Consider the following 207495-nt stretch of genomic DNA (forward strand, 5'->3'; position numbering starts at 1 on the left):
GGGTACTAGACTTTCATCATGATTGTTTAGGATGAGATACAGGTGGAAGGGACTGGGCTGGGAAATAGTTATAGCTCTTGAAGGCATAGGGCAACGCTAATTATAAGCATTGTAGAGGTGGCTGACTTTTACTAACTTTCCTGGAAGCCTGGAAGAGATAGAATGGCACACCAGGTCAGCCAACTATCAACCCAGGGCATTATAAAAGCCAGAAGGCTTGCACGATGACTTCAGACTTTCACCTTCTGCAGCAGGAGGGCAGACCATGCTGACTGTTAGCCTCAGAATACAAGGATAAAAATGTCAGAGCTACAACGGATGCCGAATGCAGAGCCAGGCAGGTGTTCCGTTAATGTTGGAGCCCTGAAAGGGAAGAAATAGCATCGTGAAACCTGGGATGGTTGTATTTGGGTGGATGCACTACCCAATCTTGACTCCATAGTTCTTTGAATCTTCCAGGCAGGCAGGCTTATTTGTAAAATGACCATCCCTTTTCTCCTGCATTTTCTAATAGTTTCTTCTTTTCTTTTCATTCACATTTGATTCAATTTTAATTCATTTCATTTTAGGGAGTGAACTGGGAATCCAACTTGATTTTTTTGAGACAGCTATCCAGTACTTCAGCATCATTTATTAAATAATTCACCTTTCCTTATTGATAAAAAATGCCACCCTGATTATATATTAAATCCCAGTATGTATTTGGGTCTTGTGGGAATGACAGGTCTTCACCAAAGCTGTTCCTTCCTCTTTCTGGGCACATGACACAGTAATTTCCCAGCTTCTGTTGCAGTCAGGAAGTGATGGACCCGGCACAGAAAAGCCTCCTGCACATCATCCTCCATCCTCTGTTTTGTTAGGCAGAATGGAGATGTCCTCCAGAAAAAGTTGGGAAGCCTTGTATTGAAGATGGCAGAACTAAAGATGCAAGGAGTGTAAGTCCCAGAATCCTGGCTTGAATGGGAGCCTACTAAGCAGAAACACATTTTGGACTTTATGAAAATGAGATTAACGTTTTATTTTATATAAACCATTAGTTTTTTTTCTCCTTAAACCAGATATCCTTACTTTAAGCATCGTGGAACATGGTTCTTATCAGGTCATGTCTGTAAGAGAACAGATCATAGATATCTGGAAAAGTGACACGATTGCTTTTCTTTTGTTGATAACAGTTATTCTATGGACATGATCGTTAGGTATTATCTCTCAGCTCTTTGGGACTCACCTGTTCAACACGAATCTAAACCTCAGTAAATGTGTTTTCTTGTAATAATACCCTTATTTGTTCAAGTTGCTTTCAAAGGCAGCATGCTCACAAGAGGATGTATAATATATGGTACATAATAAGGTTATTACCACCAAGCTTCCAGTGACCACTAATATCTTCTGTACTCATTAATTCATTAAACATTTTTTGAAGTCTTATGACAGGGGCTGTGCCAGAGACTGGGCTACAAAGATGTGTGATGATGCCCTCAAGGAGCTCATGGTCTACTGGGGAGGGCAGATGTAACTGCTAACTAACGTGCAAGACTGGAGCACTGAGTCCTTCTTAGGAACAGAGGGTGGCCTTGAACCACGCCTAAAACAAGGGACTCTGACAGGTTAAGTTGCCAAGTTCACATAACTTGTAACTGCCAGAGGAGTATTTGAACTTGCACTGATTTCAAAGCCACCGATATTTCAGGCACCCCTTTGTGGGGATGGTGCCATTCATTCCCTGCTCCGGATGAGGCAACGCTGCCGAGGGTGGATGGTGCCACTGAGCAGATCTCAGGGTAGTTTCTGTCCAAAAGGCTGGCTTTCAAGCCTAGCTCCAACTCTGCTTTCGTCCTTCTCTCTCCATCCTTGAGCCATGAGGGTCATGTCTGATGGGCTGCCATATTACCTTATTGGCCAAGCTGACAGGTGCTCCCCCTTTTTCTAAGGACTCCACTTTCCTTAACCCCCAAAAGGCGGCTGCTCTGTGGTAAGGCTGAGGCTCCGGTGAAGGAAATGCGTGTGAAGGGTTGGAAATAATAGTGAACTGGAGATACTCACTCTGCCCTGACTTCCCTGTCATGCTGATTCATGAGGGACTTTTTTGCTTGTGGTCACCTATAAATAAGCAATGTCAAAAATGGTAAGGATAACTCTAGGTTCTATGAAGGTAATTTCTAAGTCCAGGGAGTAGCAACTTCCCAACACTGTCTACATCAGGGGTTTAGCATCACAAATTCTAGTTTCATTTACAAGCAGGCAGGAAAGCGCAAGGAGGAAAAAAACTTTGGGCAGGCTTTGACTTCCCTGCCCCTCAAGATTGCACATGAGCACAGGTCTTAAAACGGTGAGTAAATGCTCACACCCATTGTAAGACAAAAGCTTTAAATTATGAGTAACTCTGCTTTAACACCCTGTTACTTCTTTCCTTATGGGCAAGGACCTGCCTTGAATAAAGAAACAAATTTCTCTATTCACAGAAATAGAGTGGAAGCTAATGTCCGGTTTAAAAAATGAGTATTTAGGAGAGGCATGAGAAGAGCAGTTGAGACCTTGAGTAGCCATCGCAGGCGAGTCTGAGTAGGGCTGACGTGGAAATAACAGCCAGTGTTCCCTGGATGGTTCTTGTGCTAAGGGCTTTATATGTGTTATTCCTCACAATAGCCTGATGAGTTCTTCTCTTACTGTAAAAGGGGAAGCTGAGGCTTAGAGAGGTCACGCAGCTGGAACATGGAGAAGGGGACACTGGAGCCAGGCAGCAGCCCTTGAAGCTCCCACTTCTATCACTGTGCTCTCCTACAGTTCAGTGACGGCACCTCTCGTCTCAGTCTTGGCATGTGCATCAACTGGGGCACTGAGGCTTCTCAGCAGTGCTGATGGCTGGTTGACGGCCTTCCGAGATCTGCATGCTGTTGAAGAGTGATCTGAAGTTAGACATGGTGGGAATGCTGTAGCTGAAGGCTGGCTGACTACTCAACATGGAAGGTCTTCAAAGGAAGTGAGATCGTGCAAGCCCAGCCTTGCCTCAGCCTCCGTAATGGACTCCTGCTTCTGAATCCCAGGAACGAAACTCACAAGATGCTAACGTAGAGAACTCAAACTTACTAATTTGCAAGGGTAAGCTATACCCTTCCAGTTAGCGACCAGAATATTCACTGTTCAGAGAAGTCTCTCCTAAGAATCAAGGTTCACAGAAACCTCCTTAGTCACCATAACTGCATTTGAGGAATTTAAATGAGAATAAAGAGGAAGGATGGCACTGATGTTTGGAACCACAGGAGTGCAGCCAGAACTATAAAACCACAGAGGCATCCACAACCAGCTAGTTCAGAAACCAACACAAAGGAGTGCTGCAGCTAAGGACGACCAGGGGTACACGCAGGCCAGTCAAGGAGATGTATATAGCTGATCCTCGCGCATCTCGAGCATTCTGAAAGATCTCCAACAGAAACTCCTTCAGTCTCACCACAGTGCTTTCTCTTGAGATGTATGGTGAATGAGATAATCCTGTACTAAGAAACAGACCATTGACTGTAAACTATTGGCAGTCAGATGGATATACCGCTAGCAATCCAGGGCCACTACTGCTAAAACAAAAGGAACATTTGGAGAGAAGATCCTGTGAAGAGTGAAGGCCTTTGACTAAGAATTCTTTGGGGACCTAGAAAACTCAATGATAGATGGCTACAGAAACTATTTCAGAAGAGATAAAAAAAAAAAAAACCCCTGCCCCGCGGACACTGCGAAATATCTACTTGTTAAGTATCAAATCTAGGCCTAGCCTATATTTAAGTCACATTTTCAAAAAGCTGCTCAAAACCCCATGCTTCGGTGATATTTGCACATAATCCAAGACACTGTACTGTGGCATTCCTCACTGGTACTTAGAACACAAGTGAAGGATTCCTGATAAACTAAGCATCTTCCTACTTGAAATCCACAGAGACAATTTACTAAGTTGGTTCTAGTCAACAAGTAGGGACTCAATTTTATTCTTCAAAGAGAATTAGCACAAGAACTAAACAATCTGAGTGTTCCTGCAAAGGAAGCTGCTGCTCTTTTATTCTACCTGAATTAAAGCAACGAGGAATCACAGCAGAGTTCACGGGAGTCGCAGAAACCATGACGAACCACACCCATGAGATCAATGCTGTGAACACACGGAGATCACAGACAATCAATCAGTGCTATAGTTTGGTTTTACATCTTTAAAACATACCTTTTTATTTCTTTCAGCACAGAAAATAATTTACTCAGAAAAGTAACATCCAATTACAGAACTCTAATAAAAAAATTTAAAAATAAACAATAGCGCTATTTTATAATCCTGATTTTACAGAGAAATAAAGCTTTCTGGCATATAATATTCTATCAAAATGGAAAGCTTAATCAGTTTGCTTTGCTTTTCACAAAAGAAATAAGCATTCACACTATCAGCCTTGCGAAATCAATTTGGTGACAAGAAAAATTCGATGGAAAACACAATCAGTGGAAAAATGGGATCTGGTGCCATCTACTGAGTGGCAATGGTAATGTGACCTTGTGTATTAGGCATCAGATAGTTAGGTAACACTATAATTTTAGCTACATGCAACTCAACAGGTACACATGTGGTCAAGGTCTGAAAGCATTACATGCAAAAATGAAAACAAAAGCTGTTATGATTGAGGAATGATGGATCTCTTTTCTCTTTACATGCCATCCTCCCTTTTAAAGGAAAAGAAATCAAGAAGATAGTTAAAAATGAATACTGAACACGAGGGATACTGACGAGAGGAAGACTTGGCAAACTAAGGAAAGGAAAAGTTCCATGACTAAGAGTTCCATGAGTAAGGGTGTCTTACTCATGGGGAGGCTGGTGGAAGGCAGTTAGGTCTGTGGGTATTTATGGTAGATCAGAACTAAGGATTTAACTTTTTGTCCTACTATTTACATAAAAAGCTAGTTTATTTGAAAAAATTATTAACCCAGACTGCCAATAAAGTGGCACTTAGGAAACATAAGGATAACTGATGCCCACACTGACCAACTGGAGGCACAAGAAACCCTGAAGGGCTCTTCTGTTAGCAAAGAAAAGTTGGTTTTTGTTTGGTTGAGTTTGCTCAGATAGACCTCCTCAATCCCAGCCATGCTGAGAGCATTCGGTAAGAGCGGGGCCACAATCCCAACAGTCTTGGAAAGGCAGACTTCCTGCAACATTTTCATGGACTGGCAACTGGTTCACTTTTTTTGGTAGTAGCTTTTGAGAATGTCACTTTCCTGTAAGGCCAAGGTGCCCTGAGTACTAAGAGCATGCCAAACACATGTTTGTGGTTTTCCTTTGCTTACAACACTTCTCACAAACTGTAATTTGTTTCTCAGCTGTCCCCCAAGAGGGCAGGGGCCTTGTCTATTCTGTTCATTACCACATACCCAGCATGTAATTAAATCTGGCACGTGTAAGTGCTCAATAAATGTCAGTCAGTTGAGTGAATAAATGAATGACTGAATGACTGAATGAATCCCATACAGTCCAACTGACCTGGGGGGAAAAGAGGGAAAAAAAAAAACCCCTCATGAAAGTGAAGAAAACGATGGAAAGGTAGATAAGTAACAGTTTCATCAATTGGGGGCAGACTTGATGCCAAAAAAACTGCCATCATTCAACAACTGGCGATATCTGTTTAGAGATTCAAAATACCTGAAAGATTTTAACTGAAAATTAATATATAAACGAAGTATTCTCTGGAAGACTCATTTACAAATAAATTAATGAAAACTCTGTTACTACATCAAGATGCAGCAGGAGCCTAGTGTTCTGTTGTTTTAAGACGGAGAGGGCTCTGTGGAATACACCAGGTGAATGTCTAGAGCCCCATAGAGGGAGCGTAGCGCGTCGAAGACTTTTTCTTGAATGGTGTCAACTTGCTCAGAAGGACAGTAATCATCCAGACTTGACCTGGAACCAAGAAGAAAAAGAAAAATACACATAAAATAGGATGACATCATACTGAGCAGTGAGGAAAAGCCTGTAAGTCTTGATTTCAATATAACATAAAAATGAAGGTGTGTTGAATTTTGGAATTCAACTGTTACTACAGTTGAAGGCTACGACTAAATGTTTACTCTATGTCAGGCACATGACATGAATTAGGTTCCTATGAAATAGGTACATTTACCGTCCCTTTAGATGAATCTGAAACAGAGAAAGATTCATCTGCATAGGTCACAGAGTTAGTAAGAAGTGCTGGTGACAGGATTTGAGACCACAGGATGTCTTCAAAGCTCTAGTGCTTAATCAGCAGATGGCTGAATCCCTGGAAGGGAGATGTTGCTTGGGAACACTGAGGCTTATTATCTTAGTGACTAGGCATCTTTCTTCTATTTTTCATACGTGTACAGTAGGGCTAGACATTACGAGGACAGAGGCTTTCCAACTGATAAAAGGGTTCTGCTGCTAAAAACAATTTGTTAACTACACAAGTGTACAGGATCATCCAAAACGAAACGTGGAAATGTGCTGGTATTGGGATTAGTTTCCTACGTAGTGTTAAGGAAAAAAGAGTAAAGCAGGATGGAGCAGGAATCTGTATTTTGAGAGTCTTTCTAGAATCCCCAAATACAACTTGAGTGGCACCAGGCAGTTACAATGTCACTGGCAATTAACAGGTGGATTAAGATCTGAAATGATTTGATCAGTATCTCCTGGTTCTGGACTCGGGGGAGGAAAGCCATTTGGAAGATGGGTTGGAAAGAGGGGCGTAGAAACCTTTATAGAAGGGAAGGGAATTAGTTATCTAGCTCACTCCTTATCACAAGTATTTTAGACAAAGAAATAATCTGTAAAACTTCTGATAAACTCATTCCATTCCCTGGTGATCAGGTTATTTTTGAGCCTTGATGTAAACATTCAACACACAATAAATGGTATAGAGCAATGTTAAATTATTAAATACGGTCTAACATAGACACACAGATAAAGATCTACTTTAAAGAATCGGAAGAAAAAGCTTAATTTATAAGCCTTAACAAATAAAGGGTACTTCAATGCTTTCAAAAAGATTTCTGGCTTAATACACCATTAGAGTGGTTCTTGATGGGAACTACTCCCAAAAATGAGTTTTGGAAATCTGTAGATACATTTTTGATTGTCATAAAGACAACTAGGAGGCCAGGGCAAGAGGGCAGGGCTGCTATAATGCTTGCAATATGCAGGATAGTCCTGAAATATGAATAATTGTCCTGTGTCCTGCATACTTTCCAAAGCCCATGGGGCACTCACATCAGTAAAAAACCTGTTTTTCATCTTTTGAGTCTAGAATTTAATACTCTTCTACATATGAACAAAGTATTTTTAAAAATGGATTAAAGAATTAAAAATAGGTTAAATATTCTAGGAATGCAATTACTCTGTGAATTGAGCAAGGATGGACTTTAAGTTCAGAATCTTACCATGAGGTTGTTATGACCAGAAAAACCATGTTACTATGGCAGGGCTGCTCATGGTATTTGGTCAATATGACACATGAGTATCTGTCTGCATTTGTAACTGTTACATTCAGTGACTTTCTGTAAAGATGCAAGTCTACTGTGGCATTTTAATACATCATTTCCATCATGCATCACTTAATGATGAGAATATTCTGATAAATGTGTTGGTAGGCAACTTCGTTGTGGTGCAAACATCAAAGAGTATACTTACACAAACCTAGATGGCACAGGCTACTACACACCCAGGCTTCGTGGTACTAAATCTTATAATACTAAAGATTACTATGACTGTATGATATAGTACAAAGATTACCATATACTACACACTACTAAATCTTGTGGGACCACTGTCATATATGGGGTCCATCGTGGACTGAAATGCCATTATGTGGCATATGACTGTACTTTATTGTCAATTACATTCATTTCTCCTTTATGTTACAATTTCTTTTGTGTGTACGCATATATAAATGCATATTTAAATTATGTGTATATGGGTGCCGTCCGGGTGGCGCAGCGGTTAAGTTTGCATGTTCCGCTTCGGCAGCCTAGTTCAGATCCTGGGTGCGGACATGGCACCACTTGGCAAGCCATGCTGTGGGAGGCATCCCATACATAGAGGAAGATGGGCATGGATGTTAGCTTAGGGCCAGTCTTCCTCTGCAAAAAGAGGAGGATTGGCAGCAGATGTTAGCTCAGGGCTAATCTTCCTCAAAAAAAAAAAAAAAATTATGTGTATAGGAGGGTTATTGCTGTAGACTAAATGTCTGTGTCCCTCAAAATTCATATACTGAAACCCAATCCCCAATGTGATCATATTTGAAGGTGAGGCCTTTGGGAGGTGACTAGGTCACCAGGGTGGACTCCTCAGGAATGAGACTAGTGCCTCTATAAAAGAGGCCCCAGAGAGCTCCTTCATCCCTTCGTCCATGTGAGGTTACAGGGAGAAGACAGCTGTCTATGAGCCAGGAAGCAGGTCCTCACCAGACACTGAATCTGCTGGTGCCTTCATCTTGGACTTCCCAGCCTCCAGGACTGTGAGAAATCAATTTTCGTTGTTTATAAGCCACCTGGTTTGGTATTTTTTGTTATTGCAGCCCAAATGGACTAAGACAATTATATTATCTATATGTTATGTGTAATATCTATATGTATTTAAATTATGTGTGTATTTAGGTCAGATTGTCTATGAATTTCATTTCAGGATGGTAAAGGGATGTGACAAAATATTTGTCATAAAATATATAAATCTTATTTGCCTGAGTATTTAAAGTAATTATTTTAGGACCTCACAGTTCTATACAAAACAAGCCCAAAGACTGAAAAGAAAGTTTTCTTAAATTGTTGTAACATTTCAAGCACATTAGTATGTTCAAATTTAAAACATGGCAGCAGTTCACCATTTATTTGTAGGACACAGAAATGGAATTCTTCTATCGACAAATTCGAAGACAAGATAATAAGCACTCTATGTTGTTTGCTGATCATCACAAACAGAGAAGAGAAAATACACCATCTGAATTTTGAGCCGAGTAGGTAAAAAATGTTAAGAATTACTGTATTAGTAATCATTAGACTCATCTATGGAGATTGTATTAATTTCCTACTGCTGCCGTAACAAATTACACAAATTTAGTGGCTTAAAGCAACACATATTTATTATCTTACAGTCCTGTGGGAGGTCAGAAGTCCTCAAATAAAGGTGCTGGCAGGGCTGCATTTCTTCTCTAGGCTCTAGGGGAGAATCTGTTCTTTGCTTTCCCAGCTTCTAGAGGCTGCTTGCATTCCTTAAGTTGTGGCCCCCTCCTCCATCTTTAAAGCTAGCAGCCCAGTATCTCCCAATCTCTCTGATTCCGACCCTCCGGCCTTCCTTGTATAAGGACCCTTGTGATTACACGGGGTCCACCCAGATAATCCAGGATAATTTCCTCATTTCAAGATCCTTGAGTCAATTACATCTGCAGTCCCCTTGGCCATATAAGGCAACCTAGTCACAGGTTCTGGAGATGAGGACAGGGACGTCCTTGGTGGGCCATTATACAGGCTACCACACTTACCTTGCAATTGTCACAAGAGTAGGTTTTGGTAAATTTTTCAGTAAATAATATACAGACTGAATAAGATACTCAATTTCTTGTTCTGTGCTGATATGGTGAGGAAGTTCTGAATAATCACAGGTTAGACCAGCCTGGTGAACCTGAAAGCAAGATAATTACAAATTACACCGTAAGGCTTTGCTGTTTTTAGAAGACTCTTTAACCATTAATTCCTTGCTGACAAATCTTTTAATATTTTGTGGACCGGGATTGTTTTTTCCTCAACAGTTTCCACTCAAGAGAAGTTATCTATTCTCTGAAGTTTTAGAAGAACTGGCCTGTACACCTGTTTGGGCCTAATGCTTTTTCTAGGAATAATTCTTAAACTATTTCTTTATTTTGTGATTTTGGATTCATTCAGTTTCTGTCTTTGAGTGTAATTTGTTAACTCACATTTTCTAGCAAATTATCTATGTCACTTAGATTCTAAAAGCTGATATAAAACTGTACATAATAGTCTCACCTTTTCTTTCAACACATTATTTTGCTTACTTTTTAAATCCATGCACCTAGCACTCCATTCAAAGCTTCAAGAGGATACAAGACAGTCTTCCTCCCACCCTATTTTACCTACTGTTACCAGGGTGTCTTGTGTATCCCCTGTGTAACCACACACTACTGATATCTACATAAGTAGTTTAAATGTAAATGGCCGGTGTTCCAGTCTTAGCACTAAACGAAATATGCCTGAAAGGTAGATGTGGCGCGCAGGCTGACATTTTACAGCCTCTGCTTTAAAGTTTTGAAAACTGGAACTCAAGTATGTCATAGTTTGCCTAGTGTACATAAGAGCAAAACATGGAAAAAACCACTAATCTGCTATTTTATTGGAGGTTCTGGGTATACATCAAAGATTTAACTGGGACCAATCAATCAAGGCAGTAAAATGACAGATTCTGCATGTTCTTTTCTACTAAAATGATCAAAACACTTGGTGTTCTAACACTGTAGCTATAGGCACATCATATTTGATTACAGAACCTGTGACTGAGCCCACACCATCCCTTCTCTCAACAATGTACAACCCCCTCCCAATCACCAGAAAATCCAGATGCAACGTAATGATTAAAGTAGACCTGCATGAAGACACATTCGATACTGTCACGTGAGCTCTAAGCATTTTAAAATCCTAAGTGTCTTCTATCATTCTTAATAATTGCCATTAAAAAAATGAGTGGGTCTTGGATTAGCTCTGGTTTAACCAAAATATTCTTTTGCTGGTATTTTTTATTCTTAGAACGTTAGCATTAAATCAGTATGTAAACTTCAGTTCAGGTAAGCTGGTTTGATTGCATACCACGACTAAATAAAACATTAAAGCAAAAACACAATTTATTGAAGTAAAAGGAGCATCAGAAGTAGAAGGAGCAGACGACTTGGAGGTCTCAGCTCTGGCACAAAATCTGGGAAAAGGCACTTGCACTTCAAATGGGAAAATCTGTGCTTCAAAGACTGCAAAATGATATAAAAATAAAAGAAACGATCACTAAAGGCATCCTCTTTTGCCACAGCTTTCCGATCACTGTTTGCAAACACAGCAGGTACACGGCTAATACACTTAAGATACTTGCCACAGCGCCTGCTTTTGTCTTTCTGTCTGGTTTTTCAGAAAAATTCTCAGAAAGAGAGGAAAGAAAGGAGAAAGGAGTAGAAAATAGAATCAATACAGAAGGGACAACTTCAGAAACTGTACACTTTCTTTTCTCTGGCAAGGAGAGATCTGACCATAGGAAAAAAAACACACGGCACTTCCCCTTCATACATAAAATTGGGAAAAGCATGTTTTTCCTGGAAAACTTTTCCAGTGCTCTGGCTTCTAAAAAGTATGTATTTTTTCAATCTTCTTCTCCTTCTCATTTAAAAAATAATTCATTTGCACTTCTCAGGAATACAAATAAAAGTGAGTCACTTTAACAGAAAGCACATTTTTCTACCCAGAAAAATGCCTTTCTAAAGGGTCAATTTTATATTTCAATATAAATTATTTACCATTTCATAGTCTGGTACTTCTGTCCGTTTTTTCAAACTCTGTACAAGTGGAACTAGTGATTCCATTCTGGAAAAGAGCCACCCCTCAATTAAACATCACACCACCTCAACTAAAATTACAGTAGCAAATGATACATTACAGTTAAAATTTACCCGTAACAGTATGTTTCATATGATGCCTGGGAAATGAAAGATAAAGCTATTCAAATATCATCTTAAAATACCACACCAAGAAATGAATGTTCCCTGCTGTTTTCCTACCTAAAAGATTACAGATTGTGTTAAAGATTGAAAATTAGCACTCAAGAAACAGATTTTCCTCTTCTTTAAAAATCATTTTGATTGGCAAGAAAACTGAGTGCCTTTAGCACACTGTGATGAAAAAGATAGTTTCCTGAAACTTTACGAAAAAATTAAGCACATATATTTATTGATATGTATAAATATAAGCGGAAAAGTTCTACGCCGTCTGATATAGGAACAGTGGTGCTTTGAAGTTATCTAATTTAGGTGGAACTCTTTGGAAGTCCTGACTAATTAATGTTTCTAGTATTTTAATGCCTCCTCCCCCAGTATCTACTCATCTTCTGGGAGGGAAAAAAGAAAGGAAAAGGGAGGCCTGGAGGCCCATCTCTCTACTCATCCTGTTACTTCTACGTTTTCACTGATGATCCTTTCTGGGCTTCTGGGCCCTCATCACCCACTTCCTCTACTTGCAGGAGTAGTGAAGACTCTTTTAGGCTGAGAGTCTGGCCCTTTAGGGGCACGGGAAGTTTGGGGAGACTTTTCTTGCTCCTACTTGTCCTTCATTTTATTTTTTCTCCCAACTCCAACCACACTCTAAACTCATCACTGTTGTAGTCTCCTTGTTTCTTCAAGTCTGTGACAGAACTCCCTGCAGGTGATGAAGAGCTAACTGGGCATGCTCGGCAGGCACGGTGGGTTTCAGCGGAAGGTAGCCCCCATTTATGGGCTAGATTGAGGATTCTAAGATTTTCTGGCTATTATTTTGGTTTTAAGTTTTAAACTTTGCTCAAGACATCACAAAATCACAAAATAGTAGATACTCTTCAGTATTTCTAGGAAGAATCATATTCCGTGACTTATTTCTACATCTCCCTCTCCCATCATGATTTCAAAAGAAGGGAATCATTTTTAGAACTAGCTCCCTATACTCAAGAGAAAAAGCATTAACTGATGTTAAAATGCCTGGTCAATATTTACTGATGTGATTAGAACCATTATGGTTTATTCTTCCACACCACTGCTTTCCTTAGTGATAAAGTTTTATGGTATTTATATTTCAGGGACATTTTTGAATATTTTATTTTTAAGTGAAAATTACACCGAATATTTTGAGTAGGTAATACATACACATAGCGAAAGATGATGTTTCTCCCTCATATACTTCATCTTTTAGCTATACAATTTCTCTCCTTTGAGGCAAATCTCTGGTCCAGTTTCTTCTGTATTCTAGAGATCTGATGAATTATTTTCAATAACAACTGTGACATAGCAAATCTTAGTGGCTCAAAGTACTATGATTCTAACTCTCTGTTTTATGTTGCTATCTTTGACTGATTTTTAATATTTACACTGTGGAGAATAATCTCAGTTAGTTTGTGGGAGATCAATTTGAAAATAAGCTAGTTCTGGTCTTCCTATTCTCACGGGCACAAAAAGTTTGTATCTGGTAGTTTTATTTTCGTGTTCTTGCTTTTTGAGTTTACACCATTTAAAGAATTTATTTCAGAGAAGAGAAAAGTAACTATATTATTTATGTCAATATTCTTTCAAACTAGGGTTAATACTAAAGGCATTCTTTACCCCACCCCCCAAATCAACAGATGATCACTTCAAAAGAACTTTTCTCTCCATACTTTCAAGGTAATGTTAACACAGAGAGAATCGGCCAAATAAATGACCTAATGAAGAAAGAATTCAGTTTTCAAATCTTGCTCCCTTATGCCACAGGCAGCTTGAAAATAAACTCTTCTACTTGTACTTGGGCTATCCTTAAAAGGAGGCAGGTTTTCACACTATAATTTCCCTGTCTAGTAAATTTACTTTTCTATTGATAGTAGTTCTAAGGAATAAGTGAGAAAATGCAAGGAAAAATCTTAGAATTATACTGGGCACAAAGAAAACACTCAATAAATGCTAACTGTTGTTACTAAATTTGTCTTGAAATTTAATAATTTTTAAAAAGTAATTTATCTAGAAAATTTAGCAGTATAACTAGAACTGAAATGTAGTAAAGTTGGGGGAAAAAAATGTTTGAGGGTCTTACCCAGGGTTGGAAGCCCATTTCTGTACAGTTTCTTCATCGTCACCATCACACAAATCAGCAAAAGCAGCTTCTAAATCTTCTAACTGATGAATTCGAGTATCAACACAATCTACCAAATCTTCCTTTAAACACATCAAAAAGCCGAGAATACACAGTTACTCTTTAAAAGAACAAGTAAAATCCCATTACAATAAAAATCTCAGTTCAATTAGTTAAAACATGATTTTCAAGTACTAACCATGGGCTTCCCCAATAAACACACTCAAACAAAGATTTTCGACAGTTGTTTGAGAGCATTCTAATAAGCTGTAAGAGATTATTAGATATGTGATAAATAGACAAAACACACAAAAAAAATAGAGAATACCTCTGTCAGGTTGGTACCGGGCTTTTTAAATTGGTACAGCTCTTGTAAGATTTTGTACTCCTCCTGGAAAACAAAACAAAAATCCATCTACTGGAAAAAAAAATTAATTTTTGCAATAATATAGTTTAAGTGGAAAATGGCTGTGATACAAGGAGAATTTCTTAGATAATCATTTAAAGGTTAGACTAGGAAAATCTGGTAAAATGTATAATCCAGATTTCATTGTAAACATTATATTTCACCATGATAACTCTATCCATCTGGACAAGACAGGAATGTACAACAACTGCTTTGGAAGAAGACTTGATGGCTAATTTGTAATGAGATGAAAATACTTCTAATAATATTCCACTCCACAAATGAATACATCCTAGGATCTAAACAGACTTTAGTATTAATAGGAAATACACACATATCTTTAATAACAACAACAACAAAACTCTCCGTGTTCCCTCTGCAGCCCTTTCTCTGCCCCAGAAGAGAACTCTGGAGTTCAAAGGCAACAGTGGAGGAGGATGCAACAGAAGAAGGATGCTGCTACGCTCAGACTGTGCAGGATTGAGCACAGCCAGATTGCCCCATTATAGGCGGGTATATCCGGCCCCAATAATCCTATTTAGGAGATTGTCAGGAAGAGGTTATATGTAAAAGCTAAAGTTCATTAAGAACAATGTTGTGGCACTATCTTCATCTTAAAAGTCCTGTGAGGTGGGTATGATTATTATTTCAATTTTATACATGAAGAAACTATGGATCAGAAAGGTTAAGTAACTTGCCCAGATCATATGGCTAATAGGCAGAAGTAACAGAACTTAACTCTCTCTGACGTCTGAACCTGCTCTTAAAAGGTAAACAACTGACTTTATTAAAAAAAAAGGCTATTAAATTACACGCTCTTTTCAAAAAGTTCCATAGTACCAAAGAGTATAAAGGATACAGAAATCTCCATTTCCCCAGTTTCCTGATAGCACTGGAAAAGGAGTAACTGCCTTTAAGTTTCTATGTAAACTTATATAAATTTTTCATTACAAATATTTGGTATGTCTGTAGGATAAATTTTCCTAAAGTGAGGTCCTTCGGCTTCCAGGTATACCCATACTTCAAGTTGTCTAAAAATGTCTAAGGTCATTTCATAATTCTGAGAGATGGTGGTTAGTCACAGGCTTTACATGCAACAGCAGAAAAGAAACAGAGCAATTCTTCCCACTTCTTTGCAAGTTGGGAGAGCACTATAGGTCCCCCATTCTTGTTGCAGATTACACTAAATCCTCAAATCTCACTATTTTTAATCAGTACCTTCTAGAGCTCTTTGATAATTTAGATAAATCATGATGGCTTCTGACACATATACAGAATAAGGATCGTAAAGTGCAACATCATCATTACAAATCAAATACTGAACTCATGTCGAAAAAAGACAGTTAATTTGAATTCCAGAAAGAACAGACCAGGAATAATCTCCCAAATGTTCAAGTTAAGCAGTTACATGTGCCCATAAAATGCACCTACGAATGCTCACTTGGATTGTAAGTTTATCAGTTTCTTAAATGCATAGTTCTGTCTCAGATCTGTGCATACTAATAGTGTCTTGCGATCTGCATTTAAGATCTGATGAGTTACCATAATGATCACAGGCCGGAATCATTAGCTACAAGTAGTCCATGTGTAATCAGGCCCCTCACTGTTCAGTGCAAAATTTGTCACACAGGGTTTTACATACACAGACTATCTCTGGAAAGATGCACTAAAAAACTGGACCTGATATTTGTATCTGAGGTAAGAAACTAGGGAATAGGGGTGTGGGAAGAGAGGCACATTGTTTAGTGTATACACTTTCTTGTTCTATATGATTTTACCTTTTGCAATAACCCATGTACACATTACTCCAATTAAGAAATGCAAAATAACGAATATTATCTAGAGCAGGGATCAGAAACCCATGGCCTACAACCTGTTTTTGTATGGCCCTCAAGTTAAGAATGGTGTCACAGTTTTAAAGGGTTTAAAACAACAACAACAACAATGAAGAATATGTGACAGACACCATATGGGGTCCCCCAAAAGTAATTACTATCTGGCTGTTGGCAGGAAGTTTGCTTATCTCTGATCTAGAGGAGTGTCACAGAACTCTCAAGATCTACATTTAAAAAATACCACATTTACCTGAGTGAACATTTCTTTGAAGGGATTCTTGACTGAAAAAAAATCTAAGTCAATATCTAAAACAAATGCATCCCCTTTCTTCAAAATTTCCAGAATTTCCCCAGTGCTGACTGTAGTCTGGCATTCCTGGCTTTCAGAAGAACACGATGGTTCTAGGCAAGTTTGGCTCCTTCTCTGTGTCTCTGTGTCCTTTTCCCGTCCTTCTGAATAAGAGTCACAGTTAGTAGAGGCAGTGCTTTCTGTGTCTTCCATTGCTAACTTTGGCTTCTTAGCAGAAGACACTGCATTATTTTCTTCTTGATTGTTACAGAGTTTATAAGGTTCTACCATAATTACATCCAATTGTAAAGGTTTTTGGTTCTCTAGCTGGTCTTCAGTTACATAAAGACCATCACTTAGGAAGTAATGATCTGTACTTGTAACCCTGGATCAGAGGAAAAAACTATTTTAAAGACGAAAACACAAATTAACTGACATTTCACATAGCATTTCCATAGCATTGCAGAAATTTAAGAAAGGACATATTTGATAAAAACTGAGAGCTAGCTCTAATATTTGTATTTTTTGTTCTTCTGTAGAAATAGTGTTCCCCCAATTTTTAGCTGGGGACACAACTGCCCAAAGTAAAGACTGTATTTCATAGTCTATCCTGCAGCTAGGTGTGGCCACGTGACTAAGCTCTGGCCAAAGGCCGGGAATGGAAGAGAAGTGTACACACTCTTGCTCTCCCCTACCACTGACTGGCATATGAACATGGAAGTGGCAAGCCCACCCTGGACCATGAGGACAAAGGCAATACTCTTTGGAGACAGTGAAGCAAAAAGATAGACGGAACTGGGGTTCCCCCAACTGCAGAGCTGCCACACGGGCCCTGCACGGTGTGTGGTGAAATACACTTAAATATGAGAAAGTAACAAGCAATCCTGTTTACGCCAGTGCTTTGGATCTCTCTCATACCAGCGGAAACTTTATCAAAAAAATCACCTGAGAAAAATTATATCTGGAAATAATTTATCTTAATAGAAGCTCCCTCTGACATATTTCAAACTTGATTAAAATTTATAGAAACATAATATTTTAATGTGAAAAGCAACTTAAAAAAATCTCGTACATGTGCAGAATGCATTTCACAGTCGCAGACTTCTGAGTTTATGTATCAGTACGTTCTTAGCTTTTCAACTATATTATGCCTTGGTAAGTACTTTGAATAGCAAAACCAAATGCTGCTTCCAGAGGCAGGCTCTATCCAACTAAAATAATGGTTAATATTTATTTCCAGTCCACCCTCCTCCAGCATATACAGCCTTAAAGTTAAAATTTTCCAAAAAAGATTAATGACACAATAAAACTAACGTCCAGGTTTATTAAAAACCATACCATCCTAAGAAAGACAAAGGCTGCATCCCCAACCTAAATCTGTATTCTTTAATAATGGATGTTTTACTTTGTTCATATCCATACAAAGACACATATACATATCAGACCGCATACCTGTGTGTATGTCTGTCTCTTGCAAAGTTTTACTTCCAAGACTAAAATCATGAGATAATCAAAATCTTAATATTGTTATTACACATTGAGTTTCAATGTCTGTTTCAGATTGCCCAATATTATTTGATTTTGCAGAAACCTACTACAGGTTACATTAGGCCTATTCACTGAAGTACTCAATAAAAACTCTGACACTCTTTCACATATACCAGTATTATGAATAACATCTATTAACATTTATTAGAGCCCTATTATTTATTCCACACTATATCCTCAATAAATACAATCATCAGGTATACAAAACAAAGTTATTTGTGCAATTGATAAGAACATACAGCGAAAGTTAATTGAATCATTAAGGATAAATCAGAAATAAAAAGTATCATTTTCATGAGAAAGACTGTATTTCATTTTCCCTGTATTACCATTTCATCCCACTATCCTTCACGTTCTAGAAAGTTTTGGTTTGACTGCTTAAAACATTCATCTCATCACAAGAGAATTTAGAAAGACAAAAACATTCTGATATTTCTAAAGATATTGTAGAATCACCAGTTACACAAAACATTGGTTAATTAACTTATCCAACAAAAATAGTTTCACATGTAACTCAAGTCAGAGGATGCTGTAATTTAATTTAAATTAAGTAATTATCTAAAGCTAATCATACTAATAAAATTAAAACCCCAAATCTATTTTTCAGCCATTGGATTTATTAAAAAATCAAAGTGAGATAAATTTGCTTTTTCTCAGCTAATTATTAAATTCAGCAGACAATAGTTACGTTGAAAGAAAATAAGAAAATATATCATTAAATCTATAATCTATAAGGTACTTAAATGAATTAATGGAATTAGTCATCAGTGGAGCCAGAATACCAAAGAGTGAAGATCATGTTTTTCAAAAACCAATTTGACTAGCAACAAACACAAATGGTTTGTGAAGGTCAAGAGATGTGAGAACTTGTTCTTGGTGTTTTGAGAACTCTTTTTGGAAGAGCTGAGGCTTTATGTGACACCATTTGTGTGTAGAGATACCTATGTTATTACAGGGATCCAAAATAAGATAGAAGCAGCATTCAACTCTTGTCGTAGTCATAAATGTGAGGAAATTACCTAATGGTTGTGGTAGAAGTGTCTTTGCCCACTAAAAAGTGATGTCTGCCCTCTCTGATTTGCTGAGCCCATGTGGGATGAAGCCATATTACATGAGAAAAATGGCCAGCATAAACTGCAGGTATAATCCAATTCTCAATACTTAATTCTCTGGAAAAGAAAGAGCGAGAAAGCATAGAAACTGTTAGTGAGTGTTTTTCTCCAAATGTAATTTCAACCACAACAATATTTTAAGTGTGGTCTGAGGACACCTGGGGGGGTTCCTGAGACCTCTTCAGGGTGATCGCTAGTTCAAAACAATTTTCCTAATAACACTAAGGCATTAGTTCCCTTTTTTATTGTATTCACATTTGCACTGATGGTGCAAAGCAATGGCGGGTTGACGTCCTAACATTAGTCAAGGCAATGGCACCAAACTCTATTAGTAGTCACTGTATTCTTCACTACCAAGCACTAGCGCCCCCTGCCAAACCAGTTTCATATAACAATGTCCTTTATGATTTTATTAAACCTTGATCCTGAGCATACATTTTCAAATATTTGGTGTGGCAAAATGAGAAGTTCACAGAAAGCACTTCTGCTACATACTTTGAAGTACAATGGTCGTCTCAAGGAAAAGCACTTGCGACTAAACTGCAAGCTGAACACTGTTTTCCTTGAAAGAAAAACTGATAAACCATGGTTATTCTGACTTGAGTCTGAATCATTTGATCCTACATTCCAATTAAGCTTTAAGAAACTACCACTTATTAAGCTTTGGTATAGTACTCAAGAATAATCATAATTATCTGAAAAGGCTATGAAAACACTCTTCCTGAATTTTCTTCATATACTTCCACCAAAACAATATATGGCAAGAGTGAATGCAGAAGTTGATATGAGAATCCAGCAGTCTTCTATAAAGGCAAATATTAAAGAGATCTGCAAAAATTTAAACCCTGTTACTCTTCTCACTAAATTTTTCTTGCTTTAGAAAATATATTTTTCATAAAAATATCTTTTTTATGCTAACAAATATAAAGGCCTATTATTATTTTGAAGTGAATTAGTATTTTAAACATTTCTCAGTTTTAATTTCAAATACGCTAACTATCAATAGATATAACCCACATTTAAAAAAAAGTTTAGAGGCCAGCCCCATGGTGTAGTGGTTAAGTCTGCATGCTCCGCTTTGGCGGCCCGGGGTTCGCAGGTTTGGATCCCAGGCGTAGACTGAGCACTACTCCTCAAGCCATGCTGTTGAGGCATCCCACATAAAGCAGAGGAAGACTGGCACAGATGTTAGCTCAGGGCCAATCTTCCTCACCGAAAAAAAAAGTTCAATAATTTTTAAGGGAATACAGGAATCTTGAGACTAACTGTATAGTCTGCATACCTGCTTCATAATTCTTTCTTTTCAATTTCTAAAATATAAAACCTCTAAATATAAAAGAGAGTAAGGACAATGGTAGAGGTACTACATTTCTTTAGAAATTAGTGCTCTGAATTGCAGTTTTGGAAAAAGTTAACTGAAAGAAGTGTTGTAGGCTAAAACTAATTCACATCAGCACCTATCTTTTAATTTTCTATTATAACAGGAAAATTACTGCCATGTAACTTTTTATATTGTACAAGGAAGCTACATTCTAACAATTATGTACATAAAGAGACAGTGACAGAACTTCAGGGAACTTTACTACAGAAGAGAAGCTGGTAAGTCATTATTTAGAGATACATTAGGTATGATCCTCCCTGAAGAATGGACCACAAATTCCCAATTTCACTTCCATCTCTGAAGATTCTATATAACTGAAAGTCAGTAGGATTTGTGACCTGAAAACAAAACAAATTGGGAGGTTGGAAGCACTCAATACTGGAAGGAAGGATATACAAATTAAAGATGTGCTGCCTATACAATTATTCAACTATGTGTTTCACACATATTTTCTTGCGCCTCGGTATCCAGACTTTTAAAGGGGAAAGGAAGGGAGAACTAGCTCAGATAACTCTTATAGCCTCTTTTACTTCTAAAATTCTATATTCTAAAGCAGAGGTTGGCAAACATTGGCTGGGCCCCTGTTTCTGTAAATAAAGTTTTATTGGAACACAGCCACAGTCACTTGTTTACATAGTGTCTATGGCTGCCTTCACACTACAAGAGCAGGGATAAGCAGCTGCAACAGAGACCATATGGCCAGTAAGCCTAAAATACTACCTGGCTTTTAAGAAAAAGTTTGTCCACACTTGCTCTAAATAAAATAAAAAAGGCAAAAAAACAAAAACAAAACACATGAGCTCAGCAAAGTCTATTTCCATTACTTATCATCTACTGCAAATTGTATTTCAAGCACATGAAAGAATAGGAAAACCACATATTACCCGAAAAGTGTTTCCTTATCAAACACGGTGTCCGCTGGCATATTCACAGGAATAAGGAGGTCTGGATGTGAATCAAAATGCACAAACCTTATATTACTGGCAGGAAGATGCTTTGAGCCAATGGCCCGGTAAATAAAAGGCAGGACCTGTAAAACACACATGCACACATTCCGAATTGGCACTGAAATCACGAGTGTACACTCAACTGCAGACTGAAAAACAATGCTAAACATAACCGCCCGCAATTGGAAGCACACTAAGTTGGTATAAAATCTGTTCTTTGTAGATGGCTTAGATAATGATCTCAAGCTTCCTCAGAACTGCCAGCTGGCACCTCCCAAGGTGGGCACCTCTTGCTGCCATCTTGCCCCGATCACAAACTCAACAAAAAATGTGGGGAAACGGACAAGGACTGGCGATCCGGAAAAAACTGCCAGTTAATATACATTCTGGCATCAACGATGTTTTCAAGCCACCCTGGGTCTCCGGGCATTTTCCCTACCTTTAGGATGGTGGGGGCGGGGGTGGGGTGGGGTGAGGCTAGGTGGCCTGTAAGGCACTTTGTCCTGTACAGTCTCTATAGTTCTGGGTTTAAAACCGAATTTGAAAGCACCGCCTAACCCATGCTTGCTCTCTCTCTCTCAGGTCCATACACCCTACCTTTAGATCCTGAGAAAGCCAAGCTTCCTCTCCTCTTAACTTTCTCCATCCACAAATCCGAAATCACTCTTCCTCTTTCATGTCAAGAGAACTCCCAAGGCCTATTAACGCTACTTAAAAAAAAAAAAAAAGTCTTCGATTCCTGGGACCCCCTTGTAGGCTTCCAGAAGTCTAGATTAAGGCATCATTTTAGTGCCTTATAAATGTGGGGCACCGTGTTAAAAAGATCGATGTACACACCATGCACACAATAATACTCCTAACGGCCCTAAGAGTGCTACCATGATTGTTCCATCTCAGACGACAGCCCACATTCGGAACCAAAGCCTCCCACCTCCGCGGCAGGGCTGTGATGGAGACGCTGGGGAGACAGCTCTGCAATCAGGCTGCTCGTGTTCGAGTCCCGACGCCACCCGTTGTTGGTCGCGGGATTTTGGCCAAACCATGTGGGTTAAATGAGTTGCTCCACACGTAGTAAGCGCCCCATAAACGTCAGCGCCTATTCTTCCAAGTTAGCCGTTGGGGTGTTTTTCCCCACAGCAATGGAACCGCGCGGACAACAAATGCTGCTTCTCTCTCTGGCCTCGGGAGCCGAGGCTCCGCCGCCTCCTTGGCTCTGGCGCGGTTCTGCCCCCACGCCCGGCAGCCGCCCGCTCACCTCCTGATGGTCCTCCACCACCCACACCGGGAGCTCGGGGTAGCGCCGGAGGCGAGCGCGCTCCCCCGCCGAGTCGCTCATGTTCTAGAACCCGGCAGCGTCCAGCCAGCGGCAGCCCCACTGTCCTTCCCGGGTGGAAACGCGCGCTCACCCGGTTGCGGTTCTGGATTGGAGAATGCGGAGGGCAGGGGGCGGGCGCCCGAGGGCCCGACGAGGGCGATTGGCTTAGGTGTCCATCGCTCTTGTTGACTCACCAATCATCGCGCACAGGGCGCTGCGGCGAGCCCCCGAGCTTTCTCCCCCTTGGTTCGCTTTCTCAGGTTTGCTTTTTAATTCCCTCCGTTTCCTGTTCCGGAGGCGCGGGCGGCGCTACGATCTTGGCGGCTGCAGTTATAAGCCTGGCTTTGCTCTGACGGCGACCTCGCGGCCGGAGAGCCTTTTGTAGGTAAAAAGGGCACCTTGCGGGTGTTGGAAGAGGGAGTGCTTCCAAGTGTCCGGATTTAAACAGGGCTGGAGTGCATCCTGGGGCTGAGGCGAGAGGCGCCTGGGAGTTAGGATCGGGGATCCCCTCTTCAAATCTGCAGCTAAGGGCATAAAAGCGACCCTAGGGCCGGATCCCACAAAGAAATAGAAGTGAAAAATGAGACCTTTCATTCATTTGTGGGGCGCGTGCGATGGTCCAGGCCGGAGGCCGCGCGGGTCTCCGAGGGGAGCTTGCTTCGTGGGCTCCCAGTCTGGCGGGAGATGCAAACGGGGAAACACGCAATTATGCATCAGCGGGACCAAGGTGACCCGCCTGTAGATTCAACTGGGGGAAAGAGAGTGTCCTTAATAAACATGTTGCCACACTTTGCAACTCTTTCAACATAGACTGATGTTCCTGGACGTGTAAACATTCCAAACAGCTCCCTCAGTTTCCCTTCTTCCAAACAGCAACCTAGGAGTAGGCAGATGCAGAACATAATTACTGTTCCAGTTGCAGTGACTTCCTTGACTTTTGAATTAAAGTTTGCATCCACAACACAGCCTGACTAGGCCTTTAATAGGTCAGTTTCGTGATCAGTGTTTTCAGATATTCTATCTATAGAAATATTCGTGAGGATCTAATAGTGAATTTTCAGCTGTTACATACGGTACAAGTGTTAGTGATCCTGACTGTTGCCCACTTCTAGGTTCAACACACTCCTTTGTGTTCCTCTGGAACTCTGTCATACCTCTTTTCTTGTGTTTATTGCATTATATTATTTTTTAAAAAATGTATTTATGGATTCTGAGTCCTTGAGTCCTACAGGCTGTGTGTCTGTCTTACTCGTCTTTGAATCCCCAGGGCCTGCAACAGTGCCCCACATGTGTAAGTTCATTAAATGTTGCATGAATGAGTGAAAAGGCCTGTTTTTGGTCTGGTTTTGATAGTGCAAATCCGTTGTGGATATATGTGGAAGGGAAATGTACAGTAGCAGCATAGAAACATATACCATTGGTGAGACAGTAAACATTTATTGACCACCTACTGTGTGCAGGATGCTCTGCCAGGGGCTGTGAAGGATACAGAAATGACTATGAATCAACCCATGTCGTCAAGGAGCTAATATTCTAGTGGAGGAGTTAGACATGTGCACACTTGACTATAATATGAGGCAGTCTCTGGTAAGTGCTGTAAAAGAAGTAAGTACAGCCTAAGAGCAAATGGAAGTAGAGGGGATGGGATTACTTCCTAAAGGGAACCAGGAAAGGCTTCACAAGAGATGGCATTTGACATAGGTAGATGGGTAGAAGTTCAGTGGGCAGATTCATAGGGGATTTTAAGAAAGTGGGTGCAAATAACAAGCTGGGTGATAGTACTTGGTATGTTAGGCAACTGGGAAAATCTGGGGTCATAGCTACTTCATGGGGAAGGTAATGGAGCATAAGCCTGGAAGAAGTTGGGTCCAGATTGTAGATGGCCTTAAATGCCAAGCATGGAATTTGAATTTGATTCTGTTGGCAGTGAGTGGCCTGTGGTGGCAAGATCAGCTGTCTAGGCCCTAGGTTTATCATGAGGGCCTTGGACTGAATAATAATCATTAATCAGTAATTATTTGCTGCCTACTATTTATTATACACAGTGATTGATACAGTTAAATAATCTGAAATTATTTTCATGAGCCATTTGAAAATCTACCTTAAGTCTGTTGGTAAAACTTTTAGTTAGAAAGACTTTAGGGAGACGCTTTACATTAAAGCTTTTTGCATTTAATATTTATTTGAGTTTTTAAAACATTTCGCTGAAGTTTAAGTATTTGGAATGTCATTTATGTTTACAACATTCTTCTATGGGAAGAGCTGAGAATGAAAATTAAGGACAACTCTTGTGTTTATAAGATTAATGTTTGAATCTGAATGCTGGTCCCACTGTGAAGGAAACTAGAGTATGGAGAGGAAGAGGAGAAATGATTTGTTCCCCCTATGTTTTTTAGCAAATTAGAGATGGAATATGCCAAAGTCTTTTTAGCTACCGCTTGTTTTGAGTCAGCAAGACAAGTGTTAAAGGCATGTTAGAAGTTAGTTGTAAACTTTAATTCAGTTCACCATGGTCTTAATTTTGTTAGAATGCAAAATCAGTCTTGAGATAATTGCAGAAATGTTCTCTAGCGTTAGCAGCTTGAGAAACATTTTTATGTCTATTTTATTCTTTCTCTCCTCTAGAGCTTGTATTCTCTGTGGAAGATGTGACATATCCAGACAGTACGTCATGATGCAAGGCAGCACATGGTGAGTGGTGTGATGGTAACGGCAGTTGTTTTGGGAGAACAGAGAGAGGAGCAACACTGGCGCTGGGCCATAAAGGGTGGGAAGGATTTAGCTGCGTGAGGGGAGCAGGGAATGTGTTCGTGGGGACCATGTACATGGCTAGGAACCTGGGCCAGAGTAGTTAATGAGACATCCCGGAGTCCTGCCCTGATGGAGCTTGCACTTCTGAGGTGCAGGCTGATGTTAAAGATGGAAGTAGGTAATTAGTTGGTGAATTATAATTACAGGAATACATCACTTTATTGCACTTCACTTTATGGCACTTCACAGATACTGTGTTTTTGACAAATTAAAGGTTTGTGGCAACCCTGCATCGAGCAAGTCCATCGGCGCCATTTTTCCAACAAGATCACTTTTTTTCTCTGTGTCACATTTTGGTAATTCTTGTGACATTTCAAACTTCTTCATTATTGTTATATTGGTTGTGGTGATCTGTGATCAGTGGTCTTCAATGTTACTATTGTAATTGTTTTGGGGTGCTGTGAGCTGCACCCAATAAGGTGGCAAACTTAATTGATAATGTGTGTGTTCTGACTGCCTTTCCCCATCTCTGTCCCTCTCCTTGGGCCTCCCTATTCCCTGAGTCACAACAATATTGAAATTGGGTCAATTAATAACCCTACAGTGGCCTCTAAGTGTTCAAGTGAAAGGAAGAGAGCACGTCTCTCAGTTTAAGTCAAAAGCTAGAAGTGATGAAGCTTAGTGAGGATGGCATGTCAGAGCTGAGATAGGTCTCTGGCACCAAACCGCTTAGCCAAGTTGTGAATGCAAAGGAAAAGTTCTTGAAAGACATGGAAAGTGTTACTTCAGTGAACACACGAATGATAAGAAGGCAAAGCAGTCTTATTGCTGATATGGAGAAAGTTTTAGTGGTCTGCATAGAAGATCAAACCACCAGTCACAACATTCCCTTAAACCAAAAATGTTCATAAAATGCATTCTGTCACCTACATTTCTCTCAAAGTCCCAGAAAAGTGCAACATACCTTTTTTTATAAAAATTTTATTGAGGTCATAATAGTTTATAACATTGTGGGATTTCATTTGTATGTTATTATTTGTCAGTCACCACATAAATGCACCCTTTTACCCCTTATGCCCACCCCCAACCCCCTTCCCCTCTGGTAACCACTAATCTGTTCTCTTTGTCCATGTGTTAGTTTATCTTCCACATATGAGTGAAATCATACGGTGTTTGTCTTTGTCTGGCTTATTTCCCTTAACATAATACCTTCAAGGTCCATCCATGTTGTTGCTAATGGGATGATTTTGTCTTTTTTTTTTAATGGCTGAGTAGTATTGCATTGTATATATATCACATCATTATCTAGTCATCAGTCGATGGGCACTTAGGATGCTTCCATATCTTGGCTATTGTGAATAATGCCACAGTGAACATAGGAGTGCAAAAGTCTCTTCGAATTGTGGATTTCAAGTTCTTTGGATAAATACTCAGTAGTGGAATAGCTGGGTTGTATGGTATTTCTATTTTAATCTTTTGGGAAATCTCCATACTGTTTTTCCATAGTGGCTGCATAAGTTTGCATCCCCACCTGCAGTGTTTGAGGGTTCCCTGTTCTCCATGTCCTCTCCAACATTTGCAACATAACTTTTAGATGCACTAGGAAACCAAAAATTGGTGTGATTCGGTATTTGCTTTATTGTGGTGGTCTGGAACAGAGGCTACGGTATCTCTGAGGCATGCCAAGAGGATGCACAGAGTGTATGAGAGCAGAGAACCTAACAAAGGCCTGGAGGGCAGTGATAATGGTTGTAGAAAGGCCAGCAAGGGTGTTGTTATAGGAGCCAGGCAAGAGATGATGGTGTGAAGTGCATGAACTCAAGTATTTATAAAGATGGAATGATAGGAGTTTTAAAATAAGTTTTTAGCTAAAGAGGATAAGGGAGTGTGTTGAGAAGCCAGAGCTGGTGTATAGAATTATGAATGTGCAGATTATGACCTGCCGGATGAGTAGGGGAAAGCTTCCCACAGGGGGTCGGCAGGTAGCTCCTCAGCGGTTCTAGGTAGTTTTGTGGTAAGTGTCTTTGCCATAGACATCTTTGCCCCAGCATTTTCGCTGCAAACACCTTCACCAGTTAGTTATGCAGTGAAAATGTTTGTGACAAAGATGTTTATTGTGAAGATGTTTACAGAAAAACCACTGGACACACCCTCAGCATCCGAGCTCTGACTTTGCGGAGGTGAAACCTACGGGTAGTTTTGATTGAAGGCGCAGTTTCAGTACACCCACCCAAAGGAAGCAGTCACAAAATTTGTTACAGATCCAGAAGCGAGGGGGCGCGATGAGCCCGGGGAATGGCAGTCCTCCGTCCCAGGTCATGAGCAAACAGGAGATAGAGAGCTGGGTAGCAAGCACCTATTACAGTCACGCGCCACATAATGACTTTCAATGACAGAGGTCCCATAAGATGAGTACCATATAGCCTAGGTGTGTAGTAGACTATACCATCTAGGTGTGTATAAATACACTCTACAGTGTTCACACAACAATGAACTCACCTAACCACACATTTTTCAGAACTACCCCATTGTTAAGTGACTCATGACTGTACTTATAAGGTGGTTGTGGCGGAGGTCACTAACTTTTTGCAGGCTTAACTCTAAGTGGTTATTTTAAAAGGAGCACTGGGAAAAGCAACGCAGAAACTTAATGGCGGGAATCCTAAACTCAGATTCTTATCTACGCGTCCAGACTCTGGGTGTGAGCATGGTTGTCATGTAAGATGCCTAGGCAGTAACTCAGAAAAGCAAAAGTTGTTTTTCAAAAAGTTGTTTTTCTCATCACAGGGAGGAAAAGTTCTTAGATGATTCCCTGGTGTGTAACTTGAGGACCAATAAATGGTATCATCTATTGAGATAGGAAACACTAAAAAAGGAGCAAGTCGTGTCTTGTAGGGGAAGATCATTAATTCCTTTTAGGACATGTTACGTTGATTTTCTGGAGTCTGCTGAGTGGGGAGGAAGGTGAAAACAGGAAGATGCTGGTGCACCTGCACAAAACGGGATGACATGGTGAGGTCAAGATTTTTGGGGAACTTGAACGAGGACATGATAGCAAATGGTTGAACAATGGCTCGTTGAATTGGTCATTCTGGAGGTGGAGCTGCTGTAGGGATTGATAAGGTCCAGGGACTGACCGAGGCAGTGGATTGTGTGGCTGAGACAGGGGAAGAGGAGTTTATTGGCCCAGAAGAGTTTCAGATAATACAGAGAACTCAGTATTAGATGAGTGGAATATTCCAGCGGCCTAAGGGGTCTGTTAATTGCTCTTGAAGATGGTCAGGCATTTGTGAAACCCTGTTTACATAGTGAGGTTCTTTTTTTCTTTTTCTTTCCTCCAACGAAGTCATAGAATGTCGTTCTACCCAGGACGAGGGTGTCCCCGAGGGCGAGGAGGACATGGAGCCAGACCCTCAGCACCAGCCTTCAGGCCCCAAAATCTGAGACTGCTTCACCCTCAGCAGCCTCCTGTGCAATATCAATATGAACCTCCAAGTGCCCCTTCCACCACATTCTCAAACTCTCCAGCCCCCAATTTTCTGCCTCCACGACCAGACTTTGTACCCTTCCCTCCACCTATGCCTCCATCAGCACAAGGCCCTCTTCCCCCCTGCCCAATCCGGCCCCCCTTTCCCAACCACCAGATGCGGCCCCCCTTCCCGGTGCCTCCTTGTTTTCCTCCCATGCCGCCTCCGATGCCCTGTCCTAATAACCCTCCGGTCCCTGGAGCACCTCCTGGACAGGGCACTTTCCCTTTCATGATGCCCCCTCCTTCCATGCCCCACCCTCCACCCCCTCCAGTCATGCCACAGCAGGTCAATTATCAGTACCCTCCGGGGTACTCACACCACAATTTCCCGCCTCCCAATTTTAATAGCTTCCAGAACAACCCCAGTTCTTTCCCACCCAGTGCTAATAACAGCAGCAGTCCTCACTTTAGGCATCTCCCTCCATACCCACTCCCAAAGGCTCCCAGTGAGAGAAGGTCCCCGGAAAGGCTCAAGCATTACGATGATCACAGGCACCGGGATCACAGTCATGGGCGAGGAGAGAGGCATCGGTCCTTGGATCGGCGGGAGCGAGGCCGAAGTCCTGACCGGAGAAGGCAAGAGAGCCGCTACAGGTCGGATTATGACCGAGGGAGAACGCCGTCCCGTCACCGGAGCTACGAGCGGAGCAGGTACAGCACATGTGTGTTTCTTATGAACTGCAGAGGCCCAGACACCTCTGCCATTTTTGTGTATCAGCAAACCAAAACAAAGAGGTCTAGCAGTGCATTTCAATTTATAAAAGGAAAGAAATCTTGTCTGGGGCTGTTTTAAAGAGGAAGAGACAACTGACAAGTAAAGAAGTTGATGTCAGAAAAAGCCACTTTTGAGAAGCATTCCAAAATTATCAATGTAGATTCATTTCGGTGAATGTAAGCTGATTACTCTCCATAATACAGTTGACATTTGGTGATGATCCAATGAAAGATCTTGTATTTTTGTGTGTGTCATACTTAATTATGTTCAGTGTGATCATTGTATCAGGCTATAGCACTTGTCTTCCTTTGGAATTGATGACCTGCATATGTTATCAATTAGGAATCAACCTAGTTAACAAGCAGAGTCTGCTTTCTGATTTTTAGGATAAGTGGAAGTTTATTGTACATTGGTGCCTTCTTGCTCTGTTTCCGTGTAAAATGAAATAATGTTAGTTACACATTATCAAATTACAGTTTTCAAAAATAGCTTTTAACCTGTTTTGTTGTATTGAAACATATTTATACGGAAGAAAGTTGTATTTAAAAAATATTATTCCATTCCAGATTTCATTTCTGTTTTTCAGAATACCAAATATCTGTATATACAAGAGAATAAGGTGTTGAGCAGATGTTCTTAAACTTGGGTTCATTGATGGCCTTCTAGAAATGCTCTGAAGTTATATGAAAAATGTTATGTGTGTGTATGTTTTTCTACAAGTAAGTTGGTAGCTCACAGCAGATTCTCAAGAGGTGGTGTCTCTTATCCCAAAAGCCTAAGAATGTTGGGTTAGATGGAAAAATACAAATACACAGATAATGATTGTACTAATATTTATTTATCCCTTCAGTGAACTCTTTATATTGATGAAGATTTGAGGTTTTCCAGTTGTCAAGCTAGTAACAGTGCTTCTCATTCTATCCCCTGTGGTTGTTTACCTTCATTGTCTTGTGGAACTTCTGTGCTAAAAATATTTGAGCTCCCCAATCCAGACCACTTGGTTGTTTGGGTTTTAGAGAGCTGGTCTTGGCTCCTGTGCAATCGGTTCACTTCTTGGTTTCCATGTTTTTCTCATGACTGTTGGTGTGATTCTGAACATTTTGCCAGTAAATGGTAATGGTTATTCTCACCTGAAGAATGCTCTGAAGGTTTGGAAGGAAATGCGTTGTTGCCTTTCCCCAACGCCCAGTGGAAGGTAGAAGGGAGCGTGTTTCCTGCAGAGATGAGTGGTTTCTGGTGGGCCAAAGCTGACCGAGCGTCAGTAAACTTTTAAAAAATCTTATCAGCATGAATTACTGTTTCTGGTCAATTTTGTTCTTAATTATTCCATGATGGACTAGTTGGCAGAGGCCTGTGATTGTTTATTTTACAATTTTATGGTGAAAATCCAAACTGGAAAGAGTTTAAACGTTTTCTTCAGTCTTTAAAGTGATTGTTAATAATCCTACCTCTGGGGAAACATTTTGCTGCAAACTTTAACATTCTAGATAGCATTTTTAAAAATCTGTTTTGGGGTGCGTTAGTTAGAGGAGTTTTTAGGGCTGTGCTGTAAAATCCTAAATTTTTCCATCTAGGCGTAAACTTGGAGTTATATGTTTGAAGAAACTCAGATGTCCTGTAAACTGAGGATCTCTATCAGTAAGTGAAATCCAGTGCCAAAAGAATTACATTAATCTCTATTATCCTAAACCACAACTTCTTATGAAGGACCTACTTAGGCTGTTGGCTCTTCTTTCTAAATGGCCTTTATTTACATTGGAATGGTTTTATAATGCTGTACCTGGGGCTTTTGTCCTGGAGCTGCCTTAGTGGCACAGCCACATTATAATTGGCTCCCTTAGAGGTCTTAGGTGGAGTGTCAGTTATCTATCTTATGTGGAATGCTTCTGTGAAATAAACATAGGGCACATGACGTCCTAATATAACTTCTAGAAGTATATTGCAAAAAACCAAAACTTCACAGATTGGTGCCTTAGATTGTGTTAAGTTTCTGTAAATTCTATAGTCTGTCCTCTGACTACTTCTCCCCTTGCTTCTTGGGGTAGGTGAATCGAACCTTTTACAAATTCCGTCTTCCTTCTTTTTCTCCTCCTCTGAAATGTGCTTGAATAATAATAATTACAGGGCTGTTTTAGGGCAACCTATTTCTAGAAAAGGTTTATGAAGAAGTGGATAAATGTGTTTGTTATGAAAGAGCAAGGTTGCTGTGGGGGATGGGAAATAAACAGCCGCAGATGCAGTGCACCGAACACTCTGCTGTGCAATGGGGAACAGTGCAGTGGCTTCCAGTGAGTAGTGCTACAGCACAGTTGTCCACAAAGCTGTCCTGTTGCCAGGACCGTGTGTAGCCATTGGAGAGCCAGTATTATGTACCTACGGAATATCCTAATGCTTGCAAACAAGGAAGAGCTTTTGGAAAAGTAACCCAAACATCGTTTTTCTTGCTTTACATGGGTTCCTGATAGAGCGTTATTAATGTGATTTATCCCCAAATTAGTCTTTTCAGTTTAGACCCGCTCAGAGGTAGTGATCATCATCAGAAGTGCTGTTCTTGAATGCAAAATTCTATTGCCTAGATGTTAAAAACAAAAATGAGAAATTTTCTCTAAATAGAGTTTTTCTTTGGAACTTTGGGCTATTATTCTTTTCAGCAGCCATGCCATTATGAATTACACTGTATCTTGGACATGTGGTACTGCTCACTAGTTTCTATAATTGGGATTTACTTCCTAAAAGTAAAGTGGAATTTTAGAAGTGTATCAGATGAAGGGTGTGGAATCACAAGCTCTAGCTACTCTGTTTTGGACACCTGGTGTGTGCCTGAAGATTGTGTCTGTCCCAAAGAAGATTATTCAGAGGAGTCTTTTCTGAGGTTGGGGTGAGCTTTAAGTGAAAAAACAGTTTTTGTTTTAATATCTAAGCAGTCACTGCTCTCAGTTTCGTAAGTTTTGATTTTGATACATTGACATTTCTTCTGTTTGGCTATAGGTTGGGAAACATTTTGGAATTGAGAAATTTTTATAGTCTTGCTGGACTCAGGCTAACTATAGCTTTTTTTTTTTTTTTTTCTGTTCTAAGATTGGGTGGTTATTTGCCTTGGATATAGTTCTGATTCAAACACACTAAAGTTCTGATTTTTGTTCCATATCTTCACTATACTTATTAAATAGACTCAGAAGTTTTTATTGTTATTAAATGCTAGTTTTACATTGGAAAGTTTTAAACTCCCTCATTCTTCTTTTACATTGGGTAAACTGAGCATCCCCGTTTAGAGTTTTTTCTAGATGAAAATAGCATTTAAAGGTAAAGTGGCTTAGAGTCTCATGGCAGCTAGTGATAGCTAGAACTACAACCCAGGCCTGTCACCTATAAGAGTTTAGAGGTCTTTCATTATAGAACCTTGTCCTAATTTTTACTATAAAAGCTTTAATTTGCATTTATTTTATGAATGAATTTGAGAGTTTTCTAGAAATCAATAGGCAGTAGAATCCTTTAAAGTTTTCCCTGTAAGTTAAATAACCAAGGATTGGCTGGTTGGAAGGTCTTGAGAGAAGATTTTGATAAAATTCCCTTTCTTGCTCAGCATCAAGTTATGACTTCTTTCTTTAAAGAAAACAGCAAAAAATGTCCAAGTTAGTTAACTTCTGTAAAGTGAAAAGCTCCTTTATCCCCTACTAAATGAAGGATGAATAAAAAAGTCCCATAGAGAATAGTGCCTGAAAAATTCTTAGGTGAAGTCCATTTATTTAGAGGATGCATTCAGTGAAAAGAGATGGTGTTTTTGAGTCTTTCTGTTGAAAACAGCTCTGTGTATTAATTCCTTTAAGAGAGCGGGAACGGGAGAGACACAGGCACCGGGACAGCCGAAGATCACCATCTCTGGAAAGGTCCTACAAAAAAGAGTATAAGAGATCTGGAAGGTAAGCAAGGAGTTGACACTGAAAGAAGTCATAGGATTATCTCCTTGAATTCAGATTTTGTGCTTGTGCAGAGTATCAGCCAAGTCTTCAGAATAGCCTAAGAGTCTGTCCAAAATGCCCTGCGAAAAGCTGATGCAGCCAGGAACTGAAAAATCTTTACTTTCAAGATGTACTGATTATGCACAAAGAAAATCTTGATAAATTTCCAAAAATTATGAGTTATATGGGCCACTTTTTCTGACCTTAATTGATATAAAACTTTGTTAATAATTCAAGATTTTTTGAAGAAAACCTTGGAAATTCATAATTATGCTCTTAAATTTACTTGTTTCAGGAAAAAAGAGCAAAACTACAGTCACACTTTATTTAGAAAAATGACATTGAGATTGCTATGAACCCACACTTAGAGGATGTAAGAAGTTGTATATCAAGAAGTAAAATTCATAATCTCATATAATAGTAATTACAAACAGCACTCAGGAATCTGACAGATCTGGAATAATTTATTAGTTTTCCCAACTTTGTTCTTGGGCAAAGATGTCTAACCTTTTTAAGCCTCAATGTCTTTGTCTGAAATAAGGACAGTTATACTTGCCTTATTGAGTGGTGAGGGGTCATTGAGATAAAACATGTAAAACACTTAGAACTGGCCCAAAGTTAGTGCCAAATAAATGGTAACTATGTGTAATTATCTGATCACTTGCCTCGAGAAATTGTTAGAGTATAAGAAAAGCAGAAAAAGAGATTTAAAGATAAAATAAATTGATGAACTCGAAAACAGAACTATAGCGATATAACAATATTGTAAATAAATGCAAGGCCTTTCTTTGCAAGGTCATACAAGTTAAAAAGTGGCAAGTCAAGAAAAGAGAAACATATTTCCTTAGGTATAAGAAAGAATTATTATATTTATATTATATATTATTATATTATATAAGTATTATTATAGGAATGAATGAGATTTAAAAATTACACTATGTTGGTCTAAGTACAGATATTTAAAAAATTAACAAACTTGGATGTGGTGGGTTGATTTCTAGGAAAACAAAAATTACAAACTTTACACAAGAAGCAGGAAATTTTAATAGGCCAATAACCATGGGAAAAAATGAAACAGTTGAATTTGTACCATCTTCCAAAATTTTTAAACTGTTCTAGAACACTGAAGAAGATGGAAGGAAAGCTCAGCTCATGCTCTGATACCAGGAAAACCCAGATGGCAAAGCCTAATCAATGAAAAGAAAACTACAAGACAATCTCTCTTACAAATATGGATATAAAAATAGTTTAGTATATTAGCAAGTTGTTTTCAGTAGTGTGTTAAAACAACTGAGTTTGTTCCAAGATTGCATGGATAGATAGATTGGTAATAGGAAATGTCTAATTCTTTGTGTCAGAATCTGTAGGGTTATCTACCTGCCTATTCAGTATTTAAAATAAAAGCAGCATCCATTTATGAGTAAAAACGTGAGTGAACAAAGAATATAAGCAGACTTTTTAAATAAGATGCAGAACATTATCTCATGATGAGCATGATGACACTATCTCAGAAGAACCAAATTTAATGTGGAAACCTTACAGGCCTTCCCATACAAGTTAGAAAAAAGACAAGGAGGCCCCTTTGCCTGTCATTGTTACCTAACATTGTGCAACTTAATCAGTAAACAAGTGAAAAACATTGTCTTCTTGTGTGTCCTAGGTGTTATACTGGTGCAAGTGATATAGTCGTTAACGGGAGTCCCCATTTTACGAGAATAAGGAAGTTAAGTGCTGTAAGAAGTGCTTTTGATGGAGTAGTTACATCTTGTTCTGGGAACACAGCAATGAAAAACTCAGTCTAGGGTAGTCCTAGAGAGATGGACATTTTCCTGATAGCTGAAGTATGTGTGGGAATGCAGTAGGGAAGGGAGTGGCAGAGGAAGAGAGAAGAGCACGTGTGAAGGTTGCAGGGTGGAGAAATGCTCTGAGAAGGTCAAGCCTGGAGGTTGGGAAGTGAGTTTAGAAGACTTGTAGTAATTCACGAAAGAAATGATTGTATCTAGATCAGGGCAATGAGAGTGGTAATGGGGAAAGGTAGAGGTAATTGACAGATATTTATGAGATTGAGTCTGCAGGACCTGATAACTGATCATGAGGGAAGAAAAGCAACAGCTGAGATCTTGGTGTTCCTCGTTGAGGGTGAGTGAGGGATACTAAGAGGCAAGAGGAGTTCAATTTTGGGCATGTGGAGTTCAGAATCTATGAGACAACCAAATGGAATTATGTGGTAGTTAATTGGACGTACAGGTGTCAAGTTCAGAAAAGAGATCCCAGCTGAAATAGTAAATGCCATGGAGTAGATGAGGTAACTAGGAAGAGTTTGTTCAGTGAGAAAGGGCCTGAGGAGGAGGAGAAAAAGGAGACAAGGATAGGAAAAAAGCCAAGATATTGTGTTGGTGGACATCACTGAAGACCCATTTGAGGTTGATGATTTTTAATGTAGAGTGCTGGAAATCTCTTTGGTCTAGTGGTTTCTTTTCCAGTGCCAAGTCGCTTGTGGAGAAGGCAGACTTGGATTCTGCGAGTTCTAGCTAATGCAGTAGATGAGAAAATAAAAATTAGAGTTATAAATACTGTAAAGGAGGAAACTTATCATAGTGTAATATAGCATATTGTTAAACAATTTTGAGTTTGGATTTTGAAGTTTGGAATGCCTGAGACACCTAAAAAAGATGTTTTGCTCCTGTTTTGAAATGCCCCCCTCAAAGTGTTAAAAAAAAGAAAAAAAAGTACTAATTGGTATTCACAACAGACACCCCTGACCATCCAACATTCAAGACACCTGCCTAAAGGGGAGGGGATGAGGATGTCTTTTGCCCGTGTTTCTTGATGATAATAATAAGCATTTGGTGGGATTTTTAGTACATGTCAAAATGTCTGTGTCAAACAACCGTATTAGCATCTGAATACCACTTACTAGCATTGTGATATTGGGCAAGTGATGTAGTTTCTAATTCTGTTTCCTCTGTAGGAGATGTTCATATCTGCCTCATAGGATTCTTGTAAGGATTAAATGTGAGTGTCAGTAAAATGCCTAGCAGAGTGTCAGGTTCTCAGTAAACACCAAAAACAAACAAAACCACACCATTGGGAGCTAAGAGTTGCCATTATTAGCTAATGGTATTATCAGGAAAATTCAAGAGGATCAGCTAACAAAGAAAGAGAATTAACTCACTGAAGTTGACAGTTATAAAATAAACATACCCAAATTAATAGACTCCTTAAATACAAGGAATACCTACTTAGAAAATGTAACAGGAAAGCAAAATGTAGATTCACTATAGAAAAGTTAAATTAATTAAAATTAAATATCTTAGTAAACTTAAAAAAATATGTAGATTAATGGGAAGAAACTATAAATGTAGCTGATGACAAAGAAGGTGATGTCAATGAATGGAGGGCATGCCATGTTCCTGTAGTGGAAGTGGAAGATAGTATAAAAATACCAGTTGTCTTCAAAATAATCTACAATTTTGATGTAACTTAAGTCAAAGTACTGGTTTTAGAACTTCATAATGACTCGGATTCTTCTTTGGAACAGAAGTGAGAATGATGAAGAAAAATAATGCGGAAACACTTTGTCTAGTAGTATTAAAATATTCTATAAACATGTAGTTACAGCAATTTGATATGGGTATAAATAGATCAATGAAACAAATATTGAGCAATATTCAAGAATATATAAAAATTTACACCTATCATAAAGTTGTTTCACATCAGAGGAGAAACTGACATGGGGACCATTGGTGAGCCGTATGGAGGAGAAAACTGAAATTAGATTTCTGCTTTATATCTTGAAGAGAGAGTAAAAAAATTAATATTAAAAGTAACTGAAGAAAACATAAAATATTTAACCTTGGAATGGAATTCCAAGCATAACACTAAGGCAGGAAATATAAAAAAATTCTCTAGATTTGGCCATATAAAAGTTGTTTGTAGGAATAAAAGGAAAACGAAAAACTGAAAAAGATTCCATTACGTTTGTCAGAAGGGTGATTATCTTAATAAAAACTCTTTCAGTAAGACTATAATCCTAGTTTAAATAACATTGGCATAGCATATGACTGGATATTCATAAAAGAAGTGAACACGAAATGTGTCATTTCGGTAGTGATAAAAAATTGCAAGATAAATTAAATGAGATACTTTTCCCATCAGAAAGGCAAAGATTAAAAACGATCATGTTGACAGGATATGTGGAAACGGGAACTTGTGGATGGTTTTGATTGGTCTAAACTGGTACTGCTTATCTGGAGAGAAAGCTTAAAAAAAAAGTGCACACTTTTTTGTGTGAAATAAAATGGGCAAAGAACACGTGTGTTTATGGTAGCATTGTTTGTGATGGCAAAAACACGGTAACAACCTAAGTGACTGTGGACACATTTGTTAAATTATGGTGTATACATGTGAAAGAATAATGTTCAGTTATTAAAAATGGTTCAGATATAGAGGTACTGGAATAAAAAGGTGTCCCTGACTTACTATTGAGTGAGAAGGGCAGGCTATGGAGTTCCTTGTTTGTTAAAATGTGTATATTTCTATACTTTCATATATTTATATGTTTTAACATATTTGTAAATTTAGTGGTCATTTCTGGTGTTACAGGTGATTTTTGTTTTATTTCTGTTAATGCTTTGATTTTTTTTTTTTACAGTGAATGTATATACATTTTGCTTTATAGTAACTTTTTTTTTCTGGTAACAAAACTAATGATGTACATTAGAATATTTAGAAATTAATAAGTAATCAATATGTATAATCTTTCTAATCACTCACCCCTTACCTCCAATGTATACAATGTAGACACTCCCACTTTCCCTGTCGTAAAATTAGAAGTTAGTGGTAGAGTTGATGGAAAGAGCTAATTTGTGACTTTGCTCTGGATACATACTTTCTTGGATAATAGTAACTTTGTTAGTGGAGCTGCAGAGGCTGCCAGCGTAACACTGATAAAGCAGTTACCTCCTTGTCTGGATTCTCGAGGTCTATATGTTTCCACCTAAATTTCTTGGGCTTAAATTAAAATCTATTCTATAGATTTTTCCCTCCAAGCACATCCATAAGATGGGCCTTTGCAAATTTCAAGCCCCAGAAGTTCGAGGAGATAGAGTTGGTTTTATCCTTTTTAATTGAGTTAATATTAGTATTTGTGGGAATCATAACTAGGCAAAGTGGTGGTTCTCTAAGCAGTAATGCCCAAGTGTGGGCTTCCAGAGAGATGGTTAGGGAAGATGTAACTGGTTCACTCTTACATTATGGTCCTAAGGCTAAATTTATGGCCAAGTTGAGACCATGTTTTGTGAAGCCTTCTTTTTCTTGGCAAAGCAAGATGTGGAGGCTTCAAAACTAGCATTCTCATTGCCGAAATTGTCTACACGTGGAGATTTCCAAATATTCCCCAAATATCTTTCTCTTCTAGGAGTTATGGTTTGCCAGTTGTTCCTGAACCTGCTGGATGCACACCAGAATCACCTGGGGAGATTATTAAAAATACAGATTCTTGGGCCCCACCCCTGGAGACTGTGAATCAGTAAGTAGATCTGGGGTAGGGCCTGGGAATTTGTATTTTTAAACAAGGAACTTCAGGTGATTCTGATGCCACCAGACTGATGATTGGGAATCACTGGTTTAACAAAAGTAAATATGGTGGTTTGGCATGGCATTTTCATTTCAGGTGAAAAATGAATTGAACAGGTGAGATAGAATAGTTTTACAATGGAAGAACATTTTAATAATTAGCCTCCTCCGTCCCCTTTTGAAGTCGCTCCCCAAGTAGGGAGAAGAAGAGAGCTCGTTGGGAAGAAGAAAAAGACAGATGGAGTGACACCCAGAGCTCTGGCAAGGAGAAGAACTATACCTCAATCAAGGAAAAAGAGGCGGAGGAGACACCGCCTGACAAAAATGAGGAGGAGGAGGAAGAACTTCTCAAGCCCGTGTGGATTCGATGCACCCACTCAGAAAACTACTACTCCAGTGACCCCATGGATCAGGTGGTAGGTCTGAAGTAGGAGGGGAGCTAGAAACCAGGGTTTCTCAACCTCGGCGCTATTGGCATTTTGGGCCAGATAGTTCTTTGTGGTGGGGCCTGCGCTGTGCGCTGCAGAATGTTGAGCAGCATCTCTGGGCTCTATGCACTGGATGCCAGTAGAACCCTTCCCCAGTCGTGATAACCAAAGCTGTCTTCAGACATTGCCAAATGTCCCCAGGGGGAAAAAAGCCACTGCAGGTTGAGAACCACTGCTATAGACAAAAGCTGTTTTACAAAGCCAGAGGCAAGAGGGCAGTAGATTAACTAAAGTATCTCTTCATTCTGCATTTTTTATGACACTGCCAGTCTTGACACTGGTAGTGGTATAAGCTCTCACTCATAACTACTTTATGCAGTTTGTGCTATGTATGTGTGTGTGTGTTTTTCCCTTAAAATGGGAAATAAGGAAGAATTTGAGTTTGTTTCTTATGAGTCTGACCTTGACCAAAGATAACCATGGGAAGTTTCCCATCATGTTGGCTGGTTCTGTGGAATGGCAGGAATCGTCACCCTTAGTGGGCTCTTAGAGACTCAGTGCATGTGCTGCTCCCAATGGGGCTCCTGGGACACAGCAGCCGACACTCTCATTGCGTGGTGGACTCCACGACCTCCTCTGTGCACTTGCTTCTCTTTTCCTTTCCTTTCTTCCGTCTCCATTTTTTTTTTTTTTGGTCACTCTCTTTTCTCTCTTTCTCCTGATAGGCATTATGCCTCCATCCTATTAATTGAGGCATATTTGCCACAGGGTGGACACACAGTAATGTTCACTGATTAAATGGCTGAGTGAAGGAATGAATGTGTACAGGTTGAGGACATAAGAGGTTGGAGGTGTTAGAATTAGTGCATGGGGTTAGATAAGAGAATGTTCTGTTGTTTGGAATTTTGTGGAAATAGCTTCTACTTGGACTGGACCCTTATCTATAGGGAACTTGAAAGCAGACTTGTCTTTGGAAAGAAGGGTTTGAGAAATCACTCATAGTGGTGTGATATTCTACTTGATAATTAGAGCAGGGTTTTAAGTCATAGTTCATGGGATACAGGGAAGGGAAAGCTCATATACAAAGCATTTTTATGGTGCCAGAACTTTACTCCATGCTTCTCATGTTCCCTTATTTACTTCCCCAAACATCCCTGGAGAGAAGGTATCTGTCAGTTAGGAATGCTGCTGTAAGGAATGGTACCTGATTAATCGTGACTTAGATGAGCCGCGCTTATTTTTCTCAACCAAGCGTGTGGGGAGAGGTGGTGGCTGGTCTTCATTTAGAGGCTCAGGGATGGCAGGGCTCTAGGTTCGTGTTTGCTGTCTTCTGGCGCCTCCACAACGGTTGCGGGATGAGCGCAGCAGCTCCAGACAGCACATCATTACACACCTCTGTCCAGACACAGGACACAGAGGGCAGTGTCGGGTGGAGCCTTCCTCTAGCAACTTCCCCAGAGCTCCCACAGATCTTTTCTTCCATCTCTTTGCCAGAACTGCATTGTATGTCTTCCCCAGGGATTTGTTTTCCATCACTGCTGTAACAAACTTCCAGAAACTTCATGGCTTAAAAACAACACACATTTATTTCTCATAGTTCTGTCGGCCAGAAGTCAAACTTGGGTCTCACTGGCCAAATCAGAATGTCAGCAGGGCTGCCTTTCTTTTTGGAGAGAATCTGTTTTCTTGCTCATTCAGGTTGCTGGCAGAGTTCAGTTCCTTGTGGCTATAGGATGGAGGTCCTTGTTGGCTGGCAGGTAAGGGCAGTTTCCAGCTTCTAGAGGCCATGTGCATTCCTTGGCTCGTGGACCCCTTCATTTGTCTTCAAAGCCAGCAGCACAGGTCGAGTCCCTCTTGTGCTTTGAATATCTTCTGCTTCTGTTACGCCTCTGACTACTGTTGAGAAAGGTTCTTCGATTTTAAGGGCTCGTATTAGATTGGGCCCACCCAGATAATCCGGGATAATCCCCTCATCTCAAATTATGTAACCTTAATCCCATCTGTAAAGTCCTTTCTGCCATGTAAGGTAACATATCAGTTTCTGGGGATTAGGACAGGGACATCTTTCAGGGTGAAAGCCCACATTTGCTGAGGTCAGGAGTTCTCTGCTCCAAATCTGAAGGCATCATGGTTCTATTAGCAAGGAAGAAGGAGAGAATGGCTGCCATAGGTGCTATTATTCTTAAAACAAAACAACATAGTTGAAGACATTGAGGTACAGAGAGTTTAAACAGCACAGTTTTGTTTTTTTTCCCCCTTACATTTTTATGGATGTATTAAAACTCCAGTGTAGAAGGAAGGCTGGTAAACCAGAAGCCCACCATTTGCCTATGCGTTTTGTCGTCTGATGTGGTAAGAATGTGAGAGCCATACCAGCCTTGCTGTGTCAGTAACAAGTTGAGGCTGAGGAGAAGCAATTACCCTCTTTTGGGATAACTGCAGATTTTATGATTTGTTTTAATTTTCTTTTTATGTCTGAAAGGTCTAGTCATTACATTTTGAAAATTACTAAGTCAAAGAGTATGGACATTAAAAACAATTTCCAACCTGGGAAGAGAGTAGGGAAAAGTGGAGAACTAGGAATACCTTGCTGAACTCTGTGTGTGTGTGTGTGTGTGTGTGTGTGTGTGTGTGTGTGTGTATCCCTCTGTTTATGGGGTGTATGTGTGTGGGGAAATATATAGGATATTTCTTTTTGATTATTGGGTTATTGTAGAAGACAGTCTATCAGTGATTTTTAGTAGGGGAGTGTATGCTCCCTATGGGGGTGTCAGGTATCATGACTTCTCAGGGGGGTCATAATTTTTTTGTCATATCAAAAGGGCATAGATGAACAGTGCTGATATTCCTGAATGTTGGCAAAGTGCATTTTCCTGAGGACTGTGTCAGGCATAAATGTGTGTGTGATTCAGAGCATCATTGCCAGTGTTGGTTATCTTGTTTTTAAATGTTTTTTAAATTGAGGGTTGAAAAATGGCATCTTGCTGTTATAAATCTTTGATTACTTAGAGGTCTTAGGTCTGTTTGGTATGACTATTATTAATATAGTTCCTAATATTGATCCTTTATTTTTCAAAGGGAGATTCTACTGTAGTTGGAACAAGTCGACTCCGTGACTTATATGACAAATTTGAGGAAGAGTTGGGGAGCAGGCAAGAAAAAGCCAAAGCTGCTAGACCTCCGTGGGAACCTCCCAAGACAAAGCTAGATGAAGATTTAGGTGAGTCAGAAGTTGCTAGACCAAGACCCTGTGCTCTTTTATTATTGCTTAATCCTGGACTTTTGGGGATGTGCCCTTGAGAGTCCCAAATCGAAATTTCCTCTTTTTCATTTTGTTTTCCTTAATTCCAGTCAGCAAAATACATAGCAATAGAACATTCCTCTTTTTGATCTCATTTTTCCTTAGTTACGTTCAGCAGAATACGTAAGAGATCTCATTTGCATGGCATGCTAACAATTGTGTCCCTTGTAGAATTGTCTAGTCTTAGAATCAGAAGGGACCATAGTCCAGCCTCCTGCCAGTAGCGGGAGCCCGTTCCCCATGCCTCATGCTTCTGACAGGCAGGCATCCCCTTGCGGCCCTTGCTGCTGCCAGGTGCTCCTGGTTTGATGAGGAGAAGCCAGCTACAGCCCTGCTCTGTTTGAAGATTGCTCTCTGCTCATGTAGACAGTTTCCATGACTTTCTCCTATGGTGGTCTATTTTTTCATGTGTGTAGTCTGAGGTTCCAAGTTGATGCTGAGATCTTTGAGGATAAAAACTGCTTTTACCACTTTGTGTCCTTAGCCCCTAGCAGACTGCCAAGTACAGATGAGGCATTCAATATGCCTTTTCCTGCATGTTGTCTGGCTCTTGGCGGCCCACCTTTGTTATGTCTCCCATGCTGAAAGGCAGTGTCCATGGTGGGTAAAAGCACTGAGTGAACCGGCCGGCCTGGGTTCGAATCCCTGCTCCACCACTTGAGATGTGACCTTGGACAAGTGATTTAGTCTCTCTGTCCCTCACTTGTCTCATCTGTAAAAGACAGGGATGACAGGAGCATCTGTCTCATGCAGTACCTGGAAAATACAACCGTGTGAGGGTTGGGTTTTATTACTGTGCGGTACTACATTAATCTCTTGTAGGTTAATCTAAGTTCTAGGTCTGTTTTTTAAATTGGGGTAAAATACATGTAACATAAAATCTACCATTTAGCCTTTTTTAAGAGTACAGTTCAGTAGTATTAAGGACATTCACATTGTTGTGCAAACAGTCTCCAGAACTCTTTTGATCTTGCTAACTGAAACTCTGTCCCCATTAAACAACTCCGCAGTCCCCCTCCCCTGGCCCCTGGCAACCACCATTCTACTTTCTGCCTCTCGGAATTTGACTACTCTAGGTACCTCCTATAAATAGAATCACAATCACACAGTATTTGCCTTTTTGTGACTGGCTTATTTCACTTAGTGTAATTCTTGGTCTGTTTTTATCCAGTCACTTCCAGGGACCAAAATCTTCTATTGCTACTATTGAGAGAAAAAAAATCTAAAATCTTCAGTCTGGCATTCAAAGCCTTCAGTCTGGCATTTACAGCACTTTGAGCCCTTGCCTCCTGCGGTTTTTCTGTGGGGACTTTACTCTAACCAGAGTCCATCCACGCTCTTGCCTCCATGCTGTCGCCTGCAGTGCTCCGTCTGCGGCCCTTTCTTCTTACCACCTCCTCATGAGCCTAACCCCAGCCCACCTCTGCGCTGGGTCACGTGTAACCCTTCCAGGAAATTGGCAGTGACCTTTCCAGATCAAGGGTGGACTCTCCCTTTTCTGAGTTGCTGCCTTTTATATATTTTTTTTATTTATTCATTTGTTTGTTTATTTGTTTATTTGCTGAGGAAGATTGCCCTGAACTACCATTTGTTGCCAATCGTCCTCTTTTTGCTGGAGGAAGATTCACCCTGAGCTAATGCCTGTGCCGATCTTCCTCTGTTTTGTATGTGGGTCGCTGCCACAGCGTGGCTGCTGACGAGTGGTGTAGGTCCATGCCTGGGAACTGAACCTGGGCCACTGAAGTGGAGCACGCTGAACTTAACCATTAGGCCTCGGGGCCAGCCCCTTGCTGCCCCTTTAAGTGTGAAACCCCATGCTACTACTATGGTTTGCGTTCTCTGGTATTGTTCATTAAGCCTTTCTTTGTAAAAATCTTTGTTTTTCTTGCTTCCCCAGCTGGACTGTGGCTTAGCATTATGGGCTGTATTATTTTTTGTGATACTGCTTATTAGCAGTGTGCTTCGTGGGGAGTAGGCGCTTAAATATTTGCTGAAAGAATAAACAACTGTCCTTGCATTTAGAGGTTCGGGTCATTTGTGGTCTCCACCTGTAACCATCTTGTGAATTACTTCACTTCTCTCCGTGTTTTTCTCCTGTTCTCTATTAGAGAGTTCCAGTGAGTCCGAATGTGAGTCCGATGAGGACAGCACCTGTTCTAGCAGCTCAGACTCTGAAGTTTTCGACGTCATTGCAGAAATCAAACGCAAAAAGGCCCATCCTGACCGACTTCACGATGAACTGTGGTACAATGACCCAGGCCAGGTGCGCATATTTTTATGCTCTTGCTATGAAGCTTGCAGACCCACACATCACATTTATGACTGCAGGCTCGGAAGGTGCACTGTGGCTGGTATCGGAACTGAATTTTACTCTCAGGGTTTTGTGTCATTCTTCAGAGCTTATTTCTTTTCAGCTTCACAGTTCAGCTCCAAAGCATAAGCACCAGAACAACTGCTCCTTGAATCATATTTGAGGATGTTTGTAAATTCTGTGTTAGGGAGCAGGATAACGGCATTGCCTCATTGAACTTGAAGTAGATGGAAGGAGACAAATGGTAGAGTCAGAGAGAGAGCACTTGGAGGTCCTTTTAAAAGCAGTTCATCCAGAAGGTATCTTGCAGCCATATAGTAAACAATGTCTGAAGTCCTCTAAGACTACATGTTTCTTCGTTGGTAATAGTCACAATTCCTTTTGAGTTCTCTTTCTTGTTAAGCATGTTTGAGCTAATGACGTCTTATTTTTACTGTTTTATTATGAAGTAATACATAATAAAGTATCTTTACAAAAGATTTGTGTTTTCCAAATATGCAGTACATGCAAAAATAGTATCTTTAACGCATATGAAGTTATTAAGCATAATAAAGTATATACCTATGAAAAAGGTAATTTAAAATTTATATTTTGTAAATGAATTCATCCATTCTATATTAATTTGAATTGTCTTCTCCTGCTTCTTGTTAGATGACAGCTATCTAAATTTCTTTTCTTGATAGAATTGATACAGGTAGAATGCCTGGCAGAAATGTACCTGGTGGTCCCTTTGCCTTCTTGGAATTGAGCAGAAATATTTGCAAATTGTCAATGCATTTTGAAGCTTGCTTTAATAATTATGTGGATGATTTCTTTAAACAGCTTTAGTGAGTTATAATTCACGTACCATACAATTTACACACTTAAAATGTATAATTCAGTGTTTTTCAGTATATTCTCAAGATGGTACAACCATCATCACAACATAATTTTAGAGGATTTTTGTTTTCCCTAAAAGAAATCCTGTATCCGTCAGTAGCCACTCCCTTTCCCCGTATGTGGTCTTTTTACAGGACTGTTGTTCCCCTAGCAAGGTGCCTATCCCTTAGTTTCTGTGGGTTCTTCTTCCTTTCAGAGCTTTACCAGGGCGTTCTATCTAGTCTCACTAATCGCTTCGTTATTTTGGTTTTGTGTCCTCTGTACCACTGAGCCTTACTTATAAAGGGTTGATCTAGCTTGGGGCCCAGACCCTGGTAAAAGGAAGGAATGTAGGATATCTGTCTGCTTCCCTGGAAATCAGTGAGGACTGAGTGATTTTTTTCCCCTTTTTTCTGTCACAATAAGCTGTGACCAACATTAGGAGAGTGCTGTGACTTTTTTTTTTTTGAGGATTAGCCCTGAGCTAACATCTGCCACCAATCCTCCTCTTTTTGCTGAGGAAAATTGGCCCTGAGCTAACATCTGTGCCCATCTTCCTCTACTTTATATGTGGGACGCCTGCCACAGCATGGCTTGATAAGCAGTGTGTAGGTCCACACCTGGGATCTGAACTGGCGAACCCCAGGCCGCCAAAGTGGAACGTGCGCACTTAACCGCTGCGCCACCAGGCTGGCTCCTACTATGATTTTTGAGGCAATCCCATCACATCTCTGTTTGCCGGCTGTTCCTTTGGATAATATCTTATCAAGATAGTTTTTTAGGCAGCAGTGGTTTTCCTCTGCTGCGTCACCTGGAGCTTTAGATTTCCCAAAAGGATAAAGTTACAGTTTTTCACTTTAATATTTATTTTCAAAGTTTTATTGAGATATTTTCATTGGACACAATGAGTTACAAAGTCCTAGAACTTTAAAGAAATATGTGTGTGTGTGTGGTGTATATATATATATATATAAATTATATATGTGTTATATATATAAATATATGTCTTTTAATTAATACAAAGAAAGTGAGCCATGGAACTCCACTTGCCCGTTCTCCATGCTGTGGTCTCCTTTTTGATTGTCTTCCCATTTATATTGAATAAACTCATGAACCTGGCTTTTAAGGCCCTTTAAGATTTTGTCCTCAGTTCTGCTGCTTTGGTCTTCTTGCTCACATATGATCCCTTCCATTTAGATGGGTCTCATGTCCCTGGAGCACAGAAGGCTTTCTTCCTTCTGTTTTTTTCCTCATGCTGGTGTCTCGTGAAGAATAGCCACCTTGTTTTTCTGTCCTGTTCAGCCCTTCACATTTCATCTCTTTAAAACCAGTGGTATCTCCATCTGGACTGACATTTTTTTCCTTTTTCTGTAAAATTATTAATCATATCGCATGTATATTATTTCTCGTATTCCTTGACGACATGGACCCTAAGCTGTTTATCACCCTCCCTCCCCTCATAATGCTTAGCAGTCATTTTTCTATCCAAGAGGCATGCAGGAATTATTCACTTATTGAATCATGTGGGTGGAGTTCATGGCAATAAAACGAATTCAGGTGAAAAAACAGACATAGGCTCACCTGATGAGTGTTGAAAATTTTTCTGGTCCTAGTAGCATTTTCTTCTCTGCTTCAGATACCTTTACGTTTCTCTTTTGAAAACATTTAATCTGCAGGTCACCTTCAAAGCATGCAGTGTGTTCCTCCAGGATATAAAATATGCTTTTCTTTTGTGAGTCATTTTTCCTGAAATAAGAAATAGGAGACACATACTGAAAAGTGGTAGGAGAAGACGGGGGCGCACAGTGCACTGACATTGATATTTTCTGCTTGGCTGCACAAATAACTTGGGAATCCAGTGTTGTCGTACAGTTTCCCTGTATCAGACAATATAGAAGTTTGCAGCTTTATTGGTTTGGGAACATCCGTTTAATCTTCTAACTGTGACAGCCTCTTCAGAGCTTCAGTACTTATGACATTAAAACCCACACAGTTTCCGAGGCATCATCGTGCATGGTGTGGATTTTCCCCCCAATAAAAACGAATTACGTTCTGTTTCTGACAGATGAATGACGGACCACTCTGCAAATGCAGCGCAAAAGCGAGACGCACAGGAATTAGGCACAGCATTTATCCCGGAGAAGAGGTAACTGGTTTGGGTTATTATATTTGTAAGTGCTGAGAAGCCAGAAGTAGACAGATGCTGTTGCTGTTCTTTTCCCCATAAATGAAATAATACCATCGAAATAGTCTTTTCATACTCCCTCATAGTCTCTATTACTGATAATTGGACAAGAAAAGTACTTGGGTTTTGGGGGTGGAGTGAGGAATATTATCAAGGAAATTTTAAAAAGTTTGGGAAGGTTCATTATTTAAAATAGACAAAGTGTATTTGAGTTTTTAAAATTATTTTAATTATCCTAAAACTGTACATGTTGTAATTTTGTTCATGATTTTATTACAAATGGTTGTGAATTACCCTGGAGAAATGATCTTCCTAAGGTGCTGTGAGGCCCATGTCCTCTTTCCTTTGGGGTGTATAGGGGTATGCTGTTGTCTTTGTTAGTCTGTTGTCCGCACTAAACTGTGAGTAGCACATGGACTGTTTGACCTGTGTACCCAGCCCTGGATTGCCAGGGACACTCCAAATATGTTCGACTGAATGAGCTGAATACTTGATCACAGAGTTATATGTAACTACTCCCTTTCAATTATTTTCCTTCATTTTCCCCCCGTTATCTTTTATTTTTATTAATCCCAGGATTGTCACTTTATGATTCAACACATTATGTTCAAACATAGCATGAGTAAATCCTTAATTTCTATTTAAACCTTGTTTCAGGCCATAACAGTAATCAGAATAAAGACTATGAGATAGTGACGGATATTTTGAACTATTTGCCTCGCTTTTACCTCATTTGTCTTTGAAAGTCGGCAAGTGTGGCAAGGAACTGTGGGACCAGATCTGCACCTTGTGAGCATCCACTCATGTGCCTCATGTTGGGATCTCTGAAAGCAGGTGCTGCAGTGGAGTTTGGGGTGCAAGATGTTTATCAGGGATTAGATGAGAAGAGAGTGAGGCAGGAGTGAGCAGAGGGAGAAGTCCACCTGTGATGGGCCTGATAAAGCCTGGCTTGTTGCAATTGTCTTGAATCGGGGTGGAATGGCCTTCCTACCCCTGTCTCCTTCTGTCCCCAGAGCAGGCTGCCCCAGGAAGGTCATGGCCTTGGGGGAGGTGTTCTGTAGCAGAGGCTGGAGGAGCCAATGGCTGCAGGCTGCCTGCTGACTGCTCTCCCCACATGTAGGCAGCAGGCCCTTCCTTAAAGGGAGACCTGGGTGAATGGTGATGCTGGCTGAGGACGTGCAGGCAGAAAAACTTAGGGTACGTATTTATTCCTGTGAAAGCAAACTTCTGGCCCTTTTAAGATGGATGGGGTCTATGTAGTCAACTTCCTACCAAGTGGCAAGTTGGTCTCCTCAAGGAATGGCCATTTGGGGGGCCCAGCGTTGATCATTGTATGTGGCTGGTTGGACATTTGGCAGTAGCAGTTGGCCCAGCTAGCTTAGCCTTGGTAAGTGAGGTCCATGCTGTTGGGCTCATGTGAAGTCTCCATCTTTGCCACTGTGGCCACTTCATTCGTTTGCCCATCCTGTCAACTCTGGGTGGCTGATGGCCGAGGCTGGCTGAGTCATTTTGTCAACTAAGTGGTTTAGTGCCTCTTGCTTGGTGGGTGTTCTCTGATGGACATCTACATGTGGTGTAGAGATCGCTGTGCTCACTCTCATTTGTCCACCTGCAAGTCTCTACTCCAACGCCTTCTTATCCCTGATCTTCCAATCTTTTTCCTTCTAGGCCCCTGACCAGCTGGCATGGCCACTTGCTTCTGCCATGAGTCCATCTATATTCTAACCTCAGGCTACTTCTCTTTCCACACAAAGTGGATGACCAGGTACACTGCCTGAAACTGCCCAATGGGAAGATTTTCCCTCATTGCTATCTTTCCAAGCCATCCCTGAATGCGGCTGCAGCACAGTCTGTTTTCAGCTTGCACCCCCTTACTACTTGACCCATTTGCAAACCAAGCTTGGGCTTTTCCCTCTGCTTTCATCCTTCCATCCTTAGTCATCAGCTGGGGGAGGGGTGCTGGTGCAACAGTGATGGGCCACCTGCTCCTGCAGCTTGTTTGTGCCCCTTGCTCTTGGTGTGCTTGATTCTGGATGTACCACCTCCATCTTATGGGTTGTTGCTGGTCCTGCCCAAACTTATGCCTCTGTGGGACTGATAGAACCCAGTTTGCGATGGGCAGTTCCAGCCACATGTCTATTTGCTGTCCCTTGGTCATGCCTTCCATATCTCCCAGGGCTAATAGCACACCAGGAGTTGTTTTTCAAGGGCGTATAATTCTTCACTAAAAATGGCATGGCTTTGCTCCAGAATCTCAGAGACCAGCATTGTGATTCTCCCAGTGTAGCCACAAACTCCTCTCAGCATCTTTTCCCACCAGCAATGTAGCATTTGCCGAATTCCATGGCCCCTGCCACAGGGCTGCTTGCACTGCAGCTTGGAATTGCCTGAGGCCTTTCTCACTGGAGTGACACTCACAGCTGCCATGCTTTTGCATCACTCTATAAATGGGCTGGAGCAATATTCCTGGGTGGGGATTATGCTGCCTCCTGACCCTGAAGAGGCCCACCTTGTGTTTTGTTTCCTTCTTTGTTGTAGAAGGTGGAAGATGCAATAATTTGTCTTTTACTTTGGATGGGTGTCTTGGCACTCCCCAGACCACTGACTCCTAAAAATGGTGTGGCTGTGGTAGGCCCCTGAATCTTTGTAGGGTTTCTCTCTCACCCTCTGGAGTGTGTGCGTTTTACCAAGGCTCTTACTTGATCAACATAATAGTGTCAGACATGCAATGGAGGAATATAATGTTCTGCAGTATGTCTAGAAGGACTATATTATGACAGTGAGTGGGAGAGTTAACACAGCCTGGCGGCAAAACCGTAAATGTTGTCTGTTCCATGTGAATGTGAACTATTTCTGATTCTCATTCTGATTGGGATGGAAAAGAATACGTTCAGCAAATTGGTGGCTGCATACCTTGCATCTGAGGTCATATTAATTTGCTCCAGCTAAGCTACAACACCTGGCACAGCAGGTACAATCAGGATTACTTACTTGGTTGAGCTTGTGGTAGTCTATAGTTATCCCTCAGGAACTGTTTGGTTTCTTCTGGGGCCAGATTGGTGAATTAAACAGAGATGTGATAGGGATTGTCACCCCTGTGTCATTTGGTTCCTTGAGGGGGGTGCTAATTTCCACCGTTCCCCTAGAGTTATACTGTTTTTGATGCCCAGGTTGGGGATGGTGGTAATTTCAGTGGCTTCTGCTTGACCTTTCTTATTATGATGGCTCTACACACATCAAAGACCCAGTGTGGGGTAGCACCATCTGCCAATTTTGTCAATTCCAATGATATATTCAGAGACCAGGGAAATGACCACTGGGTGGATATTTGGGCTAAGCGGACCTACTGTAAGCTAGACCTTGGCCAAGATTCTGTTTAATACCTTGGCCTCATATCTCCAACTCTAACAGGCTTAGAGTTAGATTCATCCAATCTCGCAGTATCACTGGTGATTCAGATGCTGTGTCCAGCACTCCTTGAACTTTCTGGCTTCTCTTTTCCCCGGTGTATGGTTACCTGGGCATGTGGCCTAAGGCTAAGGTTGTCATGACCGTTTTTGTTTGTAATGGTGTTGCAGGGCCCTTCCTCCTGGGATCAGGCCACCTCTTCAGTCAGTGGATTTCAGTTCAAAAACTTGGTCAGGTCTGGAAGTGGGCAAGGGATCATGACTCATTATTGGAGCAGCCTACCTGCAGCCTCTTGGTTATCCATTCTTGATTTCTTCTGTTGGTACAAACTAAGTAGTACTCTTGTCAGCTACCCATTTATTTTGTACCTAAGGACACCATGTTCTGTTAACTGCTTTCATGACTCTTTGTGGGTCAGACTCCCTTTGGCTGCCACTTTGTTCTTGCTGGTCATAGTGATAATTGTGCAACCTGGCTTTTAACAATTAGCCCCACCATCTGGCTTCTCTTGTTTCAGAGTCCTGTCATCCCTGTTGCTGTCAGCAAGTTCTGCTCTGTGACCACCTCTTTTACAGTTAGCCCTGGCCTGCAGAGGAGGCCACCTCTGATCTTCCTAGCGATGCTGGTAACCCTTCACCAGCATGTTCCTTTTGGCCTGGGTAAATGGCCTGTCCTCTGGGCCTTCCTATGGAGTATGATTAGCTGGTATATTTTTCAGTCATAGATAGCATGTCCTTTCAAATATGGCCACCTTCTTGTCTTTGAATTTTTTCCTTCTCTGTCTGTCCTGGCAATTTTGGTATTTTAACTTCAGTAGGTGGGGCCATCACTTTTTCATGCTTTTAGGAGACATTCTAGTAGAGAGTTCTCAGTATCTCCTGGTGTTCTTTAATTCTGAATACTCCCAAGTCAATAAACTCCTCCCTAACCAGTTTTACATTCTGGCCCTTTTGATTAAAGACTCTCAGCATCTGGTCCTGTGCAGATTCCTGCTTCTGGTACATATGGCTAGTTCTTTTTTGGGATGTAATCTCTTCTCCCAGAACTTCCCCACCTGGATTATGCTGTGAAATGGCCCTGATTTTAAGTCTGTTGGCCAGAGGGAGAGACTGATTGGGCACTGGGTGGGTAGGTGGGTGGGCAGCAATGTTGCCTTGCAGGGTCTTCCATTGTCTTCAGACAGAGGTAAGTACTTGCTCTTAATAGACACGGATGGGCCATCTCTGAAGAGGCAGAAGGTTGAGGGGAGTCTGGGGAGTCAAAACCTATGTGTCTTCATACCGGGTTTCCAGGTCCCTGACCTTGGCATAATAGACTTACCTTGGTTGGCTGTTAATTGGTCTTTAAGGTCCTTCCACTCTGACTGGTAAACCCTGGGCTTGGTCCTGGCTCTCTCTGACCTCTAACTGCAGATGAGAGCTTATTTGTGCCCCTCCCACAGGCCCTCTGGCTTTCGCATCTGGCTTACAGTTGCCTTTCTTCCTCCTCTGCTGCTACATTTCTGGAGAGCGGTGGTTCTCCAAGTGAGATCTTCCGACTAGTATCAGCATCACCTGGGAACTTGTTAGAAAAGCAGCCTGCCTGAGCCGCTGAATCAGCAGCTCTGGGGTCAGGAGAAAACAGTCTGAAATTTAGCAAGCCCTCCAGGTGACTTCAAGGCACACTGAGGAACAGGGTAGAGCATCAGTGGGGCTTAGCAGTAGCCATTCATCCTATTATCCTTTTAGCTACCATTCTGTCATAGTCTTAAACACCTGGTACACTACACCTGCTTCCACTGGTACAGCCTTCCAATTCACCATTTTGAAAGTTTCAGTTGGTGTACCATCTGGTGCCAGGGTCTCTGTGTTCCACCTGCCATCATGATGGTGTCCTCATTGCCAGTTAGGCGGTAAGTTATTCAGCTCCAAACCCCATCTTATCTTCTGCTTTCTTGGATCACTCCTGGTACCAGTTGTCACACATTGGATTCTCCAGAAGCAGGTGCTAAGATGGAGTTTGGGGTGCGTGATATTTCTTAGGGATCTTTGCTTGTGTAAGCAGGATTGGACAGCTGAACTATGAGCCAGCCCTGTCAAAGCGCTATCAACCTGGTGGTGACCTGTAGAATGAGTATTGCCCATTCGAGTTGGGCTGCAGTGGCTGGGCCTTTCTACCACCGCCTTGTTCAGTACTCGATATGGGCCATGGCTGAAGTCGGGTGAGTGGGCTCTGCAGCTGCCACAGATCCTGAAGGAGCTGACAGCTGGAGACTCTCTGCTGTCCACGCTCTGCACAATGGGCGGCAAGTCCTTCCTTGAAAGGTGGTCTGGGTCGCACATCTGTGTCTATCACAAGGTACCCAATGATTCCATTCATGCTTATTTTGCTCGTTTTCTGTTCTCCATTTCCCGTCTTAAGCTCCATGCATATTCTGTTCTGCCACCTCTGTGCTTCCATTATTTCTGGTCCCTTCTATTTTTATTTAGCATATTTAATCCTTTTTCTTTTTTTTTCTTCCTATTGAAACCTACTGCCCTTACTTCTGAGATTATTTTTCTTGTTTATTTTTTGGAGTTTTTTATTGGAAGTTTAGCCAAAGGTCTGTTATTATGTTGTTTTAGAGATAAAAGGAAGATAGTCATAGAAATTTAGATCTAGAAAGATCTTTATGTTGTCTGAACCCCTTGTATTGCACATGAGAAAATGGGTTGAATACCAATGACTGGCCAGCCTATTTTTGTTCATCCAGTTATAATGGTAAAGTGAATACTGTGCTTTCCCAGCAGTCTGTGAAGGAACACATAGAAAACCTCTTTTGTCAGATGTGAATCTACAAAATACAGTCTATTTTTAAATAAAAATATTTCGCTACTTTACTTTTAAGCTCTCTTTTGTTTTTCCCCCTCAGGCCATCAAGCCCTGTCGTCCGATGACCAACAATGCTGGCAGACTTTTCCACTATCGGATCACAGTCTCCCCTCCTACAAACTTTTTAGTAAGTTCCCAGTAACATCATATTTTGTTTACTTGAAAATGTAAATAAGTTGAATATGTGGAAATAGGTTAAAATATGATGAATAGGCTAAATACCAATTCAGTTCTTAAATGTTCTTTCTTTTAAAAAATATTTTTTCTGTTGATAAAATTGGCCTTTATCATAATGACTTTTACTTTGTCCTCCTGTCACTGTACTCCCTTCTGTGGCTTTTTTTCCTTTTACATTTCTGTTACCACGTAATAGCCTAATTCATATAGCCAATGAATTCTGGAGCTATTCTTTGGAGTTATGGAGCTGGAAGACTGTGTAGAATACTTTTGCATCTCTTAAAAATCAGCTAATAGCTTATATATTTTCTATATATAAGACCCAACAAGACCCAAACAAGAAAATCTGTTGCATTTATGACAGCAATAATAATACCTAATATTTGTTGACTATGGTATGAGTCACCATTCTAAGCGTTTGACACATATTAACTTGTTTCTCACAACAAACCGATTAAGTCGATATTTGTATCCCCATTATATCCCCACATCCTCGTTATATATGAGGCAGTAATCCATGTTTTACAGATGAGGTTAAGCAACTTGCTCAAGATTATTCAGGTTGTCAGCTGCAGAGTGGAGATTTGAACCTGGGTAGTCTGACTCCGGTGGGCATGGCTGTGTTCTTGTCTACTATGCTGTATTGCCTTTGACATTGACAGTACAAAATTTATTAATTCTTGTTACTTGTATCATCAAGAGATTTTGAGTTCAAAATTAAATTGTTATTATATATTTTAACAACTTTTTTGAGATATAATTCATGTACCATAAAACTCACCCATTTGGAGTGTACTTTTCATGATATTTAGTCTTTTCACAGAATTGTGAAACCATCACCACAATCTAATTTTAGAATTATTTCATCATCCCCAAAAGAAACCCTGTACTCACCAGCAGTCAATTCTTTCCCACCTCCTAGCCTTCAGCAACTACTAAGATACCTTCTGTCTCTATCATTTGCCTATTATAGATATTTCATTTGAATGGGATCATAGAATATTTGATCTTTTTGGCTTCCTTAACTTAGCATAATGTTTTCAAGATTCATGCATGTTGTAGGATGTAGCTTCATTTGTTTTGTGGCCAAATAATATTTCATTATAAGGATGTACTGTATTTTATTTATTCCTTCATCCGTTGATGAACATTTAGGTGGTCTCCACTTTTGGCTTTTTATGAATAATGCTGCTGTGAACGTTGTGTATAAGTTTTTGTGTGGATGTATGCTTCCGTTTCTCCTGGGTATAGACCTAGGACTGGAGTTGCTGGATCATATGGTAACTCTACGTTTAATATTTTGAGGAACTGCCAAACTTTTTTGTAAAGTGGCTGTACCATTATTATTTTGTCAGAAGTTCTTTTCGTTATATTTAATTTAAACCAGCTTTGTTGAGTTATTCAAATAGAAAGTAACAGTAATATTGGCAAAACAAATAATGTACATTTGGATATTCTTTAGTCCTCCCCAAGTTCTTCACATATATATAATGTTTAAAAGAGTAATGTTCAATACCTATGTAAAATGTATGTCTTTTAGGTTCCCAGTCTTGATAGTTAGCTCCATGTTTAGCATTTAGGATTAAAAATGCTCAGCTATAAAAATGGCATAAGGAAGAGAGTCTGTTATGCTTAGATCAACATTTATATGTTTTCCTTACAGATTCAGTTTTTAGGTAATTAAAATCTTTGACATTACGCGGGAATTGGTTTGTCACAGTGTTGATGGGTTGGCTTCTCCTCGGAGGGCCTGGGAATGGGACTGTGGGGGCTTGAGCTTCTGCCCCGAGGCCCCTCCGAGCGTTCCAGGCTATTGCTACCTTGACCATCTCAACCCTGAGTTTTTTTTCCACTTTGAGCTTTGAGTTGACTATGGTATTATCTTGTTCTTATTAGGACTTCCATTAGTTCAGAAATATAGTTTGATAAGAATAGGACTGATAGTATTGAGAGATTAAATAAAACAAATTCCTAGAAAATGAAGCCATATGTGCCTTTTTTTCTTTATGGCACCCATAAGAAGCATTCTTAGTTGTCTCAGACAACTAAGTAACTAAACATTACTGAAGCCTGAGAATTCCACCAAGCAAGAGAATTCTACCTATAATGAAGCTTTTGTGTGAAGTTCTCCCCGGTGTTTGGGAAAATGTTAATAGTGTCCATGGAGTGTGCACATTTCTCCTCTTGGTTTCTTTGTCTCCTGATGGATTTCTGCACGTGCAAATCATGTCATTTATTTAATTCATGCTTTGCGTTTCTGTTTGCCTTTAGACTGACAGGCCAACCGTTATAGAATATGATGATCATGAGTATATCTTTGAAGGTTTTTCTATGTTTGCACACGCCCCCCTGACCAATGTAAGTATGTGCTAATTGGCTGGCTTTCTCTTTCTGTGTACCCCTTTCCCCCGCTTCATTATTTCTTTCTAAAAACCAAAACAAATTTCTTTTGATCTGACTTCTAAGTAACATTTACTTTGAGTCCCTTTGCATGAGCTCCAGGAAGTCTGAGGCAGTGTTTGTCAGGTGGGAGTGTGACATCTATGCTAATGAGTCACAGGTTTGGTCCACATTAAATGGTGTAAGTAAACATGTGTCAGAATAACATTTGAGAGTGTGAAAGGTTGAAAAAAGAAGGATAAACTGTGGAGTAATGTGTCAAAGCTATTTTGGGTTGGGTGTCCTTCAAAAGAAAGTTGGACAGTTTTAACGAGAAGCTATTATTTAGTCTCTGAGCAATAGAAAAAGAAATAGAGCTTGTTCAAGACATCTGGAGCCTGAATTAATTTCATAGAGTTTTCTGCTTTTGAAGTGCAGGAATATGTCTTCTTTAAGAATCTTCATCTGACATACAGATCTATGATATTTTTATACAGGTATTAAGGCTGCTTTGTTGATAATTGGTTCAAATGGAAGTTCTGTGTCTGTGAGTCAGAATCTTTCTGTCTCCAAGCTGGCAGTCTTGGGAATTGTCTTACTTATTCGATATTTCAGTTGGACATAGAGTAGAATTCACTGGCGGCTCAGGGAGGGAGGGTATCAGTACTCTTCACCCAGTCTAGACGCTGTTGTAGAACTTACTGAATTATAGCTGTGGTGTATCTACATCAAAACAGAATGTTCTTTCATCCTTTCTGGTTTGGTTACAAGAAATTACATCTGCAGTTTAAAAAGTTATTTTAGTACTGTTTACCTAAAATGTGAAATTCTGTTCCTTTGGAGAGTAGAGAGTAAAATCTTTACCCATCTTTGTTCCTTTCTATCATCCTTTTTTCTTTATAAGTAGACATGATTCTATGGTAGTGATACTAATTTAAAACAAATTGTTTTCTTAATGAGATTTTCTTTATCCTACAGTATATTTTATCCTAGGGAATTTCTTGGTGAAGGTGATTACATTGTAAATGTAAAAATAAAATCTTTTGATAATACGTATTACATCTATCTTCAGCTTGTACCATAATATAGAAAAGGGTGTAATATTGAACTTTTTTTTAAATTGAGGTGTTATTGACATATAACATTATATTAGTTTCAGATGTACAACGTAATGATTTGATATCTATATATATTGTGAAATGATCACCACATTAAGTCTAGTTAGCATCCATACATAGGTACGGAATTTTATATTGGACCATTCTTAAACAATCTTTGTGAAAAGGCACTAGGAGGTTTTGGAATTTTGAAAGTTTGTTTTCTTTTTTTTTCAATGTCTCAATTAGGCATTCAAACCCCTTGTTATACCAAATCTCATAGTCTTTGAATTGGAAAGCCCTTTAGAAGTGATCTAGTCCAATTCTCCCCTACATAGTGCATTTCTCTCTTCTTTTTCTCAGAGGGCTTGCAAATACAAATAGTTTAGTTACCATGAAAGTATTCAAAATTATCTATTTTATCTCTTAATTCCCTAGAGGTCATATAGATCTCATTTTAACTTTTAGGATCACCTTAATCAAGAAGGAAAGCAGTGAGGTTTCAAGAGGCCAGGGTTTAAACATGACTGAATTCTACTTACTAGCTGTATCATTTGACGTTTCAATCTTTATAAGCCTTGATTTTTCTCATCTGTAAGATACATTAGTTGTAGCAATCTTACCGTAGGCTTTTGTAAAAAATAAATCTGATGGCACATGAAAAGTATTTATCATGATATTTTGCATATAATACATATTAGCACTTCTTATTTTGGATAAGATATTAAACAGACCTGGATTTGAGTCTTCCTTCTAATTCTTTTTTTTTTTTTAACTAATTCTTAATATTTATGTGACCTTGGATGGGTGATTCTTTGAGCTTTATCAAAGCCCCTCAGCACAAGGTTTGGCACTGAGAGGCTGCTAATGCTAAATTAATTGTCATTGTTACTGTTGTTATAAAATAAAGGACAGGACTGAAAAATTCTTGGCTTCAGCATATATTTCATATAAATATTCAAGTTCTCAAAATTTGAGCACATAACTCTGTAATGAGAAGATAAGCTCCATCATTTATGTTCGAGATGTTGATAAAATAAATCGAATTTTAAGCTGTGTTGTACAGTTCATAGGAATTAGATCTGTCAAAGGCCTCATGCGTTTGAAATAGCCTCCCAAGAAAAAGAATTTTTAAATTGCTTTACTGATCTGATTCATTTTCTCGCTAGAGAGAGCACATCAGCAAGAAGGCCATGCAAATGATGGTAGCGTTAGAATCTCAACCAAATCTCGTTCCGACAAGTTCTCTAAAGGTCTTCTTGAATTGAAGTGAATTGAAAGCCTGGTTGGCTAAGTATAGAGTGTTCCGGGAGAATTTTATCCTTTTATGTGGTACATTTGCTATTACTCACAATACATGATGTTTTTAAGGACTTTGACAACATAACTAAAGTTACAAAGATATATGTATTAGATGCGTGATATTGTGTCCTCAGAAGTGCAAGAAAGCCCATGATCGTTTTCCTTTTCATTTCCAGTGGCCTCACCACCCTTGATTTAGTTATTCAGTGTCTGCAAGAGGTAGAGTCAGAATGTAGAAGTTCAGGGAGGGCTTTTTTTGTTTGTTTTTGGTAGGATGAGTTAGGAGTTAATGTCAGTCAGTATTCAAACATGTTTTAAGAAATGATAGTGGGCATTTATGTTATTTGATTGGCCAGTTGAGCTCCCAGTCACTTGGGCTTTCACTATGTAGGAAAATGACAAGTTCTCTTTGAGTCTTAGAGAGAGAGGAAAGTTTGAATATAAAAGGAGATCCTGCCTTCCCAAATCTGTGTCTGAGAAGGATTCTAGTGGCATGGATAAGAGGCCAAAAGAAAATAAAGTATGTATAAGAGAAGAGGTCAAAAAAGGAATTCCAAAAAGTGATTTTAGTTGAAATGATATGGGGAAAGGACTGTACTTGCATAAATCATCCAACAGAGTTGCTTTTGCACATGGTAGAAGGAGTCAAGTTGACACTTTTGCTCTTTCTCTGCCCACCTCTTGACTGTTCCCAAGGTCTCAGTTGTTTTCTCTCCTGGATACTCTCTCCCTGAGTAAAACAATTTCACTGATGATTTTTCCTTCCTTATATACTCTGATCCTCACTAAATTGATGTTTATAGCTGTGACATATGGCTCTGTGCTCCACACTCGTATTTCTGATTGCCTATTGGATATACCCACCCTGATGTCCCCTCAGATGCGTCACCCTCAACCTGTGTGAAACTGAACTTGTCATCTTCGCCGAGTACTGAGTTTGAGGTACTCAGGGGACACCCTATAAATTTCTTTGTATTAATGCCATTGTGATCTGTCTGGTCACTTAGTCCGGAAACCTAGAAATTGTCCTCTATTCTATCTTCTCTCTTATTTCCACATGAGAACAGTCACTGTATATTGAAGTAACATCTCCTATGTTTAAAGTTTTTCCCCTCTTTTCCAATCTTCTATTCATTTGGCTCCTGGACTATTTCATTAGACTCCACTCTGGTCTTCTGGTCTCCTACCTTGCTCCCCTATAAACCATTCCCACACTGTTTCCATAGCAACCCATCCAAAACATAGACCATGATAGTCTCTCACTTAAAGTAGTTGAATGACTTCTTGTTGCCATAAGGATAAGCCCTGAATCCTTCACATGGTTTATGAGATCTGCATAATATATAGTGCATACTTGCCTGTCTAGAATCACCTTGCTTCTCTTGCCATGCACTTCACTACTGAGCAGCTGAATAACTTGTTCTTCCCCCAGCTCCCTTTTCTCTGTCTTGCTGGAAACTGAACACCTGCTCTTCCCCAGCTTAGTTTTTCTGGATGACCTGGAAAATCCCTCCCCATCTTTGAAGACTCAACTCAGATGTTAACCTACTCTCTTTGGTTCTTTTGCACTTGATACTTTTTTGTTTGCCTATTTGTTTTTTACTTTCACATGTAGGTTACATTGTATCATATTCTATTTATGCTTGTTTACATGCTTTTCTTCCTCTTTTAGATTCTTACCTTTTAGAAAAGGTAGGGGCTGTGGCTTAGTTTAGACTAACTATGGAGTCAACATAGTTGTTAGCAAAGAATAAGTATTTAAAAAACCTATTTGTGAATAATGCACAAATTTGTAACTCTCAATTATTTTTAATTGATTGTAGGAATAAAGAAGAACTTCAAAATGATAGTGGCCTTGTCATGTTGCTTCGGTTGGTTTAGAACTCATTACCATGAACAGGTTGAAAATGGATCTCTTGTTAAAGTTAGTTATGAATTTCACTCAAATTAGCCACTATCCTTTTAAAAAAAGAAATAAAAGCTCTGAAGAACTAAATTTCATTTCTGAGAAAATTTCCAGTAGATGGCATTATAAGACTATTTTTTTTTTGTTACCATTCCTTTTGCTGGTAGAATTAAAATTTGTTTCTTTCTGATTGCTATGGTTTGTAAAAATGATTTCATCTATATAAAATCATCTTATGGACAGATCTAGTGGCCAGAAGAGCCTACTTAACACATCTGTAAGGCTTTCGAGTCTATTATTTTCCCCATCTAGTCAGCCAAGCCACTGCAGTAACCTCACACCCTCCCTTTCTCATTCCTTTCTTCATTCAAAAATATTCTTAGGGAAAACCTATTATGTATAGGCACTAGGCTAGTGTCTGATGATCCATTGGTAGAACAAGACAGATGTGGATTTATTTCATCTGAGCCTTCCTGCATTTTCACGCATACCTTGAGTATTAGTACAGATAATGAGACGTGTATACTTTAGTGGCTTAGAGCTGGGGTCTAGAGCAAGATTTTCTAATTCACCAACCAGCTGTTACCTTAGGCAAGGTATCTGATGACTCTCTCGTAGCTTCCTTCACTGTACCATGGGGATGGTAGCTGTAACTGTCTCACACGGATGGTTACATGGGTGACAATATGCGAAGCAGTGGAACAGTGCCTGGATCAGTAAGTGTTAGCTATTGTTTTTATTACCAAGTTTGCTTTTGCTCCAGAGCCAGGTAGGCAGCATGAGTTGTGTGCTCCTCAATGACTTGTGAATCTGTAACCCACGAGGTGTCAGCCTGCTATCCCTGATCTGTGTGAAGAGCCGAAGATTCTGAAAGATTTTAAAAACCTGAGAAAAAGAAGTATTTAATTGTGGTTGTATGAATTCTTTAGAGGTGATATGTTTGGCTTTAATGGGTTCTTGTCATGTTTATGTTGCTGCTGCTAGTACAGCTAATTAAGCACCAATGCTCTGCAGTCTCCTGTAGAGGCCAGGCCAGCTGGGTTTCTGCTATTAAAGGCCAGCAGTGGTGGCCCAGCTTCGTGTGCAGTACTGTTAGCAGCTGAGATTAAAGTGAAACGTTCTCACTTGGTTCATGGCCTTCTGGGTCAGGTAGCAAACATATGTGCAATATGAGCCTGCAGGAAGGTATTGCAGCACTGAACCTCTCATTCTTATTATTGCAGATTCCACTGTGTAAAGTGATTAGATTCAACATAGACTACACGATTCATTTCATTGAAGAGATGATGCCTGAGGTAAGGGAAAAGATTATTTAACAGTTTGATGTAGTTTGCTCTTTTGTTTATTCCTCACTTACATCTTTAAACCATTGAACTTGGTCACTTCCGGCTCTTTGCCTTGGGAATACTACTAAAATATTGTGTTCACTGTTGAAAGGGTCGGTGAGATATAGCTCCAGGAACAAGGTTAAAATGTGGGCCATTTTTTAACTTGTTGACCTGTTTTTGAACCCATTTCTCCTCATGTTGTATCTACTGATAGTAACTTACACCTGTTTCTAGTCTGTTTTGGATAGGGGACAGAGTTTGGTTACTGGTCGTTATCAGAGAGGAAATTAGAATAGCGAAACTGAATCTGATAGCTGTTGGAATAATCTTATTCATTATCTCCAATGACAAGATCAATGCTCGGTTCATTTTTCTTCCCATATATTTACATATTTTTCCTAATTGTTTTTCATTGCGGATGCTCAGCAGCAGATTTATCTAAATATATGCAAGAGGTTTAAAATTCCAAAGCAAGATTAATGTGAATCTCAGAATGATTCATTGCCTGATCTTGAATTTAGTGGTGTCAACAAATCACACTAAGAAATAACAACTAGACAGCAAAGAAGCTTGAGCACTGAACATTGTGTTGGAGTCGGGGTCAATTTCCTGAGCCCCTGGCTCTTCTTGCAAACCTTGTTTAACGGTGCAGCTCCGTCACGGGCAGTGGAGCACCGAGGGGGAATTGATGAGCATGACACACATGCTTAGTTTGCACCTATTTCATTGTGAGCAAGACCTGTTAATTCTACCTGTCTTTCAAGAAGAGTTAAAGAGAAAGGGCCGCCCCTTCATTCTCCAGCTTAGCAGGGCTTTTTTGCTTCCTTTTGATTTTTAAGGTCATAAGCCTTCATTTGCTATTGTAAAAGTGTGTGACTTCTGGCGGGATCTCACGCAGGGTGATTTATGAAGCCCAAGCAAAACAAGTAGGAGGAAGAATTATGAGACAAGTCTCACTTGCAAATATATCATCTGTTAAGCTTGTTTACCAGAGAAATTTTGGTTCAAAGTTTTATAGTTTTTCTTAGCTCTTTATTTGCCTTCACTAAGAATTTGTACTTTTTTGGTACAAAAAAGCCTCTTTTTATGGTAATTTGGTAATAGTGATTCTCAGTGTTTGGGGGAAGTGAGGGTCAGCAGGGGTGGAGTAAGGGGGACATACCTATCAGGGTCTGGGGCCTGTGTGTGTAATTTGAATTAACAAAAAGTCTCCAGGAGAATCTGATATGTTTTACTATTGGGCTAGAAAAATATGGCATAAAGGAGACTTTAATTTTTAAATTTCTCATGATTTTATTTGTACATTGGGAAGGGCTGAATTCACATTTTCTTAAGAATTCTAATGGCATTAGTGCCTACTTCATTTCTGTCTCAAACCAATGAGCTATTGTAGGGCGGTGGCCAAACTTTTTAGGAAATTATGTGATTTTAGTATAGTTTCAATAGACACTTTTAATTTAAGACACTTGACCAGAACAAGTTGGTCCTTCAGTTAATATATATTTGCAGTACCAGAGTAATTTGATTTTGGTTTATTTTTCAGAATTTTTGTGTGAAAGGACTTGAACTTTTTTCATTATTCCTATTCAGAGATATTTTGGAATTGTATGACTGGAATCTTAAAGGTAAATAATAGGATTTAAAGAAAAGTGAAATGCTTATAGAAGAACGTTGTGGTATAGGTGAAAAGTCTTATAAAAGTGGGGAGACATAGTTGAAATTCCTCTTATTTTTGGAATATGGAACACTCAGGGAAAAGTGTGTTATTCATAGGAACATTTGCTATCATTTGACACGACTAGGTTCTTATGGATCTTATTTTAATACAATTTGTCAGTGTCTATTACCGTAGATTACCATTATCCATTATCTAACTGATACCTAAGAAGACGATGTCAGTTATTATGAGTAACTATCTTGATTTATGTGCATTAGGGAAAATCTCCTTAATGTTTTAAATCTATTGAACTTTACTGTCATAAAGTTCTTCCAAGATGACAGTTTATTAAAACAGAACTTCAGTTAGCCTTTAAAACATACACATGTACTATGAGCCACATTGATTCAAAACTTGACACTTGGTTTTTGGATAATAGTTCACTTTATTGGAAGTGTCTATATTCCAGCAGTCATTTACTTACTTATTTTTAAAACAGTATATTGATGAGTGGCTTTTCAAACCAAGTTTTTAATAGTATTTCTCTCTCTTTTTTCCCACTTGTATTGATTAAAATGGAAAAAAATTAAAATACAAGCATATTATATCCTGCAGTCATTCAATTATAACAAAAATCTTTATATTTTTGAATTTCTCAAAACAGTTTTACTGTATGTACTGTATACCGTATATATCTTTAGGGCTTTCTCTCCCCTCTTGACTCAGGGTGGTTTCCTCGCTGTGGTCTCCATGGCGTGTTTGCCGTGGCAGTTTGTGGCGTGTTCGTGGCAGTTACCATATGATTGATTTAGCTGTTGAGGAGAAGAGGAGGGCGGTGTTTTTAGTGTCCCTACTTCTGGTGTGTTTTTTTTGTAATTAGCATAAATCTCAGGAATTAAGTTGCGGTATTTGTTTTCTAAGGCTGTTTTACTTGTTTTTTCTTTCCTTTCACTTGTTTGCTTTAGGTCCTTTGTTTGAAGACAGTCCTCCCTGCTGCCCAAGATTTCATTTCATGCCACGTTTTGTACGATTTCTTCCAGGTAAATCTTTTGGCTTGTCAGTGACCTAGTGAGATCGTGTGTCTGAGAATCTTGAGGGACAACTTCCCCACCTCAGACACTGTTAATTATCTGCTTCTCAGGTCAGGCATGCAGATGTAAAATTATACGCGCTGATTTATACTCCTGCATGATTTATGGTAGCCACAAATCAGATGAGCAATGGGAGAATTGATTTATAAATTTTGAAAATCTACTTGATAAAATATCATGCAAGAGTTAAACTTAATATGGAAAAATGCATGAGGCTTAAAAACTGCATATAGTGAATTGAAAAACAGTATAAAATTTTCTATATAGTATGATTATAACTATGCTAAAAAATTACTGCAATAATAGTTGTATTAAGGTAGTGGTATTTATAGGTAGTTTTTGTCTATTTTTTTCATATATACTTTTATTCATTTTACGGTAAAAAAATTTATTCTCACTAAATTAAAATGTATAAGTAAATATGTAACTTTTATGTTTTTTTAAGCACTATTTTAACTTTTTAAATTTTTTTCAAGAGTCTAGCCATGAGATTTGGTATTGTGTTTACTGTTTTTAAAAATGGTTGGGTTTTCAATGAAATCTTTGGATGCCTTTTTGTTTGTAAAATTTTAACCACCCTAAATGAACTCATCCCTGGAACCTCATTCCGTTATCTCACTTTCTGGTGACATCTTTCTGTACTTCCAGCCTCATGCCCTATTCCCTTTGCTTCCACTTGAATCTTCCCTCTTCTCCTTGTGAACATCTGCCTTTCTTTGCTTTCTCGCTTAAGTGCTGTGCTGTGTCTCTCAGCTCTAGTGGCCTCAGCCCCTTGTACTAACCACCACTTTCCATGGAAATATCAGTTTGACCATTTGGCTTTTCTTCTCCTGTATGTGGCCGCTCAGTGATACTGAAGGAAAGAATTTGGCTGCTATGATAAATCTGTGGTCTACAGTTTCAGCTGGGGAGTTTTTCAGCGTGTAAGCTTTCTGGCCACATCTACAGAAATTCAGCCCTATTTTCATGCTCTCCTCTTCTGCCTCTTGTCCTCCTTGCCTCTCCCATGCCTCAGAACCCTCCTTTGAGCCTCTCAGGCTCTGGTCCATTCATAGCCCTGCTTTGCTTCAGTGCCCCAACCCCTCTCTCCCTGTCCCCATCCTCTCTGCAGCTGCTGATGCCAAAGCCAGCCTCTGGAAGACCAAATCCAGTGGACACTCTTCAGTTTTGGTCTCCTCCCTAATGTGGTACCTGGCCTTGTCTGTCTGCTGAACTCTCCTTACTTTCCTCCTAGCTCTCTGATTCATACTTTGTGGCTTTTGTTTCTTGTCTACTCATTCTAGTTTAGATTTTCCTCCAGATTGTGTCCTTGATACACTTTCCTCAGTCCAGACACTCAGTCACAATGGCTTATTTTTATTTTAGGATAATGTTACTCATATTTTTAGTATTCTTGTTAATGTTTATTTTCTTTGGAAAGTGCATTCAAAAGCTTTTCTCCTTTTTGCATCTGGTTTCATTTTACTGAGAAGTCCTTTTTTCTTTTTGAGTGAATGCATCTTTGATTTTATAATGGAGCTTTAGCAGTAAACTTACTAGAAAATGGTGTTAGAGTGAGTTTGTTGGAAAGCCTTTCCTTTCTGTATCTGTCTGCCTCTAGGCATGTTATGACCAAAGAAATCTCTAAGAGAAAGTGGACAGTTTTAAAAATCACCTTAAAGAAAAATCTGATGTCAGATATTTACTTTGTGGGATTTCAACTCTCAAAAAATGTTTCTCATAACTATGTAGGGATAACGTGTAGGTTGTCATAAAGAAAAAGATCTACTGATTTATTTTTAAATGGGATTTACTTTGTCATTAGATGTCCTTTTGAAAATAATACATATTAAAAAAACTCTGAAGGATACAGAAAAATACCTAATGTTTAGAATGCATTTTGGTATTGGGTGGCAAGTTATGGTTGATTTGTTTACATAATATGACTTCATTAAAGATCTTTTCAAAAATGGTGAATTAAAAAGAAAAACACATTTTAATATATATTTTTATTTTTTGCTGTGCACAAGCTTTTTTTACTTAGTTATATCATCCTAATATATGATTTGCATCCTCATTTTTAATAATTCATTAGGCAGATGGATATTTTTAAAGATCATGATATGTAGTGCAAAATTTCATGTCAAAAAGATCACATCAGTTTATGTTATCATAAAAAATGCATTATTAGTCTTCACATTTTGGACTCTCCCTCCTTCCTTTTTTTGCCCCTTTCTTCCTCTTTAAAATTTTCAACTGTAGCTCCATGAGGCTAAGGAGTAAACAGTGTCTTGTTGTTTCAGTGCTAACATACTACTTGGCACATGGCAGGGATTCAGTAAATACTTGTTTACTGACTTTATTTAATTGGTCACAGTAATGCCTTAGTTAATACTAATGAGAATGAATGTGCTTTTCAAACATTCTTTGCTATTGGCTCTCATTTTTCAAAAGTAAACTTTTGATTGAAGTGTAACACAAATACTGAAAAGTGCATGCATCATAAAATAAGACTCAGTGTATTTTCACGAAGTGAATATGACTGTGTACTCAGCACCCAGGTCAAGAATACCAGCATCCAAAAGCCCCTTTCCAGTCACTACCTAGCCCCTCAAGGGTAGCCCCTATTCTGACTTGAAAACACCATATAGTAGTTTTACCTGTTTTTGAATTATAAAAATTAGAATTCTATGTATTTTTTGTTTCTGTCTTCTTTTGTATTGTGTAATTTTGAGACACCTGTTAGTTAACTGTAGTTGGCTCATTCTCATTTCTGTGTAGTATTATATGGCATGACTAAATTAAGATGTATCTAACCTATCTGTGATTAATGGACATTTGGGTATTTTCAGTTTGGGGCTCTTTCAGATAGCATAAATATGTTCACCAAACACTTGCACGTGCCTTTTGGTGAGCGCATATTTATTCTTTTCTATTGTGGATATATACCTAGGAGTGGAAATTCTGAATGTGTTTATATTAAGCTTTGTAGATGCCTTCCAACAATTTCCAAAGTGATTGTACCATTTTACCTTCCCACTAGCAGTTTGTACGAGAGTTCAAGTTGTTCCACATTGTCACCAACATTTGGCATTTTTCTTTCTTTTTCAAGTTAGACATTCTGATGAGTGTTCAGAGGTATCACATGATTTTAGTTTTCTCTTCCCTAGTGACTAATGAAATGGAACTCCATTTCATGTATTAATTGACTATTTGGATATTGTCTTTTGAAGTGCCTGTTAAGGTCTTTAGTCCATTTTTCTCTTGGATTATGTCTGCCTTTTTCTCATTTATTTGTAGGTTTTTTTAATATATATTTTATCAGTTTTTTGTCGGAAATGTATATTGCTAATACCTTCTCTGTGGATTGCTTTTTCACCGTCTTAATGGTGATTTTTGATGAACAGGAAGTCTTAATTTTAATCTGTTTTGAATTTGTTTTTACAATTAGTATAAGATATGTGTCAAGATTCATTATTTTCAATATGGATATCCAATTGACCCAGCACAATTTATTGAAAGACTTTTCTTTTTTCACAGAATCGAAGTGTTACCTTTCCCCTTAATTGGGTTGACTCTGTGTGTGTGTGTGTGTGTGTACACAAACAATACAAAAGCATATGAAGTAAAAAAGTGTATACCCTCTTCTAGATATGTGAAAATGAGTAGGGGCTATAAATGGTTTTATTTGTATTTGTTTTAACCTTTAAGGGAGAATTATGCTTTTTTCTTTAGGTGGGATAACACTAAATATGTTACACAATTTGCTGTTTTTACTCAACTATTTCAGACATCCTCTATGTAAATACATTGCCTCTGTCTTTAACACCTATGTAGCATTCCATAGTATGAATGGACATGAATTTTTTGGACACTTCCTCTAGGATGAATAATTTGTAAGTCTCTATTTTTTCACTCTTACATATAAATACTTCAGAAATAGTCTTGGGCATCTATCCTTTTGCATTTGTATGAGTGTTCCTGTAAGGTGGAGTTCTAGAAGTGAAATTATTTGTTAAGACGGTATGCACTTTTTAAATTTAGAAAGATATTGGCCAAGTTCTCTCTAGAAACTAGGACATAATTTATAGTTCTGACCAAGAGTTTTTGATAGTTCCCTTATTCTGTACATACCTGTCAACACCGGATGTTACTAGTCTTCTATGGTTTTGTCCATCTGATGGGTAAAAAGTCATCTCCTTGTTATTATTTGTGTCTTACTTGAACTCCCATGAGAATGAACAGCTTTCACATATTTTAGACATTTCATGGTCCTCTCATTCTCATTTGCTTTTCATTTATATCAGTTTGTTACAAGATCTAATTGAAAGTTTATCAGTCATCATAATTTTTTTCTATTGCCCCAGTTTACCTGTTTTGAATACAGCTGTCTCAGTTGCTTTATACAAATTTATCCAAAATTAAGCTTACAGTTTAAATTAAGGACTATTCACTACGTTCAATTTACCACAAGTCGAATTGCAGAACAACCAGTTTATTGAGATTTTAATAATTTTCTCACATTTTTTTATTTCCTATCCCTGCTTCTATGTTTGGTAGCCATACAGTTGATATGAACCCTCCTAGGGCCCATTTAAAGTTTTATTCTGACTGTAGCTGGGGCTAGGGCAGGGCATAATTCAAGACAAGAAGGCTGCTCTTAGGGGAAAGCCTGTTCATTGCTTATATCATTGCTGTAGTAAAGCTTTTCAAAATCTTGAATCAATTTTGCAAATTGATTATCTAGCAGATTGATTTTTGGAATTTGCTCCGTTCTGGAGAAGTAGTTCTCAGGTATGGCTGACAGAGGGCCAGAGGGTGGGAGAGTATCTCACAATTCCCAGGGAGGCAAAGGGTGGTTTGAAAAAACATCAATTGCTAAAGCAACTTAATATACCTTTATGTTTGGAAAGTTTAGAAAATCCCTGTTGTTAAACAAATTTTCAAAAATAAGATTATATAAAGGCATCTTAGTAGGAATACACAGGAGATACAGTAATGCAGTTACACAATTATTCTCAGTGTAGGGAAAGAGGAAGATATTTTTAGATGTTTTTGTTACACTATTGAGAAATAACTCATTTAACCAGCCGTATACTTAACACAAATTCCCTAACAAATTGCTCCGCCTCCCCAATAACCATATACGTAATCAAGCAATATAAACTGAGAGAATTGGGTCTCTAAGAAACAGTTTGTAAAGTCTGTCAGCTCGTTAATGACTGTCCAGATCCATTCCCTCAAACACAAACTCCGGTTCTTAGCAAATAATGAGCCGTTGTCGCGGTTCGAGTCCGAGCGCTGGCAGGATTCCTGCTAGCCTTAGCTTACCTGCTCTAACTTCTCATTTATATCATGTCCTATTTATCTCAGCCAACGAGATAAAAATTACTTCGTAGCCCTCAGTGACATAGTTCCATAAATCCCCAACATAAACATGTAGCAAAGCAGGCAAACCAAAAGAGCCAATTCATTAACATTAGTAAATTCATGGCAGTCTGGGAGCAAGTGGCCACGTTATTTATCTGCCTAAGAAAGTCGTTCCACAAATATTTATGGAGTGTCTTTTTTGCCCGGCAAGGTGTGATGGATACAGCCCTTGCCCCACGCGCTCTGGCAGGACTCTCTAGTCTTGTCTGCCTGTTCTTACATTTCCAGAAGGCTTGCACCCCAGGATTGCACCTGAGGTGTTATCTGTGCTGAGTTTCTACTTTTTCACAGTGATAAATATTTATCTTTTTAAGTTTTAGTTGCCATTTAAAATATTTAGCAGATTTCAATGTGGACTTACACTTTCTCCTTCAGCGTTATCACCTTTGCATCTGATGTGTATATGTTTATAAAAAGTTATTTCTGTTTTCCGTGCTGCTATAAAACTCACTCTTCCCTCATCAGCAGCTTTGCCCCCGAACTAGGTAGAAGCATTCTTATAAGCACTTGGTTATCTTGAGGTATTCTTCTCCTAAATTGGGCAATGCCCTTGGTTTGTAGGCTTCAGTATTCCCCTCTCCCAGTAGCTCTTTTAGTTTTTCAGTCTTTTCACTTCAAAGTCAATGCCCCTAGTCCGTTTCACTTTGATTTAAAGTGCCATGGAGTCAGCCAGCTGTAACTGCTTGTGGGAAGATTCTAGAATGTTTTGTACACCTGGAGTTGCCTATATTTGCTGCCTCCACCACGCACCAACCTCCCCCAATAAAATCTGAATCTTTTTTCTAATCTTTACAGCTGAACAACACTCTGCTCCTTACGGTATTTTCGACTCCTGATGTATCCTTATAGGCCCTCAGTACTCTTCAATAATCTTACCAAATACAGAGATTATGAGCCAAATACTATTTTTACGCCTTCCTCGGTTCCTAGTGAACCTAGTCAGGGTGGCAGCTCTTCTCAAGGCTCTCCAGGTGTCCGTCATCCCTGCTGCTCTGTGTGTGTACTCACGCAGTGTAAGGCAACGTATTCTGGCTTTAGAGTTCTCTTGTCCACCTGCTCGCTTCAGGCCCGTAGAAGCAGAGATTACCGTGGGCTCAGACTAACAGATAGGCATTATGATTTTGCTAGGCTCCTTAGCAAAGAGGGGAACATCATTGATTGAGGAGCACATGTCTTATGCAGGCAGACTGAAATGTCTTTTGAGACAGACTCTGAGAAATATACTCTTAACCATGGAAGTTTATTAGTCAAAGGTGACTCTTGGGTTTAAGGCTGATGTTTTGTAATGAGGCATAAAAAAGTTTCACTGCTGTGAGCAGTAATCAGAATTGGTAGGTAGAACATGTCCTCATGTGGGTTGGTGGCATTTTGTAGTTTAGTCACTTTGTGGACAATTACTGTTTTTAGAGGCTCAGTGTCTTTGATTAAGAGAATGCTGTTTTCAGAGTGTTATCTACAAAGATTCCTCTAGGAACTGTTGTGATTAATCATTAGTAGCCTGTGTGCTTCTTGAGAGCCTAGAGCTTCTACTTTTGTTTGTTTTGTTGTTTTCCATGATTGTGACATGGGCCCATTCATATTCTCCCATCTGAGAATAAAATCCAGAGATCTTCCTGTGCTCTGTAAAGCTTCGCACGATCTGACCTCCTGGCCGCCTGCCTCGCACTCTCTCCTCACTTCGCTCCATCCACATGGCTGCCTTGCAGTTCCTGGAACACGTCAGTCCCACTCCACCTTAGAGCTTGTGCTGTTTCTTCTACCCGAGACACCCTTCTCCCAGATAGCTACATGCTGGGCTCCTCTGCTTCTTTCAGTTCTTTGCTCAGGTGGCACCCCTTCAAAGACACCTTTCCTGTCCACCCATTTAAATACAGCTGCAGGCCCTTGCCCATTTGATTCTTCTTCATAACACTCATCTCAACGTGATCTCTTATGTCAGTGGTTTTTTTTTAACTGTCTCTTTCTCTCCACTGGAATTTACGGGACTTTGGCTGTTTAGATCACCGCTCTGTTTCCAGGTACTACAGAATAGGTTCTCAGTAAATATTTGTTGAGTGAATGAGCAAGTATTTGGATTAATGAATGAATTAATGCCTACACATACAGTGGCTCTGTAGTACCACTGCCATCTAGTTCCAGAGCAGCATCTGAGATTAAAAAAAAACAGATCCAAAAGAAATTTTGATCTTTTCTCTCTTCTCTCTCAGATATGTAGGCCTGTCCAAGTTCTTCTCCCACAGCAACTTGTATTAAAATCTTTTATCCTCTTCTGTTTTCTAGTACCCAAAATTCCTTGGGTGCTGTTAACTCCTCTAGCGCAAGGAGGACGTTATCATTTGTGCCCACCCATCCCCACCATCTTCTCTCCCCATTTCTCCATAAAGCGTTGAGCTCTGTACTACTGTTCTTAGCATATCTCCTGACCTGGGGAAGATAGTCATTGTCCCCTAAACCTTCAGGGCTCTTGTCCTTTCTTGGAGTGGGACTAGGCAAAGAAAACGGGTACAAGGTGGTTGCACATGTTGGTCAAGAAGCTAGGGCCAGAGAGAAGGCAGAAACCTGTGAGCCCCAAATTAATGCCCACATTAAATGAATGTCTTTGGTTCTTCAAGTCCCAGAGTAATTGGCTTTTTCCAAGGTACTTTAATTGTGTCTTTTTTTAATCCTCTGTACTTGGTGATATATGCTTCTGTAAGCTTCAGAATACTTGGTATTTTTTCCATGTACCAACTTCATAATGATCTTCATGATATTAGTATAGGCTCTTTAGCTCTATTCATCATGGCAGGTGCAGCACATTAGCACCAAAAAATTAGACCATAACGCAACGATAGCTTATTGAAAACAGCCATAAATATCTCATAAAGCTTAGAATTTCCTTAGGACAGTAACATCACTTCTAAAGAGCTTTCATCTGTTACCTTAGAAAGAATAAAATATTTAGGACATAACATGGTTCTGTCTATTATAAACTGTGGTTCTTTATGCTAGGTGGTTTTAAATTTATTTAGATAGGCACTTTTTTTATATTCATACCTCACAAATGGAGCCTTTTATCATTTATAATGTTGTTGTTGCCATTTTAGTAAATGAGATGGTTTATGAGCACTGCTCATCAATGAAAAGAATGGGTTTCTTATTACTTGGCACCTGGTTAAACAATGTAAATTCTAAATTACCTTTTTTTTAAATGCTTCCCCCCCCCCCATTGTCTTGTTTTTCCTTATTTGGCGGATGATCAGCTATTAATTGAGTAGCTTTATTTTTTCCCCTTTCTCTCCACTCCTACCCAAGATGGAGGGAAGGAAGTGCTTTCCATGCACCAGATTCTCCTTTATTTATTACGGTGCAGCAAAGCTCTGGTTCCCGAAGAGGAGATTGCCAATATGCTTCAGTGGGAAGAACTTGAGTGGCAGAAATACGCAGAAGAATGCAAAGGCATGATCGTCACCAACCCTGGCACGGTATGTTCTGGGGTTTACACGTTCAGGGACTGAATCGCCTTTTTGTCCAGGTTTGAATGTTTCACAGAAACAGTAACAGAACATTTTAAAAGCTTTACTCATTGCTTCTTGTCCTTCGAGTATTTTTTTCCTTTAAATATTTAGTAAGTAAGAGAAATACAATGTAGGCATATTTAATAGTAAGTTCATCTGATTGGTAAATTTATTCTGCCCATTATGGAGAGTTCTGAAGTTTTTAGGTTTGTTCAGGTCTGATCTTTTTCTGAGTATAAAAATAGTATATCTTCATATGGAAAATTAGGAAAATAGAAAAGTAGCCCAAAGAAGACAATAAAAGTTATCCATGATTCCATTCTCCAGGGATGATAGTACTCACATTTCTAGTCTCATTAGGGTAGATTTATTTCATATTGTTTTGCAACAAAATTGGCATCATACTATTAATTATTAATATTCAGACCTTTTCCTTCTCATCTTCCTCCAGAAATAACCACAAAATTAACATTTTTTTGTAGTCTTAAATTTCTTTAGAAGTGTAATAAATAAAAAGCCCCTAAGTTATTTCATTAACCCCCTGTTATTGGGCATCTGGATTGCTTCCAGATTTTTGATATAACAAATCATGCTGTATTGAATTTGTATATGTCTGTATAAACATACACACATGCATATATATGTATGTATCTTTGAATATGTGTCCATCTAATTCCTTAGGAAGAAGTCCTGTAGTGAAATTAGTAGGCTGAAGGTATGCACATTTTTAAGGCTTTTGATGTATGTTGCAAATTGCCTTCTGGAAGGGTTGTAAAATTTGCACTCTGACTAGGAGTATATGAGAGTGCCCGTTTCTTCATATTGGTTCTACTAGTTTAACAAAGTAACTTTGTCAATTTGATAGGAACAAAAAATTATTTAGTTCAGTTTTGTATTTATTTTGGTTTCTAGCAAAACTTGATATTTTAAATGTTTTTGGCCTTTCTTTTTTTTTTTATAATGTCCTGTTAATATCCTTTCTCTAATTTTCTTTTGTGGTATTTGTCCTTTTTTATCGATCCTTTGCTGTAATTGTTACAAATTAGCTTATAATGTTAACTTTTGAAGTAAAAATATACAAATTAAAGGCAGAGAGTTAAAAGATAACTAATTTACTCTTATAAAGAAAATGTTGTTTTATATATTATATTAATTAAAATTATTTTTTTGCTAAAATATTTTATTTCATAAAATAGTTATATATTGGCATCTTATCAGGATGAAATTTTCCAGAAATGAGAATTAAAATATTTCCATGTGAAAAAACAGAGTAATCTATTTAAACAAAGCTGTTGTTTTAAAAAGCCTGCCAAATTGTTTAATAGCCTTGATTCATAAAAATAAAAACTCTGGATCAACTTTCTGTAGCGTGACAGTAACATCTGCACAAACAAAATGTTGCTATTTGCAAATCAAACATTCCGGCTAATACTGACTATTTTAAACAAATCTTGAAAGTGAAAATGTTTAATAAAAATATGTTTAAACATAAAATTTGTTTAAAACTAAAAAAAATATAATTTTTACTGTCATATTGTTAGGCCACATAAATAATTGTTAAAGTAACTTTAAAAGAGATATGCAAGTTATAGCATTATGAGAGTATGACTGTGATTTTAATTTTTCTTCTTTAAACAATTGCATAAATTTACATTTTTTCTGTCAGTTTTACAGCTGGGTCAGAGGATGGCTGGGGGTGATGGTGGTGGGAGACATACCTTTTCATTTCGGTGGGTCCACTGGGAGAATCCCATGATCTACAGTGGACACTTTGGGAACACTTTCACCCTGGGGCTTCTTTCCATGACATGGTTAAAATTTCCTAAAATGCTAGAATCAGTTTGAGAACTTCTGAAAATATAAGAATGTGCTGATCAACCCCACCCCATATACTCCAGGTAATGGGGCTCAAGGATCTATAGTTAAAAAAAAAAAATCCTCAGGTGCTTCTGAGTCACCCACTGCTTGTTTTTGAGCCACTGGCATAGAGGAAGACATTTACTCCCTTACCATGATCATCATTCAACTCATTTGTTGAGGGACTACTGTGTAAGCCAGGTGGTAGTGAAATATATAGATTATCTATGATGCTTGTCCAGGTGCAAACTCACAGCGTATCCATATGAAAGGAGTCTATGATGGATTGTTGAATCAATGGACCAGTCAGTAGAAAAGCCAGTCAGGAAAGACTGTAGTTTTAAGTGGGATCACTGGGCTGGGCTGCCAAGGAAGCTTCATAAACACTACAGTGAGCCCTTTAAGAAATAGAGAAACTGTACAAATTATTGGCATGATTAAATGTACATATTTGGGATGTTATATGGCCAGTTTTGAAGATAATGAGGAAACTAGATTAGTTAGGATGAAAGGTTTATGTTGGAAAGTAATCAGAGATAAATTAAGAAAGGTAAGTTTGGATGCCAGGCTTAGGAACAAGTTGAAGTTAATTCTTTTTTAGTATTTATCTAAAAATATGTTTAAACGAGGAAAAAATACTGAAAACTCCGAGTCATAGAAACATCCTTTCATTATATCCTTTTGAGAATAGGACAGAGTAGACATGGCAGCACATTTCATCCTCTGCAGTAGTTGCCTTTTTTTTTTCTTTTTAAAGATTTTATTTTTTCCCCTTTTTCTCCCCAAAACCCCCCAGTACATAGTTGTATATTCTTCGTTGTGGGTCCTTCTAGTTGTGGCATGTGGGATGCTGCCTCAGCGTGGTTTGATGAGCAGTGCCATGTCCGCGCCCAGGATTCGAACCAACGAAACACTGGGCCGCCTGCAGCGGAGCGCGCAAACTTAACCACTCAGCCACGGGGCCAGCCCCTGCAGTACTTGCTTTTAAAGCTTGCCTAGTGGTGAGGATATTGGGGAATTTATTAAATTTCTCAAGCCATTATGGTCACATTAAGTACTTTATTCCTGTAGAACTTAAAAACAATCAATCTCCCTCCCTAGGCACTTTGCCTCTGCCGGGGAATACTCTGGTCATTAGTGAGAATGTTTTTTCTTCTTCCACAAAGATGGTACCATAGATGTTGTCGGAAATGGCCAAAGTCTAGAACTTATTTCATTCCCCACTCCCACGCCATGAATTTAGAGATACTATAGATATTTTAAATCACTGTTTCCTCTGTTGATACTATAGCATGGTGTTTAAAATCGTGGAGACATGAATAAATTGCTCACATTCTTCAATTATGCAATTCCTCTTTTTATTTTTTTAGGGGAAGATTAGCCCTGAGCTAACATCCACTGCCACTCCTCCTCTTTTTGCTGAGGAAGACTGGCCCTGAGCTAACATCCATGCCCATCTTCCTCTACTTTATACGTGGGACGCCTACCACAGCATGGCTTGCCAAGTGGTGCCATGTCAGCACCCAGTGCAAACCGGGGAACCTGGGCCGCCAAAGCAGAACATGCGCACTTATCCGCTGCACCACCGGGCCGGCCCCACACACTTACTCTTTTAAAAATGTGTTCTGCTGCTTAGATGCAGCAAATATTGGAAATAATTCTTAGACCTAAATAGCATGTCGCTACCATTGATGGACATTTAAATAATATTAGGTTACTTGTGACCAAAATCTTGTCCAGTTATTAATTTTGAGAGCAGAGGTCAACTTTTCAAGATACTAGTGAAATTTTGATTGTTAAATGACATTTAAACATTCTGTAAAAACTTAAGTGTAAATTGTTTTTAATGTGGATGAATTTACACAAATCTATTCACTTTGTCATCGTCTTGGATTTGTCAGACACCTGACTGGAGCGACAGTTGTGTGTGAGGTAACCAGCTTGTTCCAGTTGCTGCTACTTTTCCCCGGTTTTAGCATTGAAACCCCTCTGTCCTGGACAAACCAGACTCTAGTTCTTGGGCATTGCTGTGGGACAGATGAAACTTTACTGGCCTCTGTGTGGATCAGTTCTGTAGCTTTTGGCTCTAAAGCAGTTAAGCCAAAGACCCCACAATAGCCTAGTAAGAATTTAGTTTCTAATTAGGGACTGCCATAAGAGTTTAGTATAAGCAAGGAGGTTGCAAAAACATACTTTCCATCATTTTACCATCTTATCATGAACTTAAGCTTTGAGGATGAACGATAGTTTACAAACGGTTCCTCATATTTTTATAACTTAAAAAGAAACCAGCTGTTCATTTCTTCCTTTATTAGACTTGAAGAAAAAATATATGAGGCTCTCTCTTAAAATTAAAAAATGGCCTGCATAGACATAATAAGAGAAACTTAACCATTTGGCATTTGTACCACCATACATTCTAATTTAAAGGTGTAGAATTGAAGGAAAACACAAGGTACACTGAGAATTAATGGAAAAAAAGATTATATAGAGGCATCTGTCTATGCATCCTGAGTAGAAGTAAGCTACTCATTTGAAATGTGGAATTAAGCAGAATAAGCCAGCACATCTCTTCCTCGTGATGTGGAATACTTCCTCTGTGCCTTTGGAGAGGTTAAGGAAAAGTTATATCTGACTAGGTGTCCTTTTAAAAGTTTAATTTTTAAAGGTTTCTATGTGGACTGCAAAAAAGGACAAAATCATTGTTCATTATGCCAAATGGCACACACTCATTTATAGGGATGACATTATAGTTTTTATGTAGTATAGCTGCTGTGATTAAAGGGTTTTAAATGACATTTTCCCTTTGGGGATGAGGCTTTCCTAGAAAAAAATCCGATTAATTTCTTCCCTACTTACGTTAAAGTCAATACTTAAAGACTTCTTATGGGAATAAACTGCTTTGATTTTCCTCTCTAGAAACCAAGCTCTGTCCGCATCGATCAACTGGATCGTGAACAGTTCAACCCCGATGTGATTACTTTTCCGATTATCGTCCACTTTGGGATACGACCTGCACAGTTGAGTTATGCAGGAGACCCACAGTAAGATATTTCTCGGTGTTTGTCTTAGCCAATTTCACCTTCTACTAACAGCTGAATTAGCAGAGGAATACCTTTTAGTGGATCTTTTCCTTTTTAAAAATTAAGCCCTGAAATGAGCCATGTTTCCAAATTTAGGTTACCAAATGAAACAAGTTTTAGTAGCTCCAGAAGAATTATTTTCTCTATGTATTTGACTGTAGGGAATTATTATTCAATTGATTATCCTTGGCCATCTTGGTCATCATGGGTCCTGTATATTTTTCACCTTTAAGGAACTTTTCATTTATTCATCATTATAATACTTACCGTTATTATTATTTTTATTTATTTCAGTGCTCTGTAGAGGGAAGTAGCACTATGTTGGTTCCTAGCACTGCTGAATTTGTGTGGAGTTCTATTTTTGGGGCATCTTAATAAGAGCTCAAGATCCCATGCAAAATGAAGGGTCGTGTTGGTAGGAGAAGGCATGACTTCTGACTCTTAGAATTAATGTTACTTTCCACATTTGAGCTTTTCCAACTGGCATGTTAGTGTTTGTCTGGGAGGAGATGAGGATGTGTGGGAATGGAAGTAGTACCATTATATTCTTCAGGAGCGTTTGGATTTCCTACCTCATTAAACAAACAAACAAACCAGTTTCCTGACTTAATTTTTTCTTTTAAGGATTCATAATGGGAGAAAAGGGCATGAGAGATTTTCAATTCATAAATACAATTCTGGCTGATATATTAGAAGAGGCTAAAGGGTTTTGTTCTTTTTTTCCCCCCTTTGGATAAAAGTATGAAGCAGTGAACCAGGCACTGTGTAAGTACTTTTTTCTTTCCTCCATTCTCTAAACCATTGTTATCAAAAAGGACAGACCCAACTAAGGCCAAGAAAGGAGCAATTTCAATATGACAGAAAATCCCTTGAAAGTCCCTTCTTGTCAGAAAAATGTTAGTAGAATGTGATAGGCTTCCATGGGTTCTCAGATGACAGGTCTGTGAATTGCTAAAGGACTGCATATTCTCTTCATTCCCAGGACGCTTTAACAGTCTCCTTTAGACTGATCCAGGTTATCACATATTTGGCTACAAATGTGCTTATTTTTGTCATGGTATATATAAATTGGTGTATACCATTTGTCTTTTTTCCTCCCCGGTGGAAAAATGGGTACAGCTGTGCTGCTTGGGTATTGGCACAAATGAGTTCTCTTTTCTAATACTGTCCAACTCTACTTTCAACCTAGGCAGTTCAGAGACTGACAGTATGCTCATTAAGTAAGGGTGTCTTTCTTTCAACAAGCATCAGAAAGTACATATTTAAATAAAATGTGTTACTTTCAAAGAGGTAACAATGAGAAACTACGTGTTTCTATTGGTTTTTGTGCATCTCTTTTGGAATTCTTTCCAGAGAGATTCATCTGTACAGTGACACCTCATTTTCAACCCAAATAAGCAATGATCAACTTAATAACTAGGTTCCAGATGACTCTTCGTCATCATGCCCTTCAACTCCAAAAATCGTATCCTTCTTTAGAATGAAGGTTCGCTGCCATTAAGGATATTCAAAAGGGTGCAGATTATGATTGAGCAGGCCTATTAGAACAACTGGCATTGTTGCACTTTAGATCTGCCTTCTCTTTGTCTAAGATGTATGTCTTTCCTTTTTTTAGGTACCAGAAACTGTGGAAAAGTTATGTGAAGCTTCGCCACCTCCTAGCAAATAGTCCCAAAGTCAAGCAAACTGACAAACAGAAGCTGGCGCAGAGGGAGGTTGGTATAGAACCCTGCTCTTATGTGATCAGTGACAATGCACTTCAGGTTTATTTTGAGATTGTTGCATTACACTACACTTCTAGAATAAGATAGAGAAAGTAAAGTATGATTTTTTAAAAAATTAGGATGGAAAAATAGTTTCTAAAAAATCATTCTTTACTCCCTTCCTCACACTTGTATGCTAATTGATTGGTTTTTTTCATCTTTTAGTATTGAAGGGACCATTTTTTCCCCCTAAAAAGGCCAGTTTCTTAATGGATTGCTGCCTTTGGGAATAAATAAATCTTTTATGGAATTAAAGAAAGTTTAAAACTTGCTGGATTAGCCTTTTATTATTAATTAGACTGCATATAATACAGCTTTGGGTCTTACTCAGATTTCTTGGTCTTAAAATTATAAAAGATTGTCTTCTATATGTCAGTTTAGTAGGATGAACTTATTTTGTAGGGTTTTATATCTCAAATTCCATATTTCTTTACTAATGGGTCGTAGTATGCCTGTATTCCAGGATCATTTATGTTTTAGTTTTAATTTTGAGAATAAGTAGATTCGGTATCACCATAGATTTTGTCTCAATGAGGTTTTATTCTGTTGCAGTAATAAGAGCAATGCTTTGAAGTTGGGCAAAGTGTTTGAGTTCTGGCTTTGTCACTTACCACGAGCTGAGCCAGTCAGCCTCATTATAAAGGAGGGAACCTAGGCTGAGAGAGCCCGACTGAAATGTCCCTCTGTTGGTACACCCAGGGAAAAAGGTGGTTGTGTGGACTTCTGAAATACTCTATTTAACTTTCCTCCAATGGTATTCGGCCTCTAGTAAGAACTTAGTCAGTGATGGAGGTGGTGGTAGCGGCTGTTACTATGAATTCCTGTGAGATTTTTATTGAATAAGCATACAAATATAAAATTACTTTTTATAATTAATTATTTGAAGGGCAGTAAAAGGGAAGAGTCAGTTCCTGATTATGTCTTGTAAAAGTTTTGGATCATTATCTCTTTTTAAATAAAATGTACCCTTGCTGCAAGTGTTTTTGTAAGAAGTTTGCAAATTAGAAGGCAACTTCTAGAATTAGTTGGGTTGCAGGTTAATTTACTGATTGTCTTTCTTAGATGTAAATGCTTAACATAAGGCTTGATATAAGTTTTACATACTGAGTTCAAATCCCAAACACCACATTTTGTTTCTTTTATGAGTGACAGAGCATTTTTTTTCGTTTGAACTTGCTGGAATGGTAGATTTGGTCCAGATTTTTTTGTTATCTAGTTGTCAGGAAAGGCTGGCTTATACCCAAGGCTTTGAGCATCCTGGCCTTCATTTCAAATGAAATATTGTAATTTGGCATGAAGAGGTTTGAATACCTAACGTAAGGGTGATATTCAGTGAATCCAGGTTATTTTCTCTCGCTTGATATTTGACTTAATATTCCTTTACAATTGTCAGTTACTTATCATAATGACTTCTTTTCCAGGAAGCACTCCAAAAAATACGACAGAAGAATACAATGAGGCGAGAAGTAACAGTGGAGCTAAGTAGCCAAGGATTCTGGAAAACTGGCATCCGTTCTGATGTCTGTCAGGTGATGATGCTTCTGAGAACACAATTCTTCCCGTATATCTCTTCCTTTAGAAGGCATCTGGCACTGAAGTTTTTCTAATGCTGAGAAGTTTCTACAGAATATATTACCTTGTAGCTAAATGGAACACCTACCATAAGTTGTTTTCTATCATTTGGGTTTTTGTGTGTGTGTGTCAGTTTCTGTGTTGTCTTGTTTAGTTTTGTATGTGTGTGTGCGCTCGTGTGCACGCTCACCTGCCCACTGCTGGGGTAAGGGTGCACTTAATTAGTAATGCTAGATTCTGTTTCTGCACATTGAGTGAAGACAAGTCTGTTCTTCAGATGTGCCTGCTTATTCACGGCACATGTGTGGGTGCCTGTTAAGAGCTGCTCCAGCAGCTCTATAGGCGGACTCCTTGAAGGAGGTGTGTACCAACTTTCTGGACGGGTGACTCAAACTTATATGGCAGAGAACTGAAGGCAAATTAAAGGACAGAATCAGTATAAATTTTATGTTTGATCCAAATGATAATACTTTTTCCTTGGGTGAACTTAATAGAGGAACGTTTCAGCTGTGTATAACTGGGTCACCAATAAGTATGTTTGTTTTCTGTATGGATGGAATTTGTACTAGATTAGAGATCCCCCAAACCCAGCATATTCTTTGACTCTTTGCTTGATTCTTTTGTTATGATTGATATTGGTTGTACTCCATGGGAATTACAGTAAAGGGAATGAGTATGCAGGCCTGGAGCAGGTGATGCAATTTGTTGTCTTCAGCCTTTTGGAAGAATACTTACAGGCTTCTGTTGATCTGTTTTGACGGTAGCTGTATTGTCATAAGTTCAGGCACTCTCAGGTATTCATTTCATCATTATGAATTTTTTCTTTAAATCAATGTTGGCATTTAATTATTATATTGAACAGTGGGATTTAATCCTATCATTAAAGGTATTGCTGTGTAATTCACTTACCTTGTGATGGTCAATGCTAAATATTTTTGTGTTCAGATGAACTGCTATTGGTGCAGTATTGCTAAATAGTACAGTGGTAGCCAGCTACATCCACCACATCCTTAGTTGTTTTGCCAATTGGCCAGTTTTTTGTACTGTAAGTACTTTCAGAAGTGAATGTCTTACTCCCATTGATTCTTTCTTAGGGCCACTTGAAGCTGTGTCACCCAGTTTTTCTGTTTGCTAGTGTTTCTCTAAAACCAGCATAACATCATCCTAAGGCAGACATCGTAAGAACAATAGCAGAATGTTCAACAATCTGCTCAAAATCTGGTGATTTCAGGGATAAGTCAGAGTTGATTGTTTAAGAGATCATAAAATTGTTGAGCATTAGAGCTGAAAGGGATTTTAGAGATCTTCTAGTTCAGTGGTTTTTAAGTTTGTGTTTTTGGTTAACTTTGAAGTATTTTTTTAAACCAAAACCCTGTGGAGCCCTAATTTGTAAAACGATAAAAAGTAACTGATGATGGGTAGGTGGTGGGTTTGGAGGGAGTATCCCATTGTACTTGATTTCTCTCCCACCCCTTCTAGCAGTCTCTAAGGCAGTTTTATTCCACTACACACATTTTTTCTTAAAACGTTGAGCCTTTATTCCTCTTTCTTTTGGTAAAACAAATAGTGGTGCAGGATGATCTATTCCACTGCACTTTTGCGTTCTTCATCTGTGTCACACATGTCTTCGACTGGCTCCTCAGCTAGATTAGAAGCAGCTTGAGGACTAGGTTATCTTCTCTCTTTATGTATTATATTTTATAATCTGTTTTGAGGTTGGTAGACAGGAGCACTCAATCAGTTCCTTTGATTAACTGGTCGGAGAAAGTGGATCCTGACTGACACTCCTGCGAAAGAGAATATCCAATAATAGTTCCTCCCTCTGTCGGACTCCCACTCTTCTAAAGACAACTGCCATCTGTCTAGATGCCATGCTTCCATTCTCCAGTCCTCCCAATGGAAGTCTCTCTAAGATTTCAGTAAAATTAGCCTCACGTGTACATGACTTGATAAAGAATGTAAATTGCTGCCTATGAGTTCATATACTTAATACAGGGATTGCTTTATGGTTTATGAAAAAAATGTCAACATATAAAAGAATGAAGTTTTGAGCCAGCCACCTACCTGAGAAGTTGATAGAAGCTGAAGGATAAAGAAATGAGGACAACAGCAATGGCAGGGCCAGGGGGTGGACTATCAAAAACAGAACCAACCATAAAGCCCGTTTGCTTTGGTGAAATAATATTTCCGTACATGCCAAAATCAAATCATCCTGGAGACATTCTGTAGCTTTCAGCCTTAGGTGAACAGATGAAGTATCTGTTTATGTATCTTGACATATTAAATATTACTTCACTATCAATGAATATTCTTGGGGTTGTGAAAGTAAATTATTACCTGCATCGAGCTTAAAACATTGACATACAGAAATGCCACCTGGAGAGAATTTGGAGCTGTTACTGATCAACTCATTTGTTTCACAGGAGCGACCTAGTTCAAATTTTAACTGCAAAAAGCTAACAATGACTTAAGGGAGAGTGACAAGGGTAAATTAACTTAATTGGCTTTTGGCTCAAAATGAGTATTTTTGAATGAATATTATTAGATTTATTTATGCTCTTTGTTCCAGAATGGTTTTAAGATGGTAATTCTTTTTATAAATATAGGAGTAATTAAACAGCGTGACTATGCAAGCCATAGACTCCACGGTGAAAATTTTTAAATCCGTTACTCCTGTCAGTGCCAGTCACTTACCTGCAATGCTGCTTCTCTCTTAGCTTTCTCTTGGGCTGCCTTATTGCATATCCAAGGTCAGAAAGTCTTCCTTTCTACTGCTACGTCTTAACAGAAAACCTTTGATAGATATGTAACTTCTAGGTACGTTTTAGCTAAGAGTTATGCACAGGTGATATTTTATCCCTTCTTAGAACTTTTTTTTCACATTCTGTGTAATTTATATATAATATATATTATATATAGTCTATATATAATGACGTTATAGCTAATTATATATAATGTAATGTATATGTCTAATTAGATATAATAATAGACGTCTCCTTTTATTATTTACTTATTCTTTTTTTTGAATTAAAGTTATTAATCAACTTACCTTTATTTTTTAACATTATGTAAGTTTAAGGTGTACATCTTCTTGGAATTTTGATGTTTTAAAATTCTCAGACATTTTACATGCGTCCAACAAAGGTCCTGAGCAGCTCTTGCCCTTAAATAACTGAAGGTAGCCATACATTTTGATTGAATTTTTTTACCTTGAAATTCCTTAGGTAAACAGTAGGAAGCAATAACACTGTTCTCTCTAGTTTTTTTTACAAAGAAATCAGATAAAATTTCCTACCATGTGGTGTTAGGGGCTGTACTTCTGTGAATAAATTTTGGAGGCTGTTTTTCATCTTATCTCTAGGATAGGGTAGTCTTTTTGTAAAGACTTAGAAAACATATAATCTAGTGCATAGTTGACTACCCACAGGTCATGCATGTTAAATTTTTCTGTTGTTTGCTTTGCCTTTACTTTGTCCTTGATGATTTTGGTTGCAAAGATTTTAATGGTGTTTAATAAAATGTGTAGCTTTTTCAGAGAGGTACGGTGGTTTTTTCGTTCATTTTTTACAAGTAATGTTGACTTGCAACTAAATTTAATTTCTTATCCTAGAATAAATGTTTTCTTTTTGTGTGTGTTCCTCAAATAAGGTGGCAGGTGGCATGTAATAACGCAGTTTAAAACATTCAAAATAAATGCATTTAGTATTTTTGGTAGAATGTGATTGAGAAATAGCAGTTAAAGGAATTATACGCTGAATACTTTGAATAACCCGGAAGCCTATAACAGATAGGCTCATACTTAATTTTAAGGGAGAAAAAAGGATGAACACTTTTCTAAAATCCTTCGAGTTTTTTCTATTTAATAGTTCACTTATATAGAACCTACTGTTTATTAGTACTAATTGCTAGTAGGTTGCTGGCAGAAGCCTTGTGATGCTATCTAGCTGCTGCCAGAGACAAAACTGTTGTGATGAATCTAAGGTGGAGTAACCAAAGTACCGGCCTCTCACTCTAGAAGTATAACTTCCCAACCAGAGAAGTTACCAAGGGTAGTTAGGAGGTTAGAAAATTCTACCTGATGCCCCAGCCGATATTAGGAGGAATAAAAACCTAGGGGTGGTCCTGTGACTTATAATTACATGTGAACTGAATGCAAACTTGGAACCATGTTTAGAGAGAAACTGTTGAAAGAGTTTCTGTGTTGCTGTTCATTAGAGTGACTTCTGGGTAATCTGGAAAGAAAAGTGGGAATCAAAACCTGAAACTGAGGCTAGAAAATTCAGTATTAGGACTCAGAAGTGGAAGAAAGGCATCATGTTGCTACAGGATCTGTACTTTAAGAGTGGGCTTCGCACACTGAAGTTGAATTGTTATCTCATAAAAGTCGGTACCTGTACCTTGTGCTATACTAAAGAGGTGGCCCATGGAAATCAATAAACTGAATCATGAAATTGGAGAGTGGATAAATATGACACATAGAGACGTCAAAAAAGGGGCAATGAATCGGCACCGTTACAGTTATATAACCAGTATGAGGCTCATGCCAAACTGGGGACACTAGGACTCCTTGAGAAAAATAAGGAGGCCTGGGTACCTGAAGAACTACTGTTGACATTGAGAAGAAAAGCTGAGTTGTGGTGGTTAGTATTTATATTGAGTAGACAGAGAGCTGTATTTGGACTAGTTGGTAGCTGTGCTGGTCTTCCTACAGTGACTATCTGGAATGGGATGGAAGGCTCCCATGCATTGTCAAACTAACTGATATTCTTACTCAATGCTTTATCAAGAGATGACCGAACAGTGGAAAGAAACATCTCTGGGGATTAAGGGGTTTTGGACGATGCAGTGAAGGAAATACTTTATAAGTTATAATTTGGGGAAAAAAGGAGAAACCTCTGAGGTGCTTATGGCTTTACAGTTATTGTTAACAAATTTTAGGACCATGTGAGATACTTCATTAAAATTTTTTTTTTTGCTCGTGATGTAGTTAGTATTGTCTGTAAAGGAAGGAAAGAAGATTTTGCTTAAAGGCTAACTGGCCTGTAAGAGAACTATTAGTATTATATTTTTATTATGAAAAATTTCAAACATATACGATATTAGAGTGCAAAATGTGATGAACTCTTTGTGTCCATCACGCAGCTTTAACAGTTACCAATAGCATTTCTGTAATATCAACTACGAGTTAATGTTCACATTTTCTCGATTGCCTATTAAATTTATTTCAGTCTGTTTGAATTGGGGTCCAAACAAGATCCACAGTTTGTGAGTAGTTAATGTTTTTTAAGTCTCTTTAATCTATAGGTTCACATTCCATGTTTTCCTTGCAAATTTTTGTTGTTGAAGAAATTGGATCATGTGTTCTGTAGAGTTTCTAAGGTTTAGTCTAGGTTTTGCTGATTGCAACTTTATGGTGTCATTTAATATGTGCTTCTGTCTCTTGTATTTCCTGTAAGTTGGTAGTTAGATCTAAAACTGCTGTCCAGTACAGTACCATTGGCCACATATGGCTATTTAAATTTAAATTAATTAAAATTAAATGAAATTAAAAATTCAGTTCTTGGTTATCCTAGGCCTCTTTCAAACACTAATAGACACATCTGGCTAGTGCTTATTGTAACAGCACAGATGTAGAATATTTCCATCATCATAGAAAGTTATGTTGGACAGCAGTGATCAGATTTAAGTTAATTTTTTTTTGCACAACTTTTCATAGGTGGTAGTGTGGTCTCTCTTTTTTGTGTTGGTTTGTTAGTCATTGATGGATCATGACCTACACCCAGTAATTCATTAGGAGCCAACAAAGTGATATGCTGATTCTGTCTTTCCTTCTGCATTTATTATTAGAATACTTCCAAAAAGAATCTTCCCCTCATTGACTATTTGATTACTCTGAAGTATGGACCCCACAGAGGACAAAACCAAAAAAATTGCTCATTTGATTTATTCCATAATATACAAATGGTAGTCCCAGAAAAACAATATTAATGGCACCACCAACAATGTGATTATGGAAAGTAGTTGTATATCTGGGGATATTCTCTTTTGTCTGTGATTATCTACAGGATTATTCCATCAGGCGTGCATGCTCAGATTACTGTGTTTCAAGGTCACTTGTGCTTTTACCATAAATTGGATACACAAATTCATTTATTTCATTTGAATTTTGATTTTAAGTGTTCCTTTTCAAAATTAAATATTATTTTATAATTATGTAAAATATTTACCATGATTCCAAACTCGGGTTTATAAAAGCAAGTATATTTTAAAAAATCTAACTTCTGTCTGTTCCTTCTACCCTCTTCTTGCCATCCTGCCCTGCTCAAAGGCAACTGTCTTTTAGAAACGATTTAATTTTTTTCCATTTTAATATAAGCAAATATACACACACACTGGTATGTCTGGTCCCCCCTCTGTCAAACTGTTTTATGTTATTTGGTCACTATGAGGTCCATTTTATTGCCTTTTTTCCCCCTACATTTCTTTTTGTATTGAGGAAGGTTTATATTTTTATTCTAATGGTTACCGTTATACTAACACCTTTATAGTGTAGTTAAGCTTTCCCTCCCTTCCTCATTCTGTGTGTGTATCCCCTTTTTTTTTATTGAAAATAATTACTGTCTGCTTCTCATGCTCCTTTCTGCCACCCAGCATCTAATTTGAACTGATCCTTTTACTGCACGGTCATACCTCTGAGGCACAAGGCAGCCTCGTCTACTCTGTGTCCTCCTCATTCTCTTCTCAGTTCCTCACGACTGTACTACCTGTTGGAGTATCTAACTGTTCCCTATAGTATTGAGTCACTGAGAATTATCTACAGGTAAAAATATATTTAAAGGTAATCACTACTCCATCTGTCCATGTCTGCCCCTTTTTTTTTGGTTGTCTGAAGCTCATTTTCTAGCAGATTCCTCAAGAATGGGTCACTGAAACAATGGTCCTTGAGTTTCAGCATGTTCCTAACAGTTTGTCTTTAAATATAAAGTCTGCTTAAGCTGGATATGAAATCTGTGGGTCACATATTCTTCTTTCTTTAGTGTCTTAAATATGTTCACATTGTTTTCTGGTATAAAGCATTGCTGTCAAAAGTGTGATAATATGAGTTTTATAAATGACTTGATCCTTTTGTTTCTGTGCCTAAAGGATTGTTTTTTCTTTAAAAACTAACATGGTTTTACTAGAACATGTCTCAGCTCTTTTTTTGTTAATTTTTTCAGATATACTCTGTACTCTTTCAGTATGCTGTCAAGTTGTCTTTTGTCTCAGGTTTTCTTGAATTACGTGATTCATTATTCTGTTCTACTGTTTTGATCTTTTTCTTTAAGGACTCCTATTATATGCATCTTGTATCTTTGCTTATCTTCTGTATCTATCTCTCGAATCCTTCATTTCTTTTTGATTTTTAATTTTTCTAAAGGATTTTCTCTTTCCCATCTTTTATACCTCAAAGGCATTATTCATTGATTAATTTGCTGTTGCATTCCTTCTGTTTAGTCTATTTTCTTTTCTTTTCTTTCTTTCTTTGTTTTGCTGAGGAAGATTCACCCTGAGCTAATGTCTGTTGCCAGTGTTCCTCTTTTTTTCTTTTTTTGCTTGAAGAAGATTAGCCCTGAGGTAACATCTGTGGCTGTCATCTTCTATTTTGTATGTGGGTTGCTGCCACAGCATGGCTGACAAGTGGTGTAGGTCTATGCCCGGGATCTGAACCTGCAAACCAGGGCTGCTGAAGTGGAGCATACTGAACTTAACCACTACACCATGGTCCTGACCCTTAGTCTATATTCTTGAAGTATTTCCTTTAATGTCTTTTTCCTGAATCTTGTCACTTCTTTCCAAACCTTCCTTTCCTCCAGTTATCTCATTTCTGAATAAATGCAGTATTTGTTTATAGTTTTCTTTTTGTAGCTCCTGTTGTTTTCTTCATTTTGTTTAGCTTATTTTGAAGTATTAGGTTACAGCTTTTCTTCTGTTTTGTTGGCATGTTTTTCTGGCATTTTTTTTTTTTAATTTTCAGAAGGATCTTATTCTATTCCTTTTCTGTATTTTCTTATAAAATTTTTGGGTGGGACTTGATCATGATTCTTTTCTGTTGCTCTTTAAATTAAATACTGTTAAGTAAATTCAGTTGAATAAGTGAAATATTTTCCTGTACTTTTCAGAAGGCGGTATAAGCCAGAATAGCTTTTCACAGGTCTAGAGCCCCCCGTCTGTTGTTTTTGCAAAGTGATTAAAAAAAAATGGCTTCATAATACCTGAGACCTGTCCCCTCTGCTTCCCTCCTCTATTTTTATCTGGGCTTTCTCTTTCTTTTGTGCTTTATCTTCCTTTTCTGCTAAACGTGGCTTTTACTCCCAGTGCTTTCTTCACATTATGGAGCTTTACTCTGGAAGGGAGCTTCAGCTTTTAATTTTGAGCCTTTATTGAGCCCTGGCTTCTCTAGCACTGTTAGACTGTCCTCTTGTACTCAGCCAACGGACTGGATTCTGCAGAGCCCTCTCCAGTTTTGGTCACATTTCCAGTGAATGCATGTTAATTTGGGGGTTCTTTGTTCTCAGGGCCATGAGAAGCCCTGCTGCTCCGCCTGTCTTTTCTCTCTTACAGATGTTGAGACCACATGGGTCTTTGTCCTCTTATTTAGACGTTTATGGGGATACCGTGTCATCTAGTTTTTGTGTATATACTGTTCATAGGTCTATTTTGCTGTTCTAATTGCTCTATATTTATGGGAGAATTTGAATAGACTTAAAAACTACGTACTTCTCTTTCCTCACAATCTTCCAGAGGAGCTTTTTTTCTAATGAAAGCAGTTGCCAGGCATGAATTAGGGGGGAAAAAGATGCTCGGTGATTGTGTGTATTTCAACATTGCAATGACTGATAATTTTAAAGACTGAGCTAGAGATTCTAGCAGTCTCGTAGATAACATTGAGACTTGGTTGTCTGGGATACAAAATGTGGATGTGGGTCATATATGCCTTTCCATGGTATTGATAAGAATCAAACTTATTTGGAAAGAGAAACTGGCTCTATTTGGAGCAAGTTAGAGGAAGTGGTGAAGGGACTCAGAGCTGTTTCACGTGAGTCAAGGTGAAAGGAAGTATGACTGAGTTAGCCAACAGGAGATGCGGGGACTTGGCCATTCAATGTGTTTTGTCTCCAGGGATAGAACTAGGTTCAAGGGGTAAACCTCCAATGCGACAGATTTGGGCTTAATGTTAATAATAATTTTCTAATAATCAGAGTACTCTAAAGAGAATGTTATTTTCTTGACAGGTAATGAATGATTCATCTCTCATTGGAGATATTAAAAAATCAACAATTCACCAGTCTGAGTTCATACTTATGAAATATAGTTGCACTATATAGTCTTCATAACACATCCATAGTGAGCTTTATCATCAATTTCTTTGAGCTCCCTGTTACCTGCAATTTAAATGTCTGGAAAACTGTTATACTTCGGCCGCACACTCTGTTTTCATATTATTGTGTGTTTTAATACAGTACTTATAAAAACAAAGTGGAAAAAATGCCAGTAATTCAAATCATAATGGCATATCTCTCAGAAGCCCTTGAAAACAAAAAGAACGTCTTCGTCTTTTTTCTCTTCCACAACTATTGTAAGCCTTGCCCATGGAGGTGCTCAATATGTATTTATTGAATTGAACTGGAAAGAAAGACTTTCTGTTGATTAGAGAGCCTATTTGGGAGAACTAATCTTTCTTTATAAGTTAATACAGGAAACTGATTTCTGTAGTTTCAAGCAAATCCATTTTCCCATATTAAACAATGCTAGCTTAAAATACTTCAAAGACTAAAATGATGTAAAGCATACGTCAGTCATTCTATGGGCTGTGCCCATCCTCCGTGTTCTGATGAATAAGAGTGACTCCTTCATTCTCTTGAGTTATTGAAAAAAGAAAGTTATTGAAAAAAGAAAAAGATATGCCTTTCATGAAATCATCTCCCAATAAGGAATCTATAGCCAAATGGAAAGTGATTGAAACAAAAATAAAAGTTCCATGTCCTCAGGTGACTTAACTGTATGGGTGGTTTTATCAAAGTTGTCCTCAGAGTGTTAGATCATTAAGTGTTAAACTTGGAATGGCCTTTTGAGGTCATCTGGCTGAGGAGTTCTTACCCAGGGGATAGTGATGGGCTTTAGGGGTTGGTGAACCTACCTATTAAAGTTGCATACAATTTTTGCATGTTTGTCCACATAGGCATTTTTCTGAGGAAAGAGTCATTTTCCTTAGATTCTCAGAAGTGTCTTGACCCTGACAAAATTTCAGAATTTATGAGTCGTAGTCCATTCTGGTAGAATTAAAGATAGACAAGGGGGCACAGAAATTCTTATGACTTCCTTGAGGATACCCTGCTGAATACTGATAAACCAGGGCTGTTCCTACTTGAATGAAGGCTACTAGGCCTTGTTATTTGCTCATGTAATCCTTTTAATTGTCCTTGAAAGTAACTACACTGATTATCCCCATTTTTACAGGTGAGGAAACTGAGACAGAGAGGTTAAATAACTCACCCAAAGTGCCACAATGGATGAGTGGCAGAGCAGGATTTGGGCCCAGGCATTCTGGTTCCAGAAACTATACGCTTAACAACTATAGTCCACTAGCTCTTGTAGAAGATTTGCCAGGATGCCATGCAGCCAGTTAACTATTTCAAGAGTTTGCGAGATGGAATTTGGGATGTGAAAATGGTTTTTGTTTGTTGTAGAATAAATTTAGTGTTTTTATAAGTTTTTATAAAGTTAAATATATTGAAATGTTTTTTTCCCCCAGCATGCAATGATGCTGCCTGTTTTGACCCATCATATCCGCTACCACCAATGCCTAATGCATCTGGACAAGTTGATAGGATACACTTTCCAAGATCGTTGTCTGTTACAGGTAAGAATTACTCTCCTGTACACTCACGTAATAACAAGATAGGAGTATTTCATCTTGCAGGTTACAAATGGAGCACTGAGCTCTTAGTTCTGGGAGATGATGAGGACAGTTAGAAATACAGCTCTCTCCAGTACTCTACTCTGATTGCCACTTTCAAACCCTTTTTCTCACCTTTTTTTTTTTTTTGAGGCTTTCCCTAAAGAAATAGACTAAAGCTAAAATTTGCCTGTCAAACCAGAGCCCCTTCTTTCAGCTTTTCCTTCTTTATGGGTCTTCTTTCCAGGTGCTGAGTGTTCTAATTCTCCTCTGAAAGACGTGGCCTTTTAGGTTTGTTTTCAGAAGGGGGCTTGCACCAGAGCTCTGGAAATTTCACGCTGGAGGAGATAAGATGGAAAGATCAGGGCTTAAAATTCAACTGGATAGACAGATCTCTTTCCTGTTTCATTTGGGATGATATAAAGATGGAACATTTTTTGCTGTTTTAAGACAGAACTTATTTCATTGAAATTTTAGCTGGCCATGACTCACCCGAGTCATCACTTAAATTTTGGAATGAATCCTGATCATGCCAGGAATTCTTTGTCTAACTGTGGAATTCGGCAGCCCAAATACGGAGATAGAAAAGTTCATCACATGCACATGCGGAAAAAAGGTATGTTTGGGTTCTTCTTTCATGATTTGGTCTGTGTACCCCGTTGTACATTAAATCCCCACCAGGATTGGTTCTCTGGTGACTGTTTCATCCTCTCATTCTTTAGTGCTTCCTGACCCATATGCAGTAACATTCACTTTGAGCAAAGCATTATAATAAGGATGGATGAAATTTTTAGAAAAATTTCTTTCTCCTGTGAAGTGTTTTAAGTGACTAATTGATCAAACTTGTAGATATGCAGATGTTAAACCTTTTAAAGTCAAATTGGGATGAGATAGATAATTTTCTTTCTATATGTCATATCGTGGTCCTGGAATGCTTCTAACAGTATTTACTTGTGTATTTTTTTAAATAGGAATTAACACCTTAATAAATATTATGTCACGTCTTGGCCAAGATGACCCAACTCCCTCAAGGTAAAGTAGATTTTTTAAATAATAGCTTTATTAAGATATAATTCACATACCTTACAAGTCTCCTATTTAAAGTATACAATTCAGTGATTTTTAGTATGTTCACAGTACTGTGCAACCATGATCACTATCTAATTCTATGATTTTTTCATCACCCCTAAAAGAAACTCTGTACCTATTAATAGTTACTTCCTGTTTCCCTTAACCTTCTCAGCCCTAGGTAACTACCAATCTACTTTCAGTCTTTATGGATTTACCTATTCTGAACATTTTGTATAAATAGTATCATACGATAATTGATCCTTTGTGACTGGCTTCTTTTACTTAGCATAATGTTTTCCAGATTTATCTCATGTTAAAGTATGTATCAGTACTTCCTTTCTTTTTATTGCCAAATGATATTCCATGGTATGAGTATACCACATTTTATTTATCCTTTCATCAGTTGATGGGCATTTGGGTTGTTTCCACTTTTCAGCTATTATGAATGATGTTGCTATGAATATTTGTGTACAGGGTTTTGGACATGTGTTTTGATTTTTCTTGGTTATATAACCAGAGGTGCATTCGTTGGGTCATATGGTAACTCTGTTTAACCTTTTAAGAAACTGTCAGACCGTTTTCCAAAATGGCTGCACCATTTTATATTTCCAGCAACAATATATCAGGGTTCTGATTTCTTCTTATCTTTCCCAACACTGGTTACTACCTATCTTTTGAGTCTAGCCATCCTAGTGTGTATGAATTGTTATCTCATTGTGGTTTTGTTTGAATTTCCCTGATGGCTAGTAATGTTGAGCATCTTTTCATGTGCTTATTGGCCATTTCTGTGTCTTCTCTGGAGAAATATCTGTTCAGATCCTTTTCCCATCTTCAATTGGGTTATTTTTTATTATTGAGTTATAATAATTTTTTATGTATTCCAGATGCAAGTCCATTGTCATATGTATGATTGGCAAAAAATTTTTTCTCATTCTGTGGATCAATTTTTCACTCTCTTGATGATGTCCTTTAAAGCACAAAAGTTTTGATGAAGTCCAGTTTACCTATTATTTGTTTTGTTGCTTGTGTTTTTGGTGTCATGTCTGAGAAACCATTGCCTAAAGTCACAAATATTAACATCTATGTTTCTTCTAAGAGCTTTATAGTTTTTCCTTTTGTGTTTTGACCTTTGGTCTATTTTGAGTTAATTATTGTATATGATGTGACGTAGGGTCCAACTGTTGCTTGTGGATATCCATTTATCCCAGCACCATTTGTTGAAAAGGCTAATCTTTCTGCACTAAATCGTCTTGGTACGTTTGTTGAAATTCATTTGACAGTATATCTGAAGCTTTATTTTTGGACTCTCAGTTGTGTTGCATTGATCTCTATGTCTGTCTATAGGCTGGTACCACACTGTCTTGATTACTGTTGCTTTGTAGTAAGCTTTGAAATCGAGAAATGTAAGATCTCCTTTCTTCTTTTTCAAGATTGTTTTGGTTATTCTGGATCCATTGTATTTCCACATGAATTTTTGGATTAGCTTATCATTTTTTGCAAGCTGAGATTTTGATAGGGATTGTGTTGAATCTGTAGATCCATTTTGAACAAGTCTTCTGATCCTTGAAAATTGGGTATCTTTACATTTATTTGTCATCCTTAATTTCTTTCAAAATGTTTTACAGTTTTTGGAGTATACATTTTGTATGTCTTTTGCTAAATTTATTCCTAAATATTTTATTCTGTTTGATGCTATTATAAATGGAATTGTTTTCTTAAGTTCATTTTCAGATTGTTCGTTGCAAGTGAATAGAAAAACAATTGAGTTTTGTATACTGATCTTGTATCCTGCAACCTTGATGGTTAGCTCTAATAGTTTTTTAGTGAATTCCTTGGGATTTTTTGTACATATGATCATATCGTCTTCAAATAAAGGTGGTTTTACGTTTCCCTTTCCAGTCTGGATGCCTTTTGTTTCATTTCCTTAACCTACTTGCCCTGACTAGAGCCTCTAGTACAATACTGAATAGAAATGGTGAGAGTGGATTCTTGCCTTTTTCCCTAATTTTAAGGGGAAAGCATTCAGTCTTTTACTATTGAATGTGGTGTTAGCTGTGGGTTTTTCTTAGGTATCTTTTTTCAAGTTGAGGAAGTTCCTTTCTATTCCTAGTTTACTGAATGTTTTTATCCTGAAAGTGTGTTGAATTTTGTCAAATGCTTTTTCTGCATCTGTTGAGATGATCATCTGTTTTTTTCCTTTTCTTTTTTTTTTTTGAGGAAGATTAGCCCTGAGCTAACTACTGCCAATCCTCCTCTTTTTGCTGAGGAAGACTGGCCCTGAGCTAACATCCATGCCCATCTTCCTCTGCTTTATACATGGGACGCCTACCACAGCATGGCTTGCCGAGTGGTGCCATGTCTGCACCCGAGATCCGAACCGGCAAACCCCAGGCTGTGAAGAAGTGGAACGTGTGCACTTAACTGCTGCACCACTGGGCCAGCCCATGTTTTTTTCATTTATTCTGTTCACATCACATGGTATATTACATTAATTGATTTTTGGGTATTAAACTAACCTTGCTTTCCTGGGATACATCCAACTTGATCATGGTATATAGTCCTGTTTATATGCTGTGATTTCAGTTTGCCAGTGTTGAAGATTTTTGTGTCCACATTCATAAGAGATATTGTTCTGTAGTTTTCCTTTTCTGTGATGCTTTTGTCTGGTTTTATTATTAGAATAGTACTGGCCTTATGAATGGGTTAGAAAGTCTTATATGTTAGCTTTCCTTATTTTATTTCTTTATTTTAAAAGATTCCTTCATATATTAATATTCTCACTTTTGTGTGGCCTTGAGCCCCTAAAGATTCTCGGAAGGAAGTGGGCTGGGTCTCTGTAAACTGATTAATACCCTGGAAAATTGAATGGAAGCAAATGCCTAAATGGCTAAGGAGGCTCTGCTGTTGCTCTCAGGAGGATTATCTTTGGGTATGAAGTACAGTGGGTTGTATTTGGAAAGTCAGTAGAGGAGATTGCTTGAGGGCAGCTTTCTTTTTAAAATGGGTAGTTGAAAAGTTGAATAACCAGGCTTGTCTGTCTTGGGATCTAGACATTGATGGATTCAAGGTGGGTAGAGCAGAGTTAGAAGTGAGAGAGAGTTAAGACAATTGCTGCCCCTGATAACTGGCCTCCACAATCAAGAGAGGGAGCAGCCATAGCTGGCACAGCTTCCTTTTCTACCTTTTTCTTCCTAGATCACTTTTCTTTTTAAATTGGCTTGCCTCGATTTGCTCTCTTTTGAGGTTATCATAAACTAAACTGTCTTTTCTTTTCAATCAAAAGGTAAAAAGAAAGTCAGCACTAAACTTTAAAATTCTAGTTTGAAGATGATCATACACCTCACTATGGTATTCTGCGAGAGTCTAAGATCAGAAAAGAACTGTTTAATTAAAAGAGCCCTAATCACACCCTCAGGGATAGTGTGGCCATGGTTTCATTTTACCCTGCTGTACTGTAGAATCTCCAGATGACCAGTCTGTATTTTAACAAGTGGAACCCTGAGTCTCCCGCAGCGCCTTCAGCAAGGCTGCACACACCACAAACACTTACTTCTCAATGATGAAAGCATGGGTTTAAATTATCTTTGTCTTATTTACCCTAATCACAGTTGTTGGTATGTAAATTATGTCTTTTGATAGCATTATTCAAGGCTCATGATTTATGTTTTCTTTTGCTCTGTTACAAAGAGAGGGCTTTCTTACTGTGGCAAAAGGAATGATATTTGAGAAAGTGTGTTCTTTCTGAATTTACCGTTTTGAAAATGATACCGTTAGCAGAGAATAAACAGATAATCTCTGTTGTCCTTTGACTTCTGGCCCTTGCTGCTTGTGTTGAGACCCTCTTGCTGTGGATCTGATCTTGTTGCTGGTGGACAGTTGACCCCAAGTTTCTGTTTAGGGGGAGCCTCCTAGCCTCGGCAGCTGGGGCTGCTGCTGCTTGATTGCTTGACATCTAGCAATGCCCAGCTACGCCCAGCCCCGGGAGCTGTGTTTAGGAAGCTTCATACAAATTTAATTCAACAGACATTTATCCAGTGCCTTTTGAGGTTGAGGCAGTTTGTAGGTATTTTAGAGGATCCAAGGGCAAGTAAGAGACAGAAAGTCCCCACTTAGCAGGAGGCGTAGCTACCTGGAGTGGGTAGGAGTGCCATAAACATAAATAATGTAAGGGAGACTGTGCTCTGGGCTTCATGACGGTCAAAAACAAAACGTGCACACAAGACTGCCGTGGGGCTGAGGCGAGCTCTGGTGGTTGTTTAGGGGTTATAGGTCAGTGCTCTTGCTCTTGAATAGTGGAGTTCACTTGAAACCATTTGCCCTGTTTCTTTCTTCATTTGCTACTATAAAATGGGACGCAGTAGTCCCTGCTCTTTGGAATTTTTGTATCTTTGAAGCAAACACTATCAAATTGCAGATGTCAATGGTTATCTCTCCTCCCAAGCAAGCTTGCTCAGAATTTTAGACTTGAGAAGGGAGAGAGAGAGCAAGCCAGCTAGTAGATTTTTTAGTAGGTTTCTGGCACTGATGGAAGTGGGACAGTGGAGGAGCAAGGCAAGCAGGGGAGAGGGCCGAGGGGAGGAGCTCTTGATTGAATTCTTCTCCTAGTCCCCCTGAAAACCAGTCCTCCTGCCCCGGCGCATCCTGGAGTACACTTAGGGACCACATTCTGCCAGGTCCCTTCAGACTGCCTCTACAGTCAGCCTTCTTGCTGTTTCTGGAGCCTCGATTCTAGTTCTTAGTCGTAACCTGCTGGAAAGCTTTTTGTGGCATCTTGTCACCTACTGCATAAGTCTGAACCTCCCCTCCTGGCAATCCAGCACCCCTGACTGGCCCCAGGCCACTTTTCCAGGCATGTCTTTCTTTTCCCTGTGGCTGTCCACACACCAATAAGACTGAGGTCCTTACCGTACTGTCCTGCGTGCCCTCTCCACTCCTCAGATGCCAGCAGTCATTGTACCTGTAACCCTGTGACATCCTGCTGGCATTTGTTTTATGGCGCTTATTCTAGCCCTCTCATGTATTGTAATTGTATTATGGTCTGTTTTTTTTTTTTACTGTAAGAATTTTGAATGTCTGTAGTCCTACTCTCTCTTTTTTAAAAAATTTCCTTTCCTTTTGCACCTAGTGCCTTTCGCAGAGCTGGGGCTCAGTAAATAAGTATTACAGGAAGGAATGCCATCCATGATCCTACTTTTATCCCAGGTTATTTACTTGTTGACTAAAAATTGGGAAACTGGGGCATTAAGAAGAGTCATAGTCAGAGTCATCAGCAGAGGTTTACATGGGTGGTTAATATCTTACTTACTCTGATTTGGGATCAGCTAGGATTTGCAAAAAGCCATGAAGAGAAGACTTAAAATTAATGAATAAAAACCTGTCTGCCTATCAAAAGTACAAAATAATTAACTTTTATGATGGCATCATCTCAAGCGATTATGCCACCCATAATTTTAAAAAGCGTCAGTGTTTAACCACATAAATCTCAGTTGTAGAGTTATATTTATATCATGTAAAAGTTGTATAGTTATATTTAACTCATGCAAATAGCAGCAAAATGTTATCACAGAGAGAGTCTCTGAAAGATTAGGTATTTGGTGGCATTCAAAGAATCCAGGTATTATCAGTAAGACCTTTGGGAAAGTGGGATCAGAAGACTGGCAATGGAAAAGTGAGAGAATCAAGCAACCTTGTTTTGTTTGTTTCTTGTTTTGTTTTTATAGGTTGAGTCATTGCTAGACATAATGTATAACAATGCATTGGACCAAGAGAGATACATATGGAGTATTTATTAATGTCTGTGTGTTTCAGGAAATGGTAGCTGCAAAGTATACTTTAAGTCAGTTTTACCTAAGCATTTAGCATTAAAAACACAGTCACAACATGCATTAAATGTATGTGAATTCCACTGAGTGGATTTACTGATTTAAATGCTTCAAGTTAAATCCCAGAGATGCTTAACTGGGATCCATGGGTCCAGTAGGACTCAGATCTAGTAGCTCTGTGACCCCCTCCCCCCCGCCCCGCTCCAAGTATCTAGGCAGATGTAATGAATAGACGGGATTCCTGAACTGGTTGGAAGGTGTGCCTGACCTCCCAGGCACCTTTTATCTCTACTCTGCCCTTCACTGCTTGAGGCTTGGAATGCAAAGGGAGAAAATGTCTGCACCTTCACTCTAGCAGTTACTCTTGGACTTGGCTCATTTCAAGTTGGTTTTCCGTGGAGTAAATGACACCTTGCAGTAATTACTGTTTCAGGGAGACTGTTGTGTTTTATAAAGCACTTTGAATTCCTCAGACCAAATGTGCTGTATAAATGTTACAGTTAAGCTAGATTTCATAATGCCTCTGTTGATTCAGTTCTCAAAAACAAATGGAGTGTTTACTGCTCAGTAAACATCTCATCTTGGAGTTTGCTAGTATTTATAAAGGGAGTGATTAAAGAAAGTATAAACAATGGAAGAAGGAACAAAAGATTTGCTACTGCAGTCAACAAGGACTAGCAGCTCCGTCTATCCATTTTTCCAGATAAACCATTGGGTTAGGAATTGTCCAGTATAAGAATAAACTAAAGTGATATTTAATCCCCATTTTTGTTTGTGGCTTATTGCCAGAGTTTAGTTACAGTGTAGATATAGAAAAACATATGCTGGATATGGGCAAATTATTTAATGGACGGGAGCCTCACTATTGAATAAACCTGTTTAGAACTGTGACCTTGTATTTTAGCACACTGAATAATAGTCTAGCTTTGTGGTTATTAAAATCCTAGACATAGTTCTTGTCTCCTGAAAGTTTATGGAAGAAATTAAAGTAAAATTTACGCCAGTATGACTTCATTCAAAATAGTATATGACTCAGAGCAGCTATTATTCTTTCACTGGAAGGCTTAGTCTTCTTTAATAAAGCGTAAGACAATCCAGGTATGGTTTGTCCCCACCCCAGACCCCTGCCAGGCTTCTTGCTTTCCATGTGAAGTAGATTTTCCTGTATAGTATTTTGAACTGTTGGGAAGAAAACAGAGTCTCTACCATAGAAAATGCATTTTTATTTTAGTGGCTTGTGGAAAAGAATAGGGTGATATTTCTTTCTTTCTTTTTAAAACCTGATCATTTCTTTCTTAGTTCCTGTCATCTCTCAAGACAGTAGCTTACCGGGGTTCATGAAATTTAATTAGCAAGAGGACTTAGGGGTTAACATTATCTTGCCTCTAAATTGTGCCTATTCCTTGATGCTTTCTCTAAGAGTGATGACAAACACTTTTGGAGTTCTGGCGTATTTGACAGAAAGCAAAATTGCAGTACTAAAAAAAAAGTTTTTAATATAATGTTTTATATTCCACCATGGAACTTTTTAGTCACTATTGGCCTGTGGAGTGGTAACAAAAAAATAAAATATCTTTTAGAATCTAGTGTATCTTTGGTAAGAATAAGAAAACTATGTTTTAGGGCCTAATGCTTGTTTTCTTTCTTTCTGTTTTTTTAGTGAGCTAGTAGGTTATGACTTCTTCAGCATAGCCATAAATTATTTTCTCATGCTTTTTAAAAAAATTCCCCATTATTTGCTATTAACTGCTTGCCAGAATGCCTTTTCCACATAAATAAAGGCCATAAATTGAAATGAGAGTTCAGAATCACTTCTTTAATGCTCAAATAACTCCAGTTTTCTCATATTACATTTATTTTTTCTTTTAAAATTCCTAAATGTGGAGGAATGATAGTGTAGGAGAATAAACTTATTTATGAGATATGTGAAATGATATAAAATTGAATTCCAATTATCAAGCAGATGATTTGGTAGCCAAGAGTCATTTAGTTTACAAACAGTGTTTATTTTCTACATAGACTGAAACTATAGGGAGACTTTAAATAGGGAAACTAAACTGGCACACACGAAATGGAGAACAATGAAAGATAGTATATAATTTTGTCATAAATTGAGTGATAAGTGTTTAAGTCATGTGGGAATGGGGGTGTGGGTGGGGATGGTTAGCCAGCATCCCTGAGAGCTCTAGCAGTTGGGGCAGGCTTCCCAGCTGACCTTAGGAATGAGCAGGATTTGAGAGGCAGCCCTGATGGCCTAGCAGTTAGAGTTTGGCACACTCCACTTCAGTGGCCCAGGTTTGGTTCCTGGGCACGGAACCACATCACTCATCTGTCAGTGGCCATGCTGTGGTGGTGGCACACAGAAGAACTAAGACTTACAGCTAGAATAAATAACTATGTACTGGGCTTTGGGGAGGCGGAAAAAAAAAAGGGAGAGGAAGATTGGCAACAGATTTTAGCTCAGGGTGAGTCTTTCCCAGCAGAAAAAAAAAGAATGAGCAGGATTTGAGAGAGGTAACATGAAAGGGAGAAAGAAGGTGTGTCAGGTACAGTGCAGGGGCTGGTCAGCCTAGAGTTCTAAATTGCTGCTGAAGGTAGATGAAAGGAGTGGGCATGGTGGGACTAGATAAAGAATGACCTTCAAAGCCACACAGGTTTAGACTTGATAGTCAGCTACAGAAGTTTTTGGAATGATGAGAGTCGGTGTCACAGACATTTAAGAAAGCCCCTGGAGTCAGAGAGGCGATCTCTAGCTCAGGCCCAGGCCTGTCCCTTGCGTTCTTTGCACAGATCCCAGGGGCTTGGTGTGCCCTCCTTTCCTCTTCACTGTTGTCACCATCCTTTCTGGTTTCTTCCCGTTACACATCCCCCATTCCCCATATTCTCTCTTTCTGCAGCTCGCCCTCAGACAAAGCATTAGTTTGAGACTACTCAAATCAGAATCCTGTTTGTCTCCACTGCTTCACAGTGATTGCCCATCACTGGCCTTAGCAATCTCCTCGTGATGAATCAGTACTCTCTTCTCATCTTGGATCTATTTCTTGCTTGAAACATGCTCCTCTTTGTCTGGAGGATAACGCTGGCCTCCTTTTCCTCCCACCTCCCTGACCAGTCCTTCTCCTTTGCTGGCTTCACTTCTTGTTGACCTCGACTGTGACCCTTCCCTGGGCTCAGGTCTGGGACCCCTGTTCTCTAGCTGCATTTTCTCCCTAAGTAGAGTCATCCAATTCCATTGTCTGAAATCCTGTCTAAACATTGACCACTCCTAAAGACTTATTACTGACTTTGTCCTTGCCCATGAACAATAGGTTAGTGTATCCAATGCTTTGTTGATCTCTCCATTTGGATGTTTTATGAACATTTCAAAGTTAACATGTCTAAAATGCAACTCCTGCGTCTCCTCAAACCTATTCCCTTTTGATGTTCCCCTCACAGCAGATGGCACAACTTTTCATCCAGCTACACGAGCCAAAATCTAGGCGTTGACCTTCATTCTTTTCTGTCGCATAGCTTCCAAATCCCAACTGTTATCAACAGCTCTTTTCTGCTGTGTCTCCACAACATATCCCAAATCTGACGGCTTCTTCCTTCCTCCACCATCACCTCCTCACCAGCCTAAGCCTCCCGCCTGTCTCATCGAGACGGCTGCGGTAGCCTCTGCAGTGCTTTTCTTTCCTGTATTCATTCTCTGCACAGCAGCCAGAGTGGCCTTTTAAAAACTTGAATCAGATCATGTCACATCTCTACTCATCCAAAGAGAGTGATCTACTTTAGCACTGAGAGAAGGTGCTGCACTGGACTTCTGAGAAGCAGGAGGAGGCTTTCCATGGGCTGCCTTCCTGGTTGTTTCAGCCTTGTACTCAGATGTGAGAACCCTGCCTGTAAGATGTACCTTCACCATATAATGAAGACCATAAGTGCTATATGTGCTGATGAGGGAAGTATTAATTTTGATGAGAAGATTCATAGAGGAGCTAACATTTGCTAGACCTTGAGGGATGAGTCAGTTTTCATTGTGGCTCAGTGCACAGGGGAGATGGTGGAAAGTTCTAGGGCAGCAGAGAGCTTGGTCTGAACAGAGGCACTGAGTGTTTTAGAGGATGTGTCCTCTTCACAAAGTACCAGGCAGTTTTGGAGCAGGAGCCTGGCTTAGAGGTGGGAGAGGATAGCTGTGGATAATGAGACTAAAAAGTCGCTTAGACCTACTTTGAAGGACTTTAGATGCTAGGTTAAGTTTAGAGTGTGGGCAATGGGAAGCTGCCCTTAGAACACTGGACCCAGACTGATTTTTTAGTGTTCAATTCTAATGCTCACTGGAATGCACTCTCCTTTCTCTCATCTACCTGATAGCAGTATGGAAAGATTCACAGTTGTTAGGGTGATATCTCCTCACTTTAAATCTGATTCCCAGGGGAACGGCGCCCTCAGGTTGGAAAGCCTGAACCACATATATGATGGAACGCCCCCTCCCTTTCCTGTTAGTCAGCCTCCCCTACCTCCGGCTAAGATGGCGGTCAGTGGTCTTGATCATGAGGGACAAGGTAGAGTGTTTTGATTACTGAAGGAGCTAACCCTCATGTGTCTGTTCTTTGAGAAGAGAGGGAGGGAATGTAAATGTGTGCTATTTTAATTTTCCCACAGGATTAATCACAACGAACGGTTGGAGTTTCTGGGTGATGCTGTTGTTGAATTTTTGACCAGGTAAGGAGGTTTTTCTACTGTTCTACAATAATTGCATTTTAAGGTAGCGTACTTAATACATTGCCTTCTTTCTAACTAGCCAAATAAGGCTTTGAAACACCCTGTATTTTGTCTCGTTTGTAAAGCTTAAAAGCTACATGTCTGTGGCTCTTGCCCTGATAACTTGCACTCACTGATGCTGTAATGAGCAAGATTACAAGATGAAAGGCTAGTGTCTCTGTCCTGTCAAGTTTATGTTCAAGTTGCTGCAGCCACAAGAGATCCGCTTGTCTTGGTCCAGATGCTTCAGAGCTTATATTCAATTTGTAGAGAAAGGGATGATATTTTAAAATGTCATTTCATTTTCTAGGATTTGTCTTTGATCCCTTTCTCACTCTTTCTGATCTCAAGGGAAGTAAAACTTACAAGTAATTTTAATGCTGAGATTTTGGGTGTGTGTGTGTGTGCGTGTGTGTGTGTATTTGTATGTTGTCTTCCCAGAAGTGTTTTGGGGTCCTTAATTTGGAGGTAGGGGTAGGAAAGTGCATTTTGTTTTTCCGTGCTCACATAAGTTTGCTTTTGAGGGCGACAAGAGATACTTCTCTTGGAACTGTCTTGAGCTACTTTTATTCTCTTTAGGTTGTTTCTTCCCCTGAGAAGGACATAATGAGGCAAACAGGCTACTCTCTTAGCCTGTGCTCTTGGACGCAATAGGACTAAATAGGCTTAGTGGATCTTAAAAACTGGTGCGAGGGTTAGGACAGATCAGTTGTTGTTGTGGTCCAAACTGGTTTTCCATGTGACGTTCTCCCCAATGCCTGCACTTTGCTGATCAGCCCCTTTAGGCTCGTCCTTACAGCACAGCCGGCCACATGTGCCACTCTCAGTTCTGCTCCTGTCTCTGTCTGTATGTGTGAAGAAGAGACCACCACCGCTGCCCTGCTCGGGACTTCCCAGGCTGCTCTTGGGGGCCACCCATAACCTGAGCAAAAGCATTTGTTTCCAGGCCCAGTTTCTGAGTGTCATAGAGATTTGCTCTTAGCAGCGTGTGACCAATTCTTCAGGTCTTTGTTGTCATCAGATTTCAGAGAAATCTTTTAACAGAAGTAAATGTGAAAATGTGAGTGAACGGTGCTGTTTGGGCCTTAGCACTTTGAGATATACCGTGCTTACTGTTGAACTTTCGAAGACTTTTTTTAAATTTTTTTTTTTTTTTTTTTTTTTTTTTTTTTTTTTTTTTTTATTAATGTTATGATGGATTACAGGCTTGTGAAATTTCAGTTGTACATTTTTGTTAGTCATGTTGTGGGTACACCACTACCCCCTCCGTGCCCTCCCCCCACCCCCCCTTTTCCCTGGTAACCACCGATCAGATCTCCTTCTCAATATACTAATTTCCACCTATGAGTGGAGTCATATAGAGTTCGTCTTTCTCTGACTGACTTATTTCGCTTAACATAATGCCCTCGAGGTCCATCCACATTGTTGTGAATGGGCCAATTTCGTCTTTTTTTATGGCTGAGTAGTATTCCATTGTGTATATATACCACATCTTCTTTATCCAATCATCAGTTTCTGGGCATGTAGGCTGGTTCCACGTCTTGGCTATTGTAAATAATGCTGCGATGAACATAGGGGTGCAACGGACTCTTGAGATATCTGATATCAGGTTCTTAGGATAGATACCCAGTAATGGGATGGCTGGGTCATAGGGTATTTCTATTTTTAACTTTTTGAGAAATCTCCATACTGTTTTCCATAATGGCTGTACCAGTTTGCATTCCCACCAACAGTGTATGAGGGTTCCTCTTTCTCCACAACCTCTCCAACATTTGTCGTTCTTGGTTTTGGATGTTTTTGCCAATCTAACGGGGGTAAGGTGATATCTTAGTGTAGTTTTGATTTGCATTTCCCTGATGATTAGCGATGATGAACATCTTTTCATGTGTCTATTGGCCATATTCATATCTTCTTTTGAGAAATGTCTGTTCATGTCCTCTGCCCATTTTTTGATCGGGTTGTTTGTTTTTTTGTTGTTAAGCAGTGTGAGTTCTTTGTATATTATGGAGATTAACCCTTTGTCGGATAAGTGGCTTGTAAATATTTTTTCCCAATTAGTGAGCTGTTTTTTTGTTTCAATTCTGTTTTCCCTTGCCTTGAAGAAGCTCTTTAGTCTGATGAAGTCCCATTTGTTTATTCTTTCTATTGTTTCCCTCAACTGAGGAGTTACAGTGTCCGAAAAGATTCTTTTGAAACTGATGTCAAAGAGTGTACTACCTATATTCTCTTCCAAAAGACTTATTGTCTCAGGCCTAATCTTTAGGTCTTTGATCCATTTTGAGTTTATTTTGGTGTGTGGTGAAAAAGAATGGTCGATTTTCAATCTTTTGCATGTGGCTGTCCAGTTTTCCCAGCACCATTTGTTGAAGAGACTTTCTTTTCTCCATTGTAGGCCCTCTGCTCCTTTGTCGAAGATTAGCTGTCCATAGATGTGTGGTTTTATCTCTGGGCTTTCAATTCTGTTCCATTGATCTGTGGACCTGTTTTTGTACCAGTACCATGCTGTTTTGATCACTGTAGCTTTGTAGTATGTTTTGAAATCAGGGATTGTGATTCCGCCGGCTTTGTTTTTCTTGCTCAAGATTGCTTTAGCAATTCGTGGTCTTTTGTTCCCCCATATGAATTTTAGGATTGTTTGTTGAATTTCTGTGAAGAATGTTCTTGGGATTCTGATTGGGATAGCATTGAATCTGTATATTGCTTTGGGTAGTATGGACATTTTAACTATGTTTATTCTTCCAATCCATGTGCAAGGAATGTCTTTCCATCTCTTTATGTCATCGTCAATTTCTTTCAAGAAAGTCTTGTAGTTTTCATTGTATAGATCCTTCACTTCCTTGGTTAAGTTTATCCCAAGGTATTTTATTCTTTTCGTTGCGATTGTGAATGGGATAGAGTTCTTGAGTTCTTTTTCTGTTAGTTTATTGTTAGTGTATAGAAATGCTACTGATTTATGCACGTTAATTTTATACCCTGCTACTTTGCTGTAGTTGTTGATTATTTCTAATAGTTTTTCTGTGGATTCTTTGGGGTTTTCTATGTATAAGATCATGTCGTCTGCAAACAACGCGAGTTTTACTTCTTCGTTACCTATTTGGATTCCTTTTATTTTTTTTTCCTGCCGAATTGCTCTGGCCAGCACCTCCAGTACTATGTTGAATAGGAGTGGTGAAAGTGGGCACCCTTGTCTTGTTCCTGTCCTCAGAGGGATGGCTTTCAGCTTTTGTCCATTGAGTATGATGTTGGCTGTGGGTCTATCATATATGGCCTTTATTATGTTGAGGTACTTTCCTTCTATACCCATTTTACTGAGGGTTTTTATCATAAATGGGTGTTGGATCTTGTCGAATGCTTTCTCTGCGTCTATTGAGATGATCATGTGGTTTTTGTTTTTCATTTTGTTGATGTAGTGTATCACGTTGATTGACTTGCAGATGTTGAACCATCCCTGTGTCCCTGGTATAAATCCCACTTGATCATGGTGTATAATCTTTTTGATGTATTGCTGTAATCGGTTTGCCAAAATTTTGTTGAGGATTTTTGCATCTATGTTCATCAGTGATATCGGCCTGTAGTTCTCCTTCTTTGTGTTGTCCTTGTCAGGTTTGGGGATCAGAGTGATGTTGGCTTCATAGAATGTGTTAGGGAGTTCTCCATCTTTCTCAATTTTCTGGAACAGTTTGAGGAGAATAGGTATTAAGTCTTCTTTGAATGTTTGGTAGAATTCTCCAGAGAAGCCGTCTGGTCCTGGACTCTTGTTTTTGGGAAGGTTTTTGATTACCGTTTCTATTTCCTTTCTTGTGATTGGTCTATTCAGATTCTCCATTTCTTCCTGATTCAGTTTGGGGAGATTGTAAGAGTCTAGGAATTTGTCCATTTCTTCCAGGTTGTTCAATTTGTTGGCATATAGTTTTTCATAGTATTCTCTTATGATCTCTTGTATTTCATTGGTATCTGTTGTGATTTCTCCTCTCTCATTCCTGATTTTATTAATTTGCGCTTTCTCTCTTCTTTTCTTGGTGAGTCTGGCTAGGGGTTTGTCAATTTTGTTAATTCTTTCGAAGAACCAACTCTTTGTTTCATTGATCCTTTCTATTGTCTTTTTTGTTTCAATATCGTTTATTTCTGCTCTTATTTTTATTATTTCCCTCCTTCTACTGACTCTGGGCTTTGTTTGTTCTTCTTTTTCTAGTTCCGTTAGGTGTCGTTTGAGGTTGCTTACGTGAGCTTTTTCTTGTTTAGTGAGGTGAGCCTGTATTGCGATGAATTTCCCTCTTAGGACTGCTTTTGCTGCATCCCAAATGATTTGGTATGTCGTGTTCTCATTTTCATTTGTCTCCAGATAATATTTGATTTCTTCTTTAATTTCTTCAATGATCCATTGTTTGTTGAGAAGCGTGTTGTTTAGTCTCCACATTTTTGCACCTTTCTCTGCTTTTTTCTTGTAGTTGATTTCTAGTTTAATAGCGTTATGATCAGAAAAGATGCTTGATATTATTTCAACTCTCTTGTATTTATTGATGTTTGCTTTGGTTCCCAAAATATGGTCAATCCTTGAGAATGTTCCATGTGCACTTGAGAAGAATGTGTAACCTGCTGTTTTTGGATGAAGTGTTCTATATATATCTATTAAGTCCATCTGGTCTAATTTTTCATTTAATTCTATTATTTCCTTGTTGATTTTCTGTCTGGATGTTCTGTCCATTGGTGTTAATGGTGTGTTGAGGTCCCCTACTATTATTGTATTGTTGTTGATGTCTTCTTTTAGTTCTATTAAGAGTTGCTTTACAAATTTTGGTGCTCCTGTGTTGGGTGCATATATATTTATAAGTGTTATGTCTTCTTGGTGGAGAGTCCCTTTTATCATTATATACTGTCCCTCTTTATCTTTCTTTATCTGTTTTGCTTTGAAATCTACCTTGTCTGATATTAGTATAGCGACACCTGCTTTCTTTTGTTCATTATTAGCTTGGAGTATTGTTCTCCATCCCTTCACTCTGAGTCTGTGTTTGTCTTTGGGGCTGAGGTGTGTTTCCTGGAGGCAGCATATTGTTGGATCTTGTTCTTTGATCCATCCTGCCACTCTGTGTCTTTTGATTGGGGAGTTCAATCCATTTACATTTAGAGTGATTATTGAGACGTGGGGGCCTACCACTCCCATTTTGTGTCTTGTTTTCCAGTTTTCTTCAGTTTCCTTTGTTTCTCGTCCCATGGTTTAATCTGTTCTGATGTAGAGCTACTACTCTCTGTTGTTGTCCTTCTACTTATCTCCTCTGCTCTTGGTTTTGTAGCCCCTTTCCTTTTTTGGATTTTTCAGGAAAGAGGGTTTTCCTGAGGATTTCCTGAAGAGGAGGTTTTGTGGCAATGAACTCCCTTAATTTTTGTTTGTCTGGGAAAGTTTTTATTTCTCCATCGTATTTGAAGGATATTTTCGCTGGGTAGAGAATTCTCGGCTGTAGATTTTTGTCCTTCAGATTTTTGAATATATCATTCCACTCTCTTCTAGCCTGTAAAGTTTCTGCTGAGAAATCTGCTGATAGCCTGATGGGGGTTCCTTTGTAGGTTAGTTTCTTTTGCCTGGCTGTCCTTAATATTTTCTCCTTGTCGTTGACTCTTGCTAGCTTCACTACTATATGCCGTGGAGTTGGTCTTCTTGCATTGATAAAGTTTGGAGATCTATTGGCTTCTGTCACCTGAAGATCCATCTCCCTCACCAGATTTGGGAAGTTCTCAGCCATTATTTCTTTGAATAGGTTTTCTGCCCCTTTCTCCTTCTCTTCTCCCTCTGGTATACCTATAATCCTTACGTTGCATCTCCTAATTGTGTCTGATAATTCTCGGAGAGTTTCTTCATTTCTTTTAAGTCTTGCTTCTCTCTCCTCCTCTGCCTGCAACAATTCTATATTGCCATCTTCCAAATTGCTAATTCTTTCCTCCATATTATCGGCCCTACTGTTCAGAGCATCTAGATTTTTCTTAATCTCCTCTATTGTGTTCTTCATTTCCAATATTTCTGTTTGGTTCTTCTTTATCGTATCAAACTCTTTTGTGACATAGCTCCTGAACTCGTTGAGTTGTCGGTCAGAATTCTCTCTTAACTCATTGAGAATCTTAATGATGGCTGTTTTGAAGTCATCGTCATTTAGGTTATACATCTCATTTTCTTTGGGATTGTTTTCTGTGTATTTGTTGCTTTCTTTCTGTTCTGGAGATTTGATGTATTTTTTCATATTGCTTGATGTTGTTGATTTGTGCCTCCGCATGGAGATAGAGTTTAGTTGCTCCTTTCACTTGTTTCAGCTGCTGCGGTGGGAGGAGCAGCTGTTTATATTTCACCAACCAGGAACCCTGTCCGTAGTTGCTAACTGGGCCTGGGCCCCTCTTCGTAGCCACAGTGGCCCTTTGGATTCCCTCCTCTGCTGTGGGGGCCGTCACAGGGGGGCTTCAGGCTGCAGGTGCCTACTGTTGCAGCCCACCTAGATGTGCTCTCTCCTTGGGGTCTGCAACGGTGTTATGGGCTTTTCCAGCAGCCAGGGGTGGGATCACTTATATTTGTCGCTCCGTTGCTGTCGGCCCCCACCAAATCTCACTTGTCCTCTATAGGTCGCAGGAGAGCTATTGGCATCTTCTACAGTCTGTGGTTAGTACACCTAGTTATGCTGCTTTTGCCCTGGGGTCTTCCAGCCTTGTGGCTGGCGGCTGGGTGCCTTCTACTGGTGCTGTGCAGAGGCTTTCCCTAAGGCTGCTGTGAGCCTGTAGGGTTTCCCCCTAGGCTACTAAGCTGGGTCTCTGGAACTCTCTCCAGCCCCAGTCCTCTCCGAGATCTCCGGCAATCCCTAGACCCACGGGGCGGGCAATGGCAGCTGGGGGTCGCCCCGCCCTCAGGGCTTCTCTCCTGGCCTCTCCCGGAGCCGTGAATGCTGGGCGTGGCCCCTCTGCCAATGACAGACAGGGAGTTTTGTCTGCTGCCCAGCGGAGCTCCAGCGCTTCCCCTCCGGGTCGCAGAACCGGCCTTTGAAAATTCCCCCGGCCCCGGTCCTCTCCGAGATCTCCGGCAATCCCTAGCCTCACGGGGTGGGCAACGGCAGCTGGGGGTCGCCCCGCCCTCAGGGCTTCTCTCCGGGCCTCTGCCGGAGCCGTGAATGCTCAGCGTGGCCCCTCTGCTAATAGCAAACAGAGAGTTTTGTCTGCTGCCTGGGCGGAGCTCCAGCGCTTCCCCTCCGGGTCGCAGGACCGGCCTTTTGAAAGTTCCCCCCGCCCCGGTCTTCTCCGAGATCTCCGGCAATCCCTAGCCCCACGGGGCGGGCAACGGCAGCTGGGGGTCGCCCCGCCCTCAGGGCTTCTCTCCGGGCCTCTGCCGGAGCGTGAATGCTGGGCGTGGCCCCTCTGCTAACCGCAGGCAGAGGGTTTTGTCTGCTGCCCGGGCGGAGCTCCGGCGCTTCCCCTCCGGGTCGCAGGACCGGCCTTTGAAAATTCCCCCGGCCCCGGTCCTCTCCGAGATCTCCGGCAATCCCTAGCCTCACGGGGTGGGCAACGGCAGCTGGGGGTCGCCCCGCCCTCAGGGCTTCTCTCCGGGCCTCTGCCGGAGCCGTGAATGCTCAGCGTGGCCCCTCGGCTAATAGCAAACAGAGAGTTTTGTCTGCTGCCTGGGCGGAGCTCCAGCGCTTCCCCTCCGGGTCGCAGGACCGGCCTTTTGAAAGTTCCCCCCGCCCCGGTCTTCTCCGAGATCTCCGGCAATCCCTAGCCCCACGGGGCGGGCAACGGCAGCTGGGGGTCGCCCCGCCCTCAGGGCTTCTCTCCGGGCCTCTGCCAGAGCGTGAATGCTGGGCGTGGCCCCTCTGCTAACCGCAGGCAGAGGGTTTTGTCTGCTGCCCGGGCGGAGCTCCGGCGCTTCCCCTCCGGGTCGCAGGACCGGCCTTTGAAAATTCCCCCGGCCCCGGTCCTCTCCGAGATCTCCGGCAATCCCTAGCCTCACGGGGTGGGCAACGGCAACTGGGGGTCGCCCCGCCCTCAGGGCTTCTCTCCGGGCCTCTGCCGGAGCCGTGAATGCTCAGCGTGGCCCCTCGGCTAATAGCAAACAGAGAGTTTTGTCTGCTGCCTGGGCGGAGCTCCAGCGCTTCCCCTCCGGGTCGCAGGACCGGCCTTTTGAAAGTTCCCCCCGCCCCGGTCTTCTCCGAGATCTCCGGCAATCCCTAGCCCCACGGGGCGGGCAACGGCAGCTGGGGGTCGCCCCGCCCTCAGGGCTTCTCTCCGGGCCTCTGCCAGAGCGTGAATGCTGGGCGTGGCCCCTCTGCTAACCGCAGGCAGAGGGTTTTGTCTGCTGCCCGGGCGGAGCTCCGGCGCTTCCCCTCCGGGTCGCAGGACCGGCCTTTGAAAATTCCCCCGGCCCCGGTCCTCTCCGAGATCTCCGGCAATCCCTAGCCTCACGGGGTGGGCAACGGCAGCTGGGGGTCGCCCCGCCCTCAGGGCTTCTCTCCGGGCCTCTCCCGGAGCCGTGAATGCTCAGCGTGGCCCCTCTGCTAATGGCAGACAGAGAGTTTTGTCTGCTGCCCGGGCGGAGCTCCGGTACTTCCCCTCCGGGTCGCAGGACCGGCCTTTGAAAATTCCCCCCGCCCCGGTCCTCTCCGAGATCTCCGGCAATCCCTAGCCCCACGGGGCGGGCAACGGCAGCTGGGGGTCGCCCCGCCCTCAGGGCTTCTCTCCGGGCCTCTCCCGGAGCCGTGAATGCTCAGCGTGGCCCCTCTGCTAATGGCAGACAGAGAGTTTTGTCTGCTGACCGGGCGGAGCTCCGGCGCTTCCCCTCCGGGTCGCAGGACCGGCCTTTGAAAATTCCCCCCGCCCCGGTCCTCTCCGAGATCTCCGGCAATCCCTAGTCCCACGGGGCGGGCAACGGCAGCTGGGAGATCTCCGTGCCCTCCGTGTCTCTCTCTGGGACCCTCCGGGCGCCCCGAGCACCAGGCTGGATCCCCCCGCCAATGGCGGGGAGAGACTCTCCCCGCGGGCTCAGGTGTGCAACTCCAAAGTTTCCCTCTGCGTTTAGGAGTAATTGCAGGGGGTTTAGGTAGGGTTCTGGTCACCTGTTTCCACCGTCGCTCCTCTGTTGTGTTCTCGCTCCTGCCCTAGACGTGCGTGGATCCTCTGGGGGCGTCCGTTGGAAGAAAGCCGCTTGCGGGTACCAGGCTGCCCGTCGGGGTCGGAGAGCCCTCACCTATTTCCACATCCTCCCGGAGGAAAGTCCATCCGCCTTCCGATGTATAGTCGCGAGGGTGTCTCAGACGTCCTGAGATGCTGTCTGGATATCCTTTGTCAAGCGATAAGTGTCCAAATAATTGTAGACTCGAAGGGCGAGAGACAAAGAGGACTACTCACGGCGCCATCTTGGCTCCATCCTTCTCGAAGACTTTTTTTTTAATTTTTTTTTTTAATTTTTTCCTTTTTCTCCCCAAAGCCCCCCGGTACATAGTTGTGCATTCTTCGTTGTGGGTTCCTCTAGTTGTGGCATGTGGGACGCTGCCTCAGCGTGGTCTGACGAGCAGTGCCATGTCCGCGCCCAGGATTCAAACCGACGAAACACTGGGCCGCCTGCAGCGGAGCGCGCGAACTTAACCACTCGGCCACGGGGCCAGCCCCGAACTTTCGAAGACTTTTAATCACACCCTTTGGTTTAGTTCGTTTCAGATATTCATTGTACAGATATTGTGTGCCAGGCCTGTTTTTGTGACTCAGAGCCACAGACAGAATGTCGTGATGCATATTTATTCATGTGCTTATTTATTTATTTTTTTGCAGTGTCCATTTGTACTATTTGTTTCCTAGTCTGGAAGAAGGAGGATTAGCAACCTATCGGACTGCCATCGTTCAGAATCAGCACCTTGCCATGCTAGCAAAGGTACGTCAACCATTCAAGTCTGGCGTTCTCGTCTTCAGTCCATGCATAACTTTGCATTTGCATAAGTAACCCTTTAGGGTGTAGTAAAGGTTTAATATTTTAGAGACCGAAGGATTTTTTTTGTTTAGGTTTTAAGGATTCAGCCTTATTAGTTCTGTTACCTTTGTGAGTTTCACCAGCAGCTAATGAACTCCACGGTGAGGTAACTTGATAATAGAAGAGGAAAAATTTGACAGATGTGCATGAACAGAGTTAAACATTTGGGGGAAAGGAACATAAGAACAGAGCAAAAGAAATGAAATATTTTATATTTTCCTTTGTGTAATATTTCTGTGTTACATTTTTTTTTAATTTATTTTAACAAGCAGAATTATATCTTTGAGTAGAATGCTCTAGGCTGTTTATATCCACAAGGGATACTTTACAGATCTTTGAGCATCCTCCCAAATCCCAAATCCCATTAATTGAGATTCAGGGTTTAGGCTGTCCAGCTAGCCACATTGACTTAGCTGAGTGACTAACAGAGCTGTTTCTTGACTTAGATTCATGGTAGGCATTTTACTTACATCATCTCATTTGATGTTGCTATCTGTGCAGTGCCGTCTTATAGTAAATCATAACAGATAGAACATGGGCACCTGCATTGGCCATGGATTCCAGTCCACACCCCTCCTCTTAAAAACAGGGGGCCGTGGACAAGTTGTTGTTTCCTGCTCCAAGCCTCTGCTTTCTCATCGGTAAAATGGAGATGGCATTAACACCTGCCACACAGGGTGGTTTTGTGAGAATTAAATGAGATTATCATTTGGGTTGTAATGGTTCACTTTATAAGGGGCTTGGTACAATGTCTGTTCATAGTAATCACACAAACATGTAAATAAATTAGAAGGAGTTAGTTGTTTTTGTTGCTGCTACCACTGTTGTAATTATAAATCATTACATTTTATAGACCTGTGGATTTATTCAATAGTAGGGGGAATTGTGGCTCTTAATTCCCAAATACCAATGATCCACTGGAAAAGCTTTTGTGAATTTAAGTAATTTCTATTTTGTTCTTCATTTTGATATAAATGTTGGAATTTGATAGAAAAGACTAGATAAAACCCATTCTAGATTTATGTCTGGCTTCTTAATTTGATCTTGGCAAGGCATTAATTATATTCAAAATGTAGTTAATTTTAGCCCATGGTTTTTGGTTAGCAAGAGTACATTGTTTTATGTAACATCATCATCGTCATGATTACTTTGATGGTGGTGGGCTTTGAACTAGTTTTGGTAGCATTTGAGAATGTGAAAAATGGCGTCTTAATGAAAAACTATAGGCATGCTAACTTGGTTTTAGCAGCCTCACAATCAGTGAAATTCCACAACTCTATGTAAAACTGCTTCAGTGTTTAGTTGATTTAATTGTCCAAATGTTTCCTGATAGTTCACATAAGCGTCCATTGGAAATGCATGTTAATAAGTAGATTGTCACGCCCCTCCTTGCATTGTTTTCTTTTCAATTTAACATATACTGGAATTGCATAATTATTTTTCAGACAGTTATAGGGAGGATATTTACAAAGTGTGGGAAATTGCTGTAGCCTAAAAACAGAAGCTACTACATAACACACTGGCTGCTGTACAAAGCCATGAGTTATGACAGGCGTGGCTAGTTTCTCCCTTTAGGGATTTCTGTGTGATCTTTCTTCACTCCAAGCTGTGACATTACCACAGCACTCAACACCCATCTGCTCCAGCAGAAGGCAGTGGTGGTCTTGCCCTTCTTCTGTCTAAACCAGTGGTTCCTAACCACTTGGGAGGGGGGCACTTGGAGAGTAGCAGACCCCTTTGAGAATATAATAAAAACTCTAGGTCACCTCTCCAGACAAATGAATATTTTAGCACACACACAGTAGAACACTGCTCTTCCTTTTAAAAGTTGCACTAATGCCTGCATGGAAAAAGAAGGATATAGAGCAGGGACTATGAGAAGTTGGAAAATTCCTAGCATTCCAGAATAATTGTTTATAATATAAAATATGACTTGCAGTCTACTCCCCAGCAGGGCTCCAGAGATAGCAAACAATTGGATTTTCCCAGTGAAGTTGTGAAACAGATGAGATTTACATATTCTAGTATAAACTCTTGCGCTTGGGGATCAATTTTTTAAAAGAGGTGTTTTCTGCTGTTGCATTTGTGGTAGTCAAAAATCTCATTTGAGTATATTTTATATTTATGAATTCCTAGCGTTACAAAATACTGATAATATATATGTCTTGTTTTTATTGTCTCTGTCTTTTTCTAATATAAATGGATATGAATTTTTTTTTTCGTGAGGAGAATTGGCCCTGAGCTAACATCCATTGCCAATTGTCTTCTTTTTGCTTGAGGAAGATTGTCGCTGAGTTAACATCTGTGCCAGTCTACCTCTTTTTTGTATGTGGGATGCTACCCCTGCATGGCTTGATGAGTGGTATGTAGGTCCTCAGTGGGGATGTGGACCCACAAACCTTGGGCCGCTGAAATGGAGCGTGCGAACTTAACCACTATGCCACGAGGCCAGCCCCTGGATATTGATATTTTTAACATACATACCGAGACACACAAAATCTGAGTACTTTTATGTGAGGACTGATGAGACTCATATTGTTCTAGGTTGTTCTTTGACTTGTGACTTGTTCCATATTACATGGCATGTTATTGCTTCGTAAGTATTTATGGAATTGACTTACATGGTAATGGAAACATTTATTGTATGCGTATGCAATGTTTGTATCTTTCTCCTTTTATGGAAAGAATTTTGATTTCCATTTATTCAATCTCAGAAGATTTATAAAAAAAATTCATTCATGCTGTGTCTAGTTCTAAAAGAACCTGAATTGATTTTTATATTATAATAGATACAAATGGATAAGAAATAAATTGATACTACACTCAAAGTAAAGAGAAAATATGAATAATACAGTAAAATGAAGCCAGAGGTAAAGTTAGTGTACACAGATGTATTTATAAGTCCTATACAATTTCTAGAACTAGGAGACAAATTTGGCTCTAAGCTTTTCTGAGGTCAAATAAAAGGAAACAAAATTCACTACAAATAATATTCCCAGAAGCCTTAAGATAAATCCAGCCCGTTGCTCAGAGGATCTCACTGAGCCTTCAAAAAGATGAGTGTGGAGACCTCATAAAGGGAACACAACTATAATGATATAGGACCCCCCAAATTCTCACCAAATTAAAAAAAAAGATTTAGAGTTATAAGGCATTTTGAAGTCTTCTGAGGGTCCTCATTTACTCTACCACATGAAAATCTGTTCTGTATGGTATGGGCATCATAATACCACATAACTCTGGAATCAAAGAGGTCAACTTTGGGTTGGGTTTGTGTCTCCCTAGACATATTGGGTGAACCCAAGGGCCTATGGTCTTGTAGCAGAGTCTTATTCTAGGTTGGGCTGGTGCTTGGTCTGAAGTTGGAATTGGACAGCTCACATCTGATTAGTTCGAACCTCCTTGAACCATCAGTGTCCATAGAAGCCTACTTGGAGAGAAGTCTTGATTTGTGAGAGCTGAACCATATGTAAGGACTCCTAATGAATGGTAGACTAGACTTTCTTGATATACTGACATCAGGCCAATTAATTTGTAACCATAACCCTTTATCCTTAGGAGATGTTGAGTTATTACAGTTAGATTTTGCCAAATTCTTTCTTACTTTCTGTCATTTTGAATTTTGTAGAAACTCGAACTGGATCGATTTATGCTTTATGCTCATGGACCTGATCTTTGTAGAGAATCAGACCTTCGACATGCCATGGCTAATTGTTTTGAAGCATTAATAGGTAATTTCTCTTTATATAATCTAGTTTCGTACATGTCTAAAATGTCTGGAGAGCACAGAAAATTCGATCTGGAGACTTGGGACAAAATTACTTGTTCCCAAAGTATGTGAAGTCCCTAGTCTAATACCCACCCCCTTGTATTGTGGTTATTGTGGCTCGTCCAGGGCAGCAGTCATACTTCCTTTCCTTGCATTCCTGGTGCCTGAAACAGTGTCTGATGTCCATATTTAACTTAGTATATACTGAGTTGAGTTGAAGTGATTGATATGGAGATGGATTACTTTTCAGATTTGGTTTAGGATCACATGCATAAATAAGCAGTGACTAGGTTGCTGGTGAGGCGCTAATATTGTTTTTGATCACATTTTAAACTATTCACAAGATTTTCTGACTTAAACATCTTGAAAACACTGCATTTTTGAAATCCCAGGGCTTGAGTCTATATAACTATTATTTATTCACCTGAAGTGAGACTGATTCATACACCTTACTTCCTTATTCAGGCACGTTACTTCCTCGCTTTCTTTCTTATTGTAACCAAAATACAGTTAGCTGTTGGTACAGGAAAGACATGAAGAGTTAATTAGCTGGTGATTGCAAGTATGCTTCACAATGAAATATTACAGTAGATTGACAAGTCCTTGATTTTTTTAGGTAAATGATTGAGTACATTTTACTTTTCAAAGGCCTTTGTACTTCCTTATCAATTTTGCCCTCTTCCTTTGAAAATGAATATAAAAGCTTCCCATTATAGTTCTCTGCTGATGATGGTAGCAAGAGAATGTTTAATAATTATCCACAGTCTTTTCACAGCTATGTTTCTTTTACACAGATATGTCTATTTCCAGAGAGTTTGTCACATGGAATTACTGTACTCTGTACACATAATATTTTTGACAGTTAGTGTTACAGTTGGCTCCAGAGCCAGGCAGGCATGATTCAATTCCCTCTCACATCATTTATCAGCTCTTTGTCTTTGCCAAGTTATTGAATCTCTTTGAGCCTCAGTTTCCCCATCTGTGACATGGAGATAGCATCACTTACCTCACAGAGTTGTAAGGATCTTAATATCCAGTCATGGCAGCATCCAGTCCAGAGCAAAGTTCCGTTTCCTTAAACCCTCTCCCAGATCATCTACTGTGAGCCCAAATCCTATAAATCTTTTCTAACACCCTCTTACTGAGGCACTCAGGAAGGTGAAGGTAAGAATGTGAAAATGCTTTGCATGGTGCCTAGGGCATAAGTGGCCCCCAAACCACTACTACTACAACTACTACTATTAGTATCATTATTATTGTTATTATTACTGCAACTATTGATAAATAATAAGTGTATTTCGTCATCAAAAGCCCTAGAGACTAAGTGTCTTAGTATTTTGTACAGAACGTAGGCTTTCTGAAGACAGATGTAAAAATATGATTTCAAGAGTATATGACTACCCTACTCCAGAGTATTTGGTACCCAATTAAAATGTTACGACTGTACTTACTGGTGATTGATGGCAAATGTGTGTACAATGCTTAATTATTTCAAATTAAAGGTGAAGGTTGTCCTGATTTTTATTTGCAGAAGCCTTCATTTTTCTGAACACAGATTTTGCCTATCAGATTTTTTTATGATCTGAAACGCAGACTATAAATATAGAAAATAAGACATAACATTTTTGTAAAGTCAAGTATTTGTGCATAGTTCCCTTAGTAAATTCATTCCCATACCCTTCTTGATAGTTCATATTTGACCTCTTTTACTTACAGTATTAGATTTAGATTTAGTAAAGTGAGTTTTGTATTTCAGTCTAATTTATAATACAAAGCATAGCTAAAAGAGGAAATGCTACCTTTAAAACAATTGCTTCTGATATTGTCAGGTTTTTCTGTGAGTGGGTTTTGGCTCGCCTTTTTGCTTTTTATAGAGATATGTAATTTTCTCCGAATATTAATGCAGGCTTCATTTTGACGTTCTCTTCCTTTCATCTAGGAGCCGTTTACTTGGAGGGAAGCCTGGAGGAAGCCAAACAGTTGTTTGGGCGTCTACTCTTTAATGATCCGGTATTTATCTCGAATCATTTGATTTTTCTCACTTCTATATCATTACAGAATATTTTATATCAGTTAGTCTTTATATTTTAAAGAGAGAGTAGGAGAAACAAAATCCCCAAATCTGCCATAGATGAAGAGGTTTCAAGTACATCAAAAATAGCTTATTCAGTTGTTGCAGATGGGAGAGTTCCGTGGACATTTACACTAGGAGTTTTTCTTCTCCCTGAGACCCCATCTTTCGTCATGGTCACGTGTAAATCAAATCTGAATACAAATATAGTAGGTCTTTGCTTTATTTTGAAGTATCTTGAAGTTAATTATGATTTTCTACTTTATAATCCTTGGGTACCTACCCCATGCAGGCTTAGTTGAAGCTGTAGCCTTTTGGCTTTTCTGTTTATGATCTGTTTTTATGTAAATTATGTAGACTAGGTAAATGTACATCTACTTTAGAAAGTCAGTTCATAGGGAGTTTCTGAAAGGGCTATGAGTAAAGAGTTGTGGAAGTCCTTTTTTTTTTTTTAAAGCAAATTATAGTTTAAGAAAAAATGATAGATTCGAAAATAGTTTCTGTTGTTCCTAAAGTATTAAGCGATTAATATTGCTAAAGCTACCTTTTTAATCCTGCATGTAATCGAGCATACTGGATGCTTTTTGTACCAAAACAAGTCAATTTAACATTTAAAGGGAGAGGCAACTCTGTATTCCAAATTGAAATGTCATTATAATTGAATGAAATAGCCCTCATGGAGCAGTGAAGAACATAGGAAGCCAGTGTTTTAAACCTTTGTGAAACCTCAGCTTAAGTGGCTGTCAGATGTTATTACTGGATTACTTAGGATAGTTTGAAAAAAAAAAACCCGCAATCAATAGTCTTGAAAAATGTGACCTGGATGATGCTCATATCTGAGGATTTGATTATTTTTTTATCTGTTTTTATAGAGATATGTAATGATTTTATGTGTGAATTTCCTCCTGATGGGAAAATTATCTACAGATGTTTCACGTCCCCCCTTTTGCCCTGCACATATAAACAAGTGTGCATCTTGATTTATATCTGTAGCAGATGGCATGTATTTTAAGACTTTTTCTCAAATCTTAAAATATCTTTGTTCTGGCTTTTATCTTTTGTTGGCAATTTCAGCAACCTCTTTACTCCATCCTTCCCGTCTTGCCTTCGTGTGTCCTCTCACCCCTTAAACTTGTCGCCCCACCCCCACCTACTCTGCCCCGTCTCCCTTTTTACCTGCATCCCCCATCCACTCTACATTCCTGTTTTCCTGAATTATATGCAGTTTTACACCTTGTGTTCTTAACTGCATCAGTTTTTGTTTAGATTCTTTTCTCTAAACTGCTTCTCTCCCACTTGTCTACTTAGCAAGCTTATCTTATATTTCCAGTACCGCCTGCAATACTGGCACGTGCAGTGTTTAATAAATAATTGTTAAAGGAATGAAATGAATAAATGCCTAAATGAAAAAGCAGAATCTGAACATTCTTTTACAAATGGTACAGCTGAGATTCAGAATTCATTACAGTGTGTCTTTTATGAAACTGAACAGGGCTTAGTAATATATGGTCTTTCCACTTCAGCATTTTCAAATGCGCACCCTCGGACATTCCACCTTATTTGACATCTCCATGTTGGCTTACATCTATTAGTTATAGTATGTGAGAGATGTTGGCAAACCATTGTACTTTTTTTTGAGTAACAATGTTGTGACAGTCTAATCAGCCAAAGACAGCCGGGGACAAACCTGTAGCCGACCCAGTCAGACTTACTGACTCCATGCTTCGAGGGAGGTGGGCGTCCTTGTTGAGGCCTGGGCTAGTGCCGACTCATTCCGAGGAGGGGCCAGGGAAGCAGGGGGCAGTTCTTCGTTGGTTGCCATGTCTGAGGCTGGATTGGAAGCAGCAAGGGATTAATTTGGGACTGGGTGCTATCAGGAGCCGAGGGCAATTTAGCAGTTGAGTATCCCCTGTGGTCATTATTCAGGGGTAACACATAGCAAAGCAGGTCAGAGGGCAACATGGGTAGGAACACAGTTGTCCCTCGAAGAGGGGCCTGTCCTGGCATTTTACAGCTTCTCCAAGACCTTGAGGAAAACACTGTTTCCCGTTAACTTTACAACTGGTTTTATGTGTGTCATCTGCCCAGCCCTTTTAAGAGCAGGGCTGTTTTTTGTCTCTCAGCCTGAACTGAGGTTTCCTCTTTCAGCCCCAGACAGTTTTTGCCAGTTGTGCTTTTGTTTTTGTGTGACCGTTCTTGGTTTACCCAATACATTCAGAGCTGTTGTTTCAATTTGATCCTCCCAGTGGCCCTCTTAGAAAGATAAGGAGCTGTTACTATGGAATCTTCCCTGTTCCCCCACTCCCTCCCACCCCTTTTTTCCTTTATACATCTTTCCCAGCATCTGCCACCCAGGCCTTTCTTGGGAGCTCCAGGAGTTGGAAAAAGTCTCTTTTCAGATTGCCTCTGGGCAGCTTCTCATGGGTGTTCCACGGATGCCTCATTTCGACAGGTTTAGTATTTGAACTCATCACCTTAGCTCAAAAACATGTTTCTCCTCCTTTATTTTTGTCATCTAAGCTGGAAACCTTAGGATCTTCTTTTGTCCTTAAGCTTTTTTCTCCCTGTATCCATTCAGTTGCAAAATCCTATCAGTTCTGTCCCTAATAGCTCTTGAATTGGTTCACTCTTGACCATGCTACTGCTTTAGTTTTTACGCTCCTTGTCACTTACCTGAAGTATTTAATCTGTTGTCATTCCCCACCGTTCCAGTCCATCATTCATGCGACATTTAGTCTTCTTTTTAATGCACAGATTTTATGATGATCTTTCTCACTTAAAATCTTTGATTTCTTTACTGCCTGCCAAAGTCTATACAATACAACATAGCATTTAGTAGTTTTCACAATCTGACTCCCCCCTATTTTTTCAGTTTCCTTTCTTTTCCCTCCCGCATTGTGCCATTCTAGGAATTACTTTTTTTAATTAAAAAAGTTTTTTAAGACTTAATTCTTTTAGGGACGTTTTAGTTCACAGCAAAATTGAGAGGAAGGTACCAAAATTTCCCGTATACCCTATGCCCCCACACATGCATGACCTCCCCCATTATCAACATTCTCCACCAGAGTGGTACATTTGTTGCAATTGATGAACCTATATGGACACATCATGATGACCCAAAGTCCGTAGTTTGCATTAGGGTTCGCTCTTGGCGTTGTATATTCTGTGGGTTTGGACAAATGTATAATGACATGTATCCATCATTATGGTATCACACAGAGTGTCTGCCCTGCCCTAAAATTCTCCAGGCTGCCCATCTTAGGAGGTACCTTTCTGTGCCTGTGTACTTTGAGATGTATTATTTGTGCATTTATGGTACCTTGCTTTTGATTCCCTCCCTCTACTGATTTGCCAAATTCCTCGTGTTCTTCAGGATACTTTTGAAGACTCACCTCTTCTTTGAAGCTTTATCTGATAGCCCCAGGCGGAAGTTTCCTAGCACTGAGTATATATTACTATTATAGAATTTATCACAGTTTATTAAGTTATGCTTATTTACCTTCCTTCTTCCCCACTAGGCTCCTTTGAGGACAGGGATAGTATCTTATTCGTCTAAATAAGCTAATACATTATAGGTATTCAATAAAAACATATTGCATGAACAAATGTGCCAGCAGTCAATGAACACTTTCCACAACAAGCTGAAGGTAGAGGCTTTGCCTAAGGTCCTTGAGCTAATTCATGATAGAACTGGATTCCAGTCTAGATCTTCTCCAGGACTTTTTCTCTGACACCAAGGTGCAGCAGAGCCTTATCTCAGTATGCCGAGGCAATGGACACAGTTGAAATTGTTGTGAGGTGTTAAGCAGTTACACCAAGATGGGTGGCATTAGACATCAAAGGAGAAATCATAGTAGTTTTGAGTGAAAATCTCGTAGGAGAAAGGAGAAAGGTGGAGCAGGAAGTCCCTGAGAACTGTGAGCTTGGAGATTAGAGTTGATCGGAAGAGATAGCTATTTATGGTTACTGTTGATATCATCACTATTAATAGCATTTTCTGTGTGCCAGCACTGGGTTTAATGCTTTGAGTGCATTGCTCGTCGAGGCATCAGAGAACATTTGAAGTAGGGACTGTAATTATCTTTGTCTTACACTGGAGGAAAGCAGGGCCCAGAGAGGTTAAGTAACATGCCAATAACGAAATTGGGATTAAACCCAGGCAGCCTGACTCCTGAGCCTGGGGGCTTCCCTAACACCATACTCCCTAGTTTAAGGTGAAAGACGGAAAGTTAGTATTTGGTCATTTGAGTATGTGGTAAAGGATGCCCATTAAGCCACTTAGGTTTATGGACTTGTAGCTTAGATGAGAGATCAGACCTGCAGCAGAGATGAATGAGTAATCCAAACTGAGCTAATGGCTAAAGCAGGGGCAATGGTGGAGCTCTCCCGAGGGGCAGGTGAGGGATAGGTCAGGCAAGGAGATGACGTTTGGTACATGTCCATTTTGGGTATAGGAGGAGCGAAAAAAGCATTGAGAGAGCATGAGAAAGTTCCAAGAGGGGAGTGATATTCAGTGTAATTCATGCTACAGAGAATTCAAGGGAAAGGTTATTGAATTGGTTAAGAGAAGTGCTTTAGAGTGCCTTAAAAGAACGCTTTGATATTTAAGCATTTTTTTTTTAAATATTGGCCAAAAACCCCACAACAAACTAAGTGTGTTTTATTAAGATGCAAGTTATACAAAAATATCAGGTATTTTATTTCACTTTGTCATCATATGTGTCACAAGTGATATGTTTTCCTATACTTCTCCCTCCCCAAATTTTTGAAAAATATTTTTTCCCTCTTTAAAAATTTTTTTGGTTCTTTATTTCAAAAACCTAATGTCAAGGCCAGAGAGTAGCTTCAGTCAGAGGCTCCCTAGACTCTAAAAGTGAAGGAAAAACACTTTAATCCTGAGGAAGTTCTAATTATAACTGCCTCTAGATTTAACTCAATGGATAAAATAATGTAGGATAATTTTCCATAAAATTCATTTATTCCCCTATATCAAGTAAACATTTGTAATGACCACCATAAAAGTGTGGTTTTATAAATAAATCTAAGAGTTTAGGAACTAGATATGGGATGTTTTCCACTCCATCTTAAAACGGCTCACTTATAATGAATTAGTGCCTAAAATAAAGGACATTCAAGATGAGTTTTAATTATAAAAGGCACGGCTGATGCACATTTCTGGGGAATGGTAAACTAAAAAATATGATTAAAACAGCAGCGTAATCCAGTGTATTAGGTTAGGCAAATGTGTAACTTAGTTTTAAAAGGTGTCGTTGACTTCTGGGGGCAGGGATGGCTCTTTTCCTCCCCAGCTTAATAGGCTAATTAGAGTCACTACAGGCAGTTTGAGTGGTGAATACACTTTAAAAAAAATTAGTTTGCTAGCGCTATTGAATTTGCAATAAGTGGAGTCAGCATCTGAAATAGTTCACTATTTCACATAATGGCATTTTATTTAGTACTCTAGAGTGTGTTAAATGGCTCCCTCGAGCATTAAAGGCATCACTCCATTTTCCAGGACCTGCGCGAAGTCTGGCTCAATTATCCTCTCCACCCGCTCCAAGTAAGTGTGACCTCCCTGTCTGCAGTGAGCTTTATAACTCTGGGTATTCGTGGTACTTAAGTTGCCTTTTTTTCCCTCCTGCTTTTATCCTTTGATTCCCTCAGCGGCATGATGACTTGAAGCTTGGGTGTCAGAACTGGAAGGCTTTGGAACAAGTAGTAAAATGAACCCATGCATTGCATTTAGGTGGTCTGGCGTGGGGTGGGGAAGCACTGGGAGTCGTCTTCCCTCACAAGGCAGGAACAACTACCCGTGTGGTTGTGGTTGGGTCTCCCCTCTCCCCCCAAAAGTGAGATTCAAAACGTAGTATGTTGGCTCCAGTATATCTACATGGCTGCTATTAGAGAGAAAATAATATTGAAGCAAGCCTGGGCTTATTACAAAGTAGAACAAATACTAAATTAACATTCTAAATTATAACCTAATTTGGAGCTTAGGAATTGAAGACTTTGACTCAGATTGCCTAAAACATTGTAAATTAAAATTTTAGTACAGTTGCGATGGCTTTCTGCTCAAGATTTTGGAATTTAAAAGATCTACACATGGTGACACCCTTTTCCCTGATTGGTTTAAAAATTCTTGCTATTCTTTGCTTTTATTTGTATTTTGCTTTGGAGATATACATATGTGCATATATGTATACATGTAAATTCATATATACATATTTTTATATATACACATGTATATGTATATTATATATAATAAGAATAATCACTAGTTGCTGAATTCTCTCATAAGAGGCTTTACAGTAATGGCATTAATTCAGAGTACTTTAGAAATGTTTTATTAATATGAAATTGCCCAAAGTTGTTGAAAATGTACATTTTAATTATACTTTTCATATTTGCTTTCCTCCAGTTGTTAAAGGCTCATTGTTATGTGGAGCCTGCCTAGTGGTATAATAATCTCCAATAGAAACTGAATCCAATTTTACTGATGCTCGTTTGCCAAAATAGCTTGGTCCCTGGAAGACATGCAGTGGTCCAGGTGCTCAAATGCAGTGGTTTTCAGAGGGCTGTCCCCAGACCTGCAGCATCTCTGTCATCTGAGAACTTATTAGAAAGGCAAATTCTCTGTCCTTACTCCAGACATACTGAATCAGAAACTCTTGGGGTAGAGCCTGGCCGTCTGCATTTAACAAGCCCTGCAAGGGTTGTGATGAATGCTGAAGTTTGAGAACCACTGCATTACCAGATATATATATTCTCTACCAGCAGTTCTTCAGCTTGCCTCTTCCTTAGAGAGTTAGTATAATACTTGGGATTTTGAACTATCTGTGTACAGTACTTGGCCTTGAAATTTGATAGGAGATTGGATGATATTATTTGAGCCTTCTTTAAATATTAGATTTGTTTGCCATTCTAAGGGATAAGAAAGAAGCTTCCGTGTTTTATCGGCATTTCAGAAATGTCTGCCCACGGGAGAAGGAATTTTACAAAACACCATCCTAGAATTGATAATTACTCTTGTAACCAAAAACTGCACATGATTTTTATTTATTTCTCTTTTCCTGTAGCTGCAAGAGCCAAATACTGATCGACAACTTATTGAAACTTCTCCAGTTCTACAGAAACTTACTGAGTTTGAAGAAGCAATTGGAGTAATTTTTACTCATGTTCGACTTCTGGCAAGAGCCTTCACGCTGAGAACTGTGGGATTTAACCACCTGACCCTGTGAGTTAGAAGTGCTTGTGTAGTCCCAACGTGACCAGTTAGACAGGCAGCCCCACGCCTTGCTGTGTGCCCTTCAAAGGAATTGGGATTTCACGCAAATTTCTGAGAAAGTCACATCGTGAGATGGATGAGCAACCAGACACTGGTGTGGACAGGGGATATGCCCCAATCCAGTATTTTTGGTCTCATTGTCAGGCATCTTATTTCTTCATAAATTATAAGAGAGTGTGAAGGAAGTAAAACCTTTTTCTGGAAAGGGGCAGACAGTAAATATTTTCGGCTTTCTAGATCATCTGATCTCTGTTGCAGTGACTTGACTCTGCCACAGTAGAATAAAAGCAGCCGTAGAAAAAATGTCAATGAATGAACATGGCTGAGTCCAGTTAAACTTTATTTACGAAAACAGGCTGTGGGCTGAATTTGCCCTCTAACCCCTGCTCTGGATGAGTGATTTGAAGATGAGCTAGTGAAATAAATAAGAAAGCAACCCAAATGTTATTTCTTTGTAGGTTGTTTTTATTCAGTTTTTGGCTTCCCTCCTACAAATCAAATATTCACAACTCTCTTTAAACTGTAAAGATTAAAGATTCTTGTCATGGATTTTTTTGGTTTCCTTAAACTGAATTCCAGATTTGAATAATGGAGTGTATATTTCCATAAGGAGGTAACAGTTTAGGAAAGAAAATTCTTGGGCCTTTTTGCTTTGTTTGGTCTCTATAGAGATTGTCTGTGCAAGATTATCGTCTGTACTATACTTTATTTTTCTAACTTTTGCTTCTCAGTTGCTACCTGGCATTATTTACCAGTCTTTATTTTAGCTTTTGTTTAATCCTTAGCTAGTACCCACTTTACTCTTCTTTGAAAGTCAACCTGTATTGACTCAGATCTCTTCTCAATTGAGGGGCCTTAGGGAATTGTATTCAGTTTTGGGCCTTAAAGCAAAATGAACACATTACTTTTTTAAATCATGCATTTTTAAAAATTTGGGGTTTTTTTTGAAATCCACAGATGCTTATTGATCTCTTTACACTGCTGTTTCTTTTTTCAGAGGCCACAATCAGAGGATGGAATTCCTAGGTGACTCCATAATGCAACTGGTAGCTACAGAGTACTTATTCATTCATTTCCCGGATCATCATGAAGGACACTTAACTGTGAGTTTGTGTTAAATCATTCCCTACAATAAGATTGCTGTATAATAGAGAGTGAAGATTAGAAGAGCCAGATATATATTTATGTAATTGATGACATGGTTCTTGGGGACTTGAGCATATCATGTAGTTTTGTTCATTTCATTATGCAAATTGTGTACAAAGCAATATACAATAAGAGCTCGTTTTATACTCCTTCATTTAATGATTACCTACTCTGTGCAAGATGTTAAGCTAGGCATCACTGGGGGAGCAAATATTCGTTGATGTCTAGTCTATCCGTAACGAGTATAAAAACTATTAGAAGAGATTAAAAATGTAAGTAAATAGCTACAAATACTCTCTCTCTCTCTTTGTGTATGTGTATATGTATGTATGGTGTATGTGTGTGTATACACATACATTTACACTATAAAAAGTATAAGTCAGTAATTAGAACTAGATGCAAGGGCAAACCATGTTAAATATTATAAAGAGGAGTAGGTAAACTGCTACAATTGTGCTGTTTAGGAAAAAGTAAGATTTCTTTTAGCTGTGGAATTCCAAGAAGGTTTCATGGATATGATGATTTTGGAGCCTTTAAAGGTGGGTAGGACGTGGCCATTGGGTGTTAGTGGGAAGAAACTTCTGTGCAAAGACATTCCACAACATTGGGACTCAAAACAAGGGCACAGTATGAAAAGTCAGAAGCTTTGAAAGGCAGTAGAGACTCAGTTGGGCCAGACCACGGTGGAGTTGAAAGAGACTTATAGAGGCAAGTTTTGCTTTATGAACAAAGTGGAATGATCCTCATTCTTCTCACTTCTGTTTCATTTTATAAAACTTTATTGAGCTTTTTTATTTGCTGTGTACTGTTTTTACTCTGTGAAATTGATCAATAGTATGACTGGAATGGTGAACAAAACATATCTGGAAGCCAGTCATGATGATCTCTCAAGCCACAAGGAATGACCTTTAAGAAGTCCCTCTAGAATTGGGCATTGAGAAAGCAAATATTTTATTGGGCGAAGAAAAATGATAGTACACTATAAGATATTTTGTTAGCTCAGACTTTCTTCTTTATTATTATTAAAGCAGATTAGTCTTTCGACTTTGCATCTCTACAGTTTTTATCTGTGTTTTGCTTTGAATAGAATTGGATCTTATCTCTGCAACTGTGAAGCCTGGAAATGGTTTATGTGAGACACACATATTGGAATTAGGGAGAATATGGTGATTTAGCTATGTTTAGATGTAATTTTTCAGTGGAATTTCTAAGCCCAACAAAATATGGTCCTTCCATTCACTCACTCAGTGAATATTGATTGTGTTCCTGCTATGTCCCATGTATCATTATAAGTGTTCAGAAATCAGCAGTACTCTTATTTTAACTTTGGTTGTAAATTAACAGTTTGATTACCACTTAAAGTTGACTGCTTTTGGATGGACTTGAAAATGTTTTCTTCTTGAATTAATGTTAAATTCTTAAGAACATATGAGCATTTACCAGAAATAAACTAATCTCTACTATCTTGCTCCATGTTAGGGAAACAGTAAATGCTCGTGCAGTATCTTCCATTGGGGAATAGACTCTGTAGCTGTCAAATGGCCATATCTCAGACCAACTAGATACTCTGATGGCTAAACGGCTTGAAATAGAAATTCATTTTATGGCCATATAGAGGCTGCTGTTGAAAATGTGTGACTTAAATACACACATTTACCCCTGTATTCTCACAAAATTAATTGTGAATTCTAGGATTTTGTGGACGTAGGTGTTATAGATCAACAGGTTTACTGTTTCCCATCTTGGTCACTGCTTACGTGCCCACCCCACCCTCAGCATTGAACAGGTAATGAAACCAAAGCTCAGAAAAGCAGGAGTCTTGCCCAAGGTCTAGATGAAGGTAAAACCAAGACTATGTTAGAGACTTCAGTTTTGTGTTCTTTCCAAAATCATTTCAGTGCCATAACTGTAGTTTTATCCAAAATGTTCATCAGCCTTGCTGTCTTAAAATTAGAGAATTTTGAATAGCTTATTAGAAAGATGTTAACAAATGGCAAAATTATAATATGATGGTTTTATTAACTATATTCACTGAGAGCTTTCTTAGAAATCAATAGGACCAATAGATCTGCTGGCAAAACAAAGATTATTGGTCAGCAGTTAAATACATATTTTAAAAGATGTTAACTATTATCAACATTGACATGATTGCTTCCCTCCCTCCTTGAAATACCATCTTCCATTGGCTTCTGTCACCCTGCACTTTCCTGGTTTTCCTCTCACCCCTTTAGCTACTCTTTCAGCTGATGAATATTCCAGTATCCAAAAGACCACTCCTAGACTGTCTTCTCTTCTTAGTAGATCTCTCCTTAGCACACTTTTCCATGTATATCATGAGTTTCACTCTATAGGTAGTTGACTTCCAAACAGATCTCTTTAGTCCCTTTTTCTTTGAGCTCCAGTCACAGCTGCATTTTCAGCATGTCCACATGTCCGAGACTGAATTTATAGTCGTCTCCTACCTGGGTCCTCTTCTAGTATTCCCTGAGTAATTGAGTGGCAACATCATCCATCCAGTGTTGCAAGTCAGAAACCTGGGAGTCATCTTTGATTCCTCCCTCTACTGCCTTTCCCTATATTCCAGATCATTCACAAGTCCTGACAATGTTTCTTCCTGAGTAACCACCTTGTCTCCATCACCCAAATCCTCTCTACCAACCTCTGTCATCTGGACCACTGCAGTAGTTTCTGCACGTCAAAATGTTACAGGGATGACTGACTACGAGACCCAGTTAGAAGGGGTGGCATTTATTAAACTGCAAAGGATGGGACTCTTGAGGTTGTATTTATACAAAGCACTAGGCAATGCACCACACTCACATTTCCCCCTGAGATGTATGCTACTATTTGAAAAGCTGACCTTTGCCATTCCTGTGGACCTTCTTGTACTGTCCCGTGATGGACGTGGTCTCAGGCAGAAATCCTTCAGGAGGCCCAGGTTTCAGGCCTGTTGGACAGTGTTGCACCTTCTTACACTGCTCTTCCTGTATCAACTCTGGTCCCATCCAATCCATTTTATATGTTGGCATCCAGTGGATATTTTTCACAACGACTCCCCTGTGACCACACTAGCCATTCCTCTTCAGTCCACTCGGTTGTTCTCTTGTTTCCCCAGCCTCTTAAAATTGGAGCGCCCCAGTTCTCAGACCTTTTCTCTTTTCTTTCAACTTGCTCTCCGTGAGTGGTCTCATGGCTTTGAAAACATCTGTCCACTACTTCCTAATTTATGTCTTTAGCCTTTACTTCTCCCCCTAACTGAAGACTCTTATATCTATGCCTCAAAAGATATACTTGAATACCTAGATACATAGATATACTGAAATTCCTAGTTGGATTTCTGTTAGGCATCTCAAACCTAACTTGTCTAAAACAAAAATGATCTTCACCCTAAAACCTGCTTTTCTGTAGGTGTTTTCCATATCAGCGAGGATCATTCCATTCTTCTAGTTGCTCAGGCTAAAAACCTTGGAGTCATCCTTTACTCTTCCCTTTCTCTCATGCTACACTTCCTAGCCGTTACCTTAAAAGTTTTCACCAGCTCCACTGTAGTCACCCTGGTCTGGACCACTGTTATTTTTCTCCTAAATTACAGCCCTAGCCTTCCAACTGGTCCATCCCCCTACCCCTCAGTCTATGTTCAGCACATCTAGAGGGATCTTTTTTTTTTCCCCTTAGGAAGATTCACCCTGAGCTGACAATTTTTGCCAATCCTCCTCTTTTCTTTTTTTACTTGAGGAAGATTAGCCCTGAGCTAACATCCCTGTCAGTCTTCCTCTATTTTTGTGTACACAGGACACCTCCACAGCTTGGCTGGTGAGTGGAGCAGGTCTGCGCCTGGGATCCAAACCCACAAACCCAGGCCACCGACGTGGAGTGTGTGGAATTTTAACCACTTGGCCATAAGTCTGGCCCTAGAGGGATCATTTTTAAAAGGAAGTCAGATTACAACCCTCTTCTCTGCAAAACCTCCAAAGATTTCCCATCTTAATGGTAAAAGACAATGTTGTTACCCACAAGACCCTGTATGACCTGCCTGCCTGCTGCTGTCTCTGACTCTTCACGTTGGCCTCTGTGTGATTCCCACAGGACACTAAGTAAGCCTTTACCTCAGGGCCTTTGCACATGCTATGGGCAAATCCCTCACCTCCTTCCAGTCTCTGTTCAAATGTCGTCTTATCAGTGATGGCTTCTTTAACCCATCCTGCTTAAATAGCAGCCTCTTCCCCTTGTTCCTAGCCCCGCTCCCCGAGCCTGGGACCTCATCTCGATTTACTCCTTTCTTCTTCTCCTTAGCATATTCTATGTATTTTACTTATTTAATGTCAGTCTGCTCTCATCAGAGTGTAAACTCCATGAGGGCAAGGGTTTTCATCTGTTTTCTTCATTCCTAATTTCGTGGGCCCTTGGAGAGTTCCTGACATATGAGTGCTCAGCAAATATACTTTGAATGAGTGATCGTCACATCCCAGTCTAATGTTCCTCCGTTGTCTTTGGATAGTGACTGAAGAACAAGCAAGGCCCTGGGTGCTCTGGCCTGCCCACCTGCCCAGCCTCATGTCCTATATTCTTTTCACTCTGCACCTCTACACTGGCCTGCTTTGTCTTCCTCCAAGGCCCCTCCTGCCCCCGGGCTTTGTACATGCTGTTCTACCTGGAGACCATCTGCTGCCTGCACTTATTCTCCTGTGCTTGGTATCGCCTACTTTGCTGTTAGGTGTCAGCTCTGGCATGACTTCTGGATGTAGGGGAAACTCCCTGGTGACCCCCCCCCCCATCAAAATTCCGTGTTCTTTTCCTTCCTGGCACTTATTTCAGTTTGCGTATCCACTAGCCTCGTTTTTATTTATCACTGTATGCCCAGCAGTGCCTGGCATATGGTAGGCTCTCAATACGTATTTGATAAATAAATAAAAGAATGAGAGTTTTGCAGGTGGCTAAGTCGTGTACAGAGGGAAGAGGAAGTGGCACTGGAGGGAAGTGGCACGTTGTGTTATGTATAAGGACAGAGGGTGAACATTTATTTATGAATGTCTAAAGATTAAAATTAATTTAAAATCTGTGGACGATTGCTTATTGCAGTTGCATTGAGGGGGATGACAATTACACATTATTGTGATTAAAGAACACACAACTGCAGTAATTCACACTAAGAGGCATTAGTTAGCTTTGAGTCATTCCCTTCCACACTTGTTTTACAGAGAATAAGGACAGTTGAGCAAATGAAATTGTGGTTTTCAGGTTTTGAATGCTGATGGGGAAAAATATAGTGTTCTATAAGTTGGGTATTCAGAAAGCCTGCTTGGAAGGGAACGTCAGGCTTACTGAATTGTTCTAGGATGACTGACTTTGAATTGGGCTGTAGAGGGAAGAGATTCTATTTCATAGACTAAAGCTTTTGTTTTTTAGGAAAGAACCCACCCAGTAGGGTCAGGGTCAATAGCGAGAGAGTCTCAAAGAGCATTTGCTCAGACCAGAATGCCTATCTTGTCACACTTGCAAGTTTTAACACTTGCATGTGAATTTTCTCCTCTTTATTGCTCTCTCTTAGCCTATGTGCTACCGAGCTCAAATGATTGCTAATGCCCCTGCCCGCTATGTGCAAGGCACCGTGCAGGCACTACCAGGATGAACTTGCAGACATTTTTGTTTGTTTTTAGAGGAATGATTTGGGATAATGAGAAAGACAGAAAGGGTTACAAATAGAAAGTTTGAGAACCAGTGATCTAGTCCCTCCCTGCGGCCTCCAGACAGCACTAAGCATGAATCATTCAGACAACAGAATCTTAGCTAAAAGATCTCTTTGAGAGGATAGATTCCACAGCTTCCTGGTTGACAATTTCTCCGTCATTGACATAATTTGGCTCTTTGTATCTGACCTGCATTCTGCCTGCTAGCATTTGTGTACCTTTTCCTTAGTTGTCATGGGGAATGGAGGCCATATGGCTACCACTGTTGGTATAATAGACCTGTGTGGCACATCACTGTCACTTTTAGTAGTATATTCTGCTTTCACCCATGCTCTTATATTAAAGTCCTCACAATAATCAATCACAGTCTACGTCTCTTACACTAGATGGCTCTCTTAGGTAGCTCGTACCCCACAGCTGTGGTTCCTCTTTAGGATTAAGAGTGAATAGAGGAGTTACAGGAATGACAATATGTTTCTTTGTTTTAAACTAATAAACCTTTTTCTTAATAAAATTTAAGTTTAAATTAATTATAAAAGGCTGCTGTGCTGAGATAATAGAAAACATCCTGGATTCTCAAAATCAGAATTTGGGATTTGTGTTATTGATGTTGGTCCCTGCCGTTGCATCAGGAGCTCCGCAGCCCTTTTCTCAGCTTTACAGAAAGCCCTAACTACTGCTTTCTTCACTTTTTCTGGGAATTTCCAATTAAATTTTGTCTTTTTGGGGGGGGGGGTTAAAAAAAGTTGTTAAGGACAGCTTGGCACTTGGTAAAATGAAGAGCTGTGAGGACAATGGGTGAACAGGTATCCAGAACATTTGCATTGAAAACAAATCCAGAGGAATTCCTAGAACTTTCTGTAAGTAGCTCTTTCCCTGTAATTGAGGAGCAAGCATATCTTCCCTAATAATGAGGATGCTGTTGTGGATAACAAGAGCAGCTACTATTTCTGGTGTGTTTATTCTGTGCCAGTCATTGTACTTCGATTATATATTCATTTACTCTAATTCTCATTACAACCCTGGGAGGTAGGTCCTACTTTCTCCATTATATAGATGAAGAAACTGAGCTTCCAAGAGATTTAGTGACTTATACAAGGTCACTTTGCCAGGAAGTGGTAGGGCCCCAATTTGAACCTGGGCAGCTTGGTGTCAAATCTTTTGCTTTTTGCCACTGCGTCTAACGTAAGGCATTGTTTGCAAAACTGTCTAGTAAGTATCTCATGCTCAAGTGGGTGTTTAATGTTCGTTTTCTAGTTGTCTACTAAAAAATAAGAAGCAAGTATTTCCTCTTTGTAAAAAAATAATTTATAGCATCAACATCTGCAGGCTTTCCAAACTCATACCTTGCCCCATTCAAATCCATCCACCAAAATGATCTTTCTAGAATCAAAAAATTACCTTGCCATTGCTCCCACTTGACACATTTTGGGATTCCTCCTCCCGTACAGGAAGGTACAGACTTCTTTGCAACACCTGCAAGACTCTCTGCCCAGAGGTGGCCAGCCTCACCTGCATCAGCTTCCCCCCTCGGCTGTCACTTCTCCTCCAGTTTCACCTAGTAGTCATCTTGCTGTGTCATGGCCTCTTGCTTTTGCCAGAGCTGTTCCTTCTTCCTGGGAAACCCTTTCCCACTGTCTTAGTCCATTCAGGCTTCTATAACAAAATGCTACTTCCTGGGTAGCTTAGCTATAGCAGAAATGCTCACAGTTCTGGAGGATAGAAGTCCAAGATCAGGGTGCCAGTTGGTCAGGTGAGGGTCCTCTTCCAAGTCACAGACTTCTCATTCCCTCATGTCATGAAAGAGATGAGGGCTCTTTCTGGAGCCTCTGTTATAAGGCCACTAGTCTCGTTCATGAGTATTCCACTGTCATGACCTAATCACCTCCCAAAGGCCCCACCTCCCAGCACCATCAGTTAGAGTTCAGGATTTCAACATATGAACTTGGGGGACATAAACATTCAGACCATAGCACCCACCCTTCTTCCACTGGCTGCCTCATTCTTTTTCAGTTCTGACTCTATGTTCATCAAAATCCACCTACATGACTTTTTAATTTTTTAATTTTTAATTTTTTTGGTGAGGAAGATTAGCCCTGAGCTAACATCCACCACCAATCCTCCTCTTTTTGCTGAGGAAGATTGGCCCTGAGCTAACATCTGTGCCCATCTTCCTCTATTTTATATGTGAGATGCCTACCACAGCATGGCTTGATGAATGGTGTGTAGGTCTGTACCCGGGATCTGAACCAGGGAACCCAGCGCTGCCGAAGTGGAGCACACAAACTTAACCGCTATGCCACCAGGCTGGCCCCTGAATTTTTCTTTTAATGCAATGTATGAGTTATGTCCTCAGAAATTCTAATTACTTGGTTCTTGGAAGAGGCTTAGACACCAGTATCTCAGAAGCACCTTATGATTCTGATATTCCATCCAGGTCACCGAGCCTCTGAAATGTCCTTACTCGGAGGTCAGCTCCTCCAGGAGGCCCTTTTGGAAAGCTAGGATGGAGAGGAGCACCTGCTCGCACCGTGGCCTCTGTGCTGTCACTGCAGCTACCGCAGTGCATGGTGATGACCAGTGTGTGTGTTTGCGGCTGCCTTTGGAGATTAGCAGCTTACAGAGGGCAGCAATGGGATATTGATCATCTCAGGATCTAGGGCTCCCAGCACAGGACCTGGCATAGAATTGGCCTCCACCCTTGTTGCATTGAGCTGCCGTACCTTCAGGGGGGTTTCTGCCTTGTGATCCCCTGTTGATCCCACATGTTGGCAAACAGCATGATTCATTCTGAAGCAGAGTTCAGCAAAGGCCAAGGATAGAAACTGTCATTTAAAGAATTGCCATTTGGACTTTCTTGTTTAGGTAAAGAGCAAGGTCTTAACTCTTTTCAACTAATCTTCTAAATTTAAACTGACTCTAAAAATATGGATGATTTATAGCTTCCTTCCCCCCCACTGATTTTTGGTGCAGGCTCTGAGTTTTTGGCAAGAACTTTTAAAGATCTTACTTTCTGCTGGCCACCCTGCTGCTTTTAAGACCAGTCAGGGCATATCTTAAATAAAGCTAGAAGCATTTATGTTTCCTTCCTCCCTATTTTCCTCCTTCCCTGTGAGGCAGCATTACTGCACAACATTGAATGAGGAGCCCTGACTGGAAGGCAGCAGCTGGGCCCAGGAACCAGTGATGTATCATAGTTTGTGTGGGCTCATGTGTACCTCAGGCTTGTTGGTTCTGAGGCATGAAAACTCCATATTTGCAGCCTAAATTAGAGTTTTTTCCTCTCACCAAAAGCGTGTATTGAGAGAGAACCAAACTTTCTCAGCATAGCCATATTCCCAAAATAGCCCCCCTATTTCCCCATGGCCTCTACTTTGACAACCACCCCCTCATTAGAAATCCAAACCAAAAAGATAACTTCCTTCCAGCTCAATTACTCTGTAATTCCAAGATTCCCTGCTGGTGGACTCCCTATTGGTTGGATCTTCTATTAATGTTATAGGCCTGTTTAATTTTGAGTTTCTCCACGGATATTAATTTTAATGAAATGCTTACTATATTCAAGAAAAGATAGAGTTGGAGGAAATAGGAGGAGGAAGGGAGCAGACAGACAAGCAAAGACAAAGAATAGTAGGTCTATAACTCAACAGCAAGCATGGCTTATGAAGATCAAGTTGTATTTCTGCTTCATGAATCATTGTCAGACAAATTAAGAACATATTGTTTCTTATTTATCTGTTGTCAAGGATGCAATCTCAGGCGTTGAGAATAAATCTTGATTTTCATAAGCTCAGTTGACACTATGGAGCCACAGAGCATAAAACTTGCATCTAATAAACAAAGTGCGATGTGGAACGGCTTGGGGTGTAATACCAGCACAACTTACAACTGCTTCCTGCTCCTGGGCCCTGATGGCAGAGATAGTCCTTAGCAGGAAGGATTTTTAATAGACCAAGAATTTGTTATACAGTAGTCCCCTCTTATCCATGTGAGATGTGTTCCAGGATTCCCAGTGGTTGCCTGAAACTGTGGACAGTACTGAACCCTATATATACTATGTTTTTTCCTAACATACATACCTATGATATAATTTAATTTATAAAATAGGCCCCGTAAGAGATTGACAATAACTAATAATAAAATAGAACAATTATAAAATATACTATAACAAAAGTTACCATAGATCTTAGCAACCTCGGCATACACTTATTTTTCTTATCGAGAACTTTTACCTTTTCACTTAAGAGAAGCACTTTACAGCTTCTCTTTGGCATATCCAAATTGCCAGCTTTGGTCCTCTTGCACTTGAGGGACAGTATTAAGTAAAACACAGGCACTGTGATACTGTGACAGTTGAGCTGATAACCCAGATGGCTACTAAGTGACTAACAGGAGGGTGGCATATACAGCATGGATGCAGGCTAGACAGAGGGATGATTCACACCCCGGTCAGGGATGGGGCGGGATGGCCCGAGACGGCTCGAGATTTCATCACGCTAGTCAAAACGATGCACAATTTAAAACTTAGGAATTGTTTATTTCTGGAATTTTACATTTAATATTTTCTGACCACAGTTGACCAGGGGTAACTGAAACAGTGGAAAGTGAAACCATGGATAAGGGGGGGACTATTGTATCTGCTATAAGAAACTTTCTAGTTTTAGGTGCCTTTTTCCCCCAAATCTTAGAGACTGGGGATAATTACTTTCAGTTTTTGTTTGGTGAGTTCCCATCTTTGTGTCTCCCCTCAGCCTCCCTCCCCACCTTTCCCCTAGTGAGTGGACTTTGAAAAAGTATAACTCAGGATACGTAGTATAAATCTTTAGAATAATAATAAAAGTAAAAATGTTAAATAAATAATTTAAATATTTTATCTAATACCAAAACATCACTTCCTGAAGTCCTATAATATCATAATTAGCGTGAATGCCATGAAACTTGAAGCTTATTTTAGACTTTTAAAAAATGCTCTTTTAAAACTCATATACAGTGACAGAAAGCAGGTTGAGTTTGCCTGGTGGGAGGTGGATTGGATCGATTGCAGAGGGGCACAGAGAACTTTTTTGGGGTGATGGAAATGTAGAAGGTTGTGAAAACTCATCTAACTATACTTAAAATGGGTGCATTTTATTGTATGTAAATTATACTTCAATAAAGTTAATTTTTAAAAATTTTAATGCTCCTTCATTTTTAGTATCATTAAACTTAATGGAAGCTATGACCTTTAATCATGGTACAGCATGCCCCCAACACTGCTCGCTGCTGCTAAACAGCTAAATGAACTATTTAAATGTCAGGTCAGATCCAGGAGCAGAGTAAGTTATTAAGGAAGCTAGAAGCATATGGAGTTTGGAGTTTGTCACTGCCGCCTGGCGATAGTGGTTGAGGACTTAAGCCATCACTTATGTTGGTCTCCCTGTCAGTGAGATGGTCTCAGACTGGTTAGGCCCAACACAGGAGCAAGAGACCAAAAATGAAATGGTTTCTAAACATATCTCAATTCCTTTTGGCCAGTTGTTGCGAAGCTCTTTGGTGAATAACAGAACTCAAGCCAAGGTAGCGGAGGAGCTGGGCATGCAGGAATACGCCATCACCAACGACAAGACCAAGAGGCCCGTGGCCCTGAGGACCAAGACCTTGGCAGACCTTTTGGAATGTGAGTGCTACGAAGTGTAGCTTTTCTCTTAACCTGCAGATTCAAAGTTTAAATCAAATGAACCAACATTTATCCTTCTTCTTACTATTATCTTCTGACTACAGAAACCTCTGTTCTGTTTTTAGTTTTATTTATGCTTTCCTCCAAAGATTGTTTGAAGGAGAATAATTTGGAATTAAGACATGTGAATAAGGAATTTTATGGTCAATCCGTGTTCAGTGGTGTCGTACCCCCTCCCACCCTCTGTCAATACCACTCCATCCTAACACTCAGCCATCACGTCCCTCTGTGTGAAACAGTAACAAAACATGAATATTGGTAATAGTGAATCGTAGCACTTTTTTGCCACTCAGCATCCTTTATATAGGGGCATAGAAGAAAGAAGGATAATTTATTCACTAATTACTAAAACTATTATCCATTGTTTTGAATGAGCTCAAAGCTCTATGGACAAATATCATCTTCTGCAGTTTCTGATACGGTCTTGTAGCATTATAAATAATCCTATTATAGCTAACTAAAGGATTATATATGTAATTTTATTGTTTCTGATACTACTTCAAAATAAGTGGGCCATTCACTGGGCCTTGGAACTTGATTTTAATGCTATAGTTTTGTTGGGGTTTTTTTTTGCTGAGGAACATTCACCGTGAGCTAGCTTCTGTTGCCAGTCTTCCTCTATTTTGTGTGTAGGTTGCCACTTCAGCATGGCCGACAAGTGGTGTAGGTCCACGCCTGGGATCTAAACCTGTGAACTTGGGCCACCAAAGTGGAGTGTGCTGAACTTAATCATTATGCCACAAGGCCAGAGCCATGTTATGGTATTTTTGACCATTGGAATTATGTACAAATGTTAAAGTCTACCGTGTAAAACCAGCTCATTTACAAAGTGCAAAGGCAACCTGACTAGGGAACTTAAAGGACTACTTTTTCAATTAAGGAAAAGAAATTTAAAGATTAAAATTACAAAAAAATTAAGTTGACTGGTCAATCTCACTGCCATTTTTTTGTTTTTAGCTCAATGAAAGCTATTTTTATTCCTACTTTAAATTCACCATTTGTTTACTTGGTTAAGATACCTTTTAATGAAGTCACCTTTGGGGTCACCATTTATTAATGCACAGTTGGATATATTGTTATATTGTCATGAAGCCCAGTATTAAATTTTTCTCTATTTGGGCAGATTGAATCTATAAATTGTCCCATTTCTGTTTATGTATGTAACACAGCCCCTCGTTAAGTGGGTGATCTCAAGATTGGTGTTGAGAATGGCAGGTGCCAAGGATGTGCTCATTCTGATGTCATATCTGATCTTGAAGCTTTATTTTGATTTATTTGATGTTATAGCATGGTTGGGTTCCCGGATATTGTTCTTTCTCTGTGCTATAACAGCATTTTGTGTATCATTTTAACTAACTGTTCACTTAGTCCTTAGTTAACCATAATTTGGTCTTTGTACTCTATGATTTTGTGTCTAAGTTGCTGCTTCTAATATTAGGGATAAAGAGTAGATTTCCTTGGAAGAAAGATGAAATGGTAATGCTAAAAAAATAAAGAGGGCTTGGAAGTTGAAAACCTTATTAAGATGTTTCTTTAAAGTCTTCATCTCTTTCTGGTAAATGACAGCACATTGTGGTTTATTTTTAAATGTTCTTTTTCAGCATTTATTGCAGCGCTGTACATTGATAAGGATTTGGAATATGTTCATACTTTCATGAATGTTTGTTTCTTTCCACGATTAAAAGTAAGCCTATATAAAATTTAAATTGGTTGTATGCTTTATGCTTGGTGATTCCAGAACACATTACTAAATACTTTTTTGCAACCTGCTGCAGGAGTTCATTTTGAATCAGGATTGGAATGACCCCAAATCCCAGCTTCAGCAGTGTTGCTTGACACTCAGGACAGAAGGAAAAGAGCCAGACATTCCTCTGTACAAGTAAGTCCTCGCTGCCCACAGGCCATCGGATCCCGTGAGCTTAGAGTTGATGCTCCATGAGCCTGGAGGGAAAACTAATCCCTGTGGGGTGATGATTACAAGGGCCTTGGATTGAGAGGTCTTAATTCTGCCTCTGGGCCCAACACTGAAGCTCTTTGGGCCTTGAAGTATATTAGCTCTAAGTAAGCGAGTCACACTCGATTATCATGCTTCCTCCCAGCTCTAAGATGCCCTGTGTAGGAAGACATACGGGTAGATCAAGATAAAAAAAATTTGAATTAAATAGTTTATATACATTTTTATATTTGTCTTCTTATTTCTTGTCACCTCTGCTGGGCTGTGCATCCAGATTAGAAGACCACGTATGCTTATTTGTAACAGTGTTTGGAAGTCTCTCCACTCCTCTTTGAAGCCCTGTTGGCCTCTGTCCCTACGGCCTGACAGATGAGCTCACTGGCTCTCAGGCGGTCACCGTAAGAAGCAAGGCAGTTCTTCACTGCTGCTGTGTCATTCAAATATTTGGATCTTTTCTTCTCAGAATGTGTATCTGAAGCTGCCATGTACTTTGGAATGTCTTTAGTGACAAATCTTTATCCTTTGAGTAGTAGCCAAAAGTCATTTAAAAGGAACACAGGTCGTGACACACATAACCCCAGTTCTGATGAAATAGAGTAATTATCTTGAGACATGCGTACATGTTGATTCAGAAGGTAAATTTCACAGAGGAAGTACAAAGGGAATATTATCAGAATAGCTGGGTGCCTCCCAAGGTATTGTCTGGATATGTGTTTTTAAGGATGTTTAAAAATCTAGTTTCAGGGGCTGGCCCCATGACCGAGTGGTTAAGTTCGCACGCTCTGCTTCGGCAGCCCAGGGTTTCACTGGTTTGGATCCTGGGTGTGGACATGGCTCCACTCATCAAGCTATGCTGAGGTGGCATCCCACGTGCCACAACTAGAAGGACCCACAACTAAAAAGAATATAGAACTATCTACTGGGGGGCTTTGTGGAGAAAAAGGAAAAATAAAAAATCTTTAAAAAAAAAAAATCTAGTTTCAATCCTGATTTACCCCTCGTCTGTGTGCACACTTCATTGCAAGCACACACATTTGTGTGAGTGTCCATGTGGAATAAAAGCCCCCCTCCTGTGGACTTTCTCAAACTTCAAAATCCTTAAGGAAATACACCCGAATGGCAGCCAGGAATTTTAAATCCTTTTTAATGTTTTTATTTAATAGTCACAACACGTTATAGGCTTTTTTGCTACAAGAAAAACCGAGGCCAAGAGAAGGTTGAGTCACCCCGTAGCAAGCCGCTGTAAATTGTCCCAAGAAGCTGTCACTTGCTAAACAATGTTTCCTTTATTTATCGGTTAAAAAAACCCCAAATGTTTAGAAATAGCACTTTAATATGTGCCTAATAAGCATAATGAATATCCAAACTGGATTACATGAAAGGCTCAAAGTATTTCCTCATCAAAGTGATAATTAAGGTTCAATAAAGAAAGCGAGGAGGATAAACTTCTCATGGGGCAGGCATGATTACTATAATAAGTGCTACCTTAAGGAAGCCATCCGTGCAATTTCATCCCGCAGAGTTTATAAACACAAAGGAAATGACTGCTCCCTTCTCATAAATCCCCCAAATGAAAGCACACAAGGAGCTTGTTCTTTTTTATCAAGATGATGGGGTGGTTTTACATAGTTTTTTCAAGATTACTGTGTTCATTCCATTATCTTGTTGGCTACTTTTAATTTCCCTTTTCCATGAAGTTATCAGTTTTATCACGTTTGAAATCTGCACCATGTCCTTAAAACCCAGAGTACCTGGAGCTTTGTTTTTTGGCAGTTGTGCTGTGTACTTGGCATTGTAGCGTGCCTCTGAAATGATCTCAGATGTTTCAGAAATTAAATACGTTTTCTGATCTTTTAGATAAGATACCAGACATTAGAAAGAGTCCATAAAGGGTGTGAAACCATTGAGATGTATTACCCAAATATGTATTACTTTTAGCTGTGATTACCACAAAACAATGAACAGACTGAAATGGTTAACTTTTCTCTGATAAAAGTTTGTTAATTTTGTGACATTTGGAATATACACACTTTGAAATTGTTTAAAAATATTTTATACTTCACCGTTAGCCTTCAGATACTATTTATAATACTTTGGGGAAAAATATATAAAAGTCCAGTGAAGGATTTTAAAAACTTCCTACTTCCAAAGCTCTCTCTGTCAGGTTAGCACATCCAAAACTTGCTCCTTTAATTTTCTTGTTATTGTCACCTTCCTCTCTCCAGGCAATAAGTACTTGGGTTTTTTCTGGAGAGATATATTTGCAGTACCAATTGAATAACACTTTGCCATCATTACTGTTCTTTCCTTCCCCTTTCAGGACCCTGCAAACGGTGGGGCCATCCCATGCTAGAACCTACACTGTGGCTGTTTACTTCAAGGGAGAAAGAATCGGCTGTGGGAAAGGACCAAGGTACGAGGAGGTGGTACTTTCTCTTTCTTCGAATGAAATCCTGAGTGTCTGAGAAGTCCCTACTCGATATTTCCCAGTCTGCAGTCCAGCCTTTGTAACTTAGAGTATGGCGTGTTTGAGGGTAAGTAGCAAGTGAATCCCAAGGATTAATGTCCTCACCACGCCCAGCCCCAAACTTGAGAATGGGCGTTGGACAGTGGGAATGCCATTGCCTAAGGGGCTTTGGCCACCGTGAGAAAACCATATTACCTGGTGCACAGGTAAGGTCTGTCCAGTTTTAGTTACCTGACGGAGGAGCCAATGTTGCTGCAAGCATTTTCTGAGCCTCCTCGTGCATGACACAGCCATTAGACATTTAATCTGTCATTGCTGCTCTCTTGAGCTTTGTGGAAATGTTCACATCTTCAGGTAAAAAGAATTACGTATGTTATCACCTTTCTTTGAACCCTTTAGTCTATATCTTAAACTGAGAAATGATTTCAAATCTGTCTATACGTATATTTTTTTACTTTTTGCCTCTTAAACTTTACACTGAGGATGTTCAAATTTAAGTAAGAAATACTTCAGACAATATAAATGGAAGGCATTTTATTGCAGTATTAAAAGTGTGCAACAAATAACTTAAAGAGGCTTTGTGCAAATAAATGACGTTTCTGCATGCCCTTGTGTCTGTTCGTATCTGTGCAATTCAGTATGTGACAGTAGAAATAATCAGATAAAATTTTATGCACCATACATGAAAATCTGCCTGAATAATTTGTAGCCATACCTTGTGTTTTTGAAAAAAATCTTTAAATTAAAGTGTATCTTACCTTTATTTTATTTAATAGTATTCAGCAAGCGGAAATGGGAGCAGCAATGGATGCACTTGAAAAATGTAAGCCTATCTCTTTTTCTATAATTATATGTTTATAATTTAATGACTGTTTTATGGAAAGAAAATAGGGAAACAGAAAAATGGTAAGTACTGATAAAATGTGATCTTCTTTTCTTCGTAATTATTCTCCACACAGAGCGCAGTAGAATGTAAGATATGTATAAAGTGGGCTTATAATTTTTTTAAAAAGTGTTCCCGAATGCTTTTTGATTTCCATTTTCCTTTTTTGCATAGAGTCCCACTCTCAGCCCAGGTAACCCATGTGAACAACTTAGTGTATTTCTTTCTATGTATTTCTCTATATTTCTAAAATCTTGTACATATGAAGGTTTTTTCTCGTTGGCTTTTGGCCATTGTGTTATTGGAATGGGATATTTACATATTTGTCTGCATCTTTCTTTTCTCGCTCAGTAATACTTCATGGGCAGCCCTACAGGTCATAGTGGCTCCAATTCATTCTTTCTTAATGGCTGCATAATATTTCCTGCTATGGATGTGCTGTATTTTATTCAGTTTTTAAATTATTGGTGGCCACTGTTTCTGGTTTTTTATCACTGTCAACAATCAATGTCTATATATTGATGCTTTTAGTTCTGTGGGATAGATTCCCAAGAGTGGGATGGCTGGGTTGAAGAAACTTCAATTACATAATTGACTAATTATGGAATTAGGGAACTGCATAGTCTTTTGTAAATCGAAGGCTTAAGTGCAAGAAATTTTTCTTTGGAGGTATATTGTGCTGCACAGCAGAACCTATGGGCAAAACATGACAGTGCAGTTCTATTATGCTTCAAGTACCAGCTGCGTGTGGGTAAGAGCAAAGAGTGGGAAGCTCAGTGAAGAGGCCCAGGATTCTCAGCTGTGGCAGAGATTCCAGGAAAGACAAGAAGGCCAAGCGCCAAGTGGAAATCGGCAGACAGTAGCTTCCTGGGGGTGGGAGGAGGGAGGAGGAGTTAGTAGGGACAGAAGCTCGTGTTACCAGAGTCCAGTGTCCACGGAATCATCACTGAGAGTTTTAAGTTGTCTCTGTTGGGGAGTTTTTTCATCCGTTGTATATAAATGTAGAATCACATATTGAAATAAAAGTGAGATTCCATTTTCATCTATAAAATTGTTAGTAGTTATCTTTGGAGTTATTTTGTTTGCTTTCAGCCACAAAATAGTACTAGAGAGATGGCCTACTCTGAGACTGACCTCCATGTACACTTTGGTAGTGGTGAATTATTTAAATTGCTGGAAAGTCCTCAAAGAAGTTCATACTCTTTGATCCAGAGATTTCATTACTAGGAGTCAAACCAAGGGAATAATTGGAGTTATGAATTAAAGTTCACGTACCATGATAATCATGACAACTTGATTTATAATAGCCATCAGTCAGTCAATCAATCCATAATCAAACTGCATGTTTAACAGTAGGGAAATGTTTAAATAAATTATAGTATATCCCAAAGGTTGGCAAACATTTTCTGTAAAGGACCAGACACTAAATGTTTTAGGCTTTACAGCCCATACAGTCTCTGTCATAATTACTGAGCTCTGTCGTTGTAGCCCGCAGGCATGGATAGTATGCAAACGAATGGATGTCTGTGTTCCAATGAACCTTTTTTTACTAAATCAGGTAGAGGGCTGTCTTTGGCCTGCAGGCAATAGTTTACCAACCCTTGTTTTGTTCAATGTTGTAATATTTTGCAGCCATTAAAATAATATTTTTGAAGACTAATGATGTGGGAAAATGCTTATACTGGAATAAGTGAAAAAAGTGTACCTATGAAAATGTCCCTATACTGTGCTCTCCCAATGTCGCGGTGGGTGGAGGAATGATTTTAAGCGTTTGTGTGTCTGTGTAGTATATACACACATTTACGTCGTGTATGTATGTGTGGAAGGTAACTTACTTCATGGGAAAAGGCCCGTAAGGACAAAAGTTTGTCAATGGTTAGATCTGAGTGGTGGGATTTAGTTTTTTAATGCAAATTCAATTTCACAATAGAATTTATTGAGGAAGTAGGGTGCGTTTGGTAGAAACTGCTTTATAGCTAACTCTGGATTTGTTTGATTTATTTTTCTTAAAGTACTTACACAACTTGAAACCTTTGTTTTATACAATATATAAGGAATCAATTTAATATCATTTAGGGAATAGGATTTTATGACTATTTTGTTTCTAAAACCCAGATGTCACGTTCCTCTTGTTTAAAATCAGTCACTGACTCTCAGATGTACAGGCTCTTTGCTGATTCACCACTTGCCTTTCCGATGCTTTTCCTACCACCCTGTCCCTGTGCTTTCTCCCAGCTGGGGTGAGGATGGGACACGGGATAAAAAGGAAGGAAAAGAAAATTTAGGGATCTACTGTGTATTTATAGCCACTTTTTTTTAGCTTTTTTTTTTTTTCTTTTTTAAAGATTTTATTTTTTTTCCTTTTTCTCCCCAAAGCCCCCGGGTACATAGTTGTATATTCTTCATTGTGGGTCCTTCTTCTAGTTGTGGCATGTGGGACGCTGCCTCAGCGTGGTTTTATGAGCAGTGCCATGTCCACGCCCAGGATTCGAACCAACGAAACACTGGGCCGCCTGCAGCGGAGCGCGCGAACTTAACCACTCGGCCACGGGGCCAGCCCCTATATCCACTTTTATTATGCTTCAACCTTGACAAAAAACCAAACCTGCTTTTCCCTAAACATGCCACACTCTCCCACGTCTCTGAGTCTTTGTATTTAAATTTGAAGTGTGCCTCTTGTATATCACAGTCCCTTGCCCGCTTACACAGAACAGTGTCATTTTTCCTCTGTGTTACCAGGTAACTTGTGTCGTTCTCATTCATGCATGGCTCCCTTGTGAGGTTTGTTGTTAAAGTATCTGTCTGTTGACTGTGTGTGTAAAATGACTTTTTTTCTTGCTCCATATTTGATTTCTTACTCCATTGCTATACTTGTTAGATACCACAAATGACAACAGAATTGTAAAATGTTTAAATCTTAGTCAAGATTTCCACTGTGTCAACACTCTTGCACAGGGTCAAATATCAAACTAACCGTAGCTTAAACTATGCTGTCGAGTGACATGTTTCCTTTAACTAAATGAAAGTGCTCTCCTTGAGTTGCTCTTGCCGATGTGGCTTTGGGCTTGTCGTGGTAAACTTCAAAAATAGAATTATCAGAAATAATGACTTAGAATGTGGCCTCCTTTTGTCCATCGGATCTTTTTTTTTGCTCTTTTCAGAAACTTTAGTTTTTGGTAAATAATGGTGTGATAATATCACTATTTGTTTGAAGTTTTTGGTTTGAGCTTTGCAAGAATATACAACTCCATTTTATTATATCCTTTAATCTCTCCTTGAAAATCACTAGTTGCTGGGAGAACTTTGTTAAAACACCTAGTTGAAAACATTCTGAAACCACATGTCTATGTTTTAACATTTCTGTATGTTTCAGTATCTTTCATGCTCAAGTTCACATCAGATATTGAAATCTAGAATCAGGGGTGCTGATCCAGACTTCCGTTGTGTTTCTGAACGATCAAAGAATAAAGGAAAAAACTGAACAATTTTTTTCTTTTGCCTTACAAAATATGACTCTATGTATTTCATATGAATATATGTTTATATGTGTATATGTTCAGTTTGCATCATTCTTTGCTCTAGTGGCTATCCTTTATTAAGTATAAAATATATCTCCTCGTGTCAGATAACTTTCCCCAGATGGCCCATCAGAAGCGGTTCATTGAACGGAAATACAGACAAGAGTTAAAAGAAATGAGGTGGGAAAGAGAGCATCAAGAGAAAGAGCCAGACGAGACTGAAGACATAAAGAAATAAAGGAGAGCACAGAAGTGGTGGTGTATTTACTTGCTTCATAACTGTGACTGTTGCCCATTGAGGCCTAGCCCAGTTTTCCTACAGACAAGGAATGAAGTTTGCCCGTTGAAATAAAACCCAAAGTCGAATCATCGTTGTTTTACTGATCTCATATTCTGTTTTTAGCTGGATGGTTTCTGTTACAAAGTGTTTGATTTCTCTTCTGTTTAATGGAAACCTTCACTGTAGTGGATGTGCATATTCCCTTTTATTTTGTTCTTTAAACAATAAAATTCGAAAAGAATATTCTATGTGGAATAGGTCCTGTTTTTTCTATCTCTGAGTTTGTGACTCTAGACTTTCAGCTGACAAGTGAAAAATTCGCCTTACCAGATATTTGGGCTATGCTCTATTAACATCTGTATTTTTTGAAATCTCTGGATTATCAACTAGATTTTTCAGCTTTCATCTGAATGTTTATCATGTTCTCAGCTGCAAATACTGAATTTACTCCTCGCTAAGGAGTGAATCCTTTGTAGAAGGAATCCCTTTAATATTTACCTGGCTAATGGGAGTGGGAAAGACTGATCTTTGAGTCACATATATTCGCTGAATCAGTAGGATGGGGGAGAAATCATGATTCTGAGCCAGACGACACTTTAAATTACGTGCTTTCACCCTGGGGTCGGTGGACTCTTTACGAAGTTCACAGAGGGACTTGAGAGAAGTCTCAGAACCTCCTGAGGTCCTATCCAATTTTCCGTGTCTGTTGGGTTTTGGGATGGGGGGGAGCAGGAAAAGGAGGGTTGATAGCTTTCGCCAGCTCAAAGTGATCCCTACAATGAAGGGCTAGCATTACATTAAAAGACATAATATTTTTTTTAAAAAATGTTACTTTAAACTGAACATCACTGATTTCTTATTAATAAAGGGAAAACTTTTTTAAAAGGATGTGTTTTCCTTCATTATTTTAGCAAATATACAGTGAGTGCCTACTGTGTATCAGGCACTGTTCTAGGCTCTGGGCCTACGGCAGTGAACAAAATAAAACTCCCTGCCCTGGGGAGCTGGTGCCAGTGTAGGAATACACACAGTAGACAAGGTGGTAAAATGTATGTTACAGGGTGATGTGGGTGATGGCCAAAAATAAAGCGGGGAGCTGCGACGCGTGCAGTTGTCAATTGGGTGGTTGGGGAGATCGCCCTATGAGGGTATCATTTGAGTTAAGATGAGAAGGAGGAGAGGGATTGAGTCATTCAGGTACCTGGAGGATTTCTTATTTATATAACCATTAAATGTTACACATTCATTGTTGAAAATTTTGAGAATGAATTGCTTTTATTAGCAGGAGAAAGAAACAAATGTTACTTTGGAAATGTTGTGGAGGAAGTAGAAAGCATAAGCAGAAAAATAAAGCATCTATGATTCCATTACCTAGGGATTTTTAATATTGTCAGACCTTCTATGTATATACACACGTACACACGTGCATTCAAGTGTGCCTTAACAATAGGATACCATACGTATGGTTTCCATAACCTTTCTTTTTTTATTAACTAACATATCATGCATATCTCTCAGTGCTGAATCCACATTTACATTTACATTGAAGGCTGTATATCATATATGCCAATTATTTATGTACCATAATTTATTGACTAATCTAATAAAAGATATGTAGGTTGAAAGCAATTTGTTTTTGTTATAAACAATGCTGTCACATACATCTCTGAAGGTCTGTTTGCACACGCATGCACACACACATACACACATTAGAGAGAGAGAGAAGACCTCTCTAGGGTTTCTTAATTTGTCAATCATAGAACTGTAAGATGGTGCCTGTAAGAAAAGGTTGTCCTGGGGCCCCTCCTCCCCACAGATAGCTGGAGGACTGGAAGGGAAAGAATGCTGGATTCATCAGTGACCTTGAAAATGTTGCAAGCAAAAGCAAAAAAGCAAGGGACAATATTTGAACTGTTTTTAAACAAGCACTTCAGCTGTCTTTCATGTGCATCAAAATAACGCCAAAGCCAACATGCTATTTGGGACCTTTTACTGGACCTTGACTTTCCCTCTCTGTAGTATTATGGCCTTTTTCAGGTTGTCTCTCCATAGTAATGGCTCCTGAAACCTGAAGAAGGTAAGTCCATAAGACACTGGAGTACCTCTTGCAGTGAAACATGTCAAACATACCATTAGGGCAGGTTAGCTCTGTAGAGCAGTAATGAGGCCAGCACTCAAATTCTCTAACTAGCCACATAGACCAACTCAGCAGGCCACTGTGACTGGTTTCCACCCTGCCTTCTACCCAGCCCAACCCAGTCCTCTCGCCTTCCAGTTCTGCTTGTGAGAAGCGCCAACAAGAGTGTACATTCGTACATCAATTCAACTGTGTTAAGTCCTGTTATTCGTGAAGGCTGAATATGAAGGTTCCTTCTCACAAGTCACTTGGGTTCTATTTGGGGAGACAATTAAGTGATGGTGCATCTGCAGACAAAGGGCCTCTAACTGAGTCTGGGAGGGGAAGGAGGGACAGTAGGCCAGACAGGGAAGGCTTCACAGAGGGGTTGAAACTTGAGTTGACTGAACCTTGCAGATGAGAGGGAGCTTACAAGATAGGGGAGGACATTTCCTTCCAGGGGAGAAACAGGATTGGGTGGCAAGAAAATAGGAGGCTATTGTGGTACTCCATAGGAGATGTGATGAAGGCCTGAAGCAAGGCATTGGGAATGGGGTGCTGGGATAGAGCAGACTTGAAAGATACATAGGAGGTAGAACCTACAGGATGTGGAGTGGGGCAAGGTATCTCAATCTTGGTACTGTTAACGTTTTGGATCACATAATTCTTTGTGGGGAGCAGGAGGGACTGTCCTGTGCACTATAGGATGTTTAGCCACATTCCTAGCCTCTACCCACTAGAAGCCAGTAGCATCCCTGCCCCCAGTGGTGACAACTGAAAATGTCTCCAGACGTTGCCAGATGTCCCGAGGAGAGCAAAATCACCCCTGGTTGAGAACCACTAAAGTAGGAGAAAGGAATTGGAAGAACACCAGGCTAATTTTTTTACAATCAAGATACAAACTATTTATAGAAAAGCAGAGTTAGAAAGAAAGGTGTTGAGTTCAGTTGGCAGTATTGAACTTGAGGGGCCTGTGGGATGTCTCTGGAGATGTTGAATAAGCAGTTGGATACATGGTTTTGTAGCCCAACAAAAATATTTGAGCTAAAGTATAGATTAGAAACAGACTCAGAAACCTCTGTGGCGTTAGTACATCTACAAAGGAGAACATTGTTTTTCCCAGGTTGGAGACAGGAAACCATTCCAGTGATGTATTGCTTTGAAACTGTAGGCTTCATACATGAGATAAATTTACACCAGAGAAGGAACTCAACTCTCATCTGAACTATTTCATCGCTAGATGAGATTTTCGTAAACCAGTTGGCTATTTCAGAATTTCTATCATCTTAAGTTTGTGAAGTTTTTGTGAAATTTCCCCACAGTTATCTTCCACAAATTGAAGAAGACCCCTTGTGAATTATGTGGGTTTCGTGGGATTATTCTGAAGTGGGAGTAGCCACATGTTTATCTAAAGCCTTGCAGACAAGTTCCCTACAGCTGCTATCCCCCAAATCTTCACCAGACCCTTATTACTTGTTCTATTTTATAAAGGATGAAATAAGCATAATTAGGCATTGTAATATTTCTTTTGTATAAGTATCAGAACATTTAAGAGAACAACCTGTGCAAAAGATACTTAACTGGCCACAAAGGACTTTTGTTCTGTAGAGTTATTGTCAGGAAGTGCCTGCCTGATGGGGGACCACATTCCAGCCTCTTTGCATTGAAGTGAGGCTGAGTGGCTAGTTCCCACCTGAGCTTCAAGGATGTGGTGTTAGGAGCATGTCTGCCATCCCTTTACTTCAATTTGCTGCCTAGATGTCAATACCCAGGGAAGGGGACCTTGAAAGCCACCATCAGTGAGAACATGAATGGCTTTGTGGGGCAGAACCCCCCCCCCCCCACCTCTCCTCCACTGATAAATGAATCCTGCTTGGACTTTACATAAGTGAGAAACAACTATCTATGTGTTAAACCACTTGTTACTGAGCCAGGTTTGTTTTTGCCCGCTGCCCAGAAAACCAAACACCAAGACGATGAGATTACAGCAGAGAGTTTACTCACAAGGCAGCCATGTGAGGAAATGAGGGAGAGCATGAGTCTCAAATTCGCTTACTCGAAAATAAGGACTCAGGGATATTTATGGGATGGGGGCAAGGTGGTCTGAAATGTGGAGAGAGGTGATTGGAGGTGAGAAGAGGTGAGATAATGGATGATCTGCGCAAGTGTTGTTAGACTCCATGCCTCTTCATAGGACCCATGTTCGCAAAATGGTGGCGTTAGCATGATCTAAGGGTGGAGTTTCTAGCCTCTTGATGTCAAAAGATCACCTGTTAGACATCTGTGTGGGCCCAGTTGATGAGTTGGTGGTCTTAACCGGCCTGAAGCGGACAAGGAGTTCTAATTCCTGAAAAATAGCTCACACACCCATTACCATGGTGACCAGGCTCCGGGAAGATGTTATCTGTAGGAGCCTAGTGGGAGTCAGACAGCATATTGCCCAAACAGCACAGTTAACAATGCGTGGGTTAAACAGCTAAAAGCTATAATCAGTAATTGCAGAAAGGAAAAAATTTTAGTTCCTAGCTACTTAATCATCAATGGATAACTCTCTGCCGGTTTCACACTGAGGTTTGGGGATTTACCTGTTAATAGCAGGTAGCATTACCTTAACTCTTACAACTCTTCCTGAGGCAGGCATGAACAACCCTAATTTAAAATTTGCCAGTTCAACCACATAAAAAAGAATATATTCACTCACCTGTTACTGAATGCCATTCTGAACCAACGCTGACATATTCCTTATGTAATTTTGACATGTTTACACATGGTTCAGAAATGCTCCTACTCATATTAAAAGAAATGTTAAAATATAACAACCATGAAATCAAATAAATTCGTATTTATGAATTAGGGTTTGGAGAACATTCATTCTAATACTTACTAGTATTTGTAGCATCCGCTATATCCTGGGCATCGGAGATTAAAAGAAGAGTCCTTGTCCTCAAGGAGCTCACTGTTTAGGAAAGTAAACACACCCACGTACATAAGGTGCCATACGGAGGATCAGAGAGAGAGAGGCACTCATTCCTCCTGAAGGAAGGGTGGGGGTCAGAGGAGGTCAAACCTCAGTTTGATCTTGTGAGATGACGTAAGTCCACCCAGCTATTGACTTTACTCCCCACAACAAAAGGCCTTTTTTCCAGTCAAACACTTTTTTAAACCACATACCATTATGACACCTCATGAAATTATCAATAACTCTTTAATAACTTCTAATAACCAGTCCATATTCAAACATACAGCTGGTTTGTCCAAGTAACGATTTGAACAGGATCCATACGTTGCATTTGGTTTTTATGTCTTTTAAGTCGCTTTTAACCTAGAACATTCCTCCACTCCCCTTTTTTTCATGACTAGTTGAAGAAACCCAGTCAGTTGATACGTAGAATTTCCCACATTCTGGGTGTGAGGCATTGCTTTCTCGTGGTGTCATTTACTTGTTTCCTTTATCCTCGGTGTTAGATCTAAAGGCTTGATTTTAGGTTTAGGTTCAAATTTGAGGCAAATGTGTATTTCATGGTTCCTCACCTTCCCGAGATAATAATTATTTCAACAGAGCCAGTTCTCAAATTCTTTTGGGTACTAGATGGTTGTGATGGTTAATTTTATGTGTCACCTTGGCTAGGTGAGGGATATTGGTTGAAGCAGCTAAATTCGTGGTCATTTGTTATGCAACAATAGAAAACGAATACATTCCTATTCTCTTTCTGAACAGTCTCTTCATGTTACTACTCTTTTTAAAATATTTCCTGGGTTCCCCATTGCCTGTAGGAGAAAGCCCTATTCCTTATCATGGCATTAAATTCCCTCATGACCAGTCATCAGCCCCTTCTGCTGGCCCTCATCCCCCACACTACACTCCAGCCTTACAGAACAAGGTGCAGGTACGTAAACGCATTCTACTTTCTCTCGCCTCCAGCACTGCACTGCCTGAAATAGGCCGCCTCCTTGCTAATTATCTCTTACTCATCTTTTGGGTCTCAGCTCAGGAACCATCTGCAAGCCTTTCCTTGGACCTTAACTTTAGGTTAGGCGTACATCCTTGGGCTCTTCCCTGAATCATGTTTGTCACAGTGCGTTGTTACTATCTCTTGACTCACCCATCTTCCCCCGCTAGGCCACAAGCTCTCAGTAGGCAGGACTGTCACTAAATCTATCTTTGAACCGGGAGCTCCTTGTGGGCTCTCCATCACTGTTTGCTGAATAACAATAACAGATTCCTCCTTGCCATTCTTCCACAAGCCTCAGCTACCCCAAAGCAGAACTCCAACTTGCTTCAAGCAACCCTCCCACAGGAACTCTGAGGCTAAGGCGAAGAGAGGGACCCACCGGAGACTGAAGCATCAGCACCCTCTCTGGATCTCCTGCCCTTGGTCTTGGTCCGAAGCTAGATGCTGGAACAGGCCAGCATGAGCCCAGTGGGATCCTGCAGGAAGCAGAAGAGCTCGTCCTCTCTTGTCTTCCCTGAAGCTGTTGTGCTCACATAAATGGACAAGCGGACAAAGAATAGCTCCAGGAGCTTCATTCTAGATGATAAAATAGAGTACCTAAGCCAGAGAAAAGGCTCAGTCATCAGTGACACCACCAACGGGTGGCGTGGGACAGGCATTAGTCACTCGACCCCATTATCTCCAGCAGTAACTTCCTCTCCAATATTCCTTGTTATAGACAAATAATCTTTATTCAATCTCATATAATTGTACTATGTAAACACAGATCCACTTGGCACCTCCATCTGAGTCTCTGCTCCTTTCTAGAAATTCAGGAGCTGCTGTAAGCAAATAAGGGCAGAACTCCCAGTTTTCCCTCAAGACCACCTCAGCTGGGTTCTCCATCTCTGTGTTGCACTGTCAGTGGCCCTGGAGACATCCCTTAGAAGAGATCCTATCAGATCTCTGCCAGTAACCCAGGGGTGAATGAGCACAATTGTCCCATCATCACCCAAATAGAGCTTCTGAAAGTTTAATTTCATTTCTGCTGAAATATCAGTTTAGGGAGGAATTGTAAATGAAGTTTAAGGGAAAAAAACAAAAAACACAGCTACCTAATCGTTTGTATGCTGAATGTTAGCCCATCACGATTGGAAACTCTCAGATAAAACAACTCATAATGAAAATGCAGCAAGACCCTTAACTGTGGTGATTCTAATGCTCACTTCTTTTATTATAATAACAGCGGTCTCAAATGGTGCTATTGAGAACCGTGGCTGCCCCTGACTAGAATTCAACCAGAAAGATCAAGAGAGAGCCCTAATTGCCTTTCTTCTCAGATCAAACAATTGACTTAATTCTCCAGGCCTACACACCGAAATGCGTTTGAGGAGATTCAAATAGGTTACTATAGAGGATTAAGGTTTTCCCTACAGATTATACTTTTATGCCCTGTAGTTCATTGCTTGAAGTGTTAAGTAGTTTTGTCAAAATAAGCAGGGCTGGAAGGATTTTTAGCAACTTACAAATCACACACTCTTGCTGAGTCCCACAAGGGACATCTGTTTATCCCCCTCCCTCTTTTTTTTTAAAAAATTTAATGGTTGAGGCTTGGGGGTGAAGAGAAATTAACCATATTAAAGATTAGTTGGAAATTTCAAGAGGCATCATAGATAAGAGAAATACAAGGGTAGGAGTTTATTGTGTTTCATCTCTTAAAAATTGTTTCACAAAATGATGCGGCTGAAGAAGCCACATAAAGAGAAGGGATTTTATTGTGAACGCTTAACTGCCTGAAGAGAAAGTCCACAGGGGCTGTGAAATCAGACCCTCGAGGCTTCTGGGTAGTGCTGGGCTAATCAGGGCTATGTTACTCACTAAGACTTCATTTCTGCTTAAAGGAGTTGGCAGCAAAATAAGCTTTCATTTTCTTACAATAGAGTATTCCCCGGAAAGGGCACTTATCCGAAAGTCTTCGGTGACATTCTGTCCTTGGTTCCACAGGTGGCTCATTGTCCTTCCAGGTCCCCCGGAAATATGTTCCTCTTTAATCAAAGGGTTGTTCAGTGAACTTACCAAGGTCGTTAACTGCACGGAGATTTGGCGATTCGTACACCGCTCTGCGCTTCTTCAGTTCTCCTGGGTCCATCACTCTTCAAAGCTACATTAAGTAGCTTAATTCATGTTGCAACATTGCATAACATACCTAGCAAAAGTAAACTGCAGACCAGCTAAAGCCTTGAAAATGACAGGACAACCTCGGCATGCAAACATCTCCCGGAACCACAGCGATTTTGTTTTTGTCCAGCCTGGCACTGTCATAGTTATTTCTGTGGATGCCTTTCCAGCTTTTCCAGAACTCAACTCCATGCACTGGGTCTTGGCAGGTCCCAGGAAAAGTATTCCTCTTGCTTTGATCTATCTCCTCTGGCATGGGCCTGCCTCCATTTTCCTCAGCTGTGTCTCTGTCTTCCCCTATGTAAGAAATCTATAAGGAGACCCCAGCACTTGCTAATATTTCCTAACTACCAACACAGGCGCACACACTGCACCACCACACTCCCTAGCATTCCATGGGCCTGGAAGCACATAGCTCGTTTACAACCCTTCCCCAAAGAGGGGACTTGCAGGTAAACCTCAAGGCAGAGTTAAGCAGTGAGTGTGGGGATGTGAGACTGGCCTGGACAAAGCTCAATGGCACAGGAAGGGAGAGAAACTAAAGGCCTGGAGGGATGGCAAGACTGATGGGGCCTGCCGGTTCTCAGGCTGGGAGCAACTGGGCTGAGAGAGGAGGATGAGCAGCTGAGCAGAGGAGGGCCAGGGAGGGAGCGGGAATGGGCGCAGGGAAAAGTCCAATGGGGGTTAGTGGGCATCAAGTGCTTCATATTCAGCATTGCAAACTCCCTTCTTCTGTCTCCCTCGAGAGAGCATCAGTAAAACAGTTATTGCTCAGTAATGGAAAACAACAATAGAATAAATGGTGTTGAGTCCAGTGGCCAGACTGCCCATGGGGAGGGAACTGAGACTACACACAGGGCCTCATCAAATCTGGGTCACATCGCCAAGGGGACAGGAGAACTGGTTTCTTCCACTGCTGGCTCTTTACATCTCTCTTCTTGCTGTCTCGTGTCCTTTTTTTGGCCATTGCCGTCTTGATTGAGTGCTAAATGGACTCCTCTGCCCTTTCAGTCCCCAAGCCTCAGCCTTGTCTGTGTGGAGAACATCTTTCCCTCAGAGTCACAGCACAAATTAAAACCCTGGGTGGCGTGGCTGCATTCAAATTGATGAGGACCTCTGAGGGCCTTGGGTTCAAGTACAGAATGAACGCTTTAAGACAGTGATCAGCAAACTTGTTGAGTAAAAGGCCAGATAGTATGTGCTTTAGGCTTTGCCGGCCAACAGGCAAATTTGAGAATATTCTGTAGGTGCTTAAAGAACAAGAGAGAAAGCAACTTTTCACAAAATTTTTATTGGTAAAATTCACAGCTTTATAGACACTGAATTTTGAATTCCGTATAATTTTTGCATGGCACAAAATATTCTTCTTCTTTTGATCTTTTTTCAATTATTTAAAATTGTAAAAACCATTCTTGGGGCTGGCCCCATGGCCGAGTGGTTAAGTTTGCACGCTCCGCTTCGGTGGCCCAGCGTTCTGCCGGTTCAGATCCTGGGCGCGGACCTAGCCATCATCAAGCCTCATCGAGCCATGCTGGGGCGGTGTCCCACATAGCTCAACTAGGACCTACAACGAGAATATCCAACTGTGTACTGGGGGGCTTAGGGGAGAAGAAGAATTAAAAAAAAATGATTGGCAACAGATGTTAGCTCAGGTGCCAATCTTTAAAAAAACAAAAACAAAAACAAAAGATATTCTTAGCTTGTGAGATGTATAATAATAGGTGGTGGCCTGTATTTGGTCAACCTGAACTGCTGGCTGTAGTTTGCCGACTGCTGTTTTAAGAGTGAAAAATGTCACTATAAAGGAAGCTGCGCTCAAGACACCCCATTCTTCCCATAGTCTCTGCAGACTTGATCATGATGATCTGGATAAAAATGCTGGTCATCACAACCTCCTTTCCAAAATCAGTGCCTATGATTCATGACAGGTAAGCAAAATGACAGTTATAGAATTTTCTACTCTTCTTCCAGATAATTAGGCTGCAGGCCCAAATGCCTTTGTAATTAATGCTGGCATATCCCTTAAGCACATGCCCTTTATCAGAAGTCTGCACCTGGGACCGTGGTGGCAATCTTACATTTTTATGGCACCATATGGTTTTCAGAGCACCTTAACATGCAGTATCTCGCTAGATCTTCTTAACAACCTTTGCCCTTAGAAAGGGTGATTATTATCCTCACTTTATGATTGAAAAGAACCTGAACAAAACCGAGGCTTCAAGAAGTTGTGCTGCCTGAGATTCGGCATTCGGTGGTGGATGGAGATGGGACCTCGGTGTTGCTAGGAGCTGGGGATGGAGCGACAAGGACAGATGTGGAGCTTCAGTCAAGAGGGGCAGCAGCCAACAGAGAGAATAAAACAAGCCTACTAACATTAAAAGAATTGGTACATATATCAAGATGAAAAGACACTCCCCCTTTGAATATTTCCAGAAATACTTAGCCTTGTTTGTTGTAACCTAAAAGCATATCTTAAGGTAAAAGACTCTAAGAGCTGAATAAATCCAAAAGATAAAAAGAATAGACTTCAAGGTAATAATTACACTTCCAAAAACAGCCCCAGGATGCTTCGAAGGGCCAGTCCCTAGAATACGTTTTGTTGTTCCTTCATATGATAAGGTCTTCAAGTAGGCAGCAAAGAGAGTGTTAAGATCTCAGAGCTTGGGTTGACTCTAAAGGAAAGCATGTATTGGAACGCAGAGGAGGAGATTGTGACCCCTTCTCACAGATCCCAACGAGATCACAGAGGCCTGAGCCTTTAATGAGCTGCGGCCCCCATACGGCCGGCTTCCCTCTGAGGAGAGGTCATGGAAGCAGGGACAGCCGCTGCTGCTGTCTGTTTCTATGACAGCCACACAGTGACATCACACGAGCCCAAAGTCCTTTGAACACTGCCCCCAGGAAGTGTCACTTGGTGACAGAACTGATGCACTTAGAGTGTAGTGGTTAAGAGTGAGAGATCTGGAGTCACACTAACCTGGGTTCAAATCCCAAGTCCTCCCCTTACTGGCCTTGACCTTGGGGAGCCTGCCTCTGAGAAGTAGTTCATGGTTTATGAGGGAGGATAATGTAGTACCTACATCGTTGCCTTGTGGGGAGCACTAATGGGGATAATGCATGTAAAATGCCTGGCACGTAGCAGGTACATGATAAACGTGCACTGTTGTTATGGGTGTTATTTATTAGACCCCAAAGCAAACCTGAAATGGCTAATCACTCTCTGGAGAGGCAGCTCCAGAAGAAAAAGCATTGGGCTGAGATTCAAAAGACTTGGGTTAGATGTCAAATTCTGACCCTTGGGAGAGGTTAAGTGATCTGAGAAAAGCCACTCAGAGAGCCTGTGTCGCCTCATCTCAGAAAAGGAGTTAATAACATCTATTTCACAAGGTCATTGGGAGGATTAAATATGACAGGGTGCGAGATTGCTTTATGTATTATATTATTATATAGTGCTGCAAAAATGTTTGCAGCAACATCTCTAAACACAGCAATATATGCATATTTATATGTACACCACATCTCATTCCATAAAAGGTTTGAGACGTTCTTCAAACCTCAAGCTAAGCTCAAAACCCACATAAATAAAAAGAATCCATGCAGAATAATGAACCATCAATGTGATTTAAAAATGAGGACCCAGGAAAAGGTAAAAGCAGGAACAAAAGATCCAGGAGAAATAAACATTCAAAATTGTAGGTCAGAAGATTTTGTCTACTTTACCGTTCAAATTGAATATCCAATTTATCTCAAGTTTTCTGAGAGTCAAAGTAAAAAAAAGGAGATGTGGTTTTTCATTCTTATTGGAAAGAATACATACATGTCTATATCGTCGTCTCCTCTCCTCCCTTCTCTCCTCCCGCCTCCATTCTTCAAGAGAAGCGGTAGTTTGCAACCCTTACTACAACCATGCCAAGGTAAGTAGTATTTATAAATGCAGAAACCAAGGCTCAGAGACGTTACCTAGCTTGCCTGAGATCACACAGCTAGTAGGAAGCAAGGCCAGAATTCAAAGTCAAGTCCAAAGGCCCTTGCTCCTTCCATCAAACTATGAGTAAAATTGTTCAGAAGGGGCCTTCCTGAGTTGCAGCAGCCAGGGAGGCTGTTTCCTAGAGAGTTAGCCAGAGACTGCCTTGGTGCCCCAACTTTCTGCCCAATATGGGCTTCAGCAGAAAATTACTTTTCAAGGCAAAAGAAGCAGAAGTAAACCCTCTCATTGCCTCAGTGCTGGGCAAGCAGAACCAGCCTTCCTGGAGGGCACAGACTGGGGCCATGGAGGAAAGAAAGAGGCAGTTTCCTGTCCTTGGGTTCATAAATGGACTGAGCAGAGGAGCCCTCCTCAGCCATCAATTGCTGAAGGCTCAGGTGACAAAAACGTGAGCAAGGGCACAGCAGTATCTCATCGAAAATCGCTCTGAAACAAGAAAGGAAATTCCAACTCAGCCCTGGCTGGGGCAAGAATGGTGTAGAGCACGTTCATCAGCAGGAATGGAACAAGGCAAGATGAGGGAGAAAACAAAATGATTCTTAAAGTCCCAACCTGCCAAGCCTTATTCTTCAGGTCTGGGAACTGATACCACAACTCCTTTGTCCAGAATTCCCAGTGATCGTAACTAAGTGAGGTTCAAGTTTACTGTATAGTATAAAGTATATAGTTCCCACTGGTCTTTTTAATAGATCCATAAAGTCCTGAGTTAAGGAGCTCCTCAAGGCACCATCGTATTGATATCTGGACTGGAGGAACCTACACATTATTACAGCCCAGAATAAATGACACCCGTGATTTTAACAAGGTTTATGTCTCTTCAGGTGGCTATACATTATTTTAGCATGGATTCCAAAATGCATTTCACAGTAGGTTCATAAAAGAGGCACTGAGTGACCGAGACTATAATGTCTTCAAGCGACATTCCTACAGCAAAGGTGGTATCTAGTTTCATAAGACTTTTCCTCTAGTGTCTTTTGATCAAAGCCAAGGGCTTGGCACCTACAGTACAGCTCAGACAAGGCAGTTCTGCACAGGCCAAGACCACTCGGTTCAGTACTGTGCCTTCTGATGTCACGTTTGATCAAAGGACAGACCATGTGGCACTGGGTCATATATATTCATATATTTTAAATAACTGTCCACTGACATCACTTTCTAAACCTGAGGTTTTGATAAGAAATGGACAGTTGACAGTTTGGTGTTACGTTTTTGGATACTGTCTTATATTAAAGAGAGACAGTTTTCAATTGAGAACGGAACTATGTCCTTTGGAAATGAAAAATAAACAGATGGCAATTTGCTAGTATTTCATCAAATGTGAGTGGGTAAAATCTGCTCTTCACTCAGGTTGACAGCTATTCGTCCATTGCATGGAGGCCAGATGCAGAAAGCTAGAATTGTTCTTAGGAAATAGTTCTGGGGCTTTTGTGGTACTTGAAAAAGTGATTAATTAAGTCCTGAAAAATTTTACACTGTAGAGCATGAGAAGAAGCTGTGGGCCTGTAAACTGTTAGAGCAGTTGTTACCAGTTCCCCTCAATGACCATATAAAACCTGGATAATGTGCCCATAGATACCACAGTTTTGATCAAAGCAGTGTTCTGATGAAACTGCCAGGATGCATTAATTGAAAGATGTACTTGTTTTAGTTTCTAAATAAATGTATCTGTTTTATGAGATAATTGGATATGACCCAATTACATTTTGGATGGCATCTGCCAAAAATTATTTTAGTTGGGTACTATAATTAATTAACTGAGGTCCTCTGAATCAGAAGGGTTTGCTCATTATCAAATGTAATTTGGAGGAATTTGGGCCATAAAGCCCTGGCTGTGTGGATTATTCCACTTTACTTGTGGTATTTTAGAGTGGGAACCTCAGCGTTTAGTAGAGGGTCCTAAATGGAATCCTTGCCTCTAGTTTGAATGACAAGCATTTGTGCTCAGGAGTAGCAAAGAAAGACAAGATATAAGAGGTGATCAAGACAAAAAGAAATATGTGGGGACATTTCCTAGGCCCAACATTACCTAAAAGAATGGGAATGCCATGCTAGTAAGTCCAGAAGCATCTGGGTTTCAGGTATCAGTCATTTACCACTCTGCTGACTGGAGTCTAGTTTTGGGAGTGAAGTTGTAGTGGCTTCATGTTATATTTCTGTCCTTTTTGTTCTCACATTTTCACTAAGCCAAGATACCAGTAGCATAACTAATGAAATGGGAGAGTCTTTTCAAGGAAAAGCCTCAGGTAGCTGATGGCCTTCCAGAATCCCAATCTCTTGGCGATAAACAAAAGGTTGTCTTTGTCCTTTGGAATGTTGTGGGGTTACCGAAGGAATGTAATATCCCACGTATCTGCCTAACATCTTCAACTCTCCAAAATATAGCCCTGACTCAGAAGTGACTATTAAAAGGCCTCACTTAAGAAACTGCCCCCAATAAAGGCCTGTCTTTACTTCCCTAGTTCTTTTCCAGCTTTCTTGACTCTCTTGGACCAGGCTTCTTAACAATTCCGTCAATCTGGTCTCTCTTGCTCTTCAGATGAGAAGCAGTGTACTAAGACGGGAAGAAGAAGAGATTGTCTCAATAATAGCTAGAGACATGGTCAGAGCCGGTGAAACATTAAGTCCAGAGTCATAACAATAAAAAAACCAATTCTAGCCTTGGAACCATATTTTATATAGGAATCAAATATTGTGTATTCATGATAAGAATTATGAATCAAGAGCTGGCTAAAATGCTGTTTTCTTGGGCATAAAATAGTTAAGTATTAAAAGTGACCATAAAATATATTTGAGAACTCAAAATCAAATAGTATTTTAGCAGGAAGTAGATTTTACCATATGAAGAAAAACTGGTTTGTGCCAAAGACAGAGCAAAAATAGAAGGATAATGAAAAAGAAATTTTTGGTTTAATAGCAACCACTTTCCATAGGATATACCAGAAAGTAAACATCTGGCTTCTCACAAAATCTGGATCACTGAGGCTCCATGTGGTTTCACACATGACTGAGAAGAATCCATGGGCATTGGTTTTCTTCGGGGCTTTCATCAAGGAGAAGCTGCCAGGCAACAGGCCAGGAAACTCAGGACAGACACCACTCTTGGAAAGATGTTTCACGCAGGGAGGTGCCTGCACAAGTGGAACTTGGGTCCAGCAGCAGTAGCACCATGGGACTGCCTGGGGGATGGTACAGGCTGCCCCATGGGTGTGTGGGTGGAAACCAGTTGTGTAAATATACAAACCCAAGTATGTGCATTTGTAAACATTTGTGGGGAACCAAGTCAGTATAAAGAAAGCGGTACAGGCAGACTAAGTTTCTTCTGTCTCCTCCTCATGTGCGCCCATCGGTGAGGCCTAGGGGAGTTTCGTTTTGAAGATGTATGAGTTAAATTGGGATCACGCCATGGCAGCCACTGTTTTTGTTCAGTGACCAAGGAGTGGAAATAAGGGAGTGTCGACCATGTTTAGTTTTCTCTATTTTTAAGTCTATGGAGATGTAGACCCCATTTCTGAAAGATTTTTATTAAAATATATTTAAAATAATAAAAAGAAAAAATATCTTTGACTTACCAAGGTAACACTGTATAGTGGTTATGTGTCTGACAATACAAGTTCGAGTCCTGGCTTTGCCTCTTTCTAGCTGTGTGACTCCAGGCAAGTTTGTAATACTTCATCTTTTTAAAAAAATAAAAAAGTGGATAGACCATTTTGAAACCATGAATACCCTTGGCAGAGGTGTGGGCAACACACTGGCACAGGTGTCCCATCTGAGAGGATCAGTGGGAACTCTGTCAACTACCAACCTCCCTAATTCTGAAGTCTCGAGTTGATGGGTGTCAGGTCCTCCCCAGTGCTTACTGGACTTGTGAGGGGAAGGGGGTAGAGGATAAGTCCCCAAGTTACATCACAGCAGGGGTCCCACCTGGCTAGCTAGAATTTATAGAGGCTGACAAGGCAGCTCTTCTCCTATGAGAGGAGAACCCCTTCAAAAAGCAGTTCGTCTCTTCTCTGGTTGTTGTCTCCGAAGTCTCACCTTCTCTCCGTCTCAGTTTCCCTAAGGAAAAGTCAGGAAGTAAACAATTGCACTCAGAGGCCTGGCCTATGGCTGCATGAAAAATAAGGGCCATTTCCTATTGATTTCCTATTGATTCAGCTACATCTGGGTTCTCAGAGTAGAGCTGTTTGGAGAGTAGACTTGGCTGAAAGTGTTTCCTGGGGTAAGTAAGGCTGAAATGGACAACCTCCTAGTTTGTTTCTCTTCCTCCACGACAGGACGAGAGCTTCCACTTTCCCTTCTGCTTCCATCTTCTTTGAGTTCATCTGTCCTATGCTTGCTCATAACTTTGACTGCTGCTGCCAGAGTTAACAGAAGCTGGAGGCAGCTGGAACTTTCAGACCTAGTCATGCACAGTCTTCAGCTCTTACCAGTGGATGGACATGTGAGAATCAGAGCTGCCCAGAGCTTCTCCTTGCCCTGGGTGGCAGAAAACCTGTTCCTGGAGAGCATCTGGTGGTTCACCATGATTCTCTCCTGGAACCCACATCTGACGACCTGGTCATCCCTGGTCTGAACCCCATGGCCTTGGCCTCGGCCTTGGAAGTCCATTCTGTCCCAGTACTTAGCCACTGGCTCCTTTGGTGCTGGCCGAGGTGCTGATCATGTGGGAGCCAGAACCCAAAAGTCTTTCTGCAATTTCAACCCCTGCAAGAGAATGGAGCTGACACCTTGTCCTGCTTGGATGACCCAGTTACCTCCTGCTACTTTGAAGGGGCAGTTATCACTATGCTTCTTGGGTCTCCAGTGGTGATCCCCTCCTCAGCTTGGGTTGAGGAGGGGGCGGGGGGTAGGGGCCTCAAGGGCAGCATATTCAGCAAAAGCATGGAATTTCATTTCAGGTAGAAGCATAGATGGGGTGGAGGATGAGGAGCTTAGGGTTAATGTTCCTAGGCTGGAGGCCAGGGTGCTCCATGGAGTTAGTTAGGGGCAGGAGACAGATGGTTGGGAAGGACCAAAGGGACTGCCGAGTCAGCAAGAAAGGCTAGAGGATGGAGGTTAAGGCAGAGGTGGGGTATAGGAGGCAGGGGATGGGGCCAGTAGGTTTAAGCATGAACTATGGCAGAAAGGCCCATAGTGAGTAGGAGGAACGTCAGGGCCAGAGGGGAACTTGGCCAGGAGGAGTCTTCTAGAGGGGGCAATATCTTGATGGCAGAGGGTCCCAGAGAGGGGCTATTGGGTAAATAGTCCCTTTCTCTGTAACTGTGTGGTAGCTCTCTGAACTTTACTTTGCTTACTTTATAAGGTGAAATCTTTGTTTTCAAAGAGTTTTACAACTTAGCTGGTGATACATCATATTCACTCAATAGAAGGTTAAATAAAGATCCAGGTAGCACAGGGTAAAGTGACCAATAAATGGTATTTAGAATGAATGGGAGTTCTAATAAGGGAGAGTTCACAAATGAGATGGAGTGATTCGAGGGGGCAACATGGAGAAACTAGAATCTTATCTGAATCTTGAAGTATGGGGCAGACTTTGGAGATCTAGAGGTTGGGGAGACAGGTGTCTCAAGTAGGAAGAACGTACCATGGCAGCATTGAGTGAGGCACGTTATCAGGAAAAATACAGCAGCTGACCAGGGTGGAAACTCTATGAAGGGGGACAAGTGCAAGATGCTTGGAGGATAGCAAGGGGGCCACAGTGATATACTCTCTCAAGAACATGGAGGAAAGAAGGCTGTCAATACATAATGGGCCAGAGCTTAGATATACCAGGTCACCTTAAACACCAAGCTGTATTCCTGACCTATAGGGACTGCACTGTAGCAAGACAGAATATATAAAATTAACATATATAAGGAAAACAATCAGAAAAAGTGGTGTTAGTCAGTCTTAGAAACCTAGCAAATGAAATTTGGCCATTCCCATCAAATTCTGTCGAGAAGGATGTTTTACCCAAATTATCTCTAGTCTTCTGGTCTCATTGGTAAGAGCACGGCATGGGGAGATGCTAGCATCATAGGGCTTGAGTAGATATTCAATTAGATGAATAAATGAATAAATTATCTTACTATTCAATTAATCTGATTCTTCTTCTCTTTCTATACTCACCAAGCATCCTTTTGATTGTAACTTAGCATTCGTCTTAGATTTACCTGCAGAGAGACAATAGCTGATCGTAGACGTTTCAAGTATTCTAGTCTCTAGAACAAGAATTTCCTATTGTAAAATAATAAACTGACGTTCTGGTTTTCTACAGTATACTTATGAGTTTGGCTAATGGGAAAGATCCGCTTTTGGTTTCTGAGGCTGACTACCAGACATTAGATGGTGGTCAATTTGCTGGGCACCACAATCATCACCGTGTGAGGTTTCTTGTGTACATCTTGCCGTGGGTTGAGAAAGTGCTGTGCGAAGCATGATTATGGAGGGTGTTAAATGAGAGTGTGATGAGTATTGAATTTATTCTATAGGAATTTGGGTGGTTCAGGTCAACGAATACTTACTGAACACTTGCCTCGGGGAAGGCATTGCTCTGTGGGGGAGGAAAGCATTAATAAACAGTCTCTATGGAATCTACAATGTAGTGGGGAAGGCAACTCCTTACAAAACCATTTATGATGAAATTGATATAAAGGTAGAAAATAGACTTCAGGGAGGAACTGGCATTCAAACTGGGCCTAAAGGAAGGAGGATAATTTTTAACTGGCAGAACTAGGGGAAAGGTTATTTTAGGATATGGGAGCAATGTCAGGGATGACAAAAGACCCCTTGTGCCTGAAGAGGGGTGATGAGTATGGAAAGGAGTAAGGTTGGATAAAGCAGAGATGACCTTGATCAGTGGGCTACCCTAATAAGTAATGGTGGTTAGTGAACAGGCAACAAATCTAATGCAAATAGATTTTATTTCTCTTTAGAAAAAAATCGCAGGATCACAAAGAATAGATTGAAAGAAGACATTTGGGAGGAGAAATATAAGTTACAAGAATGTATTATGTGCCAGGGGAAAATGAGGAAAAGACTGAACTAGAGGTATAGAGGAAAAGTTGTGGGGGTAGAAAGAAAAGGGCAGGTTCCAGAGCAGAGCTCTTAACATGGTGACCGAGGGGCTCCTACAAGGCCCATGGATGAATTAAGGGCATGCATGAACCTCAAAAGTTGTGCATCAGATTTTGTGGAAACACATGTGTGAATTTAACTGGGGAGAGGATTCTCTTAGCCCACATCACCCAGCAAGCAGATGCCAAGATGATATTAAACATTCAAGAACTTTCTTAGGGGAGATGCCTGTGGGAGGTAATAAGGAGGGAGCTGAGAGAGGCTGGGCGAACCCTCAGAGGGAAGGAAGGAAGGTAGGAAGTTTGGGTGGAAGCCTTTTAGAATGCTGTGCCAACTGAGAAGGTTCAGCAAAGCCACAGGAGACTCCTCCAGCAAAATTACTCATCAGAGGTGTCCCTAGTCTACCAGGAATGGCTGTGCCTGAGTATTCCTGCTTTGTTTAGTAGTTGTCTGGAACCAGCCTGTCAGAAGCATCACCAGGGCACAAACACAGCAGCTCTATTTTTGAGCACAGCAGTCAGGGCCCTTGGTCAACGGCAATCCCTGTGGCTGGAGATCTGAGAGGCTCATTCTCAGGGCAGTCACAAGGGCACAAGGCCTTTACTCGATTCTCAAAGAGGTTCATGACCAAAATGGAGTTAAAACATCACCTTTCTAAAAATTTTTGAGGTAAAATTAACAACATATGCAAGTAATATTCTGCATATCTAGGAGAATGGTCATGCTATTACCTGATGCATGGTGTACAGGATGGGGCACAGTGCAAGAACACGTGCTTCGTTTCTGTCATGTTGTGCTTGAGATGCTGGTGAGAGAGCCTATTAAATATCTACCAAGCAAGCTGAAAGCTCAGATGGCACAGTTTGAGCTATAACTGTATGAGAGACGGTGTTCCTAGAGAAATTGAGGTGACAATAGAAGTGAAAGTTGCCCTCAGGAAGAGTGTAGATTGAGCCAAGCAGAGGGTCAAATGTCTTTGTTTTAGATAGGGGCACTGGGGCGTAATAGTGCAGGCATTCTGTTGAGAGAATCCAGGGTAAGAGTGAGAAGGGGTGGTCCAAAATGGAAGGAAGTAGTCACTAAAGCACTTATATCCTAAAAGCAATGAGGACAGGATCTAAAAAATCGTGAGGCTGTCAGAAATGCCAAAGGCTTGCAGAATACCAAGTAGGGAAAGCTCCAAGAAAGGTAGCCATATTTTGAGAAGAAAAGAATCATGAAACAGAGTCCTCATCTTACCACTATGTTACCTCTGTGTTTGGTATCTCACTGCATTTTCCTGAAGACCTGTTCACTACGTTGAATTCCTTCTCAACTCCAAATCAGGAAAAAGTGAGTAGGGTCAGGAAGGAGGGAGGAGCGTCTATCACAGAGAAATGAATGGTGCTTGTCATATATGTCCGAGACATTTTTTCCTCTTTCTGTATCTTGAGAAGTTGTCACTCAAACCCCAGAACACAAAAACAAAAACAAAAAATACCTAGTATGTGTGCTTTAGGTTAAATATTTTAGACTAAATGCCTATTTGTATTTGAAAGCTTACCATAGCATTTTTTAAAATAGAAGATTGGTATTATCTTTTATTGAATTCATTTTTGAAAAATGAATTCTCTAGAGTCAAGATGTTTTTCCCTGGGAAATGTAGGGACTGGAAACTTGTACTATTGTCTGATAGTTCAGAAATGCGTCTTGGTACCGGTTATCGATCCATGTTGTTTGATGACCCAGACCTTAATTCCTATAAAGTGTGAGTGTATGGAGGATTGATTCAAGAGCTGTCCATTCGAACAGCATGTCTTGTCCTTTGTAAAATGGTAGTTTTGATTTCCTCCACCGGGCTACTCAATGCTCTTTCTATAAAGATCCATATGACACATCTACTTGATTTTTGTTCTGGGAATATTTTATTTCTAGTGTGAAATTTATTGTTTTAACTTATTGTAAAATGCAAACTTTGTAATACAACATACGACCCTTTCCCCCTTATTATCAGAGCGTTACTCAATGCTTAATTGTAATAATGGGTTAATCTTGGATCTGGTAAGATGACTTTCAGAGACATGCCTAGTTAATATATACTTGCTGAATGACTGAATGAAATGGATTAGTTCCTTTTGACCAACTCAGTTCTATTTCTGATGTAAATGTCATATTTCACATTGTGCTTCAGCTTGTAAATTACTTCAGGTTATCTCAGAAGGAGACAGAATTAATCTTGAATTCAATCTAAAACAAAGAAGTAACTGCATCTACAAATAAATAAAAGAACAAGACAATGAGTTTCTTTGAGTTTTTCATGGCTTAATGTAATAACGTAATCTACAGGAGCATAACCAGTGTTGATTTCATCTGTAAGGTACGTCAAGAAGAAAAATCACCATTTCACCATTTTTAGTTAATACTTTGAGTTGATTCAAGGAAATAAGGTCATGGAGGAGTATGGTCTTTGAAGTCCAACAGATTATATAAAACTCACTAGTGTTGTGACTTTGGAAAGCTAAACAGCTTCTCCGAATCTCAGTTTCTTTGTCTGTAAAATTGAAGCCATTATGCCAGATATGTCCTAGGGTGGCATATGAGTTAAATGAGATAAAATATGGAAGCCTGGACGTATGATCAGACATAGTTAAGTGTTCAGGGGACTTCAGATCCTCCCTTCCTCTCCTGTGAGCATCATCACAAGCAGAAATTCAATTATGGGAGAAGAAAGGCAATCCAGGAACACTCAATTTTCCTTGCTTTTATGAATCAAGAACATATTTATGAGTTATATTTTAGTGTGCTTACTGGAGAAAAGGAAAACAACAAACACAAAAACCAGGTAAAAAAACCGCCAGTGTTCTCTTGTATTATCCTGCCTGTAAAAGGTCTGTGGGCATTTTTTGTTTGCCATTTAAATCTAGTGTTCCTGAGCCCTAGGAGGAAGCCCATGAGTCTTTCCTCTGCTTCAGGTATTGATGTTCCTGTGAAGAATTGATATTTTCTAGAGGATTATTACTCATCATGACTGAAGTTCAATAGATAAATTAAAAACACGGCCACTCCTCAGCTCTACAAGTGACTCGCTTCTCGAGTAATGCTCTCCCTTCACTTGGAGATGGGCTTACAGATGCCCTGAATCAGAGATGCTCCTTGTCAAAGGGGCCTCTGGACCGCTCCCAGGAGAATTTGTGGGTTGTCTAATAGAACTGCACAGGCATTTGGCCGAGTGCTTTCTGGAGCTTGTCCTGCAAATTCCTGTAATTTGTACAGGTCACTTGTTATCCATTTTAGCTGACTGAACAGTTTGGATCACGGGTGTGAAAGGCAACTGAAGTAATAGTTAGCAGAGACCTTCCAGGAATGTGCTATTGCCATCTTGACCGTGTACAAGTGGGGTCATGAACTACAGCCAGCTCTTCACTTTGCAGAAAACACACACACACAATTTGTTCAAGAAAAATTATTGGTCACTGTGAAAACTACCTTAAGATGAGAATCTGCAAAAAACTGAGAAATCTAAGCCTGAGTGGAAAATACTCCAACTAACTCAAAGCAAATGCTTTGTAAACTTTAATGGGTCTACAGCCTTGTTTTGGGTGTTCTCAGTTCTTTTTAGATTGATTGGAGCTTAAACAGTTCCGTGTTGTTCTGTATCTATGTTACATTGCAAATGTGGCATTCAGGTACTTATTTTCCAGCTTAGCATTTCACTAATAGTCTGTTATTTTCCGCCTAGCCTGCTTTGTGACAATCTCATGCAGAATTTCCTCCTATGTGGCCTTTTCTCTTTTAGATACGTCTTATTATCCATTAAAGAATAATGAGATAAATAGGTGCCATCAAGTGACTGTCGGGGAATAAGTACCCAGCACAACCTTGCAAATAAGTAGTTGCTCTCTCGCCTGGAGAGCTTTAAAATATGTCCACACTGGAAACATTTTAAAGGGCTGGTTAAAAAAAGAATCTTTACTTAGTATTCCATCTATACAGTTCTCACAGGAGTTTTGTTAAACTCTCCTTACCATGCATACACGTAGTTGTTTAGAGAAGCAAGAAAATGACCATGAAATGGATTTCCCATTGGACATGTTTCATGGGAAATGCTAGATTTCTGCAGGGGAAGGCAGTCACTCGGCTGTGAGCCTTGGGGAATGGTGGTTGAAGAGGTGCTGTGACTAGAACAGCTGGCTGCTGCCGCCACCAGAGGTAACAGTCACTTCCTGGCTTTTTATTGCAGGAAGGAGGAACTGTAAGTTCCCACTGGGCACCTGGCCCTCTAGGGTAGGAAGAGTGAATCTGTGGCTCACTGTGCAGTATTTAGTATAAGGAATGAGGCAGGCTGCCAGCTGGGCCTTCTGTGTCCTGTGTTGTTGTGAGGTACTTCATTAGACCAGGAGGTAAAATGATTGGCCCACAATTCCAGACACCACCCTTTGTTTCTCTGCTCAAGTGGCCTGTGGAGCTTTGCTACATAGTCTCTGGTATTCTCTGAACTCTGTGCTCCACGGTCAGTGTCCAACCTTGAGACTTCTTCCTAGTTAAATTTGTGAAATGGAGTTTGGAAGCTGGAACAAGACACAGATTGTTCCAGAAACTTAAAAATAATTATTTAGAAAATCTCTTCATCTCTTCTGTCCATCTGAGTACCATCGGAATTCAAATTTAGAGATTAGTTCCTCCTAAAATCAGGCCCAATGTTCATGTTGCTGAAGTAACATTGCTAATGAAAGAGAGAGTTTCCCTGTGACCCATTTATCAATCTCTGTTCCAATCACAAGGGCTGGATTTACAAGCTCCATAGACAACTTCAACTACACTCCTCCTTTGCGGATTTGTGTATTATTTTATAGGCAGACATCCAACTATGTAGCTGGATTAAAAATTAATGAACTACTGCGACTGATAGGCTAGCTATTGAGACAAATTAAAAAGACCATGGTCGCCAGGGTAGCCAGTGTTTTCTTTCCTGAGTTCATCTAAGCTTAGGCTAAAACTTTTTCCAAATCCTGCCCATGACCGTAATATAAAGACAGATGCCATCAAATTCCCTCTAACCTAGAAAAAAAAAGACACACTCAAGCTTCTGGAGCTTTGGTAAATTGAATCTCAGTCTCAGGATTTGACTATGACCCTGTCCTCGGTTTGATGTTATTAGTTACTGGGTGATGCATTCTTTCAGAAATGGTATGCAGGGGTCTAACAGGGCATACCCTGTAAAGTACATGCTTCGGTTTTAAGATGGCAGATTCAGCACACTATTGCCTGTTGACATTTCCCAAAAGCCACTGGAAAAAAAAAAGGATAGAAATAGTTAACTCATAGTGAGAAGACCAGGATGAGGGCAAGGAGAGGTGGGTCATCAATGAGTAAGGAAGCTCAATGAATTTCTGGGAGACAGAAAGAAAATGGAAACGTGTTGAAGGAAGGAAGCCCAAAACATGCTATGGGAGGGAGCAGAGCAAGTGGGAGCCAAGAACCTTGAAGAGACTCTAGGTTCTGCATCAAACAAAACGGGGGTAAAGAGAACAAATTAAAGATAATCTTAATGGAACAACTGCACAGGTGGGTCCACCAGCTCTGTATGCAGAACAGCAAGAAGCCTAGGACTTATCTGTAATGCAAGCCAACCAACCCACCAACCAATCAGCTCTCCAACCAATCATCCAATCAATCAGCAAAAACAGAGGGCTGTTTTCTGAAACAAATATGAACTCTGAGAAAAAGTCAAGGTCCCAACTTTGTGTTGGTGCCTAAAGTAGATCTTTCTTCATTCTGCCCATGGTAGACCTGCAGCCTAACAGAGGCTGACCCTTCACTCATTCTAAAGCAAACCTGTCAACTGACGTTCCTCATCCATGTGAGCAGACTTCCCAACCAGAATTCCCTCAAAAAAGGAGGGCCTTTTGGGATATAGATCTACTGACACAACATCAGAGAAACCACATCAGCACTTAACCATGAATGAACTTCATCAATTATCAGACAAAATAGTAAGAATCATCAGTCATAGGACAAAAATCAGCCACATGGAAAGAAAAGACTGAGATAATCTGTATCAGCTAAGACACATTCAACTGTAAGTAACAGAAAATCCAACTAAAATGGACTTGAGCAAGGAGGACATTTATTTTCTCATATAAAGAAAATTTTGGGGATTGGAGGGTTATTAAATGGAGTAGCTCAGCAATGTCCTCAATGACTTAGGGTTTTCATCTTTCTGTTCCACTGCCCTTAGCATGTTAGTGATTTTTTTTCCTCATGGTTACAAATGGCAGCAGGTATTATATGAATAAAATTGCTTCAAAAATTTACTTTATTTTTTTACCATGTGTCACTTATTATTAGTGAGAGTAACTTTCCCATAAATGTCCCAGGAGATTTTCCCAGGGGTCACATTGGATCTCATGAATTGGGTCTCATGCCTATGCCTATAAAATCGCAAGAAATGGGGATGAGACTATTGTGAATGGCCTAAACCAGAGTTTCTTAACCTTGATTCTATTGACATCTTGAGCCAGATAATTCTTTCCTGTGGGAGGTTGTTCTTTGTGTTGTAGACTGTTTGGCAGCATCCCTGGTGTCTACCTACTAGATTCCAGTAGCACCTGTTCCCTGTTATGACAACAAAAAATGTCTCCAGACGTTGTCAAATGTCCCCTGGCTGGGGTGGGGGTGGGGGCACAAAATCACTCCCATTTGAGAATTGCCACACTGTGGTAACTACCAGCGCCCGGATTTTGCACCAATAAAGTCATACTTCATTCTGGAGGAGCATCCTCCTGATCAGTTTCAAGTAGGCCATGGGAGATAGTGGTCAACAATAAGTCTCCTAGAGGGCAGAACCAGGGGCAGAAGAAGGAGCATGAGAACCGCATGCAGAGAGCAGAGCCAAAGGTCAGCTTTGCTATAGTGGGATTTGATATATGCAGTGGAACACTGACCTATGTATAGGTCCCATTCTGCCATTTCCAAAATGTGTGGCATTTGTCCTATTTTATTTTGCTTTTGGTTTGCTGGTTTGATTTCTTTTGTTTTTCAGTCATTCTGTTTCTTCTCCTCCATTGTATATCATATGTATTGTGTCTTAGCATAGATAATCTGATCCCAAAGAGAAACACCTACACCTGGCAGAGGATAATCACTTGGAGATTGTGGACTTCAAGCTTGATGCAGCACCTGAATGAGACTGTGGGCATCTCCCTTAGTGAAGGAGTGAGTGTATTCTGCTAGAGTGTATATGGATATTGAGGAGCCAAAGGGAGGACTTTGGCAGACATGATAAATTGGGTTACTCAACCTCTATTTCCAAGCTCCTTTGCTGTTCCCTGTCTTTACTATAGAGGTTGTAAACGTACATACTTACCCAGTCACCCACGCAGATAGTGGTAGCCACGTGACAGTCTGGCCAGTAAAACATAAACAGAGGTTTAGGGAGAGGACTGCTCCAGGGAAGCATTTACTTTATTGATAAAGTAAATAGATGCAGCTGGCCCCAGCCCTTTCTTCCCTTTTCCACTTCCTCCTGCCTGGATCACAGATGCAATTCCTGGAGCAATAGTCATCTTACAACCATGGGACAACAAGCCAACAAGCTAAGGATGGCATGGTGGGAAGAGGGAGTCTAGGTCTTCCATAATCTCATTATCCGTTGTATTAGTTCTAGATTGCATGTCTCTGGACTTATAGATTTTTGAGAAAATTATAAGTCAGGTATTTGAGTCATAATAGATCAGATGTTCCATCATTTGAAACTGAATAGCAGCTGATTAATAACATAACAGAAGGTAGAGTGGAGAAAGTGGGGGATGAAGGATAGGGATGCTAATAGCCTCACCTTACATACAGTGGAATTGAGATACTAACTTTGATCTTTGGAACCTAGTCTGTAGTAATATTTGATAATTACCACCTACTCTCATTTTTTGGTTTTTAATCTCAAGATCTCCCTATTGAGTATAGGGAGAAGAAAAATCTCTGATGGAATCAGGGCATAAAGATAGATTTGCCTGAAATGGGGAAAGAGGTTAGAGGTTTAGAGAGTTAGAGCAAAAGCAAGCACTTGGAGTTGTCTATGCTCTGCCCACCACCCTCCACCCCCAGTCCTAGGGTGTGAGGGGACAGGTTTGAGATGTAAGAGTAGAAAGGAGCCTTGTACTCCTCTCTGCCTTCAACTTCTGGAAGGCAGCAAGCTTCACAGAAGTCCCCTCACACCTAACAGAGGGGTGCCTTAGCTATAAAATGGGAATTGTAGTGTGGCAGGCCAAGGCGAAGAGGGCCCAAAAAAGCCCTGCTGAGTTTTCTGTCCTCATAGTCATAGAAGAGAATCAGAAAACTCTTTGTGCCATGAGAAAGGGTCACAGAAGGGTTAAGATGGCTAGTGGATCTGAAGGGGTTTCTTGTCAGAACCTAGATGATGCTGTAGGGGAGGAAGACATTTCCTCTACCCTCTCTGGATTCTTCTGGCCAGAGAACGATTAAATTCACAGGAGACAGAATAAGAGGAGAAAATTAAACAAAGCTTTATAACATGTATACATGGGAGAGGCTCAGGCAAGCTGAGCAATTTGCCAAAATGGCAGAAGCCACCATCTTAAATATCATCTTCAGCTAACAACAAAAGAGGATGTTGGGGGTGGAGGGGGAGTTGGTCATGGGAGATTACCACACAAGTACAGTAAACAAGATGCAGATTTAAGTCCTTGCCTTTGGCATTGATTAAGAGTTTCTAGAGATAAGGTCATCCCTCCTTCCTGGTACAGAGAGCGAGACACATTTACAGATGGAGATTTCCTTTACAATGTAAATGTCTCTTAACAAAGGGTAAATAAACTCTACTTTTCAGACTTGCTTTCCTGTCTGCAGTTTATTAAAAGTAACCAGCCCCAAATAATCCTCACGCCAAAAAGACATAACTTGGGGTGGCCAATTCCAGTCCCCCACAATGCAAACTATGTGGACTAATGACCAGAGATCATGCAGATGCTTCAATCAGCTTGTTGGATATCAACAGAGATGCCAAGGACCAAAGATCAGGAGATGCCAAAGAGGACAGACGATAACCATGGATAGAAGTCTACTTGCCCCCAATGCTTCAGGACCACATAAATCCCCCAGAAATGACGTGCCTTCGTGTGAACCGTAGGTGGGAAGGGAGGGACTAAATCTGACTTTATAGAGTTTAAATGTAAAATTACTGAGTTTGCATGGAATTGACAATGATTAAGGTTTCTGCCAGCTGGTAGAATGGGGTCTTTTAGTTACAGAAAACGAAGAAAGTTAATCCTTTTTACACCCAAGAATATGGCTTGAGAAAATTGAACCTGCTCCATAAGAAATTGAGGCATAAGTATATTATTTAAAGTAATTAAAGATAAACAAGCAAAGAAATAAAAATGATAATACATCAAATATTATAAGGAGGAAGAAGTTGGAGAGGGGAGGATGGTTGTAAAAGTTAATTAAATCCTCATCTTTCATTTCTGGAAGACAATAGGCTAAATATAAATTTGATACATTCAGAAATCTCATATTCATGTTATTTAGTATTTTGCAGGTATAAGAATTAAACAAGTATAAGAATTAAAAAACAGTAAAGAGGTTGTTTCTGGGAGAGGGACTGGAGGTAGGTAGGAGACTGCTTCTTCTCATCATAAATTGTTCTTTACTATTTGATTTTTTTCTTACAACATACTGATGTTACTTTGATATAAATCAAACTGGAAAGAAAATAATCAAGAGCCTGTGTGTGTTTGTGCTATATGCTGCAGCAGTATATGCTAATAGAATATGTATAGTGAAGAGAAAATTACACCTAAGTGTTCTGACAGTGTGGAGTACCACGCACTAGAAAGTTGCTTTGCAGAGCTCTGGAAGAATTCCTAGACTCTACAAGCCAATATGGCAACAAGCAGACCAACAGGAAATGGATATTATGGGGCAAGAGACAGATGAGAAGGGCAAATAATAAGCAAAGCTTAGATAGGGTTGAGACTTTTCAAAACAGTTATGATGAGAGAGTGTATCCTAGGTTGTGTCATAACAGTTGAAGCTGTGGGATGATAAATGTGGAATTTGGATTGCCTTTTGTGAAATGTACTGCGAGGGGTTTTCAAGGCGTAAATACACACACACACTCACATACATGTTGGGTTTAGCTTGGCTGTAGCCCACTCATCATCATCTGTTCCTCACTTACCCCTCAGGGTTTGGGAGCCCAATTAGAGGTCCCAGAAGTAAGGGTTTGTGACACTGTCTGATCTCGCTGCCTCACCCATGTCTTCTCATAAGCAGACAGAGGGTATGGGGTTATGACTGAAACCAGTGGTCCTTTGACCCATGTCAAAACATATGGTTCCTAGAACAAAGGACTGTGACTTCATAGGGGTCTAGGAAACAGCCCAGCAATTCCTTGTAGTGTTGTCAAGCACATGACCCCTGTGCAATTACAATGAGATCAGTTTTTTGGTTTTTTTTTTTTTTTCAGTATGGATAACTTTTAGACTAACCACTCTGGCCAACGGCCTTCATTATCTTCTTGGGCTGAGTAGAGATATACATGTTCTGGGACAGGTGAATTAGTAATATGGATGGCATCCCCTAGTTGGTTCTTCAAGTAATACATACAAAGTAGCATTTTCAACACTCTACCAAGTTCATTCTCACAGAATCTGAAGAGGCAAATAAGAGTTATATATGTTCTGGATCCCAAATCAAGTCAAGTTGATTTATGGCTGGTAACAATAATTAGTGGGATTGGGTAAAATTTTCAGCCTGCAAAATTTCCTGAAAGTATTTGCAAAACTCTTGAAAATCAGAGAATGAGCTGAGATTTATTTTTTAAAATTGATTTCAACCCATGACACTAAGGGTATAATCATGCTATCCCACAACTATATTATGGCCCCACCAAAGGAAATTTCTATTCACGTGGCCAGAGAGAGATAAACTAACAGTGCGGTTTTGCTTTCCCAATAACAGCATCCTGGAAGCACTGGGGGTAGATTGCTTTCACTAAAATGCAGTCCTAGAAACTGGCCTTCACTTTCTGCGCGTTCATCTGACCACCTCAGACAGGGCTTATGCACAGCTGGCAATACAGAAAGAGGTTTAATCAAAATCAAGCTCCATACACATATTTTATACCTACAACAGGGTGCTTTGGTTGAAATTCAACCCTAGGGTTTTTGAAGTCTTGATGGGTAGGAGTTGGAAAGCCTGTCATTTAAAAACTGCCAGCGGTCCTCTAGTTCAATGGAGGTGTCAGAACGCCTTTCTGAACAAGATGGTTCTTTTGTTCTGGGTGAACCACCTGAATGGGCCGCTTCAGTGACTAAACACAAATGCACCTGACCTTCTTCTATCAATTTGAATTCTTCCCTGAATCTCCAGCCATTAAGTGAAAAGCTGTTAAATGAAAAATATTGAAATTTAAATTAAAAAAGTTATTGTAATGAATTCTGTCTTCACCTGAGGTCCTCAAACAGTTTTTCAGAGAGAGAAATATTTCAATTGGATAATGAAAACAAGATTAAATAGTTAATAAACAACAATTGTAAAATATATAGATAGAATTTGCACATAAAATGTAATGGATGTTGACGGCACTTTTTTTACCCTGCACCATTTTCTTCAGCAGTTTTTTAACTCGTTTAGGACTCATGGTTATCTTGCAATCAAACTGCACTTAAAAATGAATTTGAGTGCAAATATCTTTAGGGAAAAATAAAGACTAAATGTGAGAGCACTTTGAACGACATGGAAATAGTGCATGGTCCAACAGCCCAAAGATTATTAGAAGATGCCACCTTTTCATTTCTCTTCCTCGGTAAAGATGTGCAAAGCAAAACATCTAAATGTGCACAATTCATGTTTACTCCAGATGATACTCTTTACTAGAAGTCGTTGGCCTGAAAATTGGTGAGTGTGTCTTTGCCTGAAAGTATAATTTCAGAATATCACTTCTTATAGCTCACTTATTTAGTATGTTTTAGGATACAAAAGTCATTATAGTGAAAAAAAAAGGAGTGTGGTCAGCGGAATAATGGCCCCCAAAGATGTCCACATCTCAGTCTCCCAAATCTGTGAATATGTTACCTTACATGGCAAAAGAGATTTTGCAGATGTGATTAAGATAAGGGTCTTAAAATGGGAGGATTATTCTGGATTATCTTGTTGAGCCCATTGTAATCTCAAGGGTTCTTATCAGAGGGAGGCAGGAGGGTCAGGGAAAGCAATGTGATGATGGAAGCAGAGGTCAGAATGATCCAAAGAAGGGACCACTAGATAAGGATGCAGACAGAGAGCCTCTAGAAGCTAGAAAAGGCAAGGAAATGGATTCTCACTCTGAGCCTCCAGAAGGAACACGGTCCTGCTGTTCCATTTTAGACTTCTCATCTCAAAAACTGAAGATAATGAACAACCTAAGTGTCCATCAGCACATGAATGGATAAAGAAGATGTAGTGTATATATACAATGGGATATTATTCAGCCATGAGAAAGAAGAAAATCTTGCCACCTATGACAACATGGATGGAACTCGAGGGCATTGTGCTGGGTGAAATAAAGAAATACTGAGAAATACTGCATAATATCACTTATATGTGGAACCTTAAAAAAAAAGAGGTCAAACTTATAGAAATAGAGTAGAAAAGTGGTTGCCAGGAGCTGGAGTGTGGGGCAAACAGGGAGTTTGTTAAACGGGTACGAACTTTCAGCTATAGATAGTCAAATTTTAAGAATTGGTTAGCATTGTACACTAGGTCTGAGAATTACTTTTCATTTAAAAAAATTTCTAGTTTAACAAAAAGAGGCTGCTGATCACTTTCCTAAACAATCAGAAGTTTTAAAAATGGTTTTGAAAGGTATTTTCCATAATCAGTCTGCTCGATAAAGTGTGCCCTGAGTATGAATCAGTGTATCCAATTCAATTCAGCAAACATTTAGTGAATATTTATTCTGTTTTCTCTTTTAAAATTTTGTCTCAGTAAATTCGTGGAAGTACTTTTTCCCATTGCACAAATCAATATCATTAAAAGATGTGTGTTAAAAGGCTGCTATGTAAGGTACTATGAGATCCATTACAGTGACTTTAAACCCGGCCCAAAGAGAAGATATCATATGTCTAATATGAGGGAGAAAGATTTGTTGCTGGGGTCAGAAAACCAAACTCAGACTGGCTTAAAAAATTTTGGGAATTTATTGACTTAACTGAAGAGTATAAAATTAGGCCTGGCTCCAAGTACTGTCTTACCCAGAGTTTCCAAATATCACATTTTTTTCACGGTTCTTTTAGTTGTCCCTTCCTCTTTGTGCCAGATTTATCTTCAGGCTGGCTCCCCTTATGTTAGCAAAGAGGCTTCTGCAATTCTAGACCCCACACCCTTACCACGCCATCTGAGAAAGAGGGAATATGTCTTCTTGGAGTTCCTTTGGAAGATAAGGAAGGCTTCTATTCTCAAAGACCCAACAAATATCTCTTTTGCCTCATGGGCCTTAATTGGATCATATCTTCTTCCCTAAACAAAATATCAAGGCTCAGAGATAGGGGGAGGGAGGAGGTGGGACTAGTGGATTGGTTTATGTTCCACTTGGAAATGAAGGAGGAGTAAATACCACCCAAATCACATGGCTGAGAATAGGAAAGGAGCAATTGTCTAAAGAAAAATTTGAGTGCGATTTGAGGGAAGAGGTGAATCAATATATGTCTACAATAGTAGAGTAAAATAAATACAGTAGGATAAGCACAAAGTACTATGATGCCTTGGTGTCAAAGACAGAAAGGCTCAACCTTTTGTCAGGGTTGGGGAGATAAGAAAAGATTTCATTAAATAGTTGTGGTGTGCCTATTAATTCCTACTTATCCTTAAAGGTCCATCTTAGAGAGGCAAAAAAACATCCTTAGCAGAACATAGTGGCAAAAGCAAGGAGGCAGAAAATTGTAGGGTGGTCTTATGGTGACTCTAATTAATGTAGCATGACTCCAACACAAAATGTTGGAAGACAGAGCTGAAAAGGGGAGTTGGAGCCTGACTGTGAAGGGCTTTCCTTGAATTCCAGCAGGAGGAGTCATGTTTAATTTAGAATCCAGTGGCGAGCCATTGACAGGTTTTGAATAGGGGAAAGATATAGCCAAAAGGCCTGTTGGAAATATTAGTCTGCCGGCAATGAATTGGATGAATCAAAAGAGAGAGACACAATTCAGGGGAAACGGTTAGGAAGCTACTGTAGTATTCTGATGAAAAGCAATGAAGTAGGGTGGGAGCTAAGATGTGGAAGGAAATGATGGGCTTGAGGGACAAGATAGTAGAATCTTCATGGCTTGCTAATAAATTAGTTGTAAAAGGTTAAAGGAAAACGGTCAGTAGTGACATAGAACTCTGATGTTACCAAGATTAGCAAGAAAGTGGTATCATTCATGAAAATGGAGAACTCAAAAGCACGATGTGTTTTTCAGAGCAACAAGCTCCATAAGTAGGGAGCAGTAAACACCGCCTGCCCCTGTGGCAGCTGATCCTTAATTGCTTGAAAAGCAAACGGGCCCCTCTGCTATAATTCACTTCTTTTATGAGCAAAAGTATAGTTAACTATGACCTTTTTTACTGTGTCAGTTCATTAGCTCTTAACATCGCAGAATCGTAACCCAGGGGCAGAATCATGAGCCTTCAAAACTATTGAGGTCTGAGTGGGTTAGAATGACATCCATTTTCCCCTAAGCAGGTTCAGAATTAAAACTCTAGAGTCAGGTAGACAGCGATCAAAATATTATCTTTAGTGCTGATAAAACTGTAGAAGAATGAGGCGTGTGAGGGTCAGACGGGTTTCCTTAGATTGCCCCTGAGAATTGAAAGGACTCGCTGGTTTACAGTCAGGGCTTGGGGTGCAGGTTTTCTCCTGTAGGGACAGAGCCTCTAAATGAAGACTTAGACTGTATCCTAAGAGGATGGCCCTTTCTCCATGGGCAGGCAGGTCCCAGGGAGGAGAGAGGGACATATTGGCCTTTTTCCTTCTTCCCTCAGGGAAGAATGGGTGAGAGGGGCAGAGGGATGCCTGGATTTTTTCTCTCACTAACAGGGGGACTCTTCTGTGACCTTGTGCAGAACTTGTCTTCCCTTTCTTCATTGTCAAAGCCTGGTGTCCCTGCTGTGTGATGGCTTCTGGACTCTGGTGCCCACTGGATTGGCTGGACAAAGCAGTGGAAGAAGCCAGATCAGGCAAATTTCCTAGTACTTACATAAGGAGTTTGAAGGATTTTAACTTATGACATGTTATGGTCAGATTGAGGTTTTAGAAGGTTCACTCTGGCGACAGTGTGGAGAATGGCACGTGGCAAAGAAGCCAGTTAGGAAGATTGGACTGGACTCCAGAGGGAAAGTGGTGAGGGGACGTACTGAAGCATCGAGAGTGGGGCAGGCTGATTTGCAAGCCATTCAAGAGGAAAAATCCACAAACTACAGGTGGACAGAAAGAAAGAGAAAACTAGATCACCCCAGGTGACGGCCTTGGGCCCATGGTTGGACAATGATGTCATTTCTGAAGAAAGGAACTATAGAAAGATGTCCAGGCGCAGCCTCAAGCCACATGATTCATCCCAAGAGACCTTTGCAAGGATGCAAAGTGAGATTTCATTTTGTAGCATTTACTTACATATGGTGTTTCCAAGAGAAGCTGTCCAGAGATGACTTCACCTCCCTCCTCACATTTCCGTAGAGGAGAGGGAATTACACAGCCCCACCCAGAGAAAAAACGACAGGAGGAAAACTCCTAACCTTTCTCCACACCCTCCACTCACTCCGTCACAGAGAATCTTTTTCTTCCTAACTGGTTCTGGGTCCTCTTTCTCTCAGATCTGTCTGCCTATCCAGAGAGCCCTTCTCAGCATCTCCGTGTGCTATGTTTCTAGGGAAGGCCTGCTGCTTTGGCTTCTGTGCAAGCCTGACTGACTGATCCAAAGCCACATTCTCAAATTGGTTTTATCAATAATATGGCTGACACTTTGCTCCCACCTCTCTCTTTCCTGTCTCTTATTTATCAGTTGGTTCAGAACTCTGGAGGAGAATGTGCCAGTTTCCTAGGGCTGCTATAACAAAGTATCACAGGCTGGGTGGCTTAAACAATAGAAATTAATTTTCTCACAGTTCTGGAGGCTAGAAAACCAAGGTCAATGTGTCAGCGGGGTTGGTTTCTTCTGAGGCCTCTCTCCTTGGCTTGTAGATGGCTGTTTTCTCCATGTGTCTTCACATGGTCGTCCCGCTGTAGTTTCATGTGTCCAAATTTCCTATTCCTATAAGGATACCCGTTGTACTGGATTAGGGCCCAATTTAATGGACCTAGTTTTAACTTAACCACCTCTTTAAAGGCTGTATCTCCAAATGCAGCCATCTTCTGAGGTCCTGGAGGTTATGGCTTCAACATATGAATTTGGGGGTTGGGAGGGGTCACAATTCAGCCCACAACAGAGAGGGAATGGTGTTCATTGATCCTCTAAAATCCACCAACTACCCCTATCCTGTCTTCCTTCTTAAATACTACATTCTCATACTCAATTTTGAGACAGATTTTTTTTCCCTCACTCTATTTATTTCAATGCCAAGAGCTAGGAAAATTTTAATCAGGGCATTGTGTAGTTTCATGAAAGAAAAGGCGGGGCAGTGACGTGCAAAGGGTCCTTTTGATTTTTGATCCCCTCTTTGAGGGGGAGGGTTGCTAGGCGGGGCATTACCCAGAACCGGAGAGTTTTCAAGATAGGGCCTAGTGAGAGTCTGACCCCATGATGCTTAAATCATCTGTAGGTCTTCACTCAGAAACAGTGTGGAGCAATGAGATCATCATTACTACAAACCTATGGCATTTATGATTTGCCAAAATATCTGAGGTCAACGTTGTATGTAGGTTCACAACTAATTATAAAGCCATAGTCCAGGCCTATGTTTCTTCATTAGTTTTGTTCTCTGATATTTCTCCCACCAAGTTTGAGCTTAAATGGTTTTCTTTTTTTCTTTTTAAAGATTTAATTTTTTTTTTGTTTTTCTCCCCAAAGCCCCCCGGTACATAGCTGTATATTCTTCGTTGTGGGTCCTTCTAGTTGTGGCATGTGGGACGCTGCCTCAGCGTGGTTTGATGAGCAGTGCCATGTCCGCGCCCAGGATTAGAACCAACGAACACTGGGCCGCCTGCAGCGGAGCACACGAATTTAGCCACTCGGCCACGGGGCAAGCCCCTTAAATGGTTTTCTTAAGGGAAATTATACATCCGGAGTGATGGCTGATTTTATGGAATTCTGTTAATATCCCACACAACTGAAGACAGTCATTCAGAGCTTTGTTTCAGGGACATAAAACCTTTGGGCATCTCTACCCAAGGAAAGGAAGAAATGACAGATCTGTGGCAATGAAGCACTTTTCTCGATCAGTGTGATTACATTAGAATGCTCAACTTGGATATATTGATTTGTCTTTGAGAGCACTTTGTGCCACATAAATCTCATAGAAATATCTTTAAGGAGCTTCCCCAGAAGGCCACTGCTTCCCTCCTCAGCAAAGAGAAGCAAAGCCATAGAGTCATTTGTCAAAGTTTCAAACAGAATGGTCCATTTATGAACTGACACTGGATGGTTTCCTCTTCTGACATTCAAGGGATTTTAAAACAAAGATGCATTTTATGATTAACCTCAGCGTATAGAAGCAAAGAGCTATATTTGTCTCTTTTGACTTACTTCAGCAACCTGAATTTTTAAAAAATCACCTTCAAGGAGAATTGTATTTATTATGCCTCAAAATTTCAGTTTATATGCACCATTGTTAAGAGCAATTTCTTTTTCCCTACGTTTAATAGCCAAGCGGTCATTTGTTTTGGGGATGCATTCATCCTTTGGAAGATTTGGCCACCAATGGAGAAGAGCGTTCTTGTGAGTGTTTTTTTTTCCCCCATTACCTCAGTACAGGGGAAATAGTTCTTTAAAAAAGTTATAAATGAATTTAAAACTGTTGAGTAAAAGTTTCTCATTTGCTCTGTATTCAGGGACACATAACCTGAATTTTCTAATTTTTAGGAGCTCTAGTGAAAAGAGCATCTTTTCTTTCTCTTTTGTTTTTGTTTTTTTAATTCTTTCTCTTTTGAATTGCATGACCTTGAGCAAATTACTGAATTGAAATTTACTTTTTTCCCCTTGTAAAATGAGTATTGTGATGTTTGCATTACTAAGTGGGCACTATTGGAGGAAGAAGGGAAGTAGTTTAGCACATTATATTTTTAGGAACATAGGTTTTGAGCCAAGGTGGCTTGGTAAATCTGTTATTTGCTGGTTGGGTGATGCTGGCATGTGACTTAACCCTTTGAGCCTCAGTTTTCTTATCTGTGAAATAGGCATAATAATTGCTCCTTCCTCATGTGGTTGGTTTGAAAAGGAAAAGGAATAATTTACAAACATGGTGCCTAGCATACTATAAATGTGAAATCATCACCACCATCATCATCATCATGGTGAAAATAACAAATAACCATTAACTGGTTTAATTATTTTACTTCTCCTAGTATACTAAGTATACTAGAAGACACAGACTCAAAGAGAAAGTAAAATCCATAAAATTCAAACTCTGTCCTGGGCAAAATGGATTGAAACCAGATTCATATCATTTGGAATATATCTTTTGAATATCTATATCAACAGACACATACATAGATACATACATAGAAATATAAAGAATATATCTATTTATATTCAGTTCAAATTTCACAGAAGTTTTAAAGAACAACTTGAAATGTGTTTACCAAGATTTTATATTATAACTATTTCCATTTCTAATGCAAAACCATTTTCTAAATAAAAAAATATTTAGTCACAAGTACAAAATTGGAATAAGATTTAATAATCTCCCCTAGGAACTGATTTTAAGGTTTAAACTGTCTTTTTATGAACACTGCATTAACTCTTAAATCCTTCTTATAATGTCTTTATATTTAAGCTTCAGTGGAGAAAAAGAGAAGCTCAGCCATTCTCTTACTTATTTAAAAATATTCCTGGATTTAAAAATATTAAGAGCTTCTGCTTGAAGATGGCAGCACAAAGATAATTGTATTAAGCTCCACTCTCTAATATCAACTGAAAGCAACACAAATTCTAACAAAAAAAGTCCATCTTTAATGAAACCAGAAGACAGACACAACCCCAAACTATGAAGAATTGCTTCTAAATATAGGGACACTTGACCCCAATTCCAGGAGGATGACAAAAGTAGATTCACAGTTGACAGTCTGTGCACACACTGCAGCGTTTTCCAATAGTGGGTGGCACAGCTCGGAAGGGCTATAGCAGTTATCCCTTACCAGAAACTATGATTTCCACATCCCACACTGAGGAACTGCAGACCAGATGGGATTGGAAGGAAAAAAATCCATTAACTTTTCTGGAAACCTCCTGGAGGCATATAATGGGAATAATAACTCTACTAATAACAATATCGACAATAATAACGATGGCTGATGTTGAGAACTCATTAGGTACTAGGCAATGCTTTAGGTGGTTTACACGTACTGACTCAGGTAATCCTCATGGCAACACCATGATGCGGGTCCCAGTGTTACCCCAATTTTACTCATCAGCTATAGAGCCAGTACTCTTCCCTTCCATGCCCTGCTGCATTTCTATGCTGGGCATGGAGTCAGCTTCCATCAGTGGCTCAAAGTCAGTTGAGGAGAATGAAAGTAACTGTCAAGTTACCCTCCAGACAACTAGAGCTTTATGGGGCTTCTTGGTGAGCCACAGAACCTTCTGCTCACTCCCAGAAGGAATGAGAGTCATTGGGAGGACACATGAGCTTGGAGCAAAGTCACAGCAGAGCTGATTGAGAAAGTCATCTGAGATAATGCTGCTGAAATGAGGCTTCTCTGAGCAAATCTCAATAAGATGGAGCTGCCCTCCTTTAAAAATGAGTCATAATTAGAAAGAAACTAGCATAGACTAATGTATAGATATTTGAAAGATAGGCAGAAAAAGAAGAAAAGAAAAAGAAAAACAAGGCAGGTGGAGGGAGTGGAAGAAAGAAACATTAAAAAAGACGAGTGGATCACACACGTCAGAAGATGACTGAAATCATCAAATAAATACAATTTCAAACTCTTGTCCACAAAGAAAAGAACAGAATTCATGGGACCACCATTATATTTTAAAGGTTAAAAAGAGAAACTCACTGCCATAAAAGAAGATGATTCTGTGCATTGAAGGTTGACACCATGTCCTTATGTCTTAGGACAATTGATAATGCCGAGGTTGCTGGTTATAAAGAATAAAGAACTTGATATGGACCTAGCAGTTAGATTAGTTCCTACTACGTAATTAATATCCAATTAACGAATAAAACCAAACCAGAGAGGCATGTACAGCATGGTGACTATAGTTAATAATTTGGGGGCCGGCGCCGTGGCCAAGTGGTTAAGTTTGCGCGCTCTGCTGCGGTGGCCCAGGGTTCGGATCCTGGGTGCGGACATGGCACCGCTCGACAGGCCACGTTGAGGCGGCGTCCCACATCCCACAACTAGAAGGACCTGCAACTAAGAAATACAACTGTGTACAGGGGGCCGTTTGGGGAGATAAAGCAGAAAAGAAAAAAAAAAGATTGGCAACAGTTGTTAGGCCAGGTGCCAATCTTTAAAAAAAAAAAAAAAATTTGTTCTTAGTACTGTCAAGTGGATTATGACTCTTAGTGACCCTGTGTACAGCAGAGCAGAACCCTGCCTGGTCTTTTTCACTATGCTCTCAACTTCCAGCTCTGTGTCAGGCAATGCTCTATGGCTACTCAAAGAGTTTTCATGACCAATTTTCTTTGGAAGTGGGTTGCCAGGTCCTTCTTCCTGGTCTGCGTTAGTCTGGAAGCTCTACGGAAACCTGTCCACGATGGGTGACCCTGCTGGTATTTGAAATACCAGTGGCATAGCTTTCAGCATCACAGCAACATGCAGCTGCCACAGTGTGACAACAGACAGACCAGTGGTGTGGTTCTCTGACTGAGAAATAACTCTGCTGCAGTGGTGAGAGTGCCAAATCTTAACCACTAGACCACCAAGGCTGGCCTGGTGTATAGTTATAGTTTATAGTACTGTATTGCGTATTCAAAAGTTGCTAAGAGTTTAAAGAGTTTAAGTTGCTAAGATATTAAAAGTTCTCATCACAAGAAAGAAATTTGTAACTATATATGTTAACTAGATGTATTACGGTGATCATTTTGCAATATATGCAAATATTGAATCACTATGTTGTAAACTGAAACTAATATAATAGTCAATTATCCCTCAATAAAAATAAATAAATAAAAATCAAATCAGAAAATAAAGTAATTCACCTATATCAAAGGAAAACCAAATTGGCATTAAATTTCATAGCAATAATACTAGAAAATGGTGAGGCAATTACTAGAAAGTCTTCAGGGAAAGAAAGTGTGTTCTGAGACTTTTATACTCAGTTAAATGTCATTCAAATATATGCAAAACAAATAGATTACGTTGACACACAAAAGAAGTCAGGAAATATGGTACTCATTAGCTTTTTTGGCAAAAAAAGAAAAGACTAGTCGACTATGAAGTCCCCCAACCAAAAGATAAGAGATGAATAAAAATAAGGAGTTCAGGAATAGAAAAATGAGATGCTGATAAGAGTACTGAAACTATTTAAATATATCACCAAGATTAAATACCTGGAAATTATGGTGTTAGAAGAGGATGTAAAGTTATAAATTGTAACAACATAGAAATAATGATCTCAGCACAATAACCAGGAGGTCAGAAGGAAGTAGATGTGGGCGGACATGTTCATCTCCTCATTTCCTCTTATTTCATTACGGAGCTTAAGAAATTCTAACAAACACTGATAATTCAAATTGTGAAGGTTTAAGTATATTATTTTAATGCATAAAGATAACACCAGAACAATTTTGAATAGCAATATAACCAACCAAATCAGCATGTAGAGGGGTATGTAAATTTGGGAGGAGAAGTATGCATGATAATTTCCTTATCTTCCTTACAGGAACTTTGTAGATACTAAGGTTGATGAATAAATTTTAAAATTTGTATAAATGTATTATTCAAAAGTATCAAATCTAAAAACTAAAAATTTATTATAAACATAAAAGCACACAAAAACAAAATAGAGAAACCCAGATCACATAGGAAAATAGAGAAAACGATGTATTAAAAACGTAAAACATAGAACTAAGGCTAAAGATATTATCAGGTTAATAAATGTAAATGGAGTAAATCTGTTGAAAGAAAGAGAAAGAAAAGAACTCCTTCTACCTCATGTTGTTTAAAGACATAATTCCACAAGATGAAATGTAAAAGAGACATAACTCAAACAAAGGAACTCAGCAAAGTTGAAAATTAAAGGTGGATGAAACCTACACTCCCCCTTTCCTGCCAAGAAAACCCCAAAACAAACCCACAATCCAAGGCAAATAAACAAAACAGAAGCAGAGGTGGCAATATTAATATCACCTAAGAGTAATAGTAATGGCAGCTCGGAGAAGTGAACTGTTATGAATTCAGAAGGGAGAATGTTGGATGAGTCAACAACAAGGTTGTGATTGTCCCCAAGAACTATGAAAGGAGTGCAAACAGAGATGATATATGTTCTGTGCTTGGCATAGCGTCTGGAACACAGTAAGTTCTCAATAAATGCTAGCTGTACTATTACAGCCATGCACTGCATTAGGACGTTTTGGTCCATGATGGACTGCATATATGACAATGTCCCATAAAATTAGTGCTATGTAGCCTAGGTGTGTAGTAGGCTGTACCATCTAGGTTTGTATAAGTACACTCTATGGTGTTCACACAAAGGCGAAACTGCCTGATGACATATTTCTCAGAACATATCCCCGTCGTTAAGCAATGCATGACTGTACTTATTTGAGCCTGCTTCTGTTCCATTTGTTCTAGTCTCTCTTTCAGAAATTCCATTTATCTCTATAAATTCCATTTATGTTTATCTCTGCTGTCTTCCAGGGGCCAAATATTTATGTCTATTTTTGGTGTGGTTTAACCTCTACTCTAGGCACAATCCAGGGAGTTGTGCCTTCCTTATTTCTTCTACCCATCTAGTCATCCAGGTCAGCTGCCATCCAACTCTCTGTTGCATAGGTTTACCCATGCTCTTGGGCTCACAGCATAGTTGCTTCCCAATGATTGTGGCTGCCTTGTGACACACTTCCTGCTTGCTCCAAGGTCCATTCTTTTCTTCAACATTCAGCCTTCAAATTAGAGGATGTTGCTGGGATTTCCCCAAGACCTCCTCTACTTATCTTCATCTGGTTCCATCTCTGCTGTATCTCTTTGAAGTTGTGACACGCAGAGGAACTTTCCCTAGTTCAAGTGTTGATATAACTTTTTCACTGTTTTCAAAATCATTGTGTCATCGTAACAACGGTCTGGGAGGAAGGTTAGACAACTTTGCTCAAGTCACCATTTTACCTAAAGCTTCTTTTTTTTCAATATTGTCTTGACTCATTGGACTCTTGTATTCCTGGCTCTTATTCTTCTGGGTTCATATTGTTGTTTCATTTTCTGCTTTTGGACATTCTCTTTGGAGGCCTGTTGACTTCTCCATTTGGCTCTCTCATTCTGGCTTTTTACGCAACTCTCTACTCTGATCTTAATATCCCTCTTCACATTACCATGGTCTTGGAGGAAAATCACTTCTTTTACTTCCATTCTTGTAAGGTGTTTAGGCAGGAATTTAAGATGGCTCCCATGAACTTTGTCTCCTTGTATTACTCCCACGGTTATGTTATGTTATATGGCAAAAGGGACATTATCTGAATGTGCCTAATCACATGAGCTTTTAAAAGTAGTTTCCTCTGGCTGGTGGCAGAAGAGGAAGTCAGACTTGAAGCATGAGGATTCAACACACCTTTGTTAGCTTTGAAGATGGAAGGGGCCACATGCCAAGGAATGCAGCTGGCCTTTAGAAGCTGACAGGAGCCCCTGGCTGACAGCCAGCAAGTGATCGGGGACTTCAGTCCTACAGCAGGAAGGAACTGGATTCTGCCAACCTGAATGGACTTGGGAGCAGATTCTTCCCTGGAGCCTCCAGATGAGAACTCAGCCCAGCTGATACCTGATTTCAGCCCTGTGAGAACATGAGCAGGGAACATAGGCACGCCATGCCGGATGTCTGAGCTACAGAACTCTGAGCTAATAAGTGGGTGTTGTTTTGTCACTAAATTTGTAGTAATTTTTACATACCTATGGAAAACTAGTATATAAACATTGCTCACTAGCTTAACATGTTCCAAGGAAAAGTCTGATAATAAATTTTGGATGGGAAGAGGTCAGGGAATATTGCAATGCTTTTGCAAAGAGAGGCGAAACCAAAATATAATGTTAACTCTTCCTCTGCGCTTGCCCTTTGTCCTCATAGTCACCAGACCAGAAAGAGCTAGTGGTCATCCCAGCCTCCACTTCTCCTTGTTTCTCACCCTCAGTGAGTCAACAGTTCTATCATATGACCATTCAAAATATCTCCCCTATTTTCTATTCTCATTGAGTGGTCTTATTTAGAAATCTTCATTATTTCTTGATTCAGTTAGTATAAAGCGTCCTAACTCAGGGCTGTACTCAATTCTCTATACTGTGCGTGTTTTGAAATTTCTGAATCCCTAGTTTGATTACGTCACTCTTCTACTTCAACTCCTTCAAGGACATCCTCTAGCCTTAAGTAGAAAATTCAAACTTGGGGTAGTATTTCCAGCTTGAAGTTCACCCACACTTGCCATTGGCTTTAGTCATAATAAATTACTTGCCTTTGCTACAACGAAGCATATTTTTTCACCACTCTGCTTGGAAGACTACTGCCAATTCTGTCTAGAAAGTTGCTGTTCATCTTTAAAACTTTATTCACTCATCTTCCTTTCTAGAAAGTGTTTTGTGAGTTAGATGTAGACATTTTCCTTACAGGGTCCTCTTCATTCTTAGACAGTTGGATGCCTTAACAAGGGCTTTCTTCCCTTCATCACTGACAGACCTTGCCAACCGTTTCCCCAATAGGCAGAGAGACCCTGAATTTAGGTCAGGGTCATGCAGATGTGCATCAGACAGGGTCTAGTCCAGGTTCAAATATATAACTCAGCCTTTGTTGTTGTCTTTGGGTATGACCAGCTTTGGAACAGAGATGGAGCAATGTGCATAGGAAACTCAGATTTGTCTGGGAAAGATGATCTAACCACTCCTCTATCTCTTCTCACTGAAGTTTGAGTTTGTGGAGATGTTGGGGTTTACAGGCTTGACTCATTGAACATCTAATGGTAGGACAGGCAATAAGACTTTTCATATAACACTGATGTGAGACCAGGGAGAGATGCAAAGGCTAATGCAAAGGGATGGGATTTCGACGTGCTACTGAAATGGCCTTGAACTGGTTCATGTGGGGCCTGTTCCTGCCCTGGGAAGTGCTTATATGGGAATGGGAATGGCTGGTAACTCAGGCCCAGTAATGCCTGGGCTGCTTTGTCGGTGGAATGGACCACCTTCCCTTGTAGGACATCTTCCCAAGCACCAGGGAGCAGGGCACTTAGCCTAGGACAGGACAGTCAGCTGTTACAGCCAACCCTTGCATTTGTACTCCAGGAATGGTTCTGTAGCCTGAAGCGATTATTTTTCACCGCTGCCCAAACATCTGCCATCTACAGCTTGTGAGGTGAAAGACACCAGAACTCATTCCACCCATGCCTGAAGTGGCAGCCCTACACCTGTGCAAGGGGCTGGGGGAGGGAATGGGAAGAGATCTGACGTGTAGGCCTGGCCTGGTTTCCTTTGTGCTGAGGGAACAGTGGGGAGTGGGCAGGCTCCCTCATGAAGCTATTATTGCTTTGGTAGCTGGTCATGTAGGGCCTTTGTTCCACCTGTGGGGCTTTGGACGTGATCTGCCGTAGCCAGCTTCTACTCCTCAGTCAGAGCCTCTACTCCTCAGTCAGAGCCTCTCCTCCATGTTGGATGTGGGATGATAGGATGGACTTCCTTCTGCTACCAGCAGATTTGCATTTAAGCAGAGCACTGTGCTATTGCCTATTGTTTGTACCCCAAATGCCCACTTTTATAGTTTTCTTAGTAACATTTTGTTTGGGTGAGTAATAGAAACAAAAGTAACAGAACAAAACTGTATGCTCTATAAGTAACAGAAACAAGACTGGAGGTACCAAAGGCATTTGTCTAACAGCTGCAGCCAGGAGACCCAGCTGTGCTGGGGTAGGATTGACAGTCCTCAGGTCATCAAGGCCGGGCAGATGTCTCAACAGGCGCCCACAAGAACACTACTGTATTCGTTGGTTTGCCTGTTTGTTTCTTCAAGCAGCTTATAAACTTTTTAAAGTCCTTAATTTTTCTATTTCCAGTGAATATCTCACTCACAATAGGCAATTCAAATAATGTTAAGCCAACTTTAAAAATGCAGGGTTTTATATCCTGTATTTTTGTTCTTATGTTTTATCACACTTGGTTTTACAGATAGAACATGCATTCTCATAGGATGATGAACTCTGATAATTAAGTATGCTCCTTAATTACAAGTTATTTTGATACTTGAGAAAAATATTTGATGCAGATTTGTTAGTAATGTAATTTTGTCTAATCAGATGAATACTATGAAAGTTATAGTAAAAACACTGCTCTATGAACACATTTAAGGTATACTGTTTCCCTCCAAATCTGAAAATTATGTCAAAAAAAATACAAAGCTTTCCTCCATAGAAAATACTGGAACAAGAAGTTAATACTAAAAAACACAAGTCAAATGATTATACATATTCAGCTACATCAAATACCATTTTACACCAATAAAAATGCAGAATATTTAATTTTTGTAATAATTTTGCCTCTAATTTCCTGAAAGGAATTAGTATATCATATGCTAAAGGAAGGACAGCAGTAATTTGGGCTATTATTCTAATTTAAAAGTTTTACTACAAATGGGTAAAAACAATTTTTACAAACATTTTTTCTTTTCTCACTCTATGCAAAATAATGCAAAGTAAAACACTTTGAAATGCTTAGAAGCATGGTTCAATGGACCCAATTCTGCCAATGGAGAGGTAGCCTGTTAATTTCTCCTCTGGAGTTTATTAACTTGAGCCACAAAACAGACTCATTAGAAAATCATCCATTACGGGTAAAATAGCTAGAGGAATCAAGCGGGTTTTTTTTCTAACTGGTGAGAGTATATATAACCATTTTTAATGAACAATGCTGAGCCATTCCCAGCATAAAAATATTTAACAACTCTTCCAAGATAAACAAAAATACTCTCTTTTTATCTCTGACGTGGCTTTGCAAAGAACTTTGCATGGAGCAGGTGAACAGCGAATGCTTTTAGAAACAATTGAATAAACGGATGGAGAAACAAAGAGAAGTTAGTACAAGAGTGTGCTAAAGGCAAAAACCACATTAAATGTCTTAGATGTTTGGGACCTTGAGAGTAAACTTAGAATAAAATAGTTGCTTTTTTTTTTTTTGAGGAAGATTAGCCCTGAGCTAACTACTGCCAGTCCTCCTCTTTTTGCTGAGGAAGCCTAGCCCTGAGCTCACATCTGTGCCCATCTTCCTCTACTTTATATGTGGGACGCCTACCACAGCATGGCGTGCCAAGCAGTGCCATGTCCGCACCTGGGATGTTAACCGGGGAACCCCTGGCCACCGTGAAGCAGAACGTACGCACTTAACCGCTGCGCCAGTGGGCCGGCCCCAGAATAAAATAGTTTTTAAATGTAAAAAGTTATCCATTTCATTAACCCTCATCTGAAAAATCATCATTTTTCTTTAAACTAGTGATTAAAAAAATTTTTTTTCTTGGCTCGAACTTTCTTGGGCTGTACCTCGATTATTTCTCTTTGTCACACCCTCACCCCAACAATAGACAAACAGAATTAAGTAGCCAAATTCAAAAACCAATGTGTTCTTTTTACAAAGAGCCAAAAATTCAGAAAGAAATTTTAATCCCAAATCTTTAAAAAAAATTACCTAACTTTTGAAATTAAAAAAAATATTTTCAAAGCTGCTGGTTAAGACTTTTCTCCATCAGTTTTGATTGTACAGCATTTTTCTGTGGTCCACACTAATATCCTGAACATTCTGCTTGTTCAGCACCATCTCCTCTCCATTATCATGTATTCAGAAGAGATGAGCATTATCTTTCAGTGTGTGTATAACACTTGTCCCCCAGGTAGTCAACCTCTGTTCTCCTTATTAAGAAGCCCAGCTGCAATATTCAACACTAAAAAAAAAAAAATCTAATGTGTTTTCCTGAGTCACCATCCAATATTGTACTCAGGGATTTCAAGGTCAATGTGTGTGATAGCTCAACACTGAGAATCTTGACTCTGTGGGATCATTGCAAACATGAAAAAATGCTTTATGCACTTGCTATATGGAAGAGAATGTGAAAGCATGTAAAATTTAAGGTACAAAAGCTTAGGAAAATATTACAGTTGTCACACTTGATTACTTTTAGAGACAGCTTGCCATTCCTGAAGAATAGATATTAAAGAATAACTCTTTGTCAAAGATATAGCATTCACTCATTCAGGTATTCAATAAATATTCATTGGGAGCCTACTGTGTACATAATGCGGCAGGTACATTGATGGATAACAAAGATGTATAACATATCATATTGACCATGTGTGTATCATTTCCTAGAAGGCTTTACCAACAAAGCAGAAACAAAGAGGACTCATTACTGTCAGTGGTATTGAAAGTTATTCTTTATGTACAGTAGTAACATGACCAGGCGTACCTTTAACAACCTTGTCCCCCTAAAGATATATTATATATTACTCACCAATAACCAAGGAGAATTTTAAAAAGACTTCTACAGAGGAAGAAGACCTAGACGAAATTTGATTGAGTATTTTGATCTGAGTACCAATGCTTTAAAAAATTTCCAAGTGAAATGAGATAAACTTGACTTGATTATAGAGGTCATGTGTTTTCTGAGATAATCATATGGATTTGAAACAAAATGTCACTGCAATGCAACATGGGGATCCCATGATTAGAAGGGGGGATTTTGCATTTACAGGAAGCTTCTCATTCTTTACGGACCTAATGAATAGCCGTTGAAACTAAGGGAGCATGAATAATCAAATAAGTTGTTTAAGAGGATCATTTAAAGGCTTTTTCTATGAAGAAACAAGATCTTCCAAACTGTGAACTAGATTTTCAAGGGACTGAAATTTTAACACTGCTGAATATGTCACTGAATTGTTTTATGAAACACAGTATTACTATTTCTCTGAATTTTCTATGTAGCTTCCAAGTTTGATGGAAAGGGGAGTGCCTTTATACCATATTACCTCTTTCATGCTTTTGGGGAAAAAAGAGATAATTCAAACTTTAAACATATCAGGCTAGAGATTGGAGTTACTACAAATTCATGGTCTTGAACACCAACTTGGACTTTAATGCTACCTGGAAAGCCTTTTTTCAATGACTTATCTCCTATTCTCCATGGAGGTAACTATGCCTACATCTCTGCAGAAACTCCAGAACCTCCTGACCCCAAATCTATCATTTTATCAGTACGTCACATCCTCACCACAGTGCTCCCTCACCACGTCTTAACTTCTGGAGAGAGCTGGCAAAGTTCACCGACTTCACATTCTTGCCCATTACAACCTGGCTAATGTCCCACCTCAATTGAAATTGCTGTAGCCAAGGTCATCTACTACCTTCTTTTCTCTATGTCCATTGGAAACTTTTCAGTCTTAGTTGACCTCTGGGTAACATTTGATATTGTTGACCTTTCCATCCTTATTATAACTCGTTTCTTAAATTAGGAACAACAACTCCCCTGCTTTCGTCTTAGTTCTTGAGAAAATCTTTCTTAGCCTACACAGCAGCTTCTTTTGTTGTTTATTCCTTAAATACTGGTGTTCTGATAGGATTTGTCTTGTTCCTCTTCCCTTCACACTCTACAGACTCTCCCTGCACAATCTCATCCATTCCTATGCCTGAAATTATCTATGTGTGTTTCTGGCTCTCAAAGCTGCACTGACATCCCCAATTGCCTATCTTAAATTTCAGATCCATATATTAACTGCTGCTTGACTTCTCCTCTTGAATGTCACACGAATACCTCAAACTTACCATGGTCAAATTGAATAGGTTGTCCTCCTTTCAAAACTTTTCCTTTTTCTGGACCCTTTCTATTGTGGTACCACAAGCCATATAAATGCTCAGTCCAGAAACATGTGGGGGTGGTCCACAATCCAGTCAATCAGCAAAATTGTTCTAAATCTCTCATGAATCCATGGACATAAAAATAAAATTGCTGTTAACTACTGTTCTGGGCCTGGCTATTTTCACCTCCTGTCTGAATGCTACCCTAGTCTCTCATGGTGTCTCCTAGCTTGTGATTCCATCTCCCTTCCAAGCCTTTCTCCACACTAGAGCCAGAGTTATCTTTCAAAAGGAAATCTTCTCGGGCGGGAGGCGTGCGCAGAGAGCGGCAGCCTCAGGTGGAGGGAGTCGAGGCGCTCAAAACGCAGCCGTGTCCCGGCGCCCCGAGCTGCGATGAGCACCCCAGCCGTGCCCTGCGACCTGCAGCTGCCCCCGAGTCAGAGGGCCCAGTCCGCGTTCAGAGAGCAAAGAAGACAAAAACTCAAGGAACAACTCTTAAAAAGAAAATCTTTTTTTGCATCCAAACAGGAAAATCGGATATTATCCAGTAGTAGGGACCAGAAAGTGATGACATCTGAGGGCCAGGTCCGAGAAGAGACAAAAGCACTGAAACTGAAAACAAAAATGGCTAATAAAGAAAATGTCAGTAGACCTACAGGAAGCAAAAATAATTTGACAATGGGAAAAAATTGTATTCCTTTAAAACCTTCTAATGAATTAACCCATTCAACTTTAGCAACTGATACACATAATTTTGAGGATCATAATCAAACTCTGCAGTTGTTACCAATTAAAGATGATACCCAAAATCAACATATGACATTAAGCCAAGCATTTCACTTCAAAAACAATAGTAAAAAGAAACAAATGACTATGGAAAGACCAAAGCAAGATGCTAACATGCCCAAGAAACATGTGCTTGGATCTTATCGTGGCCAAATTGTTCAGTCTAAGATTAATTCATTTAGAAAACCTCTACAAGTCAAAGGTGAGAGTTCTGCAACAACAAAGGAACTTGCAACTACTGTCTCTAAAGCCACTAAGCCTCAGCCTGTCAACACCAGCAGTGTCCCAGTGGATACTGGCAGAGCCTCATCTGTGATGACGACTACTAAATTTGTGAGCACTACATCTCGGAACAGACAACTTCTGCGACCTCCTATTAGAAGTCACCATGATAATACCCAAAACACCATGAGGCAAGGCATCAGCAGAAGCTCTGCCAATGTTACCTTTCGGAAAGGGCCTCATGAGAAAGAATTATTAAAAGTAAATTCAGTTTTATCCAGTGTCAAAACCAGTTCTCAGGATGTAAAAAGAAGTAAGACACTGTCAAGAAGCATGACATCTGAAATTGTAGTCAGGCCTGCTTCCAATACCAAGATGATAGAAAAGTCAAAAACCACTGACCAGCGCAGACATACTATAGCAAAAGCAGCTATTGATAGTAGATTGGCTCAGCCCAAAGAAACTGCAGAAGAGAGAAAAGCTCGTCTGAATGAGTGGAAAGCTAGCAAAGGAAAAGTGCTGAAAAGACCTCCCAACTCAGTAGTTACCCAGCCTGAGCCCAAAGACCAAAGTGAAAGGCCTGTTGGGTCCTTTTGGACAACCATGGCAGAAGAAGATGAACAACGGTTATTTACTGAAAAAGTAAACAAGATGTTTTCTGAATGCCTAAACCTGATTAATGAGGGATGCCCAAAAGAAGAAATATTGGTCACCCTGAATGACTTGATTAAAAATATTCCAGATGCCAAAAAACTTGTTAAATATTGGATATGCCTTGCACGTATTGAACCACTCACGAGTCCTATTGAAAATATTATCGCAATCTATGAGGAGGCCATTCTGGCAGGAGCTCAGCCCATAGAAGAAATGCGACATGCAATTGCAGATATTCTAACAATGAAGAGTCAAGAAAACTTTAAATTTGGAGAACATATTGAGGAGGCTTGCGCAACCAAGGACCAAACCCAGGAAGTCAACGTTGAAGATATAGATGTTAGCCTAGAGTCAGGGAGACTGGAAATGGAAAATAAACATCATAGAAGTGTGGTATTTCAAGATTGTGAAGAAGAGCAAGGTGACAAGACAAAAGATGCAACCAATGATGTTAAAACCCCCAGTACAGAAACAAGGGCGGGTTGCTTGATTAAATACAATGTGTCTGCTACACCATACTTGCAAAGTGTAAAAAAGAAGATACAGTTTGATGAAACAAATTCTACATTTAAAGAGCTGAAGTTTCTAACACCAGTTAGACGTTCTCGCCGTCTTCAAGAGAAGACTTCTAAATTGCCAGATATGTTAAAGGACCATTATCTGTGTGTGTCTTCGTTGGAACAGTTAACAGAGTTGGGAAGTGAAACTGATGCTTTTGTATGCCGCCCTAACGCAGCACTGTGCCGGATGTACTCAGAGTCCGAAATAACAGAAGAGAAATAAAGCTACAAGAAGGAATGAGGTGGTGGTTATACCTGCAGTATTTTGTTTGTTGTGGCTTTGTATGTCTCTTAGGTGAGGAGCTGGTCAAGTATCTTAAGTATTCGTGGCAGTGAGCTCTTTACTAACATTCACATTATAGCAGGTGTTGCCTTCTAGGCATCAGAAAGCTAATCCTACCTTGTCAGTCTCAACAAACTGAGTTCTTCTCTAAGACAGGTAAATTTTGTCAACTAGTTTACTATGTTTCTTAAATATAAACAGGTTTCATCATAATATTAGCTTATTCACTTTACTTTTAGTAGTTCTAAATGACAGAAAAATTATAACTCATTAAATATAAGTACACTAATGCCACATCATCAGAAAATGAGGAATTCTAAATAAAATTTATATTTTTGCATGGCCTTGTTTTTAAGATTTATGATATACATCCCTGCCTGTAGACGGAATACTGACTTTTTTGCCTTTCCTTGATTCTGGCTCAGTATGCAAGTCAACAATTGTAATGTGTAGTGACTTCCTTCAAATATTAATATGTAGAAAATTTAGCTTGCTTTTTCGCCTAATTCTTGTTACCCGGACTGCTGTGGTCTGTTGTCCCTTGGGCTGCCTGTGGTTCTTAGGTGACACTCTCACTTTCCGTCAATGCTAGTGAGCCTGCATCTGTGGTCTCTTGGCCTCTTTCTTTTTGGTAGTAGCTGAGGTCACCAAGAAGAATAGTTAACTAAATACCCCACTTCTAAGAAAAGATACTTTGTGGTAAGAAAGAAAAGATGCCAAACTTAGTGGATATTCGAGACTTTAAATTTGAGTTCCTTTCTTTAGTTCCTTTTGTAACTTGACTAATCTAAAATGTTAAAATTTTAACTTCTGTTGCTTCATTTGATATAGTTTATAGACTATTAGAATGGAGTTAGAATATATAATATTTAATAAATATCATTCTAGTTTAAGTAGTATTTCTAAAATAACCAACACTTAAACTTGCTTCCTTATAATATAAAAACTTCACTTAAATCATGTCTCCTGAAACATGATAGTTACATGCAGTAGACAGTTCTCTTCTCGCTACACATGAATACCACCAATAAAATTGTATGAGTCTCTGAACTTAAATGGCATACATCCTTTACCAACTTTGCAGTTTCATTGGTCATTGTAAAGGATTAGATAGTTTTAAAACTGTGTAATATGAATATGATTGAAAATCACATACCTGGTTTCTTTTATATTCATTCATTCCATGTGTATAATAGCACCTTTGTTCTATTTATTTTCTTCTCATGTTCTAGAGAGTAGGTTTTTTCTTTTTAAATTGTGTACTTAATATGTATACAATAAAAATATCTGCATTACTAAAAAAAAAAAAAAAAAAGGAAATCTTCTCGTATCACTCCCCTTCTTCAAATCTTACAATGTTTTCCACTCTAGAATAAAGTCCAAACTCCTTACAATGTCTTCATGACCTCGTCTCCACTCTCCTCACCTTTCATATCTCAGCATCCTTCTCCCTTGCACTCCACTCCACTCATACCAAACTCTTCCAGTTATCTAAACATGCCCTGGCTTCTGTCAATTTTGAGTCTTCTCATAGGCTGTTTATTCTCTTTGGATGTTCTTTCTCTCATCTCATGCCTGTTTTCTTTTTCACTGTTTGGCATAAATCATTTATTCCTCTCAGAAGCCATGATTGATATTCATACTTCTATCATAGCACTTTATTATAATTGTTGATTTAATTATCTAGTTTTTTTCCTGCTAGACTATAAACCCCAAGTGTCTATAATGTTCAAAGTTGTAGTCCCAAATATCTATCACAATAAATATTCATCATCACTGATTGATGAATTTAGAAGATGAAAGGAGGATAAATGACTAGCAACATACTTAGCAGAATGGAGAAATTGAAGCCTAACATCTAGCACATGATGGGAACCTAATAAGAAGCAAGCTGATTCATAATGCAAAACTCAGGCAAGGTCAAAACTTAGAGCTGCCAGATACCTTGATTGTCAGGGTGTGGCATGTGGCCGGAAACAGATTCACTGTAAATCTGTATCAGAAGAAGTCAGACCCCAGATCTTCTTCACTATCCTGCACATCCAGGTGACTTTTTTCACTATTCTTTCCCCATCCTAGAAGAAGGCAGGAGGTTTACTTTCTGGAGAGCTGAATCAGAGAGATCCTGCTCTCAGGAACAACAGATACAGTTGAGGTCAGAGGGAAGAGCTGTACCTCAAAGGTATGTTAAATGAAAATCTATATTCTGAACATTGAGATTCCCCCAATAAAGCTCTCTGAATATTGGCAGCCAAGGATGGACCCCTGAGGAAGAGATTGAAGGAATCCTCTTAGAGGCAACGGACTGACCCAAGATTTCTGAATGCTGACATTTGGGTGCTCCAATGAAACCATCAGTTTCCTCCAGTCACCCTGTGGTGAGGCACACCAGCTGACACCTAGAGCTTCTAGTTAGCTTTTTGCTACGTCACTACTAACCATGAACAGACAGCTAAGGATTGCCAGACATTTGAGGAAGACTTCTAATGTAGAAGACAAAGACCGAAGCAAACAGAGAAAAGATATGCAGAGAAAATAGAGACAAGCAGCAGGGAGCAGAAGAATATGTTTAAAAAAATTACTCATGGCATCAGAGAGATGGAGAGTTTCTGGAATAATACTGCAAGTCAAAGAAAACTGACAGATTACCTTCCATGGGTGAGAGACATTTAAGAGTCATGCCAGGAAGTTGGTGGCTGAATTTCTACAGGTATGTAGAAAACTAAGCAAATGTAAAAAAAAGAAAAAGAGAGGCAATTAATAATTTCAGGAAAAAATGAAGTTGAACAAGAAAGGAAGTGAAATCATAGTGCAGTAGAAGGTCAAATGTGAACAATATTTACATAGGATAATAATGTAAACTCTTAGTTGTGCTGTAACTATATTGGAAGGATGGGGAAGTATTGTGTGTGTGTGTGTGCGTGTGTGTGTTTGTTTGGGGTGTTGTAGTAAATCTAAATCTTTACTCTCCATAATGGGAAATCAATAGACAATGTTCAAAACTGTCAACACTAGAAATAGTAATATTAAGTTGAAACACCTGAAATTGTTGATATTAACTACTTTTCACCTACAAAAATGACAATTTCTTATGATTCAACCTAATATAAGCATTATTTAAAAGTATGGAAGTGAATACTACAAGAACTATTTGGGAGAGTTAAAGGGTAAGGGATTGCCTTCTGGGTAAGGCAATGGGAGAGGAGCGGGAAGTTTTTGCTGTAAGTTTTATAGAACCATTTGTCCTTTTAGGCAATATAGACATATTAATTTAATAAAAATTAAAGTGAATAAAAGAATGAATAAATGGCTTACTTCCAAATTACCTAAGTGAAAAGACCCACCTTTAACTATGAGGAATGATTAACAGTGGTAATTGATCTGACTGTGCTCACCTTTTCTCCTTTAAGGATTTTTACCTTTTAAAAAATGACTATTAGGAGACTTTCTCTGAAAAGACAAAAATAGTCTGTTCTAATAGCTTGTTTAGAACTTTAATTGGAAATTTGGTTGAGTCTTCTTCCAATTAAGCTAATTGCAGTGGAGCTCTGATTGGGCCCTGGGAGAGGAGGCGTTCCCCAGCTGAGGCGCACAGAACAATGGCTGAGTTTAAAAAGAGAGAAATAGAAGCACATGCTTAGGAAAACTGGTGAATCAACTCTGGAGGGATTTCAATTGTTTACTTATTGACTGACACAGGCAGGGAATGTAGCCAGGAAAGTTCTGAAAAAAAAGGTGGGAGAGTGGAGAGCTTCACCTGAGGTTTTACTTAATGTGTATAAACTATTCCTGGTATTTTAATTGGAAATTTGCAACCTTTTCTAGGGAGGGCACCTGTTTTAATCCCTTTATCATTTGTTAGGCAAGTACATGCTTTGCATGCAATAGGTAAAGGAAAGTTGGAAGGCAAGTGCAAAAATATTAGAACTTACATCCCTCCTCATCCCTTCCAGAACCTTCTTTGCTGGTCAAACTGAGCATAACTTTGCCTTTGTTACCTCATCAGTTTCACTTCTATCTCAAACTCTGGGGTGCATAAGAATCACTGGGGAACTTTCTATAAATGCAGATTCCATAATCCCATCTTCACTTTCTCCATGACGTCTTTTAATACATTAGGCACAGTAAACAATACATAGTACCTATGTTACTCTCAGATGAGCCACATCCTAAAAAAGCATAAATTAAAAAAAAGGTGGGCCGGCCCTGTGTCCGAGTGGTTAAGTTCACACACTCTGTTTCAGCAGCCCAGGGTTTCGCCGGTTCAGATCCTGGGCGCAGACATGGCACCACTCGTCAGGCCACGTTGAGGCAGCATCCCACATGCCACAACTAGAAGGACCCACAGCTAAGATATACAACTAGGTACTGGGGAGATTTGGGAAGAAAAAGCAAAAAAAAGAAGATTGGCAACAGTTGTTGGCTCAGGAGCCAATCTTAAAAAAAAAAGGACTTTGAAATACAGAAGGAAAATTGCAAAAATAAAAGCAATAAAAGTCTAATGGCATAAATAACAATGTTATGTAAACTAGCAAACTGCAACTTGATTCAGGTCTTTAAGGTAAAGTGTGGATATGTTTCAGTGTGTTTAATATAATGAAGGTGGAACTTCCAAAGTTTGGAATGCCTATGGCCTGTGGAGCACATGCAATAGCCCTGATTATTTCTAGAGGGGGACCAGGGAGTTTGCATTTTAGAGAAGCAGCCCAGTGACTTTGCTGTGGGTTTCAGAGCTCCTTTACAGGCCCGGCTCAAGTCTTAATACCACAATCAATCTGTCGACCGAACTTTTCTCACTTGAGAGCTGTCATTTGAATCTTGGTGTCACTTTGCCAGATTCTTTTAAGGTAGATATATTTCTTTGGGGCCAAAAGGAACCAACCAGTCTGGATTTAACATGTTTATTGTTTTCCACACAAACACTTGTTAAATATATATTCAATTGAGATTAATTTTTATAGCTTTGCAAGATTTTTCATATCAATATATTCGAAAATCAGAAGACACTTTGTCATGATCTTCTTGATTTATGATAAAGAAAAAATATAATTTGTGCATAACGTAGGTAGTAAAGTTCTCATCATATAAAAGATGTTCAGAAATTGCTGAAGACTGACAATCTTAATTATTATTGAATAGATTTTAATACTATAAATGAATACTTTTATAATGCTTCAGATAGTAAAGCATGAGAAAACGTTGTTATAAGTTAGCATTCAATTTGAAATAGTGACATTCTGAGGTAACTTTCAGCTCTTTCTGAATGTCAGTCAAAGCCATAAGTCAGGAAAGAATCAGATGTCTTTCTTAAGCTTTTGATCCTGACCTTCTGAGAATGAGAAATAATGACAATAACATAAAAAAGCATTTCTGATCGATAAACTTCAGCCTCCGCATTTTGTGATGGGTGGGAGGACAGACAGGGAGGGTTAGAGAATTATCATAATTTTTCTGGAGTCCACCTACTCCTCGTCGCTCCCTTCGCAGGGTAGCACTAAGCTTTGACTATGCCTTGTCCTCCTTCTAACCCCGACTCTTCACGTTACCTTAGAACTTAGCTGTAATATCAGT

The 207495-nt window shown here is 39.8% G+C and overlaps 2 protein-coding genes and 1 pseudogene across 21 annotated transcripts; 2 read left to right on the plus strand and 1 right to left on the minus strand.

Annotated features, from left to right (window-relative positions):
• Positions 1-4220: 4220 nt before the first annotated feature.
• On the minus strand, positions 4221-22806 carry C10H5orf22 (chromosome 10 C5orf22 homolog). 2 transcript variants are annotated; one of them, XM_014866311.3, is made up of 9 exons: positions 22637-22806; positions 21319-21464; positions 18961-19110; positions 16355-16778; positions 14192-14254; positions 13825-13946; positions 11535-11601; positions 9507-9646; positions 4221-5917 (listed from the first exon to the last, which is right to left on the minus strand). In XM_014866311.3, exons 1-9 carry the CDS (start codon positions 22715-22717, stop codon positions 5785-5787), a joined length of 1326 nt encoding a protein of 441 aa, XP_014721797.3. In that variant the 5' UTR covers positions 22718-22806; the 3' UTR covers positions 4221-5784. The 2 variants fall into 2 exon arrangements, with proteins under 2 accessions (XP_014721797.3, XP_070375924.1); XM_070519823.1 differs by lacking the exons at positions 4221-5917; positions 9507-9646 and adding an exon at positions 10752-10997 and having other exon boundaries at positions 22637-22788.
• A 139-nt stretch (positions 22807-22945) lies between these two features.
• DROSHA (drosha ribonuclease III) lies at positions 22946-150259 on the plus strand. Of its 19 annotated transcripts, none has more exons than XM_070519824.1 (35): positions 22946-23081; positions 24157-24283; positions 25322-25387; positions 28794-29627; positions 33519-33611; positions 39070-39180; positions 39412-39643; positions 42734-42875; positions 45065-45219; positions 48191-48271; positions 54609-54695; positions 57017-57103; positions 62653-62724; positions 64301-64382; positions 65380-65454; positions 74209-74378; positions 79188-79312; positions 80967-81066; positions 82536-82643; positions 93479-93586; positions 94100-94238; positions 94594-94654; positions 105157-105216; positions 115045-115144; positions 118869-118971; positions 120949-121019; positions 126596-126640; positions 128157-128314; positions 129363-129468; positions 140713-140854; positions 142516-142598; positions 142690-142793; positions 145189-145281; positions 146112-146158; positions 149844-150259. In XM_070519824.1, exons 3-35 carry the CDS (start codon positions 25368-25370, stop codon positions 149972-149974), a joined length of 4125 nt encoding a protein of 1374 aa, XP_070375925.1. In that variant the 5' UTR covers positions 22946-23081; positions 24157-24283; positions 25322-25367; the 3' UTR covers positions 149975-150259. The 19 variants fall into 19 exon arrangements, 18 of the variants coding, with proteins under 18 accessions (XP_070375925.1, XP_070375927.1, XP_070375941.1 ...); XM_070519826.1 differs by having other exon boundaries at positions 79188-79288; XM_070519840.1 differs by having other exon boundaries at positions 29416-29627.
• A 49474-nt stretch (positions 150260-199733) lies between these two features.
• On the plus strand, positions 199734-202108 carry LOC106847158 (cytoskeleton-associated protein 2 pseudogene; annotated as a pseudogene).
• The last annotated feature ends 5387 nt before the right edge of the window (positions 202109-207495 follow it).

This window comes from Equus asinus, chromosome 10 (assembly GCF_041296235.1).
Source record: "Equus asinus isolate D_3611 breed Donkey chromosome 10, EquAss-T2T_v2, whole genome shotgun sequence".
Lineage (NCBI taxonomy): Eukaryota > Metazoa > Chordata > Mammalia > Perissodactyla > Equidae > Equus > Equus asinus.

What these genes read in the sequence shown, in the direction of transcription:
- DROSHA (XM_070519824.1), top strand. Translation starts at nt 25,368, where the DNA reads ATGATGCAAGGCAGCACATG. An exon ending in GCATTTATCCCGGAGAAGAG is followed by an intron (nt 48,272 to 54,608) that starts GTAACTGGTTTG and finishes TTTCCCCCTCAG; the next exon opens with GCCATCAAGCCCTGTCGTCC. An exon ending in CCAGACATTCCTCTGTACAA is followed by an intron (nt 142,794 to 145,188) that starts GTAAGTCCTCGC and finishes TTCCCCTTTCAG; the next exon opens with GACCCTGCAAACGGTGGGGC.
- C10H5orf22 (XM_014866311.3), bottom strand. Translation starts at nt 22,717, where the DNA reads ATGAGCGACTCGGCGGGGGAGCGCGCTCGCCTCCGGCGCTACCCCGAG. An exon ending in CCGGTACCAACCTGACAGAG is followed by an intron (nt 13,947 to 14,191) that starts GTATTCTCTATT and finishes ATGTGTTTAAAG; the next exon opens with GAAGATTTGGTAGATTGTGT. An exon ending in AAGTACCAGACTATGAAATG is followed by an intron (nt 9,647 to 11,534) that starts GTAAATAATTTA and finishes TCTTGCTTTCAG; the next exon opens with GTTCACCAGGCTGGTCTAAC.